This window comes from Hyla sarda, chromosome 9 (assembly GCF_029499605.1).
Source record: "Hyla sarda isolate aHylSar1 chromosome 9, aHylSar1.hap1, whole genome shotgun sequence".
Classification (NCBI taxonomy): domain Eukaryota; kingdom Metazoa; phylum Chordata; class Amphibia; order Anura; family Hylidae; genus Hyla; species Hyla sarda.
The window spans coordinates 11,280,435-11,568,792 of record NC_079197.1 but is presented as its reverse complement, the minus strand read 5'-3'; the positions used below and the strand labels follow the sequence as shown (position 1 = coordinate 11,568,792).

The window sequence follows — 288,358 nt, the reverse complement described above, 5'->3', positions numbered from 1 at the left end:
ATGTAGAATCATTAATAAATCTAATACACTCTCCCCCTGACCAAACAAGAGATCTTAAAGGGCCAGTAACCTTAATAATTAGAATTTTCCAAATTAGTTTTCCAAATTAGTAAGCCTCCAGCTGTTGCAAAACTACAACTCCCAGCATGCCCGGACAGACGAAGGCTGTCCGGGCATGCAGGAAGTTGTAGTTTTGCAACAGCTGGAGGCACACTGGTTGGGAAACACTGTTGTAGAACAATATCCCCTGAAGATATCTTGGATTCTCCCTTAAGATGTTTGTTGCACTGTATATAATGGTATTCTGACATCATGACTTGTAGACGGAGCTTAGGTCACATGTGCAGGTCTATTCTCGTCCATAGCGTTCTTCACGCCCCTTGGCAAATCCCTCGTCACACATGGTGTTATGTTTTAAAGGGGGATTTCAAGTTCTTAGGCCATTCAAAAGGGACCTATAGTAGTCATGGGTGCTCTCAGGGGTGATAAGCTGCCGCCAGAGGGGACAGAAGAGTTTGGAAGAGAGGGAGAGGTCTGGAGGGGACAGAGGAGTCTGGAGGAGAGGGAGGGGTCTGGAGGGGACAGAGGAGTCTGGAGGAGAGGGAGGGGTCTGGAGGGGACAGAGGAGTCTGGAGGAGAGGGAGGGGTCTGGAGGGGACAGAGGAGTCTGGAGGAGAGGGAGGGGTCTGGAGGGGACAGAGGAGTCTGGAGGAGAGGGAGGGGTCTGGAGGGGACAGAGGAGTCTGGAGGTGAGGGAGGGGTCTGGAGGGAACAGGGGAGTCTGGAGGTGAGGGAGGGGTCTGGAGGGAACAGGGGAGTCTGGAGGTGAGGGAGGGGTCTGGAGGGAACAGGGGAGTCTGGAGGTGAGGGAGGGGTCTGGAGGTGAGGGAGGAGTCTGGAGGTGAGGGAGGAGTCTGGAGGGGACAAAGGAGTCTGGAGGGAACAGGGGAGTCTGGAGGTGAGGGAGGGGTCTGGAGGTGAGGGAGGAGTCTGGAGGTGAGGGAGGAGTCTGGAGGTGAGGGAGGAGTCTGGAGGGGACAAAGGAGTCTGGAGGGAACAGCGGAGTCTGGAGGAGGACAGTGAGGTCTGGAGGAAGAAAAAGGGGTCTGAAGGGGACAGAGGAGTCTGGAGGGGACAAAGGATTCTGGAGGAGAGGGAAGGAGTCTGGAGGAGAGGAAAGGGTCTGGAGGGGGACAGAGGAGTCTGGGGGAGGACAGAGAGGTCTGGAGGAAGAAAAAGGGGTCTGGAGGAGGGGGAATGGGACTGGATAGGACAGAGGGGTTTGGAGATTACAGAGGCGTCTGGAGGGGAAAGAGGAGCCTTGAGGTCGAGGAGGACAGAGTATTGAGAAGTTGGACAAAAAGGTCTGGAAGGGACAAGGGGTCTGGAGGAAAGTGAAGTCTGGAGCAAACAGAAGTCTGGAGGACTCAGAAGGGAAAAGAAGTCTGAAGGGGGACAGAGGAGTCTGGAGGAGGAAAGAAGGGTCTGGGGGGGGGGGGACAGGGGTGCAGATACATAATTCCAACTTATAAAAGTCATGGTGTGAAAGGAGGCCCTGGAAGGGAGAAACTCGCTCTGGAGGGGCACAGGACAGGGGGATACTGTGCTGGGCAATGAAGGGTTAGCAGGGGTTATGTCACCTAGGCAGGAGTGGGGGGAGAGTAGGAGGAGTCAAGGGAAGAAGGGGGGGGGGGTCAGTCGGCACGTGGCCAAGGAAGACGATGTCCACCCTCCCGCCCTATTGGGTGTTTTCTTGCAGGAGAAGGATCTGGAGGTGTTAGTGGATTCGATGGAGTTGGAGAGTATAAGTGGGTGTGGATGGTACAGGCCCGGTGGTAAATTCCCTGCGTCCATGGGCCCCAGGGAGGGATTTGGGGCTCTGAAGTTGTCGCCCCTGGGCTAGGTGAAGTGCGGCTGGGAGGAGGCCCTATATGTAGTTTGGTGGGGATTAAAGATGGACGGTGCCTCTGGGTTCTTCTCCTGCTTCGTGCGTTATGGTTCCTGGAGTTTGTCGTTATTAATCTATGACGTTTATATAAAGTTGTGGTTACAATGTTTTAGTTTTTTCTGTTAATAAAATTGGGCTGCTGTGGCCTTTGCACCAAAACACTGTGTTTGTCGCTTTTTGGTGAAGGGGTGGAGAGGGGGTTGGTGGGGGACCAAGCAGCTAGTATTTCCCCTAGTCATGTGACTCCAAATTAACCCCACCGCCCCATACTGTAAAGCCTCCGCCATGTGCAGAATACTTTGCGCACATTGGGCTCCTCTGCTCCATAAGTCGTGTTTATATAACGTAGAGTGCGGTTTTATCCCGGCGCGGACAGATGTTTACACCACATGAGGCTCGGCGAGGAGACTGCAGAACGTGTCCCGCTCCGGTCCGTCTGCTGATGACGCCCAAAGCTTTATTTACGGTGAAACGCGGGAGCGCACAGGCCCCATCCAGATAGGTGATAGCGCCGCCTCATATGTCGTCTACACCATCTTTCCCAGACCCCAAAACAGAAAATAAATACTTTCACATAGACCGACCCCCCCCCCCCCCAGCTCCTGAAATTCTGCATTATGGCTTGTTCACACCTGCATATTTTCTGCAGCTCATTTCACTTCCCATTGAATTCAATGGGTCGAAAATCAGCATTTTTCTTTGGAAATCTACACAACGCATCTCTACCAAGCCCCTGAACAGCAAAACAGCAAACCTACCTGGTCATGCAGTGACAAATTGTTGTAAAACTAGTTGTGTTTGCCGTTCAGGACTCTAGCAATGTTGTGTAACAAGTCCATTTGTCACTCAAAAGGTCAACTGCAGTACATTGGTGGCAACCAACTTTCCCAGACCCCTGCTGACATTCAGGACTGTAGGAAAGCTGGGTAACAGGTCCATATATTACTTCATACATCATCCAAATTCCTATGTTGTCCAGTACAACGATCATCATTCAACTTTCCCAGACCACTGAACAATGAAACAGCAAACCTACCTGGTGAACCCCCCTCCTTCCTCCAGCTTATAAATTGTTATATACCTAGACATGTTTGCCATTCAGAACTCCGTATGTCCCTTAATAGGTCAACTATCAGTACAATGACAGTCACCCAACTTTCCCAGACTCTCGAACAGAAAACTATCTATACTAGTAACCCTCTCCCACCCCAGCTGCTTAATGCATCAAAACTAGCCATATTTCACATATAGGTCTCCAAGAAAGCTGGTTGGCATATTGCATGGCACCCAGCTTTTCCAAGAGCTGAATTCTAGGGTGCGACGAATTCAGTACTTTCCCAGATCCCTGCGTCATTGTTAGGCTTGTTTTCTGGACTGTAGGAAATCTGGGTAACAGGTCTGTATATTACTTTATACATCATGCATATTCCTATGTTGTCCAGCACAACGATCGTCATCCAACTTTCCAAGACCCCTGAACAACAAAACAGCAAACCTACCTGGTGAACCCCCCCTCCTTCCTCCAGCTTTTAAATTGTTATATACCTAGACATGTTGGCTAGACGTTCAGAACTCTAGAAAAGTTGTGCAACAAGTCCGTATGTCACTTAATAGGTCAACTATCAGTACAATGACTCAGTCACCCAACTTTCCCAGACTCTCCAACAGCAAACTATGCAGTAACCCTCTCCTTCCCCCGGCTGCTTAATTGCATCATAACTAACCATACTGGACATTTAGGACTCCAGGAAAGCTGGGGGGCATATTGAGTGCCACCCAGCTTTTCCAAGAGCTGAATTCTAGGGGGGCGATGAATTCAGTACTTTCCCACACCTGAGGATCAAGGCCTCTGTATGTGAGGAATCCAGGTTTACAGAGGGGCGGACATTCCTATGGGGGCTGGGAGAGATCTCATTGCTTTGCTTTCCCAGCCCAGAATTTGCAGAAGTGGAGCCGAGTCTGGGGGAGGAGGTGGATTCAGCCTCCAGAGCTGAGATCAGGATGAGACCCTGCAGAGAGCAGTGCCAGGCGGGCAGGAGGGTGTGAGGCGGGCACAGGTAAGTGATAGAACCATGCACTTTCTATAGGAAGTCACTACACCCAACCAGGGTGCCTCCAGCTGTTGCAAAACTACAATTCCCAGCATGCCCGGACAGCCGAAGGCTGTCCGGGCATGCTGGGAGTTGTAGTTTTGCTGAAAGCAGTGCCAGGCAGGCAGGAGGGTGTGAGGCGGGCAGAGGTAAGTTATAGAACTATGCACTTTCTATAGGAAGTCATTACACCAGTGTTTGCCAACCAGGGTGCCTCCAGCTGTTGCAAAACTACAACTCCCAGCATGTGGCTGTCCGGGCATGCTGGGAGTTGTAGTTTTGCCACAGCTACAGGCACCCTGGTTGGCAAACACTGCATTGAATCCCCTCTCCCAATTTGGCAATTATTACTGTATTTTTTAATTTGTGTTTGTCACATATCCAGATGTAGCAGAGCTGAGCCGACTAACACAACTCGGTGTTTCCTTTATACTTTTCCGTCTTTTCATATTTGCGTCTGGCTTTGGCTTAAGGCTTAAAAAAAAGGCAGCGTTTGCCAACGAGGGTGCCTCCAGCTGTTGCCAAACTACAACTCCCAGCATGCTGGGAGTTGTAGTTTTGCAACAGCTACAGGCACCCTGGTTGGGAAGCACTGCATTGAATCCCTCCCCCCCCCACGGTTTGGCGGTATTATTATTACGGTATTTTTTATATTCATGTTTGTCACATATCCAGATGTAGCAGAGCTGAGCCGACTAACACAACTCGGTGTTTCCTTTATACTTTTCCGTCTTATTGTATTCGCGTATGGCTTTGGCATCACAAAAGCCAGCGTTTGCCAATGAGTGCGCCTCCAGCTGTTGCCAAACTACATCTCACAGCATGCCCGGACAGCCTTTGGCCCCCCCACGGTTTGGCGGTATTATTATTACGGTATTTTTTATTTGTGTTTGTCGCTTATCCTGATGTAGCAGAGCTGAGCTGACTAAGACACATCAGTGTTTCCTTTATACTTTTCCGTCTTTTCGTATTCGTGTTTGGCATAAAAAAAGGCAGTGCTTTCCAACCAGGGTGCCTCCAGCTGTTGCAAAACTACAACTCCCAGCATGCCCGGACAGCCGAAGGCTGTCCGGGCATGCTGGGAGTTGTAGTTTTGCAACAGCTGGAGGCACCCTGGTTGGCAACCCCAAGGGAAGTAGAATTGGCTGTGCTGGCTCTCGTGCGGGCTGTTATGCGGTTGTTTCGTGACAGTGTAGCGGTGCATCTATTACTGAAATAGGAATTCAGGTGGGCAGATGAGGCCCTGAGGGGGGGCTCGACAATAGTGACAGGCGTAAGGGAGGGGAGGAATGTGTTATATCAGTTTACCCCCACTATTCGGTGAGAAAAATCGCCACAGGTAACCCTTGGTATTCCTGTTGCCGAGGGACTACTACACCCATTCGGTGTATGGTGGTCCGACGTTGTAGTCTGATAACGTGTCTGCAAACCGGGGGGCATAGTGTGTACCCGGAAGTATGTTTCAGATTATAGATTCTGAGGGGCTCGCTAGTGCGCGGACCCCTGTGCTGACTCTCCAGCTGTTCCAAACTACAACTCCAAGCATGCCTGCACAGCCAAAAGCATGCTGGGAGTTGTAGTTCGAGGGGTTCTCTAGCACCCGCACCCCTGTGCTGACTCTATACCGTCCTTTAAGACACTAGTCTAACGTCTGTGGTTCTCCAGCTGTTGCAAAACTACAACTCCCAGCATGTCTGCACAGGCAAAGCTTGCTGGGAGTTGTAGTTTGAGGGGGTTCTCTAGAGCTCCGACCCCTGTGCTGACTCTACACAGTCCCTCAAAGTACTATTCCCCAACCTGTGGTTCTCCAGCTGTTGCAAAACTCCAACTCCCAGCATGCTTGGACAGCCTTCGCAACTATATACACCATATGTACACAGTGGCGCTGTAATGGGAACATGCGGTTTGCGTTCTGGTTGCTATGAATGGCACTTGATGGTTTTGGCCCCAGCTGCACACTGGGGGCCCCGGGAGCGTCACCCCTGAATCTTTTGTAGTTAAAATATAAAGACAAAAAAGCTTTAGTATGGTTCACATATTCCTAGGGCAGAGAATGTTTTAGCAATTACGAAGCGTCTAATCTGTGACCTTTTCTCGTATGACCTGATTGATCGCCGACCAGGTCTAGGTCTTTGGGGATTGTGGGTGGTCAGAACCTGCAGAACTTGGAAGTTGTCTTATAGCAGTGATCTCCAAACTGTTGACCTCTAGGTGTTGCAAAACTACAACTCCCAGCATGCCCGGACAGCCAACGGCTGTCCGGGCATGCTGGGAGTTGTAGTTTTGCAACAGCTGGAGGTCTACAGTTTGAAGACCGTTATGTGATAGCCTGGGGGGAGTAGGGTATAAGAAGTGTAGCTGTGCTGTTACTAAAGGGTGCTTGTTAACCCTTGCTATTCGTGACGCCAGGGTGAGGGCTCCTCTGTAATGCTTGTCCTACCGCCACCCTTCCCAAGAGCGATAGGGAGGTATTAAATAATTGAATGTCCACATCCGGAGAGTTTTGTAGAAACTTGTCGGAACTTTACTGAAGATTTTATGCAAAGTTTACAACCGGCACAGTCTCTATACATGCAAAGTCTCTTAGAGATTGACAGTGGTCAGGACCTTAAGCAATTTAGAGTCCGTAGACTGATATGCGCTGTTCCACTGGATTTAGGGATTAGTTGAGGTCCAGTAGTCACTATAGCTTTAGTGGGGATTAGTTTAAAACTCACGGTTTAGTTTTGTGCTAAGGCCGGCAGGCTTCTGGCCTAGCGTGTCTTTGAAAGTTGCGCAGATCCGTCCTGCTAGTCCGGCATCCATGAGAGCAGCAACCCAAGAGAGCGATAATTGGCTATAACTCCCTTATATGGGCAGGGGCTGGACTAGAGCTGATTGGTCCAATACTTCTGTCAATCATCTTTACACATTGTTATGGGTAACATGTGACCCAAGGACCTCCAAAGGTCCTCCAACATACCATAGAGGAATTAACATGGTCACATCACCGAAGGTCCTGCGACACTAACAAGGTAAGTACACTAATATACCTTATATTAGATATATACATTATTAAATATATACTTATAAACATTATATAATTAGAATAAGAGGAGGCGTCTAGGGGCTGTCCCATCTGGGGACCCTACCCGAACGTAGGAACTCTGACTTTGGGGACCACTACACAAGGTACGGTATGCAATACGATACCGGGACACCACAACTGCTTTAGGACCATAAAGGCCTGGTGATTTGTCTGGTAAACGGGTGGTTGATAACCAAGATGGCGCCTATTGCCACCTCACACAGACGTTGTTCCTGAGCCGCTAAGTGCAGATCCATCTTCTCATGTAGGATCCATCCTGATCACTAAGTGCAGATCCATCTTCTCATGTAGGATCCATCCTGATCACTAAGTGCAGATCCATCTTCTCATGTAGGATCCATCCTGATCACTAAGTGCAGATCCATCTTCTCGTGTAGGATCCATCCTGATCACTAAGTGCAGATCCATCTTCTCATGTAGGATCCATCCTGATCACTAAGTGCAGATCCATCTTCTCATGTAGGATCCATCCTGATCACTAAGTGCAGATCCATCTTCTCATGTAGGATCCATCCTGATCACTAAGTGCAGATCCATCTTCTCATGTAGGATCCATCCTGATCACTAAGTGCAGATCCATCTTCTCATGTAGGATCCATCCTGATCACTAAGTGCAGATCCATCTTCTCATGTAGGATCCATCCTGATCACTAAGTGCAGATCCATCTTCTCATGTAGGATCCATCCTGATCACTAAGTGCAGATCCATCTTCTCATGTAGGATCCATCTTGATCTCTAAGTGCAGATCCATCTTCTCATGTAGGATCCATCCTGATCACTAAGTGCAGATCCATCTTCTCATGTAGGATCCATCTTGATCTCTAAGTGCAGATCCATCTTCTTATGTAGGATCCATCCTGATCACTAAGTGCAGATCCATCTTCTCATGTAGGATCCATCCTGATCACTAAGTGCAGATCCATCTTCTCATGTAGGATCCATCCTGATCACTAAGTGCAGATCCATCTTCTCATGTAGGATCCATCTTGATCTCTAAGTGCAGATCCATCTTCTTATGTAGGATCCATCCTGATCACTAAGTGCAGATCCATCTTCTCATGTAGGATCCATCCTGATCACTAAGTGCAGATCCATCTTCTCATGTAGGATCCATCCTGATCACTAAGTGCAGATCCATCTTCTCATGTAGGATCCAACCTGAGCACTAAGTGCAGATCCTTTTTTTCATGTAGGATCCATCCTGATTTCTAGGACATCACTCAATTTGCCTTCAGGACTGGTGACCAACCCAACTCTCCCAGGATCAGATAGAACTGAGGTGACATAGAACTGTTGTAAAGTTTAGAGAAGGAATCAGGACTTCTCTGTATGGGGGAATGTTTGGCTTTTAGGCTTGATCCTTTAATAATGGCGCCCCCCCAGAGCTGCCGCCTGCTGTGTCTGGCTCATGCTGGGCGGCTGTCACCGACAGGTACAGGGGGTTAAGGCCCTGACACTAATCTCTCCCCACCTCAGATCTCTGGCCAAACTGTGCGTCATGTAAAGGGTTAAAACACGAAGGAGGAAAAGGGGGGCTGATGCCTGCTATCTGAGGGAGAAAATAATCGAATCTGTGCAATCTGTGGTCTGTACAATGTATAATCTGTACAATCTGTGGTCTGTACAATGTATAATCTGTACAATCTGTGGTCTGTACAATGTATACTCTGTACAATCTGTGGTCTGTGCAATGTATAATCTGTACAATCTGTGGCCTGTACAATGTATACTCTGTACAATCTGTGGTCTGTGCAATGTATAATCTGTACAATCTGTGGTCTGTACAATGTATACTCTGTACAATCTGTGGTCTGTACAATGTATACTCTGTACAATCTGTGGTCTGTGCAATGTATAATCTGTACAATCTGTGGTCTGTGCAATGTATAATCTGTACAATCTGTGGTCTGTGCAATGTATAGTCTTTGCAATATACGGTCTGTAAAATATATAACCTGTACAATCTATAGACTGTATTATGCACAATCTGTACAATACATAATTTGCAATGTATAATCCGCACAGTCTACTGTATGGGTAATGTATAATCCGCACAGTCTATTGTATGGGTAATGTATAATCCGCACAGTCTATTGTATGGGTAATGTATAATCCGCACAGTCTATTGTATGGGTAATGTATAATCCGCACAGTCTATTGTATGGGTAATGTATAATCTGCACAGTCTATTGTATGGGTAATGTATAATCTGCACAGTCTATTGGTAATGGGTAATGTATAATCCGCACAGTCTACTGTATGGGTAATGTATAATCCGCACAGTCTACTGTATGGGTAATGTATAATCCGCACAGTCTATTGTACGGGTAATGTATAATCCGCACAGTCTATTGTACGGGTAATGTATAATCCGCACAGTCTACTGTATGGGTAATGTATAATCCGCACAGTCTATTGTATGGGTAATGTATAATCCGCACAGTCTACTGTATGGGTAATGTATAATCCGCACAGTCTACTGTATGGGTAATGTATAATCCGCACAGTCTACTGTATGGGTAATGTATAATACGCACAGTCTACTGTACGGGTAATGTATAATCCGCACAGTCTATTGTACGGGTAATGTATAATCCGCACAGTCTATTGTACGGGTAATGTATAATCCGCACAGTCTATTGTACGGGTAATGTATAATCCGCACAGTCTATTGTACGGGTAATGTATAATCCGCACAGTCTATTGTACGGGTAATGTATAATCCGCACAGTCTATTGTATGGGTAATGTATAATCCGCACAGTCTATTGTATGGGTAATGTATAATCCGCACAGTCTATTGTATGGGCAATGTATAATCCGCACAGTCTATTGTATGGGTAATGTATAATCTGCACAGTCTATTGGTAATGGGTAATGTATAATCCGCACAGTCTATTGTACGGGTAATGTATAATCCGCACAGTCTATTGTACGGGTAATGTATAATCCGCACAGTCTATTGTATGGGTAATGTATAATCCGCACAGTCTATTGTACGGGTAATGTATAATCCGCACAGTCTATTGTATGGGTAATGTATAATCCGCACAGTATATTGTATGGGTAATGTATAATCCGCACAGTCTACTGTATGGGTAATGTATAATCCGCACAGTCTACTGTATGGGTAATGTATAATCCGCACAGTCTACTGTATGGGTAATGTATAATCCGCACAGTCTACTGTACGGGTAATGTATAATCCGCACAGTCTATTGTACGGGTAATGTATAATCCGCACAGTCTATTGTACGGGTAATGTATAATCCGCACAGTCTATTGTACGGGTAATGTATAATCCGCACAGTCTATTGTACGGGTAATGTATAATCCGCACAGTCTATTGTACGGGTAATGTATAATCCGCACAGTCTATTGTATGGGTAATGTATAATCCGCACAGTCTATTGTATGGGTAATGTATAATCCGCACAGTCTATTGTATGGGCAATGTATAATCCGCACAGTCTATTGTATGGGTAATGTATAATCTGCACAGTCTATTGGTAATGGGTAATGTATAATCCGCACAGTCTATTGTACGGGTAATGTATAATCCGCACAGTCTATTGTACGGGTAATGTATAATCCGCACAGTCTATTGTATGGGTAATGTATAATCCGCACAGTATATTGTACGGGTAATGTATAATCCGCACAGTCTATTGTACGGGTAATGTATAATCCGCACAGTCTATTGTATGGGTAATGTATAATCCGCACAGTATATTGTATGGGTAATGTATAATCCGCACAGTCTATTGTACGGGTAATGTATAATCCGCACAGTCTATTGTATGGGTAATGTATAATCCGCACAGTCTATTGTACGGGTAATGTATAATCCGCACAGTCTATTGTATGGGTAATGTATAATCCGCACAGTCTGCACTGGACCTCAGCCAAGACTTATCTCCAAAGAGAGAGAAGCTCCACCCAGGGCTTATATGGGGGAGACTAGCAGGGAGCCCATAGGTCACTCTTGGGATCACCTGGTCATTGGTACCACCTGGGTAACAATCACATGACATATCACATGGTATAACTCTTAAAGAAACATTACATTTTATAACACTTTACATGGTAAAACATATTTACAATGGGAAAACAAGTGCAGGGGGCCCCGGGGACACTGAAGGAGGCTGCCTGACAGGACAGCAGGAGCGCGGGGTAACACCTTCCATACTACGAAACAAGATAAGGATGAGTCCATGTGGCATGATGAATGTCCATACATGCTCTTTAAATATATGGGATTAATTTGATTTTGTAACTGCTTTCTGAAGACACTCAAGACAACAATATACATATCAATATACATAGATTCACGGATTGGGCTGCTGGAGGCTATCTACCCAATACCTTGGCTGCTGGGGCCCCTTGGTTCTTAACTCTTCTCCCCAGAACTCAATATACGTTGTTACACTATACAACAGTGTTACCTTTACATTTATCACTTCTGTTGCTCTACGTGCATTATCTAGATATCAGGTGAACCCTCTGGTCAGTACCCTGTACACGTAGACAGGAGGGAAACATTAGACACATAACTGTATATATATATTTAGAACTTGTGGACTGGGACAACAAATAATGTTACAGTCCTATCTTAACTATAGAAGTAATTTACAAATCTGTTTACCTTTCTAGAGCCCGATGATATATATATATAAAAAAAGGTTTTCCTGGATAACCCCTTTAAACAAATTTGTAAATTACTTCTATAAAAAAAAAAAAAAAAAAAAATCTTAATCCTTTCAGTACTTATAAACTGCCTAAGTTGAGTTATTATTTTCTGTCTAAGTGCTCTCTGATGACACCTGTCTCAGGAACTGTCCAGGGTAAAAGCAAATTCCCGAAACAAACCTATTCTGCTCTGTGCAGTTCCCGAGACAAGCAGAGGTGTCAGCAGAGAGCACTGTTGCCAGACAGAAAAGAGCAACTCAACTTCAGCAGCTGATAATTATTGGAAGGATTGTTTAACTTTCTGGAGCCAGTTGATATAAAAAAAAAAATAGTAGTTTTTTCCTTGATGACCCCTTTTAAGATTACATTTTGGTTTATTTATAAATATAGATATATATATATATATATATATATATATATTTTTTTTTTTTTTTTTGCAAACTGAATAGTGATGATTCTACTTACAATAATCCTCTCCTGGTGAACACAGGAAGCCGCAGGGTTAACCACAGGTCCAGTTACTACAATGCAGTGTCAGGGTTGTCACCCAGCCCCCCTTATAATGTTCCAAAATAGTCTGAGCCAAAAAAGTGACATGTCACCGGAAAGGCAGCAAGATAACACTGTGCCTGGGAGGCGTTCACCACGGTATATACCGTAACGTCTCTGATATTATAGAATTGCGTAGTCCTGGATGGGATCAGTGGTGAAGCGCACATTAGCAGCATTCCCATTGTTGACCTCATATGGCAGTGTTTCCCAACCAGGGTGCCTCCAGCTGTTGCAAAACTACAACTCCCAGCATGCCCGGACAGCCTTCGGCTGTCCGGGCATGCTGGGAGTTGTAGTTTTGCAACAGCTGGACAGTCGCAGGGTTGGGGTTTACTGACAACAGGCTGTCCGGGCATGCTGGGACTTGTAGTTTTGCAACAGCTGGAGGCACCCTGGTTGGGAAACACTGTAATATGGGAGCTCTATGGCTGGTATATACTGGGCGTGCACCATTTTGCTGGCACAACCAATTCTCCAACTATCAAATACGTCTAACAGCACCCGCACGATAAAGGTGGCGACGTGTCCGTATAGTTACTATATTGCGGTATATATCCCAGTAGCCAGACCTGACAGACAGGTTTTTCTCCAGTTCATGTTTAAAGGGGTACTCTGGTGAAAAACATTTTTTTTTTTTTTATTAAATCAACTGGTGCCAGAAAGTTAAACAGATTTGTAAATTACGTCTATTAAAAAAATCTTAATCCTTCCTGTACTTATTAGCTGCTGAATACTACAGTGGAAATTCTTTTCCGTTTGAAACACAGAGCTGTCTGCTGACATCACGAGCACAGTGCTCTCTGCTGACACCTCTGTCCATTTTAGGAACTGTCCAGGGTAAAAGGAAATCCCCCATAGCAAACATATGCTGTTCTGGACAGTTCCAAAAATGGACAGAGATGTCAGCAGAGAGCACCGCGCTCGTGATGTCAGCAGAGAGCTCTGTGTTTCAAAAAGAAAAGAATTTCCGCCGTAGTATTCAGCAGCTAATAAGTACAGGAAGGGTTAAGACTTTTTTTTAATAGAAGTAATTTACAAATCTGTTTAACTTTCTGGCACCAGTTGATTTAAAAAAAGAAAAAGTTTTTCACCGGAGTACCCCTTTAATTCTGTCGCAAAAGTCACCAAAACAAAAATGAGCGTGCGATACGTGAACAGTCATCTACGTGTGTGGTGTATTACGGATACGGTTTGGCGTGTATTATATTTCATGCACTTTTCTAGATCCTATAATCTGTTTGTGGCAGGCGGGGCGGTGACTCTACAGATATAATGGCGACACGCAGATATTCTTACTAAAGAGGAAGCGTCCATGTGTGAGAATCACTTGTGCCGCACTATAGGGTGACAATGAAATCTACTATATATATTGCGCAAAAGGCGTTCACTGACCCCCACCCCCACCGCTTCAGTGCTTTGTCTGACCTCTCCCATGGGGAGGCAGCTTACAGCAGCAGAAACCTCCGCTGTTGCTCTTCGGGTGCGTTCACACGACATAATTCCCGCGGAATTCCGCAATCGGAATACCGCACTGTGAACATCAACGTCTTCCGCGAGACAGTTCCGAGGCTGAAATCATTCCGCGCAAAGAAGGAACATGTTCTTTCTTTGTGCGGAAATCCGCAAGTACTGCATAGCCGTCAATGGTGATGGCGCAGTGCCGCGCGGTGCTACGGCCGCCAGAATGGAATCTCCGCTTACGGAATTCTGCGAGCGGAGATTCCGCAGTGTTAACGTACTTTAGGCTGGGTTCACACTACGGTATCTCTGGGCAGAATTTCTGGTGGAGATCGAGCCGGCGGCACTAGGACCACGTGGACTGCATTGCCGTCCCCATAGACGGCAATGCATTTGTGGGTGGATCATTTGGGAGATCTGCTCAGAAATGCATTGACATCTATGGGGACGGCAATGTAGCCCGCACGGTCCTAGTTCCTATTGGGCAGGTGATGGGCAGTGCCTGGTTTCCTCCAGACATGATGCTGCCCCCACCATAATCACTGTAGGGATGGTATTGGGCAGGTGATGGGCAGTGCCTGGTTTCCTCTATACATGATGCTGCCCCCACCATGATCACTGTAGGGATGGTATTGGGCAGGTGATGGGCAGTGCCTGGTTTCCCCCAGACATGATGCTGCCCCCACCATGATCACTGTAGGGATGGTATTGGGTAGGTGATGGGCAGTGCCTGGTTTCCCCCAGACATGATGCTGCCCCCACCATGATCACTGTAGGGATGGTATTGGGCAGGTGATGGGCAGTGCCTGGTTTCCCCCAGACATGATGCTGCCCCCACCATGATTACTGTAGGGATGGTATTGGGCAGGTGATGGGCAGTGCCTGGTTTCCTCCAGACATGATGCTGCCCCCACCATGATCACTGTAGGGATGGTATTGGGCAGGTGATGGGCAGTGCCTGGTTTCCTCCAGACATGATGCTGCCCCCACCATGATCACTGTAGGGATGGTATTGGGCAGGTGATGGGCAGTGCCTGGTTTCCCCCAGACATGATGCTGCCCCCACCATGATCACTGTAGGGATGGTATTGGGCAGGTGATGGGCAGTGCCTGGTTTCCCCCAGACATGATGCTGCCCCCACCATGATCACTGTAGGGATGGTATTGGGCAGGTGATGGGCAGTGCCTGGTTTCCCCCAGACATGATGCTGCCCCCACCATGATCACTGTAGGGATGGTATTGGGTAGGTGATGGGCAGTACCTGGTTTCCTCCAGACATGATGCTGCCCCACCATGATCACTGTAGGGATGGTATTGGGCAGGTGATGGGCAGTGCCTGGTTCCCCCCAGACATGATGCTGCCCCCACCATGATCACTGTAGGGATGGTATTGGGCAGGTGATGGGCAGTGCCTGGTTTCCTCCAGACATGATGCTGCCTCCACCATGATCACTGTAGGGATGGTATTGGGCAGGTGATGGGCAGTGCCTGGTTTCCCCCAGACATGATGCTGCCCCACCATGATCACTGTAGGGATGGTATTGGGCAGGTGATGGGCAGTGCCTGGTTCCCCCCAGACATGATGCTGCCCCCACCATGATCACTGTAGGGATGGTATTGGGCAGGTGATGGGCAGTGCCTGGTTTCCTCCAGACATGATGCTGCCTCCACCATGATCACTGTAGGGATGGTATTGGGCAGGTGATGGGCAGTGCCTGGTTTCCTCCAGACATGATGCTGCCCCCACCATGATCACTGTAGGGATGGTATTGGGCAGGTGATGGGCAGTGCCTGGTTTCCTCTATACATGATGCTGCCCCCACCATGATCACTGTAGGGATGGTATTGGGCAGGTGATGGGCAGTGCCTGGTTTCCCCCAGACATGATGCTGCCCCCACCATGATCACTGTAGGGATGGTATTGGGCAGGTGATGGGCAGTACCTGGTTTCCTCCAGACATGATGCTGCCCCCACCATGATCACTGTAGGGATGGTATTGGGCAGGTGATGGGCAGTGCCTGGTTTCCTCCAGACATGATGCTGCCCCCACCATGATCACTGTAGGGATGGTATTGGGCAGGTGATGAGCAGTACCTGGTTTCCTCCAGACATGATGCTGCCCCCACCATGATCACTGTAGGGATGGTATTGGGCAGGTGATGGGCAGTGCCTGGTTTCCTCCAGACATGATGCTGCCCCCACCATGATCACTGTAGGGATGGTATTGGGCAGGTGATGGGCAGTGCCTGATTTCCTCCAGACATGATGCTGCCCCCACCATGATCACTGTAGGGATGGTATTGGACAGGTGATGGGCAGTGCCTGGTTTCCCCCAGACATGATGCTGCCCCCACCATGATCACTGTAGGGATGGTATTGGGTAGGTGATGGGCAGTACCTGGTTTCCTCCAGACATGATGCTGCCCCCACCATGATCACTGTAGGGATGGTATTGGGTAGGTGATGGGCAGTACCTGGTTTCCTCCAGACATGATGCTGCCCCCACCATGATCACTGTAGGGATGGTATTGGGCAGGTGATGGGCAGTGCCTGGTTTCCCCCAGACATGATGCTGCCCCCACCATGATCACTGTAGGGATGGTATTGGGCAGGTGATGGGCAGTGCCTGGTTTCCTCCAGACATGATGCTGCCCCCACCATGATCACTGTAGGGATGGTATTGGGCAGGTGATGGGCAGTGCCTGGTTTCCTCCAGACATGATGCTGCCCCCACCATGATTACTGTAGGGATGGTATTAGGCAGGTGATGGGCAGTGCCTGGTTTCCCCCAGACATGATGCTGTCCCCACCATGATCACTGTAGGGATGGTATTGGGCAGGTGATGGGCAGTACCTGGTTTCCCCCAGACATGATGCTGCCCCCACCATGATCACTGTAGGGATGGTATTGGGCAGGTGATGGGCAGTGCCTGGTTTCCTCCAGACATGACGATGCCCCCACCATGATCACTGTAGGGATGGTATTGGGCAGGTGATGGGCAGTGCCTGGTTTCCCCCAGACATGATGCTGCCCCCACCATGATCACTGTAGGGATGGTATTGGGCAGGTGATGGGCAGTGCCTGGTTTCCCCCAGACATGATGCTGCCCCCACCATGATCACTGTAGGGATGGTATTGGGCAGGTGATGGGCAGTGACTGGTTTCCCCCAGACATGATGCTGCCCCCACCATGATCACTGTAGGGATGGTATTGGGCAGGTGATGGGCAGTGCCTGGTTTCCCCCAGACATAATGCTGCCCCCACCATGATCACTGTAGGGATGGTATTGGGCAGGTGATGCGCAGTGCCTGGTTTCCCCCAGACATGATGCTGCCCCCACCATGATCACTGTAGGGATGGTATTGGGCAGGTAATGGGTAGTGCCTGGTTTCCCCCAGACATGATGCTGCCCCCACCATGATCACTGTAGGGATACATGGCCCAGTGGTATATGCCATGCACAGTAATTCACTGGTACTATGGGTCTCCATTCCCTGGTAACATAGTGGTAGATACTGTTTTCAGTCCTTGATAACCTGGTGGTATGTAAGAGGAGTAGAAATACAGTGGCACATACTGTACGTAGTCCCTGGTTGTATGTAAGAGGAATAGGAATCAGGTGGCACATACTGTCCGTAGTCCCTGGTGATCTAGTGATAATACATCAAGATGGCTGATAAGAATGGGACTGAATCATCGGGCAGATAATTCAATGAGTCAGTGGTGTCCGCATTGTACTGCCTCATATTCCTGACACCTCAGCTGACAACATGGCTACCGCTATTGTGTAGGTGTCAATGTTATAACCACATTCATACGGCAGACACTATGGAGGAAAGTTCAGGACTGTCTGCGGCCATATCCCCGTGAGTACATTATTACTAAGCAGAACCTTGCACAAGGCCCCATTCATCTGCACAACTCATTAATGGGAAAACAACTGGTGCCGGACGCCGAAAAATAATCGTTTCCAGAATATGGATTACGTCTATTATATTCCCACTTGGAACTGGTTTAAAATAATTCTATAACCGGGACTGTAATAAAACGGGCCGCCTAGATCTGGTTTTATCGATTACACCCAGACACTGAAATATGTCTCGATTTTCCAAATGGGAGATAAGATTTTTTTACATTTTGGGGGCAGCCATCTTACCTGAGCTGTGTTTACCAGAATTTAGAGATATGACACAATAGACAGGAGCTGTCCCACTGAAACAAATAGGAAAGGCTTCTGGACATACTCTGTGACCTTTATAGAGGTCATTTCACAGGGAGAGGGAGGCTGATCTGTGACCCTGTTATATCACATCATACATCTATATGGATAATACCTGGACCCTGTTATATCACATCATACATCTATATGGGTGATACCTGGACCCTGTTATATCACATCATACATCTATATGGGTGATACCTGGACCCTGTTATATCACATCATACATCTATATGGATGATACCTGGACCCTGTTATATCACATCATACATCTATATGGATGATACCTGGACCCTGTTATATCACATCATACATCTATATGGATGATACCTGGACCCTGTTATATCACATCATACATCTATATGGATGATACCTGGACCCTGTTATATCACATCATACATCTATATGGATGATACCTGGACCCTGTTATATCACATCATACATCTATATGGATGATACCTGGACCCTGTTATATCACATCATACATCTATATGGATGATACCCGGACCCTGTTATATCACATCATACATCTATATGGATGATACCGAGACCCTGTTATATCACATCATACATCTATATGGATGATACCTGGACCCTGATATATCACATCATACATCTATATGGATGATACCTGGACCCTGTTATATCACATCATACATCTATATGGATGATACCCGGACCCTGTTATATCACATCATACATCTATATGGATGATACCTGGACCCTGCTATATCACATCATACATCTATATGGATGATACCTGGACCCTGTTATATCACATCATACATCTATATGGATGATACCTGGACCCTGATATATCAAATCATACATCTATATGGGTGATACCCGGACCCTGCTATATCACATCATACATCTATATGGATGATACCCGGACCCTGCTATATCACATCATACATCTATATGGATGATACCTGGACCCTGATATATCACATCATACATCTATATGGATGATACCCGGACCCTGTTATATCACATCATACATATATATGGATGATACCTGGACCCTGTTATATCACATCATACATCTGTATGGATGATACCCGGAACCTGTTATATCACATCATACATCTATATGGATGATACCTGGACCCTGTTATATCACATCATACATCTATATGGATGATACCTGGACCCTGTTATATCAAATCATACATCTATATGGATGATACCCGGACCCTGTTATATCACATAATACATCTATATGGATGATACCCGGATCCTGTTATATCACATCATACATCTATATGGATGATACCTGGACCCTGTTATATCACATCATACATCTATATGGATGATACCTGGACCCTGTTATATCACATCACACATCTATATGGATGATACCCGGACCCTGTTATATCACATCATACATCTATATGGGCGATACCTGGACCCTGTTATATCACATCATACATCTATATGGGCGATACCTGGACCCTGTTATAATCACATCATACATCTATATGGATGATACCCGGACCCTGTTATATCACATCATACATCTATATGGATGATACCCGGACCCTGTTATATCACATCATACATCTATATGGATGATACCTGGACCCTGATATATCACATCATACATCTATATGGATGATACCTGGACCCTGTTATATCACATCATACATCTATATGGATGATACCTGGACCCTGTTATATCACATCATACATCTATATGGATGATACCGGACCCTGCTATATCACATCATACATCTATATGGATGATACCTGGACCCTGTTATATCACATCATACATCTATATGGATGATACCTGGACCCTGTTATATCACATCATACATCTATATGGGTGATACCTGGACCCTGTTATATCACATCATACATCTATATGGATGATACCTGGACCCTGATATATCACATCATACATCTATATGGATGATACCTGGACCCTGTTATATCACATCATACATCTATATGGATGATACCTGGACCCTGTTATATCACATCATACATCTATATGGATGATACCTGGACCCTGTTATATCACATCATACATCTATATGGGTGATACCGGACCCTGTTATATCACATCATACATCTATATGGATGATACACGGACCCTGTTATATCACCTCATACATCTATATGGATGATACCTGGACCCTACTATATCACATCATACATCTATATGGATGATACCCGGACCCTGTTATATCACATCACACATCTATCTATATGGGCGATACCTGGACCCTGTTCTATCACATCATACATCTATATGGATGATACCTGGACCCTGTTATATCACATCATACATCTATATGGATGATACCTGGACCCTGTTATATCACATCACACATCTATATGGATGATACCCGGACCCTGTTATATGGATGATACCCGGACCCTGTTATATCACATCATACATCTATATGGATGATACCTGGACCCTGATATATCACATCATACATCTATATGGATGATACCCGGACCCTGTTATATCACATCATACATCTATATGGATGATACCTGGACCCTGTTATATCACATCATACATCTATATGGATGATACCTGGACCCTGTTATATCACATCATACATCTATATGGATGATACCTGGACCCTGTTATATCACATCATACATCTATATGGATGATACCTGGACCCTGTTATATCACATCATACATCTATATGGATGATACCTGGACCCTGTTATATCACATCATACATCTATATGGATGATACCTGGACCCTGTTATATCACATCATACATCTATATGGATGATACCTGGACCCTGTTATATCACATCATACATCTATATGGATGATACCTGGACCCTGTTATATCACATAATACATCTATATGGATGATACCTGGACCCTGTTATATCACATCATACATCTATATGGATAATACCTGGACCCTGTTATATCACATCATACATCTATATGGATGATACCTGGACCCTGATATATCACATCATACATCTATTTGGATGATACCTGGACCCTGTTATATCACATCATACATCTATATGGATGATACCTGGACCCTGATATATCACATCATACATCTATATGGATGATACCCGGACCCTGTTATATCACATCATACATCTATATGGATGATACCTGGACCCTGTTATATCACATCATACATCTGTATGGATGATACCCGGAACCTGTTATATCACATCATACATCTATATGGATGATACCTGGACCCTGTTATATCACATCATACATCTATATGGATGATACCTGGACCCTGTTTATATCACATCATACATCTATATGGATGATACCCGGACCCTGTTATATCACATAATACATCTATATGGATGATACCCGGACCCTGTTATATCACATCATACATCTATATGGATGATACCTGGACCCTGTTATATCACATCATACATCTATATGGATGATACCTGGACCCTGTTATATCACATCATACATCTATATGGATGATACCTGGACCCTGTTATATCACATCATACATCTATATGGATGATACCTGGACCCTGTTATATCACATCATACATCTATATGGATGATACCTGGACCCTGTTATATCACATCATACATCTATATGGATGATACCTGGACCCTGTTATATCACATCATACATCTATATGGATGATACCTGGACCCTGATATATCACATCATACATCTATATGGATGATACCCGGACCCTGTTATATCACATCATACATCTATATGGATGATACCTGGACCCTGTTATATCACATCATACATCTGTATGGATGATACCCGGAACCTGTTATATCACATCATACATCTATATGGATGATACCTGGACCCTGTTATATCACATCATACATCTATTTGGATGATACCTGGACCCTGTTATATCACATCATACATCTATATGGATGATACCCGGACCCTGTTATATCACATAATACATCTATATGGATGATACCCGGATCCTGTTATATCACATCATACATCTATATGGATGATACCTGGACCCTGTTATATCACATCATACATCTATATGGATGATACCCGGACCCTGTTATATCACATCATACATCTATATGGATGATACCTGGACCCTGTTATATCACATCATACATCTATATGGATGATACCTGGACCCTGTTATATCACATCACACATCTATATGGATGATACCCGGACCCTGTTATATCACATCATACATTTATATGGATAATACCGGACCCTGTTATATCACATCATACATCTATATGGATGATACCTGGACCCTGTTATATCAAATCATACATCTATATGGATGATACCCGGACCCTGTTATATCACATCATACATCTATATGGATGATACCTGGACCCTGTTATATCACATCATACATTTATATGGATAATACCGGACCCTGTTATATCACATCATACATCTATATGGGCGATACCTGGACCCTGTTATATCACATCATACATCTATATGGGCGATACCTGGACCCTGTTATATCACATCATACATCTATATGGATGATACCTGGACCCTGATATATCACATCATACATCTATATGGATGATACCTGGACCCTGTTATATCACATCATACATTTATATGGATAATACCGGACCCTGTTATATCACATCATACATCTATATGGGCGATACCTGGACCCTGTTATATCACATCATACATCTATATGGATGATACCCGGACCCTGTTATATCACATCATACATCTATATGGATGATACCTGGACCCTGTTATATCACATCATACATCTATATGGATGATACCGGACCCTGATATATCACATCATACATCTATATGGATGATACCCGGACCCTGTTATATCACATCATACATCTATATGGGTGATACCGGACCCTGTTATATCACATCATACATCTATATGGATGATACACGGACCCTGTTATATCACCTCATACATCTATATGGATGATACCTGGACCCTACTATATCACATCATACATCTATATGGATGATACCCGGACCCTGTTATATCACATCACACATCTATCTATATGGGCGATACCTGGACCCTGTTATATCACATCATACATCTATATGGATGATACCTGGACCCTGTTATATCACATCATACATCTATATGGATGATACCCGGACCCTGTTATATCACATCATACATCTATATGGAGGATACCTGGACCCTGTTATATCACATCATACATCTATATGGATGATACCCAGACCCTGTTATATCACATCATACATCTATATGGATGATACCTGGACCCTGCTTTATCACATCATACATCTATATGGATGATACCTGGACCCTGTTATATCACATCATACATCTATATGGGTGATACCCGGACCCTGTTATATCACATCATACATCTATATGGATGATACCTGGACCCTGTTATATCACATAATACATCTATATGGATGATACCCGGACCCTGTTATATCACATCATACATCTATATGGATGATACCCGGACCCTGCTATATCACATCATACATCTATATGGATGATACCTGGACCCTGTTATATCACATCATACATCTATATGGATGATACCCGGACCCTGCTATATCACATCATACATCTATATGGATGATACCCGGATCCTGTTATATCACATCATACATCTATATGGAGGATACCTGGACCCTGTTATATCACATCATACATCTATATGGATGATACCTGGACCCTGTTATATCACATCATACATCTATATGGATGATACCTGGACCCTACTATATCTGTGTTTACAGGGTTAATAATCTGATTATATTGTATTGACCACCAATGTATGGGGAGTGATGTTTTTCACTATTCATCATGAGTCATTCATAAAACACAGGAGGGTTTATGGTGACAATGGGATCAGAACACGACATCTATTCAAATGAGGGGTGGAGGGGGAGGGGCTGGATATTTGCCTGTCAGGTGATTCCATTGTAATTTGGCTCCTGAGTTTACAGACATCGTAACCAAACATCTCAACACCAGACCCATAATATAGGAAGATGGGATGGCCGAGGGCCACACCGGCGTAGGGTCTGGGTGTTCTCCCCGTATTAGCTTCCTATGACACTGTCCTCGGTGTGATGGAGCGGAGTGTTAGTGTAGCATGTGGTACGGTGTATAGCGTAGGGAACCTGTGCTGTATATTGTACCATCATGCTTTGTGTGATTGTAATTGACTGTATGACTGAATGAGATAGGGAAATTACATAGTGAGAATTGATGTAAGGGCCCTTTAAGACGGCAGTAAAACAAGCGCCAATCTCTATGATCGTCACTCGTCTGCAAATCCTTAAATGGTCACACTCATTAAAACTATTTTTTTGCTATTGCCCTCCTTATGGTAAATAAAAAATCTTTCTAATGTACTTTGTTTAAAAAAATGAAGTTTTCTATGTTTTATTTGTGTTTAAAAAAAGCTGCCACTAGGTGTCTCCCTACTTGTCCAGAGCACATTTCTTGCACGGACTTCGGACTCCTGCTGGCCTGGCTGAAGTCCAAAATCAGGAAATGCAGTCTGGAGTGCTGAGGGGTGTGTGAAGCCTTAGCCAATCATAGCTCATCTCACACTGAACTGAAGTTCTCCCCTGTATGGCTTCAGATGATGTCACGCCTGCTGGGGAACGCCCCCTTCCCAGTCTGTGAATCTGACTGAGACTGAGCAGAAAATACAGAGCAATATCAAGGTAGAAAACTAAAAAATATATAAAAATAAAGGCCGGGGGTGGTTTATCATGATGGGGGCAGTGACCTGGGAGGACATTTAGGAAGATCATGACAGGTACTCTTTAACAAGGCCCGATCAGTCATGTGACTCTGGATTGTTTGTGCAGCCCTTTAAAATCATCATAATGGGCTAGACATGGGGCCGGAGAGGACAATTATTTTATTGGCCGTACAAAAGATGCATCAGGCGATGGATGCGCCGATCCAGGACCTTTTAGGTTATGTTTACACGCCCCATCCCATAAACTTGCATTGAGGGGGTGTGGTGTGATGTCACGAGGGGGGTGGTCATGACATCACAATCCCTGCAGCCCGCACCCAACGTTTGGAAGAAAATGTTCCCATCGCTGGGGCAGCTGAGTACCCCTTTAAGTAATGACAATCTCTGTACAGCGCTGTAGAATATGTTGGTGCTATGTAAGCAATAGGAAATAGTTGTGGAAGAGATCACACATGATATGCTTGGATACACCAGCTCTGCAGACAGTATCACACAAAAGGCTTAGATACAGCTGTTCAATAGGCAGTCTCACACATGATAGGCTTAGATACAGCTGTTCAATAGGCAGTATCACACATGATAGGCTTAGATACAGCAGTCCAATAGGCAGTATCACACATGATAGGCTTAGATACAGCAGTTCAATACGCAGTATCACACATGATAGGCTTAGATACAGCTGTTCAATAGACCGTTTCACACATGATAGGCTTAGATACAGCAGTTCAATAGGCAGTCTCACACATGATAGGTTTAGATACAACAGTTCAATAGGCAGTATCACACATGATAGGCTTAGATACAGCTGTTCAATAGGCAGTCTCACACGATAGGCTTAGATACAGCTGTTCAATAGGCAGTCTCACACGATAGGCTTAGATACAGCTGTTCAATAGGCAGTATCACACATGATCGGCTTAGATACAGCTGTTCAATAGGCAGTATCACACATGACAGGCTTAGATACAGCTGTTCAGTAGGCAGTCTCACACGATAGGCTTAGATACAGCTGTTCAATAGGCAGTATCACATGTGATGGGTTTAGATAAACCAGTTTAACAGTCAGCATCACACAAGCATGCAGGCTTATATACACTAATTCAGCGCGCAGTATCACACATGATAAGCTTAGATACAGAAGCTGAGTAGTCGGCATCAGGCAGCGCTTATCTTTTATCAGTAGTGATGAACTTTACCATAGAGAAACAAGAAGTCTGATGTGATGTAACTACAGTGTTGCAGAACAGAAGTGGTGAAAGTCTTTCATAAATATGGAGGATGTCTCATTCTCCATGTATCCCCCCCCCTTTATGACTGATGTACACGCCGGAATTCCTCCCTACCACTAAATGTTCTTACATACACTATGGGTGTTTAGCTCAGTAGAGATGGGCAGGCGGCAGTAAACAGTCAGAGACAGGGACACAGTACAAAAACTAAACCTTCTTGTCCAGCACCAACTAAACACTTTTCCCTCATTATACAGGTGGCTTACTACCAGCCGCTCGACAAAACAAAACTTCAAATATAGTATTCCATGCTAAGAGGAGTAGTAATGTGGCACTCACCCCAACTGTAATGCAAGCAGGTACTTTTAGGACTTTCAGGTTGACAAGGACATCAAAGAGCAGGGAAGGCAGACAAGATCTTGTGCGGGCGGGTTAACAATCACACGGGGTGACGGTCCGTATCGCGCGGTTGTGTTTTGTCAGGCCCCCCGCCCGGATTTTTACTTTTTTTCTGAGAGTGCTTGCCAGAGGTAGCCTGACTGCCATTAGGTACCGAGATGAGATCCTCAGACCCCTTGTGAGACCATATGCTGGTGCGGTTGGCCCTGGGTTCCTCCTAATACAAGACAATGCTAGACCTCATGTGGCTGGAGTGTGTCAGCAGTTCCTACAAGAGGAAGGCATTGATGCTATGGACTGGCCGCCCGTTCCCCTGAATTCGATTGAGCACATCTGGGACGTCTCGCTCCATCCACCACAGACTGTCCAGGAGTTGTCGGATGCTTTAGTCCAGGTCTGGGAGGACATCCCTCAGGAGACCATCCTCCACCTCATCAGGAGCATGCCCAGGCGTTGTAGGGAGGTCATACGGGCACGTGGAGGCCACACACACTACTGATCCTCATTGGGACTTGTATTAAGGACATTACATAAAGTTGGATCGGCCTGTAGTGGGGTTTTCCACTGTGATTTTGAGTGTGAATCCATATCCAGACCTCCATGCATTTGATTTCCATTGATAATTTTTGTGGGATTTTGTTGTCACATTCAACTATGTAAAGAGGAAAGTATTTCATACGATTAGATCATTCATTCAGATCTAGGATGTGGTATCGCAGGGTTCACTTTAGTTTTTTGAGCAGTGTATATTAAGCAGCCAGAGAAGACCACAGGGGCAACAGGAGCCATGCATATCAGGCAGGATAATTTCCAGGGAACATAACAGGCTTTGGAGTTTATTTTTATTTTTTATATTTATACTTCCCTAGGGAACCCCTTTAATGTTTTGCCATCATATAAACCGTTTTTGATTCTTACAGGGCCCATTTAAGTAGATAAGTCAGGGAAAGAGTTAATTATTCCTGCCCCCACCATGGCTTGGGGTCAGACACTGCATAAGTATTCCACCTCCTGGACCCTCAGGCTAATGTGACTTTTAGTGTTTCTGGAAATTCCACTAGAAAGCCAGTAGAAAAGGCATCTCCGGTAAGTGAACCCAGCGCTGAGGATAGTGGAATAGTAACAATAAGGAAGTCCCATGGGTCTCCGCCTACAGCTCAGTTCCCTTTCAGTGAGCGTGGTGCGAGGCCGGGAGCTGCCACTATCAGGCTATAGAGGTAAAATCTATTACATGTTTTTTTGGTATGTGTTGTTATAGTTGCAAAACTACAAATCCCAGCATGCCCAGACAGCCGAAGGCTGTCTGGGCATGCTGGGAATTGTAGTTTTGCAACACTGGTCTAATGCATCCAGTAAGTCAATGTGTTGTATATTCATTCTATGGAAGACTGCCTTCTTCAGTATTTGTCCTAGATGCCCCCTTTAGATCTCCTACATGTACCCTAGCTACCCCCTTTACTATCTTTACCCCAGGTGACCCTTTAGCGTCCCTTTTAGCATCTCCGGGTGCTTCTCTGCCCGTCAGGGTAACCACGTTCTGCAGCAAGTTCTCCTATTAATCCTGGATCTAGTGGCCCCTATGACTATCTCTGACTAATGCCCACCAGTATGTGTTTAGTACGGGTGCCCCCTTTATGTTTGTGCCATACAATGCAATAGGAAAGTCTTCAGCGCCATTTTGCTCTGTTGCTTCTTGGGTCCACCATTATTCTTCCCACAATCCTCCATAATGACAAAGGGATCACAGAATGTTAGAAACTTTTGCTACTTTAGTGAAAAAGAAAAACTATAGTTTTGCGGTGACAAAAGTATTCATACCCTTTCCTCAGGACTTAGGTGAAGCCCCTTTGGCAGTGATAACAGCCTCCAGTCTACTTAGGGATGAGACCTGGATTTGGGGATCTTCTTCCATTCTTCTCTGCAGATCCTCTCAGCTCTGTCAGGTTGGATGAGGCAGTCGGTTGAAGCCATTTTCAGGTCTCTCCTGTTCCATTGGGTTCCGGTTCTGGCTGGGCCCCTCAAGGACATTCACAGAGTAGTCCCTAAGACGCTCCTGTGTTGTCCTGGCTGTGTGCTTGAGAACTGAGGCCAAAAAGTTCAATCTTGGCTTTCTTAAGAACAGAGAATTGTGTTTCTTATAGTCAGAGTCCTTTAGGGGCTTTTTTGCAAACTCTTTTACTGGAGAGATGCTTCTTTCCAGCTACTTTGCCATAAATTCCAAATTGTGGGGGCTGCAGTGATAGTTACATAGTTCATAAGGTTGAAAAAAGACCAGAGTCCATCAAGTTCAACCTATAACCCTAATGAGTCCCTACAGAGTTGATCCGGAGGAGGCAAAAAAACCCTCATACTAGAGGTAAAAATTCCTTCCCGACTCCAAATATGGCATCAAAATAAATCCCTGGATCAACGTTCTGTCCATATAAATTCACCATGACCACCTCATCTGGCAGAGAGTTCCACAGTCTCACTGCTCTTACAGTAAAGAAACCCATGTCTGTGGTGGTGTAGAAATCATGAAGAGATCTCTGTACTGTCCCCTGATATATTTATACATAGTTATTAGGTCGCCCCGAAGCCTTCTTTTTTCTAAACTAAATAACCCCAATTCTGATAATCTTTCTGGGTACTGTAGTCCTCCCATTCCCCGTATTACTCTGGTTGCCCGTCTTTGAACCCTCTCCAGCTCCACTATATCTTTCTTGTACACTGGTGCCCAGTACTGTACACAGTATTCTATGTGTGGCCTGACCAGTACTGTACACAGTATTCTATGTGTGATCTGACCAGTACTGTACACAGTATTCTATGTGTGGTCTAACCAGTACTGTGCACAGTATTCTATGTGTGGTGCCCAGTACTGTACACAGTATTCTATGTGTGGTCTGACCAGTACTGTACACAGTATTCTATGTGTGATCTGACCAGTACTGTACACAGTATTCTATGTGTGGTCTGACCAGTACTGTACACAGTATTCTATGTGTGGTCTGACCAGTACTGTACACAGTATTCTATGTGTGGCCTGACCAGTACTGTACACAGTATTCTATGTGTGGTCTGACCAGTACTGTACACAGTATTCTATGTGTGGTCTGCCCCGTACTGTACACAGTATTCTATGTGTGGTCTGACCAGTACTGTACACAGTATTCTATGTGTGGTCTGACCAGTACTGTACACAGTATTCTATGTGTGGTCTGACCAGTACTGTACACAGTATTCCATGTGTGGTCTGGCCAGTACTGTACACAGTATTCCATGTGTGGTCTGACCAGTACTGTACACAGTATTCCATGTGTGGTCTGGCCAGTACTGTACACAGTATTCCATGTGTGGTCTGACCAGTACTGTACACAGTATTCTATGTGTGGTCTGACCAGTAGTGTACACAGTATTCTATGTGTGGTCTGACCAGTACTGTACACAGTATTCTATGTGTGGTCTGACCAGTAGTGTACACAGTATTCTATGTGTGGTCTGACCAGTACTGTACACAGTATTCTATGTGTGGTCTGACCAGTACTGTACACAGTATTCCATGTGTGGTCTGGCCAGTACTGTACACAGTATTCCATGTGTGGTCTGACCAGTACTGTACACAGTATTCTATGTGTCGTCTGACCAGTACTGTACACAGTATTCTATGTGTGGTCTGACCAGTACTGTACACAGTATTCTATGTGTGGTCTGACTAGTGATTTGTACAGTGGTATAATTATTTCCTTGTCGTGGGCATCTATGCCCCTATTGATGCCCCCAATGATTTTATGTGCCTTGGCAGCAGCTGCCCGACACTGGTCACTACAGCTAAATTCACTGTTAACTAATGTTACGCCTAGCGCTCCGGGTCCCCGCTCCTCCCCGGAGCGCTCACGGCGTCTTTCTCCCTGCAGCGCCCCGGTCAGTCCCGCTGACCGGGAGCGCTGCACTGTCATGGCCGTTGGGGATGCGATTCGCACAGCGGGACGCGCCCGCTCGCGAATCGCATCCCAGGTCACTTACCCGTCCCGGTCCCCTGCTGTCATGTGCTGGCGCGCGCGGCTCCGCTCTCTAGGGCGCGCGCGCGCCAGCTCTCTGAGACTTAAAGGGCCAGTGCACCAATGATTGGTGCCTGGTCCAATTAGCTTAATTGGCTTCCACCTGGTCCCTGACTATATCTGACCTCCTCCCATGCACTCCCTTGCCGGATCTTGTTGCCTTGTGCCAGTGAAAGCGTTTAGTGTGTCCAAAGCCTGTGTACCTGAACTTCTGCTACCCATCCTGACTACGAACCTTGCCGCCGGCCCCCGACCTTCTGCTACGTCTGACCTTGCCTCTGCCTTGTCCTTCTGTCCCACGCCTTCTCAGCAGTCAGCGAGGTAGAGCCGTTGCTAGTGGATACGACCTGGTTGCTACTGCCGCAGCAAGACCATCCCGCTTTGCGGCGGGCTCTGGTGAAAACCAGTAGCCTCTTAGAACCGGTCCACTAGCACGGTCCACGCCAATCCCTCGCTGACACAGAGGATCCACTACCTGGAAGCCGAATCGTGACAGTAGATCCGGCCATGGATCCCGCTGAGGTGCCGCTGCCAAGTCTCGCTGATCTTCCCACGGTGGTCGCTCAGCAATCGCAGCAGATTGCCCAACAAGGACAGCAGCTGCCGCAGTTGACCGCCATGTTACAGCAACTTCTGCCTCTGCTACAGCAGCAACCATCTCCTCCGCCAGCTCCTGCACCTCCTCCGCAGCGAGTGGCCGCTCCTAACCTCCGCTTGTCCCTGCCGGACAAATTTGATGGGGACTCTAAACTCTGCCGTGGATTTTTGTCTCAGTGTTCCCTGCATATGGAGATGTTGTCGGACTTGTTTCCTTCAGAACGGTCTAAGGTGGCGTTCGTAGTAAGCCTTCTTTCAGGAAAGGCCTTGTCTTGGGCCACACCGCTCTGGGACCGCAATGATCCTGCCACAGCCACAGTCCAGGCCTTCTTCGCGGAACTCCGGAGTGTCTTCGAGGAGCCAGCCCGAGCTTCTTCTGCCGAGACTGCCCTGTTGAACCTGGTCCAGGGTAATTCTTCAGTGGGCGAGTACGCCATCCAATTTCGTACTGTTGCTTCCGAGTTATCATGGAATAACGAGGCTCTCTGCGCGACCTTTAAAAAAGGCCTATCCAGTCGCATCAAGGATGTGCTGGCCGCACGAGAGATTCCTGCCAATCTGCAAGAACTCATCCATCTAGCTACCCGCATTGACATGCGTTTTTCTGAGCGACACCAAGAGCTCCGCCAGGAAAAAGACTTAGATCTCTGGGCACCTCTCCCACAGTATCCGTTGCAATCTACGCCTGGGCCTCCCGCCGAGGAGGCCATGCAAGTGGATAAGTCTCGCCTGACCCAGGAAGAGAGGAATCGCCGTAGGGAAGAAAATCTCTGTCTTTACTGTGCCAGTACCGAGCATTTCTTGGTGGATTGCCCTATCCGTCCTCCACGCCTGGGAAACGCACGCACGCACCCAGCTCACGTGGGTGTGGCGTCTCTTGGTTCCAAGTCTGCTCCTCCACGTCTCACGGTACCCGTGCGGATTTCTTCTTCAGCCAACTCCTCCCTCTCAGCCGTGGCCTGCTTGGACTCCGGTGCCTCTGGAAATTTTATTTTGGAGTCGTTTGTTAATAAATTCAGCATCCCGGTGACCCGTCTCGTCAAGCCGCTCTACATTTCCGCGGTCAACGGAGCCAGATTGGACTGCACCGTGCGTTACCGCACAGAGCCCCTCCTCATGTCTATTGGACCCCACCTTGAGAGGATTGAGTTCTTCATTCTCCCCAACTGTACCTCTGAGGTCCTCCTCGGTCTGCCTTGGCTCCGGCTTCATTCCCCCACCATTGATTGGACCACCGGGGAGATCAGGAACTGGGACTCTGCCTGCCACAGGAAGTGCCTCTCCCCCCCTCCCAGTCCCGTGAGGCAAGCCTCTGTGCCTCCCCATGGCCCCCGTCCTGGTGTCACACTGCCCCGTGCCAGGCCTCGCCCTCTGCCCTCCCTCCCCATTCCCACTCCTGCTGTACTGCCTGCCGTTGAGGAAACCCTCCATTCTTTCCCGGTGTCCTCATCCCAGGGGAGGCAGTTACCGGACAAAGAGAAGGGGAGACCTAAGGGGGGGGGGTACTGTTACGCCTAGCGCTCCGGGTCCCCGCTCCTCCCCGGAGCGCTCACGGCGTCTTTCTCCCTGCAGCGCCCCGGTCAGTCCCGCTGACCGGGAGCGCTGCACTGTCATGGCCGTTGGGGATGCGATTCGCACAGCGGGACGCGCCCGCTCGCGAATCGCATCCCAGGTCACTTACCCGTCCCGGTCCCCTGCTGTCATGTGCTGGCGCGCGCGGCTCCGCTCTCTAGGGCGCGCGCGCGCCAGCTCTCTGAGACTTAAAGGGCCAGTGCACCAATGATTGGTGCCTGGTCCAATTAGCTTAATTGGCTTCCACCTGGTCCCTGACTATATCTGACCTCCTCCCATGCACTCCCTTGCCGGATCTTGTTGCCTTGTGCCAGTGAAAGCGTTTAGTGTGTCCAAAGCCTGTGTACCTGAACTTCTGCTACCCATCCTGACTACGAACCTTGCCGCCGGCCCCCGACCTTCTGCTACGTCTGACCTTGCCTCTGCCTTGTCCTTCTGTCCCACGCCTTCTCAGCAGTCAGCGAGGTAGAGCCGTTGCTAGTGGATACGACCTGGTTGCTACTGCCGCAGCAAGACCATCCCGCTTTGCGGCGGGCTCTGGTGAAAACCAGTAGCCTCTTAGAACCGGTCCACTAGCACGGTCCACGCCAATCCCTCGCTGACACAGAGGATCCACTACCTGGAAGCCGAATCGTGACAACTAAGACTCCTAATTCCTTTTCCATGTCAGTCATCCCAAGTGTTCTCCCATTTAACACATAATCCCAGCCCAGATTTTTCTTCCCCATGTGCATTACCTTACATTTATCAGTGTTGAACCTCGTCTGCCACTTCTCAGTCCAAACCTCCAACCTATCCAGATACATTTGTAACAGTGCACTGTCCTCTATAGTGTTATCTACTATACACAGTGCACTGTCCTCTATTGTGTTTACCGCTTTACAGAGTTTAGTATCATCTGCAAAGACTGCTACTTTACTATTCAACCCCTCTACAAGGTCATTAATAAATATATTAAATAGAGTAGGACCCAAGACTGACCCCTGTGGTACCCCACTAGTAACAGTCACCCAATCAGAATAAGTGCCATTAATAACCACCCTCTGTTTCCTATCACTGAACCAGTTACTTACCCACTTGCACACATTCTCCCCCAGCCCCATCCTTCTCATTTTATGCACCAATCTTTTATGTGGAACTGTATCGAATGCTTTGGAAAAATCCAGATATAACAATCTCGGAATCAGAATGATAACTAAAAGCATTCCAGAGTTATTAATGTTTAAAGTGACAGTGGTCAGATGTTCAAAAAACGCTCTGGTCCTAAGGTGTAAAATGGCCTGGTCCTTAAGGGGTTAATGGTTTTGTTAACGGGTCATTATAACGGATCTTTAAAATGGAGAGTTCTATAGTGTGAAAGCGGCCTAAGTTTCTCATAGGTGATACTGCCTGTGTGTCTATAATTATTATAAGTGATGATGCCTAAGCTGCTGTATCTAAGCCTCTGATGCAGTGTTTCCCAACCAGGGTGCCTCCAGCTGTTGCAAAATTACAACTCCCAGCATGCCCGGACAGCCTACGGCTTTGTACAGGAACCCCATAGCTTCCTTACTAGGCTTCCAGCCAGGCCTAGGACAAAATCAAACTACAGTAGTATTTCCCAACCAGTGCGCTTCCAGCTGTTGCAAAACTACAACTCCCAGCATGCCCGGACAGCCTTTGGCTGTCCGGGCATGCTGGGAGTTGTAGTTTTGCAACAGCTAGTGGCACCCTGGTTGGGAAACGCTGTTCTGATCTGTCTAAGGCTGCGTTCACATCACGATTTCTCCATTCGACTTGAGTACACGATTTTATAACTTTAAATCGTATAAAATCGTATATCAAGTCGGATCCATTGACCTCCATTAAAAAAAAAATCGGATCCATTACACACATTCAATTTGATCCGCATCCGATTTCACACGATTTTTGTTGGGTCTGAAATCAGGTTTGACCACGATTTCAGACCGGAACAAAAATCGTGTGAAATCGGATGCGGATCAAATCGGATGTGTGTAAATGGATCCAATTTTTTTTTTATGGAGGTCAATGGATCCGACTTGATATACGATTTCATACGATTTTAAGTTATAAAATCGTTTACTCAAGTCGGATGGAGAAATCGTGATGTGAACGCAGCCTAAGCCGAACACGTGATAATGTGCTGCAAAACTGTGCGAACTACCGTATCTAAGCCCATCGCGTGTGATCACATCTGATACTACCGCACAGCACTATATTCTATATATTGTTGCTGAATCTCGGTATGAGATCTCTCATGTCAACCACGTAGCCACGTAACATCATCATCATCATCTCGTGAAACAGAAATAAACCTAATGATGGGAATTCATCTTCGCTTTCTTTATAGATATGAATTTCTTCACAAGCAGAAGTAGTCGGGGCTGGTGACGTGAAGATACACCGGCGCCGAGAAGAGGACTATCACAAGTAAGTGCACCGACCATAATGGTGAAACGGTAGAGATCCTCCAGGAAGGCCGGCAGAGTGATGGACCCCCATGTGTGAATAGGGATCAGTGCCATGACTGTGAAGGGTAGTACAGTGGTCCCTCAACATAGGATGGTAATCCGTTCCAAATGGACCATCGTTTGTTGAAACCATCGTATGTTGAGGGATCCGTGCAATGTAAAGTATAGGACAGTGGTCTACAACCTGCGGACCTCCAGATGTTGCAAAACTACAACACCCAGCATGCCCGGACAGCCGTTGGCTGTCCGGGCATGCTGGGAGTTGTAGTTTTGCAACATCTGGAGGTCCGCAGGTTGAAGACCACTGGTATTGGAGGTTATACTCACGTGTCCCCGCCGCTCCGGACCGTCACCACTGCCCGGGATGTCACCTTCCATCGCTGTCGCCGCGTCCCCGAGGGGGCCCCCGACGCTCCGGCAAGGCCTCTGCTTCCGCGGCATCCTCTCTCTCTGTCGCCACCATCATGTCGTTACGCACGCCGCTCCTATTGGATGACGGGATGGCGTGCGCAGCGACGTGATGACGATGATTGAGAGCGCCGACGATGCAGGGGATCCCGAAGAGGATGCGCCGGAGCCCCGAGGACAGGTAAGTGATCGTCAGCGGACCACACGGGGCACCGTAAACGGCTATCCGGTGGCAGCTGAAGCAGTCTGCGCTGGAGGATAGCCGTTTATGCGATGGCCCCGACATACAAAAGCATCGTATGTTGATGCTGCCTCTGAGAGACCATCGTATGTTGAAATGATCGTATGTCGGGGTCATTGTAGGTCGAGGGGTCACTGTACTGGCTGGGTAGAAAGACACCAATACAATGGAATGCAGGGAGACTGGTTGGATGTAATGGAGGCCCCGAGTGCCCTCCTTATAATCCAGCCCATAAACACAGGATAGTTTTGTCTCCAAGTCCATCCACATGAGTGTTCAGCTTCAACGTTCATGTGTTGAAACCCAACATGCTTGATGCTTCTCTTTCTGACATCGTCTGTTGGAGATTTGGAAAGCCTACGTACATGGGTTTGGTCAACTTTTTTTTATTTTTTTTATCTGTCTTCACTTCTCTATATAAGGCTAGGTTTACATTGCCGTTGTGTTTTATCCCATTCTGGGTCCATAATGACCCAAAATGAGTCGGAGCACAACTGACACCTCCAAGTCCCGACGAATTCAATTGACTTAAATGGGTATTTTTCTTAAATCAACTGGTGCCAGAAAGTTAAACAGATTTGTAAATGACTTCTATTAAAAAAAAATCTTAATCCTTCCAGTGCTGCTGTATGCTCCACAGGAAGTGCTTTTCTTTTTGAATTTCCATTCTGGCGGACCACAAGTGCTCTCTGCTGACACCTCAGTCCGTGTCAGGAACTGTCCAGAGCAGGAGAGGTTTGCTATGGGGATTTTCTCCTGCTCAGGACAATTCCTGACTTGGACAGAGGTGTCAGCAGAGAGCACTGTGGTCAGTGCTTCCAATACTTATTAGCTTCTGAATACTACAGAGGAAACTCTTTTCTTTTTGGAACACAGAGCTCTCTGCTGACATCACGAGCACAGTGCTCACTGCTGACATCTCTGTCCATTTTAAGACCTGTCCAGAGTAGGAGAAAATCCCCATAGCAAACATATGCTGCTCTGGACAGTTCCTAAAATGGACAGAGATGTCAGCAGAGAGCACTGTGGTCAGTGCTTCCAATACTTATTAGCTGCTGAATACTACAGAGGAAATTCTTTTCTTTTTGGAACACAGCGCTCTCTGCTGAATCACGAGCACAGTGCTCTCTGCTGACATCTCTGTCCATTTTAGGAACTGTCCAGAGCAGCATATGTTTGCTATGGGGATTTTCTCTTACTCTGGACAGTTCTTAAAATGGACAGAGATGTCAGCAGAGAGCACTGTGCTTGTGATGTCAGCAGAGAGCTCTGTGTTCCAAAAAGAAAATAATTTCCTCTGTAGTATTCAGCAGCTAATAAGTACTGGAAGGATTAGGATTTTTTAATAGACGTAATTTAGAAATCTGTTTTAACTTTCTGGCACCAGTTGATTTAAAAAATAAAGTTTTCCACCAGAGTAACCCTTTAAATGTGGTCCGTCGGAGAATGACTCCTTGTGCTGGTTCCCTATACCGGCTGGATCTATTGGAGGCCCTGATGCCCTCCCTATTATCCGGCCCATACACCCGGGATAGCTTTGTCTCCTAGTCCTTCCACACACATGAATGTTCAGTTCAGATTAGCATTTATGTTTTGAAACCCAACAGGCTCGATCCTTCTCGATCATCTGTTGGAGATTCGGTAGGCCTCCATACATGGGTTTGACCAATTTTATTTTCTATAGGTCTTCACTACTCTATGTAAGGCTAGGTTCACACTGCCGTTATGCTACATCCCGTTCCGGGTCCAAACTGACCCAAAAGAGGTCGGAGCACAACAGACACCACCATGTCCTGACTAATCCAATTGACTTGAATGGGGCCAGTCGAGGATCCAGTATATTACCGGAGTTTAACGAGGAATAAAAAATAGGACATGTAAAAAAAAAAATCTGCAGAAAAATAGGAAAAAAAACAGCTCACCCTTCTAAAGTGGATCAGATTTTTTCGGCAGCAGCAGCGGCATATATAGGCTAATTTTTTCTAGCCGACTAAGCTCCATTTACCGGCCCTAAGAGCTAAATGCTACTATTGCGATATGACCTGCAAAGCTGCTATCTACACTGATCATGAATGGAAATAATAGCTTGTTACTTCCAGTTTTTTGCAGAACTAAGATACCATAGGCAACCAGGATGTGTGGTGGTCATAGGTCACCTATAGTGACTTTATAAGACTGTATTAAAGAGAACCAAGCATTAGATTTTACCATAGCTCCCTGCCCATGGAACTACCTACGGGGGCAGCAGGGGAGACTTACAAACTTCAGATCCTCACTATCCCTGGAACGTCTCCCGGAGATGGTTAGGATAAAGATCTCACCATGTATAATGCGTTGCCAAGTGTTATATATGATAAATTCTAATGCCGGGTTCCCTTTAAAGGGGGTACTCCGGCCCTAAGACATCTTATCCCCTATCCAAAGGATAGGGGATAAGATGTCTGACCGCGGGGGTCCTGCCTCTGGGGACGCCCGCAATCTTGCATTCGGCCCCCACCTCTTTGAGCTGCACGCCGTGCTGCCAGCTCACAAACAGCCAGGGCCGGAGTATTGTGACGTCACGACTCCGCCCTTGTGTGACGTCACCCCCCCCCGCCCCCGCTATGCAAGTCTATGGGAGGGGGCGTGACGGCCGTCACGCCCCCTTCCATAGACTTGCACAGCGGGGGCGGGGGTGATGTCACACAAGGACGGAGTCATGATGTCACAATACTCCGGCCCCGTGGTCGGCACCCGGCAGTTAAGGAGTTACTATTTTTGCAGCTCTCCAAAACTGTCGGATGGGTTCCTATAAGTGTAGGCTCTCTGACATGTAACAGAGTCATCCAATAATGCAGATATAGTTTCTTCAAGCTGTTCCTTTAAGCTGATGTAAGATCTTTTATTTTTCTAGATCAACTCTCTCAAATATTTGTAAAACTGGAAACCATAGCTGACCAAGTAATGGATGGGATGGAACCGATCGCACAGGCCTCGGCCTCAGAACTCAAGATGTCACTGGTGACTCCAATACGGGCGGCCATCCGAATACGCAGAAAGATCCGTAACCTGAAGAAAAGTCACCAGCAGCTTGATCTATCCGGTAGAAATTCTGCAGAAGGTTCCAGATCCTCCCTTCTTCGACGACAGTTCTCCACCGACAGTAGGGTAGGCTATCATTCCCCTAAATTTTTTAATTTCGATACCCCATCGTTGGACCAGGTCGCATTGAGTAACCTAAAACGAAAGAAGAAGCGCAAGAAGTCCAGGCCGGTACTCTATCCAGGGAATGGTAGGAAATATCTACCCGTAGAACATAAGAGCAAAGCAAAACGTTGCCTCATCCTCTTCTTCGGGATTGTGTGCTTCCAAATCCTGAACGCCATTGAGAACCTAGACGATAATGTACTGAAATACGAACTGGATGGACTGGAAAAGACTATGCAGAGGGAGGTATTTGGGCAAAAAATTGCCATTGATAAAATAACGGACCTCTTAAAGGACTACCTGGCCACACATTGGCATAATAAACCATTGGTGATCTCTATGAATGGACCAAGTGGAGTTGGTAAGAGCCACATGGGTCGGATCCTAGCCAAACATTTCCGATCGGTGGCAGAAAGCGATGATTTCGTTCTCCAATATTACGTGATGCACAACTGTCCCAGTGACAGCAATATTGGGACTTGTGAGACTGATCTCTCCAAAATGATATCAGACATGGTCACTCGGGCGGAGTTAGAGGAGAAAATTCCCATCTTCATATTTGATGAAATGGAGCTCATGCCTCCATCTCTTTTGGATATGCTGCATGGATACTTCCAACTAAACCAAGATAATGAGTATCTCAACGCCATCTATATCCTGATCAGCAACATAGGAGGCAATGAGGTGACTAAATATTATCTGCAGAACGTCTCCAGTGATGTCTTAAATGTCCCTCAGGAACTTCACGACATCATACAGTCTTCCTTGAGGCAGCATCATAACCTTTGGGATGTTGCCGAAATCGTTCCTTTCATCCTTCTGGAAAAGAGTCATATAGCAAATTGCTTCTTAGATGAATTGTTACGTGAAGGATTTTACCCAGATAATAGTAACATTGAGAACCTGGCAGGACAGCTAAAATATTACACCATCCGAGACAAGCAATACTCCATCACTGGCTGTAAACAGGTTGTATCCAAGGTGAATCATCTACATCCGTACACTTGATCATAAAGGATTGGGACTACAGACTTGTGAGTCTGATACTCTACAAATGGGTCTTGAATGACCGCCATGGATTGTGCCACCAACGACTGTGAAGGGTGACTCCATGAAATGATGTCTCTTTGTAGGACCAAAGCTAAGCCAGGACTAAACTCATTCTGATGAGTAAAAAGGCTTCCAAAGGAGTTTTTAAGAAAGAAAAATTTATAATGAAGGGTAATAAGTGATGATTTTTAGGGTAATAATTAAAAAAAAATATGCAAATGAAAAAAAAATGTTCAGTTTGTTAAAAATATGATTTTTATTATTTATTCAGGGATATGTTCCACCAGGTTTGCCTTAAATGGGAACTTTATTTGCTTAAACTTTTTACATAATGTAGATAATAACATTATAATGTATATTTTTTTAATGTTCAGTAGTTAAAAAAAAAAAATGTATATTTTTGGGTGAAAAACTGCTGTCTTAGGCAGCAACAGACATCATTGTACATTTGTGAACCAAAATGGAGCCTATCCCATGCCTGCCACATCAGCGAAAAGAGGTAAGTAAAAGGCATACACAAGAAACTCTACATTATGATAGCCTATGCTGCACTATACAAGCAAAAAGAAAAAAAATCCTGGGATGATTCTTTAAAGGGGTACTCCGCTGCTCAGCGTTTGAAACAAAATGTTCCGAATGCTTACAGCCAACACGGGAGCTCGTGAAGTCATAGCCCAACCCCCTCATGACATCATGCCCCGCCCCCTCAATGTAAGTCTATGGGAGGGGGCGTGGCGGCTGTCACGCCCCCTCCCATAGACTTGCATTGAGAGGGGCGAGGCTATGACATCATGAGGGGGCGGGGTTATGACATCACAAGCTCCCATTTTGTTCCAAACACTGAGCAGCGGAGCACCCCTTTAACTTTTACTGAGACTGTATATTTCTTAACCTACATTTTACAACGAAGTAATAAAGTTTTACAAATACATTTGTCAGGTTCAAGGGCATACAGAAAATAGAGGCCATCCATGTGGCTGCTTTGTTGCCCTCAGAGACAGAGGTCCATCCCTTGTTGGCCCCATCCTGATTAGCAAAAAGCTTTGTAGCATTTCCCTTCAACTTCAATGGCCAGAACATAGTCAGATAGTGACTGAGTTTGGGTCATTTTCAGAACATAAACCATACAACACCATACATTTGGGTCCAAGCCCATACATGTTCAGGCCCTTAAAGCCAATGGGATTCGTGCTCATATTTAGGCATTGCACCTTGATACTCTTCTGGAAGGCATAAGCGTGAAGTGGACAAGCTCTATTAAACAAGACTCATCCTGATGGGAACATTGGTCACATGGCATGTGCATTAGCAGCTACAATTATATCAGGGAAAGGGGGCGTGTCCCTCCCTTCTGTCGGTGGGAGGTGATTGGTGTGTCTGCCCATGAGTCATCACTTGTCCATGACTCATGGACAAGCTTGATGCTGCTGCAGGACTGGTTAGTGTTCCAGTAGGCATCAGCCTCCTGCTGATGCAAAACTACAACTCCCAGCATGCCCGAACAGCCAACCGCTTTGTACAGGAGCCCCATAGCTTCATCTTAGGGCCTTACTTTGCTTCCAGCCAGGTCTAGGACCAAGTAAAACTGCAGAATCTAAAGCAGTGTTCTCAACAGTGTGCCTCCACCTGTTGCAAAACTACAATACCCAGCATGTCTGGACAGCCAACGGCTGTCCGGGCATACTGGGAGTTGTAGTTTTGCCACAGCTGGAGACAACCTGGTTGGGAAAAGACTGCTGTTTGGTTTCTAAGCCATTGGTTGTCTGAGTATGCTGGAAGTTGTACGGGGGATGTCTGGTGTTCCTATATATCTAACAGCACTAAGAATTAAGGTCATATTAATGGTCCAATGTAGGTAGGTACTAGATATTTATTTAGCTATATATTAAAGGAATTTTGGAATGTTCCATTGAGGTAAAGAACAGAACTGTCCTTGATTTTAAGGCAAATCATAGAAATACAGAAACAACAGCAACAGCCGCAGCTGCCAGCCTGCTTCTTGATGGTTTCCATGCAAAAAAAATTTTTTTGCCCACTGAACCACTTGAAAATCATGTAAAAAACGAAGAAAATTTAGCAAAAATAAACTCATATATTGTCATTCAATCTGCCACATCAACCATGACAAGGCTCTGCACAGCCCCCTACTGGTGCAATGTGGTTCAGACATAACAGGTGCTGTGACCTGGCAATGGGATATTCGAGACAGAGCCCCAGGTATTAGATGTGAATACCGCCTGAGCTCTGAACTTTCATCGTGAGGAAAAAAAAATAAACCCTACCCCACCTGTCCATGGAATGTAAGTGAATGTGCCAGGAATGTGCCGGGCATGCTGGACCCTCACCAGGCTGCAGGGGGGGCAGCGCCCAGTGTCAGCTCTGATCAGTATACAAACAACATCTGCCCCGAACATGGAGCGAGCGGCAAAATAAAACATCAAGAGATAAACAGAGAATATTCCACTTAATGCGGATATTCTCCCTGGATAAAGAAAGCATTCAGCGGGATCAGAAGGATAAACAAGGACCAATGAAGAAGAATTGTCTGTACAGCACATTCCTAACATAGTGAAGTATATAAAAAAAAGGCCAATGGAAGGCCAAGAAAATACTGCCTGTTCATATGTAGTGTACTATAATACTGCTCCCTACGTACAAGAATATAACTACTATAATACTGTCTCCTATATACAAGAATACAACTACTATAATACTGCTCCTATATACAAGAATATAACTACTATAATACTGCTCCTATATACAAGAATATAACTACTATAATACTGCCCGCTATGTACAAGAATATAACTACTATAATACTGCTCCTATATAAAAGAATATAACTACTATAATACTGCTCCTATATACAATATAACTACTATAATACCGCTCCTATATACAAGAATAGAACTATATAATACTGCTCCTATATTCAAGAATATAACTACTATAATACTGCCCCCTATATACAAGAATATAACTACTATAATACTGCTCCTATATACAAGAATATAACTACTATAATACTGCTCCTATATACAAGAATATAACTACTATAATACTGCCTCCTATATACAAGAATATAACTACTATAATACTGCTCCTATATACAAGAATAGAACTACTATAATACTGCCTCCTATATACAAGAATATAACTACTATAATACTGCTCCTATATACAAGAATAGAACTACTATAATACTGCTCCTATATACAAGAATAGAACTACTATAATACTTCTCCTATATACAAGAATATAACTACTATAATACTGCCTCCTATATACAAGAATATAACTACTATAATACTGCTCCTATATACAAGAATAGAACTACTATAATACTGCTCCTATATACAAGAATAGAACTACTATAATACTGCTCCTATATACAAGAATAGAACTACTATAATACTGCTTCAATGGTATTTATCAATAAGCATTACATGTTGAGCGCAGTGTTTGCACAGGTGATACGGTTGCTCTGATGCTGTGCTGTATATACGGTATGCATGGTATTTTTAGTGTCTATGAGGTCACATTGCTCTATATTTAGCTGTAAGGTGATCCCAGTGATGTCACATCTGTCAGGATATAATTTCCAATTCACTATTGAGAAATAACCCTGAAAAATAATGAGAAATAAAAGAACAGCTTCGCCCTCTGGTTATATTCACACAAGACATCTATAGCTGACGCCTTCCACACCACCATCAGACTCCTGTGCTGTGTGGAGGAAGAGCGGTGCAGTTGCCCTCATCGACCAGTCAGATCACTTCTTTCATTTTTAGAAATGAAAGAAGCAATCTGGTTGGTTGCAGGGACGTGCACACAAAAAAGGGGTCATGAGCCCCTATCCTTCTGACACTGGGCAGTGTCTGTGCACGTCCCTGGTTGGTTATTCCAGGTAACTGCACCGCTCTTCCTCTGTGCTGGTTTGGACTATGCTCTATCCACAATCAGGCTATGACCTTGTTATTCATTTATTTTCCTTTCTATCCTCATCACGTGACAAGTTCGGTTAAACTTCCCGCAAGATCAACCTATTCCTCTCCTGAAACTCTTTTTTATTAGAAAATTACAAAATACAAAACAAAAACTTAACCATTAATATAACATTAATAAGAAATACTCTAGTACCAAAAACAAAACCCTGCCTAACCAGCCAGCCCAGCTTTACTAAAATATGCCCACTTTCCTAACCAAACTATCAAATCAACACACTCACACGCATACCGAAAATTAACATAAAAATAGCACAACTTGGCTTATCAAAATATAAACATAAAATATAGCACTACCCAGCTATAACTCAAAACCATCCATATTCAGGAAACAGACAACAAGAAAACTAAAACAGAAAGAAGACCAGTGGAAAATTATTATTATTATTTATTTTTTTCTTCAATAAAAATAATAATCATCATAACAAACAAGCATTAATTTACAAAAACTAGACCAAATTAACTGAATCCTCATCCGGGACTAACGAAAGTACCAAAGAAAACATAACAAAACTATCAAATCAACACACTCACACGCATACCGAAAATGAACATAAAAATAGCACAACTTGGCTAATCAAAACATAAACATAAAATTTAGCACTACCCGGCTATAACTCCAAACCATCCATACTTGGAAAACATACAACAATAAAACAAAACAGAAAACATAACAAGCACACTACTGCAAAAAAAAAAATCTATCTTTTTTTTTTTTCTTCCTTCTTTTCCTTTTTAATAATAAGCATCATCATATCACACACACATTCACTTACAAAAACTAGACCAAATAAACTGAACCCTCATCCGGGACTAACGAAAGTACCAAAGAAAACATAACAGATACTCCTCGGCTCTATAAAAAATCATGACACCACATATCAACACAACAACTGGTCAGACTGCCATATCTACTAGAATGCTATATAATATGAAACACAATATAGATATAAAACACAATATAGATACAAAATCACATAAATAAAATATATAATATATAAAATATATGCACTACAGAAAACACAAAATCAATAGAAAACCCTAGGAAAATCACTACACTAAAACTGCCTCCTCACCCACCCACCCCTCCTGTACATGGGTCAGAGTCCATACTGTCCGTACAGTCCTTAACTGACCCATGTCAGGTCCCCCAAAGAAGCAAAATGTCACCACCCACAAATACACCCAAATAAGCCCAATAAATATGTAGTACCTCCAGTTGACAGATAGGCCCTAGTAGGCAGGTAGCCCCCCCCCACCCCCAGTAAGCAGGTAGTCACCCCAGCAGACAGCTCCCCCCCCCCCTCCAACAAGCTGGTAGTCCACGCAATAAGCCTAATAAATATGTAGTACGTTCAGTAGGCAGATAGCACCCAGTAGGCAGGTAGCCCACCACCCAGTAGGCAGGTAGCTCACCCCCCAGTAGGCAGGTTGCCCCCCCCCAGTAGGCAGGTTGCCCACCCCCCAGTAGGCAGGTAGTCACCCACCAGTAAGCAGGTAGTCACCCACCAGTAAGCAGGCAGTCACCCAAGTAGGCAGGTAGCCATCCCCCCCCAGTAGGCAGGTAATCCCCCCCCCCAGTAAGTAGGTAGCCCACCCCCCAGTGGGCAGGTAGCCTCCCCCCAGTAGGCAGGTAGCCCACCCCCATTAAGCAGGTAGTCACCCCAGTAGGCAGGTAGCCCACCCCTCAGTAAGCAGGTAGTTACCCCAGTAGGCAGGTAGCCCACCCCTCAGTAAGCAGGTAGTTACCCCAGTAGGCAGGTAGCCCACCCCTCAGTAAGCAGGTAGTTACCCCAGTAGGCAGGTAGCCCACCCCTCAGTAAGCAGGTAGTTACCCCAGTAGGCAGTATAAACTTCTGGGACCTGTTAAATCTAGAGCTGTAAAACATCAGTGGGATAGAAAACAGGGTAACAAGGGATCACCCACATTTCCATGGATGAGGCCCCATTTATACAGAGAATCCACAAGAAATATACATGAGGATTTCCTCCTTGCAGCCTGAGGTGAGATTCCAGAGGGCATGCTGGGAGTAGTAGTTTTACAACAGCTGGAGAGCCCCTGGTTTTGTAATGGTGCAGTCATGTGATGATAGCGGTTTACAGAGCGGGGCGTGTGAGGCGGCTGGGAGTTTCGTCCCCTCCCGTCTCTTGCGGTGACATCTATAGATATCTATGATATCAATGCAGCCGTCACCCTATGGAATGTGCACTTACATAATCTCCTCATGATCCGCCCGTATTATACCATACACCCTCCAGGGGGATTGAACTAGGATTTAACCCTTATCACAAGGGAGGCTGGCGGGGCGGCGGTGTACCCGATCCGACAGCTCAGACATCTGCCGGAGACGTCACTGACATACTCTGTGCTGCTGTGGGACCCTGTGACCACCCACCATCAAGTCACTGCAGCCTAGTAGGCAACGTAATGCCACAAGATCAGCAAACCCTTCCTGAAATACTCTGTGCTGCTGGGGAACTCTAGCCTTACCGCTTTAACACCTTCTCAAACTATCACATATACTAAGTCTGGGTTTGCAATGTTAATTTTCAGAACGGAATTTGCGCCAGAGATTCCGCACCCAGCGCTAGGACCTTGCGGACCTCATTGCCATCCCCCAGTCTGCGTCACCCTAGCGTTGCCTGCGGGATCTTCAGCGGAAATTTCATCCGGGGATTCCGCAGCGTGAACCTGGTCTAACAGCATGGAGAAAGGCGCAGGCTCGTAATCCAGGCACGCGCCATACCTGGCAAGTGCCGGCTGCTATCTGCAGCCGACACCAGCAGGTAATGACCCACATTAGAGATCACTCAGATAAAATCGATAAAAATAGCTCAAAGGGGTACTCCGGCCCTAAGACATCTTATCCCCTATACAAAGGATAGGGGATAAGATGTCTGACCGTGGTGGTCCCGCCGCTGGGCTGTCACGCCCCCTCCCATAGACTTGCATAGTGGTGGCGGGGCGTGATGTCACACGGGGGCGGAGTCGTGACGTTTTGTGAGCTGGCAGCGCGTTGTGCAGCTCAAAGAGGTGGGTGCCAAATGCAAGATTGCGGGGGTCCCCAGCGACAGTCACACGGAGGCGAAGTCATGACATCACGATTCTCCTGCCCCGTGGTCGGCACTCGGCAGTTTGTGAGCTGGCAGCGCGGCGTGCAGCTCAAAGAGGTGGATGCCGAATGCAAGATTGCGAGGGTCCCCAGCAGTGGGACCCCCGTGGTCAGACATCTTATCCCCTATCCTTTGTATAGGGGATAAGGTGTCTTAGGGCCGGAGTACCCCTTTAACCCCTATCCACAGGATAGGGAATAAGTATCTGATTGCGAAGGGTCCGAACGCTGGGGCCCCCTGCGGGTAACGAGACCCGGCGCTCAGTGAGGAGCGTGCGCTGCAGCCGGCATGCGCTCCATTCATTTCTATGGGAGAGCAGAAAAGACTCCAGTAAAGCTCAGAGAGCTCCGGGGTCCCCAGAACTCGGACCCCTCGTGATCAGCTTCTTATCCCCTATCATGTGGAATCCTCACAAGAGTACTCCTTTCATACTGTCTCCCAATAAAAAAAAAACGTGTGTTTATGGCTGACTTACAGTTTATTGTCGCCATACAAGATTTCGACCGAAAGCTATTACAAGTGTATTTACTGCTGGAGGGGGACGGAGAGAGAATGTGAATGTGCTGCTGAAGGAATGTCCCCCCGTGAGATGTCACCATGTCCCTTTAGGAGAAATTGGCCATTAAAGTAAGTAGAGAAGTATGTTAATCACAATGGTGAGGAGGTAATGGATTTTGGAGCTCTGGGTTCCAAAAAGTAAATAATTTCCTCTGTAGTATTCAGCAGCTAAGTACTGGAAGGATTAAGATTTTTCAATAGAAGTCATTTACAAATCTTTTTAACTTTCTGGCACCAGCTGATATAAAAAAAAAAAAAAATAAAAAAAAAAAAGTTTTCCACCGGAGTACCCCTTTAACCATATATCCACTATCCACAGGATAGGGGATAAGTGTCTGATCATTGGATCAGAGACTTATCGCCTATCCTATGGATAGGGGATAAGTGTCTAAAAAGTTCCGACCGCTGGGCCCAACTTAGAATGCTGGTGGTGCAGAACCCTAGCTTGTCTTTCCCTGCCTTCAAGAGATTGGTCATAAAAGTAATTGAGTCAGGGTCCGAGGCAGAAGAAGTTAGGGCCCCTTCCACTGAAACGTTAGGAGCATCTGCCAGGCCAGTACAACCAGCACCGTCTACTCCTGCACCATTACCTTCCCCCACAATCCCTGCGGCCTCAGAATTACAGAGTGTACGACAGGACATTGATCAGCTAACTAAGGCCGTTAAAGAACTGGCGAGCAGGTCTAGTCCTCCTAGTCAAGAAACACCTCCATCCAGAAATCCTGCTCCCCGCCCTGCCAATCCACTTTATTACCCCCCTATTGGGCCTCCAGGGTGTTGGGCTTTAACGGGAATCCCCTGATGTCGAGGACCGCCCCTCAGGAGCATCGTCACCAGGTCCAGATGCAACATGCACCAAGTCAGGACTTTCCCCTTACGTCGCCCCATGCCCCTATGTAAAGGTTATTGTGGAGGGGACGCAGTTAGAGGCCCTCATTGATACGAGTTCCCAGGTGTCTACCATCCCTAAAGATGTCTTTTATAGATATTGGGGGCCTGAATATTGTGTGAACCAGATGATGTGGACTTTAAAGTGATGGCAGGGAACGGGAAACCAGTACCCAGGTATGGGTACTGGGAGCCCACCGTTCAAGTGGGAGAGTATGTCCTCCGAGGACAAGGTGTCATTGTAACAAATGTAAGTGATAAAGGGGCAGCAGAGTTCATCCTAGGAATGAACATTATGAGGCATTGTTTCGAGGAGATAGTAGGGTCCTTGCATGCATCTCTCCTTCACATGTCACCCTCAGGCCGGTGAGCTGCACAATACCATCTGAAGACTCTGCAAGCAGAACAGAAATTCGTCAACCGCCAAGGGGAGATCTGCCGAGTGAGGATTCAGGATATACGGTCTGTGACCCTCCAGCCACAGACAGAGATGATCATCTGGTGCCGTACCCAACCAGGGGTGAAGAACCAGGATTATCAGGCCTTGCTGGAGCCGATACAGCTAGAAGACTACCCCTTGGTCCATGCAGCGAGGAGCCTAGTTACAGTGTCTAACGGAAGTGTCCCGGTTCGAGTAGTCAACTTGTCTGATGTCGGCACCAGGCTACCAAAGTATACTCCTGTCGCTCAGCTATACCATATTGGGCCCAAGGACGTACTGACCAACTCGCAAGTACCCCGACAGTGGACCGCCAAGACTACCCACGGAGCCAATAACAGCCATCCAGAACCATGGTGGACCCAGCTGCAGATAGGGGATGAGAACACCCCCCATAGATCAGATTAGCGGAGTCATCCAAGTGACCAGACAATATCAGGAGGCCTTCAGCAAGCACCCCACCGATTTTGTCCGGACCACGATGATCCAGCATCGGATCCTAACAGGTGATAGTCCTCCAATCAAGGAATGGCATTGCCCAGTGGCCCCTGGTATGTACCAGACAGTAAAAAAAATTGCTGACTGAGATGAAGGAGGCCGACGTCATCCGGGAGAGCCAAAGTCCTTGGGCCGCCCCATTGGTCCTCGTCAAGAAAAAAGATGGGACCATCCGCTTTTGCATGGATTACCGGAGATACTGTATATATAATGTGAGGGGTGGACTCACTTATGGGAGATACTGTATATATGATGTGAGGGGTGGACTCACTTATGGGAGATACTGTATATAATGTGAGGGGTGGACTCACTTATCGGAGATACTGTATATATAATGTGAGGGGTGGACTCACTTATGGGATATACTGTGTATATATAATGTGAGGGGTGGACTCACTTATGGGAGATACTATATATAATGTGAGGGGGGGGGACTCACTTATGGGAGATACTGTATATATAATGTGAGGGGTGGACTCACTTATGGGAGATACTGTATATAATGTGAGGGGTGGACTCACTTATGGGAGATACTGTATATAATGTGAGGGGGGGGGACTCACTTATGGGATATACTGTATATAATGTGAGGGGTGGACTCACTTATGGGAGATACTGTATATAATGTGAGGGGTGGACTCACTTATGGGAGATACTATATATAATGTGAGGGGGGGACTCACTTATCGGAGATACTGTATATATAATGTGAGGGGTGGACTCACTTATGGGAGATACTATATATAATGTGAGGGGGGGGACTCACTTATGGGAGATACTGTATATATAATGTGAGGGGGGACTCACTTATGGGATATACTGTATATAATGTGAGGGGTGGACTCTCTTATGGGAGATAATGTATATATGATGTGAGGGGTGGACTCACTTATGGGATATACTGTATATAATGTGAGGGGTGGACTCACTTATGGGAGATACTGTATATATAATGTGAGGGGTGGACTCACTTATGGGAGATACTGTATATAATGTGAGGGGTGGAGTCACTTATGGGATATACTGTATATATAATGTGAGGGGTGGAGTCACTTATGGGATATACTGTATATATAATGTGAGGGGTGGACTCACTTATGGGAGATACTGTATATAATGTGAGGGGTGGACTCACTTATGGGAGATACTGTATATAATGTGAGGGGTGGACTCACTTATGGGATATACTGTATATATAATGTGAGGGGTGGACTCACTTATGGGATATACTGTATATATAATGTGAGGGGTGGACTCACTTATGGGATATACTGTATATAATGTGAGGGGTGGAGTCACTTATGGGATATACTGTATATAATGTGAGGGGTGGACTCACTTATGGGATATACTGTATATAATGTGAGGGGTGGACTCACTTATGGGATATACTGTATATATAATGTGAGGGGTGGACTCACTTATGGGATATACTGTATATAATGTGAGGGGTGGAGTCACTTATGGGATATACTGTATATATAATGTGAGGGGTGGAGTCACTTATGGGAGATACTGTATATAATGTGAGGGGTGGACTCACTTATGGGAGATACTGTATATAATGTGAGGGGTGGAGTCACTTATGGGAGATACTGTATATAATGTGAGGGGTGGACTCACTTATGGGATATACTGTATATAATGTGAGGGGTGGACTCACTTATGGGAGATACTGTATATAATGTGAGGGGTGGAGTCACTTATGGGATATACTGTATATATTATATGAGGGGTGGACTCACTTATGGGATATACTGTATATATAATGTGAGGGGTGGAGTCACTTATGGGAGATACTGTATATAATGTGAGGGGTGGACTCACTTATGGGATATACTGTATATATAATGTGAGGGGTGGACTCACTTATGGGATATACTGTATATATAATGTGAGGGGTGGACTCACTTATGGGATATACTGTATATAATGTGAGGGGTGGACTCACTTATGGGATATACTGTATATATAATGTGAGGGGTGGACTCACTTATGGGATATACTGTATATAATGTGAGGGGTGGAGTCACTTATGGGATATACTGTATATATAATGTGAGGGGTGGACTCACTTATGGGATATACTGTATATAATGTGAGGGGTGGACTCACTTATGGGAGATACTGTATATAATGTGAGGGGTGGACACGCTTATGGGATATACTGTATATTTAATCCTACAAGAAACCTCACTTAGAAAAAAAGAACATACCAACAATCAATTAAAAAGTAAATCTTTATTTACAGTCAATTTAAACAAAAATCAGTGACCCCACAAAAAGCCCTTAAAAAACATGCATCACAAGACATTTAAAATACATAGGAGGGGAAACAGGAGCGACCAGCGAATTCATGGGTCGGGACCTCACATCGAGATAACCATGATATTGCACTTAAGATATGACGATATAGCAATATTGCACAATGTTATTCAAGTGCGGGGATATGAAAATATTGCACAAAAATTCATTGCATGTAAACAATGTTGAAGTATCAGAGTATTGCACACCGTTACACCATTAGGATGTGCATATGGCAATATCGCACACTAAGCACACTACTGCATTGATCAGAAATGAGTCTATAATAGAGGTCTGTATGGAGGCTCGAAGTGGGGGAGATACAATGTCATATTTTTTATGTAGTGAATCTATCTTGACATGTCCTCCAATCCAGAGCCACCATATGAAACAACTGTACATATCCCCATAGTAATCATATACTTACAAGTGCTCAATAGCCGGCCGGTCACTGGCGTTCCCCCATCTCACCCTCCAAGTGCTAAATTACCGGCCGGTCACTTGTGTTCCCCATCTCACCCTCCAAGTGCTAAATAGCCGGCCGGTCACTGGCGTTCCCCCATCTCACCCTCCAAGTGCTAAATTACCGGCCAGTCACTGGCGTTCCCTCATCTCACCCTCCAAGTGCTAAATAACTGGCCGGTCACTGGCGTTCCCCCATCTCACCCTCCAAGTGCTAAATTACCGGCCGGTCACTGGCGTTCCCCCATCTCACCCTCCAAGTGCTAAATTACCGGCCGGTCACTGGCGTTCCTCATCTCACCCTCTAAGTGCTAAATAACCGCCCGGTCACTGGCGTTCCTCATCTCACCCTCTAAGTGCTAAATAACCGGCCGGTCACTTGTGTTCCCCATCTCACTCTCCAAGTGCTAAATAACCGCCCGGTCACTGGCGTTCCCCACCTCACCCTCTAAGTGCTAAATAGCCGGCCGGTCACTTGTGTTCCCCCATCTCACCCTCCAAGTGCTAAATAGCCGGCCGGTCACTAGCGTTCCCCACCTCACTCTCCAAGTGCTAAATAACCATCCAGTCACTAGCGTTCCCCCATCTCACCCTCCAAGTGCTAAATAACCGGCCAGTCACTAGCGTTCCCCACCTCACTCTCCAAGTGCTAAATAACCATCCGGTCACTAGCGTTCCCCCTTCTCACCCTCCAAGTGCTAAATAAACCGCCCGGTCACTGGCGTTCCCTCATCTCACTCTCCAAGTGCTAAATAACCGCCCGGTCACTGGCGTTCCCCCATCTCACTCTCCAAGTGCTAAATAACCGCCCCCGGTCACTTGCGTTCCCCCATGTCACCCTCCAAGTGCTAAATAGCCGGCCGGTCACTCGCGTTGCCCCACCTCACCCTCCAACGCATTTCGCTAACCTGCTTTGGCCAGGAGCGGTGTATATTGTATATTCCATTGTATCTCCTTTGCACATAGGAGCAGTCACACGCTGCTCTGACAGTGTCCCCGAGGCCCGTTCTCACGGGTGTTGTGTTGTTGTAAGTGATAGGATATCAGTCCTGGTGATACTCAGTATTTCCATAAACAGACTGATACAGATAGTCTTTACAATGTGCCGAATACTTAAAGGAGAATCACGCTGTAATGTGGCGACATACCATAGAGATGATCAGATGTTAAAGGGGTACTCCAGTGGAAAACTATATATTTTTTTTTTAAATCAACTGGTGCCAGAATGTTAAACAGATTTGTAAATAACTTCTGTATAAAAATCTTAATCCTTCCAGTACTTATCAGCTGCTGTATGCTCTAGAGGATGTTGTGTATTTCTTTCCAGTCTGACCACAGTGCTCTCTGCTGTCACCTCTGTCCATGTCAGGAACTGTCCGGAGCAGGAACAAATCCTCATAGCAAACCTATCCTGCTCTGGACAGTTCCTGACACGGACAGGGGTGTAAGCAGAGAGCACTGTGGTCAGACTGGAAAAAAACTACGCAACTTCCTCTGGAGCATACAGCAGCTGATAAGTACTGGATGGATTAAGATTTTTATATAGAAGTAATTTACAAATCTGTATAACTTTCTGGCAAAAGTTGATTAGAAAAAATGCCATACTGTGAACGAGGCCTAAAGGTCTTGTGCTCATTCCTCCTCATATTAATTTTCTCCCCAAATGCACCGCAGGGACACTCCAGCCAGTCTCCTACATTATCAGTGCCCCAGGTGATCGTGTCATTCATTTTTATTACATTTCTTCTGTTATTACACTTTAGTTCTTCTTTGCTCCCTATTTTATAGCTTCTCATTTCCTGTTTGATCGAAGGTGGTCCAGCCACTGGGACCCACAGCAATCTGCGGGCCAGCACCCTGGCATTCTGAACATTAATGTGGTTACACCCCGTCCCATAGACATGAATGGAGGGGGCATAGCGTGATGTCACACCACACCCCCTCCATTCATGTCTATGGGAGGGGGAGTGATGGCTGTGGTTGCTCATTGTGACGGATCCTAGAGTCACCCTACCTAGTTGGATGGACTTTAGGACATCACTATTTGTACCCCTCAGTTGATTTTGTCCAGTGACATAAAGCTCAGAGTTAAAATACTTTTATTTACTGTTTTCATACACTTTCTGCACACGGTCCACTTTCTGTGCATAATACACCTTTTGCACTCAAGGCACTGTATAGGGAGAGCTAATCACCTTTGTTGGATTATCTCCCAGACTACCTGTCACCTGTATTACCTTTGTTGGATTATCTCCCAGACTACCTGTCACCTGTATTACCTTTATTGGATTATCTCCCAGACTACCTGTCACCTGTATTACCTTTATTGGATTATCTCCCAGACTCACTGCCACCTGTATTACCTTTATTGGATTATCTCCCAGACTCACTGCCACCTGTATTGTCTTTACTGACCCTTCCCCCTGTGATGTCCTTCCTATAAAAGGAGACACTTGTTCCACAATAAAGGTTCTGATTTTATACCTGAAGACTGGTGTTGCCTGGTTCGGGTTTGGTTACAAGGATGCAATAATCTCTAGTTCTGCCTGGGGATATTGCCTGTGATATGCTGGGGCTCGTCATCCGGAAGGAGAAGTCACTTTTGGCGGAGTCAGTCCGTCACAATTGGTGGCAACGGTGGGATCTGACTTCTCCAGGATCGACACTGAAACCAGCCCAGCTGGGGGAGATACAGCCGCTGGCTTGACCCCGGTCTCAGCAACTTACCCTGGCTAGGAAGAGCCTGTAAGGATGGAGGATTTCCGAAGAGAGGTGCAATGGTTCCTGGGTCTCTTCAAAGATCCTCCACGAGAGAGTGTGAACAGGGTCCTTACACAGCTGACACAACTCCGTATAGCGAAGCTGCAGTATGCCATGGAAGAGATGTCCATGCAAGAGAGAGCCTGAATTCGTTTGCAGATTTGGGAAGTTGTTCTTGAGGAGTTGGTGAGAAGCGAAGCACAAGTCCTGCCCACCCCAGAACAGCGCTTCAGGGAACAGGTCCACTTGCGGCTTCGCTACCTCAGAGAGCAACCCACGGGCAGCGAAATGGTCCAGTTGCACAGATTGGTGCAGAAAGAAATGGAGCTCGAGGCTCATTACCGTGCCCTGTACTGGTGGGCAAGCTGCAGGCAGTCGGAGCCAAACACAGCCTGTTATTCGGAAGGGACAGACTTCGGCAGGCCTGGTCTACTGTGGGATGCATTCATTCGAGGAGCGGTACGACTTTGGCCGTACCGAGGCATACAGACTCTGGGACATCCAGGACAAGCGGAGAGAGATGCTGCCGCAGTCGTAGGTGCCAGACCTGGAACCGGATCTATCTTGGCTGGTGTATCAGGAATGGTACCTCGAGGAAGACTACCTGTCCTTGTTTGAGGGGGATTTCTACGGTCACGAACCATGTACAGCTGAGGAAACCAGCACAGATGAGATGGCTGGTCTCTGTCTTCCCCTTCCCCTGGATTGCACACCGGACCGCGACGCTCTAGCAGTATCCGGTCAGGACATCAGGGTGGAAGCGCCGGCATTAGGGCTGAGTTCTGCTACACTCTGTCCAGCATCAGACACCAGTGCCAGTTCTACAGCTACAGAGGGGTCAGTGATCCCTGTACCAGTCCACCCTGGATCGCAGGCAGTTGGCCTGGATCCACAGAGACTGTTTAACAGCACAGGAGCAAGCACAGACGGTGCGGCTCCCCAAATGGAGAATTTTACGCCGGGAGATGGAGCGGTCGGCTCATCTCCCCAGCGCAAGAGGTTGCAAATGGATGAGGAGGCAGTTGACCTCCCTCTCCACCTACTGAGCACAGTCCCGGCTGAAGCGCCGGCTTCAGGGCAGAGTCCTACTATACTCTGCTCAACAACGAATACTGCAGCTACAGAGGGAACAGTGATCCCTACACTGGTACAGCCGGGATCGCAGGCAGTCGGCCTGGATCCCCAGCGGCTGTTTAACGGTACTGGTGAAAGCACAGTTGGTGCAGCTTCCCCGCTACAGAATTCCATATTGGGAGATGGAGTGGTCGGTTTACCTCCCCAGCACCAGACATTGCAAACAGGTGAGAAGGTAGTCGACCTTCCTCTCCACCTAGTGATCACTTCTCCCTCTGAAGTGCCAGCATCAGGGCAGAGTTTTGCTACAATCTGCCTAGCACTGAAGACTGCCGGCAGGTCTGCCGTTACAGACGGGACTGTGGTCCCTGCATTGGTCCAGTCAGGATCCCAGCGGCTGTGGAACCGTATAGGGATTGGCACAGTCGGTGCGGCTCCTCAGTGGCAGATATTGCAACTGAGTGAGGAAGCAGTCGGCCCCCTGCCCCTTCAACTGGTGACAGATGGAGTTTTCCTTTGGGAAAGGTTGCTTGGGAGGGGCTCAGAATCTAGCCTCCTTCCCACAGACTATGGGCCAGGCCTTCCCCCTCCCCTGGCTGGGGAGGGGAGGAAAAGCAGAAACATTTTTTGAGGGAAGCCCCAGTAAGCTTCATACAGGGTTTGCTGGTGTTGGATTACATTGTTGCCGCACACCCCAAGCAAAAGGAGGACCAGGTCAACTGCGTCTGATGGTTGAAGCCCAGACAGCCCCAAGTGGATCCGTTGGGATCGCACCGGGTCTGCTGGTTTAAAAGGGGGAGCACTGTGATGGATCCTAGAGTCACCCTACCTACTTGGATGGACTTTAGGACATCATTATTTGTACCCCTCAGTTGATGTTGTCCAGTGACATAAAGCTCAGAGTTAAAATACTTTTATTTACTGTTTTCATACACTTTCTGCACATGGTCCACTTTCTGTGCCCAATACACCTTTTGCACTCAAGGCACTGTATAGGGAGAGCTAATCACCTTTGTTGGATTATCTCCCAGACTACCTGTCACCTGTATTACCTTTGTTGTATTATCTCCCAGACTACCTGTCACCTGTATTACCTTTATTGGATTATCTCCCAGACTCACTGCCACCTGTATTGTCTTTACTGACCCTTCCCCCGTGATGTCCTTCCTATAAAAGGAGACACTTGTTCCACAATAAAGGTTCTGATTTTATACCTGAAGACTGGTGTTGCCTGGTTCTTTGGGTACAAGGATGCAATAATCTCTAGTTCTGCCTGGGGATATTGCCTGGGGCTTGTCATCCGGAAGGAGAAGTCACTTTTGGTGGAGACAGTCCGTCACAATCATCACGCCGCGTGACATAACAACCACAGCCGCCCGTAGCCAGCGTTCTGAATGCTAAATGTTCATAAAGCTGGGGTGCCGGCCTGGAGATCGCAGGGCGTCCCAGCTTTCAGACCTAAATTCCCCATAATGGCAAAGTAATTGTTAAATTAATTATAAAAGGAAAAATGAAATTTCCCATGGTCATAAGTATTTAGACCCTTTACTATGACACATGATATTTATCTCTGGCTCCTCCCATTTCTCCTGATCATCTCTGAGATGTTTCTCCCCCTTGGTTGGAGTCATCTGTGGTAAATTCATCTGATTGGACAGGTTTTGGAGAGACACCACCCTGTCTATATAAAGGTATCACAGCTGACAATGTATATCAGAGCAAGCACCAAGTCATGAGGGGGGAAAGAACTGCCTGTAGAGTTCAGACACAGGATTGTGTGGAGGCACAGATCTGGGGAAGGGGACAAAACATTTCTGCTGCACTGAAAGTTCCTAAGAGCTCAGTGGCCTCCATAATTTTTACATGGGAGAAGAAGGAACAACCTGGACCCTTCCTAGAGCTGCCGCCCCACCAAACTAATCCTGCCCAATACCATCCCCACAATGATCATGGTGGGGGCAGCATCATGTCTGGGGGAAACCAGGCACTGCCCATCACCTGCCCAATACCATCCCTACAGTGATCATGGTGGGGGCAGCATCATGTCTGGGGGAAACCAGGCACTGCCCATCACCTGCCCAATACCATCCCTACAGTGATCATGGTGGGGGCAGCATCATGTCTGGGGGAAACCAGGCACTGCCCATCACCTGCCCAATCCCATCCCTACAGTGATCATGGTGGGGGCAGAATCATGTCTGGGGGAAACCAGTCACTGCCCATCAACTGCCCAATACCATCCCTACAGTGATCATGGTGGGGGCAGCAAGACTGGTCAGGGTTGAGGGAAATCTGAATGGGAAATAATCTTAATGAAACCCTGATCCAGAGTGCTTTGGACTTCAGACTGGGTGAGGGTTCACCTTTCAAGAAGACAATGCCTCTAAGCACACTGCCAAGACAACACAGGAGTGAATTAGGGACAACTCTGTGAATGTCCTTGAGTGGCCCAGCCAGAGCCCGAAACCCAATGGAACAGGAGAGACCTGAAAATGGCTTCCACTGACAGTACCATCCAACCTGAAAGAGCTGAGAAGATCTGCAGAGAATAATGGTGGAAAATCCCCAATCCAGGTGTGGGAACCTTGTGGCCTCATCCCCAAGAAGACTGGAGGCCGGAATCACTGCTGAAGGTGCTTCACCTAAGTCCTGAATAAAGGGTATGAACACTTTTGTCACCACAAGATCATAATTTTTCCTTCTCAATAAAGTAGCAGATTAGTAACATTCTGTGATCACTTTGTTATTATAAAGTATTGAGGGAAGAATGATGGGGACACAAGGAACAACAGAACAAAATGTGAATGCTTTGTACACCAATGGGTTAAAACCATGGAAACTTTTAAAGTAATAACCCACTGGCATTTTCCAAACAATTAACATATATTGTCTTCAAATCCTCCAAGACGTGGCCTGTCATAGACTTAAGAGCCTTTTGGTTTCAGTTTACTAATGTCTCCTTTCTGCCTCCCGGCTACTCATCTACCTTCATAATAAAGTTCCAGTTCTTCTATAGTCCAACACTCTCTATAGTCCCATTATAGGGGTTGTCTTCTATATCTTGTTCTTTCTAAAATGTCTTAACAGCTCATCAAAAGCTCTTCAAGAAGGTCTTCTGTACGGTACTCTCCTTCTTATGCGGATGCACCATAGAGTACTGGGAGGAAGCAGCTTTAACTTCCTCCAAGTACTAGGCAACCGCAGGGACTTGGAAGTTGCATCCCCACGCTGATCAGCTGGGACATGCTGCCCTGGATGTCGGCTGCCGTCCCCAAACTGACACGGGACCTGCTCCCACCGCACGGAAGCCACCACTGCACGGTATCAGGACATCCCTACGGAACCTGTCAATATGGGGCAGATGAGAAGGGCTGGCAGTCTTCATTACCTTCAATAAGCCACGCCTACCACTATGGCTTATTTTCGGGGGTATGGCTTATATCAAGCAAATACAACTCCTGGTATGGCTTATTTTATAGGTATGTCTTATTTTCGGGGAAACATGATAAATGTCCAACCTTGAAGCAGATGGGCTACAGCAGCAGAAAACCACACCGGGGCCACTCCTGTTAGCTAAGAACAGGAAGCTAAGGCTACAACTCACATGGCTTCACCAAAACTGGACAATGGAAGATGGAACGTTGCCTGGTCTGAGGAGTCTCCATTCCAGCTGTGACATTCAGATGTCAGGGGTCAGAATTAAGTGTAAACAATATGAAAGTTTCCATCCTGCCTTGTCTCAGCGGTTCAGGCTGGTGGTGGTGTAATGGTGTGGAGGACATACATTCTGGGCACACTTTGGGTGCCTTAGTACCAATTCAGCATGGTATAAACACAACAGACTGCCTAAGTATTTAATTAAGGAGTGTGAGGTGGGGGAACATCTGGGCTACAGCTCTTTGGTCTGTAAACATATCTAGCTATTTTACCACCTTATAGTGGATGTCACATTACATGTTTATGGTGTTAATATTTTGTGCATAAGAGTGGGGTGTATATATATTATAGTGGAAGTCACACCACTAATTTATGTGAATCCATAGGTCTGTGCACTGTGAAGGCAATGTATACACACTAAGATAACACATCGTAGATCTGAATGAATGAACTAATCAAATGAAATACTTTCGTCTTTACATAGTTCAATTCGCTGACAACAAAATCACACAAAAATTATCAATGGAAATCAAATGTATCAACCCCTGGAGGTCGGGATATGGAGTCACACTCAAAATCACAGTGGAAAACCCCACTACAGGCTGATCCAACTTTATGTAATGTCCTTAAAACAAGTCCCAATGAGGCTCAGTAGTGTGTGTGGCCTCCATGTGCTCATATGACCTCCCTACAACGCCTGGGCATGATCCTGATGAGGTGGAGGATGGACTCCTGAGGATGTCCTCCCAGACCTGGACTAAAGCATCCACCAACTCCTGGACAGTCTGTGGTGGATGGAGCGAGACGTCCCAGATGTGCTCAATCGGATTCAGGGGAACGGGCGGCCAGTCCATAACATCAATGCCTTCCTCTTGTAGGAACTGCTGACACACTCCAGCCACATGAGGTCTAGCATTGTCTTGCATTAGGAGGAACCCAGGGCCAACCGCACCAGCATATGGTCTCACAAGGGGTCTGAGGATCTCATCTCGGTACCTAATGGCAGTCAGGCTACCTCTGGCAAGCACATGGAGGACTGTGGGGCCCCCATAGAAATGCCACCCCACACCATTACTGATCCACTGCCAAACTGGTCATGCTGGAGGATGTTCCAGGCAGCAGAACGTTCTCCACGGCATCTCCAGACTCTGTCACGTCTGTCCCATGTGCTCAGTGTGAACCTGCTTTCATCTGTGAAGAGCACAGGGCGCCAGTGATGAATTTGCCAATCTTGGGGCCTGCTGGAGGTAATTTTGCAGGGCTCTGGCAGTGCTCCTCCTTGCACAAAGGCGGAGGAAGCAGTCGTGCTGCTGGGTTGTTGCCCTCCTACGGCCTCCTTCATGTCTCCTGATGTACTGGCCTGTCTCCTGGTAGCGCCTCCATGCTCTGGACACTACGCTGACAGACACTGCAAACCTTGCCACAGCTCGCATTGATGTGCCATCATTCAGACTATCTTCACTATGAATTCATGCTTAAATCCTATTACTCCGCTCTTCATCTCGCCAAAAAAACATATTTTACCTCCCTCATTTCCTCTCTGTCTAACAACCCAAAACGCCTTATTGACACATTCAACTCTCTCCTTCAGCCCCCAATCACTGATCTCTGTGCTGAAGACCTGGCCAAATACTTCAAAATTAAAATCTATGACATTCGTGATTAAATCCTCTCCCAGTCCCCTAAAAGTTCTGATCCAATTTCCAGCCACGTCTCCTCTTCATCACTGAGCCTGTAACGGAGGATGAGGTTTTCAGGCTCCTCTCCTCCGCGCGCCCCACTACCTGCTTTAGTGACCCCATGCCTTCACACCTCATCCAGGCTCTCTCTTCTGCTATCAGCTGTCACCTAACTAAAATCTTTAACCTCTCCCTCTCTTCTGGGGTCTTTCCCTCCTCCTTCAAACACTCTATCATAACCCGACTATTGAAAAAAACATCTCTGGACCCGTCCTGTGCAGCCAACTATCCACCCGTCTCAAATCTCCCCTTTATCTCCAAACTCCTGGAACGCTTGGTCTACTCCCGCCTTATCCGCTATCTCTCCGAGAACTCTCTCCTTGACCCCTTACAGTCTGGTTTCTGCTCCCTTCACTCCACAGAAACGGCCCTAACCAAAGTCACTAACGATCTTCTGATGGCCAAATCAAATGGAAATTTCTCTTTACTGATTCTCTTGGACCTGTCTGCGGCTATTGACACTGTGGATCACCAACTCCAAACAATTACATTGACGTGGTCTAAGGTGATACAAGGTGCTCAACCCCAAGTGCAGCTGTGCACCTACGTTGGAGTGGAGGACCTGCACCTATGGATCACAATATGGTTTCACTACTGTGGTTAATGTAAACAATGACATTAGCTAACCCTCAGTAGTCTCCGCTCCATTGGTCTCAAGGACTCTGCTCTCGCCTGGTTTTCCTCCTATCTCTCTGGCCGCTCCTTTAGCGTCTCGTTTTCTGGCTCTACTTCTTCTCCTCTGCCCCTTGCTGTCGGGGTTCCCCAGGGATCGTTCCTGGGTCCTCTACTCCTTTCACTCTACACATCCCCCATTGGAAAAACAATCAGTAGATTTGGTTTCCAGTACCACCTCTATGCTGATGACACCCAACTCTATACCTCTTCCTCCAACATCACCCCTGCACTCCTACAGAATACCAGTGACTGTCTCTCTGCCGTCTCAGACATCATGTCCTCTTTATATCTGAAACTAAATCTTTCTAAAACAGAACTTCTTGTTTTTTCTCCATCAACTGATACTGTACCTAATCCAGACATTTCCATCTCGGTATGTGGTACTACCATAACTCCCGGGCAGCAGGCTCCCTGTCTTGGAGTTATACTTGACTCTGATCTGTCTTTCACTCCCCATATTCAGTCCCTTTCACATTCTTGTCACCTGCATCTCAAAAACATTTCCAGAATCCGCTCGTTTCTCACTACTGAATCTGCTAAAACTCTCATTATTGCTCTGATTCACTCCCGCCTCGACTACTGTAACTCTTTACTAATAGGCCTTCCTTTCTCCAAACTCTCTCCTCTCCAGTCCATCCTTAATGCCGCAGCCAGACTCATCTTCCTCTCCAGTCGCTACACTGACACCTCCTCCCTGTGCCAGTCACTACACTGGTTACCAATTCAGTCCAGAATACAGTACGAAATCCTCAGTCTCACACACACAAAGCTTTCCACAATGCTGCACCTCCCTACATCTCCTCTCTCACCTCCGTCTACCATCCTACACGTTCTCTCCGATCTGCTAATGATCTCACACTAACATCTTCTATAATCCGAACTTCTCACTCCCGTCTCCAAGACTTCACTCGTGCTGCACCAGTTCTCTGGAATGCTATCTCTCAATCCCTCACACTCAACAACAACATCCATAGTTTCAAACGTGGCCTAAAAACACATCTCTTCAGACAGGCCTATAACAGTCTCTAATTGGCCTCAACATATCCTCAACATATCCCCAACATATCCCCAACATATCCTCAATATATCCCCAACATATCCCCAACATATCCTCAACATATCCCCACACCTCTTGTTTGAATAGTTATTGTGTAATATTATTTCTGATACTTGTCTTTGTTTGTACCCCATAATTGTAAGCGCTGTGGAATCCGCTTCTACGGTCCCAGGACCTACTGCTATGGCCCATAGGCCATAGCAGTAGATCGTTACCCCGGTCCCAGTACCGGTGGAGCGGTGGCCGGAACACTGAAGTAGGGTCAGTAAACAGGCATACAGCCTCCAACCATACACTGCATATGGCTGAAGGCTGTATGTCTGTAGGGGAACTGTACTGCACCTAATGTGGAGGAACTATCCTGCACCTAATGTGGAGAACTATACTGCACCTAATGTAGGGGAACTATACTGCACCTAATGTGGAGAACTATACTGCACCTAATGTGGGGGAACTATACTGCACCTAATGTGGAGAACTATACTGCACCTAATGTGGGGGAACTATACTGCCCCTAATGTGGGGGACTATACTGCACCTAATGTGGGGGAACTATACTGCCCCTAATGTGGGGGAACTGTACTGCACCTAATGTGGGGGAACTATACTGCACCTAATGTGGGGAACTATACTGAACCTAATGTGGGGGAACTATACTGCACCTAATGTGGGGGACTATACTGCACCTAATGTGGGGGAACTGTTTGTAGGTTATAGATTGGTATGTTTACCTTGCAATTCAGATACTAGTACAGTAACCCCCCGACCTACGATGGCCCCGACACATGATAAAATCGTCATACGATGCTTTTATATGTCGGGGCCATCGCATTAACTGCTATCCGACAGCGCAAAATGCTTAAGCTGCTGTCGGATAGCAGTTTAAGCATCCCTGGCAGGTTTGCTTACCTATTCCCGCTGCTCCGGGTCCACTTCGCGATCCTCCGGTGTCTTGCGCATCTTCTCCAGGGTCCGGGCCTTGCTTTCCGGCATCGTTATTACGTCACTACGCACGCCGCGCCGGCGCAGCAGCGTAATAACGTCACCAGAAAGCGAGGCCCGGACCCTGCAGAAGATGCGCAAGACACCGGAGGATCGCGAAGAAGACACCGGAGCAGCGGGACAGCATCAGGAGCCCCTGGAACAGCAGCGGGAGCGGTGAGGACCTGGTCCGGAGCGGCGGGGACAGGTAAGTACAGCTTCCTATACTTTACATTGTACGGATCCCTCAACATACGATGGATTTGACAAACGATGGGTCGTTTGGAACAAATTACCATCGTATGTTGAGGGACCACTGTATTGTGGCTTGTAGTGGTAATTGTTCTATATTTTGTAGGTTGATTACCTAAGTATTGTTACTCACCATGTCCATCCCTTTATGACCACAGTAGACCCTATATCTTCTGATGATACTTCCAGCAGGATGATGCCCCATGTCACATGACATCTCATACATGAGGTCACTGGAATCCAATGGCCTCCACAGTCTCCATATCTCAACATCTCAACCTAATCACAGAAATACTGTTCAAAATAACCCAAAAGTTCAATGGTCACATGCCTTAGCGGCAGTATGCTGTTGTATGTGTGGTGTCCCAGTACCGCATACTATACGGTACCTGTTTATAGGTCCCCATAGCCAGAGTCCTGGCTCCTTATTTGTGGACGTTTAACTGTATAAAATGTACATAAATAGTTAATTACCGGTGGGAAGCATGGCAGGATCTCTCTCTTGGTTCCTGGCTGTTGACGAGAAAGGATCTGCACTCCCGTCATCAGTGAGTCTAGGCCTTAGCCTTGCGGCGACGGCTGTTCTATTCCAAATTGTGGTGTGTATCCCTAAACACTCTGCAAGACCACCGGACCTTATCTATCCCCTAAATCCGGACGTATCTTCGCAATATACCCTGAATTCAGAGACTATTATCTAAAAAGTCAAGGTCCGCAACATCTGTCAGTCATTGAAGTATAGAGAGACTGTTTGATTGAGACTGTTACTACTTTGTGGATGCACCGCAAGCCGTTAAGTAAAGTTTATGCAAGTTCAAATTCAACTACCTTGTGGACCTTCAGTCTTAATCCTTATGCACCTATCGTTACTGGGAAGGGCGGCGTTAGGACGGAGAGTCATCTCAGTATACTAACCTGGCGTCACGAACTATAGGGTTAACATTAACCCCTGATATACAAAAGCAAATCCCTGACTGTACTTCCCCTACCCCTGAGGCCTACCACATATGTGTTGTGCGCGGTTGCAGCCATGGCAATGAGCACCGGTATGTCTAGCAATAAAGAAAGAAAAATTAGTTCAGCTCACCACCCAATACGGACACTGGTTGACACGGATGTGGCTGTTTTTAACGCATGGCTTAGTCATGGCAAAGCCATGACTAAAAACTAATTTGACGTTCGAAGCGCGTTGGCGTTGTGTTTTGAACGGATGGCGTGGTCATCGCGTTGTGTTTTTAACGCATGGCTTAGTCATGGCAAACCCATGACTAAGAACTCGTTTGAAGTTCGAAACGCGTCTGTTTTTTTAACACTTGTGTTTTTTCGTTCTTTTCTGTCTATGTTTTAATGACACAGTAAAAGCTATGTTTTAAATTTTAAATTAATTTTTTGGCCAGAAAAGAACAAAAAAACACAATAGGTGCATTAAAAACAGAACGCTGACGCATTTCGAACTTCAAACTAATTCTTAGTCATGGCGAAGCCATGACTAAGAACTCATTTGAAGTTCGAAACGCGTCGAAGTTGTGTTTTCAGCGCATGGCTTAGTCATGGCGTTGTGTTTTCAACGCATGGCTTAGCCATGGCGCTGTGTTTTCAACGCATGGCTTAGTCATGGCAAAGCCATGACTAAGCACTCGTTTGAAGTTTGAAACGCGTTGAGTCGTGTTAACGCACTTGTTATGTTTTTTTGTTCATTTCTGTCCATGTTTTAATGACACTACAAGCTATATTTTACTTTTTATTTTTTATTTTTTTGTGAGCTGGACCCCACCATCTTGTTTCTATCTGTATGTCTAGCGGTTATAGAGTTGCCTATCAATTTAGTGTTTTGTTTTTTTGAGTTCTTCTAAACCTTGACCCGTCCTCCTAACAACCCAACTTTCCATCCCAGACAACCATCTCTCTGTTTATGGAGCACCCCATCTCCGCCGTATTGGAAACCTGAAGTCATGTCAGAAGAATGTGACGAGAAGACAAAAGACGGCTATAAGACGGCATTCTTCATGAGCAGCGTGTTATTATCCCGCTAAGCCACCTGAGGGCACCTGCGCAGAAAGCCATGTTTACTCAATAAACAAACATGTTCCTCCTTTTTCGAGCTGATTCCAAGCTGTCATGCTAATTCGACACTTAGCAAAATTAAAGGAGCTGAACTCCTCCCCCTCTCGAGAGCTGTGCCCTTTGAAGATGGTATTTATAGCTGACAACTCAGCCATGTAGTCAGATAACACTCAACAAGTGCAACCTCCTCCATCTACCTTCAAGTCCATGGTCACCGCAATGTGCCTGCACTCTGAGAGGAGTCCAATCTGTGGCAAGGACTGTAAGGTACCATCTGAGACCAAGGGAGCCGACTCTTCACCGGGCAAAGCCTCAAGATCCAGGCAAGTTCAAATGTCTGTCCGTCGGCTGTCTCTTAAGAAACGAAAGCCCAAAAGGGTCTTGTATCCGGCTCAGGTGAGAAAGTATTTGCCCCGCCAGGAGACGGACAAGGCCAAGAAATGGCTGTTCATACTTGGGGCCATAGTCTTCTTTCAGATCTTCTTAGAAGATGGTGATCATGAGGTTCGTAAGACTTTGGTTGCCCATGACTCTAATGCCGTGAAGTTCCCAAAACATGCCAACACCAGCATCGATTCAGGAACATTGTCGGCTGGACACTTTTCGGTTCGTGTATCAGAAACTTTGGGTAATTCCACCATATTGAACTTCTCAAGATCTATGTATTATGACTTAAGTAATGACTGAAACCTCAAAGAGCGCTAGAGGTGGACTAGTCAATGGAAGGAACACCAGGATGGAACTGTCCATTCAGAACCTTCATTAAAACATAACCTGGATAGTTGTGCAATGTCTGATCTCGAAATGAATCGAGACGCCTGTGGACAGAGAAACCGGGTTGTGCGTTGCAGCACTGGGATGCACGTCCAGGGACACTGAGCGGAGAAATTACCTAGTTCGGTAGAAAGACTGGCAATGTTATATAAACCTTGGAGTGTTACGTGTATGAGATAATGTGCATTGTTGCTCTTTTGTCATCATTAAAATTTATGAGCTGGTTAAGAAAGGATCAGATTATTTTATGACTCTTCTCAGGTGGCGTCATTATTGTGGGTAGGTGCCATATCAGGGACACGTGCCAGAGACGTATACTGCCACTGGGATGAAACGGAACGTGTCTTCTAAATACTGCAGTGTGCGCCCCAACCTGCAGCTCTCCAGTTGGTGCAAAACTACAACTCCAAGCATGTTGGGAACTGTAGTTTGTGCAACAGTTAATGAGCCAGAGGAACAGATGAATGTGCACTATTGCTCCCTATTATAATGTTCATCAAAAGTCACATATCTGCATTACATTGTATTGAATAATCTGACCACTTTACTGTTACAGGCTCCTTAAACAGTACCTATCATGATCTAAACTCTCCTTAATCCCCCCACCCATCTGTCCCTGACTCTCACTGACACTATCCGTGTGTTTCTTTTTATTCAAAACCTCCTTTTTCTACCTGATTTATTGTGTTCTTGGCTGCTCATTCAGCTGTCCTAGTGTGAGGGAGGAAGGGGACATAGCCCAGCATAGAGGCTGTGAACACACGGCTGGAACATGGCACTCACTGATGCTTACAGCCTACAGGAGCATATGATTAGGGATACACTGGTATTTCCAACAGCCCGGGGGGAGCATGCACTTTTACAAATTATTTTCTAAAACAAGAAATGCCCAGGGCCAGAGATGGCTCCTATTGTTCTTATTAGTCCAGGCAAAAATGTCACTCATGTGGCAGTAAATGACAAAAATGTCACTCATGTGGCAGTAAATGACAAAAATGTCACTCATGTGGCGTATCAGGTGTATTTTGGAAAAACACTGGAGCAATTGACTCCTCACCCTGTCAATTGTTCTTGTGGTCACCTGCAGTATGCAGGCAGCCACAAGAGGCTGAATATCCCTTTTATTGTGCTCCTGCGCATGAGTGCTACGCTCTAAACTGTGTGGAAGTCAGGTGAGTATGCTGGTACAACTAGATCTACTACCTAAAGGGGGCTACTACTACTAGTACCACCTCCTACAAGGGGCTGCTGCTGCTACTATCACCTAAAGGGGGCTGCTGCTACTACAACCACCAAAAAGGGGCAGCTCCTATTACTTCTACCTAAAGGGGGTTACCTCTACTACTACAACCATCTAAATGGGTCTGCCACTACTATTACCATATAAAGAGGTCTGCCACTACTATTACCATATAAAGAGGTCTGCCACTACTATTACCATATAAAGAGGTCTACCACTACTATTACCATATAAAGGGGTCTGCCACTACTATTACCATATAAAGGGGTCTGCCACTACTATTACCATATAAAGAGGTCTGCCACTACTATTACCATATAAAGGGGTCTGCCACTACTATTACCATATAAAGGGGTCTGCCACTACTATTACCATATAAAGGGGTCTGCCACTACTATTACCATATAAAGAGGTCTGCCACTACTATTACCATATAAAGAGGTCTGCCACTACTATTACCATATAAAGTGGTCTGCCCTCTACTATTACCATATAAAGGGGTCTGCCACTACTATTACCATATAAAGGGGTCTGCCACTACTATTACAATTTAAAGGGGTCTGCCACTACTATTACCATATAAAGAGATCTGCCACTACTATTACCATATAAAGGGGTCTGCCACTACTATTACCATATAAAGAGGTCTACCACTACTATTACCATATAAAGGGGTCTGCCACTACTATTACCATATAAAGGGGTCTGCCACTACTATTACCATATAAAGAGGTCTGCCACTACTATTACCATATAAAGGGGTCTGCCACTACTATTACAATTTAAAGGGGTCTGCCACTACTATTACCATATAAAGAGATCTGCCACTACTATTACCATATAAAGGGGTCTGCCACTACTATTACCATATAAAGGGGTCTGCCACTACTATTACCATATAAAGAGGTCTGCCACTACTATTACCATATAAAGGGGTCTGCCACTACTATTACCATATAAAGGGGTCTGCCACTACTATTACCATATAAAGGGGTCTGCCACTACTATTACCATATAAAGAGGTCTGCCACTACTATTACCATATAAAGGGGTCTGCCACTACTATTACAATTTAAAGGGGTCTGCCACTACTATTACCATATAAAGAGATCTGCCACTATTATTACAATTTAAAGGGGTCTGCCACTACTATTACCATATAAAGGGGTCTGCCACTACTATTACAATTTAAAGGGGTCTGCCACTACTATTACCATATAAAGAGATCTGCCACTACTATTACAATTTAAAGGAGTCTGCCACTACTATTACCATATAAAGGGGTCTGCCACTACTATTACAATTTAAAGGGGTCTGCCACTACTATTACCATATAAAGGGGTCTGCCACTACTATTACCATATAAAGGGGTCTGCCACTACTATTACCATATAAAGGGGTCTGCCACTACTATTATCATATAAAGAGGTCTGCCACTACTATTACCATATAAAGGGGTCTGCCACTACTATTACCATATAAAGGGGTCTGCCACCACTACTTCCATTTAAAGCCACACCCATGACCGAGATGGGCTGCTTAGCGTAAAATGCTGGGGCCTATTTCAGTGCTCACATATTAGTGCAGGTTGTCAGTCCATAGCGGTTTCCTTTTTTTCGGCAGCATCTTGGGTTTTTCTTCTCCCTGGGTTAGTTGACCTATGACCTCTAGCTGGATCTTTACCCATGATCCTATAGCAGCATTTAGCAGTGTTAAAACTGAACATCGTCAGAGAATTGATAGAATTTACAGACAATAACTTATATCTGAGGTAATGGAAAGATCCTTTTTTTTGACACACAATGGACGGTTCACTCCGTTCCAGATTTCCTAAATATCTGACACGTAATTCCAGAGACAATGTAGACAAGGACGAATCTCTCCGGCAGTAACACAGTGTTTCCATAACTTCACCACAATCTTATTTCCAGCACTTGAGGGTTCACACAATTTGTAATCTCAGGAGGTGAATGAAGACGATTCCTTTATGACAAGGACTTCAACATCTGCTCCTGTTCAAACAAACCACAGAGCAAACACCAAAGTGCAGACCACATACCAAACGGTGATTCACCCGAGCCCCGGCTAAATCACACTATACACCTACAACACCGAGAGATTCATCCACGTGGTCCCGATCACATATACTGTGACATCACATGGTCCCGATCACATATACTGTGACATCACGTGGTCCCGATCACATATACTGTGACATCACATGGTCCCGATCACCAATACTGTGACATCACGTGGTCCCGATCACATATACTGTGACATCACATGGTCCCGATCACATATACTGTGACATCACATGGTCCCGATCACATATACTGTGACATCACGTGGTCCCGATCACATATACTGTGACATGACGTGGTCCCGATCACATATACTGTGACATCTCATGGTCCCGATCACATATACTGTGACATCACATGGTCCCGATCACATATACTGTGACATCTCATGGTCCCGATCACATATACTGTGACATCACATGGTCCCGATCACATATACTGTGACATCACATGGTCCCGATCACATATACTGTGACATCACATGGTCCAAATCACATATACTGTGACATCACATGGTCCTGAACACATATACTGTGACATCACATGGTCCCGATCACATATACTGTGACATCACATGGTCCCGATCACATATACTGTGACATCACATGGTCCCGATCACATATACTGTGACCTCACATGGTCCCGATCACATATACTGTGACATCACATGGTCCCGATCACATATACTGTGACCTCACATGGTCCCGATCACATATACTGTGACCTCACATGGTCCCGATCACATATACTGTGACATCACATGGTCCCGATCACATATACTGTGACATCTCATGGTCCCGATCACATATACTGTGACATCACATGGTCCCGATCACATATACTGTGACATCGCATGGTCCCGATCACATATACTGTGACATCACATGGTCCCGATCACATATACTGTGACATCACATGGTCCCGATCACATATACTGTGACAACACATGGTCCCGACCACATATACTGTGACATCACATGGTCCCGATCACCAATACTGTGACATCACATGGTCTTGATCACATATACTGTGACATCACATGGTCCCGATCACATATACTGTGACAACACATGGTCCCGATCACATATACTGTGACATCTCATGGTCCCGATCACATATACTGTGACAACACATGGTCCCGACCACATATACTGTGACATCACATGGTCCCGATCACCAATACTGTGACATCACATGGTCTTGATCACATATACTGTGACATCACATGGTCCCGATCACATATACTGTGACATCACATGGTCCAAATCACATATACTGTGACATCACATGGTCCTGAACACATATACTGTGACATCACATGGTCCCGGTCACATATACTGTGACATCACATGGTCCCGATCACATATACTGTGACATCACATGGTCCCGATCACATATACTGTGACAACACATGGTCCCGACCACATATACTGTGACATCACATGGTCCCGATCACCAATACTGTGACATCACATGGTCTTGATCACATATACTGTGACATCACATGGTCCCGATCACATATACTGTGACAACACATGGTCCCGATCACATATACTGTGACATCACATGGTCCCGATCACATATACTGTGACATCACATGGTCCCAATCACATATACTGTGACATCACATGGTCCTTATCTCCAATACTGTGACATAACATGGTGATTATTATTTAGTCGGATCAGCATTCAAATCTTCAAGACACACTTGCACAAAGTCGGGGATTTTGTTGGACTTTAGTCAGGTGTATGATTAACCAAATATACCAAACGGGATAATGGTCATTTTCATATGTAAGTGAAACATCTTTCACTATAACAAGAACAGCTGTGTAAGAGGCTTAAATTTGGGTAAGGAACAGCAAAACTCTGATACAGAGTATCTCTGAACAGGAGATAGGGTACCTGGGTAGCACAGGTTTCTGCCAGTCCAGACCTGATGGTCCTCATCTTGAATCCCTTTTCTGCTCTGAAATCTCTGCCCAGGAGAGACTTTGATAATGCAGTTTAACTACCTTGTGTCTTTCCATGGTGTATGACCTGTGCCATGATACTGTCTTCCACAACCTAACCTTTGGAGCAGAGTTTGGCTGTTCTCTGCCCAGTTTTAAGCCTCCTACACAGCTGTTTCTGTTTTCCGCAGAGTAAACTTGCCCTAACTTTGCGGCATTTCCTCCAAACCTGCATAAAACTTTTGCGCAGTACTGTACTAGCATACAAGAGGCTTGTAAAATGGATGAAACCGGTAATATTCAAATAAATCAATGGGCATGCTGGGAGTTGTAGTTTTGCAACAGCTGGAGGCACCCTGGTTGGGAAACACTGGTGTAAACTGATATTTTTTTCAATAATTATAACAACTTTTCCTATGATAATGATAATGACATGTTAATGATATGATAATGATATGATAATGATATGGTAATTATATGATAATTATATGGTAATGAGTTGTATAATATGAGATATTGATCGTCCGTATAAACATTGAAGGCATCGCTATCGATGGATCTAATCCACTCCTGATGACGCCGTTTTTTACCCGCACGCTATGGCGGCTCTCTGCTCCATGGCAACAAGCGGAATACACCCTGATCACTCGATAACCAACACCCCGATCACAGAGGAGGTCCTGTCTGCTTAGATCAGTGTTACCCAACCAGGGAGCCTCCAGCCGTTGCAAAACTACAACCCCCAGCATGCCCGGACAGCCAAAAGCTGTCCGGGCATGCTGGGAGTTGTAGTTTTGCAACAGCTGGAGGCGCCCTGGTTGGGAAACACTGATCTAGATAAATATTAAAGATCATATTAAAGAATGACATAACTAATCATTCCCTACAATAAGGATTACATAAACCACTGCAGGAGCCATTCACAGGCTACAGGGGGCAGTAACATTTCATGGGACAGGATCACACCTGAAAGGCTTAGATACACCAGCTCTGTAGACAGTATCACACCTGATAAGCTTAGATACACCAGCTCTGCATATAGTATTATACACAATAGGGTTAGATACCTCAGCTCTGCATATAGTATTATACACAATAGGGTTAGATACACCAGCTCTGCATGTTGTGTTATACACAATAGGGTTAGATACACCAGCTCTGCATGTTGTGTTATACACAATAGGGTTAGATACACCAGCTCTGCATGTAGTGTTATACACAACAGGCTTAGATACACCAGCTCTGCATATAGTGTTAAACACAATAGGGTTAGATACACCAGCTCTGCATATAGTGTTAAACACAATAGGGTTAGATACACCAGCTCTGCATATAGTGTTATACACAACAGGTTTAGATACCTCAGCTCTGCACGTAGCGTTATACACAATAGGCTTAGATACACCAGCTCTGCATATAGTGTTATACACAACAGGTTTAGATACCTCAGCTCTGCACATAGTGTTATACACAATAGGCTTAGATACACCAGCTCTGCATATAGTGTTATACACAACAGGGTTAGATACCTCAACTCTGCATATAGTATTATACACAATAGGCTTAGATACACCAGCTCTGCATATAGTTTTATACACAATAGGGTTGGATACACCAGCTCTGCATACAGTATTATACACAATAGGGTTGGATACACCAGCTCTGCATATAGTGTTATACACAATAGGGTTAGATACACCAGCTCTGCACGTAGTGTTATACACAATAGGGTTAGATACACCAGCTCTGCAAACAGTAGTATACAAAATAGGTTTAGATACTTCAGCACTCCACATAGTATTATACACAATAGGATTAGATACACCAGCTTTGCATACCATATTATATACAACAGGCTTAGCTACATCAGCGCAGGAGTCAGTATTATAAATAATAGGGTTAGATACACTATCAATCCAGACAGTATTAAACACGATAGGGTTAGATACATCAGCTAACTAGTCAGTGTTACACAGGATAGACTAAGATATAATGGTTCAGCAATCAGTATCACACAATATAGGCTTAGATACACCAGCTCTGCATACAGTATTAAACTAGATAGGGTTAGATACACCAGCTCGGCAGTTAAAATTTACATATGACAAGCTTAGATATATATTGATTCGGCAGATAGTATCACACCTGATAGGCTTAGATACACTAGCTCAGCAGACAAAATATTACCTGAAAGGCTTAGATACAACAGTTAAGTAGACAGTATCACACAAGATTAACTTAGATACACCAGCTCAGATATCAATATTAAATATGAAAGGCTTAAACTAGTTCACCTGCAAAAGTATCACACACACATATGGCTTAGATACAGTATTCCACCTGATATGCTTAGCTACACCAGCTCAGCAGACAGTATCACACATGATTGGCTTAGATATGCAGGCTCCGTAAACAGCATTACACATAAAGGGCTTAAATGCAACAGTTAAGTAGACAGTCTCACACCTGATATGCTTGGATACACTTAGATACGCTCGCTTACCAGAAAGAATCTTACCTTAGAAACACAGGCTAAGAGCAGTGTTTCCCATCATTGGTGCCTCCAGCTGTTGCAAAACCACAATTCCCTGCATGCCCGGACAGCCAAAGGCTGTCCGGGCATGCTGGGAGTGGTATTTTTGCAACAGCTGGAGGCCCCCTCGTTAGGAAACACTGTTTTAGGGCATGTTCAGGTGTTAGGGTCTGTTCACACAGTGTTTATTGCTGTAATTCCCACTGATTTGCAGTCCAGGTTTTTGTGCTGCTTTGAGTTCCCGATAGTCGCAAAATGTTACTGCTGTTTCACAACCATCGCGGCAATAAAATCCTGTTTGGCTGCACAGTGTGAACAGACCCTTATATGCAGGGTGCGCAGCCTCATTCCAACCTGATCACTGGGGACGACTGGAAATACCCCACAGTATATTGACCCCCCCTGCAGACACCCCCGGTATACTGACCCCCCACCCTGCAGACACCCCCAGTATACTGACCCCCCACCCTGCAGACACCCCCAGTATACTGATCCCCCCACCCTGCAGACACCCCCAGTATACTGACCCCCCCACCCTGCAGACACCCCCAGTATACTGACCCCCCCACCCTGCAGACACCCCCAGTATACTGATCCTCCCATCCTGCAGACACCCCCAGTATACTGACCCCCCCACCCTGCAGACACCCCCAGTATACTGACCCCCCCACCCTGCAGACACCCCAAGTATACTGACCCCTCCACCCTGCAGACACCCCCAGTATACTGACCCCCCCCCCCCTCTGCAGACACCCCCAGTATACTGACCCCTCCACCCTGCAGACACCCCCAGTATACTGACCCCCCCCCACCCTGTAGACACCCCCAGTATATTGACCCCCCCTCTGCAGACACCCCCAGTATACTGATCCCCCCACCCTGCAGACACCCCCCAGTATACGGACCCCCCCACCCTGCAGACACCCCCAGTATACTGATCCTCCCACCCTGCAGACACCCCCAGTATACTGATCCTCCCACCCTGCAGACACCCCCAGTATACTGACCCCCCACCCTTCAGACACCCCCAGTATACTGATCCTCCCACCCTGCAGACACCCCCAGTATACTGACCCCCCACCCTTCAGACACCCCCAGTATACTGATCCCCCACCCTGCAGACACCCCAGTATACTGATCCCCCCACCCTGCAGACACCCCCAGTATACTGATCCCCCCACCCTGCAGACACCCCCAGTATACTGATCCCCCACCCTGCAGACACCCCCAGTATACTGATCCCCCCACCCTGCAGACACCCCCAGTATACTGATCCCCCCACCCTGCAGACACCCCCAGTATACTGATCCCCCACCCTGCAGACACCCCCAGTATACTGACCCCCCCACCCTGTAGACACCCCCAGTATATTGACCCCCCCCTCTGCAGACACCCCCAGTATACTGATCCCCCCACCCTGCAGACACCCCCAGTATACGGACCCCCCCACCCTGCAGACACCCCCAGTATACTGATCCTCCCACCCTGCAGACACCCCCAGTATACTGACCCCCCACCCTTCAGACACCCCCAGTATACTGATCCCCCCACCCTGCAGACACCCCCAGTATACTGATCCCCCCCTCTGCAGACACCCCCAGTATACTGATCCCCCCACCCTGCAGACAATCCCAGTATACTGATCCCCCACCCTGCAGACACCCCCAGTATACTGATCCCCCTACCCTTCAGACACCCCCAGTATACTGATCTTCACATCCTGGAGACACCCCTAGTATACGGACCCCCCCACCCTGCAGACACCCCCAGTATACTGATCCCCCACCCTGCAGACACCCCCAGTATACTGATCCCCCCCCCCCTCTGCAGACACCCTCAGTATACTGATCCTCCCACCCTGCAGACAATCCCAGTATACTGATCCCCCCACCCTGCAGACACCCCCAGTATACTGATCCCCCCCACCCTGCAGACACCCCCAGTATACTGATCCCCCCACCCTGCAGACACCCCCAGTATACTGATCCCCCCACCCTGCAGACACCCCCAGTATACTGATCCTCCCATCCTGCAGACACCCCCAGTATACTGATCCCCCCACCCTGCAGACACCCCCAGTATACTGATACCCCACCCTGCAGACACCCCCAGTATACTGATCCCCCACCCTGCGGACACCCCCAGTATACTGATCCCCCACCCTGCAGACACCCCCAGTATACTGATCCCCCACCCTGCGGACACCCCCCAGTAAATGTACTTCCTCACCATAGTTCACTTAGAATTCACTGACCCCCAAGGAGCTTTAATGGCCTTTAGCGAGTCTACCATTTTCCAATCAAGAGTCTGGGAAAGCTGGATAACACCTCGATTCAGGGCTCTGACATCGGCCATGATGCCTCTCACCCAGCTTTCCTATGTTTCCCTGCAATGTTTTGCTGTAAATCAGAAGGGTGTAGGTGTCATCTATAGGATAACATGGAAGCTTATAATTACAGCATCGCAGGGCTGGGTCGCATTTTGGGAGGATTCGCAGGGAAGCAGAGTCGAGGAGTCACGTGGATTTTCCCAGTAATGGATACACCCCAAAGGCCAGGTGTCTAACACCCCAACCCTCCTACCGCACTGCGGGGTAATAATAGTCCCCTTTTATGTAACACTTTCCCAGCCGTCGTCCTGTTTGGACATCGCACTGGTAATCTGGGTAAATTATATGTTACCTGACGTGTTATTACTTGAGACCTTGGGGCAAATACTCTTGAAGAATAAAATTTGGGGCAAATTTAGAACAGTGCTTTCCAAATTTTGGACTTCCAGATGCTGCAAAACTACAACTCCCAGCATGTCCGGACAGCCAACGGCTGTCCGGGCATGCTGGGAGTTGTAGTTTTGCAATCTCAGGAGGTCCACAGTTATTTAGGACAACCAAACCTAATTATTTTAATGACTGTAATGCTTCACATCGCCTGTAGGGTTGCTGTACAGAAAATGAATACTTACAATTTAAGGTAACAGAGGACCAGTAGGTGGCACTAGAGAGCCATGTTCTATACAAACTTTACTCCCTGTTCACTTTTTGGCTGGATTGGATCAAATACCAATTTTTTTTTTCTTAAAATTTCCTACAACAGGAAATATGAATTAGAGAGATGAGAAGTAACCAACCATTGGAAAATCAGATTTCTAGTTTGGGGTGGAGTTGCCCTTGAGATGGTCATGTGACTAGACAGAATATTTGAGCCGATAATCACAAAAAAAAATAAAAAAAAATTAGAAATAATAATTTAAAAAAAAATCCACTGTTGCTGAAACTACAACTCCCAGCATGCCCTGGTAGCCTGCGGCTGACGGCATGCTGGGAGTGGTAGTTTCGCAACAGCGTATTTTTTATTTTATTTATCCCTCTTATCCATCCCTGCGGTTTGTTACTTAACAGAAGTTTTTTTTTTTTTTTCTATAATGATTGTGACACAGCCGGCATGGCTTCACCCCGCTGGCCCGTGACCGCCTGTCTGTAGCTCCTAGCACGCCAGCCCTATCGCGTTTCATCGCTGTAACAATCCAATTCACTTCTTGCACAATGTGTTTAAACTCAAGCATAAAAAAAATAAAGAAAATATATAAAACTTCAGCCTCCTTTCCAAGCCTCAGCATGAAGCACAATGCTGCCCCCTACTGGAGGCTGATGGAACTAGACATGCGCCTGGAGAAAACTTTTTGAGAAGCTCCATCTAATTCCAGTCTATGCTGTTTCTGGCTTCTAGGGTTTGGGTTACAAGTTTATTATAAACTATTTTTATTATTATTATTATTATTATTATTAAAAAAAAAAAACATTAAAATTAAAAAAAATATATTTTTTTTCTTTAATTATTATTTTTTTAATTATTATTTTTATTTATTTATTTCATAATTTTTTTTTATTTTTTTTCTTCCAGTTATAGTTATGGAAAATACACAAAATTATCAAACTGAGCAAGGACTTGCCTGTTTTTGGCGGTATGCAGTGCGAGATTCTGCATCTTATATTGTATCACTGCTGTATAATACTTACAGACACTTTTTAAATGTAAAATGTCCTTTAATCCGGCATTAAAAGGTTTGAGAGATTGGGGTTTATCTGATGGACACAAAAAAAAAATATATATATATATATATATATATAACTTACACGGAATTGATAGTGAGCTGAACTAAAATATAATAAAAAATAATATAAAATATAATATAAAATAATCTAAGCTATATTCTAAAAAAAATATATATATAATATAAAATGATATAAAATATAATATAAAAATATGATATAATATAAAAATGATATCAAATGTAATAATAATCTAAAATCTAACATAAAACAAATGTAAAATACAATATATAATATAATTTAACATTTAATTTAAAATATAATCTAAAATCTAAATAAATAATATAATCTAAAATATAACATATAAAATATTAATAGGAGTGGAAAGTGATCTGAATATAAAATATAATCTAAAATATATTCTAAAATAATCTAAAATATAATATAAAATGATATAAAATATAATATAAAATGATATCAAATCTAAAGTATAATGTAAATGATAAAATATCAGATAAATCTAAAATATAATATAAAATCTAAATATAAAATATAATTTAACATATCATTTCAAAATATAATATAAAATCTAAATATATAATTTAATCTAAAATAATATAATCTAAAATATAACATTTGCAATTTAATATAATCTAAAACATCATTTAAAATATCAATTTAAATAATATAAAATATACTATAAAAAATATTATAGAATATAAAATAGAACATAAAATGCTGCTTTATCGTAATCAGAGGCGCGCTGGATTATCAGAATTTCTATACTACTTGGCGGATTAAAGGAAGTTTGTACAACAACCACCGATAAGAGTTGAGGTATAAGATCACTGAGGGTCTGACTGCCGGGACCCACAACGATTTTGAAAACGGACCCAGAGTCCGCCATAGGAATGGAGCGACTGTCCGTGGCAGTGTTTCCCAACCAGAGTGCCTCCAGCTGTTGCAAAACTACAATTCTCAGCATGCCCGGACAGCCGTTGGCTGTCTGGGCATGCTGGGAGTTGTAGTTTTGCAAGAGCTGAAGGCACTCTGGTTGGGAAACACAGGACTAGGCATTCAGGACTTCAAGAAAGCTGAGTAACAACCCCCTGGGATCTGTAATGGTGGCCATTTTGGTAGTCACAGAGCTTTCCCAGAACCAGACAAAACTAAGAATAGAATTAGTAGCAATCGTAACGCGTTGGGGCAGGTGACAGAAGTTCACACATTACTGCGTTTCATGTGGCCTCCGCGCTCCATTGCTTTGTTTATGAGTTCAGAAAAGACGAATTATGCCGTCACACGCCATTGTTCTCCCCGTGTCACTGACATCAAAGCGACAGCGGCGGCTCTCGTCGGTCTCTTCGTGTCTACACAACAAAGCGCCTCAGCCCGCTTACCTCACCGCACCAAAGGTTACCACAGTCACATCCAACGGTGGCGACGTCACCACCACGACACGGGGACGCCATGCAGCCGCACGTCAGACGCGCTCCATTAACGAAAGTGACATTTACTGACAGTTAGGCAAGAGACGTAATACCGCCATTTAACAGCACAATGAATGTCAATGTATCATGAGAGGAACCGGTTATCGTACACCTCCCATCCCAGCGACATTACCACATTTATATATACCAGGGAAGCGTTACTGCGCAAAACTCTAAGGCCGGGTACACACCATGCATTTGTACACATATTATGAAGCTAAATGTGCGTTTTATGCTTTAAAATCCATTTATTTTATGTCCCTAATGCCTCACCATTGAATGACATTGAATTTAATGGGAACGAGCAGTGCAGTTGCCCATAGCAACCAATCAGATCGCTGCTTTCATTTTTAAGAAAAGGCCTCTGAAAATGAAAGCAGTGATCTGATTGGTTGCTATGGGCAACTGCTCCGCTTCTCCTCTGCACAGGTTTTGATTAATCTCCCCAATAGTGCATTTAGGGGGAGATTTATCAAAACCTGTCCAGAGGAAAAGTTGCCCAGTTGCCCATAGCAACCAATCAGATTGCTGCTTTCATTTTTAACAAGGCCTCTGCAAAATGAAAGCAGCGATCTGATTGGTTGCTATGGGCAACTTTTCCTTTGCACAGGTTTTGATAAATCTCCCCCATAATCTCTAATGGACGTAAAAACCAGCTGGCAGAATGCTGGGAGTTGTAGTTCTGCAGCATCTGGAGGGCCGCACTTTGGAGACCCCTGCTCTACAGCCTGTACTGTGCCGGCGGATGGTCATGCCCTACGTGCCCAAAACTCCTTCAGGTGCCTTGCGGCACTGAAGTGGTTAAATATTTAACCCCAAATCCTGTTTATTTTCTTTTAACTGCAATCTAGAGCAGGAGATCCAGAGCGAGGCAGATGGAGCCGCCAGCGTGTGACTAGTCACCCGTGTGTACAGAAAACAACCCGCCAGAGCGGGTCATCAGCATTAATAATCCCATAGATAACAGAATAGCGATGGACACCCAATATGGCCGCCCTCCCTTACTGTCCTCTCCTACACCGCCATACGGCAAATCTGCATTTATGTGAGAGGGGGATGTATGAAGATAAAGTCTTCATTCAGGGGTCTGGAAAAGCCGGGTGATCATAAAGGGTCAGGCTTTGTGGGAATGGCCATGCTGGGACTTGTAGTGGTGCAGTCTGTATATATGATTGATGATATATAAGGTGCAGGGTTATTGATGGGGTTTATGGAGTCATACAATGTTTATATATACGGCAAACCACAGACCGCACCCGCTGCCCTACATACATGGGCACCCTCCATTGTATAAGAATGACCTGGCACCTTATCTGCACCAAATACCCAGACAACAGCAACTTGTGTATACTGCACCCTGTGTATACTGCACCCTGTATACTGTATCCTGTGTATACTGCACCCTGTGTATACTGCACCCTGTGTATACTGCACCCTGTGTATACAGTAGCCTGTGTATACTGCACCCTGTGTATACTGCACCATGTATACTGTATACTGTGTATACTGCACCCTGTGTATACTGCTCCCTGTATACTGCACCCTGTGTATACTGCACCCTGTGTATACTGCACCCTGTGTATACTGCACCCTGTGTACACTGCACCCTGTGTACACTGCACCCTGTGTATACAGTAGCCTGTATACTGTACCCTGTATACTGTACCCTGTATACACTGCACCCTGTGTACACTGCACCCTGTATATTGTACCCTGTGTATACTGCACCCTGTGTACACTGCACCCTGTATATTGTACCCTGTGTATACTGCACCATGTATACTGTGTATACTGCACCCTGTGTATACAGTAGCCTGTATACTGTACCCTGTGTATACTGTACCCTGTATATTGTACCCTGTGTATACTGCACCCTGTGTATACTGCACCCTGTGTATACTGCACCCTGTGTATACAGTAGCCTGTATACTGTACCCTGTGTATACTGTACCCTGTATATTGTACCCTGTGTATACTGCACCCTGTGTACACTGCACCCTGTATATTGTACCCTGTGTATACTGCACCATGTATACTGTGTATACTGCACCCTGTGTACACTGCACCCTGTGTATACAGTAGCCTGTATACTGTACCCTGTGTATACTGTACCCTGTATATTGTACCCTGTGTATACTGCACCCTGTGTACACTGCACCCTGTATATTGTACCCTGTGTATACTGCACCATGTATACTGTGTATACTGCACCGTGTATACTGCATCCTGTGTATACAGTAGCCTGTATACTGTACCCTGTGTATACTGCACCCTGTGTACACTGCACCATGTATACTGTACCCTGTGTATACTGTATCCCGTGTATACTGCACCCCGTGTATATTGTGCACCGTGTATACTGCACTCTGTGTCTACTAACCATGTACTCTCTGTATACACTGCATATAATCACCATGTACTCTATGTATACACTGTATATAATCACCATGTACTCTATGTATACACTGTATATAATCACCATGTACTCTATGTATACACTGTATATAATCACCATGTACTCTATGTATACACTGTATATACTTACATGTACTATCTGTATACACTGTATATAATCACCATGTACTCTGTATACACTGTATAGACTCACATGTACTCTCTGTATACACTGTATAGACTCACATGTACTCTCTGTATACACTGTATAGACTCACATATACTCTCTGTATACACTGTATAGACTCACATATACTCTCTATATACACTGTATAGACTCACATGTACTCTCTGTATACACTGTATAGACTCACATGTACTCTCTGTATACACTGTATAGACTCACATGTACTCTCTATATACACTGTATATCATGTACTCTCTGTATACACTGTATATCATGTACTCTCTGTATACATTGTATATCATGTACTCTGTATACATTGTATATCATGTACTCTCTGTATACACTGTATATACTCACCATGTACTCTCTGTATACACTGTATACACTCACATGTACTCTCTATATACTCTGTATACACTGTATAGACTCACATATACTCTCTGTATACACTGTATAGACTCACATATACTCTCTGTATACACTCACCATGTACTCTCTGTATACATTGTATATCATGTACTCTCTGTATACACTGTATAGACTCACATATACTCTCTGTATACACTGTATATACTCACCATGTACTCTCTGTATACATTGTATATCATGTACTCTCTGTATACACTGTATAGACTCACATATACTCTCTGTATACACTGTATATACTCACCATGTACTCTCTGTATACACTGTATATACTCACCATGTACTCTCTATATACTCTGTATAGACTCACATGTACTCTCTGTATACACTGTATAGACTCACATGTACTCTCTATATACACTGTATATCATGTACTCTCTGTATACACTGTATATACTCACCATGTACTCTCTGTATACACTGTATAGACTCACATGTACTCTCTGTATACACTGTATAGACTCACATGTACTCTCTGTATACATTGTATATCATGTACTCTCTGTATACACTGTATAGACTCACCATGTACTCTCTGTATACACTGTATAGACTCACATGTACTCTCTGTATACACTGTATACACTCACCATGTACTCTCTATATACTCTGTATACACTCACTTATTCTCTTTCCCGCCGTTCTCCTCCTGCGCTAAGGCCCCACCTCCTCTCTAACCCATCAGTTAACCCCTTAGCTCCCTGCAGCAGGAGGAGGTAATGCTGTAAGGAGGGGGGGTGGTATAAAGCGCGGGGGTCTGTGCCGCATTCCTCATCAGGGGCACCAGGTTTGTGGCACCTAGGCTTCAGACAGTTTGGTGTCACCCAATCTCCGCTCGTCCTTGTCCCCGCCCCTCTGTCTCCCGGCCGCCTCTGATTGGTGGCTCCAGAAGGGGGCGTCCTCACCTCACCTGTATATAAATCCTCGTTCCGCTCCTTCTCCACATTCTCACCACATTTGGGCGATTTGAGAGCACCAATAATAAACCGCACTCACCTCATATTATGTGCCTGGAATCCGGCTCCAAAATGCTCCGGCGGAGACCAAACCCTCTGCCCGTCCTCTGCTTCCAGGACAGCAGCTCCGACACTGACAGTGAGCCGCCCCGGGTGCTCCCCCGCCTGCCGGCCCGCAACAGCCACCCGGAGATCTTCACCTTCGATGTGCAGTCTGTGGCCCCCGTGAAGCCCCTGAGGGCCAAGGGGAGGAGACCCCGCAGGGTCCTGTATCCGGCCAAAGTGCGGCGCTACCTGCCTCCCCCAGAGACTGACCGGCCCCTGCGCTGGTTCTACCTGCTCTGCCTCTTGGTCTTCGTTCAGATCTGCTGCGAGGATGCGGTACCGGAGGAGCTGGAACTCCCATCATCCGGTGTACAACTACTCCCACAGCCGTGTGCCCTGCTGCCCGTCACCCCGGAGCCCCCGGTGCCCTTCACCAACCACAGCCTGGAGCTGCACGATGCCACCCTGAGCTGGGTGTACCATCAGCGCTGAGGACCATCACCCCCATCATCCTGAGGGACTATACACTACAGCCTGGAGCTGAGCCCCTGCAAGAGAGGGCAGGACAACCCTACAGCTAAAGGGACTGCATGGAAGGGCCCCTGGGGGCCACACTGCAGAGGAGACTTCAATAAGGACAATGCACTAATAAAACCGCAGGGTCTGAACATGGACTGACACTTGAATCGTTTGCACTGAGCGTCTTATGACTTTATTTATGTAACTAAGACTATTTATATTATGGATATTAATAATATTTATGAAATATTTAATGTGTGAAAATAATATTTAATATTGTGTTTAAAATAAATGAATATGGTTGAAACGTATTTCCTGTGTCAGGAGTTTTTCCTATATAGACATGATGCCAGGGGGTGTGTGGGCATCTACTGGGCACTGATACATGAGGGGGTGGGCATCTGTACTGGGCACTGATACATGGGGGTGGGCATCTACTGGGCACTGATACATGAGGGGGTGGGCATCTGTACTGGGCACTGATACATGGGGGGTGGGCATCTGTACTGGGCACTGATACATGGGGGGTGGGCATCTGTACTGGACACTGATACATGGGGGGTGGGCATCTGTACTGGACACTGATACATGGGGGTGGGCATCTGTACTGGGCACTGATACATGGGGGTGGGCATCTGTGCTGGGCACTGATACATGGGGGTGGGCATCTGTACTGGGCACTGATACATGGGGGTGGGCATCTGTACTGGGCACTGATAAATGGGGGGTGGGCATCTGTACTGGGCACTGATACATGGGGGGTGGGCATCTGTACTGGGCACTGATACATGGGGGGTGGGCATCTGTACTGGGCACTGATACATGAGGGGTGGGCATCTGTACTGGGCACTGATACATGGGGGGGTGGGCATCTGTACTGGGCACTGATACATGAGGGGGTGGGCATCTACTGGGCACTGATACATGAGGGGGTGGGCATCTGTACTGGGCACTGATACATGGGGGGTGGGCATCTGTACTGGGCACTGATACATGAGGGGGTGGGCATCTGTACTGGGCACTGATACAGGGGGGGTGGGCATCTGTACTGGGCACTGATACATGAGGGGTGGGCATCTGTACTGGGCACTGATACATGGGGGGGTGGGCATCTGTACTGGGCACTGATACATGAGGGGGTGGGCATCTGTACTGGGCACTGATACATGAGGGGGTGGGCATCTACTGGGCACTGATACATGAGGGGGTGGGCATCTGTACTGGGCACTGATACATGGGGGGTGGGCATCTGTACTGGGCACTGATACATGGGGGTGGGCATCTGTACTGGGCTCTGATACATGGGGTGGGCATCTACTGGGCACTGATACATGGGGGTGGGCATCTGTACTGGGCCCTGATACATGGGGGGTGGGCATCTGTACGGGCCCCTGATACATGGGGGTGGGCATCTGTACGGGCCCCTGATACATGGGGGTGGGCATCTGTACGGGCCCCTGATACATGGGGGTGGGCATCTGTACTGGGCTCTGATACATGGGGGTGGGCATCTGTATTGGGCACTGATACATGGGGGGTGGGCATCTGTACGGGCCCCTGATACATGGGGGTGGGCATCTGTACGGGCCCCTGATACATGGGGGTGGGCATCTGTACTGGGCTCTGATACATGGGGGTGGGCATCTGTACGGGCCCCTGATACATGGGGGTGGGCATCTGTACTGGGCTCTGATACATGGGGGTGGGCATTTGTATTGGGCACTGATACATGGGGGTGGGCATCTGTATTGGGCACCTGATACATGGGGGTGGGCATCTGTATTGGGCACCTGATACATGGGGGTGGGCATCTGTACTGGGCTCTGATACATGGGGGTGGGCATTTGTATTGGGCACTGATACATGGGGGTGGGCATCTGTATTGGGCACCTGATACATGGGGGTGGGCATCTGTACTGGGCTCTGATACATGGGGGTGGGCATCTGTACTGGGCTCTGATACATGGGGGTGGGCATCTGTAGTGGGCACTGATACATGGGGGTGGGCATCTGTATTGGGCACTGATACATGGGGGTGCAGGGTTGGCTGATTTAGCTTTCTGGTAACATTAGTAACAACTTCTGCTAAGTTGTCCGGAAGCGGCGAACTGTGAGCGAGAAAAAGAGGAAGAGAATTGCGCGATGAGATTGGGAAATCTCAACAAATAATGATGAGGAAATGTGAATTCCACTTATTAGGGAAAAAAACTATATAACATTTATCTATAGATCAGTGTTTCCCAACCAGGGGGCCTCCAGCTGTTACAAAACTACAACTCTCAGCATGTAGTTTTGTAACAGCTAGGTGCATCCTGGTTGGGAAGCAGTGATCTATATTGTGTCTACTTAGTTATGGAATAAATGTATAGATATATCTACAGTACTGATAAATAAGAAGTCAGAGCGCAGGAGGGGTCAGGAGAATGTAACGGTGGTCTTTATATCCGATTCACCGGAATCAGAAAGGTTATCTTCATCCAGCATAGTCCAAACAATAATATTAGATAGATATGAGATCTGAGAGAGATAGATAGATATGAGATAGATATGAGATAGATAGATAGATAGATATGAGATAGATATGAGATAGATAGATATGAGATAGATATGAGATAGATAGATAGATAGATAGATAGATATGAGATAGATAGATATGAGATAGATATGAGATTGATAGATAGATAGGAGATAGATAGATAGATAAGAGATAGATGTGAGATAGATCTGAGATAGATATGAGATTGATAGATAGATAGGAGATAGATAGATTAGATAGATAGATAAGAGATAAATATGAGATAGATCTGAGAGAGATAGATAGATATGAGATAGATATGAGATAGATATGAGATTGATAGATAGATAGGAGATAGATAGATAGATAAGAGATAGATGTGAGATAGATCTGAGATAGATAGATAGATATGAGATAGATAGATATGAGATAGATAGATATGAGATAGATAGATATGAGATTGATATGAGATAGATATGAGATTGATAGATAGATAGGAGATAGATAGATTAGATAGATAGATAAGAGATAAATATGAGATAGATCTGAGATAGATAGATAGATATGAGATAGATAGATAGATATGAGATTGATAGATAGATAGATAGATAGATATGAGATAGATAGATAGATAGATATGAGATAGATAGATAGATATGAGATAGATAGATAGATAGATAGATAGATATGAGATTGATAGATAGATAGATAGATAGGAGATAGATATGAGATAGATAGATAGATTAGATAGATAGATAGATAAGAGATAGATAGATATGAGATAGATCTGAGATAGATAGATATGAAGGAGGAAAATAGACCTAAAAATAGACGGACAGATTTATAGATAAGTCTATCCATCTATTTCTTATCTATCTTAAAGGGGTATTCCCTTCTCAATATGCTATCCATTATCTAGAGCAGAGGAGATAACAAGCTCATTATTGGGGTCCGATTGCTGGGACCCCCTGTGAGATGATGTGCGGTGTGTACGGCCAGTGCTCCATTCATTCCCTTTGGGGTCTTCCAGCAGACACTGCGCTCCATTCATTTCAGCAGACACTTCACCTCCATTCTGGGGATCGGTGGGGGTCTCAGGGGTTGGACCCCACTAATCAGCTTGTAGTGGCCTGTGGATAGGACATAACTCCTTAAGATAAGAATACCCCTTTAAACGGATCTATTATCAATTTCATGGCTATTTCCTTCCCTCATAACAATCTAAATCCAGAAAGAATCTCGCAGCGTCCAGAGATGGGGAGAAAACAAGAGAACGTTATTCACATAGGTCACATGACCAACATGTCTCCTCCCAGCTGCTGTCATCCTCAAGCCAAAAACAGTGGGAAATATTGGGATGAGGGATGGACAGGGTATATATCATGCCCCTCTCACTCTATGGTAAGCATTGACATATTGTGAAGCTATAGCCACTGTGTTCTTCTCCTCCTCCAGCAGGATGGGCAGTTTGCCTTTCTTCCTCCATGGGGCTGAAGTCTGGTAGGAGATCAGAGGGTCTCCAGAAGTGAGTGTCCCCGACTGCTGAGTATTTGGAGCCTTCTGGTGGCAACGTTGGCACAATCTGCTCTATTTGGACGTGTAGCTCTGTCAGTGCCACCCTGAGTCAATGACCAGGCTGTGGGCGCATCTATCTGTCTATCTGGATTTATGATACGGGGGGTGCAGGTTATACGTGATGCTTGAAATTGAGGCCGAAAGCTTCCATCTTGGTTTTATCAGACAAGAATCGTGTTTCTTGACTCCAGTCAAGGTGGAGAGCCAGAGCTAAATGTCATGTGTCATAGCAAAGGGTATGAATACTTATATCCATGGGAAATTGTCATTTTTTTCTTTTATAAATGTTGTCGTCACATTCTCATTATGGGGTATTGAGGGCAGAATAATGGGGGAAACTGTGAAAAGTGAAAGTGTAAAAAAAGTGAAAGGGGCTGAATACTTTCCGAATACATTGTATGAGAATTTAGCTGCTGTAATATAAGTCACTGAGCTCGGAGCTTCTTTCCTGTAATCTTTGCTTCCCATTGCTCACAGATAAGAGAGGACACAATGTGCCCAGATAAGACGCTGCCCCCCAGTCACATGGAGAGTGGTGAGTAGTCCACATCACGCTGGGTCACTGGATCTGTATACTGCACTTTTTTCTGGCTATACTACACAAAGACGCCCCTCCCCCCCTCCCACCCCAAAACTACAGTAATGGTAAAGTACAGATACCTCCAAAAATGTAATGCTTCTACCTTCCTGCAGAGGCGCTGTGGGGAAAATGAGCATTTTCTTAATCTTTTTCATGTCATATAGTCCTTAGAGTTCCCTTAAGGGGGTACTCCGGCCCCAAGACATCTTATCCCCTATCCAAAGGATAAGGGATAAAATGTCTGATCGCGGGGGTCCTGCCGCTGGGGACCCCCGCAATCTAGCATGCATTATCCACCTGTAAGTACTGCCGGAAGCGCTAGGGGTTCGCAGTCTTTTGCCTCCCGACCGTGGTCGGGAGGCAAAAGACTGCGAACCTCTAGCGCTTCCGGCAGTACTTACAGGTGGATTCTGCATGCTAGATTGTGGGGGTCCCCAGCGGTGGGACCTCCGCAATCAGACATCTTATCCCCTATCCTTTGGATAGGGGATAAGATGTTTTGGAGCTGGAGTACCCCTTTAAATGGAATTCTATGGTTTGAAGAAAATCTTGGCGTTGTCATGTAAACTTCTATTCTTCTATAGAACACAGGGCGGATCAGACAGGTAATTCCTTCTATATGACAGATTCTTGGTCAGGAATGTAATGGAATCGAGTGATGACACAGCCGGGGCCCCGGGGGTAGGGAGGGTATAAGGTGGTGATATTATCATTACACAGAGAGCCGGGACATAGGAGCCATGTGCAGAGCAAAGGGGAGATTATCAAAACCTGTCAGGAGGAAAAGATGCCCAGTTGCCCATAGCAACCAATCAGATCGCTGCTTTCATTTTTCAGAGGCCTATTCAAAAGTGAAAGCAGCGATCTGATTGGTTGCTATGGGCAACTCAGCAACTTTTCCTCCGTACAGGTTTTGATAAATCTCCCCCAAAGAGTGTACCTGTGCCCCCCATAATCTGGGTGAATGCCCCATCACCCCCATTTCAGAGGGTTCTGTTCAGCATTATGTAGCCATAAGAACATGTCTGCCATGTGCCAGTCACCTCTCCTCAGGGCTGGAGGCCACAAAAATATCCTTGACATTGACTAATGCTCCAAACCTAATGTCCTTGTTTCACCACTAGTGCATGAGACCGGTGTCCACAAAAAACCCAAACAATGCCCCCCCCCCCCAAGGAGTGTTACAGCCATAGTGCCCCCAAGAAGTGACAGTCACAGTGCCCCCCCAACCCAAGAAGTGTTACAGCCATAGTGCCCCCCAGAAAAGTGACAGTCACTGTGCCCCCCCAAGAAGTGTTACTGTTACAGCCATAGTGCCCCCCAGAAGAGTGACAGTCACAGTGCCCCCCCAACCCAAGAAGTGTTACAACCTTAATGCCCCCAGAAGAGTGACATTCACTGTGCCCCCCCCCCCAAGAAGTGTTACTGTTACAGCTATAGTGCCCCCCAGAAGAGTGACAGTCACAGTGCCCCCCCCCCCCAAGGAGTGCTACAGCCATAGTGCCCCCCCAAGAAGTGTTACAGTTATAGTGCCCCCCAGAAGAGTGACAGTCACTGTGTCCCCCCCCAAGGAGTGTTACAGCCACAGTGCCCCCCCCCCCAGAAGAGTGCCATTCACTGTGCCCCTCCCCCCCCAAGGAGTGCTACAGCCATAGTGCCCCCCAGAAGAGTGACATTCACTGTGCCCCCCCCCCAAGGAGTGCTACAGCCATAGTGCCCCCCCAAGAAGTGTTACCGTCATAGTGCCCCCCAGAAGAGTGACAGTCACTGTGTCCCCCCCCCAAGGAGTGCTACAGCCATAGTGCCCCCCCCCCAGAAGAGTGACATTCACTGGGCCCCCCCCCTCCAAGGAGTGCTACAGCCATAGTGCCCCCCAGAAGAGTGACATTCACTGTGCCCCCCCCCCAAGGAGTGTTACAGCCACAGTGCCCCCCAGAAGAGTTACAGTCACAGTGCCTCCCCCCCCCCAGAAGAGTGACAGTCACTGTGCCCCCCCCCCCCCAGGAGTGTTACAGCCATAGTGCCCCCCAGAAGTGTGACAGTCACTATACCCCCCCCCCCCCCGGAGTGTGTTACAACCAGAGTGCCCCCCAGAAGAGTGATAGTCCCTGTCGTCCCCCCCAAGTAGTGCTACAGCCATAGTGCCCCCACAGAAGAGTGACAGTCACCATGCTCGCTCCCCCCCCAAGAAAAGTCACGACCAGAGTGCCCCCTAGAAAAGTTACAGCCACAGTGCCACTCATGGGCCCAATATAACAGTGCCCTCTATAGAGCCGGCCACATTGGGCAATGGAATGGCCGTCATTTATCCAACCAATCCTCCAACGCCCGTAATGTTGCACCAAATACTATACCAGTGTTTCCCAACCAGAGCGCCTCCAGCTATTGCAAAACTACAACTCCCAGCATGCAGCTTGAGGCACCCCTGGTTGGGAATCACTGACTGATACTATATTCTACTATATGGTCAAACATGCTGGGAGTTGTAGTTTTCGTTTAGGGCAGCTACTGAGCCACAGGCTGTATCAGGGCATGCTGGGAGTTGTAATTAGCAACTAACTTCAACTTCCGAATTTAATTTAAAAAAAAAGCGATCAAAAAGTCCCATCAAAACAAAAATGGTCCTGTTAAAAACTACAGATCGGGCGCAAAAAATGACCCTCATACAGTCCCGTAAGGAGGAATAAAAAAGTTATAGGGGTCAGAATAGGACAAAATTTCCCCCGTATATGTGTATCCTGTGATGTCACGCATATATAATTAATTATGCAAATTAGCATGGCCGGTTTTTTTTGGGCAAGAAAGGTGACAACTCTAATCTGGAGTCCCTGTATGTGCGGCTGCAATAACTCCCTCCGTGTCGAGGGCCACACACCTCTAATGCACGATATTAGGGGCCCCATTAAAATGCTTTGATTTTTTAGATTAATGGTCCTTCTTCACGTCTCGCTTCGTTCTGCCGAGTCATCCTGAAGCGGGGGCGGCAAAACCTAATCCGTATAAATAAATATTCAGTCCAGCTGAGGAGGAAACATGTCTTCGGGCCGCAGATCATTCCCCGCTTCCTGTTTTCTTTCCTACTTTCCATTTACTGGAGGTGACGGCCCGCGCGCCCATGTGTGTTCACATGTACAGTATCCCGCTCAGATTTGATGCTGCAGATTTCGGTGTAAATTACATAATTAAACACAGATTAAAATCTGCGGCCTATACTATGCGCAACATGGGAATTGACCCTTTAGGTCAGTGGCCTCCAAACTTTTACCCTCCAGATTTTGCAAAACTACAACTCCCAGCATGCCCAAACAGCCAGCGGCTTAAAGAACATGTGAAGAAGCACTCCAGGATTTTTATTTGTTTTATAGTACAGCACAGGCTATTATTAGATAATAATGTGGGGCTGTATATGCCTTGTGCTTACCTGTTGTAGCAGATGTGACAGGCGTGGGCTTTTCACTAATACTAATTCTGTTTAACTAGTATATAACTACTGTATATCCATATCCCATAGAGACAGCAGCAGTATACAGATAGAGCTGGAGGGGAGGTGTATAACTACTATATATCCATATCCCATAGAGATAGCAGCAGCAGTATACAGATAGACCTGGAGGGGAGGTGTATAACTTCTATATTTCCTAATCCCATAGTAATAGCAGCAGTATACAGATAGAGCTGGAGGGGTATAACTACTTTATATCTTAATCCCATAGAGATAGCAGCAGTATACAGATAGAGCTGGAGGGATTTAACTACTACATATCCTGATCCAATAGAGAGCAGCAGCAGTATACAGATAGAGCTGGAGGGGTATAACTATTATATATTCTGATCCCATAGGGAAAGCCACAGCAGTATATAAACAGAGCTGAATGGGAGTCCTATAACTACTAAATATCCTGAACTCATAGAGACAGCAGCAGCAGTATACAGATAGAGTTGAAGGGAGGTGTATAACTACCATATATCCTGATCCCATAGATATAGCAGCAGTATACAGATAGAGCTGAAGAGGAGGTGTATAATTAATATATATCCTGATCCCATAAAGATAGCAACAGTATACAGATAGAGCTGGAGGGGAGATGTAAAACTACTATATATCCTGATCCCATAGCAGCAGCAGCAGTAGCAGTATACAGCAGCAGCAGTATACAGATAGAGCTGGAGGGGAGGTGTATAACTACTACGTATCCTAATCCCATAGAGATAGCAGCAGTATACAGATAGAGTTGGAGGGATATAACTACTATATATTCTGATCCCATAGGGATAGCCGCAGCAGTATATAAACAGAGCTGAAGGGGAGGTGTATAACTACTAAATATCCTGAACTCATAGAGATAGCAGCAGTATACAGATAGAGTTGAAGGGAGGTGTATAACTACCATATATCCTGATCCCATAGATATAGCAGCAGTATACAGATAGAGCTGAAGAGGAGGTGTATAATTAATATATATCCTGATCCCATAGAGATGGCAACAGTATACAGATAGAGCTCGAGGGGAGATGTAAAACTACTATAAATCCTGATCCCATAGATATAGCAGCAGTATACAGATAGAGCTGAAGAGGAGGTGTATAACTACTAAATATCCTGAACTCATAGAGATAGCAGCAGTATACAGATAGAGTTGAAGGGAGGTGTATAACTACCATATATCCTGATCCCATAGATATAGCAGCAGTATACAGATAGAGCTGAAGAGGAGGTGTATAATTAATATATATCCTGATCCCATAGAGATGGCAACAGTATACAGATAGAGCTCGAGGGGAGATGTAAAACTACTATAAATCCTGATCCCATAGATATAGCAGCAGTATACAGATAGAGCTGAAGAGGAGGTGTATAATTAATATATATCCTGATCCCATAGAGATGGCAGCAGTATACAGATAGAGCTGGAGGGGAGATGTAAAACTACTATAAATCCTGATCCCATAGAAATAGCAGCAGCCGTATACAGATAGAGTTGGGAGGTAATGATGTCATCCCGTTTGTCACAGGAAGTCAGCTGACCCAGGACTGACCACTTCCTCTGACACCTTAAACACTGGGTCAGGCTGGTGATCACATGACCCAGTTACAGTAATGAAATCCATGGATGCAGCTGATGATTTCCAAGTGCTGTCTGTGTGAATGCAGCTTATAGCCCTTTGGACTTAGGTAACATGTGCTTCTGTTGTGCCTGGCCCTTTAAACGATTAGGCAACAAAATAGACTTGGCATAATAAATGAGTCAGGACGCTTCTCAGCTGGGAAACAATTTTTATTTCATCTCAAGAATTTTCGGGTTAGTAACCCAAAGCGTTTGATTTCTCCAGGTGATGGTAAGAAGATCGCTGCCAAGGAGACTACCTGTAGCGTGCGTCAGCAGAAAGATGCCTTTTATCTAGTATGATTTTAAGATTGGTCGCTGACTATGACATTACCACATACAGTGGAATGCGCTGTCAGTAGGTTACACACAGGTGAGTACAACACTCAGGCATTTTAAGAATGGTAAGGCTTCCTTAAGAGGGGTAGTCCACCTTAAAACTTCCGACACACCGATTCTGGGGAAAGAGTGGTTTCCAATCTACAGCTCTCCTGCTGTTGCAAAACTACAACTCCCAGCATGCCCGGACAGCCAACGGCTGTCCGGGCATGCTGAGAATTGTAGTTTTGGAAAAGCTTGGGGGGGGCACATGTTGGACACAGTTGATCAACACAGTTTTGAAATCGCAACACTCTACAGATTTGAAATTTGCAACATTCTACAGATTTGAAATCTACAACATTCTACAGATTTGAAATCATCAACATTCTACAGATTTGAAATCTACAGCATTCTACAGATTTGAAATCCACAACATTCTACAGATTTGAAATCATCAACATTCTACAGATTTGAAATCATCAACATTCTACAGATTTGAAATCTACAGTATTCTACAGATTTGAAATCTACAACATTCTACAGATTTGAAATCCACAACATTCTACAGATTTGAAATCTACATCATTCTACAGATTTGAAATCTACAACATTCTACAGATTTGAAATCCACAGCATTCTACAGATTTGAAATCTACAACATTCTACAGATTTGAAATCATCAACATTCTACAGATTTGAAATCTACAACATTCTACAGATTTGAAATCATCGACATTCTACAGATTTGAAATCTACAGCATTCTACAGATTTTAAATCTACAGCATTCTACAGATTTGAAATCCACAACATTCTACAGATTTGAAATCTACAGCATTCTACAGCTTTGAAATCTACAACATTCTATAGATTTGAAATCATCAACATTCTACAGATTTGAAATCCACAGCATTCTACAGATTTGAAATCTACAACATTCTACAGATTTGAAATCATCAACATTCTACAGATTTGAAATCTACAACATTCTACAGATTTGAAATCATCGACATTCTACAGATTTGAAATCTACAGCATTCTACAGATTTTAAATCTACAGCATTCTACAGATTTGAAATCCACAACATTCTACAGATTTGAAATCTACAGCATTCTACAGATTTGAAATCTACAACATTCTATAGATTTGAAATCATCAACATTCTACAGATTTGAAATCTACAGCATTCTACAGATTTGAAATCTACAACATTCTACAGATTTGAAATCTACAGCATTCTACAGATTTGAAATCTACAGCATTCTACAGATTTGAAATCTACAGCATTCTACAGATTTGAAATCTACAGCATTTTACAGATTTAAAATCATCAACATTCTACAGATTGGAAATCATCAACATTCTACAGATTGGAAATCTACAACATTCTACTGATTTGAAATCTACAACATTCTACAAATTTGAAATAAACAATATTCTACAGATTTGAAATATACAACATTCTACAGATTTGAAATCATCAAGAATCTACATATTTGAAATCTGCAACATTCTACAGATTTGAAATCATCAACATTCTACAGATTGGAAATCATCAACATTCTACAGATTTGAAATCATCAACATTCTATGAATTTGAAATCTACAACATTCTACAGTTTGAAATTCTCAACATTTTACAGATTTGAAATCCATGACATCCTATAGATTGAAATATTCAACATTGTACAGATTCAGAAACCTGAAATGATCTGTGAGTTTGAAATCCACAACATTCTGTCTTAGGCTAGGTTCAGACTACGGAATTTCCGCCGGAATCTTCGCTTTGAAATTTCCGGCAGAAATTCCGCTTACTATAATGCATAGTGTAGTGAATGGTTTTCCGTTCACAAATTCACACTTCGGAATTTGTGAAGCGGAAAATCGGGATGAAAAATCCGCTAGAAAATTTCCGCCTGAAGAAAGGGGTTGCTCTTTCTTCAGGCGGAAATCCTAGCGGAACACATAGCAGTCTATAGGAGACTGTAGTGTCCGCGCGGTCCTAGCGCCGACTAATTCAGTCGACGCAGACGAAATTCGGAATCTCCGGGCGGAAATTTTCTGCCCGGAGATTCCGTAGTCTGAACCTAGCCTTAAAGTTGTAGTTTTGTAACAGCTTGGGAAGCCACAGGTTGGTGAAAACTGATCTAGAGGAATTTTCTGAGTGTCATAATCCTTAACACTGGGTTCACATTACGGAACTTCCAAGTCGAATTCTGCTTGGAAATTCCGCTGCACAGTGCACACTATGATTTTCTGCAGCAAAAAATCCAAAGCATTTCTGCAGATTAAAAAAAAAAAAATAAATGTGGATACTAAAAATAAAAATATATACAAGACTTGAAATTTGCAACACTCTATCGTTTTTAAACCGCAACATTATTTAAGTTTGAAATCCACAACACTCTTCAGATTTTAAATCCACAATGTTTTACAGATTTGTAATCCTTGATAATCAGCAAATTTCCAAATGTGAACATACCCTAAGAGTTAAAGTGCAACTTTTCAGGGTAAACTGTCTTGGGTGTACATAAGGAGCAGCACTGTTATGCCCATTATAATACAGTGGTCCCTCAAGTTACAATATTAATTGGTTCCGGGACGACCATTGTATGTTGAATCCATTGTATGTTGAGACCAGAACTCTATGGAAACCTGGTAATTGGTTCTAAAGGCACCAAAATGTCATCCAAAAATAGGAAAAAGTGAGAATAAAAATAAAAAAAAAAGTAGATAACTAATATAGATAAAGCAAATCCTTACATATAAAAGTAATAAAGATCTGCTGGGAGCTGTAATCACGGTCTATGTTAGTGTTTCCCAAGCAGGGAGCCTCCAGCTGTTGCAAAACTAAACACCCAGCATGCCCGGACAGCCAAAGGCTGTCCGGGCATGCTGGGAGTTGTAGTTTTGCAACAGCTGGGGGCACCCTGCTTGGGAAGCACTGGTCTATGTAGAGGAGAGGAGCTTCTTCAGGGTCCTGTGCAGTACATGCAATGTCCTAAAAAAGTAATGGAGCCGCCCTCACCTGGTGTCCAAAGGAGCAGCTAACCCTGGTACAGGTAAAGAGTACAGAACATGGTATACCTCTCTGTACTGTAGGGGGCGCTACTAGACACCAGTCAGTGCATACACTTCAGTAATACAGGTAAAGAGTACAGAACATGTAATACCTCTCTGTACTGTAGGGGGCGCTACCAGACACCAGTCAGTGTATGCACTTCAGTAATACAGGTAAAGAGTACAGAACATGTAATACCTCCCTGTACTGTAGGGGGTGGTACCAGACACCAGTCAGTGCATGCACTTCAGTAATACAGGTAAAGAGTAGTACAGAACATGTAATACCTCCCTGTACTGTAGGGGGTGCTACCAGACACCAGTCAGTGCATGCACTTCAGTAATACAGGTAAAGAGTAGTACAGAACATGTAATACCTCCCTGTACTGTAGGGGTGCTACCAGACACCAGTCAGTGCATGCACTTCAGTAATACAGGTAAAGTGTACAGAACATGTAATACCTCCCTGTACTGTAGGGGCGCTACCAGACACCAGTCAGTGCATGCACTTCAGTAATACAGGTAAAGTGTACACAACATGTAATACCTCCCTGTACTGTAGGGGGCGCTACCAGACACCAGTCAGTGCATACACTTCAGTAATACAGGGTTATACCAGTGAATGCCCATTCTGATTGGTCAGATCTTCCGTCCATTGACATGTTTCACAGATCTGGACTGTCTGTACATTGTATGTTGAGTCTGGTTTCAACTTACGATGATCCAGATTAGACCATTGTATGTTGAAACTATTGTAAGTTGAGGCCATTGTGAGTTGAGGTATCACTGTAACAATAATTACAAAATGAAATATTTTTGTACCAGATTTCTTCTCTGCAGGCTCCATCTATAAAAGTCAATATTCCCTGAGAATGAACACTAGCTGCTATGATGTCTCCCATACACCACACACAGTGCATCTCTGTATTTCTACTGTACACCCTAAGAAGCAGCAGCATAGAAGACATAATAGAGCAGTACTGGGCATTCTAAGCTTTAAAGACTGACATATATAGAAAAAAGTTTATTTCGTCTTACTTTTCATGACCCATTAGTCAATCCCCCCCCCCTATTAATTTGGTGACAATGCTGTTCCCTGCAGAAAGGAGTTCTGCACAGAATTTTTACCAGTAGAGAATGGAATCAGGCCAACCAGGACGAGGCCCCCTCTCTCCAAAGGCCCCATGGCAGCCGCTTGGTCTGCCGCTGTGGTACATACACCCATGGCTGTACTGGAAGGCCTGAGGTGAGATTTAATACTCACAACAGCTTCTTAATGTTTTTGCAGTCTCTCTTTATGCTTTTATCTCTCTTCTGTCAACCCCCTCCTCCCGTCATCCTCCTTACCCCTCCCCTCTCCATAGACTTGTATACAGCATGTAACCTGATCGTTCAGTGAGTTGCTAGTCAATCTTGTAACAGCAAAAAAAAATTAAAAAAAAAAGACAAAATTGAGCAGTTTAAAAGTTAACGGGGAAGGGTCAGGAAAGGATCCTGAAAAGACGAGCAAGAGGCATTTTTCTCTATTAAGATACATTACAACGTTTCTCTTTTGATTTACGTAACATTTGTTGAAACGACGAGTTGGCATCGCCTTGTTCCCACATTCTGTGTCCGAATCTTCATGAAAACTACATGGATTCCATGTTCCTTTATTATCCCTGGGACCCCGCATTGTAGTTCACACTGTGTGACTATTGTGCAGATTTATCCGACGCTGATGCGGAATCCCTGCGTATTTTACATCGGACAGTCCGGACTTCGCACTACGTCTTGTAAATACGTAAATAGCACCAGCTTTGCTCCTTTTTTGGTCAGGGGTGGAGGACAAGTGTGTATGCCAAAAATGGCGTTGGTGTCAAGAATGACGTAGCTTATGATAAACAGTATAGGAGTATGGGAACGTGACAGTAAAAGGGGCGGAGTTTCCAATTACATTTCATTATTAGCGGGAATTTCCCAGTTTTCGTTACATTCTCCGGTAAACATCGCATTGTGTGCACAGGGATTCAGGTTTATAGATATAATATTCTTGCCAGATTTTTTTTTTTTCTTTTTAATTGTTTGTTGCGTCGTTGCGACACCTTTATTACAATCTCGTGACTCACGAACGAAGAAGTCCAATAATCAGGATGTGGCTTCTGGATTACAGGATTGGCTCTATACATAGAAACTTCCTTCCTTTTACCTTTGCTCTCTATTTGCTGTAGGTTCGGCCGGCGTCTTTTCTCCTTGTTTTTTTTCTTTACATTTGCTTTGTGTCCTGGAACGAATTTCTCTTTGTTCTTGGCGTTCACTCACGGATGACATCATCATCATCGCTGGGCGTGTCGGGTGTCACTGCGCTAAACAAAAATAAACGTTACAGGTGAATCACCCCGGAGATGAATGAAGCCGCGCAGGGTCCTTTAAATGATTATCCAATATGGCTGAAAACAGACACAGAGGGGGGAGGGATCTATCAACACCTGTGGAGCTGTTGTCCATAGCAACCAGATTGCTTCTTTACTTTTTTAGGGTAGGGTCACAGGTAACGGATCCACAGCTTATTTTACGGTGCAGATCCGCCGATGACCCGACCAATAGTGTGCCTCCAGCTGTTGCCCCGCCACCTGGTCTGCTCGCAGCGTCAATCTGCCGCTCCAAGCAGCCACACAGGGGCCTACAAGTTGCCGAGTGCACTCGCAGTGTACTCAGAGCGGAGCAGCCACGATGTCTGAGTACACTGCGCATGCGCGCATCGACCCGCATGCCCCTGTGTGGCTGGTCACCGACGGATCCACAGCGTCAAATACAATGCGGATCTGTTACGTGTGACCCTACCCTTTGATGACTCTTTAAAATGTAATTAATTGGTTGCTATGGGAACTGAACTGCCCTACCTCTGCACAGGTTTTGATAAATCTCCCCCTTATGTAAAGGGGTACTCCACCCCTAGATATCTTATCCCCTATCCAAAGGATAGGGGATAAGATGTCTGACCGCGGGGGTCCCACTGCTGGGGACCCCACAATATAGCACGCAGCACCGACCTATTACTGCTCTGGAAGCGCTGGAGGGTCTGGCTCCCGACCACGGGGACGGAAGATCGTGACGTCACAACTCCACCACCCGTGTGACGTCACGCCCCGCCCCCTCAATGCATGTCTATGGGAGGGGGCGTGACGGCTGATCAAACATCTTATTCCCTATCCTTTGGATAAGGGATAAGATGTCTAGGGGTGGAGTACCCCTTTAAGTGAGGAGGCAGTTTTTTTTTTTCAGGTCTGAAAAGACGCCAAAAATGTGTGAGAACGTAGGCGGTTTTTATTTGGCGTGTTTCTCATTACAAGTCATCTGATTTTTTTGCGTGTTCCAGTTGCTGACCGAAATGAATGGGTTGACGTCAGGACGATTATTAAGCTGGGTCACATGACATCGAAGGAAAGGCAGCAATTGTGCGCAACCTTTAAGAGAAGAAGTTAGGTGCCAGGTCCACCGAGCAGTAGACACCCCAAAATGTTTTCACACTCAGGAGTGGAATCCCGGGAAAGCTGGGTTGGAACCAACATGCCTACTGTTACAGCTGTGACCGTCACTCAGCTTTCCCAGACTTCTAAATGACAACCATGTCACAGCGCTCGGTCACTGATAATCTGCCATACAGGGATCTAGGAAAGCTGTATGGAGTTGCTATGATAATCGTACTGCAGTTGCAGCAAACCTTCAGCTGTGAGAAGTATCAGGCCTGTGCGGGTTTTCAGTCCATCAATGTAAACAATCATTTGGCCCTTCGTTCACGTTCCATTAGATTTCATGATACAAAGATGAAACTTCATTTACATAAATTCTTATTCTCTTCCTGGATTGCAAAGTCTGATACTTAAGAAACATCTATAAGATTTCCTCATATGTTTTACATAATAGTAGAGGAAAATGGATACATACCGCCATCTCACGCCTTATATTACAACACAGCAACTGTTTATTTGTTTTATCCAGACCTTTCAATAGTCCACTGCCCATCACCTGCCCAATACCATCCCTACAGAGATCATGGTGGGGGCAGCATCATGTCTGGGGGAAACCAGGCACTGCCCATCACCTGCCCAATACCATCCCTACAGTGATCATGGTGGGGGCAGCATCATGTCTGGAGGAAACCAGGCACTACCCATCACCTGCCCAATACCATCCCTACAGTGATCATGGTGGGGGCAGCATCATGTCTGGAGGAAACCAAGCACTGCCCATCACCTGCCCAATACCATCCCTACAGTGATCATGGTGGGGGCAGCATCATGTCTGGAGGAAACCAGGCACTGCCCATCACCTGCCCAATACCATCCCTACAGTGATCATGGTGGGGGCAGCATCATGTCTGGAGGAAACCAGGTACTGCCCATCACCTGCCCAATACCATCCCTACAGTGATCATGGTGGGGGCAGCATCATGTCTGGGGGAAACCAGGCACTGCCCATCACCTACCCAATACCATCCCTACAGTGATCATGGTGGGGGCAGCATCATGTCTGGAGGAAACCAGGTACTGCCCATCACCTGCCCAATACCATCCCTACAGTGATCATGGTGGGGGCCGCATCATGTCTGGGGGAAACCAGGCACTGCCCATCACCTGCCCAATACCCTCCCTATAGTGATCATGGTGGGGGCAGCATCATGTCTGGGGGAAACCAGGCACTGCCCATCACCTGTCCAATACCATCCCTACAGTGATCATGGTGAGGGCAGCATCATGTCTGGGGGAAACCAGGTACTGCCCATCACCTGCCCAATACCATCCCTACAGTGATCATGGTGGGGGCAGCATCATGTCTGGGGGAAACCAGGTACTGCCCATCACCTGTCCAATACCATCCCTACAGTGATTATGGTGGGGGCAGCATCATGTCTGGGGGAAACCAGGCACTGCCCATCACCTGCCCAATACCCTCCCTACAGAGATCATGGTGGGGGCAGCATCATGTCTGGAGGAAACCAGGCACTGCCCATCACCTGCCCAATACCATCCCTACAGTGATCATGGTGGGGGCAGCATCATGTCCGGAGGAAACCAGGCACTGCCCATCACCTGCCCAATACCATCCCTACAGTGATCATGATGGGGGCAGCATCATGTCTGGGGGGACACTAGGCACTGCCCATCACCTGCCCAATACCATCTCTACAGTGATCATGGTGGGGGCAGCATCATGTCTGGGGGGAACCAAGCACTGCCCATCACCTGCCCAATACCATCCCTACAGTGATCATGGTGGGGGCAGCATCATGTCTGGGGGAAACCAGGCACTGCCCATCACCTGCCCAATACCATCCCTACAGTGATCATGGTGGGGGCAGCATCATGTCTGGGGGAAACCAGGCACTGCCCATCACCTGCCCAATACCATCCCTACAGTGATCATGGTGGGGGCAGCATTATGCTATGGGGAAAGGGAGACTTGTCAGGGTTGAGGGAAAGCTAAATGGAGAAAAGTTCAGAGATATTGTTAATGAAAACCTAATCCAGAGCTCTCTGGTCCTCAGACTTCCTGACACATGAATCTTAATATATTCCCCTGCATTATATTGGAAAGTTATAAATCTCCTCATGTAGTTTGTCTTGTTCCCTTCGTCTATTCAAACGTAGAACTTTGCGTCTGTCCCGGTTTTGCTCTGACACGGACCGCGGTGACCCGGGGCTTTGTTTTCGCGGTGCCCTCATGCAGAACAGGTAACATTTCCTTTCTTCTTTCACCTAATGGACTTTATTACTAATAACAGGAATTGTCTGCTTGTTCTATTCTTGAAATGACGTAAAACAAGTGCCCTCCCCTGCTGGATGTTAATGTATCTGCCCCCGGGGATCGGAGACTGGACCGGGCTGGAAAATTCCGTGAACTGAGCCTTCTAATCCTGACTCTGCAGTTTTCATACAGGTGATTGTTTTTATTCCTTTTTCTAGTATAGGCTCGAGGCCTTTCTAATACAGAGCTCCAAATCTTCTGCATAAACAGAATTATTATATATTATATTTTAAAATTCTAGCAGTCTAGCAGCCACCACTAGAGGGAGCTCAGGAGCAGACGGCACATAATCCCTTCATTGCTCTCACAGCATTGTGAGTACAATCACTACATCTTCTTCTCTCCCATGGAATTTAATGGAGAATAACCGAGCATGTCGCTAAAAATGAAGAACTGTTCCCCCTTTCCATTCTTGGGGTATAGTGGATTCCTTACTACCATGCCCGGCCTGTGGCTAGTTATTGTAGGACAGTGTTTCTGTACCAGGGTGCCTCCAGCTGTTGTAGAACTACAACTCCCAGCAGGCCCTGGCAGCCACTGGAGCAGTGTTCCCTTACCTGTGGCTCTCTGGCTGTTGCAAATGTAGTACTACAACTCTCAGCGTGCTTTGCAATGGATGGAGAGACACAGGTTGGGAAATATTGCAATACATTCTGTTTCAGTGTTTCCCAACCAGTATGCCTCCAGTTGTTGCAAAACTACAACCCTGGGGGTTGAAGTGTTGCAACAGCTGGAGGCATGCTGGATTTAAAACACTACTCTACCCTATATCGCATTATCCGACCATTTAGGAGTCTAGAAAAGTTGGATGACAACCAATGGCCCCCTCCATTCTTGGTTATAGTAACCATAGGCCAGTGTTTCCGAACCGCTGTGCCTACAGCTGTTGCAAAATAACAACTACCTATCCCAAAGAATGTCTTATTCTACATATATATATATAGATAGATAGATAGATACTAATCATATAAACATTCAACTAAAGGATCTAAAAAAAAACACTGAAGCACTGAACTCTGTGAAAAGATCTATAAACACTGAAGCACCGAACTCTGTGAAAATATCTGTAAACACTGAAGCACTGAACTCTGTGAAAAGGTCTATAAACACTGAAGCTACGAACTCTGTGAAAATATCGAAAAACACTGAAGCACCGAACTCTGTGAAAAGATCTATAAACACTGAAGCACCGAACTCTGTGAAAAGATATATAAACACTGAAGCACCGAACTCTGTGAAAAGATCTATAAACACTGAAGCACCGAACTCTGTGCAAAGATCTATAAACACTGAAGAACCGAACTCTGTGAAAATATCTATAAACACTGAAGCACCGAACTCTGTGAAAAGATCTAAAAATACTGAAGCACCGAACTCTGTGAAAAGATCTATAAACACTGAAGCACCGAACGGTGTGAAAAGATCTATAAACACTGAAGCACAGAACTATGTGAAAAGATCTATAAACACTGAAGCACCGAACTCTGTGAAAATATCTATAAACACTGAAGCACCGAACGGTGTGAAAAGATCTATAAACACTGAAGCACCGAACTCTGTGAAAATATCTATAAACACTGAAGCACCAAACTCTGTGGAAAGATCTATAAACACTGAAGCACCGAACTCTGTGAAAATATCTATAAACACTAAGCACCGAACTCTGTGAAAAGATCTATAAACACTGAAGCACCGAACTCTGTGAAAAGATCTATAAACACTGAAGCACCGAACTCTGTGAAAAGATCTAAAAACACTGAAGCTACGACCTCTGTGAAATCTATAAACACTGAAGCACCGAACTCTGTGAAAAGATCTAAAAACACTGAAGCACCGAACGGTGTGAAAAGATCTATAAACACTGAAGCACCGAACTCTGTGAAAAGATCTAAAAATACTGAAGCACCGAACTCTGTGAAAAGATCTATAAACACTGAAGCACCGAACTCTGTGAAAAGATCTATAAACACTGAAGCACTGAACTCTGTGGAAAGATCTAAAAACACTGAAGCACCGAACGGTGTGAAAAGATCTATAAACACTGAAGCACCGAACTCTGTGAAAAGATCTATAAACACTGAAGCACCGAACTCTGTGAAAAGATCTAAAAATACTGAAGCACCGAACTCTGTGAAAAGATCAATAAACACTGAAGCACCGAACTCTGTGAAAAGTTTGATCCTTACAGAGTCTTCATGTACATGAAAGGCTTCTGGGCATCTTATCCTGTGTGATCTTTATCTGTCTCCTAAATGTGCACTTAAAATTCTTGGAAGGATTTAGCGCAGCGATTATTGCAGCTCGTGGTGTCTTAAAGGAACCGAGCGCCGGAAATGTCATTTTAGTAATGATTTACAGAACATTCCCGGGTCCAGTTAGACACTAGAATTAACGGCTAAAATTATGTTCTTTCCGGTTTTGCAGAAACAGCAAATTCTGTTTATATGGGTCTTATTACTTTTGGCATCAGAATCTGTGTCTGGAGGCTCCGAGGCAGGTGTGAACACGGCCATAGACTGGTTTTAACTACAAATTACAAGCACAGTAATGCTTTCAGTTCCAGGGTCTAGAGCAGAGGTCTCCATACTGTGGACCTCCAGCTGTTGCAAAACTACAACTCCCAGCATGCCTGGACCGCCAGCGGCGGTCCGGGCATGCTGGGAGTTGTAGTTTTGCCACAACTAGAGATCCACAGTTTGGAAACCACTTTTTTACACGCACAATTAGGACTTACAGTGTTAATATGCTTGTCTGAAATTGGTCTATGGCTGTGTTCAGACCTGCATCAGAGGCAGATGACATTGTAGCTGTAGGAGCCTCTGATACATTGTAACGATCTGTACAGTTATGGTCTGGAGACATGCACTGACACACGGTAACGGTCTGCACAGTTATGGTCTGGAGACATGCACTGACACACTGTAACAATCTGCACAGTTATGGTCTGGAGACATGCGCTGACACATTGTAACGATCTGCACAGTTATGGTCTGGAGACATGCGCTGACACACTGTAACGATCTGCACAGTTATAGTCTTGAGACATGCGCTGACACACTGTAACGATCTGCACAGTTATAGTCTTGAGACATGCGCTGACACATTGTAACAATCTGTACAGTTATGGTCTGAAGACATGCACTGACACACTGTAACGATCTGCACAGTTATGGTCTGGAGACATGCACTGACACATTGTAACAACCTGTACAGTTATGGTCTGGAGACATGCACTGACACATTGTAACGATATGCACAGTTATGGTCTGGAGACATGCACTGACACACTGTAACAACCTGTACAGTTATGGTCTGGAGACATGCACTGACACACTGTAACAACCTGTACAGTTATGGTCTGGAGACATGCACTGACACACTGTAACAATCTACACAGTTATGGTCTGGAGACATGCACTGACACACTGTAACAATCTACTCAGTTATGGTCTGACGACATGCACTGACACACTGTAACGATCCGCTCAGCTATAGTCTGGAGACATGCACTGACACACTGTAACGATCCGCTCAGTTATAGTCTGGAGACATGCACTGACACACTGTAACGATCTGCACAGTATTGCTGTGTAGTACAGGGATGTCTTACAGTATGTTTCACGCTCGCTCAGCAGATTTCGGGCCCCTGCCGGTTGTGACTGCAGAATAATAAACATAGGAGCGGCCTCTGTGAGTGAACAGGATGAGACAGGCTCCTATAGGTAATGATTGCTGTACGTAAGACCACCCTATAAACTGTCCTCCGGGGACCATACAATACTTTCTATCACTATCCAAAAATCCAAAATATTTGCTAATCCGGCACCAGTCGTATTACATTCATTTTCTGGGGCTTGATGGGAGTTGTAGTGTTGCGATCAGGGTGCTCCCAGGGGTTGGACCCCAAGCAGTCACACAGTAAACATGCAAAATAATACTGCCAAACAGTGCCAAATAATACTACAATACACTGCTAAATACTGATATACAGTGCTAAATGATACCGCCATACAATGCTGACACTGCTATACAATGCAAAATAATACTGCGGTACAATGCCAAATAACACTGCTAAAGTATGTAATGCCTAATAATAAGGCCACGCAATGCCAGACTTTAATGCCAAATAATACTGCCATACAAAGCTAAATACAATGCAAAATACTACTAATGCCAAATAATACTGCCATAAGTGCCAACTAATACCACCATACAATGTTAAATAATACTGCCATACAGTTCCAAATAATACTGCTATACAGTTCCAAATAATACTGCGGTACAATGTAAAATAACACTGCTACAGTATGTAATGCCTAATAATAAGGCCACGCAATACCAGACTTTAATGCCAAATAATGCTGCCATACAAAGCTAAATGATTCTGATATACAATGCAAAATGCTACTGCCACACAGTGCCAAATAATACTGACCTACAGTGCCAAATAATACTGCCATACAATGCCAAATAATACTGCCATACAATGTTAAATAATACTGCCATACAGTGCCAAATAATACTGACCTACAGTGGCAAATAACACTGCCATACAGTGCCAGCTAATACCGCCATACAATGTTAAATAATACGGCCATACAGTTCCAAATGATACTGCCATACAATGTCAAATAATACTACTACCATTTAATGACAAATAATACTGCCATACAATGGCAAATAATACTACTACCATTTAGTGACAAATAATACTGCCTTACAATTGGATAAAAGGAAAGCAACAGACGGTATAGACCAGCAATTTGTTTTCCTGGAACATCCTTTGAAGTAATGCATGCTGGGAGTTGTGCTTTCGCAACAGTTTGGACATGTTGCAAAACTACAAGTTGTAGTTTTGCAACAGCTGGAGGTCCACAGTTTGGTGACCAGTCTCAGTTTTTGCAGACAGGACGTCAGATCTGATTCTAGGAGATGAGCGCACACAGAGCGGTATACGTGGTCATCCAGCTGGCGGATCACATTCCTCCTCTGAGACAACAATCGCAAGGTGAATATAGAGATGAATTTTTGGAATATTTGCCCTTTGTGGGGAGAGGAGAGGAACGTAAGTGACAGCGAGGCGGTTATATTACATTTCCTGCTGATGTCATGTTATATCTTCATTAAAGGGGCTCTCTGCCTGAATACCACCATACAATGGCAAATAATACTGCAAAACAGTGCCAAATATTACTGCTATCCAATGCCAAAATAATAATGCCAAATATTGCTGTTATATAATGCCAAATAATGCTGCCAAAATAATAATGCCAAACATTACTGCTATATTATGCCAAAAAATACTGCCATACAATGCCAAATAATACTGATGAACAAAGCAAAATAATACTGTCATAAAATGACAAATAATACTGCCAAACAATGCCAAATATAACTGCTATGCAATGCCAAATGATACTGATATACAAAGCAAAATAATACTGCCATACAATGTCAAATAATACTGCTATACAATGTGAAATACCGCCATACAGTGCAAAATTATAATTCAATACAAAGCTAAATGATACTGCCATACAATGTGAAATAATACTGCTGTACAATGTGAAATAATACTGCCATACAATGTGAAATAATACTGCTGTACAATGTGAAATAATACTGCCATACAATGTGAAATAATACTGCTGTACAATGTGAAATAATACTGCCATACAGTGCGACAGAGGGAGAGCCACAGACGGTATAGACCCCAACTTGGGCTGCAGCACTCTATATAGCAGTGTTCTCCAAACTGTGGACCTCCAGTTGTTTGCAAAACTACAATTCCGGGGCATGCTGGAAGTTGTAGTTTTGCAACATCTGGAGACACACTGTTTGGAGACCACTACTATATGGGGTGTTTCATTGTACAGATTGTGGGGTCCCACATAACTTTTTAATAGGCTTAGATACATCCACATAGCAGGCAGTATCACATTGCTAGGCTTAGATACACCAGGTGCAGTGTCTGGGCAGGTGCTTTTCCCACGTGCTGCCATAAAGCAGAGTAAGTCATCTGTCAGCAGACATGTCCGCCATCGCCTGTAGTGAATCCTCCCACACACAGACGTCTCCTCCAATTTCATCATCTCCTTTTATCCTCTAAGAATAGATCCGAGGATTTCAGGAGTTTTACATGAGACTGAACTTTCACATCTGGTTTCTACACCCACATAGGCCCCCACCCTGAGGAGAGTCTGCTGGGTGGGGATGTGGGGGCGCTGTGCACATAACATGGAGGCTGCGGGGTGGAGATGTTGGGGCGCTGTGCACATAACATGGAGGCTGCGGGGTGGAGATGTGGGGGCGCTGTGCACATAACATGGAGGCTGCGGGGTGGAGATGTGGGGGCGCTGTGCACATAACATGGAGGCTGCAGGGTGGAGATGTGGGAGCGCTGTGCACATAACATGGAGGCTGCGGGGTGGAGATGTGGGGGCGCTGTGCACATAACATGGAGACTGCGGGGTGGAGATGTGGGGGCACTGTGCACATAACATGGAGGCTGCGGGGTGGAGATGTGGGGGCACTGTGCACATAATATGGAGGCTGCGGGGTGGAGATGTGAGGGCGCTGTGCACATAACATGGAGGCTGCGGGGTGGAGATGTGGGGGCACTGTGCACATAACATGGAGGCTGCGGGGTGGAGATGTGGGGGCGCTGTGCACATAACATGGAGGCTGCGGGGTGGAGATGTTGGGGCGCTGTGCACATAACATGGAGGCTGCGGGGTGGAGATGTGGGGGCGCTGTGCACATAACATGGAGACTGCGGGGTGGAGATGTGGGGGCGCTGTGCACATAACATGGAGGCTGCGGGGTGGAGATGTGGGGGTGCTGTGCACATAACATGGAGACTGCGGGGTGGAGATGTGGGGGCGCTGTGCACATAACATGGAGGCTGCGGGGTAGAGATGTGGGGGCGCTGTGCACATAACATGGAGGCTGCGGGATGGAGATGTGGGGGCACTGTGCACATAACATGGAGGCTGCGGGGTGGGGATGTGGGCGCTGTGCACATAACATGGAGACTGCGGGGTGGAGATGTGGGGGCGCTGTGCACATAACATGGAGGCTGCGGGGTGAAGATGTGGGGGCGCTGTGCACATAACATGGAGGCTGTGGGGTGGAGATGTGGGGGTGCTGTGCACACAACATGGAGACTGCGGGGTGGAGATGTGGGGGCGCTGTGCACATAACATGGAGGCTGCGGGGTGGAGATGTGGGGGCGCTGTGCACATAACATGGAGACTGCGGGGTGGAGATGTGGGGGCGCTGTGCACATAACATGGAGGCTGCGGGGTAGAGATGTGGGGGCGCTGTGCACATAACATGGAGGCTGCGGGATGGAGATGTGGGGGCACTGTGCACATAACATGGAGGCTGCGGGGTGGGGATGTGGGCGCTGTGCACATAACATGGAGACTGCGGGGTGGAGATGTGGGGGCGCTGTGCACATAACATGGAGGCTGCGGGGTGGAGATGTGGGGGCACTGTGCACATAACATGGAGGCTGCGGGGTGGAGATGTGGGAGCGCTGTGCACATAACATGGAGGCTGCGGGGTGGAGATGTGGGGGCGCTGCTGTTCACATAACATGGAGACTGGGGGGGTGGAGATGTGGGGGCGCTGTGCACATAACATGGAGGCTGCGGGGTGGAGATGTGGGGGCGTTGCTGTTCACATAACATGGAGACTGGGGGGTGGAGATGTGGGGGCACTGTGCACATAACATGGAGACTGCGGGGTGGAGATGTGGGGGCGCTGTGCACATAACATGGAGGCTGCAGGGTGGAGATGTGGGGGCGCTGTGCACATAACATGGAGGCTGCGGGGTGGAGATGTTGGGGCGCTGTGCACATAACATGGAGGCTGCAGGGTGGAGATGTGGGGGCGCTGTGCACATAACATGGAGGCTGTGGGGTGGAGATGTGGGGGCGCTGTGCACATAACATGGAGGCTGTGGGGTGGAGATGTTGGGGTGCTGTGCACATAACATGGAGGCTGCGGGGTGGAGATGTGGGGGCGCTGTGCACATAACATGGAGCGGTTGAGGAATTCCTACAGATTTAGCCAGGTAACATGGATCCCTGTGTCCTCTCCAGGGCCCAGGTGTGACCTCCATTAATACGTCCTCTATAGTTCCACCCCCATGTCTCCGCCTCCGCTCTTACTATTTACATTTCTCTGTATATTATCTTGTAGTTTGTTTACATTTAGCTCAGATCTGGTTCTTCTTGTTCTTTTAGATTCTTTTAGATGTCATTCCTTTGGGTTTTGTCCTTTGTTACTTGTTCACACCGACCCTCCTCCCCCCCCGTCCCCGGACAATCGAGGCCACAACCTGTCGCCCCTCCTCACTACTGCCCATCCCCTGTGTGGGATTACAGGGATTACGTGGCCCAATGAGCATTTACCCCTGCACTGATTTCCGAAGAGGATGGGATCAAACAATCCATAGAAAAGGGGGATATGGGGCCGCCATGTGTTGGGACAATTTCTTGTGAGCCATATTTGGACGGGCACATGCCTAGGACACTTTGTAGACATTTTACATAGTTTATTAGGTTTAATAGAGACCTATATCTCTACTGTGTCCTGACTGCAGTGTTTCCCAACCAGGCAAATACCATCATGCCCGGGCAACGCACTGTCCTCTATTGTGTAACAATTGGCACTCCTGGGCCTAGGCAGTAACGGGCTCGCCAACCCTAGTGAAATTAAAAAGTGCAGGTCAACAACATAGTGCACAGAATCCGACGTAGTCCTCTTTATACACGGAGCTAAACGAGAAAAAAAGAAAAACATGAAAAATGGGTTGGTACATTTAGGGCCTCCTGGGAAGACCGCCCATAAACCAGTATTTCACCAAACAGGGAGCCCCCAGGTATTGTTAACTATTACCCTCATCATTCCCAGACAGCATTTGGAAACGATGGGGGTTATAGTTTAGCAACACGTGGAGGCTGCTTCTTTGAGAAGACACTGCCAGAAAGGGTCTGTTCACATTATACAAAAGGCATAAGGAGAACAGAACCTTACTTGCCACCCTGGCTTTGAGCTATAGCTCCGCCTCTAATAATGGCATCATTAGAGGCCGGGCTAAACCAGAATAGGATGGGACAGGGGTTAGGGTGGTAAGTGAACGTCTGGCTACTGTATACAGTATATACAGCCATTTACAGATTGCCGGATATACTGTATACCCCACAAAGAGTTAACTAATGATGTTCAGCAGTGCTAATTAACTCTTTCCTTGCTGGGCCATCCCCTAAAAAAAAGTGGGAACCTAGCGTTATATGGGTCTCCCCAGGACACAGGGCCCATATGCGACCCCCTTCACCCCCATCCCCATGCCATTGGTCTCCTCATCTGGTCTTACTATTTACATTTTTCTAAAAATGAACTTGTACAGTCTGTTCAGATGTAGCTCTGATCTGGTTCTTTTAGATTCTTCCTTGTACTCCATGCAGGCTTTGTCACTACTGTGTCCCTACTGCAGTGTTTCCCAACCAGGGTGCCTCCAGCTGTTACCAAGCTACAACTCCCAGTATGCCCTGACACTAGTTTCTGTGCCCCTTGAGGGTCTGATTTATGACCACTGGTTGTCTTAATGGTTCACAGAGCTCACCCAGACCAGACCCAGATCTGCCCACTGGTCCAAACCCCATGTGATACCACATATAGCTCGGGCATTGCAGGACAGCTAACATTGAGGTGTGATTTGCCCCCAAAATGGTCCAGAGCTCTTCATGGGGCCCAGCTATCATATCTCTGTTTATCAGGATTCAGGGTAGGGACGTTTAGTACAGGGAAGTGTTTGGTTTAAATAAGGACCAACACTATATATAGATGCCCGTATTTACCACATAGATACCAGCATGGCTGTATACATAGAAGATGCCAGGAACAGATTGAACTAAATGTGAGATATATATATAGAAGCCCCTATGGGCCAATAGACAAAGACAAAACATCTGCCTTCCTTATGATTTCCTGTTATGGAATAACACTCATCCTTAATGCCTATAGCGCCCCCATCCCCCTGTTTTCTCCACTCTGGACCCCTGACCCCCAATAGCTTTCTACTGGATCCCCCTTCTAGATCACTCAGCTTCTCCAGTGGCATAACTATAGGGGTTACTCCTCTATTGTGTTATCTACTATATACAGTACACTCTCCTCTATTGTGTATTCTACTATAGACAGAGCACTGTCCTCTATTGTGTTATCTAATATATACAGTGCACTGTCCTCTATTGTGTCATCTACTATACACAGTGCACTGTCCTCTATTGTGTTATCTACTATGCACAGTGCACTGTCCTCTATTGTGTCATCTACTATACACAGTGCACTGTCCTCTATTGTGTTATCTACTATACACAGTGCACTGTCCTCTATTGTTTTATCTACTATATACAGTGCACTGTCCTGTATTGTTTTATCTACTATACGCAGTGTACTTTTCTCTATTGTTTTATCCACTATCCACAGTGCATGGTCCTCTATTGTGTTATCTACTACTGTATATACAGTACACTGTCCTCTATTGTTTTATGAACTACATACAGTGCACTTCCCCTATGTGTACTATACACAATGTACTGTCCTCTATTGTGTTATCTACTATATACAGTGCAATGTCCTCTATTGTGTTATCTGTTATACACAGTGCACTGTCCTCTACTGCGTTATCTACTATGCACAGTGCACTGTCATCTATTGTGTATTCTACTATAGACAGTGCACTGTCCATTATTGTGTCATCTACTATGCACAGTGCACTGTCCTCTATTGTGTTATCTACTATACACAGTGCACTGTCCTCTATTGTGTCATCTACTATACACAGTGCACTGTCCTCTATTGTGTTATCTACAATACACAGTTCACCATCCCCTATTGTGTTATTGACTATACACTGTGCACTGTCCTCTATTGTGTTATCTACTATACACAGTGCACTGTCCTCTATTGTGTTATCTGCTATACATAGTTTACTGTCCCCTATTGTGTTATCTACTATACACTTTCCTCTATTGTGTTATCTACTATACACAGTGCACTGTCGTCTATCGTGTTATCTACTATACACAGTGCTCTGTCCTCTATTGTGTTATCTACTATACAGAGTGCACTGCCCTCTATTGTATTATCTACTATACTATTTTCCTCATAGCTTTGTAATGCTCCTTCACTGCTTTCTTGTTTTAGTAGCTTGAATTCTTTTTTGTCATTTATTGACCCCTTTCATTTAACCACATTGGTTTTCTTCTTTCTCTGAACCTTTTATTCCCGTAAGGCAGATATTTCTAACCAGGGGGCCGCCAGCTGTTGCAGAACCACAACTCCCAACATACCCAGACAGCCAACCGCTGTCCGGGCATTTTGGGATATGTAGTTTTGCAACAGCTGGAGGAACCTTGGTTGGGAAACACTGCCCACTGGTCGGGGGTTTAGCACCACCTCTTGCTTTTTTATGTGGGCCCTCAGTATCCGTGATGGGAGATGAGATAATACAATGTCCATCGGTTCAGAGATGTGTCACCTGTTCTTATTAGAGTTAACTAATGCTGTTCAGCAGCGCTAATTAACTCTTTCCTTGCTGAGCCATCCCCTAAAAAAAACAAGTGGGAACCTAGCGTTATATGGGTCACGTCAAGAACCAGGACCCAGATGAGACCCCCTTCACCCCCATCCCCATTCATTGGCCTCCTCATCTGCTCTTACTATTTACATTTTTCTAAAAATGAACTTGTACAGTCTGTTCAGATGTAGCTCTGATCTGGTTCTTTTAGATTCTTCCTTGTACTCCATGCAGGTTTTGTCACTACTGTGTCCCTACTGCGGTGTTTCCCAACCAGTTTGCCCCCAGCTGTTGCCAAGCTACCACTCCCAGTATGCCCTGACACTAGTTTCTGTGCTCCTTGAGGGTCTGATTTATGACCACTGGTTGTCTTAATGGTTCACAGAGCTCACCCACACCAGACCCAGATCTGCCCACTGGTCCAAACCCCATGTGATACCACATATAGCTCGGCCATTGCAGGACAGCTAACATTGAGGTGGGATTTGCCCCCAAAATGGTCCAGAGCTCTTCGTGGGGCCCAGCTATCATATCTCTGTTTATCAGGATTTAGGGTAGGGACTTTTAGTACAGGGAAGTGTTTGGTGTAAATAAGGACCAACACTATATATAGATGCCCGTATTTACCACATAGATACCAGCATGGCTGTATACATAGAAGATGCCAGGAACAGATTGAACTAAATGTGAGATATGTATAGAAGCCCCTATGGGCCAATAGACAAAGACTAAACATCTGCCTTCCTTATGATTTCCTGTTATGGAATAACACTCATCCTTAATGCCTATAGCGCCCCCATCCCCCTGTTTTCTCCACTCTGGACCCCTGACCCCCACTAGCTTTCTACTGGATCCCCCTTCTAGATCACTCAGCTTCTCCAGTGGCATACCTATATGGGTTACTCCTCTATTGTGTTATCTACTATATACAGTACACTCTCCTCGATGTGTCATCTACTATACACAGTGCACTGTCCTATATTGTGTTATCTACTATACACTGAGCATTGCCCTCTATTGTGTTATCTACTATACACAGTGCACTGTCCTCTATTGTTTTATTTACTATACACAGTGCACTGTCCTGTATTGTTTTATCTACTATACACAGTGTACTTTCCTCTATTGTTTTATCCACTATCCACTGTGCATGGTCCTCTATTGTGTTATCTACTACTGTATATACAGTACACTGTCCTCTATTGTTTTATGAAATACATACAGTGCACTTCCCCTATGTGTACTATACACAATGTGCTGTCCTCTATTGTGTTATCTACTATATACAGTGCAATGTCCTCTATTGTGTTATCTGTTATACACAGTGCACTGTACTCTATTGTGTTATCTAATATACAGTGCACTGTCCTCGACTGTGTTATCTACTATACACAGTGCACTGTCATCTATTGTGTAATCTACTATAGACAGTGCACTGTCCTCTATTGCGTTATCTACTATATACAGTGCAATGTCCTCTATTGTGTTATCTGTTATACACAGTGCACTGCACTCTATTGTGTTATCTAATATACAGTGCACTGTCCTCGACTGTGTTATCTACTATATACAGTGCACTGTCATCTATTGTGTAATCTACTATAGACAGTGCACTGTCCTCTATTGTGTTATCTACTATATACAGTGCACTGTCCTCTATTGTGTCATCTACTATACACAGTGCACTGTCCTCTATTGTGTTATCTACTATACACAATGCAATGTCCTCTATTGTGTCATCTACTATACACAGTTAACTGTCCTCTATTGTGTTATCTACTATATACAGTACACTGTCCCCTGTTTTATCTACTATACACAGTGCGCTGTCCGCTATTGTGTCATCTACAATACACAGTTCACCATCCCCTATTGTGTTCTCTACTATACACTGTGCACTGTCCTCTATTGTGTTATCTAATATACACAGTGCACTGTCCTCTATTGTGTTATCTGCTATACATAGTTTACTGTCCCCTATTGTGTTATCTACTATACACTTTCCTCTATTGTGTTATCTAGTATACATAGTGCTCTGTCCTCTATTGTGTTATCTACTATACACAGTGCACTGCCCTCTATTGTGTTATCTACTATACTATTTTCCTCATAGCTTTTTAATGCTCCTTGACTGCTTTTTTGTTTTAGTAGCTTGAATGCTTTTTTGTCATTTATTGACCCCTTTTATTTCTCCACATTGGTTGTCTTCTTTCCCTGAACCTTTTTATTCCCGTAAGGCAGAGTTTTCTAACCAGGGCGCCTCCAGCTGTTGCAAAACTACAACTCCCAGCGTGCCCGGACAGCCGACGGCTGTCCGGGCATGCTGGCAGTTGTAGTTTTGCAACAGCTGGAGGCACCCTGGTTGGAAACACTGCCCTCTGGTTGGGGGTTCAGCACCACCTCTTGCTTTTTTATGTGGGCCCTCAGTATCCGTGATGGGAGATGAGCTAATACAATGTCCATCGGTTCGGAGATGTGTCACCTGTTCTGATGAAGCCAAAAGTATTGGGCAAGACGGGATCGGTGACATGCGCTGTGGTCTACACCCCCAGCTCCCGATTCTCACGAATGCGATGAATAACCTGGGCACGGAGCACGGTATTATGGCCCGACGCTCTTCTCTCTCCTGCCTTCTGCAGACACATCAGTGTTTTAACTACTTTATACTTATCCGGGCTTGTGAAAGCCAAAAATAGCAACAAAAAGAAAAAAAAATCACAAGAAATTATGTAAACAGTATTAAAAATATTATAAATAAATACCTTTAAAATGATGGAGAAAATAGTTATAACTTTTTTGAAATGTCAGCTATTAAAAGTTTTTTGAAATGCCATCTGTCTTAAAAATTTTAACTATTTGTGAAATTTATAAAAAAAAAAAATTATTTGCACTTTGTTTTAAGAACATTCTATTTATTTTTCTGATTTAGACTTTCTTATTTGAAACACTTTGGAAATGTGAATAGTTTTATTATTTAAATGACCTGTATTTCCTAATGATTTTATATTTACATTTTTTTTTTTCAGTTTTTGTTATACAGCACTGTGGTGTGTTGGGTGACATTTATTTACAGAACATTTATTTAAAGGGGTTTTCAAATCAACCGGTATCAGAAAGTTATACAGATTTTTAAATGACTTGTATTTAAAAATCTTAATCCTTCCAGTACTTATCAGCTGCTGTATGCTCCAGAGGAAGTTGTGTAGTTCTTTCCATTCTGCTGCCACCTCTGTCCGTGTCAGTAAGTGTCCAGAGAAGGAGCAAATCTCCATAGCAAACCTATCCCATAGACTTGCGTTGAGGGGGCGGGGCATGATGTTACGAGGGGGCAGGGCCATGACGTCGTGAGGCCCCAACGCATTTTGTTTCGAACTCTGAGCACCCCTTTAAAGGATAAGATGTCTGATCGCTGGGTCCCGCTCGTGACGTCATGGCCTTGCCCCCTCAATGCAAGTCTATGGGGCCAAGGCAGTGAGGTGACTTAATTGTTGTGTTCCTCTAACCATTCCCTAGTGATTTGAGCCAGATGACATGGAACGTTGTCCTGCTTAAAAATCCAACTGTGGTCGGGGAGGACCTGAAGATGGGCGCAGATGGTCATCCAGCAGGTTTCTGTAGCATTCACCATTTAAAGCGGTACTCCGCTGCTCAGCGTTCTGAACAAACTGTTCCGAACGCTGGAGCTGGCGCCGGGAGCTTGTGACGTCATAGACCGGCCCCCATTACATCACACCCCGCCCCCACAATGCAAGTCTAAGGGAGGGGGTGTGACGGCTGTCACGCCCCCTCCCATAGACTTGCATTGCGGGGGAAGGCGTGACGTCACGATGGGGCGGGGCTATGACGTCACGAGCTCCCGGCGCCGGCTCCAGCATCCGGAACAGATTGTTCCAAACGCTGAGCAGCAGAGTACCCCTTTAAGTATTGGGATATGATGGCCACTGTTCCTACAGCATACCAGGAATACGCTCCATAGGCCATGACACGCCCACCACCGGCTTGTTAAACCCCAAATGTGCATCTACACGATAAGTGGTCCAGAAGTGGACCTGGCCATCTTTATGCTTCCAGAAGAGACTTGACATATCAAACGCCTTCCTGCCACGTGTCCAAGGTCCATTGACGTCTTCCCTCAGCTCGTGCGAGACATTGTTTGCGATAATTTAGGTTTATCCTTGTTGGTTTTTGGCTATTGAATCCCAGTTCATACATGGCACGCCACATGGTTATTGTGGATATTTGTCTGACTCTCTTCCGGTTCTGCTGGGTCAGTTAGTCCACTGTGGTAGGTTATAAGAAAGATATTAAACTTTTTTGGATCAAATTCAGCAAACTCCTTGGCTACCAACCTACCTACATTGCTACCTACTTGGCTACCAACCTACCAACATGGCTACCAACCTACTAAGCAAGCTACCTGGCTACCAATCTACATAGCTAGCTACCTATTTATCTAGCAAACTACTTGGCTACCTACCTGGCTACCTACCAACCAACATATTTACCTACTTGAGGGGGGGGGCGGGATAAATCTACCTACCCACTTTTACTGCGCAGGTCATCAACTGGGCAATATTACAGTTTGGGGGCTTATAGATGGGGAGATTGTGTAGAAGAGGGGAGGGCACTGGAAAATGTGGGACCTAACATGTATGTCCTGCAGATGCTGAAGAGATGAAGTTTTGGTTGAAAATGTCGGCATGGCAGTCTCAGCCGCCAGGGGCAACATTCAATGTAGTAAAATAATGCCCAATGAAATCTACTAATGACCTTTACTACATCTCAGAGGTCACCAAAAATTCTACTCGAGCTTCACCTACCTCCTAACCTGTAAAAACCTGATCACAGCACGATCCTAGAGATAGGTCATCGTTGTGTATTTCTAGGAAACCCGGTTGAGATCAAATGTGATTTCACTCGGTCACTGGGCTACGGGGCTGGATTGGCCCATTCTATGACTATGAATAAAATATCTCCACTATTATTCACTTATTACATTTCCTATTTCCTTTCCTCATGGTCTAAATATAACCGCTTCCACCAACAAAATGATTTTTTTCCACAGATTTCACAATTTTGGGCAGCACGATGCGCATGGTCATTGTTATTAACCGAGTTGCAAACTTCCCCTATTTTCATAACCAATAAGTAACCTCCGGGTGACCGCGCTTCCTTACATCCGGTATCAATTGTTGGCGATGACTGTACGTGTATCTATAAACCGTCCACAAGATGTTATGGTGAGGCCTCCAGGTTGTTTCCTGCCCTGGTCTTCATGTAGGTGGGAGGGGAGATGTCAGTAAGGGGCCACGCGAGCCGGCCTTTCTGGTCGTGGTCACCTATTTCCTGTTGATCTTTCTATCAAGGTGTCCCCGCTCTCAGATGCGGAATGTCCATCGAATGTTATATTTTCCACTTGTTCGCTGATGACAGTGAGAAGAAGAAGGAGTTGGCCCTCGGCCCGGGAGAACTTTTCTCTACTGCCAACAGAGAAATATTTAGGAAGAGACGCCCACAAGTTCCAGTTATGCAAACTTCTAATGGCTGCTGTCATCTGGAGATGATGAAACCTCCCGGAGAAGATTAACAACCTGAACATGAGTCTACAGAACCCTGGTGTGAAGTGCTGAGGCCTCCAGAGCTGTAATCCGCACGGTTAACCATAAAGCCACCGCAATGCCTTACCAAACTGCTTTACACCAGGGCTATGGCCTCCTGACTATATATAGTAGAGCAGTGGTCCCTGTATTATCCCTGTACTGTGACATCACTGTGTATTATCCCTGTACTGTGACATCACTGTGTATTATACCTGTATTGTGACATCACAGTGTGTATTATCCCTGTACTGTGACATCACTGTGTGTATTATCCCTGTACTATGACATCACTGTGTGTATTATCCCTGTACTGTGACATCACTGTGTGTATTATCCCTGTACTGTGACATCACTGTGTGTATTATCTCTGTACTGTGACATCACTGTGTGTATTATCCCTGTACTGTGACATCACTGTGTATTATCCCTGTACTGTGACATCACTGTGTATTATCCCTGTACTGTGACATCAATGTGTGTATTATCCCTGTACTGTGACATCACTGTGTGTATTATTCCTGTACTGTGACATCACTGTGTGTATTATTCCTGTACTGTGACATCACTGTGTGTATTATTCCTGTACTGTGACATCACTGTGTGTATTATTCCTGTACTGTGACATCACTGTGTGTATTATTCCTGTACTGTGACATCACTGTGTGTATTATCCCTGTACTGTGACATCACTGTGTATTATCCCTGTACTGTGACATCACTGTGAGTATTATCCCTGTACTGTGACATCACTGTGTGTATTATCCCTGTACTGTGACATCACTGTGTATTATCCCTGTACTGTGACATCACTGTGTATTATCCCTGTACTGTGACATCACTGTGAGTATTATCCCTGTACTGTGACATCACTGTGTATTATCCCTGTACTGTGAGATCACTGTGTGTATTATCCCTGTACTGTGACATCACTGTGTGTATTATCCCTGTACTGTGACATCACTGTGTATATTATCCCTGTACTGTGACATCACTGTGTATTATCCCTGTACTGTGACATCACTGTGTATTATCCCTGTACTGTGACATCACTGTGTATATTATCCCTGTGCTGTGACATCACTGTGTATATTATCCCTGTACTGTGACATCACTGTGTATATTATCCCTGTACTGTGACATCACTGTGTGCATTATCCCTGTACTGTGACATCACTGTGTGCATTATCCCTGTACTGTGACATCACTGTGTGTATTATCCCTGTACTGTGACATCACTGTATATTATCTCTGTACTGTGACATCACTGTGTATATTATCTCTGTACTGTGACATCACTGTGTATTATCCCTGCACTGTAACATCACTGTGTATATTATCCCTGTACTGTGACATCACTGTGTGCATTATCCCTGTACTGTGACATCACTGTGTGTATTATCCCTGTACTGTGACATCACTGTGTATTATCCCTGTACTATGACATCACTGTGTGTATTATCCCTGTACTGTGACATCACTGTGTATTATCCCTGTACTGTGACATCACTGTGTATTATCCCTGTACTGTGACAACACTGTGTGCATTATCCCTGTACTGTGACATCACTGTGTGTATTATCCCTGTACTGTGACATCACTGTGTATTATCCCTGTACTGTGACATCACTGTGTGTATTATCCCTGTACTGTGACATCACTGTGTATTATCCCTGTACTGTGACATCACTGTGTATTATCCCTGTACTGTGACGTCACTGTGTGTATTATCCCTGTACTGTGACATCACTGTGTATTATCCCTGTACTGTGACATCACTGTGTATTACCCCTGTACTGTGACGTCACTGTGTATTACCCCTGTACTGTGACGTCACTGTGTGTATTATCCCTGTACTGTGACGTCACTGTGTGTATTATCCCTGTACTGTGATGTCACTGTGTGTACTATCCCTGTACTGTGACATCACTGTTAGTATTAACCCTGTACTATAATATCATTGAATATATTAACCATGTACTATGACATCATCAAATACAATAATTCCGGGATGGCGACTATTTTTTGCAGGATGATCTATTTTTTGCACTAATGGGAATAAACCTTGTTAGGAAAACAATTCTGCTCAATTGCTGGAATTTTCTCTTCTAGAATTCCAGTCGGGTGAATCCTGTGACATCACTGTGTATTATCCCTGCACTGTAACATCACTGTGTATATTATCCCTGTACTGTGACATCACTGTGTGTATTATCCCTGTACTGTGGCATCACTGTGTGTATTATCCCTGTACTGTGACATCACTGTGTGTATTATCCCTGTACTATGACATCACTGTGTGTATTATCCCTGTACTGTGACATCACTGTGTATTATCCCTGTACTGTGACATCACTGTGTGCATTATCCCTGTACTGTGACATCACTGTGTGCATTATCCCTGTACTGTGACATCACTGTGTGTATTATCCCTGTACTGTGACATCACTGTATATTATCTCTGTACTGTGACATCACTGTGTATATTATCTCTGTACTGTGACATCACTGTGTATTATCCCTGCACTGTAACATCACTGTGTATATTATCCCTGTACTGTGACATCACTGTGTGTATTATCCCTGTACTGTGGCATCACTGTGTGTATTATCCCTGTACTGTGACATCACTGTGTGTATTATCCCTGTACTATGACATCACTGTGTGTATTATCCCTGTACTGTGACATCACTGTGTATTATCCCTGTACTGTGACATCACTGTGTATTATCCCTGTACTGTGACAACACTGTGTGCATTATCCCTGTACTGTGACATCACTGTGTGTATTATCCCTGTACTGTGACATCACTGTGTATTATCCCTGTACTGTGACATCACTGTGTGTATTATCCCTGTACTGTGACATCACTGTGTATTATCCCTGTACTGTGACATCACTGTGTATTATCCCTGTACTGTGACGTCACTGTGTGTATTATCCCTGTACTGTGACATCACTGTGTATTATCCCTGTACTGTGACATCACTGTGTATTACCCCTGTACTGTGACGTCACTGTGTATTACCCCTGTACTGTGACGTCACTGTGTGTATTATCCCTGTACTGTGACGTCACTGTGTGTATTATCCCTGTACTGTGATGTCACTGTGTGTACTATCCCTGTACTGTGACATCACTGTTAGTATTAACCCTGTACTATAATATCATTGAATATATTAACCATGTACTATGACATCATCAAATACAATAATTCCGGGATGGCGACTATTTTTTGCAGGATGATCTATTTTTTGCACTAATGGGAATAAACCTTGTTAGGAAAACAATTCTGCTCAATTGCTGGAATTTTCTCTTCTAGAATTCCAGTCGGGTGAATCCACAGTATCAGACACTACATGTGGGTTCTCCATACAGGAGGCGTCTGGGCCGGTGATGTCATGGCGGAGCTGACAGTTCTATAGTCCAGGCCTCGTAGTGACCTCACAGATTCTGTATACACGTGAGGTCACACACCTCAGTTTACAATAAGTGACATTTAATACATTTTTGGGTTATTTTCCATTATGAAGGATCCGATATAATCCTGGCTGTATACAGAGGCCGGACGTCAGGATCCTGCTTGGCTTCTGGCCATCAGAAAAATCCGGAGTTTACACAATAAAGAGCCAGAAATAGCATCAGGTGCGGGAGGAGGATGGGAAAGTGTTAGTCAGCGGTTATGGGTCCATGCCGGGTCACGATTCACCGATCACTGCAGGATAATGAGAGTTTATGGTGTTATTGTGGATATTTTATAGGGAGTCTGCGAGAACATAGAGCTGCAATAAATGTCAACAAGGCTTCGTCACATACCGCCTGTACATGCCCTTTGGCCCCATGTACATTGTGTAGAGCAGCTAAGGGCCCAACAACTAACGCCGACTCAACATAGAGGTATAGGGCAAATAGTGATGGGGAAACTGAACAATATCTAAATTGTTGCAGCACTGGTATGTGCATTATACCTCTGCTATGACATCACAATATGCATTATCCCTGTACTGTGACATCACAATATGCATTATCCCTGTACTGTGACATCACTGTGTATATTATCCCTGTACTGTGACATCACTGTGTATTATCCCTGTACTGTGACATCACTGTGAGTATTATCCCTGTACTGTGACATCACTGTGTGTATTATCCCTGTACTGTGACATCACTGTGTATATTATCCCTGTACTGTGACATCACTGTGTATTATCCCTGTACTGTGGCATCACAATATGCATTATCCCTGTACTGTGACATCGCTGTGTATTATCCCTGTACTGTGACATCACTGTGTATATTATCCCTGTACTGTGACATCACAATATGCATTATCCCTGTACTGTGACATCACTGTGTGTATTATCCCTGTACTGTAACATCACTGTGTGTATTATCCCTGCACTGTGACATCACTGTGTGTATTATCCCTGTACTGTGACATCACTGTGTGTATTATTCCTGTACTGTGACATCACTGTGTATTATCCCTGTACTGTGACATCACTGTGTGTATTATCCCTGTACTGTAACATCACTGTGTGTATTATCCCTGTACTGTGACATCACTGTGTGTATTATCCCTGTACTGTGACATCACTGTATATTATCCCTGTACTGTGACATCACTGTGTGTATTATCCCTGTACTGTGACATCACTGTGTATTATCCCTGTACTGTGACATCACTGTGTATATTATCCCTGTACTGTGACATCACTGTATATTATCCCTGTACTGTGACATCACTGTGTATATTATCCCTGTACTGTGACATCACTGTGTATTATCCCTGTACTGTGACATCCCTGTGTATTATCCCTGTACTGTGACATCACTGTGTGTATTATCCCTGTACTGTGACATCACTGTGTGCATTATTCCTGTACTGTGACATCACTGTGTGCATTATTCCTGTACTGTGACATCACTGTGTGCATTATTCCTGTACTGTGACATCACTGTGTGTATTATCCCTGTACTGTAACATCACTGTGTGTATTATCTCTGTACTGTGACATCACTGTGTATTATCCCTGTACTGTGTGTATTTCCCTGTACATGTAATCTTCTACATTGAGGGTATAACACTTGGATGATGGCCTTCAAACGGCGTGCCTTCAACTGTTGCAAAACTACAACTCCCAGCATGCCCGGACAGCCAACGGCTGTCCGGGCATGCTTGGAGTTGAAGTTTTGCAACAGCTGGAGGTCCACAGTTTGGAGACCACTACACTACCATCTATAGATCATTAAGGAATAATGAGTCAAATTCCAGAATTAGGACATATGATTTGTCACTTATAATACATTATAATACTCCGACCATCAGACCCCAGTCATTATCTCACAATCGGGAGACTCGAATCTCGTGCCGGGAACTTCATGGAATATTCCGGTCAGGGAATCACGGTTCTCGTCCTTGGGAATATTTCCCATCAGGCACCATGAGATTTCCTCATTGCGGGTCAATGATTTCCCGGCCTGTGCGTCATTGATGCCTCCTGAGATTTATCACTTATTGGTCTTGGTAAAAGTCTTTATAATACTCATAGAGAGAGGTGCAGTTGCCCATAGCAACCAATCAGATCCCTTCTTTCATTTTTCAGAGGCCTTTTTAAAAATAAAAGCAGCGATCTGATTGGTTGCTATGGGCAACTGCACCTCTCTTCCTATACACAGGTGTTGATAAGTGTCCCCCACTACGCCTGCTGCTTCTGTCTGATAGGAAGGTGCGTAGGTTTATGTGACCAGGCCCATCGCTACAGGACAGGCAAAACAAGCAATTGCTTGGGGCCCCGAGCTGGCCAGGGGCCCCGAGCAGAGCCGGTGCTTGCCCATCCTGTAGCGACGGGGAAATTCCCCCCATCACTATTAAGGACATCCCTGTGTCCCGAAAAATGTTTTCGGGACACAGGGATGCCCCTGTTAACTCTCTGCGGCCCCGCGTTAAGTTTAAAAATGCAGGGGCCGCCGGGTGATAGCTCACGGCAGGACGTCACTGACCTCCCGTGTGTGCGCCCATAGCAACGGAGGCGCAGAAGGCCGGAGGAGGAAGACGTGCGCTGGCCAGCTTGGTAAGTGACTAGCGGCACGTCATCTTCGGTGTTCTGATCACCGCTTCTCCGGTCCCGGAACTATGCTATTAATGCTATGGCCGGACCGGAAGAGTGGTGGTCGGAGCACTGAAGTGGGGCAGTACACAGGCATACAGCCTCCAGCCATACACTGTATGGATGGAGGCTGTATGTGTGTGGGGGAACACTGCCAGCCTAATGTGGGGGAACACTGCCAGCCTAATGTGGGGGAACACTGCCTACCTAATGTGGGGAGAACTATGCTGCACCTAATGTGGGGGGAACTCTGTCAGCCCAATGTGGGGAGAACTATGCTGCACTTAATGTGGGGGGGAACTATGCTGCACCTAATGTGGGGGAAACACTGCCAACCTAATGTGGGGGGAACTATGCTGCACCTAATGTGGGGGGAACACTGCCAACCTAATGTGGGGAACACTGCCAGCCTAATGTGGGGAGAACTATGCTGCACCTAATGTGGGGGGAACACTGCCAACCTAATGTGGGGAGAACTATGCTGCACCTAATGTGGGGGGAACGCTGCCTACCTAATGTGGGGGGAATTATGCTGCACCTAATGTGGGGGGAACACTGCCAACCTAATGTGGGGGAACTCTGCCAACCTAATGTGGGGGGAACTCTGCCGCACCTAATGTGGGGGGAACACTGCCAACCTTATGTGGGGAGAACTATGCTGCACCTAATGTGGGGGGAACACTGCCAACCTAAAGTGGGGAGAACTATGCTACACCTAATGTTAGGGGAACACTGCCAACCTAATGTGGGGGGAACTATGCTGCACCTAATGTGGGGAGAACTATGCTGCACCTAATGTGGGGGGAACACTGCCAACCTAATGTGGGGAGAACTATGCTGCACCTAATGTGGGGGGAACACTGCCAACCTAATGTGGGGAGAACTATGCTGCACCTAATGTGGGGGGAACACTGCCAACCTAATGTGGGGAGAACTATGCTGCACCTAATGTGGGGGGAACACTGCCAACCTAATGTGGGGAGAACTATTCTGCACCTAATGTGGGGGGAACACTGCCAAACTAATGTGGGGAGAACTATGCTGCACCAAATGTGGGGGGAACACTGCTAACCTAATGTGGGGAGAACTATGCTGCACCTAATGTGGGGGGACACTGCCTACCTAATGTGGGGAGAATTATGCTGCACCTAATGTGGGGGGAACACTGCCAACCTAATGTGGAGGGAACTCTGCCAACCTAATGTGGGGGGAACTCTGCCAACCTAATGTGGGGGAACTCTGCCGCACCTAATGTGGGGGGAACTCTGCCAACCTAATGTGGGGGGAACTCTGCCGCACCTAATGTGGGGGGAACTCTGCTGCACCTAATGTGGGGGGTTACTACGTCCTGACGCCGGCCCTAGAGCATGACGTGCGTCACCTGGTATCAGAAAGTTAAACAGATTTGTAAATTACTTCTATTAAAAAATCTTAATCCTTCCAGTACTTATCAGCTGCTGTATGCTCCACAGGAAGTTCTTTTCTTTTTTAATTTCCTTTCTGTCTGACCCCAGTACTCTCTGCTGACACCTCTATCCATATCAGGAACTGTCAAGAGCAGGAGAGGTTTGCTATGGGGATTTGATCCAACGTCCTGACATGGACAGAGGTGCCAGCAGAGAGCACTGTGGTCAGACAGAACGGAAATTCAAAAAGAAAAGAACTTCCTCTGTAGAATACAGCCTCTGATAAGTCCTGGAAGGATTAAGATTTTTAAATAGAAGAAATTTACAAATCTGTTTAACTTTCTGGCACCAGTTGATTTAAATAAATAAAAAGTTTTCCAGTGGAGTACCCCTTTAAGCTTTAGCTACTCCCATACAGTACCTGCACTCTTAGATGCCCCCATACAGTACCTGAACTCTTAGATGCCCCCATACAGTACCTGCACTCTTAGATGCCCCCATACAGTACCTGCAGCCTCAGATGCCCCCATACAGTACCTGAACTCTTAGATGCCCCCATACAGTACCTGAACTCTTAGATGCCCCCATACAGTACCTGAACTCTTAGATGCCCCCATACAGTACCTGCAGCCTCAGATGCCCCCATACAGTACCTGAACTCTTAGATGCCCCCATACAGTACCTGAACTCTTAGATGCCCCCATACAGTACCTGAACTCTTAGATGCCCCCATACAGTACCTGAACTCTTAGATGCCCCCATACAGTACCTGCAGCCTCAGATGCCCCCATACAGTACCTGAACTCTTAGATGCCCCCATACAGTACCTGCAGCCTCAGATGCCCCCATACAGTACCTGAACTCTTAGATGCCCCCATACAGTACCTGAACTCTTAGATGCCCCCATACAGTACCTGCAGCCTCAGATGCCCCCATACAGTACCTGAACTCTTAGATGCCCCCATACAGTGCCTCCAGCTTCAGATACCCCCATGCAGTGTCCACTTCAAAACCTCTGATGCACGCTATATGGGACCTTTATCACATAACCCTATACAGTAACTGCCTTTGTGCCCCATACAACGCCTGTCATAGATGCTCCCATACTTTGCCAGTCCCAGATGCCCACTATAGTGACTGCCACTTATGACTACAACTACCTGCGCTCCCTATACACCAAAGAATTACAGGTGGAACAGCGTTGTACATAAAAGAGAGGGGGCCTTACAGCAAAGATCAAAATGGGTGCCATTATACTGCTGGGCTTTGCCACCCAAGGGCCTCTCTATTTGTGATCAGTTTCTCATGACCCCCAGTCGAAAAAATGCACACTTCTTATATTCAGAATTTCAAAAACTTTGTAACATTTAGTAATTGTAAAAAGTTACAATAAATTTCACCCATTGTGCTCACTAAGCGCCAGACAGCCTTGGATTCCGGATTGTATTCACCCTTTCATGGGCTCCTGGATCGTTCAATTCCAGGTAACTTTCACCCTAGCGTGGGCTCCCGATTCCAAGTTCTCCTTCCTCTCACGAAGGGAAAAGGTCAAACAGGTGCCGGATACTTCCGACGTTTCGGAGGCCACGCCTCCTGTCTCAAGTCTCATGACCCCCAACCTAGCGGATGGGACAAACCAATCCTGAGCCCCCTTTCTCCAAGGGCTCCATAATAGCGGCATGGTCCACCTCTATAGTATCCAGGACCTTTATATCATGACCGGACACCAAGCTACATGTCCTGGGTGACACTGGGCCGATTAGGGATAGGGACCACTGACTGTGGGTATGGGGAGCAGGCGGTCAGGAAGGGGTTACAATGAGGCCCCTCCCCTTCTCTACTCTCGAAGTGGGAGCCAGTAGGGAGGGAGCATTGGTGGTCACATGCGAATTAGGGGCAGGCCGGCCCCTCTACGTTATAAGTTGTGGATGCCCCCTCCCAGGTCCTCTTTCTGCTCACCTGTAAGCTGCCAGCGGAGACAGCTCCCTGCCGTCCCACCCCTAATGTTTTTATGTGGTGTTTTTCCCTTTTGTTGTCTTGTCTTTTGTAACCCCCTGTATATATGTATATATATATATATATATATATATATATATATATATATATAAATTACATAAACAAATAAATGTTTATAAAAAAAAAAAAAACTTAGACCCTACTAAAATTATGAGATGCTCCAACGGTATTTATTGATGGAGATATTTTGTTTTTAATTTCTTCCCTCGGTGGACTGTTTTTTGGTGGATGTTTGTTTTGTGTTTTTAAGTCACAGCTGGCGGTACAGGAGAGAAATCTATGGAGAATCAGAGGTGGAAGGCTGCTATGCCTGTCGGCTGCTGCTATGCCTGTCGGCTGCTGCCGGCGGCTGGCTGTGTGCTTCCCCTGGTTGGCAATCTCATGGGCGGTTGAACGAGTTCAAGGTTTACTACATTGTTAAGATTGTCATATATAAATAAAGCTGTGGCCAACCCCCACATCCATCAAAGGTTACTAGTGTTGGTGTAATTATTTCTTAAAGGTTTATTCCGAATGGTGGGGGGCTGCGAGCGGAGGTTGGGAAAGGAGAGGTAGGTCATTACACAGTCTTATGCATATATGGTGACTTTTATAAAAAGACTTCCAAGTATCGTGACCGCGATATATTATCATCCCTTGAGTCACCATCTCATTTAGAATCACTTAGAAAGAAAGAGGAATCGCCATTAAACAATTACAATATGTTCCCTTACACCGGCTCCGCACTGATGTAAAATTACTATGAACTTAGCTGTGACATAAAGTGAAACCTCTTCAAGAAAACCATCCAAAATGGTACGAAAATAAGTGGTCTCCTAGGCGAGTGGTCTCCTGAAAAAACGCATAAGAAATGGTGGAACTCAAAGTCTGTCACAGGAGATCTGGTCTGGATAGGGGGTGGTCTTTTTTATAGTGGTGGTCTATTGGAGAGGTTTCTCTGTATTGGTAATACGTGATGTCCATACAGTACAGCCGCACACTGGGGCCATATTACCAACCGCTGTAGATGCCTCCACATGTGATCAGACACAGATGTCCTTACAGTGGTTTTCACTACACTACTATGAGGCTAGAATCGGCACACTTGGACAGTATACCCGTCTTTATCATAAATGGTTACTGAAACTACATGTAGGATCATTGTCTTCACCTTTTTTGAATTCAGCAGGGCCGGATCCACTTTATGATAACTCCAGCAGGGCAGGGTCCACTCTATAATAACTCCAGCAGGGCCGGGTCCACTCTATGATAACTCCAGCAGGGTCGGATCCACTCTATGATAACTCCAGCAGGGCAGGGTCCACTCTATGATAACTCCAGCAGGGCCGGATCCACTCTATGATAACTCCAGCAGGGCCGGATCCACTCTATGATAACTCCAGCAGGGCCGGATCCACTCTATGATAACTCCAGCAGGGCCGGATCCACTCTATGATAACTCCAGCAGGGCCGGATCCACTCTATGATAACTCCAGCAGGGTCGGGTCCACTCTATGATATCTCCAGCAGGGCCAGATCCACTCTATGATATCTCCAGCAGGGCCGGATCCACTCTATGATATCTCCAGCAGGGCCGGATCCACTCTATGATAACTCCAGCAGGGCCGGATCCACTCTATGATAACTCCAGCAGGGCCGGGTCCACTCTATGATAACTCCAGCAGGGCCGGATCCACTCTATGATAACTCCAGCAGGGCCGGGTCCACTCTATAATAACTCCAGCAGGGCCGGATCCACTCTATGATAACTCCAGCAGGGCCGGATCCACTCTATGATAACTCCAGCAGGGCCGGGTCCACTCTATGATAACTCCAGCAGGGCCGGATCCACTATATGATAACTCCAGCAGGGCCGGGTCCACTCTATGATAACTCCAGCAGGGTCGGATCCACTCTATGATAACTCCAGCAGGGTCGGATCCACTCTATGATAACTCCAGCAGGGCCGGGTCCACTCTATGATAACTCCAGCAGGGCCAGATCCACTATATGATAACTCCAGCAGGGCCGGGTCCACTCTATGATAACTCCAGCAGGGCAGGATCCACTCTATAATAACTCCAGCAGGGCCGGATCCACTCTATGATATCTCCAGCAGGGCCGGGTCCACTCTATGATAACTCCAGCAGGGTCGGATCCACTCTATGATAACTCCAGCAGGGCCGGATCCACTCTATGATATCTCCAGCAGGGCCGGGTCCACTCTATGATAACTCCAGCAGGGCCGGATCCACTCTATGATATCTCCAGCAGGGCCGGATCCACTCTATGATAACTCCAGCAGGGTCGGGTCCACTCTATGATATCTCCAGCAGGGCCAGATCCACTCTATGATAACTCCAGCAGGGCCGGATCCACTCTATGATAACTCCAGCAGGGCCGGATCCACTCTATGATAACTCCAGCAGGGCCGGATCCACTCTATGATAACTCCAGCAGGGCCGGATCCACTCTATGATAACTCCAGCAGGGCCGGGTCCACTCTATGATAACTCCAGCAGGGCCGGATCCACTCTATGATAACTCCAGCAGGGCCGGGTCCACTCTATGATAACTCCAGCAGGGCCGGATCCACTCTATGATAACTCCAGCAGGGCCGGATCCACTCTATGATAACTCCAGCAGGGCCGGATCCACTCTATGATATCTCCAGCAGGGCCGGATCCACTCTATGATATCTCCAGCAGGGCCGGATCCACTCTATGGTAACTCCAGCAGGGCAGGGTCCACTCTATGATAACTCCAGCAGGGCCGGATCCACTCTATGGTAACTCCAGCAGGGCCGGATCCACTCTATGATATCTCCAGCAGGGCCGGATCCACTCTATGATATCTCCAGCAGGGCCGGATCCACTCTATGATAACTCCAGCAGGGCAGGATCCACTCTATGATAACTCCAGCAGGGCAGGATCCACTCTATGATAACTCCAGCAGGGCCGGATCCACTCTATGATATCTCCAGCAGGGCCGGATCCACTCTATGATAACTCCAGTAGGGCCGGATCCACTCTATGATAACTCCAGCAGGGCCGGATCCACTCTATGATAACTCCAGCAGGGCCGGATCCACTCTATGATAACTCCAGCAGGGCTGGATCCACTCTATGATAACTCCAGCAGGGCCGGATCCACTCTATGATAACTCCAGCAGGGCCGGATCCACTCTATGATAACTCCAGCAGGGCCGGATCCACTCTATGATAACTCCAGCAGGGCCGGATCCACTCTATGATAACTCCAGCAGGGCCGGATCCACTCTATGATAACTCCAGCAGGGCCGGATCCACTCTATGATAACTCCAGCAGGGCAATTATTCACTTTGGCTTTGGAATTTACCGTACATTATCAAATTTGAACTAATTTGCCTTTTCTACTCAAATCTACCAGTTTATAGGCCACTAGCTTGGTGTTGCCCGGTATATACACTTACATACATATATACTGTACATACATTCACTCCAAGGTACGGAGTAAAGACATCTGACATCTGAGTAAAGACATTGTACATCTGTGTACAAAGCGATATTCCGGCTCCTGTACACAGATGTATGAATAAAAATCCACGTTTTTCACCGTATCTTGGAGTTCCGCCTCTACCTTTGTACTTGTTGAATTTGGGGCTTGGTCTATCCTGGGGCTGAGCACCCACCTGGATCTGGAATCCCTTCATAGTGCTTCTCTATCTTGGACTTTTTGCACATATATACTGTACATACATATACGAAATGGAGGCACCAACTATAATAAACAAGGGCTGAACTAATAGGGTAGAAGCTGAAGGTCCCACAATGGGGTCTCACATTACCCCTCCAAACACAGAACCCAGAGGATATGATGGAGTCTATGCCCATAAGGAGGTTATTTATAGGTTATAAATGTTCATTATTCTCCATAGAATGAACCCTGGATTGTATCCTCAGTTGTGTGCATAGAGTCCCATCATCGCCATGGTCTGACCACCAGATATATAGATACATTAGTGTAATGAGGTCACAAGTTGGCAAATGTCCCTCCAGATCCTCTTGGTGTTGACACATACTGAGAACTAGAGACATGACGTCATCTCGATGGGTGAAGAATAACCCAACACTTGGCTTGTAGCTTCTCATAGGACTTGGCTGGACTGAGAGGAGGATGTCGGGAATCGTCTTGGCATCAACCACAATATGCAAAGTCAACGAGAAGGAAGGATTTCACTTCTGTTACACAGGAAAACATTTCACCAACTGTGTCACAATGATCAGAAGTCATCGCCAACAGTGCCACCTGCTTTATGATGACCGCGGGGGACAGGGAATTTCACTGATAAGATAAGAATTAGGTTCATTCCAGGACTGGGTAAGGGCTGGTTCACATCACGTTTTCTGCCATACGGGTGCGCCTGCGGCAGGGGGGAGCTAAAACCTTGCGCTCCTGTATGTAATTCATTTCAATGAGCCGACCGGAGTGAAACGTTCCGTCCGGTCGGCTCATTTTTGCGCCGTATGCGCTTTTCCCCTGCACCTAAAACTGTGGTCAACCAAGGTTTTAGGTCCGGTTGTAAAAGCGCATACGGCGCAAAAATGAGCCGACCGGACGGAACGTTTCACTGCGGTCGGCTCATTGAAATGAATTACATACAGGAGCGCATAGAAAGGCATACGGGAGCACGAGATTTTAGCTCCCCCCTGTCGTATACGCTCCCGTATGGGGGAAAACGTGATGTGAACCCAGCCTAACACAAGCGCCCCCTAGATCCAGGTCAGGAGGCCATGATGCCCCCTCTTACTTTCAGCTTCTTTGTCTGAGTCTGGTTCACACCTAAGTGACTACAAACACTGCAGTAAGTGAGATGTGGAGCGGCAGAGGATTACAGTAACTCATCGGTATAACCGCGGCAGGAGAGTGCACCCCACATGAGCGACCCGACAAACTAATGTGGTGGCCCAGTACAGAAGATGTTACCCTGTACCCATGCTGCCCTGACCGGCAGCCTCCTTCAGTGTCCCCTGGGCCCCCCTGTATATATGTATTGCTATGTATTATATTATATAATGTGTTGTTGGTTTAAGAAATGTACCATGTGACTTGTCATGTGATTGTTACCCAGGAGGTACCAGTGACCAGGTGACCCCAGGGGTGACCTATGGGCTCCCTGCTAGTCTCCCCCATATTAGCCCTGGGTGGAGCTTCTCTCTCTTTAGCTCTTTCTGTGAGGTCCAGTCCAGTCCTAGTGTCTGTGACCAGAATCATCGGAGCCTCAAGTCCAGTCCTGCAGCCACAAGCAGCTACAAGTAAACTACACTCATAGCTTTGTCAGTCGTCAGTCAAGTCAGTCCCTGTCATCTGTCGAGTCAGCGTGGTCTGCATTACATTGTCCAGTCTGGTCTCCTCCGTGGGCCCTGTCTGAACTGTATAGACTTTACCATCTGTCTGCACTCAGTAAAGCTACCGTTATCCGTAACTTGGCGTCAGAGTCATTACTGCCCCCCGTGCCTAGCCCAGGATCCAGCGGTATACCTTCAGGTGGTATCGAGGATAAACCACGCCCTGGCGTCATGAATACAAGGGGTTAATGCCATCTGCCCCTAGGGTAATTCCATCTGCCCTCATCACACCCCGTTACCACACTAAGCTTTTAGATTAGTACCCCAATTGACACTTGGGGTACAGGATAATAACACTTGGGGTACAGGATGATTACACTTGGGGTACAGGATAATAACACTTGGGGTACAGGATGATTACACTTGGGGTACAGGATGATTACACTTGGGGTACAGGATGATTACACTTGGGGTACAGGATGATAACACTTGGGGTACAGGATGATCACACTTGGGGTACAGGATAATAACACTTGGGGTACAGGATGATTACACTTGGGGTACAGGATGATTACCTTGGGGTACAGGATAATAACACTTGGGGTACAGGATGATGACACTTGGGGTACAGGATAATAACACTTGGGGTACAGGATGATTACACTTGGGGTACAGGATAATAACACTTGAGGTACAGGATGATGACACTTGGGGTACAGGATGATGACACTTGGGGTACAGGATAATAACACTTGGGGTACAGGATGATAACACTTGGGGTACAGGATAATAACACTTGGGGTACAGGATGATAACACTTGGGGTACAGGATGATAACACTTGGGGTACAGGATGATGACACTTGGGGTACAGGATAATAACACTTGGGGTACAGGATGATAACACTTGGGGTACAGGATAATAACACTTGGGGTACAGGATGATAACACTTGGGGTACAGGATAATAACACTTGGGGTACAGGATGATAACACTTGGGGTACAGGATGATAACACTTGGGGTACAGGATGATAACACTTGGGGTACAGGATAATAACACTTGGGGTACAGGATGATAACACTTGGGGTACAGGATGATAACACTTGGGGTACAGTTGTAGTTTTGCAACAGCTGGAGGCACCCTGGTTGGGAAACACTGTCCTAGAAGAATGAAGAAGAGACTCTGCCCCATAGACATCTGTCTTCTCCAGCTCAACCACTTCCACAATTTCTCACACAGGGGTGTGAATACTTTCAGGCATGGGTATTGGTTAACAAAAATTAAGGAAGTGAAAATATGTCCGGCAACGTCCGATAGAAAAAAAAAACCGTTATCGCAAAATTCAAAGAAACAAAAATCTACTGATTTTGGAGAATTATAGCAGCACCACAAAAATCTGGCCACCAGATGGCGACAGTTACGCATATAGGGGGAGATTGTCACAACCTGTGTGGAGGAAGAGTGGAGCAGTTGCCCATAACAACTGCTCCGCTTCTCCTATATGAAGGTTTAGATGAATCTCGCTTATAGAATTTCTTTATCTGTAGCTTTAGACTAACAAGGGAACTACAAGTCTCAGCATGTGACATATGTGGCCTCCACAGGTGACTTCAGCCCGCTGTGCTGTGTGGAGGGTCTCTGCGTCTTCTCTATGTGGCTCATTCACATGACCTCATGGCTCCTCACACATCTCTGGGGACCTATAGATGAGGTCATGTGTCTATAGGAGTCTGGAAATACAGAGGAAAGTGTCATATGTGCATTGTAGTATGAGAGCGACATCTAGAGGTCATATGGGAAAATACAGCAGTGAGGATAATAACACTCGGGGTACAGGATAATAACACTCGGGTACAGGATGATAACACTTGGGGTACAGGATAATAACACTTGGGGTACAGGATAATGACGCTTGGGGTACAGGATGATAACACTTGGGGTACAGGATGATAACACTTGGGGTACAGGATGATAACACTTGGGGTACAGGATGATAACACTTGGGGTACAGGATGATAACACTTGGGGTACAGGATGATAACACTTGGGGTACAGGATGATAACACTTGGGGTACAGGATGATAACACTCGGGGTACAGGATAATAACACTCGGGGTACAGGATAATAACACTTGGGGTACAGAATAATAACACTTGGGGTACAGGATAATAACACTCGGGGTACAGGATGATAACACTTGGGGTACAGGATAATAACACTTGGGGTACGGGATAAAGACACTTGGGGTACAGGATGATAACACTTGGAGTACAGGATGATGACACTTGGGGTACAGGATAATAACACTTGGGGTACAGGATGATAACACTTGGGGTACAGGATAATGACACTTGGGGTACAGGATGATAACATTTGGGGTACAGGATAATAACACTTGGGGTACAGGATAATAACACTTGGGGTACAGGATGATAACACTTGGGGTACGGGATAAAGACACTTGGGGTACAGGATAATAACACTTGGGGTACAGGATGATGACACTTGGGGTACAGGATGATAACACTTGGGGTACGGGATAAAGACACTTGGGGTACAGGATAATAACACTTGGGGTACAGGATGATAACACTTGGGGTACAGGATGATAACACTTGGGGTACAGGATGATAACACTTGGGGTACGGGATAAAGACACTTGGGGTACAGGATGATAACACTTGGGGTACAGGATAATAACACTTGGGGTACAGGATGATGACACTTGGGGTACAGGATGATAACACTTGGGGTACGGGATAAAGACACTTGGGGTACAGGATAATAACACTTGGGGTACAGGATGATAACACTTGGGGTACAGGATGATAACACTTGGGGTACAGGATGATAACACTTGGGGTACAGGATAATAACACTTGGGGTACAGGATGATAACACTTGGGGTACAGGATGATAACACTTGGGGTACAGTTGTAGTTTTGCAACAGCTGGAGGCACCCTGGTTGGGAAACACTGTCTTAGAAGAATGAAGAAGAGACTCTGCCCCATAGACATCTGTCTTCTCCAGCTCAACCACTTCCACAATTTCTCACACAGGGGTGTGAATACTTTCAGGCATGGGTATTGGTTAACAAAAATTAAGGAAGTGAAAATATGTCCGGCAACGTCCGATAGAAAAAAAAACCGTTATCGCAAAATTCAAAGAAACAAAAATCTACTGATTTTGGAGAATTATAGCAGCACCACAAAAATCTGGCCACCAGATGGCGACAGTTACGCATATAGGGGGAGATTGTCACAACCTGTGTGGAGGAAGAGTGGAGCAGTTGCCCATAACAACTGCTCCGCTTCTCCTATACGAAGGTTTAGATGAATATCGCTTATAGAATTTCTTTATCTGTAGCTTTAGACTAACAAGGGAACTACAAGTCTCAGCATGTGACATATGTGGCCTCCACAGGTGACCTCAGCCCGCTGTGCTGTGTGGAGGGTCTCTGCGTCTTCTCTATGTGGCTCATTCACATGACCTCATGGCTCCTCACACATCTCTGGGGACCTATAGATGAGGTCATGTGTCTATAGGAGTCTGGAAATACAGAGGAAAGTGTCATATGTGCATTGTAGTATGAGAGCGACATCTAGAGGCCATATGGGAAAATACAGCAGTGAGGATAATAACACTCGGGGTACAGGATGATAACACTTGGGTTACAGGATAATAACACTCGGGGTACAGGATAATGACGCTTGGGGTACAGGATAATAACACTCGGGGTACAGGATAATAACACTCGGGGTACAGGATAATAACACTTGGGGTACAGGATGATAACACTTGGGGTACAGGATAATAACACTTGGGGTACAGGATAATAACACTTGGGGTACAGGATAATAACACTCGGGGTACAGGATAATAACACTTGGGGTACAGGATAATAACACTTGGGGTACAGGATGATAACACTTTGGGTACAGGATGATAACACTTGGAGTACAGGATGATAACACTTGGGGTACAGGATAATAACACTTGGGGTACAGGATAATAACACTCGGGGTACAGGATGATAACACTTGGGGTACAGGATAATAACACTTGGGGTACGGGATAAAGACACTTGGGGTACAAGATGATAACACTTGGAGTACAGGATGATGACACTTGGGGTACAGGATAATAACACTTGGGGTACAGGATGATAACACTTGGGGTACAGGATAATGACACTTGGGGTACAGGATGATAACATTTGGGGTACAGGATGATAACACTTGGGGTACAGGATAATAACACTTGGGGTACAGGATGATAACACTTGGGGTACAGGATGATAACACTTGGGGTACGGGATAAAGACAATTGGGGTACAGGATAATAACACTTGGGGTACAGGATGATGACACTTGGGGTACAGGATGATAACACTTGGGGTACGGGATAAAGACACTTGGGGTACAGGATAATAACACTTGGGGTACAGGATGATAACACTTGGGGTACAGGATGATAACACTTGGGGTACAGGATAATAACACTTGGGGTACAGGATGATAACACTTGGGGTACAGGATGATAACACTTGGGGTACGGGATAAAGACACTTGGGGTACAGGATGATAACACTTGGGGTACAGGATGATGACACTTGGGGTACAGGATGATAACACTTGGGGTACGGAATAAAGACACTTGGGGTACAGGATAATAACACTTGGGGTACAGGATGATGACACTTGGGGTACAGGATGATAACACTTGGGGTACAGGATAATAACACTTGGGGTACAGGATGATAACACTTGGGGTACAGGATAATAACATTTGGGGTACAGGATGATAACACTTGGGGTACAGGATGATAACACTTGGGGTACAGGATAATAACACTTGGGGTACAGGATGATGACACTTGGGGTACAGGATAATAACACTTGGGGTACAGGATAATAACATTTGGGGTACAGGATGATAACACTTGGGGTACAGGATGATAACACTTGGAGTACAGGATGATAACACTTGGGGTACAGGAGGATAACACTTGGGGTACAGGATGATGACACTTGGGGTACAGGATGATGACACTTGGGGTACAGGATGATAACACTTGGAGTACAGGATGATAACACTTGGGGTACAGGAGGATAACACTTGGGGTACAGGATGATGACACTTGGAGTACAGGATGATAACACTTGGGGTACAGGAGGATAACACTTGGGGTACAGGAGGATAACACTTGGGGTACAGGATGATGACACTTAGGGTACAGGATAATAACACTTGGGGTACAGGATGATAACACTTGGGGTACAGGATAATAACATTTGGGGTACAGGATGATGACACTTGGGGTACAGGATGATGACACTTGGGGTACAGGATGATAACACTTGGAGTACAGGATGATAACACTTGGGGTACAGGAGGATAACACTTGGGGTACAGGATGATGACACTTGGAGTACAGGATGATAACACTTGGGGTACAGGAGGATAACACTTGGGGTACAGGAGGATAACACTTGGGGTACAGGATGATGACACTTAGGGTACAGGATAATAACACTTGGGGTACAGGATGATAACACTTGGGGTACAGGATAATAACATTTGGGGTACAGGATAATAACACTCGGGGTACAGGATAATAACACTCGGGGTACAGGATAATAACATTTGGAGTACAGGATGATAACACTTGGGGTACAGAATAATAACACTTGGGGTACAGGATGATAACATTTGGGGTACAGGATGATGACACTTGGGGTACAGGAGGATAACACTTAGGGTACAGGATAATAACACTTGGGGTACAGGATAATAACACTTGAGGTACAGGATGATAACACTTAAGGTACAGGATAATAACACTTGGGGTACAGGATGATAACACTTGGGGTACAGGATGATAACACTTGGGGTACAGGAGGATAACACATAGGGTACAGGATGATAACACTTGGGGTACAGGATGATTACACTTGGGGTACAGGATGATAACACTTGGGGTACAGGATAATAACACTTGGGGTACAGGATGATAACACTTGGGGTACAGGATAATGACACTTGGAGTACAGAATAATAACACTTGGGGTACAGGATAATAACACTTGGGGTACAGGATAATGACACTTGGGGTACAGGATGATAACACTTGGGGTACAGGATTATGACACTTGGGGTACAGGATAATGACACTTGGGGTACAGGATAATAACTCTTGGGGTACAGGATGATGACACTTGGGGTACAGGATAATAACACTTGGGTACAGGATGATGACACTTGGGGTACAGGATGATAACACTTAGGGTACAGGATAATAACACTTGGGGTACAGGATAATAACACTTGGAGTACAGGATGATAACACTTGGGGTACAGGATGATTACACTTGGGGTGCAGGATGATAACACTTGGGGTACAGGATGATAACACTTAGGGTACAGGATAATAACACTTGGGGTACAGGATAATAACACTTGGAGTACAGGATGATAACACTTGGGGTACAGGATGATAACACTTGGGGTACAGGATAATAACACTTGGGGTACAGGATGATAACACTTGAGGTACAGGATGATAACACTTGGGGGTACAGGATGATGACACTTAGGGTACAGGATAATAACACTTGGGGTACAGGATGATGACACTTGGGGTACAGGATAATAACACTTGGGGTACAGGATAATAACACTTGGGATACAGGATGATGACACTTGGGGTACAGGATAATAACACTTGGGGTACAGGATGATGACACTTGGGGTACAGGATAATAACACTTGGGATACAGGATGATGACACTTGGGGTACAGGATAATAACACTTGGGGTACAGGATGATGACACTTGGAGTACAAGATGATAACACTTGGAGTACAGGATGATAACACTTGGGGTACAGGAGGATAACACTTGGGGTACAGGATGATGACACTTGGGGTACAGGATGATGACACTTGGGGTACAGGATGATAACACTTGGAGTACAGGATGATAACACTTGGGGTACAGGAGGATAACACTTGGGGTACAGGATGATGACACTTGGAGTACAGGATGATAACACTTGGGGTACAGGAGGATAACACTTGGGGTACAGGAGGATAACACTTGGGGTACAGGATGATGACACTTAGGGTACAGGATAATAACACTTGGGGTACAGGATAATAACATTTGGGGTACAGGATGATAACACTTGGGGTACAGGATAATAACACCCGGGGTACAGGATAATAACACTTGGGGTACAGGATGATAACACTTGGGGTACAGGATAATAACACTTGGGGTACAGAATAATAACACTTGGGGTACAGGATGATAACATTTGGGGTACAGGATGATGACACTTGGGGTACAGGAGGATAACACTTAGGGTACAGGATAATAACACTTGGGGTACAGGATGATAACACTTGGGGTACAGGATAATAACACCCGGGGTACAGGATAATAACACTTGGGGTACAGGATGATAACACTTGGGGTACAGGATAATAACACTTGGGGTACAGAATAATAACACTTGGGGTACAGGATGATAACATTTGGGGTACAGGATGATGACACTTGGGGTACAGGAGGATAACACTTAGGGTACAGGATAATAACACTTGAGGTACAGGATGATAACACTTAGGGTACAGGATAATAACACTTGGGGTACAGGAGGATAACCCTTGGGGTACAGGATAATAACACATGGGGTACAGGATAATAACACTTGGGGTACAGCATGATGACACTTGGGGTACAGGAGGATAACACTTGGGGTACAGGATAATAACACATGGGGTACAGGATGATAACACTTGGGGTACAGGATGATAACACTTGGGGTACAGGATGATTACACTTAGGGTACAGGATAATAACACTTGGTGTACAGGATGATTACACTTGGGGTACAGGATGATAACACTTGGGGTACAGGATAATAACACTTGGGGTACAGGATGATAACACTTGGGGTACAGGATAATAACACTTGGGGTACAGGATGATAACACTTGGGGTACAGGATGATGACACTTGGAGTACAGGATAATAACACTTGGGGTACAGGATAATAACACTTGGGGTACAGGATAATGACACTTGGGGTACAGGATGATAACACTTGGGGTACAGGATGATGACACTTGGGGTACAGGATGATAACACTTGGGGTACAGGATGATAGCACTTGGGGTACAGGATGATGACACTTGGGGTACAGGATAATAACACTTGGGGTACAGGATGATGACACTTGGGGTACAGGATAATAACACTTGGGGTACAGGATGATGACACTTGGGGTACAGGATAATAACACTTGGGGTACAGGATGATGACACTCGGGGTACAGGATAATAACACTTGGGGTACAGGATGATGACACTTGGGGTACAGGATGATAACACTTAGGGTACAGGATAATGACACTTGGGGTACAGGATGATAACACTTGGGGTACAGGATAATAACACTTGGGGTACAGGATAATAACACTTGGGGTACAGGATGATGACACTTGGAGTACAGGATAATAACACTTGGGGTGCAGGATGATAACACTTGGGGTACAGGATGATGACACTTGGAGTACAGGATAATAACACTTGGGGTACAGGATAATAACACTTGGGGTACAGGATGATGACACTTGGGGTACAGGATGATAACACTTGGGGTACAGGATGATGACACTTGGGGTACAGGATGATAACACTTGGGGTACAGGATGATAGCACTTGGGGTACAGGATGATGACACTTGGGGTACAGGATAATAACACTTGGGGTACAGGATGATGACACTTGGGGTACAGGATAATAACACTTGGGGTACAGGATGATGACACTTGGGGTACAGGATAATAACACTTGGGGTACAGGATGATGACACTCGGGGTACAGGATAATAACACTTGGGGTACAGGATGATGACACTTGGGGTACAGGATGATAACACTTAGGGTACAGGATAATAACACTTGGGGTACAGGATGATTACACTTGGGGTACAGGATGATAACACTTGGGGTACAGGATGATTACACTTGGGGTGCAGGATGATAACACTTAGGGTACAGGATAATGACACTTGGGGTACAGGATGATAACACTTGGGGTACAGGATAATAACACTTGGGGTACAGGATAATAACACTTGGAGTACAGGATGATAACACTTGGGGTACAGGATGATTACACTTGGGGTACAGGATAATAACACTTGGGGTACAGGATGATAACACTTGGGGTACAGGATGATGACACTTGGAGTACAGGATAATAACACTTGGGGTGCAGGATGATAACACTTGGGATACAGGATGATGACACTTGGAGTACAGGATAATAACACTTGGGGTACAGGATAATAACACTTGGGGTACAGGATAATAACACTTGGGGTACAGGATGATAACACTTGGGGTACAGGATGATAACACTTGGGGTACAGGATGATGACACTTGGGGTACAGGATGATAACACTTGGGGTACAGGATGATGACACTTGGGGTACAGGATGATAACACTTGGGGTACAGGATGATAGCACTTGGGGTACAGGATGATGACACTTGGGGTACAGGATAATAACACTTGGGGTACAGGATGATGACACTTGGGGTACAGGATAATAACACTTGGGGTACAGGATGATGACACTTGGGGTACAGGATAATAACACTTGGGGTACAGGATGATGACACTCGGGGTACAGGATAATAACACTTGGGGTACAGGATGATGACACTTGGGGTACAGGATGATAACACTTAGGGTACAGGATAATAACACTTGGGGTACAGGATGATGACACTTGGAGTACAGGATGATAACACTTGGGGTACAGGATGATTACACTTGGGGTACAGGATGATAACACTTGGGGTACAGGATGATTACACTTGGGGTGCAGGATGATAACACTTGGGGTACAGGATGATAACACTTAGGGTACAGGATAATAACACTTGGGGTACAGGATAATAACACTTGGAGTACAGGATGATAACACTTGGGGTACAGGATGATAACACTTGGGGTACAGGATGATAACACTTGGGGTACAGGATAATAACACTTGGGGTACAGGATGATAACACTTGGGGTACAGGATGATAACACTTGGGGTACAGGATAATAACACTTGGAGTACAGGATGATAACACTTGAGGTACAGGATGATAACACTTGGGGGTCCAGGTTGCTACGGGCAGCCAGGACCCATGGCTAATGCCGGGCACCTCCGATCGGGCCGATGACCAGCATTAACCCTTTTGACACCGTGATCAAAGTTGAGTGCGGCGTCTAAAATGAAAGTAAAAGAATCTCGGCAGCTCAGCGGAGTTAATCGGGACTATCGCGGCAAAATTGCGATGTCCCAATCAGCTGAGAGGACGACGGGAGGGTCCTCACCTGCCTCTCTGTCGTCCGATTGGCGATCTACTGCTCCATGTCTGCACAGCAGGCTAGAGCAGCAGAGCGCCGAGTACACTGATCAATGCTATGCTATGGCATAGCATTGATCAGTATATCCAATCAGAAGATTGCATGTTGTAGCCCCCTGTGGGGGATAAAAATAAAAAATAAAAAATAAAAAAAAAGTGTAATAAAAAAATTAATAAAAGTTAATTAACCCCTTCCCTATTGAAAGTTTAAATCACCCCCCTTTTCTCATTTTTTAAATAAAATAACGTAATAAAGAATAAAAATAATCATATGTGGTATCACCGCGTGCGCAAATGTCCGAACTATTAAAATATTAGGTTAGCTAAACCGCACGGTCAATGGCGTACATGTAAAATAATACCAAATCCAAAATTGTGCATTTTTGGTCACTTCATGTACCATAAAAATATTAATAAAATGCGATCAAAAAGTCCTATCAAAACAAAAATATTATTAAAATGCGATCAAAAAGTCCTATCAAAACAAAAATTATAATTAACAGGTTATATGGGTAAGAAGATGCCAATTTTAAACATATTAATTTTGGTGCATGTAGTTTATATTTTTTTTAAAGTATTAAAATAAAATAAAACCTATAAAAAGTGGGTATCCTTGTAACCGTATGAGGGTAATTTTATTTATTTTTTTCAAATTCAAAAGGGTTTTATTAGCATAAGAATAACAGATAAACATGAAAACACATCAATGCATATGAGCCCGACCGGCCAAAAATACAAGGGGCTGGGAATCAAATCAATGAATAAATGCAATGGATAAGAAAGTGCATCAAAACAATAAGCAGAACATAATAATCGAATACTAAACATAGAGCAATTAGATCCCGCTCGGAGAACCACTAGGTAAAGGGAGCGAATGTAAGAAAGATTCGCTAGATGCAGAAGATAAGTAGCAAAAATGCAGCGAAAAAAGAAAAAAGAAAACTATATTAAGGAAAAGAAGAAACATCAAACTCACATACCCACAAATACACAAGGGGAGAGGAGTAAGGAAGAGCGACAGGGACAGTGTGGAAAAACAGAACAGGTAAGAGAAAAGGGCAGGAAAGCCCATAGACAGCGACTGAGAACCTGAGTACCAATCAGGATCGGGGACACATGGAGGGGATTTTTTTTTGCGCCGTGATCTGTAGTACAGTAAGGAGCTTGAAGGTGGGCATTATTACACAGTAAGGGGCACAAAAGGGGCATTTGTACAGTGTGGGGGATTAAGAGGAAAACTATTACTGTGTAAAGAATAAAATAAGCACTATTACTGACAGGCAGCACTGAGACAATCACTGTTATAGTATATGTGGGCGCTATTACTGACAGGCAGCACTGAGACAATCACTGTTATAGTATATGTGGGCGCTATTACTGACAGGCAGCACTGAGACGATCATTGTTATAGTATATGTGAGTGCTATTACTGACAGGCAGCACTGAAAAGATCACTGTTATAGTATATGTGGGTGCTATTACTGACAGGCAGCACTGAGACGATCACTGTTATAGTATATGTGGGCGCTATTACTGACAGGCAGCACTGAGACGATCACTGTTATAGTATATGTGGGCGCTATTACTGACAGGCAGCACTGAGACGATCACTGTTATAGTATATGTGGGCGCTATTACTGACAGGCAGAACTGAGACGCTCACTGTTATAGTATATGTGGGCGCTATTACTGACAGGCAGCACTGAGACGATCACTGTTATAGTATATGTGGGCGCTATTACTGACAGGCAGCACTGAGACGATCACTGTTATAGTATATGTGGGCGCTATTACTGACAGGCAGCACTGAGACGATCACTGTTATAGTATATGTGGGCGCTATTACTGACAGGCAGAACTGAGACGATCACTGTTATAGTATATGTGGGCGCTATTACTGACAGGCAGCACTGAGACGATCACTGTTATAGTATATGTGGGCGCTATTACTGACAGGCAGCACTGAGACGATCACTGTAATAGTATATGTGGGCGCTATTACTGACAGGCAGCACTGAGACGATCACTGTTATAGTATATGTGGGTGCTATTACTGACAGGCAGCACTGAGACGATCACTGTTATAGTATATGTGGGCGCTATTACTGACAGGCAGCACTGAGACAATCACTGTTATAGTATATGTGGGTGCTATTACTGACAGGCAGCACTGAGACGATCACTGTTATAGTATATGTGGGCGCTATTACTGACAGGCAGCACTGAGACAATCACTGTTATAGTATATATGGGCGCTATTACTGACAGGCAGCACTGAGAAGATCACTGTTATAGTATATGTGGGCGCTATTACTGACAGGCAGCACTGAGACGATCACTGTTATAGTATATGTGGGCGCTATTACTGACAGGCAGCACTGAGACGATCACTGTTATAGTATATGTGGGTGCTATTACTGACAGGCAGCACTGAGACGATCACTGTTATAGTATATGTGGGCGCTATTACTGACAGGCAGCACTGAGACAATCACTGTTATAGTATATGTGGGTGCTATTACTGACAGGCAGCACTGAGACGATCACTGTTATAGTATATGTGGGCGCTATTACTGACAGGCAGCACTGAGACAATCACTGTTATAGTATATGTGGGCGCTATTACTGACAGGCAGCACTGAGACAATCACTGTTATAGTATATGTGGGTGCTATTACTGACAGGCAGCACTGAGACAATCACTGTTATAGTATATATGGGCGCTATTACTGACAGGCAGCACTGAGAAGATCACTGTTATAGTATATGTGGGCGCTATTACTGACAGGCAGAACTGAGAAGATCACTGTTATAGTATATGTGGGCGCTATTACTGACAGGCCCTAGGTACAGGATAATGGCACTTTGGGTACAGGACAACATGAGGAGCTGGTCATATTTTAATGTTTGTTATGGGGGCACCTCTTCTCAGCCCCCAATATAACATTTATCAGTCGCCTACCGCCCCTCCCTCCGCAGACTCTTACTCATCCCTCATATTACATCCTCATTAATCCGCTCTGACATGTAACTAATTTCATGTGATTATGAGAGGATTCACAGCAACCACATCAGTGAGGATCGGGCGGGGGAGGAGGTGTAATCACAGAAGTTTCAAGAAGTTTAAAGTGTTCCTGTTGTGTTCATGTCGTTACCCTACTACCTACCTACCTGGTTATCTATCTACCAAAGTACCTGGCAACCTAGCTACTGTCTACCTGGTTATCTAGTCACCTACCTGGCTATCCAGCTACCTACCTAACTGGTTATCAAGCTACATACCTACCTGGCTATCTAGCTACCTACCTTCCTGACTGCCTTCCAGCCTAATTCCTGACTATCTATCTACCTAACTTCCTGGCTACCTACCTACATTGCTGTCTAACTACCTAACTTCCTGGCAGCCTAGCTGCTTACCTACCTGACTGTCTTCCTACTTACCTAGCTACCTACCTGACTACCTACTTAACTACCTGGCTACTGTCCTTCTTTTCTATCTATCTATCTCCCATCTATGCAATATCTTTCTGTCTATCTATCTACTGACCTATCTACCTACCTACCTTACTATCTGGCTACCTACATGGTTATCTACCTGGCTCCCAACAAAATCTATCTACCTACCTACCTTGCTACCTAGCTAGCTATCAACCTACCTACTTACCTAGCACAATATACATTGCCCCCCCCCCCTTTCCTCATCATGTCCTCTATCCTTCCTCTTAGTGTCCCCCATCCCAGTGTTTCCCAACCAAGATGCCTTCTGATGTGGAAAGATGAGGGACATGCTGAGAAGAGATGGACACGGTGTGGAGGGATGGGGGACATGCTGAGAGGGGGGGGGGGGCTGTGTGGAGAGATGGAGGACATGGTCAGGTGAGTGACACATAGTATGTATAGATAGGGACATACTGATGGGGGGGCACTGTGTGGATGTATGGATAGGGACATGCTGATGGGGGGCACTGTGTGGATGTATGGATAGGGACATGCTGATGGGGGGCACTGTGTGGATGTATAGATAGGGACATGCTGATGGGGGGGCACTGTGTGGATGTATGGATAGGGACATGCTGATGGGGGGGGGGGCACTGTGTGGATGTATGGATAGGGACATGCTGATGGGGGTGCTGGTGATGATGTATGGAGGTCATGCTGATGGGGGCTGGTGTGGATGTATAGGGGACAATTTTTTGCACTGGGGCCCTGAAGTTTCCAGATATGCCCCTGCTTTCAACTATGCATTAAAAGTGAACTGGACTAAACATGCTGGCCCTGTGGTTTACAGTACACTACTATAGATGTCATGTCAGACGAGCCGGAGGGAGGTTACTGATGTACTGTCTTTGCGAGATGCTGTGTTAGCAGAAATTAAGTAAACAGCTGCAGCACAGCAAAGAAGGGGTTACTCTAAGGGGGGTGATTACATAAAGGAGGCAGCACTGTGTACATACTTTATTAAAACCAAAAGAACAGCTATCCAGAACTTTATGTACCCTTCAGGCACATTATGAATCCTCTGGAGGAGGCAGACAGGCTCCCAGATTGCATATCCCCAGCGCAGGCTTTGTCCCCCACTTCTGCACATAGCAGGGGTACTATGGTGGAAATTTTTTTTTTTTAAATCAACTGGTGCCAAAAAGTTAAACAGATGTATGCTCCACAGGAAGTTGTGTAGTTTTTTTCCAGTCTGACCACAGTGCTCTCTACTGTCACCTCTGTCCGTGTCAAGAACTGTCCAGAGCAGGAACAAATCCCCATAGCAAACCTCTCCTGCTCTGGACAGTTCCTGACATGGACAGAGGTGACAGTATAGAGCACTGTGGTCACTCTGGAAAGAACTACACAGCTTCCTCTGGAGCATACAGCAGCTGATAAGTACTGGAATGATTAAGATTTTTATATAGAAGTAATTTACAAATCTGTTAAATTTTTTGGCACCAATTGATTCGGAAAAAAAAAATTTGCTTTCCACCGGAGTACCCCTTTAAGACCCGCACTCACTTCCTGCCTTCCGTTTAGCCATGTCTGTTACTTCACATGCTCAGTAGTGTTGCTCGCGAATATTCGCAATTCGAATATTATTCGCGAATATAGCATATTCGCGAATTCGCGAATTTCGCGAATATAGCGCTATATATTCGTAATTGCGAATATTCGTTTTTTTTTTTTTTTTTTTTCTTCACAGTTCACATCACAGTGATCATCCCTCTCTGCTTCCAGCTTGTGTGGTGTAAAGAAGGCTGTAATACTACTGTGTGAAACTGGCGTGCGAAAATTCGCATATACGAAAATTAACATATGCTAATTTCCGCATATGCGCATTTTCGCATATGCGAATTTTCGCACGTGTTAATTTTGTAAATGCCAATATTCACTTATGTTAATTTTCGCATGCGCGAATGTTCGCATATGCGAAAATAAAACGAGAATATAACGAATATGCGAATATTCGCGAATATATGACGAATATTCGTCCATATATTCGCGAATATTCGCGAATTCGAATATGGCCTATGCCGCTCAACACTCATGCTCAGCAGTTTGCAGGGAAGTGAGACACCTAGTGGCCAAGACTAGACTCGACTTTAGAGCTTTTTTTTCAGGGGTGAGGAGTCATTTTTGTTAAATGAAGTGATTTATATATGTGTTAGGAATCACACAGCGATCACATGGTCAGTGACCAGATAGAGTGCAGCATGGCGAAATTTCCACGGCGTGAAACATCTGCCTTGGAAATTCCGATTCCGGCCCCTGCACAAAGAACTGACATGCCTATGGAGATGCCGCATTTCTGCGCAGTCCACTGTCTGCGGAATTCCGCCATGTACATGTAAACATAGCCTTAGGCAGACTCTATTAGTAGATCACCGATCGCAGTGAGTAATGCAGTGTAATAGCACAGCAATCTCATGGTTGCAAGTAAAAGTACCTTAAAGTGTAAAATAATTAAAAGTGCAAACATTTTGAATAAGCCAAAACCTCAAGGGGTTAAAAGTGTGTGTATGTGTGTGTGTGTGTGTGGGGGGGGTTCTAATAAATAAAAAGCCATACATATTAGAAGTATGACAGCCAACCCTTTTGATCATGGCAGGATCCACTGACCATCTGAAGCAGTGGTCTCCAAACTGTGTTCCTCCAGATGTTGCAAAACTACAACTCCCAGCATGCCTGGACAGCCAACGGCTGTCCGGGCATGCTGGGAGTTGTAGTTTTGCATCATCTTGGGGTCCAACGTTTGGAGGTAACAATGTAACATAGGTTGTGTCAGTTATTGTGGGGGCTCGTCCGGGACCAAAAATGCCAATTTCTTTAAAACTAAAGCAAATACAACAACAAAACCTTCACTGCTGTTCCAACTAGTCTAAGGCCGGGTTCACACCACGTTTTTGCAATACAGTTTTGTATCAGGTTTTTGATTTTAAAAAATGCATTCCAAAAAACCTGACTAAACTGTATCAAAACGTATCAAATTTTTTCATCTCTATAAGGTTGAAAACCGTATACGGTTTGAAAAATGATGTCCGGTTGCATCCATTTTTTAAGAAAAAACTGTATACGTTTTTAACTTTTCACTCCATTATGAATAAAGTTTCACTTGTTTGATTGAATTTCCAAGAAAAAAAACTGAGCAAAGCCAAAAACCGTATGGTGAAAACTGGATGGAACCGTACGCACATACGGTTCTGTACGGTTCTGTACGGTTCCCATTGACTCCCATGTTAAAAAAAACGTAAACGATTTAATAAAGTTTTTAACCCGGACTAAAAACCATGGTAGGCCACGGTTTTCTGTCCGGAAAAAAAAAGTAAAAAACCGTACGGTTTGAAAACGGAGACAACCGTTTACAATATGGTGCATATGGTTTTGAATGGGAAATCTATGGGCACGTTTTTCTGTACGGTTGAATGCGTTTTTTTTTTTTGTTTTTTTTATGAAACCATATGCCGAAACCGTATAGCAAAATCGTGGTGTGAACCCACCCTAATATACAGTAAATACTTTTTTTTATTTTTTTTGCATTTTAGGTGACATTTCTCCCTAAATCCAGCAGGGAGCACCATTCAACACCGCATGAACCAGCAAACACTGTAACTCATTAGGTTTTATAGATGCCTACAATTTTAATTCAGTTTGGGGATGACGGGTTCTCATAGGTTCCTCTGATGGGGCAGACGCGTGGTTCCAGACCTGGAGGCATCATGGGGGATTACAGCGGGTGAATGGTGCTGATTATATACTGTGACCTCAGTGTTCTAAAACAAAGACAGATAGCAGCACAACAAAGCCAATGGGAGATCAGTATCTTATGTCCAGAGCTATGAAGACTCCACCACCGCTCTCCCCGATCCTCGCAGAGCTAAGATTTAGATAAATCCGGGGGATGGCTCCAACAGTATATATTCAAATATAAAACAAAGCTCCTCCTGCTCTATAACATGATACCTGCAGATTGTGCTGTATTGTATATATCATCTGCTCAGCTCCTCCTGATCTATAACATGTTACCTGCAGATTGTACTGTATTGTATATATCATCTGCTCAGCTCCTCCTGCTCTATAACCTTATACCTGCAGATTGTACTGTATTGTATATATATCATCTGCTCAGCTCCTCCTGCTCTATAACATGATACCTGCAGATTGTACTGTATTGTATATATATCATCTGCTCAGCTCCTCCTGCTCTATAACATGTTAACTGCAGATTGTACTGTATTGTATATATCATCTGCTCAGCTCCTGCTGCTCTATAACATGATACCTGCAGATTGTACTGTATTGTATATATCATCTGCTCAGCTCCTCCTGCTCTATAACATGATACCTGCAGATTGTATTGTATTGTATATATCATCTGCTCAGCTCCTCCTGCTCTATAACATGATACCTGCAGATTGTACTGTATTGTATATATCATCTACTCAGCTCCTCCTGCTCTATAACATGTTACCTGCAGATTGTACTGTATTGTGTATATCAACTGCTCAGCTCCTGCTGCTCTATAACATGATACCTGCAGATTGTACTGTATTATATATATCAACTGCTCAGCTCCTCCTGCTCTATAACATGATACCTGCAGATTGTACTGTATTGTATATATCTGCTCAGCTCCTGCTGCTCTATAACATGATACCTGCAGATTGTACTGTATTGTATATATCATCTGCACAGCTCCTCCTAACATAACATGTTACCCACAGATTGTACTGTATTATATATAACATCTGCTCAGCTCCTCCTGCTCTATAACATGAAACCTGCAGATTGTACTGTATTATATATATATCATCTGCTCAGCTCCTCCTGCTCTATAACATGATACCTGCAGATTGTACTGTATTGTATATATCATCTGCACAGCTCCTCCTGCTTTATAACATGTTACCTGCAGATTGTACTGTATTGTATATATCATCTGCTCAGCTCCTCCTGCTCTATAACATGATACCTGCAGATTGTACTGTATTGTATATATCATCTGCTCAACTCCTCCTGCTCTATAATATGATACCTGCAGATTGTGCTGTATTGTATATATCATCTGCTCAGCTCCTCCTGCTCTATAACATGATACCTGCAGATTGTGCTGTATTGTATATATCATCTGCTCAGCTCCTCCTGCTCTATAACATGATACCTGCAGATTGTACTGTATTGTATATATCATCTGCTCAGCTCCTCCTGCTCCATAACATGTTACCTGCAGATTGTACTGTATTGTCTATATCATCTGCTCAGCTCCTCCTGATCTATAACATGTTACCTGCAGATTGTACTGTATTGTATATATCATCAGCTCAGCTCCTCCTGCTCTATAACATGATACCTGCAGATTGTACTGTATTATATATATCATCTTCTCAGCTCCTCCTGCTCTATAACATGATACCTGCAGATTGTACTGTATTGTATATATCATCTGCTCAGCTCCTCCTGCTCTATAACATGTTACCTGCAGATTGTACTTTATTGTATATATCATCTGCTCAGCTCCTCCTGCTCTATAACATAATACTTGCAGATTGTACTGTATTGTAGATATCATCTGCTCAGCTCCTCCTGCTCTATAACATGATACCTGCAGATTGTACTGTATTGTATATATATCTGCTCAGCTCCTCCTGCTCTATAACATGTTACCTGCAGATTGTACTGTATTGTATATATCATCTGCTCAGCTCCTCCTGCTCTATAACATGATACCTGCAGATTGTACTGTATTGTATATATCATCTACTCAGCTCCTCCTGCTCTATAACATGTTACCTGCAGATTGTACTGTATTGTGTATATCAACTTCTCAGCTCCTGCTGCTCTATAACATGATACCTGATACCTGCAGATTGTACTGTATTATATATATCAACTGCTCAGCTCCTCCTGCTCTATAACATGATACCTGCAGATTGTACTGTATTGTATATATCTGCTCAGCTCCTGCTGCTCTATAACATGATACCTGCAGATTGTACTGTATTGTATATATTATCTGCTCAGCTCCTCCTGCTCTATGATACGGTACCTGCAGATTGTACTGTATTGTATATATCATCTGCTCAGCTCCTCCTGCTCTATAACATGATACCTGCAGATTGTACTGTATTGTATATATTATCTGCTCAGCTCCTCCTGCTCTATAACATGAGACCTGCAGATTGTACTGTATTGTATATATTATCTGCTCAGCTCCTCCTGCTCTATAACATGTTACCTGCAGATTGTACTTTATTGTATATATCATCTGCTCAGCTCCTCCTGCTCTATGATATGGTACCTGCAGATTGTACTGTATTGTATATATCATCTGCTCAGCTCCTCCTGCTCTATAACATGATACCTGCAGATTGTACTGTATTGTATATATTATCTGCTCAGCTCCTCCTGCTCTATAACATGATACCTGCAGATTGTACTGTATTGTATATATCATCTGCTCAGCTCCTCCTGCTCTATAACATGATACCTGCAGATTGTACTGTATTGTATATATATCATCTGCTCAGCTCCTCCTGCTCTATAACATGATACCTGCAGATTGTACTGTATTGTATATATCATCTGCTCAGCTCCTCCTGCTCTATAACATGATACCTGCAGATTGTACTGTATTGTATATATTATCTGCTCAGCTCCTCCTGCTCTATAACATAATACTTGCAGATTGTACTGTATTGTATATATTATCTGCTCAGCTCCTCCTGCTCTATAACATGGTACTGGTGGATCGGACTGCTTGTGCAACATGACAGGTTCAACATGACAGGAAACCCTATTGCCCTAAACATTAATTAAGATGTGATACAGTTAAAGGGGTATTTCGAAGTCTGGAAAAAAATTGCTGCAAAATCAAAAATCATTGTCTGTACCAGTTCGGAAATCACCAAAATTACATTTGTTTTGGGAATTTGTAGTACTCTCCCCTGCCCTGTCAGAAACACTACTTCCTGCTTGAGCAGTTGCTCAGTACTGCAATTCCCAGAATGCATTGCTTTCCCTCAGCCTCAGCCCTCCAGCTCCTGCCAGTTCTCCTGCTGCAGAACATTGCATAACATAACAGAACAGTCTGCAGCACCTGCTATATTCATTCCCTGTCTGTTCCTCTGCCTTCAGGGAAGGAGGGTCAGTATAGTAATATAATAATAGATGGCGGAGGGGCAGTAGACATCGCATATCTAGATTTTAGTAAGGTTAGTGACATTGTCCCACATAGAAGACTTATCAATAAACTACAGTCATTGAGCTTGGACTCCAATATTGTTGAGTGGATTAGGCAGTGGCTGAGGGACAGACAACAGAGGGTTGTAGTTAATGGAGAATATTCAGAGCACGGTCTTGTTACCAGTGGGGACCTCAGGGATCTGTACTGGGACCAATATTGTTTAATATCTTCATTAGTGATATTACAGAAGGTCTCGATGGTTCGGTATTGGTCTTTTTGCTGATGACACAAAGATAAGTAACAGGGTTGATGTTCCTGGAGGATCCGCCAAATGGAAAAGGATTTAGGAAAACTAGAAGAATGGTCAGAACTCTGGACACTGAAATTTAATGTGGATAAGTGCAAAATAATGCACCTGGGGCGTAAAAACCCTCGGGCAGAATATAGAATATGTGACACAGTCCTGACCTCTGTATCTGAGGAAAAGGATTTAGGAGAAATTATTTCAGAAGACTTAAAGGTAGGAAGACAATGTAATAGAGCAGCAGGAAACGCTAGCAGAATGCTTGGATGTATAGGGAGAGGTATAAGCAGTAGAAAGAGAGAAGTGCTCATGGATGTATAGGGAGAGGTATAAGCAGTAGAAAGAGAGAAGTGCTCATGGGTGTATAGGGAGAGGTATAATCAGTAGTGTTGCTCGCGAATATTCGCAATGCGAATTTTATTCGCGAATATTGCATATTCGCGAATATAGAGCTATATATTCGTAATTACGAATATTCGTTTTTTGGGGTTTTTTTATTAAATTTTTTTTTATTTTCACAGTACACATCACAGTGATCACCCCTCTCTGCTTCCAGCTTGTGTGGTGTAAAGAAGGCTCTAATACTACTGTGTGAGACTGGAGTGCGAATTTTCGTATATGCGAAAATTTGCATATGCTAATTTTCGCATATGCCAATTTTCGCTTATGCCAATTTTTTGTTTGCTCATTTTTGCATATGTTAATTTTCGCACGCGCACATTTTCGCATATGCGAAAATAAAACGAGAATATTACGAATATGTGCGAATATATGACGAATATTCGTCCATATATTCGCGAATATTCGCAAATTCGAATATGGCCTATGCCGCTCAACACTAATAATCAGTAGAAAGAGAGAAGTGCTAATGCCGCTGTACAGAACACTGGTGAGACCTCATTTGGAGGATTGTGCGCAGTACTGGAGGCCGTATCTCCAGAAGGACATAGATACTCTAGAGAGAGTCCAGAGAAGATACTAAACTAGTACATGGTCTGCAGGATAAAACTTACCAGGAAAGGTTAAAGGACCATAACATGTATAGAAAGAAGAGACAGAGGGATATGATAGAGACTTTTATATACATAAAGGGAATCAACAGGGAAAAGGAGGAGAGTATATATAAAAGAAGAAAAACTACAACAAGAGGACATAGTTATATATTAGAGGGGAAAGGTTTCTGCAGTAATATCAGGATGTATTACTTTACTGAGAGAGTAGTGGATGCATGGAATAGTCTTCCTGCAGAAGTGGTCGCTGCAAATACAGTGAAGGAGTTTAAACATGAATGGGATAAGCATAAGGCTATCCTTCATATAAGATAGGGATAGGTATAAGGCTATTCTTCATATAAGATAGGGATAGGTATAAGGCTATCCTTCATATAAGATAGGGATAGGTATAAGGCTATTCTTCATATAAGATAGGGATAAGCATAAGGCTATCCTTCATATAAGATAGGGATAGGTATAAGGCTATCCTTCATATAAGATAGGGATAGGTATAAGGTTATCCTTCATATAAGATAGAGATAGGTATAAGGCTATTCTTCATATAAGATAGGGATAAGCATAAGGCTATCCTTCATATAAGATAGGGATAGGTATAAGGTTATCCTTCATATAAGATAGAGATAGGTATAAGGCTATTCTTCATATAAGATAGGGATAAGCATAAGGCTATCCTTCATATAAGATAGGGATAGGTATAAGGCTATCCTTCATATAAGATAGGGATAAGCATAAGGCTATCCTTCATATAAGATAGGGATTAGAATATCCTTCATATAAGATAGGGATAGGCATAAGGCTATCCTTCATATAAGATAGGGATAAGCATAAGGCTATCCTTCATATAAGATAGGGATTAGAATATCCTTCATATAAGATAGGGATAGGTATAAGGCTATCTTTCATATAAGATAGGGATAGGTATAATGCTATCCTTCATATAAGATAGGGATAGGTATAAGGCTATCCTTCATATAAGATAGGGATAGATATAAGGATATCCTCCATATCAGATAGAGATAGGCATAAGGCTATCCTTCATATAAGATAGGGATAGGAATAAGGCTATCCTTCATATAAGATAGGGATAGGTATAAGGCTATCCTTCATATAAGATAGGGATAGATATAAGGATATCCTCCATATCAGATAGAGATATGCAAAAGGCTATCCTTCATACAAGATAGAGATAGGTATAAGGCTATCCTTCATATAAGATAGGGATAGGTATAAGGCTATCCTTCATATAAGATAGGGATAGGTATAATGCTATCCTTCATATAAGATAGGGATAGATATAAGGATATCCTCCATATCAGATAGAGATAGGCATAAGGCTATCCTTCATATAAGATAGGAATAGGCATAAGGCTATCCTTCATATAAGATAGGGATAGGCATAAGACTATCCTTCATATAAGATAGGGATAGGTATAAGGCTATCCTTCATATAAGATAGGGATAGGCATAAGACTATCCTTCATATAAGATAGGGATAGGTATAAGGCTATCCTTCATATAAGATAGGGATAGGGATTAGAATATCCTTCATATAAGATAGGGATAGGGACTATTGATAGGATTCAGATTATTGGGCAGACTAGATGGGCCAAATGGTTCTTATCTGCCGACACATTCTATGTTTCTATGTTTCTATGCTATTGTTTAGCACAAGGCAGCATGCTGTGACCGCACCTCATTCTTTCCCTAAATAATTCAATAAAGATATGTATGTATATGTGTACGTGACAGGAAGAAGGTGATGTAGGCTAAAAGGACTGATCAGAAGTGATGACATCAATAAGGAGACAGAAGAGTATATGCATCTCTCGGGAGAAAGGGAGGAGCCAGGGGGCTGCTGGAGACAACACCACACAGACAATAAAAAGACTACACAACTTCCAGTCAGGAGAGAGGAAAGAGTCAGGCAACTGTTGAGATAACACCACACTGATAATGAGAGGACTACACAATTTCCTATTAGGAGAATTGGAGGAGCCGGGGAGCTGGAGACAACACTACACTGACAATGAGAGGACTACACAACTTCCTGCCAGGAGAGAGGGAGGAGCCAGGGAGCTGCTGAGACAGCACCACACTGACAATGAAAGGACTACACAACTTCTGAGGTTTTCAAGCTTTATTCCAGACAGGATCGAATAACATATATGAAAGTTTGAATCACCCCCCTTTTCCCATTTTCAGATGCAATAGTGTAAACTTTTAGAATGCAAGAAGGTACAAAAACAAAAACACCTGGAGCGGGCGCTGGCAAAATAAGTTGACGCTAATACTGCTAAAAAATGTGCTGTCTCCATAGACAGAAATGCCTTTCCGAGCGCATTCCGCCGAAAGAATTAACGTGTTTATTTTTTCGGCAGAGTCTAAGGTTATGTTCACTCCTCGGAATTTCCAAGCGGAATTTCTGCAGGGAAATTCTGCTGCAGCCAAGTCTCGTGGAATTCAACAGGATTCTGCTGCGCTGTTTTCACAGCGGAATTTCTGTGCCAGATGTTTCCGGCACGGAAATTCCTAATTCCGTGTCCGCAGAAGAAATTAAAGGACATCTGCAGCAAAAGACAACTTATCCCCTATCTACAGGATAAGTGTCTGATTGCGGGGGTCCGACTGCTGGGACCCCCCGCGATCTTCTGCATGGGGCCACGGCTCTGCCGCAGCTCTCTCGTGCAGGAGGCGTGTCGGCCGCAGCGCGACATCGTGGCCGACAACCCTCCTCCATTTAGTTCTATGGGAGAGGCAGAGAGGTAGTGTTCATGCCTCCCTGCCTCTCCCATAGAACTGTATGTGGAGGGGGTGTACCGTCGACCTCAGAGAGGTCGACGGTACACCCCCTCCACATACAGTTCTATGGGAGAGGCGGGGAGGCATGAACACTACCTCTCTACGCGCATTAGCCTCTCACATAGAGCAGCAATGCGGGGTCCCCGTTTGGGAGATCGCGGGGGTGTACCAGCAGTCGGACCCCCGCGATCAGACACTTATCCCTTGTCCTGTGGATGGGGGACAAGTTGTCTTTTGCTGCAGATGTCCTTTAACCTGTTCATTCTTTCTGCGGACTCCTTAGCCGTCCATTATGTCCGTGCAGAGATTTTTCCGTGCGGACATTCTGTAGCGTGAACATAACCTAAGTGTCTGGAGTTTCTGCGGCGGACGTGTGAAGTGTGAACGGTGCTGTAGAATCCAATTGAGAAAAATGGGAGGCTGCTGCATGGAAAATACGTAGTGTGAACGAGCCCTAAAGCTACGTAACAATGTACTCCTGTTCTGCCTTTCTGAGCATGTGGCAAGCTGGGTTAAGGGGTCATATTTCTTGTCGATTTTTGATTTACATTTTCCGCCCTCTATCCCTACTGCCATATGCCAAGTTACAAAGTTTTTCCCCACCAGACACATCATTCTGTATCCAAACTTTTTTTTTAGCGTCCTGTACCTTTAAAAGGCACAGCAGAGTCAGTAGCCCCCCTCTATTTATCCTCCCCTCTCTCCTCCTCCTCCTCCTCCTCCTCTCCTTGTCTCCAGCCGGAAGGGGGATGTGATGTAAAATCACAGTCAAACTTTTTGGAAGATCTCTCAGATCATTACAAAACAGAACTTTATAAACCCTCCGTAAAAATAAAAGGGGGCGACTGGAGGACTATTCCAAGAGCAGAAAAAGGGGGGGAACCAAGTCAAGGGACGGAGGAGACCCCCCCCCCTGGACACCCCACTCTTCACACTCAGGTCAGTAAGAAAACTTTTTTTTTTTTTTTTTGGTGGGGGGGCTACGACTTCTGGGATTGTGTGATCGGAATGACAAACAGCGAGATGTTGTAGGAACAATGGTGAGGATGGCGAGCGTATAAGAAAAAACATTTTGGCAAAGTTTCGAATACTTAGAATTTTATTTTATTTTTAATATTTTTTAGACTTTGAGAACATTGAATTTTTTTTTTCCTGAAAATCGATTTAGAGTTCTAAAAAATATTCGAACGTTTTGTCAACTTTTGAAAACAATGGAAATTTTCAATTTTTTTATTATCTTTTTTTATCTTTTTTTTTTTTTTATTTCCTTGTAAATTTAGAATTTTATGTTTTGATATTTTGAATTTTATGTTTCAATGTGAACGTGTGTTACGTGTGTTACTGTTCCAGTGAGACGGCCCTGGCTTTATCCCCGATCGGTATTGATTGGCGTTGCAAAGGCTCATGGGAGTTAGCAATTATAATGTAGCAAAATCTATTAAAAAAAAAAAAGTTAAGTAAATTTATGCGAGAATCGAGGGATTATTTGAAAACAAAAATTGTTCGGACCAGGGGACAGATTTCCGTTTTATCACCAAAGACCAGAGTTTTCCAACCAGTGTGCCTCCAGCTGTTACACAACTGCAACTCCCAGCATGCCCAGACAGCCTTTGGCACTTATCATAGAAATGACTAAAGTCCCTAAGGCAGTGTTTCCTATCCAGTGCTCCTCCAGCTGTTGCAAAACTACACCTTCCAGCATGCCCGGACAGCCAAAGGCCAGTGTCTCCCAACCAGTGTGCCTCCAGCTGTTGCAAAACTACAACTCCCAGAATGCCCAGACAGCTTTGGCACTTACTTTAGCAATGACTATAGTCCCTAACGCAGTGTTTCCTGACCAGTGTTCCTCCAGCTGTTGCAAAACTACATCTCCCAGCATGCCCAGACAGCCAAAGGCCAGTCTCTCCCAACCAGTGGGTCTCCAGCTGTTGCAAAACTACAACTCTCAGAATGTCTGTACAGCTTTTGGCACTTACCATAGTAATCCCTAAGGCAGTGTTTCCTATCCAGTGTTCCTCCAGCTGCTGCAAAACTACAACCCCCAGCATGCCCGGACAGCCAACGGCTGTCCGGGAATGCTAGGAGTTGTAGTTTTGCAACAGCTGGAGGCAACCTGGTTGTGAAATACTGCTATAGACAGGCACATGGATCAAATTATTGATCGTCTATGGCCCCCTTAAATAATGAGTCCAGAAAGTTTGTGCACCCTCTTGTTCATGGTCATCACCAATTTTTATTACTTTTTATTACTGTTCTACATACTGCTGTCTTCCCAATCCTCCACTTTCTATACTTTTATACTTTCTACACTTTTATATCATTAGGTTGACCATACATCCAGTTTTTTATTATCAATTACTATTATTATTGGGGGACTGTTCCATCTTTTATGAACTTTGCCCCCAGCAGCCACTGGTCACTATTCTTAAAGTGGCCACAGCCCATGCTGCTTGATCTTAAGTGGCAACTGTCGCCGTAGCAACCTTAAATCAGTAAGCGATGGCTGCTGGGATGTTGCACCCCGAGGAGCAGAGCAGGAGGACGTCAGGGGACATCAGGGCGTTCAGGAGAGTGCGTCGGGACACTGGCGTGGTCCATGGACCCTGTTGCGGGCCCCAGGGTTAGATGGTAACCAAACTACCGCCTGTGTCAGCCTTTACCGATCCACGCTCCTCTGGTCCAGGGACCTACTGCTATGAAGCACCGAAGCAGCAGGGCAGTATGGCTGCGGCCTACCTACTATATGGGGGCCTATAATGGTGGGGAGCACAGAGCCAGAGGCCTATAACAAACTATACTATATGGGGGCCTATAATGGTGGGGGGCACAGAGCCAGAGGCCTATAACAAACTATACTATATGGGGGCCTATAATGGTGGGGGCACAGAACCAGAGGCCTATAACAAACTATACTATATGGGGCCTATAATGGTGGGGGGCACAGAGCCAGAGGCCTATAACAAACTATACTATATGGGGGCCTATAATGGTGGGGCACAGAGCCAGAGGCCTATAACAAACTATACTATATGGGGCCTATAATGGTGGGGGGCACAGAGCCAGAGGCCTATAACAAACTATACTATATGGGGGCCTATAATGGTGGGGGGCACAGAACCAGAGGCCTATAACAAACTATACTATATGGGGGCCTATAATGGTGGGGGGCACAGAGCCAGAGGCCTATAACAAACTATACTATATGGGGGCCTATAATGGTGGGGGGGAACAGAACCAGAGGCCTATAACAAACTATACTATATGGGGGTATATAATGGTGGGGGGCACAGAACCAGAGGCATATAACAAACTATACTATATGGGGCCTATAATGTTGGGAGGCACAGAACCAGAGGTCTATAACAAACTATACTATATGGGGGGGCCTATAATGGTGGGGGGCACAGAGCCAGAGGCCTATAACAAACTATACTATATGGGGCCTATAATGGTGGGGCACAGAGCCAGAGGCCTATAACAAACTATACTATATGGGGGCCTATAATGGTGGGGGGAACAGAACCAGAGGCCTATAACAAACTATACTATATGGGGCCTATAATGGTGGGGGGCACAGAACCAGAGGCCTATAACAAACTATACTATATGGGGTCCTATAATGGTGGGGCACAGAACCAGAGGCCTATAACAAACTATACTATATGGGGGCCTATAATGGTGGGGGCACAGAGCCAGAGGCCTATAACAAACTATACTATATGGGGGCCTATAATGGTGGGGAACAGAGCCAGAGGCATATAACAAACTATACTATATGGGGGCCTATAATGGTGGGGGGCACAGAGCCAGAGGCATATAACAAACTATACTATATGGGGCCTATAATGGTGGGGGGCACAGAGCCAGAGGCCTATAACAAACTATACTATATGGGGGCCTATAATGGTGGGGGGCACAGAGCCAGAGGCCTATAACAAACTATACTATATGGGGGCCTATAATGGTGGGGGGCACAGAGCCAGAGGTCTATAACATACTATACTATATGGGGGCCTATAATGGTGGGGGGCACAGAGCCAGAGGTCTATAACAAACTATACTATATGGGGGCCTATAATGGTGGGGGCACAGAGCCAGAGGTCTATAACATACTATACTATATGGGGGCCTATAATGGTGGGGGCACAGAGCCAGAGGCCTATAACAAATTATACTATATGGGGGCCTATAATGGTGGGGGCACAGAGCCAGAGGCCTATAACAAACTATACTATATGGGGCCTATAATGGTGGGGGGCACAGAGCCAGAGGCCTATAACAAACTATACTATATGGGGGCCTATAATGGTGGGGGCACAGAGCCAGAGGTCTATAACAAACTATACTATATGGGGCCTATAATGGTGGGGCACAGAGCCAGAGGCCTATAACAAACTATACTATATGGGGGCCTATAATGGTGGGGGCACAGAGCCAGAGGTCTATAACAAACTATACTATATGGGGGCCTATAATGGTGGGGACACAGAGCCAGAGGTCTATAACAAACTATACTATATGGGGGCCTATAATGGTGGGGGCACCGAGCCAGAGGCCTATAACAAACTATCCTATATGGGGCCTATAATGGTGGGGGCACAGAGCCAGAGGCCTATAACAAACTATACTATATGGGGGCCTATAATGGTGGGGGCACAGAGCCAGAGGTCTATAACAAACTATACTATATGGAGGCCTATAATGGTGGGGGGCACAGAGCCAGAGGCCTATAACAAACTATACTATATGGGGGCCTATAATGGTGGGGACACAGAGCCAGAGGCCTATAACAAACTATAATATATGGGGGCCTATAATGGTGGGGGGGCACAGAGCCAGAGGCCTATAACAAATTATACTATATGGGGGCCTATAATGGTGGGGGGCACAGAGCCAGAGGCCTATAACAAACTATACTATATGGGGGCCTATAATGGTGGGGGCACAGAGCCAGAGGCCTATAACAAACTATACTATATGGGGGCCTATAATGGTGGGGGGAACAGAACCAGAGGCCTATAACAAACTATACTATATGGGGGTATATAATGGTGGGGCACAGAGCCAGAGGCCTATAACAAACTATACTATATGGGGGCCTATAATGGTGGGGGGAACAGAACCAGAGGCCTATAACAAACTATACTATATGGGGGCCTATAATGGAGGGGGCACAGAGCCAGAGGCCTATAACAAACTATACTATATGGGGCCTATAATGGTGGGGGCACAGAGCCAGAGGTCTATAACAAACTATACTATATGGGGGCCTATAATGGTGGGGAACAGAACCAGAGGCCTATAACAAACTATACTATATGGGGGCCTATAATGGTGGGGGGCACAGATCCAGAGGCCTATAACAAACTATACTATATGGGGCCTATAATGGTGGGGGGCACAGAGCCAGAGGCCTATAACAAACTATACTATATGGGGGCCTATAATGGTGGGGCACAGAGCCAGAGGCCTATAACAAACTATACTATATGGGGGCCTATAATGGTGGGGGCACAGAGCCAGAGGTCTATAACAAACTATTCTATATGGGGCCTATAATGGTGGGGGCACAGAGCCAGAGGCCTATAACAAACTATACTATATGGGGGCCTATAATGGTGGGGACACAGAGCCAGAGGCCTATAACAAACTATACTATATGGGGGCCTATAATGGTGGGGACACAGAGCCAGAGGCCTATAACAAACTATACTATATGGGGGCCTATAATGGTGAGGGGGCACAGAGCCAGAGGCCTATAACAAATTATACTATATGGGGGCCTATAATGGTGGGGGGCACAGAGCCAGAGGTCTATAACAAACTATACTATATGGGGCCTATAATGGTGGGGGGCACAGAGCCAGAGGCCTATAACAAACTATACTATATGGGGCCTGTAATGGTGGGGCACAGAGCCAGAGGCCTATAACAAACTATACTATATGGGGGCCTATAATGGTGGGGCACAGAGCCAGAGGCCTATAACAAACTATACTATATGGGGGCCTATAATGGTGGGGGCACCGAGCCAGAGGCCTATAACAAACTAAACTATATGGGGGCCTATAATGGTGGGGGCACAGAGCCAGAGGCCTATAACAAACTATATTATATGGGGCCTATAATGGTGGGGGCACAGAGCCAGAGGCTTATAACAAACTATACTATATGGGGCCTATAATGGTGGGGGGCACAGAGCCAGAGGCCTATAACAAACTATACTATATGGGGGCCTATAATGGTGGGGGGCACAGAGCCAGAGGTCTATAACAAACTATACTATATGGGGCCTATAATGGTGGGGGGCACAGAGCCAGAGGCCTATAACAAACTATACTATATGGGGCCTATAATGGTGGGGGGCACAGAGCCAGAGGCCTATAACAAACTATACTATATGGGGGGGCCTATAATGGTGGGGGACACAGAGCCAGAGGCCTATAACAAACTATACTATATGGGGCCTAAAATGGTGGGGACACAGAGCCAGAGGTCTATAACAAACTATACTATATGGGGGTATATAATGGTGGGGGGGGGGGGGCACAGAGCCAGAGGCCTATAACAAACTATACTATATGGGGGCCTATAATGGTGGGGAGAACAGAACCAGAGGCCTATAACAAACTATACTATATGGGGGCCTATAATGGTGGGGGGAACAGAACCAGAGGCCTATAACAAACTATACTATATGAGGGCCTATAATGGTGGGGGCACAGAGCCAGAGGCCTATAACAAACTATACTATATGGGGGCCTATAATGGTGGGGACACAGAGCCAGAGGCCTATAACAAACTATACTATATGGGGCCTATAATGGTGGGGACACAGAGCCAGAGGCCTATAACAAACTATACTATATGGGGGCCTATAATGGTGGGGACACAGAGCCAGAGGTCTATAACAAACTATACTATATGGGGGCCTATAATGGTGGGGCACAGAGCCAGAGGCTTATAACAAACTATACTATATGGGGCCTATAATGGTGGGGACACAGAGCCAGAGGCCTATAACAAACTATACTATATGGGGGCCTATAATGGTGAGGGGGCACAGAGCCAGAGGCCTATAACAAACTATACTATATGGGGCCTATAGTCTGGAGAGGGGGCACAGAGCCAGAGGCCTATAACAAACTATACTATATGGGGGGGGGGGCTATAGTCTGGAGAGGGGGCCTGCAGATGCCACCTACAGCTATATGGAGGAACAGAGTCCAAGGACCTAAACCTATAAATGTAAAGAATTTCTATACAATATATGTGGGGAACAGCCGCTCGGCCTATAACTATAAAATATATGTATAGTATTTAAATACAATATATGGGGGCACAGAGCTGCCTGGTGGCCTATAACTTGGTAATATATGTATAGTATTTATTTATATAGCCATCCAAGGGCCTAAACCTGTATATGTATAGTATTTTTATGTAATATATAGGGGTACAGAGCCGCCCGGGGCCAATACCTATAATATACAGTCATGGCCATTAATGTTGGCACTGCTGAAATTTTTCTAGAAAATGAAGTATTTCTCACAGGAAAGGATTGCAGTAACACAGGTTTTGCTATACACATGTTTATTCCCTTTGTGTTTATTGGAACTAAAGCAAAAAAGGAGGAAAAAAAGGGAATTGTACATAATGTCACCAAACTCCAAAAATGGGCTGGACAAAATTATTGGCACCTTTCAAAATTGTGGATAAATAAGATTGTTTCAAGCATGTGATGTTCCTTTATACTCACCTGGGACAAGTAATAGGTGTGGGCAATATAAAAACCGCACCTGAAAGCAGATAAAAAGGAGAGAAGTTCACTTAGTCTTTGCATTGTGTGTCTGTGTGTGCCACACTAAGCATGGACAACAGAAAGAGGAGAAGTCCATCTCCAGAGATCTAGATTTGCCTTTGTCCACAGTGCGCAACATTATCAAGAAGATTGCAACCCATGGCACTGTAGATAATCTCCCTGAGCGTGGACGGAAGAGAAAAATTGATGAAAGGTGTCAATGCAGGATAGTCTGGATGGTGGATAAGCAGCCCCAAACAAGTTCCAAAGATATTCAAGCTGTCCTGCAGGCTCAGGGAGCATCAGTGTGAACTATCCATCGACATTTAAATTAAATAAAACGATATGGCAGGAGACCCAGGAGGACCCCACTATGGAGGAGACCCAGGAGGACCCCACTATGGAGGAGACCCAGGAGGACCCCACTATGGAGGAGACCCAGGAGGACCCCACTATGGAGGAGACCCAGGAGAACCCCACTATGGAGGAGACCCAGGAGGAACCCACTATGGAGGAGACCCAGGAGGACCCCACTATGGAGGAGACCCAGGAGGACCCCACTATGGAGGAGACCCAGGAGGACCCCACTATGGAGGAGACCCAGGAGGACCCCACTATGGAGGAGACCCAGGAGGACCCCACTGCTGACACAGAGACATAAAAAAGCCAAGACTACATTTTGCCAAAATGAACTTGAGTAACCAAAATCCTTCTGGGAAAACGTCTTGTGGACAGATGAGACCAGGATAGAGCTTTTTGGTAAAGCAAATCATTCTACTGTTTACCGAAAACGGAATGAGGCCTACAAAGAAAAGAACACAGTACCTACAGTGACATATGGTGGAGGTCAATGATGTTTTGGGTTGTTTTGCTGCCTTTGGCACTTGGGGCCAAATATTAAGTTAAGGGTGCCAATAATTGTGTCCAGCCCATTTTTGGAGTTTGGTGACATTATGTCCAATTTGCTTTTTTTCCCTCCCTTTTTGGTTTAGTTCCAATACACACAAAGGGAATAAACATGTGTATAGAAAACCTGTGTTACTGCAATCCTTTTCTGTGAGAAATACTTAATTTTCTTGAAAAATTTCAGGGGTGCCAACATTTACAGTCATGACTGTGTATGTATAGTATGTACGGTATATAGAATATATGTGGGCACAGAGTTGGGGGCCTATCTGTATATATTACATAACCCCGTCCAGTTTTTGGTCTGGAGGAGTATGGTCAGCCTATCTATAAGGCCGGGTTCACACAACAGATTTTCAGAGTAGACTCTGAATTATTCCCAAAGAATAAAAGCTGTAGGAGCTCTACATAAATCAGGAAATAAATCCTAAACCGAGGAATCTGGGTACTCTATGGCTCTGTTATTTAGGAACTGTATAGTATCGTTATTTGGGTAGTCTATGACACTGTTATTTGGGTACTGTATAGCGCTGTTATTTGGGTCTGTATGGCGCTGTTATTTGGGTCTGTATGGCGCTGTTATTTGGGTACTCTATGGCGCTGATACTGTATGGTGCTTTTATTTGGGTACTGTATGGCACTAATATTTGGGTACTGTATGGCACTGATATTTAGGTACTGTATGGCACTGTTATTTGAGTACTGTATGGCACTGTTATTTGAATACTGTATAGCACTGTTATTTGGGTACTGTATGGCACTGTTATTTGAATACTGTATAGCGCTGTTATTTGGGTACTGTATGGCGCTATTATTTTGGTACTGTATGGCACCGTTATTTGGGCACTGTTTGGTGCTATTGTTTGGGTACTGTATGGTGCTATTGTTTGGTTACTGTATAGCACTTATATACACTATACGGTATTACATTTGTGTGCTGTATGGATTGTGCTTACAGAAGGTGCAGGGCATCATCCATCACGTGGCCACAGCTAGGTGTGTAGACTCATCTTATATCTTACCGTGTGGATTATAGTGAAATATGGATATTTATCGGCTAATATATCGCCTCCCATAGCAGAAGTGTTGTTTCTATGCAGCAACCGATGGGAATCCAGCAAATTAAAATAAAATATCTGGTCTTACAGTGGGGATCAAAAGTTTGGGCACCCAAGGTAAACATTTTTTATTAATGTGCATAAAGAAGCCAAGGAAAGATTGAAAAATCTCCAAAAGGCATCAAATTATAGATTAGACATTCTTATAATATGTCAACAAAAGTTAGATTTAATTTCCATCATTTACACTTTCAAAATAACAGAAAACAAAAAAATGGCGTCTGCAAAAGTTTGGGCACCCTGCAAAATTTATAGCATGCACTGCCCTCTTTGCAAAGCTGAGACCTGCCAGTGTCATGGATTGTTCTCAATCATCATCTGGGAAGACCAGGTGATGTCAATCTCAAAGGTTTTAAATGCCCAAACTCATCTGACCTTGCCCCAACAATCTGCACCATGGGTTCTTCTAAGCAGTTGTCTAGAAATCTGAAACTGAAAATAGTTGACGCTCACAAAGCTGGAGAAGGCTATAAGAAGATAGCAAAACGTTTTCAGATGACAATATCCTCTGTTTAGAATGTAATTAAGGAATGGCAGTCATCAGGAACAGTGGAAGTTAAAAGCAAGATCTGGAAGACCAAGAAAAATATCAGACAGAACAGCTCGCAGGATTGTGAGAAAAACAATTGAAACCCCACGCTTGACTGCACAATCCCCCCAGAAAGATCTGGCAGACACTGGAGTTGTTGGACACTATTCCACTATAAAGAGATACTTGTACAAATATGGTCTTCATGGGAGAGTCATCAGAATAAAACCTCTTCTACGTCCTCACCACAAAAATCAGCGTTAGAACTTTGCAAATGAACATATAGACAAGCCTGATGCATTTTGGAAACAAGTACTGTAGACCGATGTGGTTAAAATGGAACTTTTTGGCTTAAATGAGCAAAGGTACGTTTGGAGAAGAAGGGGAACAGAATTTAATGAAAAGAACCTCTGTCCAACTGTTAAGCATGGGGGTGGATCAATCATGCTTTAGGGTTGTATTGCAGCCAGTGGCACAGGGAACATCTCACGAGTAGAAGGAAAAATGGATTCAAAACAATTTCAGCAAATTTTGGATGCTAACTTGATGCCATCAGTGAAAAAGCTGAAGTTAAAGAGAGGATGGCTTCTACAAATGGATAATGATCCTAAACACACCTCGAAATCCACGGGGGGATTACATCAAGAGGCGTAAACTGAAGGTTTTGCCATGGCCTTCACAATCTCCTGACCTCAACATAATTGAAAATCTATGGATAGACCTTAAAAGAGCAGTGCGTGACAGACAGCCCAGAAATCTCAAAGAACTGGAAGACTTTTGTAAGGAAGAATGGGCAAAGATACCTCAAACAAGAAGTGAAAGACTCTTGGCTGCTACAAAAAGCGTTTACAAGCTGTGATACTTGCCAAAGGGGGCAGTACAAGATATTAACTCTGCAGGGGGCCCAAACCTTTGCAGACGCCATTTTTTTGTTTTCTGTTATTTTGAAAGTGTAAATGATGGAAATAAAATGTAACTTTTGGTGACATATTATAAGAATGTCTAATCTGTAATTTGATGCCTTTTGGAGATTTTTCCATCTTTCCTTGGCTTCTTTATGCACATTAATACACATTTTTACCTGGGGTGCCCAAACTTTTGATCCCCACTGTACATGTCTCAAAATCAGGAGCCCGGTCTCTTTTGGTTATAAATTATAAGACAAACGACAAATTGGCACCGGAGATAATGTGATCACTTATACGGAGGCATTCTTACTACTGCACCATGCTGCATTTCCCTATATTTATTCATCTATTTCTCTGTTATTTTACTTTAGTTTATATTTAAAAAAATAGAAAAAAATCTAGTAAAAATTAAAAAACTAAAATAATGACAAATTAAAAAGCAATATATGTAAAGGGGGATTTAAAGGGTTACTCCGGTGAAAACCTTTTTTCTTTTAAATCAACTGGTGGCAGAAAGTTAAACATATTTGTAAATTACTTCTATTAAAAAATCTTAATCCTTCCTGTACTTATTAGCTGCTGAATACTACAGAGGAAATTCTTTTCTTTTTGGAATTCTCTCTGATGACATCACGAGCACAGTGCTCTCTGCTGACATTATTATAATAATATTAACACTTTATTTATTGTTGTCCTTACTGGGGGTTTGAACCCAAGTCCCCAGCACTGCAAGGCAGCAGTGATAACCACTGAGCCACCATGTTGCCCTTAGCATACAGCTGCTATGCATGGTTGCTAAAATGGACAGAGATATCAGCAGAGAGCACTGTGCTCGTGATGTCATCAGTGTTCCAAAAAGAAAGGAATGTCCTCCGTAGCATTCAGCAGCTAATAAGTACTGGAAGGATTAAGATTTTTTAATAGAAGTAATTTACAAATATGTTTAACTTTCTGCCACCAGTTGATTTAAAAGAAAAAAGGTTTTCACCGGAGTACCCCTTTAAATAAAGATATATTGTTTTTATATGTTTAAAATCATTTTACTTTACAGTCTTTCTGAGCTTTTTCTTTTTTTTACATTTCTTTATTCAGTTTGCTTTCTTCTTATTTTATCTTCCTAGTCAAATTTTTTTACTTTTGATTTTATTTGCGTCAATCGCATTCTGCACAATGGCGTGCAATAAGGGGATAACAATCCCCTGGCTTATAAGATGGGTATATTGTCCCCGCCATGACACACAGATCAGCCTAGAACATTGTGTGCTGTTCCTATGACCGATCTCCCCATGTACCTGCCAGGAGCTGCGTCGTGCCCTCAGTGCTGCGCTCCTCTGTGCTGACACACGCACTCACTGCAGTCACCACAACCCTCCTCAGCTGTAATTTGAGCAAATGGAAATCTTGTTCCCCTCTGCCAGCTGCTTAGCTCAGGCATTTTAACAAGGCCACAAGTATGAAGTGGTAGAGATAGAGGGTCCGTCTCGCCCGGCGATGAGCGCAGGATGGTCTCAGGCATCGTCTGGCCACGGACACTTAACAGATACATCCTGGTTATTAATCTCATACATCAATTATTTTAAAGAGCGCTTTCCCTTTAAATAGTACTTGTCTAGAATAGCTGGGTGACCACCAATATGGCAGCCGCTATACCAGATATATCATTATTATTGTGGTCTTTCCTCTTCTTTCAGCACTATGTATGTGTGCACTGTCTTGTCTACGTCCAATATAACCCCCACCCTCTCCTGGGTGCGGAACCAGCTAAGATTGGGGGTGCAGTCATTATTGGGTGCCCATATAATGGTAACAAAGGGTCCCATAGATGAACCCTGGCCATGCCCCATCTTTACTAATCATCAATATCAGGGGATATGGCGCTGAAGACCATGTGGGGGAACCACCGACCTCGTCTGCATTGGTGGAGGCCTTATCAAGAGTCATCTTGTACTTTATGGTGCTGTGAAAAAGTATTCACCCCCTTGTCCCATTGTACATTCCCATCACTCGCAATGGTTACAGAGTAAATACCAATCACAGCAAAGTCATCCGACCCCCATATAACCCACATAACCCCCTATACCTATGACTTTACAGAAGATGCCATGACCGGTTGTGGGGTGATGATAGATGTCCCTGTCCTGATTCATGATTGCACCCTCCCCCCTGTAGTATATTGGGTGACACTCAACAGTAATCGGGACACTTGAGGCTTAAAGGGGTACTCCTGTGGAAAACTTTTTTTTTTTTCAAATCAACTGGCACCAGAAAGTTAAACAGATTTGTAAATTACTTGTATTAAAAAATCTTAATCCTTCCAGTACTTATTAGCTGCTGAATACTACAGAGGTATTTTTTTTTGGAACACAGAGCTCTCTGCTGACATCACAAGCACAGTGCTCTCTGCTGACATCTCTGTCCATTTTAAGAACTGTCCAGAGTAGGAGAAAATCCCCATAGCAAACGTATGCTGCTCTCAATAATTCCTAAAATGGACAGAGAGGTCAGCAGAGAGCACTGTGCTTGTGATGTCAGCAGAGAGCTCTGTGTCCCAAAAAGAAAAAAAAAATCCTCTGTAGTATTCAGCAGCTAATAAGTACTGGAAGGATTAAGATTTTTTAATAGAAGTTATTTACAAATCTGTTTAACTTTCTGGCACCAGTTGATTAAAAAAAAAAAAAAGTTTTCCACGGGAGTACCCCTTTAAGGTATTGGGAGTCATGGCGGTCTGGGCCAGATGAAGAAAAGTAAAAAGCAATGACTCCAGTCACAGAAGATGTAATGAAGTGAACCCCAGAGGCAATACTAGATTAACTGAAATGGCGTCCCCGCTCCCATGTAAAATCATCAGAAAGAAAGTATAGTATATAACAGTACGAGCAAAGTGAACTGTAATAGGCATACAGTTACCAAATACTACCACTCTACAAGTATAAAACACTGTCACCTTATGCCCGTCATATCAGGGGTCACACCACCTGTCCGCTCTGCTGCCTAAGGTGAAAATTAAAATAGTGCCCCCCCCCCCTGATTTTCAATGGAGAACATTTTTACATCATAAATTTATTACATGCAGGACTGTGGGTCTGGAGGCTAGATTGCCCCAGCGCCGCCTGAGGAGAGAACCTCAACTCGCCTCATGGATGGAGCAGCTCTGATGAAACCTCATTCCAAAAAATTGTTCTTCTCGAATAAAATGAATACTGTTCATAAATAATGTATGGCGGACTGCAAATCTCTCACATTAAACCTGGTCTGGATAAGTGGGGGTGGTCTCTGAGAGGTGGGGGGTCTTTATTGGAGTTAGGTTTAGAATGCCCTGGAAGGGAAAGCATTGGACTGTAGGGGCACATGACAGGGGGATTAGGCAGCGAGGAAAGGGTTAATGGGTTAGAGTGGGAGTTTTAGAGAGGAAAGGGAGGAGCTAGGTACAGGGGTCATAAGTAGGTAGGCAGGAAGTTAGGGGCCAGTCGGGACACGAGGAGGAACGTGAGAGGAGCTCCCTACCTGATGGAAGACATGGACGAGATCTTGAGGCGAGTGAGGGAGGAGGCCCTGCTCCGTGGGCCCCAGTGGTTCGCGGAGCAGTTTCCGGGATTTGCGGCGCAGTCGGTGGGGGAGTCCGGGCCCCGGTCCAGCGGCCGGCGCTCTCGTCCTCCGGAGCGCCTTTCACCTGCGGCTTCTCCCTCTGCTAGACGCCGGCGGGTGGGCCTTTCGGCCGTTGCCGCTGGCGGGATGCCCGTGGCGGCCAGCGGTGTGCGGTCGGGGGGACCGCCTGCTGGTTCGGATGCTGCGCCGGTGGGGAACGCGAGGCGTGCGGGCGGCACGTCTCGCTCACGGCAACGGGAGCGTGGTGCTGCGGCCTGCTCCCGGGGAGTGTCTGTAATGGGGGAGCAGGCCAAGGGGAGGAGGACGACACGTGCCCCGGCTGACCCTGCCCCCCAGTCGGGGGGGGCGGGCTCCTGCGGGCCTGGCAGTCACCCAGGCCACGATTCATGCGGCACCTGCGGCCTCCTCCACTGGGGGGGGCAGGCGGCATACTGGATTGTCGCGGGCTGCTGCTGCTGCAGGGGGAGCTGCAGTGTACGGGGGGGGATGACATTAGCCCCGCCCCTAGCGACGCCAGCGGTGATGAGCTGCTGCTGGCTGATGGTCCTGCTGTTGCCTTGGACCCGTTGGCCTATCCCCTGCTTCCCCTCGGGGTCGCAGGCACGGAGGTTAGCGGGGGCCGGAGTTCTTCCTGTGACGATGCCGCTGTTGGGGGTGAATTGACCGGTGTTGCTGCAATCCGCACGGAGGGGGTTCTTCAGGTCCAGCCTCCCGTCGTCAATGTGAGCCGAGTCTGTGATGTCCGGAGCATTCCTGCAGCTGGAGTTACGGCCGCTGGTCCAGAGCCGGTGAGGTCGGGTGAGTACACCACTGTCTCCACTGCTGCGGGTTCAAGGGAGGGGGTGGGGGGGTTGGGGGGTTTGCAATGTTTTGTAGATGGGTTGCAAGCGTTGCTGCGCAGTAGCGGGTTGTCTGCGGGTGGGTCGCCGGTACCTGTGTGGGGCGCAGCGTCCTTGTCCAAGGGACTGGGGGATCAAAGGGGTGCCGGGGGGGTGGATATAGTTGGGGGTCCTGGGGTTGCTGGGTCGAGCTCACCCCCGGTAGTGGGGGCGTCGGGTTCCGGTGGGGGGGTTCGTTTGGCTGATTCTGCTCGGGGGGAGGTGTATGTGTGTTTCGAGGGCCCCCTGGGCGCGCACCTTAAGGCGGAGGTGCGGGAAAAGATTTGGAAGCGGGAGTATGTGGATATTTTTTCGCTTCTCCCGCTTGAAAAATTTAATCTGGACAGGGTTAGGCCGGATGAGTCGAAGCGTCTGGAGAAGGTTGAGGAGGAGGAGCGCCGGCGGTATCGACTGATACCGAGGACCTTCTCTAACTGGATCCAGGCGTTCGCTATTTTGGCCAGTGTAGTGGGGGAGAAGTCGCCGGAGCATTGCTCTGGTCTCTTTTGTTATTTGGACGCTGTGGGAGAGGCGTATCGGGTGTATGGGGGTTCGGCGTGGCTTCGGTACGACGAACAGTTTCGGCAGCGGATGGCGGTGCGCCAGGATTTGAGGTGGGACCATAAGGACATAGGTCTGTGGATGCGGCTTATGGCGGCTCCACGCAGTGGGGGTGGCCTGCAGTCCTTTCGGGACAGCGCAGGAGGTGCAGGGCCGATGTCAGGGCGGTCCGGGGGGCCTGGTAAGGGTGTTTGCTGGCAATTCAATGAAGGCAATTGCAAGTTCGGAGCAGAGTGCCGTTTTAAGCACGAATGCTCCGGGTGCGGAGTGGGAGGCCATGGGCTGTCGCGCTGTTTCCGGCGGGGTAAAGGCAAATTGGGGGAGGTTGATGCGAAGAGGGGTGACCCCGATGCTGGTGGCAAGGATGGAGCCTTTCCTCGCCAAGTACCCAAATAGGGCGGCGGCGGAATTTTTGAGGGCGGGGTTTATGGACGGATTCCGTATCCCCTTTGAGGGGGTTCTGGAGGGGAATGGGGAGGTTAGGAATTTGGTCTCGGCGCTTGCTCGGCCGGATTTGGTGGAGGAGAAACTGATGAAAGAGGTGTCTTTGGGTCGGATGGCTGGTCCTTTTGACTCGCCTCCGTTGGTGGGCTTGAGGGTTTCCCCATTGGGTCTGGTTCCTAAAAAGGAGCCTAATAAATTCCGCCTGATTCACCACCTTTCACATCCTTCTGGAGGGTCGGTGAATGACGGCATTGACCCAGCTATTTGTGCTGTATCTTATGCTTCTTTTGATGCGGCATTGGCGTGGGTCCGGAGGTACGGCCAGGGGGCCTTGTTGGCCAAGACGGACATTGAGGCCGCTTTTCGTCTGTTGCCGGTACACCCGGACAGTTTTGCGTTATTGGGGTGCTGTTTGGGTGGGCGGTTTTTTGTAGACATGTGTTTGCCCATGGGCTGCTCAGTTTCTTGTGCGTTTTTTGAGCAGTTTAGCTCCTTTTTGGAGTGGGTGGTGCGAGTGGAGTCGGGTTTGGATTCGGTTTTGCACTACCTTGATGACTTCCTGTTTTTGGGCCCGGCGGGGTCTAGGGTGTGTGCTATTTTGCTTCAGGAAATGGAGAGGGTGTCGGGCTGGTTTGGCGTTCCGTTGGCGCCTGACAAGACTGAGGGCCCGTCTACGTCGGTGAAGTTTTTGGGCATAGTGATCGACACTGTGGCCATGGAGTGCCGGCTGCCTGCGGATAAGCTGGGCGAGCTGAGGGAGGAGGTGGCGAGGGCGTGTCGGGTTCGGAAGCTGAAGCTGCGGGAGGTCCAGTCTTTGCTGGGGCATCTCAATTTTGCGTGCCGGATCATGCCTATGGGGAGGGTTTTTTGCAGACGTCTCGCGGCGGTCACAGTGGGTGTTTCTCGGCCTAATCACTATGTGCGGTTGCCGGTGGGGTTGCGTGAGGACCTGAGGGTGTGGCAGGATTTTTTGGGTCGGTATAATGGGCGCTCTGTGGTGATGGGGAGGCCGGTATCGAGCGTTGACCTGGATCTGTATACCGACGCGGCTGGGGCCTGCGGGTTTGGGGCTTACCTTCGGGGTCAGTGGTGTGTGGGGCAATGGCCTGAGGTGTGGCGTGAGTCGGGGCTGACTAGGAACCTTGCGTTCCTGGAATTGTTCCCGATAGTGGTTGCGGTGTTTGTATGGGGGGAGCTGTTTCGCAATAGGAAGGTGTGCTTCCATTGTGACAACCTGGGGGTGGTTTTGGCTATTAACAACCAGACGGCGAGTTCTCCGCCGGTGGTCACGTTGCTGAGGCGATTAGTGTTGCAGGTGCTGGAGCTTAATTCTCAGGTGGTGGCGTTGCATGTGCCGGGGGTTGACAATTCGGTGGCTGACGCTCTCTCTCGCTTACAGTGGAACCGTTTCCGGGAATTGGCGCCGGAGGCCGAGGTGACCGGCCTTCCGTGTCCGGAATGGCTGTGGCGTCTGGTTTAGAGGTGGCACTCGCTTTAGTCTGTCGGTCAGTAAGCCAGGCTACTTGGGCTTCTTATCGACGCTGGTGGTCGGACTGGGAGACGCTACTGGGACAGTTGTCGTTTACGGGCGCCCCTGCTGATTGGGAGGCGGCCCTATTGTATTATGTGGGTAGGGCGTTTTGTGAGGGCGTGTCTCCGGGGGGGATTAGCCGCCGGATGTCGGCTTTTGCGTTCTGGTTCAAAGTTCGTGGTTTGCCGGACGTCTCCAAGTCGTTTTTGGTGCGTCAGGCACTGCGGGGGTTTCGGAGGGGGGCGGTGGCCAGGGATTCGAGGCGTCCGGTGACTTTTCCGCTTTTGTGTCGGTTGGGGACGGCGTTGGTAGGGATTTGTTCTTCGGATTACGAGCGTTGTTTGTTTCGATTGGCGTTTGTTTTGGCGTTTTTTGGGGCTTTTCGGATTTCGGAGTTGGTGGCCCCCAGTAGGCAGCGTGCTGGGGGCTTGCTTTTTTCGGATGTTGCTTTGGAAGGCGGGGTTTTGCGTTGTTTGCTGCGCCGTTCCAAAACGGATCAGGAGGGTCGCGGGGTTACTGTGCGTTTGGCGGCCTTACGGGGTTCGGATATGTGTCCGGTTTTTTGCTATACGGCTTTTTTGGAGGTGAGGGTGGGGGTTGTGGGTCCTTTATTGGTACACGCAGACGGGAGTTTTTTGTCGCGTTTTCAATTCGTGGGGGGTTTTTCGGAAATGTTTGGCGGCGATGGGTTGTGTGGCGCGAGATTATAGCTCGCATTCGTTCCGCATTGGGGCGGCTACCGAGGCGTCTCGTTGGGGCTTGGGACCCGAGATCATTAGGCGGATTGGGAGGTGGGAGTCGGAGAGGTTTCAGTTGTATGTTCGTCCTCATTTGCTGTGATTGTTGTGTGTTGGGGGAGTGCGGTTTGTATTTTGCTATTGTTTTTTTTGTCTTTCAGGTGGCGGCCCGGGACTTGTGTGGATTATCGGCCACTCCTATGTGGTGAGGGGTGGGGTGCGGGCTGGTGTTCGTCCGGCGGGCCGGCAGTTGGGATTGGAGAGTTCGGCAGGTCAGGTCCACTGGTTGGGGAAGAGCGGAATGAGGTGGGCAGAATTGTTGGCCAGAGTTCAGTTTTTTGTACACTTGGACAGAGCCCCCAATATCCTTGTCATACACCTAGGGGGGAATGATTTGGGTGTGAGGAGATCCCGGGATCTGACCCGGGACATCAAGCTGGACTTGATGCGATTGTGGTCGTCCTTTCCTGGACTGATCATCGTGTGGTCTGAAATGGTGGCCAGGAGGAAATGGAGGCAGGTCAGGTCTGTGGTTGCCATTAATAGAGCGCGGATTAAACTCAATAAGGTGGTGGGCAAGTTCGTGGCCCGTAATGGCGGCCTGGTGGTGCGTCATAGAGAATTGGAGGGGAGCTCTTCGGAGTTCTTAGATGATGACGGCGTTCATTTGAATATATTTGGTATGGATCTGTGGATCTTGGAGATTCGGGAGGTAGTGGAGCGAGCACTCAGTCTGTGGCGGAACGGGGACAAGTGAGGAGTCACTTGTCACCGTTGTGGCGGTGGCAGGAGAGAGACCTGGAGGTACAAGTGGATGGCATGGAGGTGATGGATACAGTGTGGAGGTGGGCTGGGAGCGGTCCCAGCCCGATGGAATATTCTGCAAGGGAACATGGGTTCCCAGGATGGTTGGGGGGCCTCACAAAATGGTGCTCCTGTGCAGGCGCTAACGGCTAGGAGCAAGTGAGGCCCCATTCTAGCTTGGGCTCGGTAACAGTGCCTTCAGGTCCTCCTCCTGTATTAGGGACATGTTAATTGGTTAACTTATGTTAAGTATGTTTTATTCAATGTTATGTATGATGTTCATACAAGGTTGCCTTACAATGTTTTATTGTTATTTATGGTTTGATATTTAATAAAGGGGCTGCTGTGGCCTTGTTACCACCAACACTGTGTCTGTCGTGTTTAAGGTAAGGGATTCCGGGTTAAAGGGGGGGAGGTTTTGGGGGGTTGGTGGATGGTAGGCCTTAGCAGCTATAATATCCCCTAGTCATGTCTAATTCATGTGACTGTGATCCCCCTTATTCTCTAGTATTGTCTGCAGAACACTTGTGTAGAGCTGGTATCTGACCACTCTATGGTCACTGTATGGCGGTATTATTGGGTTGGTGTTAGCACTAAGGCCTCAGCACCTCAGTCTGGCACTGTGTGTGGTCACTTTAAGTGGCGGGAAAGGATCCCAGAATCCATTGTTATTCTTGTTTATTGGAGCAAAACTACATCAGACATGAAGTCCTAATATTGTTTAAAGCAGTGGTCTCAAACATTGGCCCTCCAGATGTTGCAAAACTTCAACTCCCAGCATACCCGGACAGCCAACGTTTGAGACCACTGGTTTAGGGGATGGGGGAAGTAACTTATCTTATGGGTCACTATCACCTCCATGTACAGGTCAGAGAGCCACAAAGTAGATGTAAATTCTCTGCACCATATTATATAACTACAAGTACTGATCCAACAGAGGACGGATAAATACTGAGGCCGAGCAACATGGTCAAATCCTTCATATTGTGATACCTATCTATCTGCCTCATATCTATCTCATATCTATCTATCTCATATCTATCTATCTCATATCTATCTATCTCATATCTATCTATTTCATATCTATCTGCCTCATATCTATTTCATATCTATCTATCTGCCTCATATCTATCTCATATCTATCTATCTCATATCTATCTATCTCATATCTATCTATCTCATATCTATCTATTTCATATCTATCTGCCTCATATCTATTTCATATCTATCTATCTGCCTCATATCTATTTCATACCTATCTATCTGCCTCATATCTATTTCATATCTATCTATCTCATATCTATCTCATATCTATCTATCTCATATCTATCTCTCTCATATCTATCTATCTATCTCATATCTATCTCATATCTATCTATCTATCTCATATCTATCTATCTCATATCTATCTATTTCATATCTATCTGCCTCATATCTATTTCATATCTATCTATCTCATATCTATCTATCTCATATCTATCTATCTCATATCTATCTATCTCATATCTATCTATCTATCCCATATCTATCTATCTCATATCTATCTATCTATCTATCTCATATCTATCTATCTCATATCTATCTATCTCATATCTATCTATCTCATATCTATCTATCTCATATCTATCTGCCTCATATCTATCTCATATCTATCTCATATCTATCTCATATCTATCTATCTACCTATCTCATATCTATCTATCTCATATCTATCTATCTCATATCTATCTATCTCATATCTATTTCATATCTATCTATCTATCTATCTATCTATCTGCCTCATATATATCTCATATCTATCTATCTACCTCATATCTATCTCATATCTATTTCATATCTATCTATCTCATATCTATCTATCTCATATTTATATAGATAGATATAAGATAGATAGATATGAGATAGATATGAAATAGATAGATAGATATGAGATAGATAGATAGATAGATAGATATGAGATAGATAGATATGAGATAGATAGATAGATAGATATGAGATAGATAGATAGATAGATATGAGATAGATAGATAGATATGAGATAGATAGATAGATATGAGATAGATAGATAGATAGATAGATAGATAGATATGAGATAGATATGAGATAGATAGATAGATATGAGATAGATAGATATGAGATAGATAGCTAGATAGATATGAGATAGATAGGAGATAGATAGGAGATAGATAGATAGATAGATAGATAGATAGATAGATATGAGATAGATAGATAGATATGAGATAGATATGAGATAAATAGATATATATATGAGATAGATATGAGATAGATAGATATGAGATAGATAGATAGATAGATAGATAGATAGATATGAGATAGATAGATATGAGATAGATAGAAAGTTTTCCAAGTTGTTTTAGGGAATCCTGGTGTCCAGAGGTCTCATTCTTGCACTTTGTATATGACAGAAGGGGTGAGGAAAATTGGGTTAGTATGGAAGGACTACTACTCCCAGCATAACGCTCATCATCTCCCCTTGTGTGTGCCATAGGACATACATATTAGGTAGGTGCCTTTAGAGCGAGACTTAATATATTATTTCACTTGAAATATTGGGAAATACTAGGTAGCCTCCCCTCCCCCTCCCTCTATAGACAGGGCCCCATATTTCATTCATCAGGATATAATACTTTAATCCATTTGGTGAGGACCCCCGGATCCTGTTTGTGCCCTGAGCCCCCCAGGCTGTTGTTATTCTAGGTCAGTGTTTCCCAACCAGGGTGCCTCCAGATGTTGCAAATCTACAACTCCCAGCATGCAAGGACAGCCGACGGCTGTCCAGGCATGCTGGAAGTTGTAGTTTGGCAACAGCTGGAGGCACCCTGGTTGGAAAACACTGTTCTAGGGGAGGGGATGAAGGTCATGGATGACTGAACATAGAGCCAGTCACATCATATACTCCGGAGGACACATTATAGGGCGAGGGGTGACCTTCTTTCTTATGTTTGTTGTGGTTAAAAGCGTTGGGAATTTTTTTTGTAAATTTAAGAGAATAATCGCAGAACGGAGTCGCACATTGAATGGCAACAAGTTCTGGGACCAAAGGGGCCATTGCCCAACATGTGGTGGTCTCCAATACTGGACTTAGCGGTCCTCTTTAGGAATTTATGTAGAACTACCTTTGCAGTATTATGTTATGGCACTATATGGCAGCATGTTGGACAGCATATAGATTTGACTACGGGGCCCCTATCTTTTCTTGTAGTCGGAGATCCCCTCCTGTACGTGGACCCTAACATTAACGTCTTGTCCTGGTGCACAACATTGTTTTGCGAGCTCCTATCCACAGCTTGTAGTAGTATAGGGCAAGGGTGACCCCATCCCTTACAAGCCCTAAGAAATGGGGTCACCCTCGTCCTATACTAATACTACAAGCTGTGAATATGAGTGCGTTGTTGAGGCGTTGGGAATTTTTGGTAAATTTAAAGGGGTTCTCTGCCCCTAGACATCTTAACCATCGGGGATAAGATGTCTGATCACAGGGGGTTCAGCTGCTGGGACCACTTTCCCACAATCCCAGCGTTCTGAACATGAAAGCTCGGAGCTTCCATGTTCGTGATGTCATGCCACACCCCCTCCATTCATTTCTATGAGAGGGGGCGTGACGATTGTGGTCGCCCGTCATCTGGCACGGAGCAGAGTTCGCTCTGTGCACCAGATGACTGAGGTGCCGCACCGGAGATCGCGGGGGATCCCAGCGGCAGACATCTTATCCCCAGACATCTTATCCCCCATCTAAGATGTCTAGGGGCAGAGTACCCCTTTAAGGCTAGGTTTACACGACCATTTGCATCTGACCCGTTAAGGGTTCGATCGGCTCTTTTTCCTTTATAGTCAATCGGACCCTGAAACGGGTCGGATGCAAATGGCTACTACCGGGTCATGACGGACCTCATTACCAGATTTTAGCGGCGAAAAAAATAGAGCTTGCACTATTTTTTCTCCGCTAAACTCCCATCCCTTTGGCCGGATTGCTGACGGAACTCCGAATAGCAGAGGCCGAGGCCTAAGAGAACAATAGGAGAACGGAGTCGGCCATTGAACGACAATGAGTTCAGTCCCAAATGTAGACGCCTGTTGCTCGGTGCCCTCTCTCCTGGCTCGTCCCCCCCCCTGGGCTATAGATAGGGTCACCCTGATCCGGATGGGTGAATAGAACTCTAGAAGAGCAGTAACGACGGACACAGCAGGATCAGGTGGCATTCAGGATCTTTGGAAAGTGACCACCTTATCAGTATCGCACCCCATCCCTGCTGCCCTCTCTTGACCCTGTTTGTATGTTTTGGAGAGGATGCCTGGCAGGGGGGGAGAAGGAACAGATTCCTGTGGTTAAAGGGGTCATCTGGGGAACGTATGCTTCTGCTTTGTCCTTGTGTTGTTGCACCCCCCTTGTCCTACATGAAGAAAACATGAGCCTCCTCCTTCCAGATGTCCTCCATCTCCTTAAATTCCTTGATATCGTGAAATCTACGCAAGGTTTGGAGTTCTTCACCCGTCCGTCATCCATCTTGTTTGTTGGGATATACTGGGTGCCTCCTAAATGTATGAATAGAATGCGAAATGCAAAAGCTGCGGTAAATACTGACACAGGGAAGAGATATGGGGGAGATTTATCCCAACCTGTCCGGAGGAAAAGTTGCTGAGTTGCCCATAGCAACCAATCAGATCCCTTCTTTCATTTTTGAAAAGGCCTCTGAAAAATGAAAGAAGCGATCTGATTGGTTGCTATGGTCAACTGGGCAACTTTTCCTCTTGACAAGTTTTCATAAATCTCCCCTTATGTTCACACTGCACAATTCCGCACAAATTACATTCAGCAAAGCTTGCTGAATGGGATTGGGATCTTTAAAGGGGTACTCCGCCCCTAGACATCTTATCCCCTATCCAAAGGATAGGGGATAAGATGTCAGATCGCAGGGGTCCCGCTGCTGGGGACCCCCGGGATCTCGCCTGCCGCACCCACCTCAACGGCTTCCGGCAACGCTGGAGGCTTCGGATCCCGACCACACGAGCGGAAGAGCGTGACGACACGCCTCCGCCCCGTTTGACGTCACGCCCCGCCCCTCAATGTAAGTCTATGGGAGGGGGCGTGACACGCCCCCTCCCATAGACTTGCATTGAGGGGCGGGGCGTGACGTCAAACGGGGACTGAGTCGTGTCGTCACGCTCTTCCACTCGCGTGGTCGGGAAGCTGTTGAGGTGGGTGCGGCAGGCGAGATCCCGGGGGTCCCCCGCAATCTGATATCTTATCCCCTATACTTTAGATAGGGGATAAGATGTCTAGGGGGCGGAGTAACAAACACAGAATTCTTCCGAAATTCAAGCCCCATTGAGTTCAATGGGATTCCGCCGTGTGAATGGGACAGCGGAATCCCATTCAATATAATGGGGGAGATTTATGAAAACCTGTCCAGAGGAAAAGTTAACCAGTTGCCCATAGCAACCAATCAGATCGCTGCTTTAATTTTTAACAAGGCCTCTGCAAAGTGAAAGACGCGATCTGATTGGTTGCTTTGGCCAACTCAGCAACTTTTCCTCTGGACACGTTTTGATAAATCTCCCCCAATGGGCCTTAAATGTCCGTCTGAATTCTTCTGCTGCATTCTGCACGGAAATTCCCCCCTCCAGTTTAGGCCATGTTCCCGCAGCAGGATTTCAGTGCAGAATTGTCTGGGCATGCTGGGAGTTGTAGTTTTGCAACAGCTGTAGGCACCCTGGTTGGGAAACACTGCCATAGATCAGGGGCTGTAATTGCTTTCGATGCCTCGAACACTGTCCAGTGGTCCCCGTGTAAAACATTGTTTTTTTCACACATATCCACAGCATGTAGTAGTATGGTGGGGGATGGGATCCCGGCGGGGGGGGGGGGGGGGGGGGGGGGGGGGGGTTGTTAGGTGCTAAAATACTTTCCATCAGGTCATTGCCTCGCTGAGTAGATGTATCTGTCTGAATGAAATCCCACAGAGCAATGAAGTCATATGTAAGAAAACCACAGGAATAATTTAGGATTCTTTATGTCTATTTTAGTTTCCTGATTATATTTCTGGTCCCGAGGAGCAGCCTGGATTTACTAATTTAGGAGACCCAGGTCTGAAGTCCTGTTACCTTATATCAGCAGCCAAAAGACCTGGCAGTAGAGTTCATTACAGGATTTCAGTCACTGTTTATAAACATGAATATAACTACTATAATACTGCCTCCTGTGTACAAGAATATAACTACTATAATACTGCTCCTATATACAAGAATATAACTACTATAATACTGTCTCCTATATACAAGAATATAACTACTATAATACTGCTCCTATATACAAGACTATAACTACTATAATACTGCCTCCTATATACAAGACTATAACTACTATAATACTGCTCCTATATACAAGAATATAACTACTATAATACACCTCCTATATACAAGAATATAACTACTATAATACTGCTCCTATATACAAGAATATAACTACTATAATACTGCTCCTATATACAAGAATATAACTACTATAATACTGTCTCCTATATACAAGAATATAACTACTATAATACTGCTCCTATATACAAGAATATAACTACTATAATACTGTCTCCTATATACAAGAACATAACTACTATAATACTGCTCCTATATACAAGAATATAACTACTATAATACTGCCTCCTATATACAAGAATATAACTACTATTATACTGCTCCTATATACAAGAATATAACTACTATAATACTGAACCTATATACAAGAGTATAACTACTATAATACTGCTCCTATATACAAGAATATAACTACTATAATACTGCTATATACAAGAATATAACTACTATAATACTGCTCCTATATACAAGTATATAACTACTATAATACTGCTCCTATAAACAAGAATATAACTACTATACTACTGCTCCTATATACAAGAATATAACTACTATAATACTGCCTCCTATATACAAGAATATAACTACTATAATACTGCCTCCTATATACAAGAATATAACTACTATAATACTGCTCCTATATACAAGAATATAACTACTATAATACTGCTGCTATATATAATAATATAACTACTATAATACTGCCTCCTATATACAAGAATATAACTACTATAATACTGCTCCTATATACAAGAATATAACTACTATAATACTGCCTCCTATATACAAGAATATAACTACTATACTACTGCTCCTATATACAAGAATATAACTACTATAATACTGCCTCCTATATACAAGAATATAACTACTATAATACTGCCTCCTATATACAAGAATATAACTACTATAATACTGCTCCTATATACAAGAATATAACTACTATAATACTGCTGCTATATATAATAATATAACTACTATAATACTGCCTCCTATATACAAGAATATAACTACTATAATACTGCTCCTATATACAAGAATATAACTACTATAATACTGCCTCCTATATACAAGAATATAACTACTATAATACTGCTCCTATATACAAGAATATAACTACTAAAATACTGCTCCTATATACAAGGATATAACTACTATAATACTGCTCCTATATACAAGACTATAACTACTATAATACTGCATCCTATATACAAGAATATAACTACTAGAATACTGCCTCCTATGTAAAAGAATATAACTACTATAATACCGCTTATATATACAAGAATATAACTACTATAATACTGCTCCTATATACAAGAATATAACTACTATAATACTGCTCCTTTATACAAGAATATAACTTCTATAATACTGCTCCTATTTACAGCTGGAGGCACCCTACCCTTATACTATATATGAGAATAATACAGTACTCGACTATACGGTATCTCAGTTATTGCAGCATCCCGTGGCACACAATGGCATCTCTCGGGCGGGTACTGTGCGCCATGCTGTGGGTTGTACGCAGCCAGGAGACAGCGTAGTGGATGGAAATGATACAATGTAATCTGCGGCGGCCTTCCTTCCTGTGCCTTGTCGGACATCACTCACACTCATTGTGCACTTGTGATTTCTAGTCACTGACTGACTTTATGGCGGTATGAACAGATAACAACATATCGGGGGCAAAAGCTTCTGGGAAAGAGGAGAATAGGCTTAATGGGTTCTGGGGGGTTCGGGATGTGAGTAAGGTCCGGTCAGGAAAGGAGCAATGCAGAGAAAATGTCATAAATGATGGACATTCAACCGCAAATACAGAACGAATGCAAAGAATAAAGATGGCGCTGACCCAGGGCCGACATATGACCGAAGCTTCTTCAGCATCTCTTCTATTCTGTTGTAGGTGCATTGAGTTTCTTAAAGGGGTATTCCGGCCATAGACATCTTATCCCCTATCCAAAGGATAGGGGATAAGATGTGTGATCGTGGAGGGCCCGCCGCTGGGACCCCCACGATCTCCGTGCAGCACCCGCAAAGCGGGTGCTGCACAGAGATCGCGGGGGTCCCAGCGGCTAATCCCCACGATCCGACATCTTATCCCCTATCCTTTGGATAGGGGATAAGATGTCTATGACCGGAATACCCCTTTAAGCTCCCCAGACCCCGGTGGTGATGCAGTTGAGACCAACTCAAAGATATGTGGGCAATGGGGTGGTCGAAGAGGACTGGCATAAAGACATATGGGCAATGGCATAGTCAAGGATGACTGGCTCAAATATAAATAAGCAATGGTGTGGTTGAGGAGGCCTGGTATGAACATATATGGGCAATGGTGGGGCAAGGTAGGCAAGATGGTGGCGAGGAGAATTGGCCCCAAGGCATAGGGACGTTTCCTAATCTTTGACTGGCTCAAAGATATGGGGATAATGGGGTGGTGAGGAGGACTTGCTCAAAAATATGGGGACAATGGGGTGGTGAGGAGGACTGGCTCAAAGATATGGGGTCAATGGGGTGGTGAGGAGGACTGGTTCAAAGATATGGGGACAATGGGGTGGTTAGGAGGACTGGCTCAAAGATATGGGGTCAATGGGGTGGTTAGGAGGACTGGCTCAAAGATATGGGGTCAATGGGGTGGTTAGGAGGACTGGTTCAAATATATGGGCAATGGGGTAACAATGCAGGTTAGATGGTGGTGAGGAGGATTGGCCCAGTATAGGGATGTTCCCTCTGTGGTGTCTCACTAAGGACTGAATGAATGCAGTGCCAGGTATGACCATATGTAAATAAAAACCAGGTCCACATCCAGGATCTCACTGAGTGTACTTTCTTCTGACCGCCCAGTGCTGGGGCACCTATCACCATCATACAGAAGAAATGTGCCCCCTAAAGAGGCGACTGTCTGACATAGCTCTGCCCTCTTGTCCGACACCAAGGACACAATAGCGGGTGACCTATGGCTTTAAATCTCCTTCCCCAGGACCTGCTTTGTAACAGAATATTTCTTGGCGCCGTCCCCCCGGTATTCATTTTCCACCAGGTACAAATGTGGTTTATCTGACCTGCTCTGAACCTCTGTAAAGCCGAACATCACATACAGCGGCCATGATCCCTACATCTCCTTGTCTGCAGACACTGCTCGGAACTATTACTGGGATGGATAGATAGGAGATAGATAGATAGATATGAGATAGATAGATATGAGATAGATAGATATGAGATAGATAGATATGAGATATGATAGATATGAGATAGATAGATAGATATGAGATAGATATGAGATAGATAGATAGATATGAGATAGATAGATAGATAGATAGATAGATAGATAAGAGATAGAGATAGATCGATATATAGATAGAGACTTTCACTGCCCATACAGGACTCCTGGCTGGGTGGATCCGACGTGTCTTTGTCTCATTGTGATGCAGGAAATGTCTGGTGACTATTCTGCGGTGATCGTCTCTGTACAGGTCTCTGGGGGCCGGTGCTGTCAGCCATTGATGGAGGGGTATGTGTGTTCTCTCGATGTGGGTTGGCAGACGTGAACTTTCTTGGCTGTTTTCTCTGCTATGGACAGGTGCCAGGGTAAGGAGTGGCACTTTCAACATTGTTCCCCATGGCTCTCTGCAAACAAAGACCTGCTTAATTCTAGAACATTCTTCAGCGTCTCATCCTCTGGATCCCAGACAAGTCTGATGGTTGACGGACAGTGTGGTTAAATATTGTCTTCTACCCTGTAAAACCTTCAAGAAGAGAATCCAAAACTTGGAGCATAACTCAAAATGACCCCCCCCCCCCCCAACCAGAAAGGTATTGTGCCCAACTATGTGACCGAATAAAGTTCCTATAGGTATCCTAGTAACCCCACTCAACCCCGGCACTCATCTCCTGTACTCATCTGGTGAACGTTTTTCCCTTTCTGATGTGTAGGAGGGAGTGAGGACTGTGATTGTCTATGAAGCCTGGGGGACCAAAAATATTGCTGCACCTTAGCTATAGGAGCATATGTGGCTGAAATACTAAGAAAACTCAGGACATGAGAACTTTGTAAGAGGAACCTCAATTAAAGGTTCCTCTCCCCTCAGATCAGGGCAGATGATACTTACCTGATACATACCTGGGTGACCAAAAATGGCTTCTACACCTTAGGTACTTTCTTAGACAATGAAGATTGTGGGAGCATACTTGGCTGAAATACTAAGAACAGTCAGGACATAATGGTATAGTACAAGGGCCCCAGCGGTCGGATCCCCCGCGATCTGAAACTTATGCCCTATCCTTAGCACTGGATATCTCCTTTAAGGTCTCTGAGTCACTGGTCACCTCCTTGGGCCCTGGCTGAACTGTGTAGACTTTACCATCTGTCTACCCTCAGTAAAGCTACCGTTATCTGTAACTTGGCGTCAGAGTCTTTATTGACCCCGCGCCTAGCCCAGGATCCACCAGTATACCTTCAGGTGGTTTTAGGCTAAACCTTTGTGGTGGCGTTGGGGGATAAAGCCTTGTGGGGTGTAGGGTTGTTAGGGTGTTGCTGTTCAGAATAGTAAAGGGCGCTGTCAACCCTTGTCACTCGTGACGCCAGGGTGAGGGTTAAATACTGTAATCTTGATAGGCCTATTGCCACCCTTCCCAAGAGCAATAGGTGATGCAGAAATAAAGGATTGTCCACAACCACTGTTAACTGAAAACTTGCCGGAACTTTTGCTGACGAATTTCTGTACATACAGCAATAGTAACAGTCCAGATAACAGAGTCTCTATAGATATAGCTGAGCAGCGATTGACAGTTGGTTGGGATCAGATAAGCTCAATTTAGCTTCTTAGGGATTATATAGCAGAGATCCGCTGGATTTAAGGGTGCGTTTAGGTCCAGTGATCTTGCGGTGAGTAGCGGGGAATTGCTTAGTATATCCGCTATGTTAGAGGCCGAGGCCGCAAGGCTTTGGCCTAGTAAATCGTCTTGTAAGCTGCGGAGGTCCTACCTCTACCAGAATCAGCAACCCAAGAGAGTGATCAAGATGGGGCAGCTCCCTTATATGGGCAGGGGCTGGCCGATTTGGATTGGTCCATAACAACTGTCACTCACCTTTACATTGCATTGTGGGTGATCACGTCATGGGAACCTCCAAAGGTCCTTGTTACGCCGAGCGCTCCGGGTCCCCGCTCCTCCCCGGAGCGCTCGCTACACTCTCCCCGCTGCAGCGCTCCGGTCAGATCCACTGACCCGGGGCGCTGCGATTCCGCTTCCAGCCGGGATGCGATTCGCGATGCGGGTAGCGCCCGCTCGCGATGCGCACCCCGGCTCCCGTACCTGACTCGCTCTCCCTCGGTCCTGTCCCGGCGCGCGCGGCCCCGCTCCCTAGGGCGCGCGCGCGCCGGGTCTTTGCGATTTAAAGGGCCACTGCGCCGCTGATTGGCGCAGTGATTCCAATTAGTGTCTTCACCTGTGCACTTCCCTATATCACCTCACTTCCCCTGCACTTCCTTGCCGGATCTTGTTGCCATTGTGCCAGTGAAAGCGTTTCCTGTGTGTTCCTAGCCTGTGTTCCAGACCTCCTGCCGTTGCCCCTGACTACGATCCGTGCTGCCTGCCCCGACCTTCTGCTACGTCCGACCTTGCTTCTGTCTACTCCCTTGTACCGCGCCTATCTTCAGCAGCCTGAGAGGTGAGCCGTTGCTAGTGGATACGACCTGGTCACTACCGCCGCAGCAAGACCATCCCGCTTTGCGGCGGGCTCTGGTGAAAACCAGTAGTGACTTAGAACCGGTCCACTAGCACGGTCCACGCCAATCCCTCTCTGGCACAGAGGATCCACTACCTGCCAGCCGGCATCGTGACAGTCCTGTAGCAAAACCATACAGTTCTAAACCTAATCATGTGACCCGCAGGTCCTGCTACGCTGAGCAGGTAGGCAATTAAATATATACACGTTTATACTTATATTTATAAGAACTTCTATACAGTCATAGACCAACTGAGGGGTGACAAGGGGATAACTATAGAAGAGGGACCCCGACGTTCCTAGGGACTCTGGCTATGGGGACCTCTACAAAGGTAACATATGAAATACGGTACCGGGACACCACACCATGACCTGGCCTCACGAATACAAGGGGTTAATGCCATCTGCCCCTAGGGTAACAACATCTGTCCTCATCACACCCTGCTACCACACATACTATAAGAACACTCAGGACATCATGGTTTAGTATGAGGGGCTCATTAAGGAACCTGTCTTCAGGGCTCCTCTCCCCTCAAATCAGTGCTGATGATAAATACCTGATACATACCTGGGTGACCAAAAACTGTTGTTGCACCTTAGCTTCTTTCTTAGAAAATGAAGATTGTGGGAACATACTTGGCTAAATTAATTAAACACTCAGAACATCATGATATAGTCCAAGGGTCTCCTTAAGGAACCTGAATTCAGGGCTCCTCTCCCCTCACATCAGGGCAGATGATATATACCTTATGCATACTGGGTAACCAAAGATGGCTGGTGCACCTTAGCTACCTTCTAAGGCAATGAAGATTGTGGGAGCATACTTGGCTGAAATAATAAGAATACTCAGGACATCATGGTATAGTACAAGGGTCTCCTTAAGGAACCTGACTTCAGGGCTCCTCTCCCCTCAGATCAGGGCAGATGATACCTGATACATACCTGGGTCACCAAAAACAGCTGCTTCACCTAAGCTACTTTCTAGGATAGGGAGCATACTTGGCTGAAATACTAAGAACACATGGGACATAATGGTTTAGTAAGAGGGTCTCCTTGAGGAACCTGACTTCAAGGCTCCTCTCCCCTCACATCAGGGCAGAGGATACATAAGTACCAAAATTGGATTTGCAACTCATCCACTATGTAATTCGATGTGAAACCTCACAGCCCAGGCCGCAGAATGAGGACTATGCATTGGTATAAAGCCCAGGTGACTCTGTGACCCAAGGATAGTACCATAACTTGTAAATATGGCTGCCATAACCCACCTAAGATATTCTAGTCCAGTGGTCTGAAACTGTGGCCCTCCAAACGTTGCAAAACTTCAACTCCCAGCATGCCCGGACAGCGAACGGCTGTCCGGGCATGCTGGGAGTTGAAGTTTTGCAACATCTAGAGGGCCACCATTTCAAACCACTGTTCTAGGCCAAGCAGCAACACCCCCCAGGGAAAATAATCTAATATTTGTATTACGTAAGTAAAGATGTCTATGAAATATAACATGCGTTCGGTCACGGATGTGTTCCACTTGACAGTAGTGGATGTGGTGTGACAGGGAGATACTTGTCTCTTTCGGGACCACACAAGAATGAATACAATCCTATATTGTGTAGGGAGCCCCGGCCCCGACTGTAGAAGTCCTTTAGGCAATAAAAAAAACTCGAACACTGTTTACTGAGCTGAATAAACTCATTCATTTGTTGACACTCAAGCTGCATCAATGTCTCCCGACTGATCCCCATGTAAACACACGACGGGCTTTTGAGCTCCGAGCCACCCCAGGCCCATCCTATACCGGGAAGAGAATATTGTCCTGAAGAGCTCAACCCGCAGTAATGTAAATTAAGAGGAAAAAAAAATCCCTAGACGTCCATAGAAGGATATGTAGCTACGGGGCCGATGTGCTGCTGCCAAAACACCCACAGTCAACACAAGCGTGTTCACATGGAAACCCACCGTTCCGTCTCCGACACGGCGAGGACAAGAGGTGTTAGGGAGGAAGGGGGGGGGGCGGGTGCTGAATTTTGTTATTCCTAGCAAAGGTGTCAGTATTATTTAAAGCGTACCTGCCAGATCCCACAACAAAAACAATCTGTTACTCAGTACCTAATCCTGACTATGTACATTTTTATGCCTCTTTTACCTATATTTATCATTAAAAAATCCCTATTTTCATTAGCTCACAGTGTTAGAAATCCTCTATGGGGAAGGGGGCGTGTCCCTCCCTTGTGGTGGTGGGAGGTGATTGGTGTGTGGTGGGAGGGGGTGTGTCCCTCCCTTGTGGTGTTGGTGGGAGGTGATTGATGTGTAATGGGAGGGGGTGTCCCTCCATTGTGGTGGGAGGTGATTGGTGCATCTGCTCATGCAGCCTTGTCCATGAGTCATCTCTTGTCCATGACTCATGGACAAGACCAATGCTGCAGTAGGACTGCTTAGTGTTCCAGTAGGAATGGAGATCCCTAGTGGTTGGATTTTCCGGGGCTGTTTCCTTTATTAAAGGGGTACTCAAATGGGTACTCCGGTGGAAAACATTTTTTTTTTTTTTTAAACCAACTGGTGCCAGGAAGTTAAACAGATTTGTAAATTACTTCTAAATAAAAATCTTAATCCTTCCAGGACTTATCAGCTGCTGTATGCTCCACAGGAAGTTGTGTAGTTATTTTCTGTCTGACCACAGTGCTCTCTGCTGACACATCTGTCCAAGTCGGGAACTGTCCAGAGAAGGAGCAAATCCCCATAGCAAACCTCTCCTGCTCTGGAAAGTTCCTGACACAGACAGAGGTGTCAGCAGAGAGCACTGTGGTCAGACAGAAAAGACATTCAAAAAGAAAAGAACTTCCTCTGTAGTGTACAGCAGCTGATAACTACTGGAAGGATTAAGATTTTTAAATAAAAGTAATTTACAAATCTGTTTAACTTTCTGGAACCAGATGATTTTGTAAAAAACAATGTTTTCCACCGGAGTACCCCTTTAAGTATTCATTTTTTTTTTTTAAACAACCATATTATAAAAGGTTTTTAATTTTCATTAGCAACAACATATAAAAAGTTTTTGGATCTGACAGCGCCGAATCAATGGGATGGGGGAGGGAGGGGGCGTCACATATATAATTTGCTCTATGCTGTATTTACATATAGGTAGAGATGGGGCTGGTCTAAGGGGTTGTCCACCTTGTAAGAAATCAGGATCTGCTGGTGCTCCATTGTCTGGTTGTTTGCCAACCACAGTGATTGGTGGGGATCATTTCTTCAAGATGGAGCCTATTTTGGAGCAGAGATCAGCTTATCCACTATTTGGAGAATAAAAATATCTATAGAAATAAGGATCGGTTTGACCCAGTACTTTTATCTAAAATACAATAAATAAAAAAAAGAAAAAGTTGCATCATCTTACCTCAACATTATAAGGAATAGGTCTAAGATAGATTCGTGACAACTATGGATCATGTGGTTGGGTCTTCGTGAGAAGTTGGGTTAGTTGGTTCATAGATCAGCTCGTCCCACCTTTATGAGAATAAGGGATCCAATATCCATATGTCCTACTTGCTGTGAATAGTAGGAATTACCTTGACTATATTCATGACAAGTAGGATCAGCTGGTCCCGTCTTCCTGGGCAGCGGAGATCAGCTTCCCCCATGGTCATGAAAAAAACAGGACTGTGCCCTTTAAAGGGGTACTCCGGTGGAAAACTTTTTATTTTTATTTTTATAAACTGGTGCCAGAAAGTTAAACAGATTTGTAAATTACTTCTATTAAAAAATCTTAATCCTTCCAGTACTTATTAGCTGCTGAATACTACAGAGGAAATTCTTTTCTTTTTGAAACACAGAGCTCTCTGCTGACATCATGACCACAGTGCTCTCTGCTGACATCTCTGTCCATTTTAGGAACAGTACAGAGCAGCATAGGTTTGCTATGGGGATTTTCTCCTACTCTGGACAGTTCCTAAAGTGGACAGAGATGTCAGCAGAGAGCACTGTGCTCGTGATGTCCGCAGAGAGCTCTGTGTTCCAAAAAGAAAATAATTTCCTCTGTAGTATTCAGCAGCTAATAAGTATTGGAAGGATTAAGATTTTTTAATAGAAGTAATTTACAAATCTGTTTAACTTTCTGGCACCAGTTGATTAAAAAAAATAAATAAAAAAAAAGTTTTCCATAGGAGTACCCCTTTAATATCAGCTGGTTCCAGAAATTTAAATAGATAGGTAAATTACTTCTGTTAAAAAATGTTTTATATATATATATATATATATATATATATATATATATATATATATATATATATATATAATAGAACTGTTTATTTAAAAATAAAAAACATTCTCATTTTCACATTAATGCACAATAAGGGATACAAAAGCAAAACAATAATCCTGATACACGTCTCAAGCTATTTTGGAAATAGTTGTACCAGAAGGAACTTAGAATTGTAAATTATGTGTCCGTAACTAGTCTTAATAAAGTTAGACCAATTCAATTATTAGCGTAATGAACTAGGGTGGAAAGAAACCCCTTAATAATTACATGTACTTCATAACAAACTGGCAAACCAGGGACTAGAAATGTCTATTAAAAAATATTAATCCTTCCAGTAGTTATCAGCTGCTGAAGTTTCTTTTCTGTCTGACAACAGTGCTCTCTGCTGACACCTCTGCTTGTCTCAGGAACTGTCCGAAGCATTAGAAGTTTGCTATGGGGATTTGCTCCTACTCTGGACAGTTCCTGAGACAAGCAGAGGTGTTAGCAGAGAGCACTGTGGTCAGACAGAAAAGAACAACTCAACTTCAGCAGCTGATAACTACTGGAAGGATTAAGATTTTTTAATAGAAGTAATTTACAAATCTGATTAACTTTCTGGAGCCAGTTGATATGAAAAAAATAATAATAATATTTTTTTTCCTGGAAAACCCCTTTAAATACCTTCCCCCACAGTGAAACTTCTCTTCACGTCCCTGATATGTTCGCACCTAATTCCCGCACTTCTCTCTCATCAGTATCACAATGGACTCCGCTTCTAAACTAAACCCTAATGAAATCCTGTCCCCCGACACCCACCCTACAGCCGCCAGTAACAAGAAGCTGGAGCGCTGCCATGACAGGCTTAGAGGGACGTCTAATTTTAAAGTGTCCGCTCGGACTCCATTTACTTGAGGATTAGCAGTGAGATTAACACATTGTAAATTCTGCGGCCGAGCAATGTCCTGTATTGTAATAGGGGGATAATAACCGGGGGGCTTGTGCTGCTGAGCTGGGGGGACCAGCATTATGAGAGACCCCTACAGACCCTCATACATATAGGGGGAGATTTATCAAAACCAGTGCAAAGGAAAAGTTGCCCAGTTGCCCATAGCAACCAATCAGATTGTTGCTTTCATTTTGCAGAGGCCTTGTTAAAAATGAAAGAAGCGAGCTGATTGGTTGCTATGGGAAACTGGGCAACTTTTCCTCTGGACAGGTTTTGATAAATCTTCCCCCATACAGAGCAGGGTCCGACAGCAATTTACCTCCCCATGTGGAATACATAAACATGTTTTTGCAAAACAGTTCCCGTATATGTTTTCAATGTGAAAACCGTACGGAACCATATTGAAAACTGTATGTATTGACTCTACATTGAAAACCGTATGCCAAACGATACATCCTTTTGCCTCCTTTTTGCGTCTTGTGCGGTTTTATCAGTTTTCCCGTACCCAAAACCATAGCCTACCACGGTTTTTTGTCCGGGTGAAAAACCGTATTAAACCGTATACAATTTTTTTTTTAACATGGGAGTCAATGGGAACCGTACAGAACCGTATGTGCGTACGGTCCCATCTGGTTTCCACCATATGTTTATTTTTACTTTGCACAGTATTTTTTCTTGGAATTTCAATCAAACAAGTGAAACTTTATTCATAATGGAGTGAAAAGTTAAAAACGTATACGTTTTTTTCGAAAAAAAAAAAAAAAAAAAAGCGGTTGCAACCGGACATCATTTTTCAAACCGTATAGGGGTTAAAATTTGTACACGTGTTTGTTGATATGAACTGTCCAGGATTGGCAGATACCATCAGGTCATGGGTACCCAACCATTGAGATTCCTTGTACATGAATTGATGGAAACCTTACCAATCCCACAAGATCATGGATGTCCAACTACCGTTTACAGATCCTGACTACCATTTGGTGCAAACTATTGTTGTCACCTGGCCGGTATTTTGGCGACCCTGCTGGTATTTTTATATAAAAAATCCAGGCAATACAATGGCCGGTATTTATCCAACCAATCCCCCAACTCCCGGAATGTTGAGCCATATACTATGCCAGTGTTTCCTATACCAGAGCGCCTCCAGCTGTTGCAAAACTACAACTCCCAGCATGCCCGGACAGCCAACGGCTGTCCGGGCATGCTCGGAGTTGTAGTTTTGCAAAAGCTGGAGGCACCCCTGGATGGGAAACATTGACCGATACTATATAGTACTATATAGTCCAAAATGCTGGGAGTTGTAGTTTTTGCAAAAGCTGGAGGCACCCTTGTTTGGGAAACATTGACCTATACTATATACTACTATACAGTCCAACATAGTGGGAGTTGAAGTTTTGCAACAGCTGGAGGCACACCTGGTTGGGAAACACTGACCTATACTATATACAGTGCTACTATATAGTCCAACATGCTAGGAGTTGTAGTTTTGCAACAGCTGGAGGCACCCCTGGTTGGGAAACACTGACCTATACTATATACTACTATATAGTCCAACATGCTGGGAGTTGTAGTTTTCGTTTGGGGCAGCTGCTGAGCCGCAGGCTGTATCAGGGCATACTGGGAGTTGTAGTTAGTAACTAATTGCAACTCTCGGATTTATAAAAAAATAAATCAAAAAGTCCCATCAAAACAAAAATGGTTCTCTTAAAAACTACAGACTGGGGCTCAAAAAATGACCCCTCATACAGTCCCGAATAAGGATAAATAAAAAAGTTATAGGGGTCAGAATAGGACAAAATTTCCCCCCGCATTCGTGTATCCTGTGATGTCACGCTTATATAATTACGTATGCAAATTAGCATGGCCGGTATTTTTTTGCAAGAAAGGTGGCAACCCCAGTGCAAATGTGTATGGGCGGAAGCTACTCCTTAGAGAACCACTTAGGGTCTGTTCACACGCTGGAATTCCGTCTCAAATTAAAGGAATACTGTCATATGTTTTCTCCCGCACTATCCTCAGGCACTGGTGGATAGTGCTGGAGACGCTGAACATTTTGAGTTCTACCTTGCCCGGATGCGCTGCGCCGTTCGCCCGTTATAGCAGTTTTTCGGTATATTTAAATTAGCTGCTAACTGGCACGGGTGGGGTTACTGCCTTAATCTGGCACTGTCACGTAACCGCCGCCCGGCCAGCAGCACCGCCCGGCTAATGAATATTTATATAATGTCTTACACTGTCCTTCTCATCCCGCCGATACTGCGCATGTGCGGGATTTACTCCAGCGCTGCTCCGGACTAGTGAAGCAGCACTGAAGACCGCTTCCGGGTATAGTAGGAAATCCCGCACATGTGCAGTATCGGCGGGATGAGAAGGAGAGTGTAAGACATTATATAAATATTCATTAGCCAGGTGGTGCTGCGGGCCGGGCGGCGGTTACGTCACAGTGCCAGATGAAGGCAGTAACCCCGCCCGTGCCAGTTAGCAGCTAATTTAAATATACAGAAAAACTGCTATAACGGGCGAACGGCGCAGCGCATCCGGGCAAGGTAGGACTCAAAATGTTCAGCGTTTCCCGCACTATCCACCGGTACCTGCGGATAGTGCGGGAGAAAACATATGACAGATTTCCTTTAAAGCCCATAGACTTCTATGGGATTCCGCACTCCACAAGCGGAATTTCAAAAGTGTGAATGGGAGCGCGGAATCCCCTAGAAATCTATGGGCTTTAATTTGAGGCAGAATTCCATCGTGTGAATAGGCCCTTAGGTCTAGCAGTTCAGGCCCCTCATGGCTGCCAGTCTCTTATTGTCCTCTGGTCTCTCCAGTTCAGGACTGGCACCCCCACAGTCTATAATGACCCAGTAATGGCTTCCATAGTCTCTCCATCTCTCCCCAGACCACGGCCTTGCCCATGGTGCCCTTTTGTTTGGCTGTCTATGGCCAGCAGGTCCCCCAGATGCTCCTCACGCTCTCACACCAAGCTCAGCCTCCCATGGCCTCTCCTGTCGGAGGGTTTAGCACTGGGCTCTGTGTTGGCCTTTACTAAAGCTCAGCACCTCCTCCTGCAAGCTGGCAGAGAGGAAACTGTCCTGGTGCCCAGAAGCATTGGCAGGGTCTGGCGCCAATACATACAGCTGCTCGTCATCCATCAGTACAAAAGGGCAACAGGTGCACATACAGATGTGGGGCACAACAACAGGAAGGTTGCAACTTTGAGCGTACTTGTTGTTTCAAAGGATGTTTGAAAACCTGTGGGCTTTTGTTAGATTAACCCTTCGGAGTAGTGATAAGGTGGGTTTATTGCTCTCACTCGGCTATTTCTTATCCTCTCCATATCAGGACCAGAGCTAAGCTGTTTATAAGTATTACAAACAAAAGGACTTCCTTTCCCTTACTTCTCTATCCAATCACAGCACATACAGTGGTCCCTCAACATATGATGGTAATCTGTTCCAAATGAACCATCGTTTGTTGAAACCATCGTATGTTGAGGGATCCGTGCAATGTAAAGTATAGAAAGTTACACTCACCTGTCCCCGCCCCTCGGGGACTGTCACTGCTCATCACCGCTGCCCTGGATGTCGCCCTCCATCGCTGTTGCCGCGTCCCCTTGGTGTCCCCGATGCTCCGGAACGTCTCTGCTTCTCCGGGATCGTCGCTCTCACGTTGCCGCCATCACGTCACTACGCACGCCGCTCCTATTGGATGACGGGACGGCGTGCGTGGCAACGTGATGACGACGATGGAGAGCGCCGGCAATGCAGGGAATCCCGAAGAGGATGCTCCGGAGCCCCAAGGATAGGTAGGAGACCATCACCAGAGCACACGGGGCACCGTAAACGGCTATCCGGCGGCAGCTGAAGCAACATCGTATCTTGATGCTGCCTTCAACATGCGATGGCCTCTGAGAGGCCATCACATGTTGAAATTATCGTATGTCGGGGCCATCGTAGGTCAGGGGGGTCACTGTACTTCTCTTTACTTTATGACATGCAGTACTGCTGGTGAAAGTGCACTCAACAAGCTGCACTGTGTTGGGGCGGGGAGGGGGGTGGGGGAGTTGGGTGATTTACACAGTATAGTACTAAAGATGTGGAGGGGGAAAGGTTTACTGATGCACTGGCTTTCCGAAGTGCTATGTGAGCAGAAAGTAGAGCACAGCAAGGAAGAGGTTATACTAAGCACTGAAGTTCTGAGAAGCTAAAGGTTGGGGGAGATTACACTGCAGCACTGAGGACATACAGCAGTAGGAACACTGCTATATTACAAGCAACAGCTGCCCTGAGCTTAATGGGTGGTGACAAATTAGAGGGAAGCCTTGATTTACCTTTGTGGATCATCTTGAGCAGTCAGACTGGCCCAGCTTGCAGGTACACAGCCCAGGCTTTCTGAGTCTCTCCCCATACTCTCTTGCACATAGCACATGACAAGCCCCGCCCCCACTTCCTGTGTTCAGTCCTGATCTAGCTGGTCCTGGAGACAGACTTAACCTAACAACAGACAATGGGCAGCAGAATGCAGGGAAGTGAGACACCTAGTGGGCAAGAATTCAGAGCAGATGTTCTGAGGTACTTTTGGTAAATGGGTCACCATTTACCATTTATCTGAGGTACAGATGGGTCACTTTTGGTAAATGAAGTGATTATGAATATATTAGAAATCAAAGGACAGTTCAAGGAAGAGAATATGAGGGCTAGCCCCATTATATATGGGACCCTAGAGATACTACCAGATTATGGGCCACCTGCAATGTGTATGGGCTGCGTTGAACTTATCAGATACCAATAGATCAATGGGTTTTTTGGATTCCTATAGGGACTCATAGTACGTGAATTATGAAACATTGTTGACCAATTGTTCCTGTATATGGGGTGCTGGTCTGTAAGGTGTTTTTTTTATGATCAAGGTGTTTTGAGTTTTTGATCCCATCCTGAGGAGAACCATTAAGTGAGTGGGGACTAGGGTTGCCACCTTTCTTGTAAAAAATAAAATACCGGCCATGCTAATTTGCATAATTAATTATTTATGCGTGACATCACAGGATACACATATGCAGGGGGGGGGGGGGATTTTGTCCTATTCCGACTCCTATAACTTTTTTATTTCTACTTACCATATATGGGCCTGTATGAGGCTCATTTTTTGCGCCCCGATCTGTAGTTTTTAACGTTACCATTTTCGTTTTGATGTGGCTTTTTGATCGCTTTTTTTTATTGGTGGGGTCCCAGGTGGTGGGGGTCCCAGGTGGTGGGGGTCTCAGGTGGTGGGGTCCGAGGTGGTGGGTGTCGCAGGTGGTGGGTGTTGCAGGTGGTGTGTGTCCCAGGTGGTGTGTGTCCCAGGTGGTGTGTGTCCCAGGTGGTGTGTGTCCCAGGTGGTGGAGTCCCAGGTGGTGGAGTCCCAGGTGGTGGAGTCCCAGGTGGTGGAGTCCCAGGTGGTGGAGTCGCAGGTGGTGGGGTCCCAGGTGGTGGGGTCCCAGGTGGTGGGGTCCGAGGTGGTGGGGTCCGAGGTGGTGGGGTCCCAGGTGGTGGGGTCCCAGGTGGTGGGGGTCCCAGGTGGTGAGGGTCCCAGGTGGTGGGGTCACAGGTGGTGGGGGTCACAGGTGGTGGGGTCCCAGGTGGTGGGGTCCGAGGTGGTGGGGTCCGAGGTGGTGGGGTCCCAGGTGGTGGGGTCCCAGGTGGTGGGGTCCGAGGTGGTGGGGTCCGAGGTGGTGGGGTCACAGGTGGTGGGGTCACAGGTGGTGGGGGTCACAGGTGGTGGGGTGCAAGGTATGTCTTATCTGTGTTAATGGCTGTGTAAACAATGTCAGCTGGCATGTGAGTCTTTGTAACGGGTGGTGGGACACCACAGGAATGTGAGTCGTGGACAGCTGAGGACACTGACAGAGCAGCAGGACTCTCTGCAAACACATCGCAATGTCTCATCTTCATTGACCACCTCAGACTCAGATGGTTGGAGGCCTGTAGAATGGATAAGTTCTGAGGGATTATGGTGCACGCGGAGCTCCTTCGCCTTTGATGAAGGACCCGGGATGAGGAACATGTCCCATTTCTGCGTCTCTCCTACTAGATCCCGTTTCCTGGAGCTGAGAGCTTTTCTGTGTTGTGGTTTCGCTCAGTTGTATCCGAGCTTACTTTCCTTTGTTTTTATGGACTGACTCCCAGCTGAGTCCAGGCCTTGTGCCAGGCACAGGCCCGAAATCAGAGAGAGGAGGGCAAGGAGAGATCGAGACTCAAGCAATAGGCAGGGTCACCTCCATTTTTGTTTCTGTCAATTACCATGGATATAAGGTGACCATAGGGACCTGACAACAAGGATCTCATGTTATAACCATGGTTATTCTGCTCTTGTAAAACTACAACTCCCAGCATGCCCTGACAGCTCTGCATGTGTGCTGGAGAGCCATAGGTTCAAAACCACTGGCCCGAATGATGACAACATCATGGTTTAATGGCTGTTTGCTTTGCTCCACTTACTCTTGTTTACTACATTCTTCTAGTATTTCAGCCATTAATCCAGGCAGAGACATAGAGGGAATACTTCTGGGAGCTCATCATCCATTACACATGGCCTCCAGGGGTGCGAACCCTCTGTGTACAAAACATTAAGCCTTACATATAAAGACAGAAGAAAAACTACTAGAATACTTATATATATATATATGCTCCTATGTAAAATAAATATAACTACTGTAGCACTGCCTCCTATGTGCAAGAATACAACTACTATAATACTGCTCCTATATACAAGAATATAACTACTGTAATACTGCCTCCTATATACAAGAATATAACTACTATAATACTGCTCCTATATACAAGAATATAACTACTATAATACTGCTCCTATATACAAGAATATAACTACTATAATACTGCTCCTATATACAAGAATATAACTACTATAATACTGCCCCTATATACAAGAATATAACTACTATAATACTGCTCCTATAAACAAGAATATAACTACTATAATACTGTCTCCTATATACAAGAATATAACTACTATAATACTGCTCCTATATACAAGAATATAACTACTATAATACTGCTCCTATATACAAGAATATAACTACTATAATACTGCTCCTATATACAAGAATATATCTACTATAATACTGCCTCCTATATACAAGAATATAACTACTATAATACTGCTCCTATATACAAGAATATAACTACTATAATACTGCTCCTATATACAAGAATATAACTACTATAATACTGCTCCTATATACAAGAATATAACTACTATAATACTGCCTCCTATATACAAGAATATAACTACTATAATACTGCTCCTATATACAAGAATATAACTAATATAATACTGCTACTATATACAAGAATATGACTACTATAATACTGCTCCTATATACAAGAATATAACTACTATAATACTGCCCCTATATACAAGAATATAACTACTATAATACTGCCCCTATATACAAGAATATAACTACTATAATCCTGCTCCTATATACAAGAATATAACTACTATAATACTGCACCTATATACAAGAATATAACTACTATAATACAGCTCCTATATACAAGAATATAAGTACTATAATACTGCCTCCTATATACAAGAATATAACTACTATAATACTGCTCCTATATACAAGAATATAACTACTATAATACAGCTCCTATATACAAGAATATAACTACTATAATACAGCTCCTATATACAAGAATATAACTACTATAATACTGCCCCCTATATACAAGAATATAACTACTATAATACTGCTCCTATATACAAGAATATAACTACTATAATACTGCTCCTTTATACAAGAATATAACTACTATAATACTGCTCCATATATACAAGAATATAACTACTATAATACAGTATAATAATGTACATAAATATACCTACTATATTACGTCTCAAATTACTATGAAAACTCTTCCTGGCACATCAATGGGTTCAGCACCGTTGCACCTACTAACTTTGCATTTGTTGCCTGTATATATAATGTGATATTAAGTTTTGTCCGGACCCCAATAAAGAAATTTGTTTGGTTGAAGACCACCAGGGCGGTGAATCTTTTTTTGCCATTAATAATATATACATATAGATAAGAACACTAAGAAAGTCCTTAGATCTCAATATTAGTCGCTGACCATGTGTTATCTATGTGCGATGACTATAATAACTACATTATTGGTCATTATGAGATATGGGAACATTAATTTCATGGATTCTCAGGATATGTGGGGTGTTAGTCACCGTATGGCGGCGCGTCCACCATATGTAAGTACCGATTCCCAGCTGAAGGAAACAGTATTTCTTTCCTATGGACGACACTGATTAAACCTGGTCCTAATAATATGTTATCAGGAGCTGGGGAAAGTGCCCCCTTCCCACTCCCACAGAGACTGCGCGGTGGGGGGGCCTCCTGTCAGCTGTATTTCTGATCCTGGAATGCACTTACAGTTTGATGAATGATCAGGATACAGTCTGGAAGCCATTACCACTTGTCTCTACGTGTTTATCTGAGTGGACTTCCTCCTATACATTTGTGCTGCGGTGACTTTCCAGGCCTCCAGCACCATCTTGGGACTCTTTGACCTCGTGCTTGCCTATTCCGCCATGTTGCTCCACTTGCAGACTTCCGGCAAATTGAGAGGATCTGGCGGCACTGCTCCTTTTATACAGGGCTCCAGGAAAATGGCCGCCGGCCGGAAGTGCGTCAGCGCAGTGCTGACTTCCGCTCCCCCGGCAGCAACGGGGACTGGGACTTGTAGTAGGACTGGACAATTGAATGCAGACCACGTTGACTTGACAGATGACGGGGACTGACTTGACTCATAAAGCTGTGACTTTATCTTACTTGACTTGATGGTGGCTGCAGGACTGGACTTTGAGGTCTCCAACACTCTGGACACACACACTAGGCGACTGCACTGGACCTCAGCCAAGACTTATCTCCAAAGAGAGAGAAGCTCCACCCAGGGCTTATATGGGGGAGACTAGCAGGGAGCCCATAAGTCACTCTTGGGGTCACCTGGTCACTGATACCTCCTGGGTAACAATCACATGACATATCACATGGTATAACTCTTAAAGATACAACACATTTTAAAATACAATACACTGCAGAGCATATGTACAGGGGGGGGGGGGCAGGTGCAGGGGGCCCTGGGGACACTGAATGAGGCTGCCTGACAGGACAGTAAGGGTACTGGGTAACATCTCCCATACTGGGCCACCACATTCTTGTAAATAGTAGGTTGTATTATAGTAGTTATATAGTTGTATATAGGAGGCAGTATTATAGTAGTTATAATCTTGTATATAGGAGCAGTATTATAGTAGTTATATTCTTGTATATAGGAGCAGTATTATAGTAATTATATTCTTGTATATCGGAGTAGTATTATAGTAGTTATATTCTTGTATATAGGAGCAGTATTATAGTAGTTATATTCTTGTACATAGGAGTAGTATTATAGTAGTTATATTCTTGTATATAGGAGCAGTATTATAGTCGTTATATTCCTGTATATAGGAGCAGTATTATAGTAGTTATATTCTTGTATATAGGAGCAGTATTATAGTAGCTATATTCTTGTATATAGGAGCAGTATTATAGTAGTTATATTTTTTGTATATAGGAGGCATTATTATAGTAGTTATATTCTTGTAAATAGGAGGAGTATTATAGTAGTTATATTCTTGCATATAGGAGGCAGTATTATAGTAGTTATATTCTTGCACATAGGGGGCAGTATTATAGTAGTTATATTCTTGTATATAGGAGCAGTTTTATAGTAGTTATATTCTTGTATATAGGAGCAGTATTATAGTAGTTATATTCTTGTATATAGGAGGCAGTATAGAAGTTATATTCTTGTACATAGGGGGCAGTATTATAGTTGTGATATTCTTGTATATAGGAGCAGTATTATAGTAGTTATATTCTTGTATATAGGAGGCAGTATTATAGTAGTTATATTCTTGTATATAGGAGCAGTATTATAGTAGTTATATTCTTGTATATAGGAGCAGTATTATAGTAGTTATATTCTTGTATATAGGAGGCAGTATTATAGTAGTTATATTCTTGTATATAGGAGCAGTATTATAGTAGTTATATTCTTGTATATAGGGGCAGTATTATAGTAGTTATATTCTTGTATATAGGAGCAGTATTATAGTAGTTATATTCTTGTATATAGGAGCAGTATTATAGTAGTTATATTCTTGTATATAGGAGACAGTATTATAGTAGTTATATTCTTGTATATAGGAGCAGTATTATAGTAGTTATATTATTGTATATAGGAGCAGTATTATAGTAGTTATATTCTTGTACATAGGGGGCAGTATTATAGTAGTTATATTCTTGTACATAGTGTATAGGGGGGATGTTCACGTTAGTAAAATGAAAAGAAAAATTCCCAACGATATCAGAAGATGCATCTAATTCCTGTAAATATCTAGATGTTATCTGTGATCGGCTCCATGTTGAGTCCAGATGTCTTCTCCCTGACGTCCTATATTGTAATGAAGGAAAAGCTCTGAATGAGTAAAATGTGATGTCCAGATCTGGTTTGGTCTCGGTCCCTGGGACTGATTATCTCCAGCAGATGGAAGGACTGAGGGGGATCATTCTCTGAGATGGTTGGAGACGTCAGGAGAGGAACATCTGTGTAACATAAGACATGATCATCCAGATGTCAGTACTGACCTGGCCGGTGACCTACGCTTTATTGCCATCAAACCATTCATTGAAAGATCCAACCTCTTCAGTGCCAAACAGATTCTATACACTCACTATAAGCTATGAAACCGGGCACAGTCCACACCTCTGTTCAGGCTAAATCTGGAGTGAAAGCGGGCAAAAAAAAAAAAACTTTGGTGGTGCTACACGGCAGATAAAGTCCATATAGATAGCATATCGAAGATAGAAAGTCGAGGCACTCACCATACGGGTACAGTTGAACTTTAATCCATATTGGCTACATTGGTGGGCAACATCAATGGGTGCAGAGACACACAGGCAGGAACGTGGAGGGACAAGTCCTAGAATAAATCTTGAACAGTGTATAGGATCTACATTGCATTTTGAAGAAAGAAAGTCGGGCACTCACCATATGGGTAAATTTGAACTTTATTCCATATTAGTGGGCAACATCAATGGGTACAGAGACACACAGGCAGGAACGTCTCACCGAGCGGGACTATGTAGATCCTATACACTGTTCTAGATTTATTCTAGGACTTGTCCCTCCACGTTTGTGCCTGTGTGTCTCTGTACCCATTGAGGTTGTCTACCAATGTACCCAATATGGAATAAAGTTCAACTGTACCCATACGGTGAGTGCTCGGACTATCTTTCTTCGATATGCTATGTAGATCCTATACACTGTTCTAGATTTATTCTAGGACTTGTCCCTCAACGTTCCTGCCTGTGTGTCTCTGCACCCATTGATGTTGCCCACCAATGTAGCCTATATGAAATAAAGTTTAACTGTACCCGTATGGTGAGTGCCTTGACTTTCTTTCTTTGATATGCTATGTAGATCTTATACGCTGTTCTAGATTTATTATAGGACTTGTTCCTCCCAGCTGACACCACTAGGGGGTCGGAGATCCCACGTAAACATATACATCAGGTCTGACAATTTTTGTTCCTACATCTTGGAGCAGATTTCGTCAGGATTCGATGGACCAGAACATTGCAGATTGACTTGGATCTTCATCGTGATTCTCCAAATTTCCATGTTCTCCAAGAAGATCCGAACTTTGATGTCCAGAAAAGACCCCCGGCTCAGACTCTGCTTCCACACCAGCTTCTTACTTTCCTACAGTTCACCCAATGCCAGTTTGTGTCTCTGGAGACTCTGACCTGTGACTCTGACCAGGAATGACCCTCTTTGTAAGCTTTTCTAAGGTGAAGAACACTGAGATTCCTTGGATACCGCATCAGATTAGTCAGCGACAAATCAATGGGGTTATGGAGGAACGTCAAACTCCTCCTATCCATTTCTTCCTCTGTTTTTTTTTTCCAGGAGAATACTCTGTTATATATGTATCAAGCTTTTGTACTCTGTTAGATGCCACTTTGTTGTGTTGGGTTCAGTCTTAAAGGGGTACTCCAGTGGAAAACATTATTTTTTTTTAAATCAACTGTTGCCAGAAAGTTAAACAGATGTGTAAGTGACTTCTTAATCCTTCCAGTACTTATAAGCTGCTGTATACTGCAGAGGAAGTTCTTTTCTTTTTGAATTTATTTTCTGTCTGACCACAGTGCTCTCTTCTGACACCTCTGTCCATGTCAGGAACTGTCCAGAGCAGGAGAAATTACCCATAGCAAATCTCTCCTGATCTAGACAGTTCCTGATATGGACAGAGGTGTCAGCAGAGAGCACTGTGGTCAGACAGAAAAGAAATTCAAAAAGAAAAGAACTTCCTCTGTAGTATACAGCAGCTAATAAGTACTGGAAGGATTAAGATTTTTTTAATAGAAGTAATTTACAAATCTGTTTAACTTTCTGGCAACAGTTGATTTAAAAAAATATTGTTTTCCACTGGAGTACCCCTTTAAGTCTCCTCAGTAAATGATCCCTTCCCATAACCCAAGATGCATTCTGTGAAGTTCCCTCAGAGATCTGGGAGTCCTTCGAAGGTCCCATTAACAATATGGCTCTTCTAAGTGGAACCTGATGTAATACTGTAAAATAACACTTTATCCCATTCAGAACTATTTTGACAGCTGAAAAGTCTGACGTTATTCTCCATCCAAAGGTTTCCAGACCTCGCATGATGATCTGACCCGTTATGTTATGTGTGATGGCATGACAAAGCTATTTTTTACTTAAAGGGGTTGTCTAGGATTAGAAAAACATGGCTGCTCCTGCCCTTAGATTGTATGTGGCATTTTTAAGAAAACAGCCATGATTTTTCTAATCCTGGTTGGGAAATGAAGCAGAGCTGAGACGGTTCATTCAGATCTTTCAGCCTCCAACCCACAAACTTGGTCGGACCCGACCTCCAACCTGACAGCTGGCAGCCTAACCTATACTTCAGAAATGTCTAGTTCTAAGATGAGACCCGCAGAACAAACCTTAATTGAACCCTTAAGTCTGTCCTTATGTCCTGTAGTAGCCTAACCTCATTGGCCTAATCCCTATGAGTAGTCTGACTTCAACCCGACCACCGAATAGCTTATCAACCACGGCCTCACTCAACCAGGTTAACTCATACACCTCCCGGCAATTCACTGACCCACAAGATACCTCAGCCTGGTGGTCCTGAGGCTTTAACTACAGTCCTTGCTGGCTAGTACCATCCAGTGGTCACTTTCATCTTCTGGATGCCAGTCAACCTCTGACAAACAGAGTCACCCAACCCAACTGGATTAACTCATCCACCTCCCGGCAATTCACTGACCAACAAGATACCTCAGCCTGGTTGGCCTTGCTCTCTACCTACAGTTCTTGCTGGCTGCTACTGTCCAGTGGTCACTTTTATCTCCTCTTAGCCAATCTAATGTTTCATCCACCATCTGAGTGGCCTTATACCTGGTGGTGGACGCCATTAAACAATTATTTACTATAATGGAACTACTGTCGTATAACATCATCTCTATTCCCGTCGACACCAGAAATCTAGGATATAAAGCCATGGTTGTGAGTTCACATGTGAGCTGGGTACCTTTAGCATGGTATTTATTAATGACCCACCAGCCAAAAGCTTACCATCAGGTCAATTGACTTACTAAAATTGTCTCCAGCCCACAGGAGCATCAACCACTCTATTCTTTAGAGAATGCTCTGGATTATTTTATGGTCATGAAAATGTAGACAAAATTTACTGGTGAGAACCTCCGTAAAGATGGCCTCCAATAATTACAGACATATCCTTAGACCAGTGTTTTTTTTTACTATTTACTAACTTACAAACTTGATCAGACCCGACCTCTAACCCGACAGCTGGCAGCCCAACCTATACTTCAGAAATGTCTAGTTCTAAGACGAGACCCGCAGAACAAACCTTAATTGAACCCTTGAAGTCTGCCCTTATGTCCTGTAGTAGCCTAACCTCATTGGCCTAATCCTTATGAGTAGTCTGACTTCAACCCGACCACCGAATAGCTTATCAACCACAGCCTCACCCAACCAGGTTAACTCATCCACCTCCCGGCAATTCACTAACCCACAAGATACTTCTACCTGGTGGCCCTGAGGCTTTAACTACAGTGCTTACTGGCTACTACTGTCCAGTGGTCACTTTCATCTCCTGGACACCAGTCAACCGCTGCCGAACAGCCTCACCCAACCAGGTTGACTCATCCACTTCCTGGCAATTCACTGACCCAAAAGATACCTCTACCTGGCGGACCTTGCTCTTTAACTACAGTCCTTTCTGGCTACTACTGTCCAGTGGTGAATCTCTTGTTTCATCCACCATCTAGGTGGCCTAAAACTGGTGGTGGAGGCCATTAACCAATCATTCACTATAATGGAGCCACTGTCATATGACAGCATCTCCATTCTTGTGGACACCAGATGTTGGAAATCTACGATATATAGAAGCCATGGTTGTAAGTTCTCATCAGCGTAGTATTTATATATGACACACCAGCCAAAAACTTACCTCAGGTCAAATGATTTACCATGAACTCTCTTCAGCCCTATAGGGGGGGGGGGGGATCAGTGGCTGCAACCAGGGGTTTTCTCTGTGGTGTAATGCTCTGGATTCTTTTATGGTCATAGAAAAGTGGACAAAATTTATGGGTGAGAGTAGAAGACCTCCAAAAGGTATGCACATATCCTAAGACCCATCAGCATGGCATTCATAAATGTCCCACCTGCCCAAAACTTACCATCAGGTCAACTAATTTACCATTAAATTGCCTCCAGCCCCATAGGGGGGGATTGGCGGTCAAGGGCCGCAACCAACCTGGATTGTTGTATGGTCATGAAAAACAGATAAAATCTACCGGTGAGAGTAGAAGACCTCCAAAAGTTACGGACCAATTTTTTGGGACTAGGTCACAAGACGTTCAGTAAAGACATTGCTTACTCGGCAGTGTCTGATCAGCTGCTGGCTACTTTCTGTTTCCATATGACACGGCACGGTTATGTAGTGAAATACCTTTCTCCCGGTGTCACTCTCTGGCACTGCCGCTCATACGAATGTCTTTCACATTTGTTCATACGGTTATTGCATTCTCGTTCAATCTGTGCCGAGACGTCGGCCAAGATGAGCAGTATGGAACGCGAGCAAGTTCGCTGTAAGACTGCGAGCAAGTTTAGCACTTAAAGTTTCAAAGTTAGAAAAATGCTAAATGTTCATGAAATTTTGGGATTTTTCACCAAGAAAGGATGCAAGTAACAACGAAAACTTCCCACTATGTTAAAGTAGAATATGTCACAAAAAAACTTTCTCAGAATCAGAATAAAAAGGTAAAAGCATCCCAGAGTTATTAATGCATAAAGTGGCAGTGGTCAGAATGACAAAAAAGGTCTGAGTCCTTAAGGTGAAAATGGGCTGAGTCCCTGAGGGGATAGAGTCCATGTTGACACTTGTTGACCTCAGAGTCAATGTTGACACTTGTTGACCATAGAGTCCATGTTAACCCTAGAGTCCATGTTGACCATAGAGTCCATGTTGACACTTGTTGACTGTAGAGTCCATGTTGACACTTGTTGACCATAGAGTCAATGTTGACACTTGTTGACCGTAGAGTCCATGTTGACACTTGTTAACCATAGAGTCCATGTTGACCATAGAGTCAATGTTCACGCTTGTTGACCATAGAGTCAATGTTGACACTTGTTGACCATAGAGTCCATGTTGACACTTGTTGACTGTAGAGTCCATGTTGACACTTGTTGACCATAGAGTCAATGTTGACACTTGTTGACCGTAGAGTCCATGTTGACCATAGAGTCCATGTTGACACTTGTTAACCATAGAGTCCATGTTGACCATAGAGTCAATGTTCACGCTTGTTGACCATAGAGTCAATGTTGACACTTGTTGACCATAGAGTCCATGTTGACACTTGTTAACCATAGAGTCCATGTTGACACTTGTTAACCATAGAGTCCATGTTGACACTTGTTAACCATAGACTCCATGTTGTCCATAGAGTCCATGTTCGCACTTGTTAACTATAGAGTCCATGTTGACCATAGAGTCCATGCTCGCACTTGTTGACCATAGAGTCCATGTTGACACTTGTTGACCCTACCCCTGAAAGCCATAGGGTCCATGTTTACATTTGTTGACTGTTGAGTCCATGGACTAGTGATGATGAGAGTGCGTGTTATGCTGGTGATCACATGACCCAGTTACATTAATAAATTGGTTGCTCTGCGCAGACTTTGTGTTCGTTGATGTTTTCAGCTGTACCCTACCCCTGAAAGCCACCATCTTGGATTCATAGCATGTTCTAAAAATATTACGTCCAATTGCACGCACAATACAGAGTTAATGTATTTCCTTGCTTTCTGCTTCCCAAATCTGGGCCATGATACAGCAATGAGCTCCAGCCGCTGCGGCCCACCCTCTCCCCGGGCGACGTTGAACTTTTGATAATACAGCACGTGCCCCTCCCCCTGTTCTCCTCCCCATAGAGACCGTCCCAAATTAATATGGAATTATAGGAAAGTTTGTACAAGTTTGGTGAGAAGAGGTTACCCTACAGGAGTGGTCTCCAAACTGTGGACCTCCAGAGGTTGCAAGACTACAACTCCCAGCATGCCCGGACAGCCGTTGGCTGTCCGGGCATGCTGGGAGTTGTATTTATGCAACAGCTGGAGGCTCTCTGGTTGTTAAACATTGCTCTAAAGGCTTGACCTTACAACAGTACCGCAGCATTATATGCAATGGCTGATACCAGAAGAAATAGATTGCATCTGACAACTAGTGATGAGCGGCATTGCCCATATTGGAATTTGTGATATTTCGCGATTATATAGACAAATATTCGTCCTATATTCGCTAATTTCACGTATTTGTTATATTCTCATATTCGCGTATTCGAGGAAGAAAACAGTGAGGGGGAGGGCAACTTTACTATTGGTTGCTAGGGATGTTGTTGATGACCTCTGTATTTGCATCATTCTAATTGGCCCACGAGTGAAAAGAAGGAATATGCACATATGCGATAAAAAGCGAATATTCGCAATTTCGAATATATTGCGAATATATTTGCAATATTTGCGAATTTGCGAAATTAGCGATAAAAATTTGAAATGTGAATATTCGCGCCCAACACTACTGACAACCATGGGAGTTGTGCATAACTTAAAGGGGTACTCCGGTGAAAAACTTTTTTTTCTTAAACTAACTGGTGCCAGAAAGTTAAACCGATTTGTAAATTACTTCTATTAAAAAATCTTAATCCTTCCTGTACTTATCACCTGCTGAATACTACAGTGGAAATTCTTTTCCGTTTGAAACACAGAGCTCTCTGCTGACATCATGATCACAGTGCTCTCTGCTGACATCTCTGTCCATTTTAGGAACTGTCCAGAGTGGAAGAAAATCCCCATAGCAAACATATGCTGCTCTGGACAGTTCCTAAAATGGACAGAGATGTCAGCAGAGAGCACTGTGCTCGTGATGTCAGCAGAGAGCTCTGTGTTTCAAAAAGAAAAGAATTTCCTCTGTAGTATTCAGCAGCTAATAAGTACAGGAAGGATTAAGATTTTTTAATAGAAGTCATTTACAAATCTGTTTAACTTTCTGGCACCAGTTGATTTAAAAAAAAAAAAAAAAAAGTTTTTCACCCGAGTACCCCTTTAAGTGTAATAATAATAACAATAATACCACCACCAACAAAAACAATAATATGATTATTATTAATAATACCAACAACAACAATAATAATAACAATAATAATATGGTTATTATAAATAATAATAACAATAATTAATATAAATATTATTTTTATTATATTATTATAATACTTTTTATTTTATTTGTATTCAGGAATCCCGAAATTTTGAGAAGACAGTGGACGTCTTCCCAATTCTGGGCCCTATCAAGGGAACCCCTCCTTTATTTCGGACATGAGGGTCTGAGGAGACTTAAGGTAGGTCCCGGATAGGAATCATGTATTGATATTATTATTATTATTATTATTTTTTAAAGGGGTACTTTAATGAGAGAGAAAGAAAAAAGGAAGAAAAAAAACAGGAAAAAAATGTAAAAATTTTGTTCTGAAATATATCAAATTTTTTTTTTTTTTAAAGCTGTACTCCATAGGAATAATAATAAAAATAAAACAATCAACTGGCTCCACAAAGTTAAACATATTTGTAAATTACTTCTATATAAAAATCTTAATCCTTCCAGTACTTATCAGCTGCTTTATGCTCCACAGGGAGTTGTGCAGTCCTTTCTAGTCTGACCACAGTGCTCTCTGCTGCCACCTGTCTATGTCAAGAACTGTCCAGAGCAGGAGCAAATCCCCATAGCAAACCTCTCCTGCGGCTCCGGACAGTTCCTGACATGGGCAGAGGTGGCAGCAGAGAGCACTGGGGTCAGACTGGAAGGGACTGCACAACTTTCTGTGGAGCATACAGCAGCTGATAAGTACTGGAAGGATTAAGATTTTTATATAGAAGTCATTTACAAATCTCTATAACTTTCTGGCACCAGTTGATTTGACCCTTTAAAAAAAAATAAAAAAATATATATATATATATATGTATATATATATATATATATATATATATATATATATATATATTCAGAAGGAAATTTTTAAATCTGGCACCAGTTGATTTGAAAACAATTTTTGTCTCTCTGGAGTACCCCTTTAAAGTGGTTATCCAGGAATAGAAACACTGGGTTGATTTCTTCCAAAAACAGCGCCACCTCTTTCCTCAGGTTGTGTGTGGTATTGCAGCTTACTTCCGTTGAGGTAAACGGAGCAAAATTGTAATGCCGCACACAAACTGAGTACAGAGGTGGTGCTGTTTTTGGAAGAAATTAGCTCTGTGTTTCTATCCCTGGAGTCCCCCTTTAAATACAACCATGATAGTAGCCTGTGGGTTGTTAATCCAGGGGTACAGTTCCTGACACGGACAGAGATGGCAGCAGAGAGTCTTATACCGCACACTCTCTATAGGTGTCAGTCATTACTGTTTTCCGGCTTTCTATTCGTGAACCAGGAAGCTCTGGATGAGCCTCTGCAGGGAGCGAAATCCGTCGGCTCGTCCGGCGCTCTGAGATGAGACGCAGCTGATAGGGGATATAAGATTTTGGGCAGAAGCCATGGCGGGCGGCAGGGAATAGGAGATGACTAATTTCGCTCTCGAGTATAATGGTGATTTCATCTAAATGTTTACATCAGGATTAAACAATGCGGAGGAATACGAGTCTGCCGTATGTCGTTCTGTATTTATGGGGAACGCGCCTGCGAAACGTCCCGCTGATACCTACCGTCACACTGACCATTGCGCCAAAGTTGACGAATTGGCGCAGTGGGGCTCCCCAGTTTTGATTTAAATCAATAGGTGAGCATAGGCCAGTGTTTTCCAACCAGGGTGCCTCCAGCTGTTGCCAAACTACAACTCCCAGCATTCCCGGACAGCCAACGGCTGTCCGGGAATGCTGGGAGTTGTAGTTTTGCAACAGCTGGAGGCACCCTGGTTGGAAAACACTGGCCTATCCACTGGATAACTGACCGGCAAAGAGGCGACATCCGACATCCCCGCCAATCAGGATTAGAAAAATCAGAGCTGCTTATTTTAATATAAAAAATAAATAAATAAAAAACAGCGCCATCCCCATCCTCAGGTTGTGTGGGGTGTTACAACTCGGCCCCATTCACTTCAATGGACCTGAGCTGCAATACCTCAATAACCAAAAATAAAGGGAACACTTACACACCACAATGTAACTCCAAGTCACTGACACTTGTGTGAAATCCCACTGTCCACTCAGGAAGAACACTGATTGACAATCAATTTCACATGGAACAGACAACACGTGGAAATTATAGGCAATTAGCAAGACACCCCCAGTAAAGGAGTGGTTCTGCAGGTGGTGACCACAGACCACTTCTCAGTTCCTATGCTTCCTGGCTGATGTTTTGGTCACTTTTGAATGCTGGCGGTGCATTCACTCTAGTGGTAGCATGAGATGGAGTCTACAACCCACACAAGTGGCTCAGGTAGTGCAGCTCATCCAGGATGGCACATCAATGCGAGCTGTGACAAGAAGGTTTGCGGTGTCTGTCAGTGTAGTGTCCAGAGCATGGAGGCGCTACCAGGAGACAAGCCAGTACATCAGGAGACGTGGAGGAGGCCGTAGGAGGGCAACAACCCAGCAGCAGGACCGCTACCTCCACCTTTGTGCAAGGAGGAGCAGGAGGAGAACTGCCAGAGCCCTGCAAAATGACCTCCAGCAGGCCACAAATGTGCATGTATCCACTCAAACGGTCAGAGACAGACTCCATGAGGGTGGTATGAGAGCCCGACGTCCACAGGTGGGGGTTGTGCGTATAGCCCAACACCGTGCAGGACATTTGGCATTTGCCAGAGAACACCAAGATTGGCAAATTCACCACTGGCGCCCTGTGCTCCTCACAGATGAAAGCAGGTTCACACTGAGCACATGTGACAGATGTGACAGAGTCTGGAGACGCCGTGAAGAACGTTCTGCTGCCTACAATATCCTCCAGCATGACCGGTTTGGCGGTGGGTCAGTAATGGTGTGGGGTGGCATTTCTTTGGGGGGCCGCACAGCCCTCCATGTGCTTGCCAGAGGTAGCCTGACTGTCATTAGGTACCCAGATGAGATCCTCAGACCCCTTGTGAGACCATATGCTGGTGCGGTTGGCCCTGGGTTCCTCCTAATACAAGACAATGCTAGACCTCATGTGGCTGGAATGTGTCAGCAGTTCCTACAAGAGGAAGGCATTGATGCTGTGGACTGGCCGCCCATTCTCCTGAATCCGATTGAGCACATCTGGGACGTCTCGCTCCATCCACCACAGACTGTCCAGGAGTTGGCGGATGCTTTAGTCCAGGTCTGGGAGGACATCCCTCAGGAGACCATCCTCCACCTCATCAGGAGCATGCCCAGGCGTTGTAGGGAGGTCATACGGGCACGTGGAGGCCACACACACTACTGAGCCTCATTGGGACTTGTATTAAGGACATTACATAAAGTTGGATCAGCCTGTAGTGGGGTTTTCCACTGTGATTTTGAGTGTGACTCCATATCCAGACCTCCAGGGGTTAATACATTTCATTTCCATTGATAATTTTTGGTGATTTTGTTGTCAGCGCATTCAACTATGTAAAGAGGAAAGGATTTCATACGATTAGTTCATTGAGATCTAGGACGTGTTATCGCAGGGTTCACTTTAGTTTTTTTTAGCAGTGTACATGTTGGGGGTGATAGTAGACAGTGGAATTGATGGTATATGTTGGGGGTGATAATACACAGTGGGGGTGATAGTACATGTTGGGGGTGATTGTACATGTTGGGGTGGTAGTACATGTGATAGTACATGTTGGGGGTGATAGTACATGTTGGGGGTGGTAGTACATGTTGGGGGTGGTAGTACATGTGATAGTACATGTTGGGGGTGATAGTACATGTTGGGGGTGGTAGTACATGTTGGGGGTGGTAGTACATGTGATAGTACATGTTGGGGGTGATAGTACATGTTGGGGGTGGTAGTACATGTTGGGGGTGGTAGTACATGTGATAGTACATGTTGGGGGTGATAGTACATGTTGGGGGTGGTAGTACATGTTGGGGGTGGTAGTACATGTGATAGTACATGTTGGGGGTGGTAGTACATGTGATAGTACATGTTGGGGGTGATAGTACATGTTGGGGGTGATAGTACATGTTGGGGGTGATAGTACATGTTGGGGGTGATAGTACATGTTGGGGGTGATAGTACATGTTGGGGGTGGTAGTACATGTGATAGTACATGTTGGGGGTGATAGTACATGTTGGGGGTGGTAGTACATGTGATAGTACATGTTGGGGGTGATAGTACATGTTGGGGTGGTAGTACATGTGATAGTACATGTTGGGGGTGATAGTACATGTTGGGGGTGATAGTACATGTTGGGGGTGGTAGTACATGTTGGGGGTGGTAGTACATGTGATAGTACATGTTGGGGGTGATAGTACATGTTGGGGGTGATAGTACATGTTGGGGGTGATAGTACATGTTGGGGGTGGTAGTACATGTGATAGTACATGTTGGGGGTGGTAGTACATGTTGGGGGTGATAGTACATGTTGGGGGTGATAGTACATGTTGGGGGTGATAGTACATGTTGGGGGTGGTAGTACATGTTGGGGGTGGTAGTACATGTTGGGGGTGGTAGTACATGTTGGGGGTGGTAGTACACATCTCTGCCCTGTATACTGTACACACTGGAACAAAAGAGGCAGCAGAAGAATGAAGGATGCGGAGTCTCTTCCCTGCACTAAGGGATCGGTGGAAAACCAATAACTTCACATCCAGGCGCAAAATCATCCAAGGGGACGGGGAGGAGCAGAGATGAGGGATTGTTCCCCGCTCCCTGCCCCCAAGTTGCGTGGTAATCGTCCGCTCCAGGAATTCTCTCTGGCAGTGAATGGATCCAGCCGGGCGCCCGGCCAACATGGATCTCATCTGGCCAGAGAAGTTTCCGGGAAAAAAAGTTTTAAGTGCAGTGGGGGAGGAGGTTAGAATAACTGAGTGACGCAGAACACCGATTAACCCCTATGATACCACAACTAGGTACATTTACACTTAAAGGGACTCTCCACCATTAAATGGAGGGTTAGGTGCAAAACTACAACTCCCAGCATGCCCGGACAGCAAAAGCTGGGAAAATACATAATGTATGTACACAGTGACCTCACCAGCAGAATAGTGAGTGCAGCTCTGGAGTATAATACAGGATATAACTCAGGATCAGTACAGGATCAGTAATGTAATGTATGTACACAGTGACCTCACCAGCAGAATAGTGAGTACAGCTCTGGAGTATAATACAGGATATAACTCAGGATCAGTACAGGATAAGTAATGTAATGTATGTACACAGTGACTCCACCAGCAGAATAGTGAGTACAGCTCTGGGGTATAATACACGATATAGCTCAGGATCAGTACAGGATAAGTAATGTAATGTATGTACACAGTGACTCCACCAGCAGAATAGTGAGTACAGCTCTGGAGTATAATACAGGATATAACTCAGGATCAGTACAGGATAAGTAATGTAATGTATGTACACAGTGACCTCACCAGCAGAATAGTGAGTACAGCTCTGGAGTATAATACAGAATATAACTCAGGATCAGTACAGGATAAGTAATGTAATGTATGTACACAGTGACCTCACCAGCAGAATAGTGAGTACAGCTCTGGAGTATAATACAGGATATAACTCAGGATCAGTACAGGATAAGTAATGTAATGTATATACACAGTGACCTCACCAGCAGAATAGTGAGTACAGCTCTGGAGTATGATACAGGATATAACTCAGGATCAGTACAGGATAAGTAATGTAATGTATATACACAGTGACCTCACCAGCAGAATAGTGAGTACAGCTCTGGAGTATAATACAGGATATAACTCAGGATCAGTACAGGATAAGTAATGTAATGTATGTACACAGTGACCTAACCAGCAGAATAGTGAGTACAGCTCTGGAGTATAATACAGGATATAACTCAGGATCAGTACAGGATCAGTAATGTAATGTATGTACACAGTGACCTCACCAGCAGAATAGTGAGTACAGCTCTGGGGTATAATACAGGATATAACTCAGGATCAGTACAGGAAAAGTAATGTAATGTATGTACACAGTGACCTCACCAGCAGAATAGTGAGTGCAGCTCTGGAGTATAATACAGGATATAACTCAGGATCAGTACAGGATAAGTAATGTATGTACACAGTGACCTCACCAGCAGAATAGTGAGTACAGCTCTGGAGTATAATACAGGATATAACTCAGGATCAGTACAGGATAAGTAATGTAATGTATGTACAAAGTGACCTCACCAGCAGAATAGTGAGTACAGCTCTGGAGTATAATACAGGAAATAACTCAGGATCAGTACAGGATAAGTAATGTAATGTATGTACACAGTGACCTCACCAGCAGAATAGTGAGTACAGCTCTGGGGTATAATACAGGATATAACTCAGGATCAGTACAGGATCAGTAATGTAATGTATGTACACAGTGACCTCACCAGCAGAATAGCGAGTACAGCTCTGGAGTATAATACAGGATATAACTCAGGATCAGTACAGGATAAGTAATGTATGTACACAGTGACCTCACCAACAGAATAGGGAGTACAGCTCTGTGGTATAAGACAGGATATAGCTCAGGATCAGTACAGGATAAGTAATGTAATGTATGTACACAGTGACCTCACCAGCAGAATAGTGAGTACAGCTCTGGAGTATAATACAGGATATAACTCAGGATCAGTACAGGATCAGTAATGTAATGTATGTACACAGTGACCTCACCAGCAGAATAGTGAGTACAGCTCTGGAGTATAATACAGGATATAACTCAGGATCAGTACAGGATGAGTAATGTAATGTATGTACACAGTGACCTCACCAGCAGAATAGTGAGTACAGCTCTGGAGTATAATACAGGAAATAACTCAGGATCAGTACAGGATAAGTAATGTAATGTATGTACACAGTGACCTCACCAGCAGAATAGTGAGTACAGCTCTGGAGTATAATACGTATTTGCCTGTAAGTAAAGGCTTGTTATTTTTTTAGAAAGTTGGGACCAGGGATAGATTTGTACTAAGGATCATCCTATATATAGAACATTATATGTACTGGGCAGTTTCGGATATCCCTATGTTATACTGTTTAGCAGGATACATGTAATGTGTATAATTCTATCACTAGATAGATCAATGTTTCCCAACCATGGTGCCTCCAGTTGTTGCAAAACTACAACTCCCAGCATGCCCGGACAGCCTTTGGCATATAGATACAGTGGGGATGAAAAGTTTGGGCACCCCAGGTAAAAATTTGTATTAATGTACATAAAGAAGCCAAGGAAAGATGGAAAAAATCTCCAAAAGGCATCAAATTACAGATTAGACATTCTTATAATATGTCAACAAAAGTTAGATTTTATTTCCATCATTTACACTTTCAAAATAACAGAAAACAAAAAAATGGTGTCTGCAAATGTTTGGGCACCCTGCAGAGTTATTATCTTGTACTGCCCCTTTGCAAAGCTGAGACCTGCCAGTGTCATGGATTGTTTTCAATCATCATCTGGGAAGACCACGTGATGTCAATCTCAAAGGTTTTAAATGCCCAGACTCATCTGACCTTGCCCCAACAATCAGCACCATGGGTTCTTCTAAGCAGTTGTCTAGAAATCTGAAACTGATAATAGTTGACGCTCACAAAGCTAGAGAAGTCTATAAGAAAATAGCAAAATGTTTTCAGATGTCAATTAAGAAATGGCAGTCATCAGGAACTGTGGCAGTTAAAGCAAGATCTGGAAGACCAAGAAAAATATCAGACTGAACAGCTCGCAGGATTGTGAGAAAAACAATTCAAAACCCACGTTTGACTGTACAATCCCTCCGGAAAGATCTGGCAGACACTGGAGTTGTGGTACACTATTCCACTATAAAGAGATACTTGTACAAATATGGTCTTCATGGAAGAGTCATCAGAAGAAAACCTCTTCTACGTCCTCACCACAAAAATCAGCGTTTGAACTTTGCAAATGAACATATAGACAAGCCTGATGCATTTTGGAAACTAGTTCTGTGGACCGATGAGGATAAATTGAACTTTTTGGCCGCCATGGGCAAAGGTGCGTTTGGAGAAGAAGGGGAACAGAATTTAATGAAAAGAACCTCTGTCCAACCGTTAAGCATGGGGGTGGATCAATCATGCTTTGGGGTTGTATTGCAGCCAGTGGCACAGGGAACATCACACGAGTAGAAGGAAAAATGGATTCAATAAAATTTCAGCAAATTTTGGATGCTAACTTGATGCCATCTGTGAAAAAGCTGAAATTAAAGAGAGGATGGCTTCTACAAATGGATAATGATCCTAAACACACCTCGAAATCCACGGGGGGATTACATCAAGAGGCGTAAACTGAAGGTTTTGCCATGGCCTTCACAATCTCCTGACCTCAACATAATTGAAAATCTATGGATAGACCTTAAAAGAGCAGTGCGTGACAGACAGCCCAGAAATCTCAAAGAACTGGAAGACTTTTGTAAGGAAGAATGGGCAAAGATACCTCAAACAAGAATTGGAAGACTCTTGGCTGGCTACAAAAAGCGTTTACAAGCTGTGATACTTGCCAAAGGGGCAGTACAAGATATTAACTCTGCAGGGGGCCCAAAGTTTTGCAGACGCCATTTTTTTGGGGAAATAAAATCCAACTTTTGTTGACATATTATAAGAATGTCTAATCTGTAATTTGGGTAGAGAAACTATAGAAAGAAAAGGGAACAGAAAAAAAGCGCAGCAATGTGCCGTTACTCCTAATAACTGAGGGTAAATGAGAAGAGAAGCAGTTCTGCTCACCTTTGGGTGTTGCACTACGGGTACAACACCATATAGCGTAGTGAATAGAAAGTCCGGTAGTGCTGCCACGTCACCTTCTCCGTCTTAGGATGATCCTAGGCGGTCTTGGAAATAGAGGGAACTGTGGTCTGCATTGTAGGAGAAAATGCCGTTGCGTTCAGGCGCTCTCCTCGCAAGTGTAGATCAATCCAAGGTTGGATACAAATCAAATCCAAAATGGGAAATTATATATAGGCAAAAGGATTTTATTTAACATAAAAGAATAAAATGGGGATAGTGAAAAAAGGCCGTAACATGGGGGGTGGGACAACGCGTTTCGAAGGGCGTGATCCCTTCTTCGTCAGGTCCAATGGTTATGCAGATGGAGATGTCGTCATTTATACTGGTGAGTAAAAGACCGCGAAAATCATACACAGGTGTTGCGGAACAGAAAATCTCTTAAAAATTACATATCCTTAGTTCTAAAACAGTAAAAAATTAATAAAAAAGGATTTTAACAAAACAATTTGATGTTATAAAAGAACAATGAATAAAATAATATTTATATTTTCGATATCGTATCTCCAGGAAATTTAGTATTATCTTAGTTTCATGCGCTGGCCAGATTTATGATTCGCTAAATCTGGCCAGCGCATGAAACTAAGATAATACTAAATTTCCTGGAGATACGATATCAAAAATATAAATATCAAAAATACAAATAATCATACATAAAAATATGAATGTGTGCAATAGAGATATACAGCTTTTTCTTTTTGTTCCCCCGGAGTCTCCCATGCTAAGAATGGACAGGTCCCATTCTGTTGCACTAAACAGAGTCCACATTTTTCCTAGCATACCAGTACACCGAGGTTCTGTATGAAGAGAGAGCTATCAGTAACTGTAGTATTGAGTTTATGCACAATCTTATAAATGTAATCGCATATTTTATTTATTGTTCTTTTATAACATCAAATTGTTTTGTTAAAATCCTTTTTTATTAATTTTTTACTGTTTTAGAACTAAGGATATGTAATTTTTAAGAGATTTTCTGTTCCGCAACACCTGTGTATGATTTTCGCGGTCTTTTACTCACCAGTATAAATGACGACATCTCCATCTGCATAACCATTGGACCTGACGAAGAAGGGATCACGCCCTTCGAAACGCGTTGTCCCACCCCCCATGTTACAGCCTTTTTTCACTATCCCCATTTTATTCTTTTATGTTAAATAAAATCCTTGTGCCTATATATAATTTCCCATTTTGGATTTGATTTGTATCCAACCTTGGATTGATCTACACTTGCGAGGAGAGCGCCTGAACGCAACGGCATTTTCTGCTGCAATGCAGACCACAGTTCCCTCTAATCTGTAATTTGGTGCCTTTTGGAGATTTTTCCATCTTTCCTTGGCTTCTTTATGCACATTAATACAAATTTTTACCTGGGGTGCCCAAACTTTTGATTCCCAATGTACAGTATATACCCAGGTTATACAGCACGGTCCATATCACTATATACAGGAGATATATAACTTATACCAGCTGTACATATATATTATATACAGTATATACCAGGTTATACCAGCATGGTCCATATCACTATATACAGGAGATATATATAACTTATACCAGCTGTACATATATAATTATATACAGTATATACCAGGTTATACAGCACGGTCCATATCACTATATACAGGAGATATATAACTTATACCAGCTGTACATATATAATTATATACAGTATTTACCAGGTTATACCAGCATGGTCCATATCACTATATACAGGAGATATATAACTTATACCAGCTGTACATTTATATTATATACAGTATATACCAGGTTATACCAGCATGGTCCATATCACTATATACAGGAGATATATAACTTATACCAGCTGTACATATATATTATATACAGTATATACCCAGGTTATACCAGCATGGTCCATATCACTATATACAGGAGATATATAACTTATACCAGCTGTACATATATATTATATACAGTATATACCAGGTTATACCAGCATGGTCTATATCACTATGTACAGGAGATATATAACTTATACCAGCTGTACATATATAATTATATACAGTATATACCCAGGTTATACAGCACGGTCCATATCACTATATACAGGAGATATATAACTTATACCAGCTGTACATATATAATTATATACAGTATATACCAGGTTATACCAGCATGGTCCATATCATTATATACAGGAGATATATAACTTATACCAGCTGTACATATATAATTATATACAGTATATACCCAGGTTATACCAGCTTGGTCCATATCACTATATACAGGAGATATATAACTTATACCAGCTGTACATATATACAGTATATACCCAGGTTATACCAGCATGGTCCATATCACTATATACAGAAGATATATAACTTATAACAGCTGTACATATATATTATATACAGTATATACCAGGTTATACCAGCATGGCCCATATCACTATATACATGAGATATATAACTTATACCAGCTGTACATATATATTATATACAGTATATACCAGGTTATACCAGCATGGCCCATATCACTATATACAGGAGATATATAACTTATACCAGCTGTACATATATAATTATATACAGTATATACCCAGGTTATACCAGCATGGCCCATATCACTATATATACAGAAGATATATAACTTATACCAGCTGTGTATATATAATTATATACAGTATATACCCAGGTTATACCAGCATGGTCCATATCAGTATATAAAGGTAATATATAACTTATACCAGCTGTACATATATAATTATATACAGTATATGCCCAGATTATACCAGCATGGTCCACATCACTATATACAGGAGATATATAACTTATACCAGCTGTACATATATATTATATACAGTATATACCCAGGTTATACCAGCATGGTCCATATCACTATATACAGGAGATATATAACTTATACCAGCTGTACATATATACTATATACAGTATATACCCAGGATATACCAACATGGTCCATATCCCTATATACAGGAGATATATAACTTATACCAGCTGTACATATATAATTATATACAGTATATACCAGGTTATACCAGCATGGACCATATCACTATATACAGGAGATATATAACTTATACCAGCTGTACATATATAATTATATACAGTATATACTCAGGTTATACCAACATGGTCCATATCACTATATACAGGAGATATATAACTTATACCAGCTGTGTATATATAATTATATACAGTATATACCAGGTTATACCAGCATGGTCCATATCACTATATACAGGAGATATATAACTTATACCAGCTGTGTATATATAATTATATACAGTATATACCCAGGTTATACCAGCATGGTCCATATCACTATATACAGGAGATATATAACTTATACCAGCTGTACATATATAATTATATACAGTATATACCCAGGTTATACCAGCTGTAGGTGACACAGACCATCCTTTCACGCCTATGGGGGATGTTTTCCGTAGATATTCAGTAGAATTTTCATGATAATTTCCCAAACTATAAATAAATTATTCAAACCAAGGTTTCAAAACTACATTAATAAGACCACGTAGGATATGACTCAGTCCTTTCTTATATTCTTCCCGTTACACATATGACACCATACATGTACAGACACTATGCGGTGAAGTAAATTGTCTGTATATATGTATTTTGTGATATGGTTCAGAATTACAGGTCATATTGCTAAACTGGCTGTAATATCAATATGCTACCTGAGCAGTGCCATGTGCCTGCATCTAGTGACAGAATATTAGACTACCTGACATCCTAGTGATATGTAGATATAAGCGGCACATAATAAATGAGGGCAACCACTTCTCTATTACTTCTCATATCTATCTATCTATCTATCTATCTCATATCTATCTATCTATCTCATATCTATCTATCTATCTCATATCTATCTATCTATCTCATATCTATCTATCTATCTCATATCTATCTATCTATCTATATCATATCTATCTATCTATCTCATATCTATCTATCTCATATCTATCTATCTATATCATATCTATCTATCTATCTCATATCTATCTATCTATCTCATATCTATCTATCTCATATCTATCTATCTATCTCATATCTATCTATCTATCTCATATCTATCTATCTATCTATCTCATATCTATCTCATATCTATATATCTATCTATATCATATCTATCTATCTCATATCTATCTATCTCATATCTATCTATCTATCTATCTATCTATATCATATCTATCTATCTATCTATCTCATATCTATCTATCTATCTATCTATCTATCTATCTATCTCTCTATCTCATATCTATCTATCTCATATCTATCTATCTATCTAGCAACAGGAGAATACAGCAGCACACTGCTAGCACAAAGATATAGATAAAACATGAGTATATAGATAAAATATGAGTATATAGATAGAACATGAAAAGCTATACAGCTGTAGTGCAACAAATGAAAATATGAAATTATGAAACAGTGAGGTACTTAGCTTGCAAATTTGGCGGCCAAATAGCTTGGACCGTCCCACCACGGTAAGGTGACCTCATTTTGGGACGGACCCTACACTATGAATATGGTATATGCCTCTGTGTGAACAGTACAGCAGGCATTGCAGGATTTGAAACATCCATGGTTCTATTACACATACGGGGGAGTGGCTACTTCCATGTTGGTCCTTGCACCCCACCCACCTCTATCAGGTGTATATAAGGTGCCTTGGATGTTTCAGATCCTGAACTGTTCACACAGAGGCATATTCATAGTGTAGGGTCCGTCCCAAAATGAGGTCACTAGAGATGAGCGAACTTACAGTAAATTTGATTTGTCACGAACTTCTCGGCTCGGCAGTTGATGACTTATCCTGCATAAATTAGTTCAGCCTTCAGGTGCTCCGGTGGGCTGGAAAAGGTGGATACAGTCCTAGGAAAGAGTCTCCTAGGACTGTATCCACCTTTTCCAGCCCACGGGAGCACCGGAAGGCTGAACTCATTTATGCAGGAAAAGTCATCAACTGCCAAGCCGAGAAGTTCGTGACAAATCGAATTTACTGTAAGTTCGCTCATCTCTAGAGGTCACCTTACCGTGGTGGGACGGTCCAAGCTATTTGGCCGCCAAATTTGCAAGCTAAGTACCTCACTGATTCATAATTTCATATTTTCATTTGTTGCACTACAGCTGTATAGCTTTTCATATTTTATCTATATACTCATGTTTTATCTATATCTTTGTGTTAGCAGTGTGCTGCTGTATTCTCCTGTTGCTGTATATTTGGCCCAGCAGCCTGCACCTGTAAGCCAGGTCTATACAATAGTTTGGAATCAATAGTGCTGGCCAACTTATTGTTTGGTTATCTATCTATCTATCTATCTATCTCATATCTATCTCATATCTATCTATCTATTTCATATCTATATATCTCAGACTGTTGAGACCCAATTAGCTCCTAGCAGGCTATAACTACCCCTCCCCCTTACTACAATAAATACTTAAATAATAACTGACACAACAACAATTTAACTTTTCCGTGGGTGGGGATCGGCCACAGCTTTATTTATAAAATTACTTATATAAATAACAATTTAACTGTAACAAAGACACCGATTGGCTTCTTACCAACCCGAGAGGTGCTGCCACACTGTCCTGTGTGGAGGTCTACCCCGGGTTGACCCCGCTTTCACCGTCTTCTTACCGCCAAGCTGTGACTTACAATAAACAAAGATACAAAAAGGGAGGGAGGGAGGGCAAAACTCCGGGTCCTGGGTAGATTGAGGGGGGAAGGGAGGCACCACAGCAATAAATACCCAGGGGAGGGCCTCTGAAAGCCCGGGAAACTATTAAACCCCTGATTGGTGCACTCCTTCCCCCCCCACCCATGGGACATACCACTGTAGCCATTTGCAAGTTTTACAGGCGGGGGAGGGGGCTAAAAACCTTGCCTGTATATTTCTTAACCTCTTACTGCTCACCAGTCAGGGGGCAAGCTAGTTATGCACAGCTTGCCCCTCCATATCTATCTATCTATCTCATATCTATATCATATCTATCTATCTATCTATCTATCTCATATCTATCTATCTCATATCTATATATCTCATATCTATCTATCTATCTATCTCATATCTATCTATCTCATATCTATCTATCTATCTCATATCTATCTATCTATTTCATATCTATCTATCTCATATCTATCTATTTCATATCTGTCTCATATCTATCTATCTATCTATCTCATATCTATCTATCTCATATCTATCTATCTCATATCTATCTCATATATATCTATCTATCTCATATCTATCTCATATCTATCTATTTCATATCTATATATCTCATATCTATATATCTCATATCTATCTATTTCATATCTATCTCTCATATCTATCTATCTATCTCATATCTATCTATCTCATATCTATCTATCTCATATCTATCTATCTCATATCTATCTATCTCATATCTATCTCATATCTATCTAATATCTATCTACCTCATATCTATCTATCTATCTATCTCATATCTATCTATCTATCTAATATCTATCTACCTCATATCTATCTATATATCTATCTATCTCATATCTATCTATCTATCTCATATCTATCTATCTCATAGCTATCTATCTATCTCATATCTATCTAATTTCTATCTCATATCTATCTACCTCATATCCATCTCATATCTATCTAATATCTATCTACCTCATATCTATCTAATATCTATCTATCTGTCTCATATCTATCCATCCATAGTTGTGGTATTACCCCAATAATAACAGTATTTGGGGTGCCTCCTAACACCCTTCTTGTCCTTACTATGACAACACGGGGTGATGTATATTTTATGCAGCCATATTTCCTTCCCCGCAGCCCCTTAATATCAGGATAATATATTGTAATTCGGTGTTATACAATCCGGTCTGACTCCATGACGCTCTCATACACTCCGTCCCCTGACATTAAATCTTAGTATTTTCTCACACGGTCTGTGTGTGAATATTCTCCTCATGGATCCCGCAGCACATTTCACTCCAGAGCAGGCAGCTGGTAATAATCTGCGACGCCATCTGCGATACACGGCTAACCATCCCAGTGCACAGGACGTGGGGGTGCTGCGTATACTGTACGGCCATGTCCATGGATGGGCCCATGGGAAGAGAGTGGACATGACAATGAGGGGAGACCGCCGCCATTTTCTCCCATGTAAGATGTAGTGGCAGTGACTTGTAGAATGAGGAGGTGCGAAACAAGCCGGGGGCACATTTGTATGTTTCCTATGGGCGCCCTGCTTATATGTGAGCAGCTGATTCCCTTCAGGCAGTCTGTTGCTAGGGCTACAACACATAGCAACACAACTTTGTAAAGGAGGTTGCCATGCAGCATGTCCTTAGCAACCAGTCTTTCTCAGATTACTGTTACATATGAGGCCTAGTTTTTATTGTAATGTTTTTGGGCTGAGACTAATGTTATTACCGCTTGACAGAAATGGTCTCCAGTCTCCAAAGGCCTCAGTTTATGGTTTGCAGTTTAGACGAGGCCCTGTCAAAAATTTTGGACAGTATGGTCTAGGCCAGGAATCTCCAAACGGTGGCACTCCAGATGTTGCAAAATTACAACTCCCAGCATGCCGTTGGCTGTCCCGGAATACTGGAGTTGTAGTTTTGTAACATCTGGAGGGCCACAGTTTGGAGACCACTGGAGTAGGGTACTCTGGTGGAAAACCTTTTTTTTTTAGGTCTTTATAAGTCAACTGGTGCCAGAAAGTGAAACAGATTTGTAAATTACTTCTATTAAAAAAATCTTTACCCTTCCAGTACTTATTAGCAGCTGTATGCTACAGAGAAAAATTTTGGTCTTGTCCACAGTGCTCTCTCCTGACACCTGATGCCCGTATCAGGAACTGTCCAGAGCAGGAGAAAATCCCCATTGCAAACCTATGCTGCTCTGGACAGTTCCTGATACGGGCATCAGGTGTCAGGAGAGAGCACTGTGGACAAGACAAAAAAGAAATTAAAAAGAACAGAATTTCTTCTGTAGCATACAGCTGCTAAAAAGTACAGGAAGGGTAAAGATTTTTCTAATAGAAGTAATTTAAAAATCTGTTTAACTTTCTGTCACCAGTTCATTAAAAAAAAAAAAGTTTTCCACCAGAGTACCCCTTTAAAGTGTACCTCTCAGCAGGATAATAGGGGTATATATAAGCACAGGACTAGATAGGACTAGTCACCAGGATTCCGAGCACACCATGTATATTTCCATAGTCCTTTCCAGTCCCGAGATTATAGGCCTTTTTGGTATTATGCAAATGAGGCTCAAGTGCCCAGGGGGCATTCTCCAGCACAGCACGAGCCCCAATAAGTCCCACCCATGTGTTTTTTTTATCTAGTAGCTGTCAGTCAAACAGGGTAGGCGGATGCAACAAGGCCAGTGGGTGGGACTTACCTGGGCTCTTGCCGTGCTGGGGTACACCCCTTGGGCACTTGAGCCTCATTATAGCAAAAGGGCTTATTTCTAGGACTATGGAGATAGAAAAAAGTTATGCCCTCAATCCTGATGGCTAATCCGATCTATCCATGGGTTTATTTATACCAGTTTTCCTCCTATCTATTCTTTTTTTTACATCTTTTTAATCTGCTTTTATTTTGTAATTTTTAAAATTTTATTTAATCTTTAGTGGGGGCAGCCACCTTACCTGAGCTGTTTTTAACATTTCGAGTTACGTTTTACAGCAAGCCCCATAGACAATAGACTGGCCGGCCTTACTCTATTCCCATATTTCCCAACTAGTGTGCCTCCAGCTGTTGCAAAACTACAACTCCAAGCATGCATTTTGCAACAGCTGGAGGTGCACTGGTTAGGAAACACTGCCTTATTTACTACTATTAAATAGATCATGTTCACAAATCAGCCTCCCCTCCCCCCCCATGATGAATCACCTTTGCCCAAGTCACAGAGCACGCCCAGACACCTCATTAAAGGGGTACTCCGGTGGAAAACTTTTTTTTTTTTTTAAATCAACTGGTGTCAGAAAGTTAAACAGATCTGTAAATTACTTCTATTAAAAAATCTTAATCCTTCCAGTACTTATTAGCTGCTGAATACTACAGAAAGAACTATTTTCTTTTTGGAACACAGAGCTCTCTGCTGACATCATGACCACAGTGCTCTCTACTGACATCTCTGTCCATTTTAGGAACTGTCCAGGGTAGGAGGAAATCCCCATAGCAAACATATGCTGCTCTGGACAGTTCCTAAAATGAACAGAGATGTCAGCAGAGAGCACTGTGGTCATGATGTCAGCAGAGAGCTCTGTGTTCCAAAAGGAAAAGAATTTCCTCTGTAGTATTCAGCAGCTAATAAGTAGTGGAAGGATTAAGATTTTTTTTTATAGAAGTAATTTACAAATCTGTTTAACTTTCTGGCACCAGTTGATTTAAAAAAAAAAAGTTTTCCACCGGAGTACCCCTTTAAAGAGGTGTCTGGGCGTGCTCCGTGACCTGGGCAAAGGTGATTCATCGGGGGGGGGGGGGGGGGGGGGGGGAAGGCTGATTTGTGAACATAATCTATTGTTTTATCTATATCCCGGTGTCACTGTAATCCTGTGTGTGTGTGATGATGAGGAGGAGACTGCTGGGGAGTCATCTGTACAGAACAGGAAGTGATGGCTAAGTTTTAGGCCTAGTGGCCAGAATGGGAATTACAGGATTTCAGAATTATTATTTTATATTTTAAAAGCGTAAAATGGTAAATTAGAAAAATGTTAAAAATGACGTTTGACATAAAAATTGAAAACTAAAAACGATTTAAAATCTAAAAAAATAAAATAAATAGTAATTAAAAATATTCAACATTTCCTCGATCTCTGATGATAAAATCAATGGGTGAATATTCTGTCGGTCCAGTCTGGCGTCAGCGTTCCGGCCACGGATTTCGGAATGGCTGGCGGCCATCTTGATGTCTTTAGGACGGTTCAGGGAAGCGGTGAAGAATTTGGGGGCTGAGGATTCTCTGCCGGCGCTCATCATTATGCAACCATTAGGAGGTCTCCGAGGAGTCGCGTTACACAACAGCTGTGTTCTCTGCACGCATCGCAACAAGGACATGTTGTTTTAAAAAAAAAAAAATTATAATAATTTTAACGCAATTTAACAGTATACAGTATACAGGTTACATGGTTATGGTTGGTGTATAGGGTCAGGGTTATGGTAATGGACTAATCCGCATATAATTAAGGTGCAATTTTTTGCATTGTTTTTACATTTTGTGTGTGTGTGGGGGGGGCCCCCACACACACAAAATGTAAAAACAATGCAAAAAATTGCACCTTAATTATATGCCGATTAGTCCATTACCATAACCCTGACCCTATACACCAACCATAACCATGTAACCTGTATACTGTAAGCCTTTACTATATACTAGAAGCCTGACCCTATACACCAAAACCCTGTACCATGTGTTCTATAACCATTTACTCTATACCAATGGTCTTCAACCTGCGGACCTCCACATGTTGCAAAACTACAACCCCCAGCATGCCCGGACAGCCGTTGGCTGTCCGGGCATGCTGGGAGTTGTAGTTTTGCAACATCTGGAGGTCCGCAGGTTGGAGACCACTGCTCTATACTATAACCCTTACTGTATACTCTGACTTTAATGTTGTACCCTGTATACTATAGTCCTTTACTATATATACCATAACCCTGACCCTACACACAAACCATACTAACCCTATACTATATACTATAACCCTGTACCCTGTATACTATAACCCTTTACTATATATACCATAACGCTGTATACTATAATCCTTTACTATATACTTTAACTCTGTACCCTGTATACTATAATCCTTTACTATATACCCTGACCCTATACACTAACCATACTAACCCTATACTATATACCATAACTCTGTACCATGTATACTATAACCCTATACTATACACTAACCCTGTATACACTGACCTTCACCTTGTACCCTGTATACTATAATCCTTTACTATATATACCATAACCTTGACCCTATACACTAACCCTGTATACACTGACCTTCACCTTGTACCCTGTATACTATAATCCTTTACTATATATACCATAACCATGACCCTATACACTAACCCTGTATAGACTGACCTTAACCTTGTACCCTGTATACACTGACCTTAAACTTGTACCCTGTATACACTGACCTTAACCTTGTACCCTGTATACTATAATCCTTTACTATATATACCACAACCTTGACCCTATACACTAACCCTGTATACACTGACCTTCACCTTGTACCCTGTATACTATAATCCTTTACTATATATACCATAACCATGACCCTATACACTAACCCTGTATAGACTGACCTTAACCTTGTACCCTGTATACACTGACCTTAAACTTGTACCCTGTATACACTGACCTTAACCTTGTACCCTGTATACTATAATCCTTTACTATATACCCTGACCCTATACACTAACCATACTAACCCTATACTATATACCATAACTCTGTACCATGTATACTATAACCCTATACTATACACTAACCCTGTATACACTGACCTTAACCTTGTACCCTGTTTACTATAATCCTTTACTATATATACCACAACCTTGACCCTATACACTAACCCTGTATACACTGACTTTAACCTTGTACCCTGTATACACTGACCTTAACCTTGTACCCTGTATACTATAATCCTTTACTATATATACCATAACCCTGACTCTACACACAAACCATACTAACCCTATACTATATACCATAACTCTGTACCCTGTATACTATAACCCTATACTATATACTATAACCCTGTACCCTGTATACTATAACCCTATACTATATACTATAACCCTGACTCTACACACAAACCATACTAACCCTATACTATATACTATAACCCTGTATACTATAACCCTATACTATATACCATAACTCTGTACCCTGTATACTATAACCCTATACTATATACCATAACTCTGTACCCTGTATACTATAACCCTATACTATATACCATAACTCTGTACCCTGTATACTATAACCCTATACTATATACTATAACCCTGTATACTATAACCCTTTACTGTGTGTGTGTATATATATATATATATACTGTAACCCTTGTCTCATGTTATAGGGGTATCCTATGTAGTGGGGTGCTATTTGTCATCGCTGTCACTTCCCGCCTGTTCTGGCCCGCGCCATGCCCTGTCCTTCTTACTGTAGATGCCATTTACATCATCTCCATCCGCACCCACATTTATGGCACATATCACATTCCACATCACTCATTTTCCTCTTCTTTATGCCAAGTATAAGATGGCGGAGAGCTGGAGCGGGCGCGTCCTGTGGAGCCCTGTCCTGATGACATGTGACAGGAGAAACAGGAGCCAAACTGCAACCCATCCAAGGGGCTCGGGCCCGCTATGCCAGGAGTGCAAGGAACAAAAGGTCACTGGGCACTGGGATCCTGAAAGATCTAACAGAGAAACCACCATTATGGGATACATGAGGGCACGGTGTATGATCACTGCAGCTTAGAGGTCTCTGTGGTGCATGTTTTTCGGTGCTACGTTGGTTGGTTGTAGTGGAGCGTTGTAAGATAGTAATATTTGTGCCCTGTATGGAGGTTTTATTTCTGCACTGTATGATGGTTTTATTTCTGCACTGTATGATGGTAATATTTGGGGACTGTATGATGGTATTGTTTGTTTACTGTGTGATAGTATCATTTCGGTATTATTTCTATAATGGTAATATTTGTGCACTGTATAATAGTAATATTTGAGCACTGTATGATGGTATTATTTGTAGAGTGTGTGATGGTATTATTTGTGCACTGTATGACGGTATTATTTGTGCACTGTAGTGTAGTATTACTTTGGTACCTCTCGGGTGGGTGGTATGGGGGAGGGGGGGTTGGTTCGGCCCGGTCAGGACATCTGCTCTTCATCCACCATCTATGTATTCCAGGTCCCTCCTGGTATTTTAATTGACTGTATGGAAAACAGTTTCACTAAAAGGGATATATACCATATATATAGGAGGTTTTATCTTATCACATCGGCACCACTTATTCCTGCTAAAGGGGGCGCCACTGATCCCCTGAGGCTTGTGACTACCACATATGACAAAGCTCTATAGAAGAATTATCTTTTCATTACTTTATCTACAGAGCTGTAATGTGGTCACTGGACGGCAGTTGTATCTGAGCACTATATGGCGGTGTTTACATTGTGTGGGACTGAACAGTATATTATTTTTTCAGTGTATGGCGGTTGTGGCAGTGTATAGCATTGTTATCTAGACAACTATATGGAAGGGCCTGGCATAAGAAATCGGTATGTGGGCATCATACGGTATGGTACAGTTAGTTGTATGTTAGATAGATAGATATGAGATAGATAGATAGATATGAGATAGATATGAGATAGATATGAGAGATAGATAGATAGATAGATAGATAGATAGATAGATAGATAGATATGAGATAGATAGATATGAGATAGATAGATAGAGATAGATATGAGATAGATAGATAGGAGATAGATAGATAGATAGATATGAGATAGATAGATAGGAGATAGATAGATAGATATATAGATAGATAGATGAGATAGATAGATATGAGATAGATAGATAGATATGAGATAGATAGATATGGGATAGATATGAGATAGATAGATAGATAAATAGAAATATATGAGATAGATAGATATGAGATAGATACATAGATATGAGATAGATAGATAGATATGAGATAAATAGATATGAGATAGATATATATGAGATAGCTAGATAGATATGAGATAGATAGATATGAGATAGATAGATAGATATGGGATAGATATGAGATAGATAGATAGATATGGGATAGATATGAGATAGATAGATAGATAGATAGATAGATAGATAGATATGAGATAGATAGATAGATAGATAGATATGAGATAAATAGATATGAGAGAGAGAGAGATATGAGATAGATAGATAGATATGAGATAGATACATAGATATGAGATAGATATGAGATAGATAGATAGATAGATAGATATGAGATAGATAGATATGAGATAGATAGATATGAGATAGATAGATAGATATGAGATAGATAGATAGATATGAGATAAATAGATATGAGAGAGAGAGAGATATGAGATAGATACATAGATATGAGATAGATAGATAGATACATAGATATGAGATAGATAGATAGATATGAGATAGATAGATAGATAGATAGATATGAGAGAGAGAGAGATATGAGATAGATAGATACATAGATATGAGATAGATAGATAGATAGATAGATAGATATGAGAGAGAGAGAGAGAGATATGAGATAGATAGATAGATATGAGAGATCACAATGGCGGTGGCACGAGGTGGCGGGCAGCGGCCATACACTGATCATTACATATGTTTTCCATTACGGTCACTCAGAAGATGACAATTCCAGGAATTTTAACCCTCAAAACATCCAGAACAGGAGAAAAACAAGAGGGAGGAGAAATATCCGAGATTCCTAGATGACAGGGAGCGAAGCTCTGAGGCTCGGGGACGGCTCCTCTGGAGGAAGGGCACCTGCACACCAGGTAGAGGGGGCTCTGGCTTGAGGTAAACCACCAGGCTGCTGTGTTTCAGGTCCTCTCCATGTTCAGGATCTCTGCTTGCAGTCAGTGAATAGGAACATTCCTGTTTACATCATGTGACTTTGCTACAATTGCATCTAGTTCTGTGGAGCCAATAATCCGGGCTCCAGTCTGATACATTTTACCTGCACCGATGCATTTGTAACAAACCATCAGCACAGGAAAGATAGTGTGTTCAAATGACAGTGTCTAGTGAAGAACTGTTGTAGTGTAGTCTATTGTTCTCTGTTATCAGCCATAGACGTTGTTATCATTTACGGGAATTTCTTAGGGCAGATGTTTTTATTTATCCGTAGTCGTGCGCTATAATTTCTATATTCTATATTGTATGTTATACATTACCTGCCCCCATATCATTCATCTTCTGAAATACTCTGTGCTGCTTAGAATCCCCCTCCCTACAGTGCACTGTCTTCTATTGTGTTATCTACTCTAATATTTTTCCTATAGTTTTTAATGCTCCTTCACTGCTTCCCTGTTTTAAAAGCTTGAATACTTTTTAGTCATTTATTGCCCCCTTTTTATTTATCCACATTGGTTTTCTTCTCTTCTTGACCCTTTTATTCCCAACCAGGTTTCCTCTAGCTGTTACAAAATTACAACATCCAGCATACCTATCTACTTTATAAAGTACACTGTCCTCTATTGTGTTATCTACTATATACAGTGCACTGTCTTCTATTGTGTTATCTACTATATACAGTGCAGTGTCCTCTATTGTGTTTTCTACTATACACAGTGCACTGTTCTCTATTTTGTTATCTACTATATACAGTGCACTGTCCTCTTTTGTGTTATCTACTATACACAGTGCACTGTCCTCTATTGTATTATCTACTATATACAGTGTGCTGTCCTCTATTGTGTTATCTACTATACACAGTGCACTGTCCTCTATTGTGTTATCTACTATATACCATGCACTGGGCTCTATTGTGTAATCTACTATATACCGTGCACGGTCCTCTATTGTTTTATCTACTATACCGTGCACTGTCCTCTATTGTGTTATCTACTATGCTATTTTCCTCATAGCTTTTTAATGCTCCTTCACTGCTTTCCTGTTTTAGCAGCTTAAATACTCCTTTTTGTCATTTATTGCCCTCTTTTATTGGTTTTCTTCTCTTCCTGACCCTTTTGATTTCCATAAGGCTGTGTTTCCCAACCAGGGTGTCTCCAGCTGTTGCGAAACTACAACTCCCAGCATGCCTGGACAGCCTTCGGCTGTCCAGGCATGCTGGGAGTTGTAGTTTCGCAACAGCTGCAGACACACTGTTTGGAAAAGTCATATAGCTATACAGCTGCAGGTTGAGACCACTGAGCTATGATAAGTGAATCATCCAGATAATGAGGAAATATGACGGTACATGCTGCCATCTACTGGACAAAAATAGTACGACATGATATCTGTCCCAGAATCTAGGCCTAAACAAGGCCTAAAGTTGTTTTCATGAACGAACTATAAGTACTGCAACTAATATACATTGTGTTTTAATATATCACCATTTTCAAGATCTCTGCTTGCTGTCACTGGAAATCTCTCCTAAAATACCTAGAATATTTCCAGTGGTAGAGACATAGGGGACGCAGTGGTCGCAATTGCAACCAGGCCCTTCAGCTTCCCCCTAACTGTTCTCTTGTTTACTGCTTCTGAGCTCTCCTGTCCTCCGTGCAGACACCATGTGGCGGTATGTGAGTCTTCTTTCCCTGGGTACCAGTCTCTGGAGTCCTGAGGTGGGGGGAAGATTCAGGACAGGCGCACTGCTACATGGTGTCTGCAAGGAAGATGGAAGAGTGGTGAAGTAGTAACAAAACCATCAGGAAATGCAGGAGGGGCGCTATTCCTTACTGGTGCCCAAAGGGAGCGCTATTCCTTACTGGTGCACAGAGGGGGGCGGTATTCCTTACTGGTGCACAGAGGGGGGCGCTATTCCTTACTGGTGCACAGAGGGGGGCGCTATTCCTTACTGGTGCACAGAGGGAGTGCTATTCCTTACTGGTGCACAGAGGGGGGCGCTATTCCTTACTGGTGCACAGAGGGAGCGCTATTCCTTACTGGTGCACAGAGGGGGCACTATTCCTTACTGGTGCATAGAGGGAGTGCTATTCCTTACTAGTGCACAGAGGGAGGGAGCGCTATTCCTTACTGGTGCACAGAGGGAGGGAGCGCTATTTCTTAATGGTGCACAGAGGGGGCACTATTCCTTAATGGTGCACAGAGGGAGCACTATTCCTTACTGGTGCACAGAGGGGGGGGGTGCTATTCCTTACTGGTGCACAGAGGGAGCGCTATTCCTTACTGGTGCCCAAAGGGAGCGCTATTCCTTACTGGTGCACAGAGGGGGCGATATTCCTTACTGGTGCACAGAGGAGGCGCTATTCCTTACTGGTGCACAGAGAGGGTAGCGCTATTCCTTACTGGTGAACAAAGGGGGATGCTATTCCTTACTGGTGCACAGAGGAGGCGCTATTCCTTACTGGTGCACAGAGAGGGAGCGCTATTCCTTACTGGTGCACAGAGGGGGCAGTATTCCTTACTGGGTGCACAGAAGGGTGCTATTAATTACCAGGTGCACAGTGGGGTGCTATTCCTCACTGGGTGGACAGAAGGGGTGCTATTCCTCACTGGGTGCACAGAAGGGGCGCTATTTGTTAATGGGTGCACAGATGGGTGCTAGTCATTACTAGGTTCGCAGTGGTTATTCTTTGAGTGCACAGAGGGGGCGCTATGTCCTATTGGATGCACAGAGGGAGCGCTATTCTTTACTTGGTGCACATAGCGGGTGTTATTCCTTACTGGGTGCACAGAGGGGCGGTATTCCTTACTAGGTTTGCAGAGGGGCAGTATTCATTACTGGGTGCACAGAAGGGGCGCTATTTCTTACTGGGTGCACAGAGGGGGCGGTATTTCTTACTAGGTTTGCAGAGGGGCAATATTTCTTACTGGGTGCACAGAGGGGGCGCTATTTCTTACTGGGTGCACAGAGGGGGTGGTATTCCTTACTGGGTGCACAGAGGGGGCAGTATTCCTTACTGGGTGCACAGAGGGACGATATTCCTTACTAGGTTTGCAGTGGGGCAGTATTACATACTGGGTGCACAGAGGGGGGGGGGGTATTCCATACTGGGTGCACAGGGGGGGGGGGGGGGTATTCCATACTGGGTGCACAGAGGGGGGGGGGTATTCCATACTGGAACGCTGAAAGCGGATGTTATTCCCTATTGAAGTGGCCCAGAGGAGGCACTGTTCCTTATTAGAGGGTACTATTACCTACTGGAGGGCACAGAGGGGGCACTAGTCCCTACTAGGGGGCACTATTCCCTACTAGGGGGCACTATTCCCTACTAGGGGGCACTATTCCCTACTAGGGGGCACTATTCCCTACTAGGGGGCACTATTCCCTACTGTGGGGCACAAGTGATTATTACTATAGGGGACACAAGTGGGGTGACATCTTGTGCACTCTTCAGCTGAGCATTGTTTGGGAACCATATTAGATAGGAGTCATTGTTCTCCCCACCTTCCTTTCCTTATATAAATACCGCCACAGTGTAAGTTCCTGATTTTGCCGCCATAGTCCCAGGCCTGCCCCATCTCCTCCCTGGTCCCGGTGGCTTTTGAGTGACTCTCTTTCTTCTTCCTCTTCCAGAAATGTAGCAGAGTGAAGCCGGCGGCCGACAAGAGAACTGGAGATCCGGCGGGGTCAGTACGCGCCCGGGCTCCGCAGGATGTATCTACGCATTTTTCTACTGGCTTTCCTGACTGGACGCTCCACCTCCGAAGTTATACCCGGTGAGGGCGGACGCTACAACCTTCTTATGTATTTTCAGGATATCTGCTTGTTGTCAGTGAATGGAAACATTTTTAATATTCAATCTAGAGCAGTTTTCCCTACAGGTTGCCTCCAGCTGTTGCAAAACTACAACTTCCAGCATGCCCGGACAGCCTTCGGCTGTCCGGGCACGCTGGGAGTTGTAGTTTTGCAACAGCTGGAGGCACCTTGGTTGGGAAACACTGATCTAGACAATTATCTGTGAGCTATACTGATAAATTTCACCTGCACTGATACATTGTAACAAACTTCTCTCTCTTGTTCTCCCGGCAGCCATATGTCGGTATGCCCTGGGGATGCACGACCGATTCATACGTGATGAGGACATCACTGCTTCCAGCCAATGGTATGAGTCAACGGGACCCCAGTTTGCGAGGTATGGAGTATATATGATCTATACAAAGCAGCTAGAACCCAGTCACATTGTACTCGGCCTGGAACCAATCACATCTCTCGTAGGACTAGATCTCTTTTTGGCCAATAGGAGCATTGCTAAGATGGCCATAGAGATTAGACGTTTCCCACCTCATTGCTTCCTGCTATACTGACCTGCACTCTATCTTCTGCATGGGGCACTCTACATTCTGCCTGGGGCACTCTACATTCTGCCTGGGGCACTCTACATTCTATATGGGGCACTCTACATTCTATATGGGGCACTCTACATTCTATATGGGGCACTCTACATTCTATATGGGGCACTCTACATTCTATATGGGGCACTCTATATTCTATATGAGGAACTCTATGGTCTATATGGGGCACTCTATATTCTATATGAGGAACTCTATGGTCTATATGGGGCACTCTATATTCTATATGAGGAACTCTATGGTCTATATGGGGCACTCTATATTCTATATGAGGAACTCTATGGTCTATATGGGGCACTCTATATTCTATATGAGGAACTCTATGGTCTATATGGGGCACTCTATATTCTATATGAGGAACTCTATGGTCTATATGGGGCACTCTATATTCTATATGGGGCACTCTATATTCTATATGAGGAACTCTATGGTCTATATGGGGCACTCTATATTCTATATGAGGAACTCTATGGTCTATATGGGGCACTCTATATTCTATATGAGGAACTCTATGGTCTATATGGGGCACTCTATGGTTTATATGGGGCACTCTATAGTCTACGTGGGGCACTCTATGGTCTATATGGGGCACTCTATAGTCTACGTGGGGCACTCTATGGTCTATATGGGGCACTCTATGGTCTATATGGGGCACTCTATGGTCTATATGGGGCACTCTATGGTCTATATGGGACTCTATGGTCTATATGGGGCACTCTGCATTCTATATGGGGCACTCTATGTTCTATATGGGACACTCTATATTCTATATGATGAACTTTATATTCTATATATGGGGCACTCTAGTTATATATAGCATGCTATATTCCGTATACAGCACTTTTTATGCGTGGCACTCCTCTGTATATAACATTAAGTGGATGTGCAACACCATTAAGCTTCCCTGTATATTTAGATGTGGTGCTCTGTATTTTATATGTAGTCCTTCATTATGTCTGTAGCACTCTACATTCAGCATTCTGTTTCTATATATGGCACTCTATAGTCTGTCTGTAGCACTCTACATTCAGCATTCTGTTTCTATATGTGTCACTCGATATTCTGCCTGTAGCACTCTATATTCAGCATTCTGTTTCTATATGTGGCACTCTATATTCTGCCTGTAGCACTCTATATTCAGCATTCTGTTTCTATATGTGGCACTCTATATTCAGCATTCTGTTTCTCTATGTGGCACTCTATATTCTGTCTGTAGCACTCTATATTCAGCATCCTGTTTCTATATGTGGCACTCTATATAAAATCTCTAGCACTCTATATGCAGCATTCGGTTTCTATATGTGTCTTTATGTTCTTTTGTTAGCACTAAACATTATATATGCGACATTATGTTCTGCAGTGAGGCACTATAAATTCTTTCTGCCGTAGTTTTTTTTCTATGAAGCATTCTCTTTCTATATGTGGCACTCTACATTCTATATGCAGCATTCTCTTTCTATATGCGGCACTCTACATTCTATATGCAGCATTCTCTTTCTGTATGTGGCACTCTACATTCTATATGCAGCATTCTCTTACTATATGTGCCACTCTACATTCTATACGCAGCATTCTCTTACTATATGTGGCACTCTACATTCTATAAGCAGCATTCTCTTACTATATGTGGCACTCTACATTCTATAAGCAGAATTCTCTTACTATATGCGGCACTCTACATTCTATATGCAGCATTCTCTTTCTGTATGTGGCACTCTACATTCTATATGCAGCATTTTCTTTCTGTATGTGGCACTCTACATTCTATACACATCATTCTCTTTCTATAAGTGGCACTCTACATTCTATTTGCAGCCCTCTCTATACGTGGCACTCTACATTCTACAGACAGCCTTCTCTTTCTATATGTGGCACTTTGCATTCTATTTGCAGCACTCTCTGTATATGGCACTCTACATTCTATTTGCAGCACTCTCTTTCTATACGTGGCACTCTACATTCTATATGCAGCATTCTCTTTCTATATGTGGCACTCTACATTTTATATTCAGCATTCTCTTTCTATACGTGGCACTCTACATTCTATATGCAGCATTCTCTTTCTATAAGTGGCACTCTACATTCTATATGCAGCTCTCTCTGTATGTGGCACTCTAAATTCTATATGCAGCATTCTCTTTCTATATGTGGCACTCTACATTCTATATGCAGCATTCTCTATCTGTATGTGGCACTCTACATTCTATTTGCAGCCCTCTCTATATTTGGCACTCTACATTCTATTTGCAGCATTCTCTTTCTATATGTGGCACTCTACATTCTATATGCAGCATTCTCTTTCTATATGTGGCACTCTACATTCTATTTGCAGCATTCTCTTTCTATATGTGGCACTCTACATTCTATACGCAGCATTCTCTTTCTGTATGTGACACTCTACATTTTATACGCAGCATTATTTTCCTATTTGTGGCACTCTACATTCTATACGCAGCATTCTATTTCTGTATGTGGCACTCTACATTCTATACGCAGCATTCTCTTTCTGTATGTGGCACTCTACATTCTATACGCAGCATTCTCTTTCTGTATGTGGCACTCTACATTCTATACGCAGCATTCTCTTACTATATGTGGCACTCTACATACTGTATGTGCCCAGCACTCTTTACTATACACAAGCTGCCTTACACAATGCCCTCGTGTATAGGAATCCAGGACCACAGACCTTACACTTACTCTGAGATCCCTACTAGGGTACAAAATCAGGGTATACATATTGGGGGAGAAGTGTCCACATTGCCCACCACATTGTACCCATCCCAGGGCAGATTTACTAATATGTTGTATCCGTTCTCTTCTCCCAGACTACAACGGGAAGAAGGTGACGGAGCCTGGTGCCCAGCGGGGGTCCTGCAGCCGGAGGACGTGCAATACCTACAGATACATCTACACAAACTCTACTTCATCACCTTGGTTGGGACTCAAGGCCGCCACGCCCGAGCCACGGGGAAGGAGTTTGCCAGATCCTACCGAGTGGACTACAGCCGCAACGGAGAGCGGTGGCTTTCATGGAAGGACCACCAAGGGCAACAGGTACGAACAGTGGAAACTATTGTGCCACAAAATGGAAGAAAAATGATGTAACCGCTAAGAGAATCAGCGTCTTGTTCTCATGTATAAGGAGTCAGGGGACGGACCTCCCAATAACTCCACCCGGCTGAGTAAGACCTGGGACATCCATGTGGTCTCCATAGTAGAGACCACACGGTGATGGAGACACAACGTCTTCTTCTCACGGGCACACGTCATCCTGTCCTGACGAACACACAACGTGGATCATTGCTCCACCACGTAAGACAACAAAGAAACCGAAACGACTCACGTCTCCCTCCAAAAATATCTCCCAAACTACGACATCCCCAGCGAGCTGTATAACCGCAGACTGGCCCTGAGGTGCTGACTGACTGGCCGCTTATCCTTGACATAACTTCTGATAATGTCCGACCGGCCTTGTTTATTCATGAGGAACCATAGCCATGGATTTCTTCATCTCTGGAAACCTGTTTATTTTCCTTCTGTGATGGAGAAAAAAGAAGAAAATAGTTACAATAATGTGTGAGGGATAGATAGATAGATAGATAGATATGAGATAGATATGAGATAGATAGATAGATAGATATGAGATAGATAGATATGAGATAGATAGATAGATAGATAGATATGAGATAGATAGTTAGATATGAGATAGATAGATAGATATGAGATAGATAGATAGAAAGATATGAGATAGATAGATAGATAGATATGAGAGATAGATAGATATATAGATATGAGATAGATATGAGAGAGATAGATAGATATGAGAGAGATAGATATGAGAAAGATAGATAGATATGAGATGAATAGATATGAGATAGATAGATATGAGATAGATAGATAGATAGATAGACATGAGCTAGATAGATAGATATGAGCTAGATAGATAGATATGAGCTAGATAGATAGATATGAGATAGATAGATATGAGCTGGATAGATAGATATGAGATGGATAGATATATATGAGATAGATAGATAGATAGATATGAGATAGATACATATGAGCTAGATAGATACATATGAGCTAGATAGATAGATATGAGCTAGATAGATAGATATGAGATAGATATGAGATGGATAGATAGATATGAGATAGATAGATATGAGATGGATAGATAGGAGATAGATAGATGGATAGATATGAGATGGATAGATGGATAGATATGAGATGGATAGATAGGAGATAGATGGATAGATATGAGATGGATAGATATTAGATAGATAGATATTTCCTTAGTGATTGATCACACTGTTTTCTGTTTCTATAGGTCATTAAAGGCAATGTAAATGAGTATGAGGTGGTCCTGACGGATCTGAAACCCCCAATCATTGCAAGTCACATCCGAGTCATCCCAGTCACTAAGGTCCCCACCATGGTGTGTATGCGGGTGGAGCTGTATGGCTGCATGTGGCAAGGTAAGGACTTTCTTAGGGACATACACGTTGGGAGTTTTATAACATGTTAGAGAAGCCGTAGAGTGACCTGTATTATCTGTGTCCCAGATGGACTGAAATCCTACAGTATCCCAGAAGGAGAGACCTATATGGCCCCCGGACATCCCATCGCCTACCTGAACGACTCTACCTACGATGGATACCTAGAGAAGAGGTGACACCACTTACTTCTCACTACATGAACTTATCCTAAGGAGCTGGTGAGATATGACCAGCAAGTGTCACATATCAGGCATACAGCTGGGAGGAAGAGGGGACGGAAGGAATGAGGGAGAGGGGAAGGAAGAGGGGACGGAAGGAATGAGGGAGAGAGAAAGGAAGAGGGGACGGAAGGAATGAGGGAGAGAGGAAGGAAGAGGGGACGGAAGGAATGAGGGAGAGAGGAAGGAAGAGGGGACGGAAGGAATGAGGGAGAGAGAAAGGAAGAGGGGACGGAAGGAATGAGGGAGAGAGGAAGGAAGAGGGGACGGAAGGAATGAGGGAGAGAGGAAGGAAGAGGGGACGGAAGGAATGAGGGAGAGAGGAAGGAAGAGGGGATGGAAGGAATGAGGGAGAGAGGAAGGAATGAGGGAGAGAGGAAGGAAGAGGGGACAGAAGAGGGGACGGAAGGAATGAGGGGGAGAGGAGGGAAGAGGGGACGGAAGGAATGAGGGAGAGGGGACGGAAGAGGGGACGGAAGAGGGGACGGAAGAGGGGACAGAAGAGGGGACGGAAGAGGGGATGGAAGGAAGAGGGGACGGAAGAGGGGACGGAAGGAATGAGGGAGAGAGGAAGGAAGAGGGGATGGAAGGAATGAGGGAGAGAGGAAGGAATGAGGGAGAGAGGAAGGAAGAGGGGACAGAAGAGGGGACGGAAGGAATGAGGGGGAGAGGAGGGAAGAGGGGACGGAAGGAATGAGGGAGAGGGGACGGAAGAGGGGACAGAAGAGGGGACGGAAGAGGGGATGGAAGGAAGAGGGGACGGAAGAGGGGACGGAAGGAATGAGGGAGAGAGAAAGGAAGAGGGGATGGAAGAGGGGACGGAAGGAATGAGGGAGAGAGGAAGGAAGAGGGGACATAAGAGGGGACGGAAGGAATGAGGGAGAGGGGACGGAAGAGGGGATGAAAGAGGGGACAGAAGGAATGAGGGAGAGAGGAAGGATGGAAGAGGGGATGGAAGAGGGGACGGAAGGAATGAGGGAGAGGGGACGGAAGAGGGGATGGAAGAGGGGACAGAAGGAATGAGGGAGAGAGGAAGGATGGAAGAGGGGATGGAAGAGGGGACGGAAGGAATGAGGGAGAGAGGAAGGAATGAGGGAGAGAGGAAGGATGGAAGAGGGGAAGGAAGAGGGGACGGAAGGAATGAGGGAGAGAGGAAGGAAGAGGGGACAGAAGGAATGAGGGAGAGAGGAAGGAAGAGGGGACGGAAGGAATGAGGGAGAGAGGAAGGAAGAGGGGACGGAAGGAATGAGGGAGAGAGGAAGGAAGAGGGGATGGAAGGAATGAGGGAGAGAGGAAGGAAGAGGGGACTGAAGGAATGAGGGAGAGAGGAAGGAAGAGGGGATGGAAGGAATGAGGGAGAGAGGAAGGAATGAGGGAGAGAGGAAGGAAGAGGGGACAGAAGAGGGGACGGAAGGAATGAGGGGGAGAGGAGGAAAGAGGGGACGGAAGGAATGAGGGAGAGGGGACGGAAGAGGGGACGGAAGAGGGGACGGAAGAGGGGACAGAAGAGGGGACGGAGGAGGGGATGGAAGGAAGAGGGGACGGAAGAGGGGACGGAAGGAATGAGGGAGAGAGAAAGGAAGAGGGGATGGAAGAGGGGACGGAAGGAATGAGGGAGAGAGGAAGGAAGAGGGGACGGAAGGAATGAAGGAGAGAGGAAGGAATGAGGGAGAAAGGAAGGAAGAGGGGACCGAAGAGGGGACGGAAGGAAGAGGGGACGGAAGGAATGAGGGAGAGAGGAAGGAAGAGGGGACCGAAGAGGGGACGGAAGGAAGAGGGGACGGAAGGAATGAGGGAGAGAGGAAGGAAGAGGGGACCGAAGAGGGGACGGAAGGAAGAGGGGACGGAAGGAATGAGGGAGAGAGGAAGGAAGAGGGGACCGAAGAGGGGATGGAAGGAAGAGGGGACGGAAGAGGGGACGGAAGAGGGGACAGAAGAGGGGACGGAAGAGGGGACAGAAGAGGGGACGGAAGAGGGGATGGAAGGATGAGGGGACAGAAGAGGGGACGGAAGAGGGGACAGGAGAGGGGACGGAAGAGGGGACAGAAGAGGGGACGGAAGAGGGGATGGAAGGAAGAGGGGACAGAAGAGGGGACGGAAGAGGGGACGAAAGAGGGGACAGAAGAGGGGACGGAAGAGGGGATGGAAGGAAGAGGGGACAGAAGAGGGGACGGAAGAGGGGACGAAAGAGGGGACGGAAGAGGGGATGGAAGGAAGAGGGGACAGAAGAGGGGACGGAAGAGGGGATGGAAGGAATGAGGGAGAGAGGAAGGAAGGAAGAGGGGATGGAAGAGGGGATGGAAGAGGGGACGGAAGAGGGGATGGAAGGAATGAGGGAGAGAGGAAGGAAGAGGGGACGGAAGGAATGAGGGAGAGAGGAAGGAAGGAAGAGGGGATGGAAGAGGGGATGGAAGGAATGAGGGAGAGAGGAAGGAAGAGGGGATGGAAGGAATGAGGGAGAGAGGAAGGAAGAGGGGACGGAAGAGGGGACGGAAGGAATGAGGGAGAGAGGAAGGAAGAGGGGAAGGAAGGAATGAGGGAGAGAGGAAGGAAGAGGGGACGGAAGGAATGAGGGAGAGAGGAAGGAAGAGGGGACGGAAGGAATGAGGGAGAGAGGAAGGAAGAGGGGACGGAAGGAATGAGGGAGAGAGGAAGGAAGAGGGGACGGAAGGAATAAGGGAGAGAGGAAGGAAGAGGGGATGGAAGAGGGGATGGAAGGAATGAGGGAGAGAGGAAGGAAGAGGGGACGGAAGGAATGAGGGAGAGAGGAAGGAAGAGGGGACGGAAGGAATGAGGGAGAGAGGAAGGAAGAGGGGACGGAAGGAATGAGGGAGAGAGGAAGGAAGAGGGGACGGAAGGAATGAGGGAGAGAGGAAGGAAGAGGGGACGAAAGAGGGGATGGAAGGAATGAGGGAGAGAGGAAGGAACAGGGGATGGAAAGAATGAGGGAGAGAGGAAGGAAGAAGGAAGAGGGGACAGAAGTGAGGATATAAGAAGTGAGGATAGAAGGAAGGAATACGGGAAAGAGAATAGGAGAGAGGATATAAGGAGGAAGGAAAAGGAGATGGAAGGAGGAAAAAGTAATAGAAGGAATGGAGGATAGAAATAAGAAACGGAGAATGGAAGGAGGGGAGAAAAGAAAAGGATTTGGAAGGAAAGTAAAGGAGATGGAAGGAAAGAGGGAGGGAGAATGGGAGGAAAGAAGAAAGGAAATAAAAAGGGGATGGAAAAGGAATAGAGGGGAGGATAGAAAGGGGGAGAGGAAGGAAATGGAGATGGAAGCAGCGTGGGAGAAAGGAAAAAGAGGGAGAGAGTATGGAAGGAAGGAAGGATTAAAGGGAGGAAGAAGGAGTGTGAAGAGAAGGTGGAAAAAAGAAAGGAGGACGGGAGGATAGAAGAAAGGAAATCCTGCATGTTCCTCACCCCTGTATACATGTATATTACAGTAGCCTATAACATGATGATATATTCCTGTCCTCTATGTGCAGGCGGCTGTTTGGCGGTCTGGGTCAGCTGACAGACGGCGTGCTGGGGTTGGACGACTTCACTCAGAGCCATCAGTATCGTGTCTGGCCGGGTTATGACTACGTCGGCTGGAAAAATGAAAGCTCGTCCAACGGATACGTAGAGGTAGAATTCCAGTTTGATGGACCTAGAAACTTTACCTACATGAAGGTAAATATCATTTATGTGCTGCTACTATCCAGTATATATCCTGGGGGGGGGGGTCATTTATTATATCATATATCTGCTGCTACTATCCAGTATATATCCTGGGGGGGGGGGGTCATTTATTATATCATATATCTGCTGCTACTATCCTGTATATATCCTGGGGGGGGGGGGGCATTTATTATATCATATATCTGCTGCTACTATCCAGTATATATCCTGGGGGGGGTCATTTATTATATCATATATCTGCTGCTACTATCCAGTATATATCCTGGGGGGGGGGTCATTTATTATATCATATATCTGCTGCTACTATCCAGTATATATCCTGGGGGGGGGGGGTCATTTATTATATCATATATGTGCTGCTACTATCCAGTATATATCCTGGGGGGTAATTTATTATATCATATATCTGCTGCTACTATCCAGTATATATCCTGGGGGGGGGGGGTCATTTATTATATCATATATCTGCTGCTACTATCCAGTATATATCCTGGGGGGGGTCATTTATTATATCATATATCTGCTGCTACTATCCAGTATATATCCTGGGGGGGGGTCATTTATTATATCATATATGTGCTGCTACTATCCAGTATATATCCTGGGGGGTCATTTATTATATCATATATCTGCTGCTACTATCCAGTATATATCCTGGGGGGGGGGGGGTCATTTATTATATCATATATCTGCTGCTACTATCCAGTATATATCCTGGGGGGGGGGGGGGGTCATTTATTATATCATATATCTGCTGCTACTATCCTGTATATATCCTGGGGGGGGGGGCATTTATTATATCATATATCTGCTGCTACTATCCAGTATATATCCTGGGGGGGGGGTCATTTATTATATCATATATGTGCTGCTACTATCCAGTATATATCCTGGGGGGTAATTTATTATATCATATATCTGCTGCTACTATCCAGTATATATCCTGGGGGGGGGGGGGTCATTTATTATATCATATATCTGCTGCTACTATCCAGTATATATCCTGGGGGGGGTCATTTATTATATCATATATCTGCTGCTACTATCCAGTATATATCCTGGGGGGGGGTCATTTATTATATCATATATGTGCTGCTACTATCCAGTATATATCCTGGGGGGTCATTTATTATATCATATATCTGCTGCTACTATCCAGTATATATCCTGGGGGGGGGGGCCATTTATTATATCATATATCTGCTGCTACTATCCAGTATATATCCTGGGGGGGGGGGTCATTTATTATATCATATATGTGCTGCTACTATCCAGTATATATCCTGGGGGGTAATTTATTATATCATATATCTGCTGCTACTATCCAGTATATATCCTGGGGGGTCATTAATTATATCATATATCTGCTGCTACTGTCCAGTATATATCCTGGGGGGCAATAATTAGATCATATATGTGCTGCTTTCCAGTATATGGCCTGGGGGGGGGGGTCATTTATTTTATCATATATGTGCTGCTACTATCCAGTATATATCCTGGGGGGGGGTCATTTATTATATCATATATGTGCTGCTACTATCCAGTATATATCCTGGGGGGTCATTTATTATATCATATATATGTGCTGCTACTGTCCAGTATATATCCTGGGGGGTCATTTATTATATCATATATATGTGCTGCTACTGTCCAGTATATATCCTGGGGGGCAATAATTAGATCATATATGTGCTGCTTTCCAGTATATGGCCTGGGGGGGGGGGGGGTCATTTATTTTATCATATATGTCCAGCTATCCAGCATATATGGGCAAATATCAAGCATATGTGTAAAAAACAAAATTGAGAAACAGAATCACAGCCGCACATCCACCATTTGTATTTTGATCTATTTGCTTCTCAGCATCAATTCAAAAACTAACAGGTTGTTATGATATATTTTGATCAAGAAGTACAAGCCCACTCGCCACGTCAAGGCCACCTACTGGCATAACACTGAGCGGCGAACACAGCCTCCGAGACACTGTGCCCACAGGGGGAACAACCCAGTGGCCAGGCAGCCCCACTGCTGCCCGACCAATCCCCCAGCACTGGGCCACACCACCCCACAGACAAAGCATCACAGCAACAATGGCCGCCACAGAAAACCACACCAGTGTGAACACCTACCATGTGCTCCCTGAGAAAGCACCTATCTTTTCACACTGGTGTGATGCTCCGTGGCGGCCATTGTTGCTCTGATGCTTTGTCTGTGGGGTGGTGTGGCCCGGTGCCGGGGGCTTGGTTGGGCAGCAGTGGGGCTGCCTGACCACTAGGTCGTTTCCCCTGTGGGCACGGTGTCTCGGAGGCGTTGGTCGCTGGCCAGTGTTATGCCAGTGTTGGGTTAGGGACCCACTCTGACTAGGTGGCCTTGATGTGGCGAGTGGGCTTGTACTTCTTGATCAAGACATTTTTGAAATTATGCTGAGAAGTAAGTAGATCAAAATAGAAATGGTAGATGTGCGGCTTTGTTTCTCTATTTTTGTTTTATTTCATATTTGTGCTGCTACTATCCAGTACATGGCCTGGGGGTCATTCATACAGCTATTATCTGTCTCCTGTGGCGTAAGTAATGGTGTCTTCTTGTCTTCAGGTTCACTGTAATAATATGTTCACCAAGGGGGTGAAGATTTTCCGGAGGGCTGACTGCTTCTTTAAGTCTCGCCAACAGTCTGACTGGGATCCGGAGCCGGTGGGGGTGGTGACCGTGCTGGACGACAAAAACCCCAGCTCTAGATTTGTCATGATCCCCTTACAGCAGAGGGTCGGGAGCTTCATCCTCTGCAAGTTCTACTTTGCCGACACATGGATGATGATCAGCGAAATCTCCTTCCATTCAAGTGAGACACCCAAAATATAAAATAAAAAAGATAAGAGAGAACGTCTAAAGTTCACAGTTGTGGACCGCTTCTGTTTCCTGTGATGCTGGAGATGCCCCATGACAACACAAGACAGAAATAAGATTTTTAGGTCACTCCATACATTTTTATCCTCTTGTATTTCTCCCCAGACACAGATATTGAAGTGCCGACCATTGTTACCCTGCCACCTACTACTGTCAAGGCTGCTACCACTGAGATCCCCATCCTGAACGCTACTGAGAGGAAATCTGGTGAGTGATGTAAACATGATAACTGGGGACATACTATGACCGCCACCACGTACTACTACTCACCACCATATCAATATTGTCCTATGTCTACTCACATCTGCCTTACTACAAATGCTGTTAGCTGGCTGCCCTGCAATCATTGACAATAACTTTCCCTACTATAACAACAAACCCTGCCTGCCATGGATGCCAACAACCACTTGTCCAACCATGAACATAAACCTCCATTATGGCCAGTTCTACTTGTCCTACTGTGAACCCAAACCTCCATCATGGCCAACCACCACTTGTTCACCCATGAAAAAATATCTTCCATCATGGCAAACAATCACTTGTAAAACCATGAACACGAACCTCCATCATGGCCATCCGCTGTTCCAAACATGAACAAACACTTCCATCATGGGCAACCATGAACACAAACATTTATCATGGCCAATAATCACCAGTCCAACCATGAACTCAAACCTTATCATGGCCAACCATCCCCTGCCCTACTATAATCACAAACCTTTATCATGGCCAACAAGCACCTGTCCAACCATAAGTGCAAACCTTTATCATGGCCAACCATCACCTGTCCAACCATGAACAAATATCTTCCATCATGGCAAATGACCACTTGTAAAACCATAAAGTGAACCCAAACCTCCATCATGGCCAACCATCACTTGTTCACCCATGAACAAATATCTTCCATCATGGCAAACAATCACTTGTAAAACCCTGAACATGAACCTCCATCATGGCCAACCACCACTTTTCCAACCATGAACAAACACTTCCAACATGGGCAACCACCACTTGTCCAACCATGAACACAAACCATCATGGCAAACCACAACTTGTGAAACCATAAATAGAAACCTTTATCATGGCCAACCATCACCTGTCCAACCATGAACAAATATCTTCCATCATGGCAAACAATCACTTGTAAAACCATGAAGTGAACCCAAACCTCCATCACGGCCAACCATCACTTGTTCACCCATAAACAAATATCTTCCATTATGGCAAACAATCACTTGTAAAACCCTGAACATGAACCTCCATCATGGCCAACCACCACTTTTCCAACCATGAACAAACACTTCCAACATGGGCAACCATGAACACAAACCTTTATCATGGCCAACCATCCCCTGTCCTACTATAAACACAAACCATCGTGGCAAACCACAACTTGTGAAACCATAAATAGAAACCTTTATCATGGCTAACCATCACCTGTCCTACTATAAACACAAACTTTTATCATGGCCAACCATCACCCGTCCTACTATGAACACAAACGATTATCATGGCCAACCATCTCCTGTCCTACTATGAACACAAACCTTTATCATGGCCAACCATCCCCTGTCCAACCATGAACACACACCTTTATCATGGCCAACCATCTCCTGTTCAAGCATGAACACACACCTTTATCATGGCCAACCATCTCCTATCCAACCATAAACCCAAACCTTTATTATGGCCAACCATCACCTGTCCTACCATGAACAAAAATCTTCCATCATGGCAAACAATAACTTGTAAAACCCTGAACATGAACCTCCATCATGGCCAACCACCACTTTTCCAACCATGAACAAACACTTCCAACATGGGCAACCACCACTTGTCCAACAATGAACACAAACCATCATGGCAAACCACAACTTGTGAAACCATAAATAGAAACCTTTATCATGGCTAACCATCACCTGTCCTACTATAAACACAAATCTTTATCATGGCTAACCATCACCTGTCCAACCATGAACACAAACCTTTATCATGGCCAACCATCACCTGTCCAACCATGAACACACACCTTTATCATGGCCAACCATCTCCTGTCCAACCATGAACACAAACCTTTATCATGGCCAACCATCCCCTGTCCGACCATGAACACAAACCTTTATCATGGCCAACCATCCCCTGTCCAACCATGAACACAAACCTTTAGCATGGCCAACCATCCCCTGTCCAACCATGAACACAAACGTTTATCATGGCCAACCATCCCCGTCCAACCATGAACACAAACCTTTATCATGACCAACCATGAGCACAAACCTTTATCATGGCCAACCATCACCTGTCCAACCATGAACACAAACCTTTATCATGGCCAACCATCACCTGTCCAACCATGAACACAAACCTTTATCATGGCCAACCATCTCCTGTCCAACCATGAACACAAACCTTTATCATGGCCAACCATCCCCTGTCCAACCATAAACACAAACCTTTATCATGGCCAACCATCACCTGTCCAACCATGATCACAAACCTTTATCATGGCCAACCATCCCCTGTCCAACCACGAACACAATCTTTATCATGGCCAACCATCACCTGTCCAACCATGAACACAAACCTTTATCATGGCCAACCATCACCTGACCAACTATTAACTTATATGTCCATTAAAGGCCAATCATCACCTGACCATCCATAAACACTATTCTGCCCAACGACCACCCTCTTCTTACTACTAAGTCCACATATATGGCTATGGTCACTCACTGTTCATTTCCTTTTCCAGAAACCACTTTCCCATTCACCATCAGCAGACCACTGGACAAACCGGACGAGCCAAAGACCTCTGTTCTGGTTGGCTGCCTGGTGGCCATAATCCTTCTCCTGCTCATTATCATAGTGCTGATCCTGTGGAAACAATATATACAGAAGAGACTGGAGAAGGTAAAGTCCCCTGAGAACAGTAATACTGTATATCAGTGGTCTCACACTGGTGCCCTCCAGATGTTGAAAAACTTCAACTCCCAGCATGCCCGGACAGCCAATGGCTGGGACCTTTGGGGAGTCAGGCCAGGCCTAGATTGTCCTTTTAGACCAGTGGTCTCAAACTGTGGGCCTCCAGATGTTGCAAAACTTCAATTCCCAGCATGCCCGGACAGCCGTTGGCTGTCCGGGCATGCTGGGAGTTGAAGTTTTGCAACATCTGGAGGACCACAGTTTGAGACCACTGCTGTATAAGAAGATCTTGTGGATGGAGATATACCTTCTAATAATACCGTAATACTTTACAGGCTCCGCGTCGGATCTTGGAAGAAGACGCCACTGTACGTTTGTCCTTCTATAGTTATAGCATCGGTAACAACAACCAGACACAGACCCATCAGTCCAACCCAACCTATGAGAGAATCTTCCCTCTGGACCTTGACTACCAACAGCCGACTAAACCACTACGGAAACTTCCTGAGCTGTCTCAGAGTGCCGAGGATTCAGGTGCGACACAACATAAAACTCCGTATTATAACAGGACATCAATTATGGCCTCCATATTGGGAAGAGAAGGGCGGAAGATCTGTGACAACTGAGAACATGTACAAGAATATAACTACTATAATACTGCTCCCAATATACAAGAATATAACTACTATAATACTGCTCCTATATACAAGAATATAACTACTATAATACTGCTCCTATATACAAGAATATAACTACTATAATACTGCTCCTATATACAAGAATATAACTACTATAATACTGCCTCCTATATACAAGAATATAACTACTATAATACTGCTTCTATATACAAGAATATAACTACTATAATACTGCTCCCAATATACAAGAATATAACTACTATAATACTGCCTCCTATATACAAGAATATAACTACTATAATACTGCTCCTATATACAAGAATATAACTACTATAATACTGCTCCTATATACAAGAATATAACTACTATAATACTGCTCCTATATACAAGAATATAACTACTATAATACTGCTCCTATATACAAGAATATAACTACTATAATACTGCCCCCTATATACAAGTATATAACTACTATAATACTTCTCCTATATACAAGAATATAACTACTATAATACTGCTCCTATATACAAGAATATAACTACTATAATACTGCTCCTATATACAGGAATATAACTACTATAATACTATCTCCTATATACAAGAATATAACTACTATAATACTATCTCCTATATACAAGAATATAACTACTATAATACTGCTCCTATATACAAGAATATAACTACTATAATACTGCTCCTATATACAAGAATATAACTACTATAATACTGCCTCCTATATACAAGAATATAACTACTATAATACTGCCTCCTATATACAAGAATATAACTACTATAATACTTACCCTATATACAAGAATATAACTACTATAATACTGCCTCCTATATACAAGAATATAACTACTATAATACTGCTCCTATATACAAGAATATAACTACTATAATACTGCTCCTATATACAAGAATATAACTTCTATAATACTGCTCCTATATACAAGAATATAACTACTATAATACTGCCCCCTATATACAAGTATATAACTACTATAATACTTCTCCTATATACAAGAATATAACTACTATAATACTGCTCCTATATACAAGAATATAACTACTATAATACTGCTCCTATATACAGGAATATAACTACTATAATACTATCTCCTATATACAAGAATATAACTACTATAATACTATCTCCTATATACAAGAATATAACTACTATAATACTGCTCCTATATACAAGAATATAACTACTATAATACTGCTCCTATATACAAGAATATAACTACTATAATACTGCCTCCTATATACAAGAATATAACTACTATAATACTGCTCCTATATACAAGAATATAACTACTATAATACTGCTCCTATATACAGGTGTTACGCCTAGCGCTCCGGGTCCCCGCTCCTCCCCGGAGCGCTCACGGCGTCTCTCTCCCTGCAGCGCCCCGGTCAGTCCCGCTGACCGGGAGCGCTGCACTGTCATGGCCGTCGGGGATGCGATTCGCACAGCGGGACGCGCCCGCTCGCGAATCGCATCCCAGGTCACTTACCCGTCCCGGTCCCCTGCTGTCTTGTGCTGGCGCGCGCGGCTCCGCTCTCTAGGGCGCGCGCGCGCCAGCTCTCTGAGACTTAAAGGGCCAGTGCACCAATGATTGGTGCCTGGCCCAATTAGCTTAATTGGCTTCCATCTGCTCCCTGGCTATATCTGATCTCCTCCCTTGCACTCCCTTGCCGGATCTTGTTGCCTTGGGCCAGTGAAAGCGTTTAGTGTGTCCAAAGCCTGTGTACCTGAACTTCTGCTATCCATCCTGACTACGAACCTTGCCGCCTGCCCCCGACCTTCTGCTACGTCTGACCTTGCCTCTGCCTAGTCCTTCTGTCCCACGCCTTCTCAGCAGTCAGCGAGGTTGAGCCGTTGCTAGTGGATACGACCTGGTTGCTACTGCCGCAGCAAGACCATCCCGCTTTGCGGCGGGCTCTGGCGAACACCAGTAGCCTCTTAGAACCGGTCCACCAGCACGGTCCACGCCAATCCCTCGCTGACACAGCGGATCCACAACCCGTAAGCCGAATCGTGACAACAGGAATATAACTAATATAATACTGCTCTTATATACAAGAATATAACTACTATAATACTGCCTCCTATATACAAGAATATAACTACTATAATACTGCTCCTATATACAAGAATATAACTTCTATAATACTGCTCCTATATACAAGAATATAACTACTATAATACTGCTCCTATATACAAGAATATATCTACTATAATACTGGCTCCTATATACAAGAATATAACTACTATAATACTCCCCCCTATATACAAGAATATAACTACTATAATACTGCTCCTATACACAAGAATATGACTACTATATTACTGCTCCAATATACAATAATATAACTACTATAATACTGCTTCTATATACAAGAATATAACTACTATAATACTGGCTCCTATATACAAGAATATAACAACTATAATACTCCCCCCTATATACAAGAATATAACTACTATAATACTGCTCCTATATACAAGAATATAACTACTATAATACTGCTCCTATATACAGGAATATAACTACTATAATACTGCTCCTATATACAAGAATATAACTACTATAATACTGCTCCTATATACAAGAATACAACTACTATAATACTGCTCCTATATACAAGAATATATCTACTATAATACTGCTCCTATATACAAGAATATAACTACTATAATACTGCTTCCTATATACAAGAATATAACTACTATAATACTGCTCCTATATACAAGAATACAACTACTATAATACTGCTCCTATATACAAGAATATATCTACTATAATACTGCTCCTATATACAAGAATATAACTACTATAATACTGCTCCTATATACAAGAATACAACTACTATAATACTGCTCCTATATACAAGAATATATCTACTATAAAACTGCCCCCTATATACAAGAATATAACTACTATAATACTGCTCCTATATACAAGAATATAACTACTATAATACTGCTCCTATATACAAGAATATAACTACTATAATACTGCTCCTATATACAAGAATATAACTACTATAATACTGCCTCCTATATACAAGAATATAACTACTATAATACTGCCTCCTATATACAAGAATATATCTATTATAATACTGCTCCTATATACAAGAATATAACTACTATAATACTGCTCCTATATACAAGAATATAACTACTATAATACTGCTCCTTTATACAAGAATATACCTACTATAATACTGCTCCTATATACAAGAATGTAACTACTATAATACTGCCTCCTATATACAGGAATATAACTACTATAATACTGCTCCTATATACAAGAATATAACTACTATAATACTGCTCCTATATACAGGAATATAACTACTATAATACTGCTCCTATATACAAGAATATAACTACTATAATACTGCTCCTATATACAAGAATATAACTACTATAATACTGCCTCCTATATACAAGAATATAACTTCTATAATACTGCCTCATTCACTTTCAGCCTGCAGTGGAGACTATGCAGAACCTGATCTGACCAAGTCCACCCCACACCAGGGCTTCCAGAACAGCGTGCCGCACTATGCAGAGACCGATATAGTGAACCTCCAGGGAGTGACCGGCAATAACATGTACGCGGTGCCGGCCCTAACCGTGGACTCGCTCACCAAGAAGGACATCAGCGTAGGAGAATTTCCGCTCAACCAACTACGGCTAAAGGAGAAACTGGGGGAAGGGCAATTTGGAGAGGTATGAGACTATGAGTGTAGAGGTCCCCCTTATATATCATCCATGTTCACAGTGTTTCCCAACCAGGGTGCCTTCTGCTGTTGCAAAACTACAAATCCCAGCATGCCCGGACAGCCGTTGGCTGTCCGGGCATGCTGGGAGTTGTAGTTTTGCGTCAGGCCGAAGCACACTGGTTGGGAAACACTGCTGTAGACATCAAGAATGAATAATGTATTTGTAGTACATGGTTTTGGCCTGCAGATGGCACTGTTGCATGGATTGTATACATTGCTATCAAGCTGTACTGATGTATCTGACTTTGTATTGATTTATTACAAGCCATTGAATGGCGAATAACTAGTTGATCATTGGGGGTCCGACTACTAGGACCCCAACTAAGGTTGTCACCTGGCCGGTATTTTACAGACACATCCAGTATTTTGGCCACCCTGCCGGTATTTTTATATTAAAAATACCAGCAAGACAATGGCCGGTATTTATCCAACCAATCCTCCAACTCCCGGAATGTTGCACCATATACTATACCAGTGTTTCCCAACCAGAAGACCTACAGCTGTTGCAAAACTACAACTCCCAGCATAGTGCCAGCGGAGTGCCCCCCATAAACAGTGTTAGGAGAGTGTCCCCCATGAATAGTGTCAGAAGAGTGTCCCCTATACACAGTGTCAGCAGAGTGTCCCCCTATACACCGTGTCAGCAGAGTGTCCCCTATACACAGTGTCAGCAGAGTGTCCCCCTATACACAGTGTCAGCAGAGTGTCCCCTATACACAGTGTCAGCAGAGTGTCCCCTATACACAGTGTCAGCAGAGTGTCCCCTATACACAGTGTCAGCAGAGTGTCCCCCTATACACAGTGTCAGCAGAGTGTCCCCTATACACAGTGTCAGCAGAGTGTCCCCCTATACACAGTGTCAGCAGAGTGTCCCCTATGAATAGTGTTAGAAGAGTGTCCCCTATACACAGTGTCAGCAGAGTGTCCCCTATACACAGTGTCAGCAGAGTGTCCCCCTATACACAGTGTCAGCAGAGTGTCCCCTATACACAGTGTCAGCAGAGTGTCCCCTATACACAGTGTCAGCAGAGTGTCCCCTATACACAGTGTCAGCAGAGTGTCCCCTATACACAATGTCAGCAGAGTGCCCCCTATACACAGTGTCAGCAGAGTGCCCCCTATACACAGTGTCAGCAGAGTGCCCCCTATACACAATGTCAGCAGAGTGTCCCCTATACACAGTGTCAGCAGAGTGTCCCCTATACACAGTGTCAGCAGAGTGTCCCCTATACACAGTGTCAGCAGAGTGTCCCCTATACACAATGTCAGCAGAGTGCCCCCTATACACAGTGTCAGCAGAGTGTCCCCCTATACACAGTGTCAGCAGAGTGTCCCCTATACACAGTGTCAGCAGAGTGTCCCCTATACACAATGTCAGCAGAGTGCCCCCTATACACAGTGTCAGCAGAGTGCCCCCTATACACAGTGTCAGCAGAGTGTCCCCTATACACAGTGTCAGCAGAGTGTCCCCCTATACACAGTGTCAGCAGAGTGTCCCCCTATACACAGTGTCAGCAGAGTGTCCCCCTATACACAGTGTCAGCAGAGTGTCCCCCATACACAATGTCAGCAGAGTGTCCCCCTATACACAGTGTCAGCAGAGTGTCCCCCTATACACAGTGTCAGCAGAGTGTCCCCCATACACAGTGTCAGCAGAGTGTCCCCCTATACACAGTGTCAGCAGAGTGTCCCCCTATACACAGTGTCAGCAGAGTGTCCCCTATACACAGTGTCAGCAGAGTGTCCCCCTATACACAATGTCAGCAGAGTGTCCCCCTATACACAGTGTCAGCAGAGTGTCCCCTATACACAGTGTCAGCAGAGTGTCCCCCTATACACAATGTCAGCAGAGTGTCCCCCTATACACAATGTCAGCAGAGTGTCCCCTATACACAGTGCCAGCAGAGTGTCCCCCTATACACAGTGTCAGCAGAGTGTCCCCCTATACACAGTGTCAGCAGAGTGTCCCCCTATACACAATGTCAGCAGAGTGTCCCCCTATACACAATGTCAGCAGAGTGTCCCCTTATACACAATGTCAGCAGAGTGTCCCCCTATACACAGTGTCAGCAGAGTGTCCCCCTATACACAATGTCAGCAGAGTGTCCCCTATACACAGTGTCAGAAGAGTGTCCCCTATACACAGTGTCAGCAGAGTGTCCCCTATACACAGTGTCAGCAGAGTGTCCCCTATACACAGTGTCAGCAGAGTGTCCCCTATACACAGTGTCAGCAGAGTGTCCCCCTATACACAGTGTCAGCAGAGTGTCCCCTATACACAGTGTCAGCAGAGTGTCCCCCTATACACAGTGTCAGCAGAGTGTCCCCTATACACAGTGTCAGCAGAGTGTCCCCCTATACACAGTGTCAGCAGAGTGTCCCCTATACACAGTGTCAGCAGAGTGTCCCCCTATACAGTGTCAGCAGAGTGTCCCCAATACACAGTGTCAGCAGAGTGTCCCCTATACACAGTGTCAGCAGAGTGTCCCCCTATACACAGTGTCAGCAGAGTGTCCCCCTATACACAGTGTCAGCAGAGTGTCCCCCTATACACAGTGTCAGCAGAGTGTCCCCTATACACAGTGTCAGCAGAGTGTCCCCTATACACAGTGTCAGCAGAGTGTCCCCATATACACAGTGTCAGCAGAGTGTCCCCAATACACAGTGTCAGCAGAGTGTCCCCAATACACAGTGTCAGCAGAGTGTCCCCCTATACACAGTGTCAGCAGAGTGTCCCCCTATACACAGTGTCAGCAGAGTGTCCCCCTATACACAATGTCAGCAGAGTGTCCCCCTATACACAGTGTCAGCAGAGTGTCCCCTATACACAGTGTCAGCAGAGTGTCCCCTATACACAGTGTCAGCAGAGTGTCCCCCTATACACAATGTCAGCAGAGTGTCCCCCTATACACAGTGTCAGCAGAGTGTCCCCCTATACACAGTGTCAGCAGAGTGTCCCCTATACACAGTGTCAGCAGAGTGTCCCCCTATACACAGTGTCAGCAGAGTGTCCCCCTATACACAGTGTCAGCAGAGTGTCCCCCTATACACAGTGTCAGCAGAGTGTCCCCCTATACACAGTGTCAGCAGAGTGTCCCCCTATACACAGTGTCAGCAGAGTGTCCCCTATACACAGTGTCAGCAGAGTGTCCCCCTATACACAGTGTCAGCAGAGTGTCCCCATATACACAGTGTCAGCAGAGTGTCCCCCTATACACAGTGTCAGCAGAGTGTCCCCCTATACACAGTGCCAGCAGAGTGTCCCCCTATACACAGTGCCAGCAGAGTGTCCCCCTATACACAGTGCCAGCAGAGTGTCCCCCTATACACAGTGCCAGCAGAGTGTCCCCCTATACACAGTGCCAGCAGAGTGTCCCCCTATACACAGTGTCAGCAGAGTGTCCCCCTATACACAGTGTCAGCAGAGTGTCCCCTATACACAGTGTCAGCAGAGTGTCCCCCTATACACAGTGTCAGCAGAGTGTCCCCCTATACACAGTGTCAGCAGAGTGTCCACCTATACACAGTGTCAGCAGAGTGTCCACCTATACACCGCGTCAGCAGAGTGCCCCCTATACAGTGTCAGCAGAGTGTCCCCTATACATAGTGTCAGCAGAGTGTCCCCTATACATAGTGTCAGCAGAGTGTCCCCCTATACACAGTGTCAGCAGAGTGCCCCCTATACACAGTGTCAGCAGAGTGTCCCCTATACACAATGTCAGCAGAGTGTCCCCTATACACAGTGTCAGCAGAGTGTCCCCTATACACAGTGTCAGCAGAGTGTCCCCCTATACACAGTGTCAGCAGAGTGTCCCCCTATACACAGTGTCAGCAGAGTGTCCCCCTATACACAGTGTCAGCAGAGTGCCCCCTATACAGTGTCAGCAGAGTGTCCCCTATACACAGTGTCAGCAGAGTGTCCCCTATACACAGTATCAGCAGAGTGTCCCCTATACACAGTATCAGCAGAGTGTCCCCCTATACACAGTGTCAGCAGAGTGTCCCCCTATACACAGTGTCAGCAGAGTGTCCCCCTATACACAGTGTCAGCAGAGTGTCCCCCTATACACAGTGTCAGCAGAGTGTCCCCCTATACACAGTGTCAGCAGAGTGTCCCCCTATACACAGTGTCAGCAGAGTGTCCCCTATACACAGTGTCAGCAGAGTGTCCCCTATACACAGTGTCAGCAGAGTGTCCCCCTATACACAGTGTCAGCAGAGTGTCCCCCTATACACAGTGTCAGCAGAGTGTCCCCCTATACACAGTGTCAGCAGAGTGTCCCCCTATACACAGTGTCAGCAGAGTGTCCCCTATACACAGTGTCAGCAGAGTGTCCCCCTATACACAGTGTCAGCAGAGTGTCCCCTATACACAGTGCCAGCAGAGTGTCCCCCTATACAGTGTCAGCAGAGTGTCCCCCTATACACAGTGTCAGCAGAGTGACCCCTATACACAGTGTCAGCAGAGTGTCCCCCTATACACAGTGTCAGCAGAGTGTCCCCCTATACACAGTGTCAGCAGAGTGTCCCCCTATACACAGTGTCAGCAGAGTGTCCCCCTATACACAGTGTCAGCAGAGTGCCCCCTATACACAGTGTCAGCAGAGTGCCCCCTATACACAGTGTCAGCAGAGTGCCCCCTATACACAGTGTCAGCAGAGTGCCCCCTATACACAGTGTCAGCAGAGTGTCCCCTATACACAGTGTCAGCAGAGTGTCCCCCTATACACAGTGTCAGCAGAGTGTCCCCTATACACAGTGTCAGCAGAGTGTCCCCCTATACACAGTGTCAGCAGAGTGTCCCCTATACACAGTGTCAGCAGAGTGCCCCCTATACACAGTGTCAGCAGAGTGTCCCCCTATACACAGTGTCAGCAGAGTGCCCCCTATACACAGTGTCAGCAGAGTGTCCCCCTATACACAGTGTCAGCAGAGTGTCCCCCTATACACAGTGTCAGCAGAGTGTCCCCTATACACAGTGTCAGCAGAGTGTCCCCCTATACACAGTGTCAGCAGAGTGTCCCCTATACACAGTGTCAGCAGAGTGTCCCCCTATACACAGTGTCAGCAGAGTGTCCCCTATACACAATGTCAGCAGAGTGCCCCCTATACAGTGTCAGCAGAGTGCCCCCTATACACAGTGTCAGCAGAGTGTCCCCCTATACACAGTGTCAGCAGAGTGTCCCCTATACACAGTGTCAGCAGAGTGTCCCCCTATACACCGTGTCAGCAGAGTGTCCCCTATACACAGTGTCAGCAGAGTGTCCCCCTATACACAGTGTCAGAAGAGTGTCCCCTATACACAGTGTCAGCAGAGTGTCCCCCTATACACCGTGTCAGCAGAGTGTCCCCTATACACAGTGTCAGCAGAGTGTCCCCCTATACACAGTGTCAGCAGAGTGTCCCCTATACACAGTGTCAGCAGAGTGTCCCCTATACACAGTGTCAGCAGAGTGTCCCCTATACACAGTGTCAGCAGAGTGTCCCCCTATACACAGTGTCAGCAGAGTGTCCCCTATACACAGTGTCAGCAGAGTGTCCCCCTATACACAGTGTCAGCAGAGTGTCCCCTATGAATAGTGTCAGAAGAGTGTCCCCTATACACAGTGTCAGCAGAGTGTCCCCTATACACAGTGTCAGCAGAGTGTCCCCCTATACACAGTGTCAGCAGAGTGTCCCCTATACACAGTGTCAGCAGAGTGTCCCCTATACACAGTGTCAGCAGAGTGTCCCCTATACACAGTGTCAGCAGAGTGTCCCCTATACACAATGTCAGCAGAGTGCCCCCTATACACAGTGTCAGCAGAGTGCCCCCTATACACAGTGTCAGCAGAGTGCCCCCTATACACAATGTCAGCAGAGTGTCCCCTATACACAGTGTCAGCAGAGTGTCCCCTATACACAGTGTCAGCAGAGTGTCCCCTATACACAGTGTCAGCAGAGTGTCCCCTATACACAATGTCAGCAGAGTGCCCCCTATACACAGTGTCAGCAGAGTGTCCCCCTATACACAGTGTCAGCAGAGTGTCCCCTATACACAGTGTCAGCAGAGTGTCCCCTATACACAATGTCAGCAGAGTGCCCCCTATACACAGTGTCAGCAGAGTGCCCCCTATACACAGTGTCAGCAGAGTGTCCCCTATACACAGTGTCAGCAGAGTGTCCCCCTATACACAGTGTCAGCAGAGTGTCCCCCTATACACAGTGTCAGCAGAGTGTCCCCCTATACACAGTGTCAGCAGAGTGTCCCCCATACACAGTGTCAGCAGAGTGTCCCCCTATACACAGTGTCAGCAGAGTGTCCCCCTATACACAGTGTCAGCAGAGTGTCCCCCATACACAGTGTCAGCAGAGTGTCCCCCTATACACAGTGTCAGCAGAGTGTCCCCCTATACACAGTGTCAGCAGAGTGTCCCCTATACACAGTGTCAGCAGAGTGTCCCCCTATACACAATGTCAGCAGAGTGTCCCCTATACACAGTGTCAGCAGAGTGTCCCCCTATACACAATGTCAGCAGAGTGTCCCCCTATACACAATGTCAGCAGAGTGTCCCCCTATACACAGTGTCAGCAGAGTGTCCCCCTATACACAGTGTCAGCAGAGTGTCCCCCTATACACAATGTCAGCAGAGTGTCCCCCTATACACAATGTCAGCAGAGTGTCCCCTTATACACAATGTCAGCAGAGTGTCCCCCTATACACAGTGTCAGCAGAGTGTCCCCCTATACACAATGTCAGCAGAGTGTCCCCTATACACAGTGTCAGAAGAGTGTCCCCTATACACAGTGTCAGCAGAGTGTCCCCTATACACAGTTTCAGCAGAGTGTCCCCTATACACAGTGTCAGCAGAGTGTCCCCTATACACAGTGTCAGCAGAGTGTCCCCCTATACACAGTGTCAGCAGAGTGTCCCCTATACACAGTGTCAGCAGAGTGTCCCCCTATACACAGTGTCAGCAGAGTGTCCCCCTATACACAGTGTCAGCAGAGTGTCCCCCTATACACAGTGTCAGCAGAGTGTCCCCCTATACACAGTGTCAGCAGAGTGTCCCCCTATACACAGTGTCAGCAGAGTGTCCCCTATACACAGTGTCAGCAGAGTGTCCCCCTATACAGTGTCAGCAGAGTGTCCCCAATACACAGTGTCAGCAGAGTGTCCCCTATACACAGTGTCAGCAGAGTGTCCCCCTATACACAGTGTCAGCAGAGTGCCCCCTATACACAGTGTCAGCAGAGTGTCCCCTATACACAGTGTCAGCAGAGTGTCCCCCTATACACAGTGTCAGCAGAGTGTCCCCCTATACACAGTGTCAGCAGAGTGTCCCCTATACACAGTGTCAGCAGAGTGTCCCCTATACACAGTGTCAGCAGAGTGTCCCCTATACACAGTGTCAGCAGAGTGTCCCCATATACACAGTGTCAGCAGAGTGTCCCCAATACACAGTGTCAGCAGAGTGTCCCCCTATACACAGTGTCAGCAGAGTGTCCCCCTATACACAGTGTCAGCAGAGTGTCCCCCTATACACAGTGTCAGCAGAGTGTCCCCCTATACACAATGTCAGCAGAGTGTCCCCCTATACACAGTGTCAGCAGAGTGTCCCCTATACACAGTGTCAGCAGAGTGTCCCCTATACACAGTGTCAGCAGAGTGTCCCCCTATACACAATGTCAGCAGAGTGTCCCCCTATACACAGTGTCAGCAGAGTGTCCCCCTATACACAGTGTCAGCAGAGTGTCCCCTATACACAGTGTCAGCAGAGTGTCCCCCTATACACAGTGTCAGCAGAGTGTCCCCCTATACACAGTGTCAGCAGAGTGTCCCCCTATACACAGTGTCAGCAGAGTGTCCCCCTATACACAGTGTCAGCAGAGTGTCCCCCTATACACAGTGCCAGCAGAGTGTCCCCCTATACACAGTGCCAGCAGAGTGTCCCCCTATACACAGTGCCAGCAGAGTGTCCCCCTATACACAGTGCCAGCAGAGTGTCCCCCTATACACAGTGTCAGCAGAGTGTCCCCCTATACACAGTGTCAGCAGAGTGTCCCCTATACACAGTGTCAGCAGAGTGTCCCCCTATACACAGTGTCAGCAGAGTGTCCCCCTATACACAGTGTCAGCAGAGTGTCCACCTATACACAGTGTCAGCAGAGTGTCCACCTATACACCGCGTCAGCAGAGTGCCCCCTATACAGTGTCAGCAGAGTGTCCCCTATACATAGTGTCAGCAGAGTGTCCCCTATACATAGTGTCAGCAGAGTGTCCCCCTATACACAGTGTCAGCAGAGTGTCCCCCTATACACAGTGTCAGCAGAGTGCCCCCTATACACAGTGTCAGCAGAGTGTCCCCTATACACAATGTCAGCAGAGTGTCCCCTATACACAGTGTCAGCAGAGTGTCCCCTATACACAGTGTCAGCAGAGTGTCCCCCTATACACAGTGTTAGCAGAGTGTCCCCCTATACACAGTGTCAGCAGAGTGTCCCCCTATACACAGTGTCAGCAGAGTGCCCCCTATACAGTGTCAGCAGAGTGTCCCCTATACACAGTGTCAGCAGAGTGTCCCCTATACACAGTATCAGCAGAGTGTCCCCCTATACACAGTGTCAGCAGAGTGTCCCCCTATACACAGTGTCAGCAGAGTGTCCCCCTATACACAGTGTCAGCAGAGTGTCCCCCTATACACAGTGTCAGCAGAGTGTCCCCCTATACACAGTGTCAGCAGAGTGTCCCCCTATACACAGTGTCAGCAGAGTGTCCCCTATACACAGTGTCAGCAGAGTGTCCCCTATACACAGTGTCAGCAGAGTGTCCCCCTATACACAGTGTCAGCAGAGTGTCCCCCTATACACAGTGTCAGCAGAGTGTCCCCCTATACACAGTGTCAGCAGAGTGTCCCCCTATACACAGTGTCAGCAGAGTGTCCCCCTATACACAGTGTCAGCAGAGTGTCCCCTATACACAGTGTCAGCAGAGTGTCCCCCTATACACAGTGTCAGCAGAGTGTCCCCTATACACAGTGCCAGCAGAGTGTCCCCCTATACAGTGTCAGCAGAGTGTCCCCCTATACACAGTGTCAGCAGAGTGACCCCTATACACAGTGTCAGCAGAGTGTCCCCCTATACACAGTGTCAGCAGAGTGTCCCCCTATACACAGTGTCAGCAGAGTGTCCCCCTATACACAGTGTCAGCAGAGTGTCCCCCTATACACAGTGTCAGCAGAGTGCCCCCTATACACAGTGTCAGCAGAGTGCCCCCTATACACAGTGTCAGCAGAGTGCCCCCTATACACAGTGTCAGCAGAGTGCCCCCTATACACAGTGTCAGCAGAGTGTCCCCCTATACACAGTGTCAGCAGAGTGTCCCCCTATACACAGTGTCAGCAGAGTGCCCCCTATACACAGTGTCAGCAGAGTGTCCCCCTATACACAGTGTCAGCAGAGTGCCCCCTATACACAGTGTCAGCAGAGTGTCCCCCTATACACAGTGTCAGCAGAGTGTCCCCCTATACACAGTGTCAGCAGAGTGTCCCCTATACACAGTGTCAGCAGAGTGTCCCCCTATACACAGTGTCAGCAGAGTGTCCCCTATACACAGTGTCAGCAGAGTGTCCCCCTATACACAGTGTCAGCAGAGTGTCCCCTATACACAATGTCAGCAGAGTGCCCCCTATACAGTGTCAGCAGAGTGCCCCCTATACACAGTGTCAGCAGAGTGTCCCCCTATACACAGTGTCAGCAGAGTGTCCCCTATACACAGTGTCAGCAGAGTGTCCCCTATACACAGTGTCAGCAGAGTGTCCCCCATACACAGTGTCAGCAGAGTGTCCCCTATACACAGTGTCAGCAGAGTGTCCCCTATACACAGTGTCAGCAGAGTGTCCCCCTATACACAGTGTCAGCAGAGTGTCCCCCTATACACAGTGCCAGCAGAGTGTCCCCCTATACACAGTGCCAGCAGAGTGTCCCCCTATACACAGTGCCAGCAGAGTGTCCCCCTATACACAGTGCCAGCAGAGTGTCCCCCTATACACAGTGTCAGCAGAGTGTCCCCCTATACACAGTGTCAGCAGAGTGTCCCCTATACACAGTGTCAGCAGAGTGTCCCCCTATACACAGTGTCAGCAGAGTGTCCCCCTATACACAGTGTCAGCAGAGTGCCCCCTATACAGTGTCAGCAGAGTGCCCCCTATACACAGTGTCAGCAGAGTGTCCCCCTATACACAGTGTCAGCAGAGTGTCCCCCTATACACAGTGTCAGCAGAGTGCCCCCTATACACAGTGTCAGCAGGGTCTCTCCCAGTAAGGGGGGCACACCATTTATCTTATCTATAAATCTATATATCTATATACCATGGCGCCATAATTCGTTGTCCGGTCGTTGTGTCATCTGCTTGGTCGCCATGACGATTATCACCACACATCACATCGCTCGCCGCCCTCAGATCCCCGGCAGGACGTGTGATGGTGAGAAATGATAAGATGACACACGAGGTTAATAATCTACATCTGATCGTGTGCGATATCCTGCAGGGGGGGACACGTGAACGCTTGGGACACAACATGGCGGCACAAGCCCCTGTCATACAATGTGATACGTCTTCATTACGGTATAGTTTATGTGACTTCTCTGTCTTGCAGGTTCACCTGTGTGAGGTGGAAGGGCTACAAGACTTCCTGGAGATATCCTCAAGTGACTGCGGCAACCAACCCGTACTGGTGGCGGCGAAGATGCTGAGAGCCAACGTCACCAAAACCGCCAGGTACATCATTAAAGGAGCCCTCCGAGCGGGGTCCAGGAACAGAAAAACAGCAAATGTCTTCCAAAAAGAGCACCACCCCTGTCCTCAGGTTGTGTGTGGTATTGCAACTCAGTTCTATTGAAGGTTAGGGAGCCAAAATGTAATACCACACACAACCTGAAGACAAGGGGGGCACTGTTTTTGGTAGACATTTGCTCTGTTTTACTATTCCTGTAAACCTCTACATCAGTGGTCTCTAAACTGTGGACCTCCAGATGTTGCAAAACTACAACTCCCAGCAAGTTTTGGCGTTGGCTGTCTGGGCATGCTGGGAGTTGTAGTTTTGGCGTTGGCTGTCTGGGCATGCTGGGAGTTGTAGTTTTGGCGTTGGCTGTCTTGGCATGTTGGGAGTTGTAGTTTTGCAACATCTGGAGGTCCGCAGTTTAGAGATCACAACTCTACATAACCTGTCGCTCTGTAACTGTTCACTAGTCTTCAGGATCCATCCTGCAGTGTAAAGAATGGAGGATTTTGGTTTTAGTTGGCCAAGGCTACATCTGTGCATATGTATTGTAAACTGACACAACTGTAATAAAATTGGGGGGTGTTAAATAAAACCTTTGCTGAAACAAAAATTTGTCTGGTTTTGCCCATAACAACCAATCACATCTCAGCTTCCATGTCACCAGAGCTTGATAAGATCTGAAGCTGAGCTGTGATTGGTTGTTATGGGCAAAACTTGATTTTTTTGTTTTGTTTTCTGAACTTTTATTTTGCATTAATTTTGCTTAATTAATTAATTGCATTATTTTGGATACATATTGACATGACCCTGAATGCATCCATGGCAACCAAATTATATAAAAAAAAAAAACAATAAAAAAAACTCCATTGTTTACACTGCAGCTGAATCCATAAAACTGAAATAATAATAATTAATTATAATAAAAATTATAATAATAATAATACTAAATATAATACTAAAAATAATAATAAAAATAATAATAATAGTAATAATAAAAAATAATTATAATAAAATAAAAATAATAAAAATAATAATAAAATAATTTATCATAATAATAATATAATAATAAAATAATTAATAATATAATAAAAGAAATAATAATAATAATTATTAATAATAATAAAAATAATTATTACTAATAAAAAAGAATTAATAGTAATGCAATAATTATTATTAATAATAAGAATATAATAATAACAATAATAATAACAATAAGAATAATAACATTATTAATAATAATAATAAGAAGAATTAATAATAAAAACATTTTTCATCTATAGAAATGACTTTCTGAAAGAGATAAAGATCATCTCCAGGCTCAAGCACCCCAATATCATCCGCCTGTTGGGTGTCTGTATCCAGGATGACCCCCTCTGTATGATAACTGAATATATGGAAAATGGAGACCTCAACCAGTTCCTGTCCCAGAGGGAGATCCGCAGCCAGTTCACCACTGCCAACAATATTCCTTCTGTAAGGTTAGTGATCGGGGATATATATAAAATAAGGGACCTTAATGGGGCCCCTGCTGGTTCATGCAAAGCAGTTGCCTTGACAATAGCAGTGGTAGGCTGGTCATTGGGGAGACCTCCCGGTACAGTGGGGCAGTGACTGCAATTCGGGACAGTTGATAGGTGCCTTACCACCTTTTCTAGCATAGACCCCCGTAAGAGAAAGGGGGTTTCTCCATGCCCCCCCAGTGACCTTGGCCTTGGACTCTTATTTGCCCTGCCTAACTAGGACTAGCGGTGCTACCTTTCGGATGGTTCTCGGTAAAACCATGCCCTGGCGTCACGAACATTTAGGGGTTAACACCATCTGCCCCTGAGCTACAACATCTGCCCCATACACCTCAAATCGCACCCCCGTGGCACACCACACATGCCAGCAGCAAGGGCCCCATTGGTAGTTATGACTTACCACCCAAAGAGAAAACAGGGCTCTCCATGGCCTCCAGCATTGGCTGCCACCATACCCTCCTCCTATGACCACCACTTCATGCCACATTGCGCACCACCCGCTTGCAGTTGCTGTAACTATGGACTGAGATGGGCCGAAGCCTTAGTGGCTCAGTGGTTGCTGACTTGGGGTATCACAATGGACGTCTATCGCCCCAACAATATTCCTTCTGTACAGTTAGTGAGCGGGGCATACATAAAATAAGGGACGTATATGGGGCCCCCGCTGGTTCATGCCATGCATAATTGCCTTCATGGTGACATTGGCAGAGGCAGGTGGGTCATTGGGCAGACTTTCCGGGACAGTAACTGCAACACGGCACAGTTGACAGCTATACCTTACCACCTTTTGTAACATAGACCTCTGAAAGAGAAAGGGGGGGGTTCTCCATGGCCCCCAGTAGTGGCTGCCACCATACCCTCCTCCTATGACCATCACATCATGCCACATTGCGCGCCACCCACTTGCTGTTGCTGTAGCTATTGACTGAAATGGGCCATGGCCTTAGTGGTTGCAGCCATAAAGGGGTACTCCTTTGCTCAGCGTTTGGAACAAACTGTTCCGAACACTGTAGCCGGGAGCTCATGACGTAATAGCCCCGCCCCTCATGACTTCACACCCCGCCCCCTCAATGCAAGTCTATGGGAGGGGGCGTGACAGTCTATGGGAGGGGGCTATGACATAACGAGCTCCCGGCTACAGCGTTCGGATCAGTTTGTTCCAAACGCTGAGCAGCGGAGTACCCCTATAAGGTCTCACAATGGATTTCTACCACCTCAAGAGTCTAAAGATCAGGTGAAAAGTAAGTACCCCCCCCTTGTGCTTTCTTCCGGCAGCCTCCACAACCTCCTATACATGAGCACGCAGATCGCCGCCGGCATGAAGTACTTGGCCTCACTGAACTTTGTACACAGAGACTTGGCCACAAGAAACTGCCTGGTGGGGAACAACCACACCATCAAGATAGCCGATTTCGGAATGAGCCGGAATTTATACAGCGGAGATTATTACCGTATCCAAGGACGCGCGGTGCTGCCGATCCGGTGGATGGCTTGGGAGAGTATCCTACTAGTAAGTAATGGACACATGAGGCGTGTAGGATGACAACATTACAGGTCTCCAAACTGTGGACCTCCAGGTGTTGCAAAACTACAACTCCCAGCATGCCCGGACAGCCAACGGCTGTCCGGGCATGCTGGGAGTTGTAGTTTTGCCGTGTGCTCTATCCAGATGTGTGTTGTTTTTTTAGGGTAAGTTTACCACATCCAGTGACGTCTGGGCGTTTGGGGTCACCTTATGGGAGATGTTCACCCTGTGTAAGGAGCAGCCGTACAGCGTCCTATCAGATGAGCAGGTGATCGAAAATACTGGAGAGTTCTTCAGGGACCAAGGAAGACAGGTAATTTATACATCCTATATCACTATATACAGGAGATATATAACTTATACCAGCTGTGCATGTATAATTATATACAGTATATACCTAGGTTATTCCAGCATGGGCCATATCACTATAGACAGGAGATATATAACTTATACCAGCTGTACATATATAATTATATACAGTATATACCAGGTTATACCAGCATGGTCCATATCACTATATACAGGAGATATATAACTTATACCAGCTGTGCATGTATAATTATATACAGTATATACCCAGGTTATACCAGCATGGTCCATATCACTATATTCAGGAGATATATAACTTATACCAGCTGTACATATATAATTATATACAGTGTATACCAGGTTATACCAGCATGGTCCATATCACTATATACAGGAGATATATAACTTATACCAGCTGTGCATATATATTATATACAGTATATACCAGGTTATACCAGCATGGTCCATATCACTATATAAAGGAGATATATAACTTATACCAGCTGTATATATATAATTATATACAGTATATACCCAGGTTATACCAGCATGGTCCATATCACTATATACAGAAGATATATAACTTATACCAGCTGTACATATATAATTATATACAGTATATACAGTATATACCAGCATGGTCCATATCACTATATACAGGAGATATATAACTTATACCAGCTGTACATATATATTATATACAGTATATATCCAGGTTATACCAGCATGGTCCATATCACTATATACAGGAGATATATAACTTATACCAGCTGTAAATATATAATTATATACAGTATATACCCAGGTTATACCAGCATGGTCCATATCACTATATATACAGGAGATATATAACTTATACCAGCTGTACATATATATTATATACAGTATATACCCAGGTTATACCAGCATGGTCCATATCACTATATACAGGAGATATATAACTTATACCAGCTGTGCATATATAATTATATACAGTATATACCCAGGTTATACCAGCATGGTCCATATCACTATATACAGTATATACCCAGGTTATACCAGCATGGTCCCTATCACTATATACAGGAGATATATAACTTATACCAGCTGTACATATATATTATATACAGTATATACCAGGTTATACCAGCATGGTCCATATCACTATATACAGGAGATATATAACTTATACCAGCTGTACATATATATTATATACAGTATATACCCAGGTTATACCAGCATGGTCCATATCACTATATACAGGAGATATATAACTTATACCAGCTGTGCATATATAATTATATACAGTATATACCCAGGTTATACCAGCATGGCCCATATCACTATATACAGGAGATATATAACTTATACCAGCTGTACATATAGATTATATACAGTATATACCCAGGTTATACCAGCATGGTCCATATCACTATATACAGTATATACCCAGGTTATACCAGCATGGTCCCTATCACTATATACAGGAGATATATAACTTATACCAGCTGTACATATATATTATATACAGTATATACCAGGTTATACCAGCATGGTCCATATCACTATATACAGGAGATATATAACTTATACTAGCTGTACATATATATTATATACAGTATATACCCAGGTTATACCAGCATGGTCCATATCACTATATACAGGAGATATATAACTTATACCAGCTGTACATATATATTATATACAGTATATACCAGGTTATACCAGCATGGTCCATATCATTATATACAGGAGATATATAACTTATACCAGCTGTACACATATATTATATACAGTATATACCCAGGTTATACCAACATGGTCCATATCACTATATACAGGAGATATATAACTTATACCAGCTGTGCATATATAATTATATACAGTAAATACCCAGGTTATACCAGCATGGTCCATATCACTATATACAGGAGATATATAACTTATACCAGCTGTACATATATAATTATATACAGTATATACCAGGTTATACCAGCATGGTCCATATCACTATATACAGGAGATATATAACTTATACAGCTGTACATATATAATTATATACAGTATATACCAGGTTATACCAGCATGGTCCATATCACTATATACAGGAGATATATAACTTATACCAGCTGTACATATATACAGTATATATTTGGTGTCTCTGGTTCCTTAGATCTATCTCTCTCAGACGCCCCTCTGCCCAAGCCCCATCTTTGACCTGATGATGAAATGCTGGGGCAGAGACATCAAAGACCGCCCTACGTTTGAGGCCATCCACCAATTCCTGATAGAACAACTGGACGCCATTGTGTAATCCGTGTACAAGGAACACTCCGAGAATCACTTAACTTCCGAAGAGGCGAGCTCTTGTCGTAGCCGACTCATCTGGAGCTATACTGGACGTGGCCTTTAGTTATCTAGATGTAGATTGTAGAAGGACCAAGAGACAATGTTCTCCTGCGGTGCTGGTAGACTTCCTGGGACCCCACCGGAAACCTCAGTCTCTTACAGAGTTCCAAGCCCCTTGAGATGTCAAGAAAATTGACCCCAGAGGGGGCTGAAGATGCAACATTGCACTTCCCCAAAAGGGGAGAATCCAGCTGGGATCAAGGACTGGAAATAAGATGTGAGAAGTAGGGCAATTCCCCACTGAGAAGTACCACTACATTCTGTGTGTATATATCTATATATATATGTGTGTGTGGGGTTTGTGTGTCTGTCTAGTGATTATATTGCCATGACACAGATACATAAGCCCTGCTGTCTGGAGGCGGAAGTAGTTTGTACATAGAATAATCTAAAGGAGTCGATTATATGTGATGGGACCAACCAAGGCCGTCAAGTTCTGGAACCCACCTTAGATGCCACCACCCATAAGATATATGGTGCGCGGGAGCGGTCTGCCTACTCCAGACACCATATCGCCACTTTTTTATGGATTTAAAAAAAAAAAATGATTGTAAATATGAAAAGATGAATTTATATATATAGTCACATGACAGGACTTCAATGAACGTCTTCCATGTGGATGTTCAGTTTACGGCTCATCCCACCATTCCCTAGACTTGTCCTTGTTTGGTCTACCACCATGTTTTATCTCATCCGTAAGCCTTTCTTGAACATATGGATGTATAGTAAGAACATCTTCTTGTATCAGTGGATCACTGGCCATAGAGGGTCGTCTAGGGGTCACGTGGAGATGGTGTTTGCAATCTTCTCAAGGGAAAGACAGTGCCCGTTTATGTGGATAGAGTTGCCATGGTTATCCTTATCTAGTTGATAATTTCACTCAATGAGAAATGTTCCATAGAAGCCGCCAACAGGGAGGGGGTCCTCAACTCAGTTTGGCCTCGTTAATTGTCTTAAGGGGCACTGGAAGACTATTGAGGACTATAGTAAGAAGGTGTGGTAACAGGGTGTGATGAGGGCAGATGTTCTTACCCTAGGGGCAGATGGCATTAACCCCTTGTATTCGTGACGCCAGGGCATGGTTAATCCTCGATACCACCCGAAGGTATACCGCTGGATCCTGGACTAGGCACAGGGGCAATAAAGACTCTGACGCCAAGTTACGGACAGCGGTAGCTTTACTGAGTGTAGACAGATGGTAAAGTCTATACAGTTCAGCCAGGGCCCATGGAGGTGACCAGTGACTTCAGAGACCTTAAGGGTTTGCTGGGACTTGTAGTAGGACTGGACAATTGAATGCAGACCACACTGACTTGACAGATGACAAGGACTGACTTGACTTGACTCATAAAGCTGTGACTTTATCTTACTTGACTTGATGGTGGCTGCAGGACTGGACTTTGAGGTCTCCAACACTCTGGACACACACACTAGGCACGACTGACCTCAGCAAAGACTTATCTCCAAAGAGAGAGAAGCTCCATCCAGGGCTTATATGGGGGAGACATGCAGGGAGCCCATAGGTCACCTGGTCATTGATACCTCCTGGGTAACAATCACATGACATAACTCTTAAAGATACAACACATTTTACAATACAATACACTGCAGAACATATGTACAGGGGGGAAACAGGTGCAAGGGGCCAGGGGACACTGAAGGAGGCTGCCTGACAGGACGGCAAGGGTACGGGGTAACATCTCCCATACTTGGCCACCACAAAGGGACTGACTTAAGGGGTATTTAAAAAAATTATTATTTTTTGACTATGCTACAGGGGCTGTAAAGTTAGTGTAGTTCATAATATAGTGTCTGTCCCTGTGTTTTATGGTGGTATTACAATTCTTATGTGATCTTTGCCCCTATGTTTATTTTTAACAAGAATCCGGCGCATCAACCCCATTGCATTTATCCCCTTCCCGGCCGGCACCCCTGTGACTCACTCACGGCGCTGCAGGGGGACGCTGTGTGCACAGTGCGCACATACATGCAATGCGCATGCAGGCTTCCCTTCTCTGCGCCTCCGTGATTCACAGGCGTGCAGCCCGGGACGGGAGATTTAAATTTAAAAAAAATTGCCTGCTGAAGCCTGCGAAACCCCGGCAGTTCTCAACGGAACCCCGGTTGGGAATCACTGGTCTACTCTTTGATCAGGTCTAGGTGTAGACGTCCATATTACAAAACCATACAGCCTTCCAACCTATAAACCAGTTGGCTTACCACTCCAGACCTCACTATGATCTATTTGTGTAGTAGAATATGTAACCCAAATATGTTGACCATCTTCCAACCCTTCCATGGTTATGCCTGTGATGGCTACTGTGATATCAAAAGGATACTCCCTAAAGACTATGGTCACATTGAGCTAAATTGGAGAGATTTCGGCTCAAGAGACCATTGGCTTCCACATTATAGCTTTCTCATAGGGGCCTTCAAAGATCAGGTTAGGTCATCACCACGTTGGTCATGTACACAAGTGGGGAAATGTCTCCCTATCATAATCTGGGTTTGTCTGGTACAGTAATCCCGTGTGTGGTCTGGATGAGCTCTGCAAACCAGTTACCCATAATCCTTCATGTTGGCTTCTTCACCTCACTGTACTATTGCATTCATGTGCAAACAAGAAGTCTTGACTGCCAATCCCATTCTAATCTTACAAAAGCCGAGGCGGTTCGATTTCTGCATTTTTTTGGATCACGGATCATGGCCGTGGTAGTGCTAGCAATGATCTCCATTAATCTGTGTACTAGCACATGGCAATATGAATCTGACGTATGGACGTATGTGTTTACATCCATCTCAAGAACTTTGGAGGCTTGGACATTATCCCAAAATTGTGTTACCGCCTTTTATGATCAGGAGTAATGAGTTCATGAACCTGTTTGGTTACATTGTTTTGGCCCAGTTCATGGTCAGGTTCACTAATACACATTACGCACCCCCTCACAAACATAGACAGATCCATGTACTCCATCAAGGCTAGAAGGGACTGATAGAGGACTATACCACTAGGCACTACGGAACGAATGGGGTAGGATCAGGTCCTGGGGAAGGGGTTAAGGGGGTACTCCGCCCCTAGACATCTTATACCCTATTCAAAGGATAGGGGATAAGATGTCTGATCGTGGGGGTCCCGCTGCTGGGGACCCTTGCGATCTCGGCTGCAGTACCTCAGACATCCGGTGCACAGAGCAAACTTTGCTCCGTGCTGGATGACTGGCAATGCTGGCCGGAGGCTCGCGACGTCACGATCACGCCCCGCTTGTAATGTCACGGCCACGCCCCCTCAATGAGAGTCTATGGGTGGGGACATGATGTCCATCATGCCCCCTCCCAGACTTGCATTGAGGGGGCACAGCCGTGACGTCATGAGCCTCTGGAGCTGCACCCGATGCTCTAAACGAACGCCGGGTACAGCAGGGAGATTGCGGGGGCCCCCCAACGGTGGGAACTTCACGATCAGACATCGTATCCCCTATTCTTTGGATAGGAGATAAGATGTCTAGGGGCAGAGTACCCCTTTAAGAGCCAAGTATCACTTCGAGGTGTAACTTGAAACTTCTGGGTCTCAATGCCAAATTTGTAATAGGGCCCCTACCTACTGTGTGTTTTTTTTACATGGCAGAGAGGAATTATGGGCCTCTTAGGCCCCAGATGTGGCCGCTACACCTACACCCCCTATAGCTTGGTCTGTAGTTCCACTAACAAGACACCAACCTAAAATAACATTGGACTGGGACTTTACTTTGCAACCATATTGGTGGGACCAAGGATATTGGCTACAGGGGGTCCTACAGGATGGTGGCAATAAACCTTCTTGAAGAGCCCCCAAGCTTGGCCATGTCTGCATTGCTAGTGTGGACATTTAGTGTTGTTGGATCACAGCAAACTTAAAGGGGTACTCCTGAAGTAAATGTTTTGAACGCGGTTTTCGCGATGCGAGGGTCAGCCACGCCCCTCGTTACATCATGACCACGCCCCTCAATGCAAGTATATGGGAGGGGCCTGACGGCCGTCACGCCGCCCCCTCCCATAGACTTGCATTGAGGGGGCATAGCCATGATGTCACGAGGGGCGTGGCCGACCCCCGCAGCGCGAAACCACATTTGATCTATGAGTGTTTAGAGGGTAAGGTTTGAATTTGGGAAATTTGGGACCTGTCTAACAATTCCCTTATGCCCATTGACCCTGTAGGACATATACCTTTGTATAAGGGCCCACTGAAGCGGCAGTGTTCAAAAATGAACTCATAAGCCCCCCCCCCCCCCTGTGTCCTATTCGCTAAAGGTCACATGACTCGTGAAGCCATGTTTCTACAGGGTTGGAAGCATGTAGCCTTACTACTTTTCTCTCCTAGATTGGCACTTTTTGGGGGTATTTAGTGGGCACCAACATACCGACTCATTCAGGTGCCCTGATCCTTTCTGGATTTCCAATTCCTTTAAGATATAATTAAAAGTGTATATAGTTATGAAGTGAGAGTGGGAGGAGCTTCTGTGGTAGCCATTTTGGACACGTGGCATGAAGTGCCTGCTAGTGACGTCACCCGCCCCGTATGATCCTGTAGTTGGTGCGTAACCGAAGTCTCCTGACCTCCCTTCCCCCCGGCCGAGGGAAGCAGACGCTCTCTTGCTCTCTGGTTTCGCCTCTCGTGTCTTCTCACATTTTTGTGTATTGTATGCCTATTGTTTTTCTCCCACACTGGATTTTGTTATTGTCTTACACATGAATGTTATAGCGAGGGTCATTGTAATGGTAAAATGTTAAAATGACCTAGAACATGGGGTGTGGGATGGGAGGGGGTCTATGTGTCATTTGTTAATACTGTACTACTGTCACTTCTGTAGACATTGAATCTATATGTTACCTGTAGCCAGACTGGACTGAAGTGCAATGAAATCTGTATTGCCGAATAAATGAGCCTGATCTGTGGACGATGGTGCGTGGTCTCTCTTATTTTATGTACCCGATCTACGTCCTTAAAGGGGTACTCCACCCCTAGACATCTAATCCCCTATTCAAAGGATAGGGGATAAGATGTCTGATCGCGGGAGTCCTGCCGCAGGGGACCCTCGGAATCTAGGCTGCGGCACCCCAGACATCCGGTGCACAGAGCGAACTTCGCTCTGTGCCGGATGACTGGCGATGTGGGGCGGAGGCTTGTGACATCACAGTTATGCCCCGCTCGTGACGTCACGGCCATGCCCCCTCAATGCAAGTCTATGGAAGGGGGCGTGACGGCGTCACGCCCCCTTCCATAGACTTGCATTGGGGGGGCATGGCCGTGACGTCACGAGCTGGGTGACGTCACGAGCCTCCGACTCTGCACCCGACGCTCTAAACGAACGCTGGATGCAGCAGGGAGATCTAAATGGAAGCTTCTCCCTCCCGAGTCCTTAGTGAAGGACATCAGACATCTTATCCCCCTATTCTTTGGATAGGGAATAAGAAGGCTAAGGGCAGAGTACACCTTTAAATCCAGAAACAGTCCTGTTATATGGCACTGGGCAAGAGAACCATTAGGACTCCCAACTGTGGACTGTGGTCAGACTGGGAAGAACTACACCACAACTTCCTCTGGAGCATACAGCAGCTGATAAGTACTGGAAGGATTAAGATTTTTATATAGAAGTAATTTACAAAGCTGTATAACTTTCTGGCACCAGGTAATCTGAAGACATTTGTTTTCCACCAGAGAACCCCTTTACCATCACTTATGATGCCGTTTTGGGTATCAACAACCTAATATATCATCCTAACAGACCTCTAATGAGAACAATACATCTACCACTATTGACGGAGGAAAGCAGAAGAAGAAATGCCGTCTTGTTGGGAGATGAACCACCGCTGCAACCCATCTGCAATCTAAAGACCATTTGGACACCCGTCATGTCGTAAAAACTTGATGGCGTCATTGGAAGTAGTGACAGATATCTCATGTTTGGGCCCCATTTTTGCATTGGATAAATATTGTTCCGAACAGGAGAAGACTCAGGTGATGGAATTACCATGAGTCGGAGCCTCGGGCGCTTCATTCTTACATGGAACCAGATCCTAAGCTGTAAACAAAGTCATCTGACATGAAGAGTTACCAGAGGGCTGGACTGAGGTGGTTTCTTCTGGATCCTCGTACTTGAGTCTCAGCGGAGTTTGTGATGGTGGAAGCAGAGCCTGTGGAGCAGGTAAGATGGTTTATTCTATGGTTTATTGGGGTTATACAGGATCGGAGATGCTCTTATAGCCATTTCCACTCCGGCCAAGAGATGAGGATCCCAAAGAGAGGACCCTCCCCCCTCTATTAAAGGAGAACTCAGAAAAAAATGAACTTATCATCTATCCTGCGGATAAGTAGCTGATCGCGCAGGGGGATGGTACACACTCCATTCTTTTCTGTTGAAGTGACGGAAATGCTGTACTTGGGGCTCCCATGGGAATGATTGGAGCACCGGGTCCTGTCTCTGTGATCGCGGTTGGGTCCCAGCGCTCTCTTAGGAAACTCCTCAAGGTATTCTGTGCAACCAAATAAGTCCTAAAAAAGTAACGCACATGTCCTACGCTGCAAATAATTTTGGGACAAATTCTGAAGAACCTCTCTATGATACTCAAACCGAAACTTATCATTGTTACAGGGAGTTTTGGTCCTTCACTAAGGACTCAGGAGGGAGAAGCTTCCATTTAGAATAGGGTGACATTTTAAAGGTGAGGACCTTTGGGTGAGGACCTATGGTTAAAGCACCTATGGGTGAGGACCTATGGTTAAAGCACCTATGGGTGAGGACCTATGGATAAAGCACCTATGGGTGAGGATCATGGTTAAAGGACATATGGTTAAAGGACCTATGGGCGAGGACCTATGGCTAAGGACATATGGTTGAGGACCTATGGATGAGGACCTAGGGTTAAAGCACCTATAGTTAAAGCACCTATGGGTGAGGACCTATGGGTGATGATCTGTGAGTGAGGACCTGTGGTTGAGGACCTGTGGTTGAGGACCTATGGGTTAGGACCTATGTTTGAGGATCTATGGTTAAAGCACCTACGGGTGGTGACCTATGGATGAGGACCTATGGTTAAGGACCTATGGTTGAGGACTTATGGGTGAGGACCTATGGTTGAGGACCTATGGGTGAGAAGGTATAGTTGAGGACCTATGGGTGAAGTCCCAACCAAAGTTCTTCCGGCTGTTGCAAAACTACGACTCCTAGCATGGCCGGACAGCCGTTTGGTGTCCGGGCATGCTTGGAGTTGTAGTTTTTTTCTTCAATAGTCCCATGTTTCATCAATAGTCCCATTGGTTTCAGAGTGCCCACTCATCTGCCCAATGCTTCACACTGTAGCTCCACTTGTTCGGCCTTGGTTCGGAGTATAGGTAGAAGCCCACCAAAAGTCAGTACATGATATCTGATTTCCATTAGAGCTACAACTAAACTACTAGTGAAGTAACACTTTATCGACTGCTTACCCAAATACTACTTACCAATATTTCTCAATTCTTGTGTAAAGTGTAAGACTTGTGGTCACCACACTCAGCATTGTGACATAGGTACAAGTCATCCATCCCACAATATAAAAAAACAACACCTAATCCTGAGCCCAACCCTTACCGATCCCCAAAGGGGTAGCCTATACCAGCCCCCCAACCTACCATGTCCATTTATAATCCTGGGGTCTTCTCATGTGGTAGAGGAGCCTTTGGATCTTCAGACACCAGGCACTGGGGTGACAGCCACTTCACACCTCACACCGCCCCAGCCTTGGGGGTCTGTCCCTATTCCTCCAGCTGGTAGGGGAGCAGATTGGCAAGATGACCCCAGGGTCTTCTCACCTTAACCCCATATATTAATACCAGGGATCAGAAGAACATTGTGCAGGTTCCCTCAAAAAGATGACGTCTTACAGATAACATTCTTGTCGTCCTATTGTGGTAAAACTCTTCAATCGGCGTCTTAATCCTTTAAGGCCGCCAGTTTCATCGACTCATTCAATGCAACAAACACAAATCCGAAAATTACCTGAGTAAGTATTTCAGGGCACGTCCTGATTCTTGTAGAATGGGGGGGAGAGTACCTGAGGAATCAAAAAGTTTATTGGGTGGTGTTGAGGTCCCACTCAGGTGTTTAGTACGGTCCCTTATGTCATGATTCTGGAAAATCGGGAGAAGAAGACTTGTAACTTGAACCGGGGCCACTATCAGAAGGTTTTGGGTCAGCGCCCCCACTGATAAACACGTAGATGTATGGACAACAAAAAAAGTACAATACAGGCTCATAAACAAGAGACCCGATCTCCTCACCATCCCTGCCCGGACGAGCACACAGCATAATAGTCCAGGAGACCTAGTGAGGAGAGGGTGCAGGGGTGGAACAAGGAGATTGGGCAAATAGTGCAATAAGGCTGGATCCATCAACAGCAGGAAAGAACCTGAGTGATCGGAAGGTTTATTTTTGGTGGTGTTGTGGTCCCATTTGTGGCCCATTCCGGTAACTGTTTAGTAGGGTCCTTAATGTCACGACTCTGGTGTAATGGGAGAAGAAGTGTTGTCCAGGAGAGCGGCTCTCGAGCATAGCTTCAAGTAAAATGAATAGATCTCGGCACAAGCTTATAATGCTTAGTAGTGTTTTATTCAGTAATATCACATATTACATGCCCGCAAGACGCGTTTCGGCATTAGCCTTTGTCAATTGTACAAGCTTGTGCCGAGATCTATTCATTTTACTTAATGGGAGAAGAATGGGAGAAGAACCTGCCCCCAGGCCACCAGATTTTTGGGTCAGCACCCCCACTAATAAACACGTAGATGTATGGACATTGGACAACCATAAAAAAGTATAATACAGGCCCCCCCAAACTAAAGGCATCATCTCCTCCCCATCTCTGCCCGGACGAGCACACAGTATAATAGTCCAGGAGACCTAATGAGGAGAGGGTGCAGGGGTGGAAAAGGGGATTGGGCAAATAGTGCAATAAGGCTGGATCCATCCAGAGCAGGAGAGAAACTGAGTGACCAGAAGGTTTATTGGGTGGTGGGGTGGATCCATTTGGGGCCCATTCAGTGAACTCTTTAGTAGGGTCCCTGATGAAGATACAAGTTCTGAGTTTTTTGG

General features: G+C 44.9%; 3 protein-coding genes across 8 annotated transcripts in view; all 3 read left to right on the top strand.

Moving 5' to 3' along the window:
- The window catches only part of TOR4A (torsin family 4 member A), a 49,979-nt gene extending 9,826 nt beyond the window's left edge, over nucleotides 1-40,153 (top strand). For 2 of the 6 annotated variants that reach the window (XM_056541133.1, XM_056541132.1), the window contains exons 2-3: nucleotides 34,934-35,013; nucleotides 38,597-40,153. In XM_056541133.1, coding sequence (XP_056397108.1) covers nucleotides 38,647-39,897 — 1,251 coding nt within the window. In that variant the 5' untranslated portion in view covers nucleotides 34,934-35,013; nucleotides 38,597-38,646 and the 3' untranslated portion in view covers nucleotides 39,898-40,153. Of the gene's footprint in view, nucleotides 1-3,890; nucleotides 4,006-7,031; nucleotides 7,053-27,396; nucleotides 27,461-27,549; nucleotides 27,592-34,933; nucleotides 35,014-38,596 lie in introns of those variants that run through there. The other 4 variants (XM_056541130.1, XM_056541135.1, XM_056541134.1 and 1 more) reach the window with 4 other exon arrangements.
- Nucleotides 40,154-84,511: 44,358 nt separating this feature from the next.
- Nucleotides 84,512-85,415, top strand: IER3 (immediate early response 3). The gene has a single exon (XM_056541137.1). It carries the CDS (start codon nucleotides 84,595-84,597, stop codon nucleotides 85,081-85,083), a length of 489 nt encoding a protein of 162 aa, XP_056397112.1. The 5' UTR covers nucleotides 84,512-84,594; the 3' UTR covers nucleotides 85,084-85,415.
- Nucleotides 85,416-162,078: 76,663 nt separating this feature from the next.
- LOC130291820 (discoidin domain-containing receptor 2-like) lies at nucleotides 162,079-280,775 on the top strand. The gene is made up of 18 exons (XM_056541129.1): nucleotides 162,079-162,244; nucleotides 216,391-216,493; nucleotides 243,307-243,449; nucleotides 243,763-243,865; nucleotides 246,911-247,139; nucleotides 248,413-248,560; nucleotides 248,648-248,753; nucleotides 252,288-252,474; nucleotides 255,076-255,322; nucleotides 255,493-255,594; nucleotides 258,140-258,297; nucleotides 258,645-258,843; nucleotides 262,451-262,695; nucleotides 273,387-273,508; nucleotides 274,793-274,990; nucleotides 276,308-276,542; nucleotides 276,721-276,870; nucleotides 279,019-280,775. Exons 3-18 carry the CDS (start codon nucleotides 243,386-243,388, stop codon nucleotides 279,157-279,159), a joined length of 2,634 nt encoding a protein of 877 aa, XP_056397104.1. The 5' UTR covers nucleotides 162,079-162,244; nucleotides 216,391-216,493; nucleotides 243,307-243,385; the 3' UTR covers nucleotides 279,160-280,775.
- The last annotated feature ends 7,583 nt before the right edge of the window (nucleotides 280,776-288,358 follow it).

Coding starts and splice junctions, on each gene's coding strand:
- IER3 (XM_056541137.1), top strand. CDS start 84,595: ATGTGCCTGGAATCCGGCTCCAAAATGCTCCGGCGGAGACCAAACCCT.
- LOC130291820 (XM_056541129.1), top strand. CDS start 243,386: ATGTATCTACGCATTTTTCTACTGGCTTTCCTGACTGGACGCTCCACC. Junction 247,140..248,412: donor AGGACCACCAAGGGCAACAG/GTACGAACAGTG, acceptor CTGTTTCTATAG/GTCATTAAAGGCAATGTAAA. Junction 262,696..273,386: donor GGGAAGGGCAATTTGGAGAG/GTATGAGACTAT, acceptor TCTGTCTTGCAG/GTTCACCTGTGTGAGGTGGA.